General features: G+C 37.2%; 14 protein-coding genes and 3 long non-coding RNA genes across 21 annotated transcripts; 8 read left to right on the top strand and 9 right to left on the bottom strand.

Annotated features, from left to right (window-relative positions):
• The first annotated feature begins 1,167 nt into the window (after positions 1–1,167).
• On the top strand, positions 1,168–4,561 carry LOC135073730 (GILT-like protein 2). Its single transcript, XM_063968282.1, has 5 exons — positions 1,168–1,248; positions 1,395–1,468; positions 3,634–3,786; positions 3,926–4,099; positions 4,340–4,561. Exons 1-5 carry the CDS (start codon positions 1,188–1,190, stop codon positions 4,559–4,561), a joined length of 684 nt encoding a protein of 227 aa, XP_063824352.1. The 5' UTR covers positions 1,168–1,187.
• Positions 4,562–4,941: 380 nt separating this feature from the next.
• On the top strand, positions 4,942–6,896 carry LOC135071187 (GILT-like protein 2). The gene is made up of 5 exons (XM_063964959.1): positions 4,942–5,103; positions 5,181–5,260; positions 5,536–5,688; positions 6,085–6,255; positions 6,581–6,896. The coding sequence occupies exons 1-5, from the start codon at positions 5,040–5,042 to the stop codon at positions 6,800–6,802; spliced, it is 690 nt and encodes a 229-aa protein (XP_063821029.1). The 5' UTR covers positions 4,942–5,039; the 3' UTR covers positions 6,803–6,896.
• Positions 6,897–7,040: 144 nt separating this feature from the next.
• On the top strand, positions 7,041–8,719 carry LOC135071204 (gamma-interferon-inducible lysosomal thiol reductase-like). The gene is made up of 4 exons (XM_063964983.1): positions 7,041–7,355; positions 7,634–7,812; positions 8,111–8,293; positions 8,431–8,719. The coding sequence occupies exons 1-4, from the start codon at positions 7,265–7,267 to the stop codon at positions 8,659–8,661; spliced, it is 684 nt and encodes a 227-aa protein (XP_063821053.1). The 5' UTR covers positions 7,041–7,264; the 3' UTR covers positions 8,662–8,719.
• A 77-nt stretch (positions 8,720–8,796) lies between these two features.
• On the top strand, positions 8,797–11,095 carry LOC135071177 (gamma-interferon-inducible lysosomal thiol reductase-like). The gene is made up of 5 exons (XM_063964948.1): positions 8,797–9,215; positions 9,293–9,342; positions 9,569–9,733; positions 10,199–10,393; positions 10,822–11,095. The coding sequence occupies exons 1-5, from the start codon at positions 9,131–9,133 to the stop codon at positions 11,062–11,064; spliced, it is 738 nt and encodes a 245-aa protein (XP_063821018.1). The 5' UTR covers positions 8,797–9,130; the 3' UTR covers positions 11,065–11,095.
• A 43,490-nt stretch (positions 11,096–54,585) lies between these two features.
• LOC135072850 (uncharacterized) lies at positions 54,586–55,842 on the bottom strand. Its single transcript, XM_063967203.1, has 2 exons — positions 55,168–55,842; positions 54,586–54,594 (listed from the first exon to the last, which is right to left on the bottom strand). The coding sequence occupies exons 1-2, from the start codon at positions 55,840–55,842 to the stop codon at positions 54,586–54,588; spliced, it is 684 nt and encodes a 227-aa protein (XP_063823273.1).
• Positions 55,843–73,362: 17,520 nt separating this feature from the next.
• LOC135071159 (ras-related protein Rap-2c) lies at positions 73,363–74,981 on the bottom strand. Its single transcript, XM_063964932.1, has one exon. The coding sequence runs from the start codon at positions 74,632–74,634 to the stop codon at positions 74,089–74,091; it is 546 nt and encodes a 181-aa protein (XP_063821002.1). The 5' UTR covers positions 74,635–74,981; the 3' UTR covers positions 73,363–74,088.
• Positions 74,982–75,518: 537 nt separating this feature from the next.
• Positions 75,519–84,818, top strand: LOC135071147 (phospholipid scramblase 2-like). The gene is given in 8 exon segments (XM_063964921.1): positions 75,519–75,561; positions 75,857–75,950; positions 78,188–78,521; positions 79,577–79,842; positions 81,058–81,282; positions 81,673–81,834; positions 82,231–82,262; positions 82,264–84,818. Coding segments are annotated over 6 exon segments (1,029 nt in total). The 5' UTR covers positions 75,519–75,561; positions 75,857–75,950; positions 78,188–78,199; the 3' UTR covers positions 82,286–84,818.
• Positions 84,819–85,199: 381 nt separating this feature from the next.
• On the bottom strand, positions 85,200–86,769 carry LOC135075620 (uncharacterized). Its single transcript, XM_063970033.1, has 3 exons — positions 86,565–86,769; positions 85,619–86,480; positions 85,200–85,476 (listed from the first exon to the last, which is right to left on the bottom strand). Exons 1-3 carry the CDS (start codon positions 86,672–86,674, stop codon positions 85,243–85,245), a joined length of 1,206 nt encoding a protein of 401 aa, XP_063826103.1. The 5' UTR covers positions 86,675–86,769; the 3' UTR covers positions 85,200–85,242.
• Positions 86,770–88,580: 1,811 nt separating this feature from the next.
• LOC135071137 (regulator of microtubule dynamics protein 1-like) lies at positions 88,581–90,704 on the bottom strand. The gene is made up of 4 exons (XM_063964909.1): positions 90,402–90,704; positions 89,665–89,856; positions 89,336–89,587; positions 88,581–89,261 (listed from the first exon to the last, which is right to left on the bottom strand). The coding sequence occupies exons 1-4, from the start codon at positions 90,504–90,506 to the stop codon at positions 88,911–88,913; spliced, it is 900 nt and encodes a 299-aa protein (XP_063820979.1). The 5' UTR covers positions 90,507–90,704; the 3' UTR covers positions 88,581–88,910.
• A 16,828-nt stretch (positions 90,705–107,532) lies between these two features.
• Positions 107,533–126,859, top strand: LOC135071113 (septin-7). The gene is made up of 9 exons (XM_063964886.1): positions 107,533–108,077; positions 118,132–118,455; positions 119,285–119,444; positions 119,678–119,888; positions 120,282–120,537; positions 120,828–121,023; positions 123,135–123,303; positions 126,038–126,116; positions 126,614–126,859. The coding sequence occupies exons 1-9, from the start codon at positions 107,661–107,663 to the stop codon at positions 126,836–126,838; spliced, it is 2,037 nt and encodes a 678-aa protein (XP_063820956.1). The 5' UTR covers positions 107,533–107,660; the 3' UTR covers positions 126,839–126,859.
• Positions 126,860–127,343: 484 nt separating this feature from the next.
• LOC135071123 (uncharacterized) lies at positions 127,344–130,839 on the top strand. The gene is made up of 2 exons (XR_010257212.1): positions 127,344–127,465; positions 127,879–130,839. It is a non-coding gene; the product is annotated as an uncharacterized LOC135071123 (long non-coding RNA).
• A 5,207-nt stretch (positions 130,840–136,046) lies between these two features.
• Positions 136,047–221,255, bottom strand: LOC135071970 (alpha-catulin). The gene is made up of 16 exons (XM_063966205.1): positions 221,250–221,255; positions 220,660–220,840; positions 149,047–149,189; positions 147,465–147,674; positions 145,350–145,487; positions 142,703–142,786; positions 140,798–140,827; positions 139,764–140,021; positions 139,428–139,602; positions 139,148–139,230; positions 138,781–139,059; positions 138,319–138,488; positions 138,096–138,249; positions 137,820–138,026; positions 136,738–136,837; positions 136,047–136,090 (listed from the first exon to the last, which is right to left on the bottom strand). The coding sequence occupies exons 1-15, from the start codon at positions 221,253–221,255 to the stop codon at positions 136,739–136,741; spliced, it is 2,217 nt and encodes a 738-aa protein (XP_063822275.1). The 3' UTR covers positions 136,047–136,090; position 136,738.
• Positions 221,256–225,935: 4,680 nt separating this feature from the next.
• On the bottom strand, positions 225,936–262,313 carry LOC135088607 (myosin-IIIb-like). 5 transcript variants are annotated; one of them, XM_063983517.1, is made up of 22 exons: positions 262,158–262,313; positions 242,190–242,381; positions 240,521–240,676; positions 240,165–240,446; positions 239,778–240,080; positions 239,194–239,490; positions 238,100–238,288; positions 236,884–237,086; positions 234,628–234,808; positions 234,175–234,325; positions 233,807–234,017; positions 233,415–233,710; positions 232,795–233,087; positions 232,280–232,554; positions 232,023–232,188; positions 231,717–231,930; positions 231,332–231,472; positions 230,662–230,813; positions 229,992–230,170; positions 228,647–228,733; positions 227,713–227,814; positions 225,936–227,345 (listed from the first exon to the last, which is right to left on the bottom strand). In XM_063983517.1, exons 2-22 carry the CDS (start codon positions 242,352–242,354, stop codon positions 226,988–226,990), a joined length of 4,401 nt encoding a protein of 1,466 aa, XP_063839587.1. In that variant the 5' UTR covers positions 242,355–242,381; positions 262,158–262,313; the 3' UTR covers positions 225,936–226,987. The 5 variants fall into 5 exon arrangements, with proteins under 5 accessions (XP_063839587.1, XP_063839603.1, XP_063839596.1 ...); XM_063983533.1 differs by having other exon boundaries at positions 239,209–239,490; XM_063983526.1 differs by lacking the exon at positions 262,158–262,313 and adding an exon at positions 250,268–250,375.
• Positions 262,314–271,512: 9,199 nt separating this feature from the next.
• LOC135075608 (keratin-associated protein 5-3-like) lies at positions 271,513–273,015 on the bottom strand. Its single transcript, XM_063970026.1, has 3 exons — positions 272,274–273,015; positions 271,941–272,042; positions 271,513–271,736 (listed from the first exon to the last, which is right to left on the bottom strand). Exons 1-3 carry the CDS (start codon positions 272,826–272,828, stop codon positions 271,596–271,598), a joined length of 798 nt encoding a protein of 265 aa, XP_063826096.1. The 5' UTR covers positions 272,829–273,015; the 3' UTR covers positions 271,513–271,595.
• Positions 273,016–278,182: 5,167 nt separating this feature from the next.
• Positions 278,183–280,762, bottom strand: LOC135071086 (uncharacterized). The gene is made up of 5 exons (XM_063964841.1): positions 280,650–280,762; positions 279,853–280,555; positions 279,726–279,780; positions 278,905–279,316; positions 278,183–278,370 (listed from the first exon to the last, which is right to left on the bottom strand). Coding segments are annotated over exons 2-5 (555 nt in total). The 5' UTR covers positions 279,855–280,555; positions 280,650–280,762; the 3' UTR covers positions 278,183–278,284.
• A 1,513-nt stretch (positions 280,763–282,275) lies between these two features.
• LOC135075601 (uncharacterized) lies at positions 282,276–282,777 on the top strand. The gene is made up of 2 exons (XR_010258066.1): positions 282,276–282,449; positions 282,552–282,777. It is a non-coding gene; the product is annotated as an uncharacterized LOC135075601 (long non-coding RNA).
• A 3,146-nt stretch (positions 282,778–285,923) lies between these two features.
• On the bottom strand, positions 285,924–286,445 carry LOC135075594 (uncharacterized). The gene is made up of 2 exons (XR_010258064.1): positions 286,284–286,445; positions 285,924–286,147 (listed from the first exon to the last, which is right to left on the bottom strand). It is a non-coding gene; the product is annotated as an uncharacterized LOC135075594 (long non-coding RNA).
• Between the last annotated feature and the right edge of the window lie 1,913 nt (positions 286,446–288,358).

Raw genomic sequence — 288,358 nt, 5'->3', positions numbered from 1 at the left:
GATTTATCAAGTTTTACAAAAATAAATCTTCCAAAGTACGGCAGATATCCATTGAGCGATTTTTGCATAATATAGTATAAGTCGCGGCCAATATCGCCATGCTAGTATGGACACTTAATGACTTTTTGTAGTTAATGACTTCTTGCAATCAGCCGACGGTGTATTCTGTGACTATAGTATAAATTACACTTAACACGTTTTGTATAAAAACACATTAAAATATGTAACTAAATTCTACGTGATTCAAATATCTGTCATTTGTTTCAACAAATAGTTTGTGTAAATGTCACAGTTCTTTAAACTCTGATTTTTAATTCGACGGAATTTTGACATTTCAGAAGTGTTGTCAACACTGAAACATTCCCACTAAGAATGGAGAGCATTTTCATGAATTAAAAAATAATCCTTTCTTGAATTTAAGGTCTCACTTGAAAAACTAAGGCTTAAAAATGTACCGATCATTTCAAAATGGTTAATTGAATTTTTATTATCATACTTTTGAAGTTACAAAAAAAATTGGGAAATTATTTTTCTATTACTGGTCTCCCTGGCCAATAATCCATGGGTTACAAACCTTTTTTATGAAAATCCTTTTGTTAATAAAATCTTAGCTTCATAAAATAATCAACTTAACAAGATGCCAATTTTATAATCCAAGTTGATTATGATGACGATAATGATGATTGATGATCAATACATATTTTCGTTTAAGATAATATGTTGTTTTACTACGATAAAAACACGTTTTTTTCTATTTAATCTCTAAAATGTACATAATAATTAGTGTTCATTGAATTCACAAAACAAAAAATAGTTCATTCTTGTAAATTGTACTTGATGAAATTTCATTTCATATTATTTATTAATAATTCAAAGCAAAAAAGGCTTATTACATCTGAATTGTCAAAAAATGACAGCTGTCAGAATTCCGTCGAATTAAAAATCGGACTATAGGTATGCAAAGCTTCATTATCATTGAATTTAGAACATACCAATAAATACTTATGCTTTAATAATTACGAGTTAGGAATACCAACTACTTACGAATTTTATGTTTTGTCCTCATGACTCCACGTTCTTTACAAAGTAACATACCTGATTAGTATATAAAGTGTAATTCAGTAGTTCTACTGTCAGTATCAAAGTAAAACGTTACTTGAACAATATTTAAGACGTTACACAAAATAATGTTTTTTAATTTTATTACATTTGCCACTATTCTGGCTTTTATAAATTGTCGAGAAATCGGTACGTAATTAAAACTTCTTAATTTATTTATTTATTATATATTTTAAAACTTCTTAAACCTTCATTTACAAACAATGAGTCATCTCGTAAGTTACCAACACTACATATCTAAAATTGACTAGTCTAAGTTTCCCTCTGTTTTATAGATACTCTTTCAAAATGGGGCAGTCTTAACAAACTTATTAAAATTAGCGGAGTTGACGTGCTGATGTCCAACGAGGTAGATATTATAAATTAATATAATTATTATTGTATCCTGGCCTTTATAATGAAAACTAGGCCAGTAGAATTAGATTTTAAATCGGAAATAATTCCTACAAAAGATTTTATTGCTTTAATGGCTTCATTGGTTGCCTATTAAGACTCTCCTAGGTTTTCGGCTTCGACGGAGTTGTGCTTAAGTGGTGGGGGCCCCCGAAAGGGGCGCTTTTTAGGTTTTCCGGTTATACTGCGTAAATAAGACCAAATTAATATGTTTTGGACAAAACTCGTGCAAATGTTTGGCAAAGTAGAAAATATCCCACCAAAAACATTCTGTAAAAAATTAGCCAAGTCTCGATGGAGCTGCCTGTTTATCTCTAAAAAGTAATGAAATCTAGACAAAGTCGTGCCAAGTCTATGGTTCCTTACTGCGATTTCTTTATTATTATATTTAATGTTGTGTGACTTGGCCGTTGAAGGGTACCAAACCAGATGCTCCATGACACCATTGTACCAATTTGTCGCCAAAATCGCTACCCATTGACGATGGAAAATAAATTGCACTTGGAAAACGTTGATTCAATAACCAGTCAATTGTAGGCTTAATAAAGCTGCGTATTTCAATAATACTTATGTATGATTATCTTAATAAAGATTGTTCAACGGCCAAGTCACACAACATTAAATATAATAATAAAGAAATCGCAGTAAGGAACCATAGACTTGGCACGACTTTGTCTAGATTTCATTACTTTTTAGAGATAAACAGGCAGCTCCATCGAGACTTGGCTAATTTTTTACAGAATGTTTTTGGTGGGATTTCACTTCTTTTTGTAGAAAGTGGCATAATTATTTAACGTCGGCGTCTTTTCTTTTAATATCATCGACATTTTTTTTACGATATTAAACACAAATAAACTCAACGACCTTTAAAATAGACAACGAATCAGAAATTGTTTTAATAACAAGTGCCACGCCATCTAGCGATGAGCGGTACAGGCGAACACCACGGTGCCGGTGTGGCGCTAGTAGTATTGATTATGAATGTGGTGTTACTCCAGATCTTCGATTTTCCTAGTTTTTATAGTTTTCCCTTTATGTAGTCATTAAACCCTAACTCTGTACCAAATTTCAGCTCTCTGAGTTAATGGGAAGTACTAGTTCTATTTTGATGATCATCAGTGAGTGAGTGAGTGAGTGTCGTAAATGCGAAACTTTGCTTTCGCTTAACTTCGGAACTAAATGACCTACAAACTTGAAATTTTGGATTTTAAGTATGTGATTATAGCTTACTAGATGACAAAAATTTCTACGTTCTGGTCTTATCCAGAGGTTCTCAAATAGAGGCCTGAAAATGCGGCGAAATGGTTCCAGTAAAGATGGTACGGCAGTGTTTGCTTCGCGCTCGACTTGGCGGGGGCACTGCCGTGCCCCCAGATGTGTATAATTAATGACCCTCTCCACGTCCAATAGCTGACGACGGGTGACGACCCGTAGGCCGTAGCCGTCGCCTTAACCAGCGTAGGTATCCATGTCAAGGCTCACGAGTTGGATTCGCTTATCCTTGTTCGTCCCAGCCGTTCCTTAACTGCGGTTGCTGCACCTCTTCCTGACAAAGTACGACCGATGCAGGGGTTGCTCTTATCAAACACATTTTCGATGCTTGGCAGGAGAAAAAAGATGCTATTGGTGTATTTTGTGACTTATCGAAGGCGTTTGACTGTGTTGATCATCAAACTCTGTTATTTAAGCTAGAACATTATGGCGTATCAGGCAAGGCCTTAAGCCTATTACACTCTTACCTCTCAGACAGATTACAAAAAGTAAATATTCACGGAACTAACTCTTCGGGCGCCCCCCTAAAAATGGGAGTGCCCCAAGGCTCAATACTGGGACCATTGCTCTTTCTGATTTATATGAATGAATTTGGTCTTATTTAATGCAGGATTAAATGCCCTTCAACCATCAGGAAGACCACTTTTCGATAATAAGTATTTTACGCTGTATAACCTGAAAACCGAAAAAGCGCCCCTTTCGGGGGCCACCACCACCTAAGCACAACTCCGTCGAAGTCGAAAACCTAGGAGAGTCTTTATGGGCAACTAATGAAGCCATTAAAGCACTAAAATATAGAGTTTTTATACATTATTTTGTATGTAGCTTGCTTTATTTGTTTGAATCTAGCTCACAGTGCAAGTTGATACACCAATTATACAATTGTACTACGAAGCTCACTGTCCCGGATGTATAGAGTTCGACACGACACAGTTGAAAGAAGTTGTTGAAGTGTTGCACCAGTATGTGGACGTCCACACTTATCCTTACGGAAATGCTAGGGTAAGTTTTCAAACAAAATAATAATATTATACTTACGTATAGTAGAGCAGGCTTTAACCCGAAATAAAACAAAAATACTAATCTTCCCTCATATAATATTTGTACAGATTGACAATAGGTTTGAATTATGTATTTTCAGACAGTTATACATGAAGATGGCACTGTAGAAGTGACCTGCCAGCACGGACCAGCTGAGTGCTACGGGAATATGCTTCACGCATGCGCGTTAGACATCATAGCTAACGGCACTGAAGCTTTGCTTTTCAACGCTTGCATGATGGACCAAGACAGCAATGACAATAGTGCAGATAAGGTAAACTTTGAACAAGCAATCTTTGGTACTATTTTCAGCATCATTAATGACAGTTAAAACACATAATCAGGCTGCACTACCGCCTTCAGAATTCTCTGACCAAGAGATTTCGCTGTACCTGACAAAACAATTATTATCAGCGCAAACTTTTTCACCAGAAATAAACGGATTTTACTTGAGCAGAGTCCATGGATATTTAATAATTATTATTATTTATTCATGTTTACAATTTTATTTCAGTGTGGCGAAAAGATGAACATCAATGCAAGCCCAATAAAGGACTGTGCGAAGAGCCAGAAAGGCACCGATCTCCTTGTTCACTATGGTGAAGAGAGTGAGAAGGCAGGTTTCCAATACGTCCCCTACGTCCTTCTGAATGGGGAAGAGTGGAGAGGGGAAAGCTTATTGAATGATGTGTGTGCAACATTCAAAAATCCGCCTGAACCTTGTACACAATTCTGAAGTTAACGATTAAATAATATGTTTAGAAATATTTTTAAACTGTCATTTTTTTCAATAATGTCCTTGGGATTTGTACATGTGTAATAAATAAATTCATTTTACCAATATAAATGTGAATGATTAAGGTTAATTAAATATTAATTTCACTTGAATCGGAGTATAATCACAATTATACGTAGCTAAGTAAATAGGTAGTCTATACTTATCACGCAGTTAGACCAGCAGACAACATGACATTGATATTTCTCCAATGCAAAATTATTTTGTAGTAATTTCCTTATCTAAATTACGCACACAACTTCATATAAAATACATAATATAAAATAATATGACCATTTCTGAAATTAATCTAACATGTCGAATCACGTTAATTTACTATGAAGTAGGTACCATGTGAATATATTCCAGTGTTATTGCCAGTGTATTATCACACACATACGAGAAAGCACGTTCATTTAGTGGAGATAACAATATTATAATGTTCCTACGCCAGTTTATATTGTTTGCTACTGTTTTAGTTATTACGAATTCTCAGGATATTGGTACGTATTAAATTTTAAATTTAATGACATTCAGTGAACTTAATTCGAACCTGAAAAGATTGCTTTTCCTATTACAGAAATTCTCTCCAATGCATTAGATAGTGTGAATACGCCGATAAAAGTCATCGAGGCTGATTTCATTTTTATTAAAGAAAAGGTAAACAAATGGTACCTATAACTGGTATAACTAACTATCGCCTGAACATTTGCGCGTATCAAAAATATTATTTTAGTTTTAATTTAGTTCTTTGAGTAATGATATGTTATTTGGTTTATTTCTTATCTAAAACTCTAATTAAGCACTTATCAGCGGAACTGTGGGTTAAAGTTACTTTTGTTTCCGACGCATCTATCAAATCCCTACCCGACTAATACATACATATTAAAATCACTGTTATTATGAGTTCTCATCAGCCGTGTATTTGAATTCAGATTACAGTGCAAGTAAACGTACCAACATTGAAATTGTACTACGAAAGCTTATGTCCCGGCTGCATTGAGTTCGATTCGACACAGTTCAAAAATGTAGTTGAATTGTTGCATCAGTATGTGGACATTCACACATATCCTTATGGGAATGCTAGGGTAAGTTGAATAACTCAGATTTTACATAAATGTAATAATGAGGGTTTTCGCGAATGAAAGATCCGCTAGATGGCGGGACGTGGATGTGGGGTCTGACTGCTGCGTGATTGGTGGAATTTGACATATCTGTCAATGTCATGTCAAAAATAACTAATCATGCAGCATTTGGACCTCGCGTCTACGTATTGCCATCTGGCGGATTTTTCATTCGCGAAAACCCTCATTGTGCTAAGTTGTTGTTTGACGACAGCCTGCGTCTTGTCGGTGTCTCTACCTACACCAACAAGACACAAGCCTACGACACGATTCCGTGTAGAAATCGTTTGAAAATAAAGTTGCGGGCTAGACTAAACTTTCGCTGTTGTAGACTTTAAAAGATTTTTTTTCTGTTTTCAGACAGTGAAACATGGCAACAATACTGTAGTAATTTGCCAGCATGGGCCAGAAGAGTGCTATGGGAACAAGCTACACGCATGCGCGCTAGACATCATAGCTAACGGCACCGAGGCGCTGCTCTTTAACGTCTGCATGATGGCCCAGCGCAGTAATGATACTAGCGCAGACAATGTAAGGCAATTCATTATTTATATTATTGAAAGTATGGATAAATAGATGAGTTAAGTCATTGATTTTTTAAATTGATAGATAAGAAGGTACCTATAATGGTCTTCAATCGGCTAAACATATTTTCTTGGTCATAAAACACCCTCAAATTGCTACTCAAACTAATTGAAGTTTAATTATATATTTTCAATGCACTAGCTGCAGTTTTAACATAACTTTGTAAATAAAATGACAGCCAATCTTTGATACCTAATAATACATATATTATTCGTTACAAAATAAGTAGTTAGTAGTTACTTCCTCATAACGATCGAAATCTTGTTTACAGTGTGGAGAACGCATGAACATCAAAGTGGACTCAATCAAGGAATGTGCTAAGAGCCAAAAAGGCACCGATCTTCTGGTGCATTACGGGGAAGAGAGCAAGAAAGTCGGTTTCGGATACGTCCCTTATGTCCTTCTCAATGGCGTCGAGTGGCAAGGAAATAACCTCTTGAGTGACTTGTGTGCGACTTTCAAAAACCCGCCAGAACCTTGCAGATCAAAGTAGAATTTAAGATAGAGCTGTTTATATGAAATAACGTCAAGCGAACAAATTATATCATTTGTATAATGAATATTATGACCAATCTATAAGTTAAAAATCGTTTGATTAATACATAATTATACTTGTGACCTCAAAAATGAGCTTTATGATGAACACTATCCACATTTTTATTTTATAACATATTTCTGCAGTGGTGTTGGTATGAAAGTATCTAGAGAAGTTTGTCTTGTAACAACCAACAACAGAGCTGTTATTTACATATTTATAGAGATGATAAAATTCTTGTGAGATAAATGGTAAATTAATTACGGATAATGCTTTGTTAAAGCTATTAGCGCTCTTTTATCATTATCAGTGGTCAGAATGCAAAAGGGACACTGACAATTTACAAATAGCAGACAGACAGTCTCCGACCGCATAGCCGTTAGTATTTTTGCTGTAGCGTTTGTTACTTGCATATAAATTATGAAAGGTTTGACAGTAAATATTATTGTTGTGTTGTGCAGTGCCGCCTCAGAAAGAACTTTAGCAATGAATATTAACTCGCAGTCCATTCGTAAGTATTAAAGAAACTTCATAACCATGAGTCTACGAGTATTACATTTAGGGTGGATTCGACCAAACAAGAAAAATATATAATCTCACCACAAATCGTCAGTTATTCGACATTTTGACATAATATTTCCCATACTGAAACTGTCAATGTGCCAGTTATACCAGGAGTTATTCTCGGATAAAAGTTTGGTCGAATCGGGCCTTAATTTTCTAGCTATATTCCAAGATCAATACAAAATACTTAATGCATTAATGATGTGTATGTCAATATTCTAACAGGAAATCAAGAAATAGTAGAATTAGTACTTCTACCTGAATATGATAAAGTGCAAGTCGTACTACTATATGAGACATTATGTCCGGCTTGCAGGCAATTTGATACGAGTGACTTTAAGTTACTGATCCAGGAACTGGACCTATATGTAGATATTCACACTTACCCATATGGAAATGCACACGTAAGTAATTTTCGAGTACTTTTGGGTACAAGGTGGACAGATGACCTCACAGAGGTTGCAGATAGGTGCTGAATGCAGGACACTGCCAAACTGCAATCTGAAAACCATTGGAGGAAGCCTATGTTCAGCAGTGGATATCCTGTGTGGCTGAAATGATGATCATGTTGAAGATCGCAAATACGAATTTCATCTTACTTTAGAATCGGAAAAGCGAGCTTTCATGGAAAATCTTTACACAAAAATATATTTTTGCTGCTTACAATCAAGGATATTTGAAACGTCCTTTTCTTGTCCACAGGAAAAAGTAATAAATAACGAAACCGTGACAGTTTGCCAACATGGTCCAACGGAATGCTATGGGAACATGCTCCATGGGTGTGCGCTGAACCTCCTAAGCAATACCACTAAGGCGCAACTCTTCAACAGCTGCACAATGGAATCGCAGTACGCAGACGCGTCTTTTGATGATGCTGCTTACCAAGTAAGTAGTAACTTCTTATTAGTATTTAAAATACAGTAATTACATCAAATACTTCGCAGCACTAGGCGTTGCCGGTCTAATAAGGGAGGCTGTAGGACGTAGGAATTTAGAGCTAATATTTTTTTTATTTTTTTTAGTGTGGAAGTAAAATGTACATCGCAGCAGATAAAATAATGGAGTGCGCTAAGAGCGATCAGGCCAAACTGATTCTATCAGCATACGGGAAGAAATCCAGAAAGTACACATATGATTATGTACCCTTCGTTGTTATTAATGGGAAGGAATGGACAAACCACGATCAGGATTTGATAAAAGTTGTATGCGCAGAATTCAAAAATCCTCCTCCTATTTGTCAACAATATCTATAGATAATTACTTATATATTATTATAGTAATTACTTATTAAAATAAATCTTCTACTTTAAATCTCTTATCTTTATCTCTAAAACAACCTAAGTACATAGAGTCTACAATCGATTGCCACTTTCTTATAAAATATTGGACTCTGCGTCTATTATACATAAGTACATAGTATATTTTACACCAGACACAACTTCAATCACGAGTGCCATTTACTGATAAATAAGGACGTTGTAAATAGCTGTCTTTATAAATTGACACCGTTAATCTAACTAAATAGATAATTCTTAACACTAATTTGCCAATTCCCTTATTTGTTTTGAGGCCATATTTAAAATATCCGTTAAACTATCCAAATTATCATTTCCTTAAGAGCTTTATCTAGCTAACGGTCAATAGGCTAGAGACTTCCATCGTTAAATTAGTGATAGTCGAGTCTTCAGCTTGGATAAAAGTGTTAAAAGTGATAATAGCGCAATGAATCTTTTAAATATTATACCGATTATTTTATTTAGCGTTATGTGTGAAACTTTGGAAGTAAACAACAAGTCACAGCACTACGGTAAACATTAATATAAAAATAATGAGCTAATAAAACATAACCTAGTTACTAAACGTTTACTTACATGTTATTTCTAGGTAATAACAGCAGAGACAAGTTGGAATTCAATGAAAACAATACAAATAAGGTCGGTATTCACATATTTTTTTACATGCATTTCTGTAAAAGTGATTTCAAGTTTAGTTATTCTACTTCGAATATTTGTAGAATCCTGTAGTTTTAAAACTTGCTGTTAAGAAAATATAGTACAAAAGATCACATAAAGATTTAACTGCACAATTTCTTAGAACATAACGTCAAATAACACCTGAATTTCTACGAGTATAAGTGTTCATAAATATTATTTTATACAGGTTTCGGCAACAGAGGATTATCCGAAAAATAAAGTACAAATAAAAGTGTACTACGAATCCCTTTGTCCAGGCAGTATCGACTTTTTCAAGAATCAACTCCGCCCCGCAGTAGAGGCGCTGGCACCATTCTTGGACATACATTTGGTGCCTTACGGAAATGCCAAGGTATGTAATGTTAAATTTTTTTTCTGATTTTATTGTATAGTAAGAGCAAAGCTGCAATATTCTGGAAGACGAAGATTGACTGATGAATATGGGTCGTAATCATAAACAACTTAAAAATGTTTATGGGATCCAGGAGAACTCAATATAAAAGACACATAATTATAATAATGGTTTCTACATTATTAATCGCACCCACCAACTGAATGATATAAATATAATTAAAAGTTAACAATCGCTACACACTTACATTTTATAGCTGTAAACGCACAGAAAACATAGCAGTAGTAGTAGTAACTATTAATGAAAAGACCACATATTAATGTTTTTTTTATTAACTATTATTTAAAAATCATATTTTAGCGATATTAGTGCCTACTGAAAATAGCATGTAGGTTAGGTTAGGTTGCATCAAAAATCATCAATTTTTCTTTTTTCATTTCATATTTTATTTTCATTGTTTTCCAGACGCGTGAAGTGTCTGGACATTTTTATTTTAAGTGCCAGCACGGGCCAGAGGAGTGCTTCGTCAACAGACTTCACGCGTGTGCTGTGGATGTCCTGAGGAATGAGTCTCAGGCCGTGATTTTCAACGCCTGCCTCATGCAATACAGCAAGTTTAGGAGGCTCCCAAAGTTTGATTACCGCATAGTGGTTAGCTGGGTAAGTTTGACAGGATGAAGAATACAAGTTTTATCATATTCCATTAATGTAAACCATCTCATTAATTGAAAATGACAGATTTTATTTATTTTAAAATCTTTTCATTTTCAACTGCAAAAGAAAGTCCTAGGCTAACCAATATAAATAATCCTACTAATATTAGTAAATGCGAAAGTTTGGATGTCTGGATGTCTTTACTCTTTCACGCAAAAACTACTGAACGGATTTTGATGAAACTTTACAGTAGGTATTATTGTTTATAACCCAGAATAACATATAGGCTATAATTAGCTAGTAATACATAATAATCAATAAAAATTTCCTGTGACAGACACTTTTAAGTTTTCATTTGTCCAACATTTTGAAGTTCGCGCATACCATTTTAGGACGAGCTTTTACTATTCAAAATTATGTTTCATTGATTTCAGTGCAATTACACACTACAGTTACGAACCCAGGGGATTTGGGAATGCGTTAACGGAGACCGAAGTTCTGCTCTGCTCAAGGCTTACGGAGTAGAAACACGAGCCCTCAGGATTTCGTACGTCCCGTACGTCGTATTAGGGAGTTCAACAGATGGCCCAGACGATGCTGGTGGTGATCTTATGTCCACGATATGTCATAAGTTAAACCCAGCACCTCCGCCTTGTGAAAAATGGATAGGAGCTTAATTTTAGTAAAACATATTAACATTAAAATAAACAGTTTTATTACTTCAATAGATATTTTACCCAAACCACAAAAGGCTAGTTCTTATCAAAATGATAATATCCCATTTATAAAGTGATTTTATTGTTTATGTGAAAAATGTAACAACATCATTATTTTAAAATAGTAGGTAATTGCCTTATATCATTTCTATTATTTAACTGTTGGAAAATGAAAACACAAAAGCAGAGGAACGCCTGCGTCCAAACCAAAGGCAATATCCGGGCTAGGAAGCTTTCTTTACAGGGCAGAAACTAAATCACAACACATCGTGAGGCAAGCCACGACCGATTTACAGCTTGAAAATTGCGTTTAAAAATGTGCTACAAAACATTTTACTGGATTTGCCTTAAATTTCACTAAAAAAGAGTTGAACGCGAATACATTTTGAAACATTACACACCTACAAGTGGAAACGTGTAAGTGGTGTAAGCTTACTGCTAATAAAAGTTTGCCATTTCAACATCACGTTGTCATTGTCACTTCTCAAAACGAGTAACAAAAGCGCAACGGAATCAGAAAACCATCTGATATAATTCTAAAATGCTGGAATAGTCCCAAATCTCAGAACAATAGTTTCAGCATTCACCGCTTCCATTGTCCCGGGATTTCGAAGTACGCGCCCCCGGGGCCATAACATATACGAGGGCACACGTGGACAATTCCCACACAGTCAGGGCTCACGCCAACTGTTATTATTCCCGACTCGCAACTAAATACAAAGTTGCAAACAAAGGTTTTTCTTCCCTAAATTGGGATGAAATTGGTTAAATATAACAATTTATATTGATGCATAGCAAATATCGTTTAAATGTGAGGCAGATTTTATTGGAATACAAAGTAAGAAGATTAAAATAATATTGATTTATTTGTAGATAAATATTGTCCCCAACATACAAAATAAAATAAATAGTGATTAACTGCTGCTTTACGGTACGGTATCCTTATTCCTCAACTCACCATGGAAATTACATTGTGCTCGTATTATAACACAAAAACCTATTTGAAAAACTATACATTCAGGGACAGTTATACCCAACAGTGGGAACACTGGGTAAACGACAACAAACAGCGTCAAGCCGACTTCCGACTTCGTAATTACGCGACATTAACAATGGGGAATTTAATTTGCATAAGCAATAGGCCTGACAATACATTGTGCCTATATGGCCAACGGAGAATGTTAATATGGCTACTATTACCACATAATAAGTACTAGTTTACTGAAGACTAAAGGTTAAGGAGCTTCTGTAAAATTACTTCTTTGGAGACTCAAATGGATCGTTACAAGCCACAGTGAAATACTCGTACTTAATCGATTGCTTTTAGTACGTAGTTTATTAAGGCGATTAGAGTCCTCAATGACCTTGGGCGTTTGACCTTCACGCCGCGAGCAACACCCGCGTACCCCGCACCAAAAACTCCGATTTGACACCGATCAAAAATACACGGGTATAGGTAGATACAGAATAGAAGCTCTTTCTTCATACATTACTGCCTATTATTTTAAACTTAAATTGATGAACCTTGATGTCGGTGTCATTTAACTCAGGCGTAAAGGTATTTAATAAAAATAACAAAATCCATGAACATTTTACGGGATAAAATTATATTTCGTAAATTTTCTAATGCTTTTGTCGGTTCAGTCGTTCTCGAAATTTGAACAAACCCGACTTTATTACAAGCTTTTATTTAGCTTGCAATTTATGATGTATGTAGGTAATTACATAAATGTTTGTTCGGGTGGAATCTTGCAAGCTGAATTAGTTGCAAGCTGAATTAGTTAGACCAACTTCCTGACGACAACTAGGCTAGATGACAAAATTTCAATTATTTGTCCGCCAGACAGATAATTAGAAAATATTAGTTATTATTTATTTTCTTTCATAATTAAATAATAACAGTGCTACATCGAGTTGAAATGGCGCGATACGCCACGCTTGAGTAGAATTTTTACTCAAATGTGACGTCACGACGCGACATTTCAACTCAATATAATACTGTAATTATTCGATTATGGAAAAAATTAAAAAATATGAGTCTAATATTTTCTAATTATCTGTCTGACGGACTAAATAGAATTTCGATTTCATTACCCAGTCATCATCCCTATTGGAACGCATTAGTACCTACCTAGTATGGTCTATGGCTTAAAAAAGCAAATGTTTCTGCTTTTGTCTATCACTTATGAAGAATAAACTGAAAATGTATTTGTCTTTTTATTAGAAATCCTTCATCAATTGATTGAGTTCAAATTTCGGATATACATGTAATTCGGGTGACAATGCAATATTGTGATGACATGGAGCTGGAAACTGCAGGGTCTGATGATGGAGCTGGAATGTGGCCATAGGAATAGGCTAGTTTCTTTAAAAAAGACTTTTGGTCCGTCAATTTTACATTATCAAAAAATATTGGACACGGGATATTTTTATTTTTCAATTAAACAAGTAATTACGACGATAATGATGCGATGAAATTCCGCGTGACGACACAAATCGCCACATTTTTAAGCATGCCTTGTCGTCATGTGCCTCATCTTCTGAACTTTGGTGCGCTTCATCTCTTTAAATTTTCATAAGTTTAAAAAAGTGAAAAATACATTTAGAGTTTTTTTTTGGTAAGTTCACCGACGGTCTTATTCAAACTCTTGCTACTTTCTTGCTTTATCCACGAAACATCCCTATTCTTCGAAATTATTACGATCTACAAACGGAAAATCTCTGCTACTACGCCGCAGTAAATACCCCATCATAAATAAAAAGATTTTTTAAAACAAGCTCTTTTATGCTAATAATTTTGGTTTCATGACATGCTCCTAAAATTCATCACCTTATAAGAGGATTTTAGTTTTTATCTGCGAAACTTTTTAATAGTAGGTACGTTTCATGGTTTGGTAATTTAGGGAAGTTTATTTGCACTTAACATGAAAAATATGGTATCAATGTACTGAGTACCTATGCACCTTCAGTGGCAACAACAAGGTCTACTGGGTACCTATAGTCTACTAAAGGCATGAAATAGATTAATTTCACTAAAAATTAAAACCAACTCCAAAACGAATCACCAAAAGGTAGGACACCGACACCGACTCCGAAAATGGCTAATTTTGTAATCAGTATCCAAATTTTTAATAAGCTCTATAGAACAATTCAATACCACTTTATCTTAATTTTTTTTAATGTGACAGGAGGCAAACGAGCAAACGGATCACCTGTTGGTAAATGATTACCGTCACCCATAGACACCCGCAGACCCAGGGGCGTTACAGGTGTTATTTTTAATTGTGGTATTTTCGCGAAGAAACATATTTAAAATCTAATTCTAATAAGTATGAAAAATATAAATTGTTTTCTTCACGTAAATCGATTAAGTTACAGATTCTGGCTAGCTCCTAATTTGGATACTGATTGCAAAGGCCTAGTAAATAAATAACGTAATAATTTTTCTACTTGTATTTATCTAGTGCAGTTGTTTTGGAGTCAATTATAGTTTTTTTACACTAATAGATTCTATTCAGGTAGAAAATAGCGTCTGAGCGCGTCATAATTCAATTGTATTGTCTGACTGCACGTACTCTATGAACAATTCTGACATAAAATCTATTGTCTAACAAAAGCTGGGTTGCACCATCTTACTTCAACTTTGACAAGCGTCAAAAGTCTGTCTAACTCCATACAAAAAACACCGGTTATCGCCAAAGCTACGGTCAAAGTTAGGTCACGTCAGGTGGTGCAACTTAGCCAAAGAAAAAATTCATTTTGATCGCTAATGTCAGTTTGTAGCGAGTGACACAACCTCCCCGTCTGAAGGCCAGCGGCCGACTGCCGCCCGCACCCCGCGAAGGCCCCCTCAACAGCAAAACGTTCGGAATTTATCAAAAGTAAAATTTATGAATGAAAGTAATGTTCGATTGAAAAACGCAACGTGTCATTTAAAGATAAAAGAATTCCCAATCTATTCGTGCAAAAATCTTTTAAATTAACATAGCCGTTTTGGAGGAGTAGGGAATTTAAGTAAAAAATCGATGTCCCGTATTTATTTTTTTAATCCAAAACAAAGAGACGTAGCCAAAATTCAAACGTCACAAATGTAGTCCTTGAACTGTTGTATAACATATATTTTTTTCAACTATTTCTGTCCAGCAGTAAAAGAGGAGTAGGCTTTACAAAATGCCCATTTAGCGCGGATTGAGGACACTAATCGCCTTAAATACCATGAAATATCTATCATCCACTGGAACATTAATGTTAATAATTATGTAATTTAATATTGTATTATTGTTACTTGAATTACTTAGCCGACTCCTTATTATTTCTATCTAACTCAGATTATCGATTCGATGATATTGTTAGTATGCGATTGTAGGCGTTCATAGGTAACTTTTTTGTACTTACTAGAAATCATTACTTTAGTAAGAGGTAACAGTTAAACAGTAGGAATAATCTTAATCTAATATTATAAAAAAATATTTATAAATAAGAAACATCATTCAATCATACTACTACTTAATTAATTGTCATTTTATTTGATAAACTCCTTTGAGTTCAACTCGGTGTCAAAGATAAACCGAAATAGACCATGCAATCAATGTAATAGCCACGTAAAATGAATCAGTGAAAATAATTACAAAAACAAATATAATAATAGCCCAGGTAGTAGATAGTAGTAGTAGTAGGTAGATAGATAGCCCTACAATCGCCATCAACCCACACAAGTCATTAACATTACAAAGTCTATGAATGACTCGAGCCATACATTTTTCGATATTAATGGCGGTCAGTTAGGTCCAAGTAAAAGGCTCGGTATGCAGTCGGTATAGTGCAACGATGAATCACGTAACAGGCATCTCGAATATTTGTTCTTATGACTAAGAGTCGATATTTACTCATTGGCCATAAAGTTTTATATTTAAAACCAGTTACGATAAAACTGAGGTGCTTTGTACAAGTGTCATTTATGTTTTTAAAACATGTCTTTGTCCATATCTAGAAGAATGTATTAATCAAAGGAAGTATTTACTTTCACTTGCGAATTCCGAAGTCAGTCCCACGACCCGAGGGGATAAAACTAATTAATACTCAGAACATTGCTCAAACACCGTTGTAGCTCCTCGACGTGTACCCTAAGGTCCAATTAATTCCGATCCAGACGGTATTGTAATGCAGTTACGAGTGTCAATCAAGGGCTTAGTGGTGGCCTTTGGGAGCTTTGTGCATGAAATAGTACTGAGGTAGTCCACGATGCGACTATAGCAATTCTATGAACTTCCTTACAACAATATGATAAAGAAAAGCGTCTGACTGATGAAAAACCTGCAATACCTCTACTTTCAGGAGATACCTACCTAACTATAACCAAAGATAAAAGAATGCTAAGTAGTGGTTGTCGTATCAATAATTTTGACAAAGCTGCATTCTAGAAATCAAAGGATCTTTAAAAACAACAATAATACGTTAGTAAGTAGGAAACACTGAAATAAATTAGGATATTATGTACCTACCTACTCAATAAATAATTTATTACTTAGAGTAATTTAGTGTATTTTCGGATAATGCCTGTGATGCCTTTAGCCTTTACCGACTTCAATAATCGTAGATATTTATTGGAAATCTAAAGCCAATCCTTCAAAAGAGAAACACTTTAACTTACGTTTTCTCAATCAAAATCAAGCAAACTGACAGCCCAATCGTAAATAATAATTGTTTTTCTATCAATCTACAATAGCGTTCTAAAAATAAAATTATATTACCTACCTTTTAAGTATCGATTCGTAAGTACTGGAATAACAAAATAGAGTAGAGACTCAGTAACGGTGGAGACATGTATTGTATAATGTAATGTAGGTACTATGTATTAGTATACGAGTAATAGGACTACGTGACTACGGCGCTACGACATGTGGATAGGTACCTATCTAATTTGTTCTACAACATTCTCGAAGCACCTACAGGTTTATTGATACTAAACAATACATAAAACTTATTACGAGTAGAAAACACTCAATACAAACACAAGTTTAAGGAATATAACATAAAGTCTAATATTTAGAACATGAGGATATTTATTACTCAGTAAATACAACTAAAATAAAACATTAAAAAAAAAACTTATTCAAGCAAGATGCCAAAGATCATTAGCTATCATAAAAACATGACGTGCTGTGTTGCGACGGAAAAGTCGTACATGCTCGTGAAAAACCATCGAGGTTTTCTTTAAATAGAGTTGTATGTACTTATTTAGTCGTCGCAATTTGCATCACCAATTCGTGCAGCAATATAAACGCGGACTATACAGGGTGTCACAAAAAGAACGTGCCAAACTTAAGGAGATGATAGATTAATAGATGACTAGGTATTTTTACAAAATTTTCTTACCTTAAGTTCATTATTTCCTTGCACTCTCTTTACGGGACACCCTGTATGTAGTTAGTGGGCTCTTCCTTCTACATGTAAACGGTAAAACAGTGCATAAATGCCCGCAGGCGTGGTGTTGTCTTACCCGCTACAACGTTAGGTGGTTCAAATTCCGCTAGAGCAAATGTTAGTGTGACGAGCACCCGGAGTGTTGTACTTGTAGGATATACAGGTAGCAGGTAGCATGCATAAAATGTCTATTTTACGAAAACATACTTGTTTACCCGTTACCTAGTCGCCATAATAAGCTCAGTTTGGAGCTGGTACATTAGTGGGAGAATTTATTATTATTAAACGACAGTAGAGCTTTTAACATTCTGTGCATTATTTTCCCTGCAGCAAAGTCATACTTATTCATGCATACAAGATTATATCCCGATAAATTGTTTTTTATGACCGCACCTATATCAAATTAGTAACTTTATCACAAGATAATTCTCCCAAGACCCAGCACTTGAACTCTACATAAATTGAGAAGGCACCACAGTATTATGTGCATAACTTAATATTCGCTTTCCTCCCAGGAACACAGTTTCCTATCTATTTCCCGCACTACATCAACTGAATTGAAACTATACTGAGTGTAGTAATATAGTTTGAGCCGATCCAAAGTTTTGGCAAGGCGCGCCTCATTGCAGACGCAAATTATCACATACCGTGCAAAGTTTCAGGAGATGAATATGTAAATCGAGTTAATTCAGCGATTCTTCGTTATTTTTATTTTTTTTCAGAAATAATAATGTCTCATTCCGCCTCGAAAAGAGTTAGTTACAGAGTATAGCCTAATTAATTCTTTTATTCTATCTATTTTACTCCTTTTATCAAAATATTGGCGGAATTTTTGAATTCGAATGGTTAGATTTCGAGATCACTCATTGCATTTAACTTTTAACTTAGTCCATAAACTATTAAAAATGATAACCACCGTAAACCTATGCCCATATGATTATAAAGGGTATAAATAAACACCCTTTAAACACACCTAATGCGGATCAAACATTTTCACTTATTTTAGATTAGGTATTCTGGAACCTTGGGGAAAATTGCTTTTCATAGATAGACCGCAAATATGCGATGGAAAAATATAGTAAAGAGGGTGACGGGATTAGATTGGATGCAAATATTCCATGTAATGTATCATTCGCATTCTCACTCGCCGAGGTTTAATAACGGTCCGTTATTTACATGAAACCAACTCAAATAAATTCTGAGCTAGACTCGCAAAATATTCACGAATATTAATAAAAGTAATACGCCTGAAACCCAAAGCAAACTGTATAAGCTGTGCCAGTAGTATGTACGTTAACGCACTCATGCGTGATAGAATACCATGATTCGCAGCAAAAATATTCATGTTCAGCTTGAAATAAAGATTGATATCGAATGAACAGGTGACGGTAGGAATGGAATATTCAGTGGTATTTCAATTGTAACCCTCGAGTAAGCCGTCGAATGCCTAGTTGGAATAATTTGCAAGCCGACTACGGCGAGAGCTTTGACAACCCTTGCGTATAAATCAAAACGTAACAACACCGACAACTGAACTAACTACATAATACTCGGAGCGCGATACTCAATTTGCAGTTACGTTAATACCATACCACGGCTACGGAAGGAATATGTAGGTAGGTACACAGCAAAATATCTGAAGATCTACCTAAAAGTATTTTAACACTAAGTAGGTATCGACATTAATGAATATGAGTCTTGAAACCTAGTTAAAAATACTAACCAAAAATTCTACTCGAATAGGTTACATAACTCATGATTGCAAGATTATCTTTGTATAATTTAGCGTAACCTTTGTTACATTTCCTATTGTTCAATGGCAGCCAACATCGTAATAAACCTTTAGAATGGTTCTCACAACACCCTAGCCAGGGGGAATGTCTAATGACAAAATTAAACGATTAGGTAACGGGTATATTATATTCCTAACAATAGTAGGACGTCACTGCGGTATTCGTCCACATGAAGGCTATTCACTAGTTTACGCTATAATAGTTCATTATAGAGCCAGCCTTGACTCCGCTATTGAAATTGGACACTGCCACCGCAAAAACGCGGTAACCAAACACAGTAATGAAGTATGATATTTACTCATTCAACCAACAGGTAGATTAATTTATGCTGGTTTTACATGTACCTACTCAATTGAAGATACAAAAAGCGCATCTATTTATTATACTTAGAACTTGTTATGTTTGTATTTCAATACTTTCACTACAATCACCCACAAGTAACCAAAGTTATTTGCTTAATACATACAAGTTAAGTATTCACTATAATATAGCGCATTCGAAACAATATTCAATAATTAATATACCAATTTACTTTCCGCAAAAGAAACTCACTCTACCATATTTCCGCTTTTGTCACTTAAGTAGAAAATTATTCGATCGCGTGTAAAATCATTAGCAACCGCTTTGAAAGTCATTCCGAATGACGACTTCATTTTCCCTATTCACCGGTTATTAGAAAAACTGACTGAAGGTTAGCAGAAACGAGCGTCCATTTTTCACAACATTGACGCAGATAAGCGCACGCGCAAGGCCAAGGCTCGGTCTTTGTGTTACAAATCATGGTGTTTGTATGGGGCGCGATAATTGCCGCGCTAATGTGACAACTGCATGACCACCATTCCTCGTGAAGTGCGAGCGTGACTGCTAAGTGAAGCATATAAGTCCATATCACATGTTTACATAGTTCGTGATTCGTGAACAACTACAATAGTATGTACTCTACATCTGTCGACATCGAATGTGAAATAAGAAAAACATAACGATTGTTCTCTACCTACTTCAAGTTAGAATGTATAGTACATACCACCGAGACATTCGATATCCACCTATGATTTCTTTGTTCGATAAATATTGATTGTAGATAGTCTATGTACCACCTAGGTACATCAGTATTACTAATCATTTATTTAGAAATTATAGTCTGTCTTTAATTAATATACTCGTAGATAGAGTAGTGGTCACAGTAATCTATCATTCAGTAAGCAAAGAGAAAAAGAGTAGGAATGTTTGCAATGATAAGTTTTTTGCTGCGAGCTGTGGAACACGTCTCCAAATGGAATGGAAAGCGAAACTTTTACTCTCATCTCAGCGAGGGATTGTTTGGGGTTGTTTTCAAACCGATCAGTCGATGTGTTGTCGATACGTGAAAGCCATTCGCATCTCGCTCGCACTGCTTGATTTGAATAGGTGTGACAAGGGTGACACGATCGGCAAAAATCCGCAACAAAACAGGGGTGTTGTACCCTTGTCTGGCGTGGATTTGGCAAGGTGCCCGGTGACCGTGCCAACCACGTGCCGGCAGACAATGAGTTTTGCCTAGGGTTGTCGTTCGTCAGGCCAGCGCGTGACCTGTCCACTGGACGAATTACAAGCTGGGTGAAAGATAAGGTTTTGATATACCGCGACCGGTTCTATTTGGAGCTACATCATATGCACACCTCGTGCCAGTCATAAACGTACACGATTAATGTAGACGTTAAGTAAGATATTAGATTGTATATTATTAACTGCCGCCGTATTAAACCGCCTCTGTGGTCTAGTGGTAAGACCACCTACTTCAGACGCAGAGGTCCCGGGTTCGATTCCCAGTGGGGGCAGATTTTTCTGTTCGGTTTGGTTGGTGGTAGGGCTTGTTCTAAGTCCGCCTGGCTAGCTACCACCATCTTACCTAAGTCTGTCGCCATAACAACAATGTTAACAGCATTGTTGTGTTCCGGCAGTTAGAGGTAAGATAGCCAGCTCCTCCGTGGTTGAGGATTCCGGGTGAAGCTCGCTTCCACCTTCGGCCTGATCGTCACTTACCATCAGGTGAGATACAGGTCAAGAGCTTCCTCGTTGTGGATAAAAAAAAAAAAAAAAAAAAAACTGGCAACCCTGTGTTTATTAAATAAAAAATGATAGTGACCGTCACATAGTAATTTCATTTAGCGCCATTGATGCTCGTAGATCTATCAATCAAGCTGGCCTCATTACCGAGAAAGTACTTTCACATCACATTTACTATCACAACATGTATCGTATTGCAGTAAATGGATGAAAATAAAACCACATATTCTTCTGGACTACATTTCTAAATGTAAGAAATTGCAAAAGTTACCTTCAAATGACAAAAAACCAACGTATTGCTTTTGATCCAAATCCTGCCTGTTTCTATAATTATGTGCTCATTATTTTTACACTTGTTGTTATCCTGTAATGACGATTATAATAATATAAATTCTCATTATGATGTGAATAAATCGAATCTAATAATAACTCGTGATATACGTACCTATTCCGTTGTTATGATGTTTATCCTTGCGGCGACCTTATTCGGCCTTAGGAATTTATCCTTTCATTATGGTGCAATATCGAATAATCTAATTATACTTCTCAACATACATACATAATAAAGATAAGGAACTAATTGTACAAATAAAATATTCATCAACAAATATCACAATTAAAACAAAAAAATACCGTCAAGTGCGAGTTTCACTCCAGTTCCTATTACACAATAATAATGCGTGCCCTTTTCAGGCACCTAATTACACCTGTATTTCCTGTTTACAATTCAAATCTATGCATCATGTTATTCCTGAGCTAAAAATAAATATAATTTAGCTCTACCTTAACTATAAATACATAGGTACTCGTATATACCTACTACAGCTTATCCCGCAGATCCCCTACTATTAATATTATCTAGACCCAGAAAATACTATCACATTTCTCTAGAGAACAGATTGGTTCTAGGATAAGTAGCATTATATCCTACAGTGATAATAATGTAGCATTCTTGAAATATTATTTGAAATCGGACCAGTTAGTCTCTTAGACATAGCGCAGGTCGCTGGAACTGCATTATTGTATTTTATTTTAAAAGTATCATGATAACAATTTAACACAGCACTAGTTTCCTGAATGTTTTATAATATTTATAAAACTATTCAAAATACAATCATTGTAACGTATGTTGTTAGTTGTTAAATAAAAAGGCGTTATCGTTACATCTTAAAAGTATAATTGTTGGTAGTTGAGTGCTCACAAGCATCAGTGTGAATCTAGGTCGGACGTGGAAAGGTCAGTTTTCATTAATGTCTGTTTAGCGGTTATTAATTCCTATGATTAACCGCAAGGTTTTAGGAAACGGCGCTGCACAGAAAATTAAACGTGTTAATTGTTTACAGATGCTGTTTTGACGGATAACAATTAACAGTTCCTAATGCCATGAAATTGCTTTTTTATTGCACCAATAAAGTAATATAACTAAGTACCTAATGTACCACCTACCTAATATTAGAAAGCGTCTCTTTGCGCTTGACATATTACTTGAATTGTGTGTCCTGTCTTGAGAAAAATCTAGGCACCTTTACTGATGTAAGACGGTAGATTACATTCTTGGCCGTTTCATCTAAATATCTTTTCTAAATCAAAATTCATTAGAGACTACGATTTTTCTATGGATGTTCGTCAATGGCGTCAAGTTATTTTACTCATAGATAAAGAATTTTCATTATTTGGCACTGCGAAATGCGGGTGAATGATAACAGACATCGAAAATAGTACAAGTGATAACATATTATCTACGTCATTTACACATTCACAAACAAAGTAGGTAGTTAGGTAGTTTAGTATTCAAAAACGTCTATTAAAGCCGCTTAAGTCAGACTCTACATTTATTTGAGTCGGTAAATGCGCGATTCGTTCTACCGGCAATCAAATATCGTATGTGTAAAATTTGTTATTAGATTCGGTTACGCATAATGAATAACGATGTGATGGAATGGAACGTATAGAAGGATGGGAGGACGCGCCTTGGGGGTGACGTCACGGCCTGAATCATTGGTCAAACGTTGCCTGCGCTCGCGCCTGCTAAGGGGACCCGAATACGCCACAATACAGCATGAAGAGTGTTACGATTACATAAATACTTAGATAAATAAGTCATTTATTGTTCTAATTGTGGTACATAGAGTTCAAGTCAATTTATTGAAGTAGGGGAACCTGTTGAACCTTGGACAGAGTTGTACCTAAAACAATTGTATATATTTTTTAAATTATGCGGTTTTATGAAAAGTTGTCTAGGGTATTACATACGTTATTTGTCAACATTAACGTGAAGTTAGCTAAGATTCGCCGACGCCGTGCAAGTACAAGAAAAAATGGTAATTTAATATTTTACACTGACGCAGTGAGTTTTTGGAGGTTTACTTAATGTCAATTTATGAAAAATGTTGCATGTTTGACAAAACGGTTATAGTTAGAACATAATCTTTATATATCTAGCTACTGGACGATATGAGTTTCAGATCCTAAGCTCAAATGGAAGTGGGTTTATTATGCTTATTAAGTGAAGTAGTCGCAATGTTGTACCTTGACCACCCAACTAGCGATGTACCTTGGTCACTGATTTTCATTACGTTTTAATGAGAATTTTATTGTAATAAAAAAAACATATTATACTGTTATAGATACAATGCCCCGAAGACCTCAAAATAGCAATTTAAAATCTGTTTTTGATATATATATTTTTAATTTCTAATGTTATTAAAATTTATGTTTATTTTATCTTCATATGACTTTTTAAAGATTATTTTTGTTGATAAAGCTGTTTAAATGGATATTTTGCTAGAATTTATGTTAAATGATAAGAAATAAAAAAAACTACATTGCAAGTTAAAGCCACTACAGCGCGTATTTTGTCCTACACGACATAACATATCAACATTCAACAAAATTTTCTAGAAAAAATGTTAAATATTGTCATATTTTTGTTGATTGTGTAAGGCTAAACATGGACTGGAGAGCCGGCTTAAACTTAAGTGATTTGTTGCCAAAAAATTGTGAAAAATAATTAATACAAAAAATGTGTATGAGGATCTTTTTTTAAAAATACTTTTACTTAGATATTGTTGCTAATAACTGTAATAATTGGTATTTCAAATAATAATTTAACAGAAAATTAACAAATTGAAGCGAATATTAAGCATTTATTTAAATTTAAATAGGTACAACGTACACGGTCCAAGGTACATCTGGTTTGTTGTACCTAGGACAGTTTTCCCTTTTTTTTTCTAGCAGCTAGTATGCCCAAATTTTTAAAATTATACACAATTTTATGAATGAATTATGTAGTTAATTAAATGATCTTTAAATATAACTGCACTAGACAAGTTTAACATTATTTTTCAAAAAATCAAAATTCGAAAAACTGGCCTAAGTACAACAGGTTCCCCTACACACTCGTATTGGAAGACAGCGCATTAATAAACCAATATTTTATTTATAATTGGAATTGATATCTTCGTGGTTAGTCACAATGTTACTATTCTTAATAAATTTTAATATTAATTGCCTGATATAGTATAGATATAAAAGCAAATTTGTATCCAATAAATCAACCTTTGTGTGTCACATAAATCTATTTTAATCTTATTGATGTTGCCTATTTCTGAATATAAATTACTGCAAGTAATTTATACTGTGTGCGATGGGCTGGCTGTCTGCGCTTACGCATTCAACACCGACCGACTGCATCCTCGTCTACCATAACCGTTCGCCAATGAATTATGTAGGCGACGCTAAATACAAGACAATATTTAATTACATTCCAATATGGTAGAGCTTCGTATTATGCAAAGTTCAAACCACTCATTGGGACTTTATTTAATGAAAATAAATATTTGTCCGGGCTTATGTGAACTACACCTACTTAAACACTATTTATAACCACAGCAACGTATGACTCGTGTCGGAAATAGATAATTATGGATCTTTTGTGTAAAATCAATCACATAAACAATAATAACTTGTATTAATCTTAAAGGAATAAATAATTAAGTAGTAATAATAACAGAAACAATGATATCTTACAATAATAACGATATCATGGTAATAGAAATCATAATAAGGTACTTGATACAAATAAGGCCTACCTAACTTTAAATGCTTATATTTCAATAAATATTAATGCTAATCAACAAAATCAAGGTTAATTAACTTCTTCCATCCTTTAATTTTAGCAATATTACAAAAAATAACAATTTTTAACTAAATCTATTCAAAATTCTAAAATCAAGTGGCAGTGGGCGGGGCACATAGCTCGTAGAGACGATGGCCGTTGGGGCAGGAAAGTTCTCGAGTGGCGACCACGGGCTGGAAAACGTAGCGTGGGCAGGCCTCCTACTAGGTGGACCGACGATCTGGTAAGGGTCGCGGGAAGAGCCTGGATGCGGGCAGCGCAGGACCGTTCATTGTGGAAAACCTTGGGGGAGGCCTTTGTCCAGCAGTGGACGTCATTTGGCTGAAACGAACGAACGATTCAAAATAAGCAAATTACGAAACCACTGATTTTGGCTTTATTAAATCACCTACACGGAATAAGGCCTATATGATTCAAATGCCTCTAGACCTTAAAATTGTGATTGTATTAAACAAAATGCGGTCTCATAACATTAAACACGTCGATTTGTTTGCGTTATCAAAATTTTACATACCAAGTAAACAGAAATATACTCTACATCTCTAGATAAACTTAAATTCCACTTATTAAGAATTATACATAAATTATAGATAAAATTTAATATTCATAGTAACAAAGTAATGATTCCTTACATATATTATCAAAAAAAATATCAAAAACAAACATTATTATTTTTTTGCATAGGGCTTATTAAAACACCGTGTTCGAATAAGGCCTACACATAAAACCTTTCAAATAAATCAGTTTAGGAACATCATTTAGTCTTGAATTTTTGTAAACAAAATGAGACATAATTTTTTGTTAGAACCAGGGCATAAAAAGGCTTCTGAATCATCTTTACGAACTCCTACACAATCTTTGTGATACCACCTAAAGCAGTCCTTTATGGTCGCATATCTGCTACTTTCTCTTCGAGACAGGCATGATAATACCAGCTTTTATTCTCCTTTCCTTTAGATTTATACATACGGCTTTTTTTTTCTTTTTTTTTTATTGGTTTTGTATTTTTTTTGTTTTTTTACAGGTTTTGTTATGTTTTTTGACACTGTTTTCTTTTTCTTTTCTGTGTTGTTGGTAACATTCTTATTAAATAAATATTTTGTTACTCTTTGACTCATTTAGTTCAATGAATTTGTCCGTAATCAGGTGTTGACATACGTATCTAATATGGCCTACCATGCTGAAATAAGGCCTAGGCCTTACTAGATATCTCGCTCTCGTTGTCTTTAAAAATTTACAAATAATGCATCTATAGCCAGTAGTACAACTTAAGGTAATTATTAGCTAGTAAGAAATATTTAGAAACGATTACTAAGAAAAGCTTAATCTAAAATAGCGTCATTTTATCAAAAACTTCAGATGAAATCGCCGAATTTTTATAAGAGAGCACGAAATCATCCACCACCTTAGAAGAACGCATGCCAATTGGTGCTGGGATCGTCGATCGGGACGCTCTTGCTCTCTACTGGGTTAAAGGGCATATGAGTACGTGTCCTTGAAGTATTATCCCGGGAGGATTTATTTATCTGTGTTTTCTGATGTATAGGCCTTATTAGAACGTAGGCCTTATTTGTATCAAGTACCTTAAATTCAAAATCATAGAGCGCTTACAGCGTAGCATAGGTTAGTAAATATTCTATTCCATATAAAAATAAAAACAAGTATAATTATACTTTTAATATCTAAAAACAGAGTAGCGACAACCTTTAAACCTCAATGCAATCTGAATTTCTGCTAAGATTTTGTTTAGCTTCGCGCAATTTGCACCAACTTGAGTAGCAGCGCGTGACCAAATGCAGCAAACAAAGGCATTCAATAAGCGTTTATTAAGACAATATTAGACAATAATGCCTATTTCGGACAACGAAGCAGCAACATGTGGCTAGCAAACGGCGAACAATCACAAAAGGTGGCCGTGTTTGCAAACCGCGCACGTACGAACGGCGCGCGGCTGCCATCCGGCTCCGCTCCTGTCTTCAATCAAATGTAACAGTGTAACTGGCATTTAAAAAACACATTCTTATTTCGTGTCACGGATCGTACAACGCATTTGTATGACGGACAGAATTCATAAAACTTCTTTTTCAAACGCAAACGGCCCGATAGAGCGGGAACATAGGGCAAATAATACAAATAGCTCAGTGATAAGATAGGTTCGTCGGCACATGCAGGCCAACGTGATGCTCATAAATTATGTATATCCTCGAAACTCGAAGTAATACCTCGAGTTACTTTTTTAGAAATTCATTCTCTTAAGCGTAAAAACGTAGGCATCACTGTTTTACACCTGTTAGAAATACCAAGTATTAAAGCAGAAATTAATTGAACCATTAGAAAAAGTCCGAAAACTAATACAATATCCACCTATCCGATTGTACGATCAATTTAAAATAATAGTAAAAATAACCCAGCTTTTAGGATAAGATAACATTTACTTCCAATCGATATCATCTGAAAGACGATTAGAATAATCTAGAATATACCTACGTAAGTGTTTAAGTCAGTGTAAGGAAAAGGATAACATTGTTAATTCTTGGCAAGTGTCGCGGTGACTAAGAAGGTGATATGTTGTCATCATGTCCAGACCACGACCACCGCTTCGGATTGTAACTGACGCACAATAAGAACAAATTGGATTAAAGTTCAACAAACTTAATGGAACTGTAGAATAATTATACGACATAAATTAAAATACAACATCTCCATCCTGTTCATTAATGCTATATCAGTGCCACATGCCAGGGACGCATTAATTAAAACCCTGATAAGAAGTTCAGTGCGTGCAATGTGATTGTTGTAAGGGTTCGGACAAACCAACGCGATCACACCGCGATCAGCCGGCGTGCAGCGATGGCGACCAGACCTAAATGCATTGATCGCCATCGCTGCACGCCGGTTGATCGCGTTGGTTTGGCCGAACCTTAAATCATTCGTTCGCTGTTATTGCGGCTCCTAATGAATAAATCAACTTTCGCTGTGTGTAAGCAACCGTGTCATCATTACTTAAAACTCAAACAACTAAGATATCTGAAAAATTCTTTAACAGATCATAAAAAACACACCGTTATTGATCCACCGATCGATTTAAGTAAGCAGTTATCTTCTCATTTTTAAATTTACTTAAATAGCATTATTATTTGTTAGTAACAACACTCGCCCATAAATTGAGTCTGAATCGTAATTAATTAAGACTTTACTATCTGTACTAATTATTGGAATAATAAGATGACAATGTAGTGTAACATAATAAAAACACTTAAATATCTGATTAAAAATAAAAATCACTTTTAATACTGGCGTAATTATATTACATACCTACTTACTTACGAAATGATTATGGAAGAGAAAATGTATCGGCATCGCTACTGCAAAGATAAATATAATTTCTGGAAAATTGCGACTTATGACGCTGAGGTGATAAACAAAATACGGATATACACGACCGCGACACGGAAAATGCGCTACCAAACCACTCATTCGCAAGAATGCCGCAGCTACGTGTGTACCATAGTATAATAAATATAATACCTAAGTACTTGTCGTTGTAATAAGTAGGTAAAGGTACCTGCATAGATTTTCACACAGATAAAAATCAACAAAGGATAGGTTACATTACGGATCATAAGGACAAGCAAGTTATAAAGATGGTAATATCACACCCTTTCACAAATAAAAGATAATTATCACGGCTCTCTTTTGTTATTGTTCTAATTTTAAGTTAAAATTAACAAAAGCCGTTCGCGATTTAATGTAATGGAAAAGATACTGTTACATACTAAGTATAATATTTCTAATTATAATTACGTTAGAGGCAGCTATCAATCATGCCTAAATCATTAAGGCCGCGCTCGGTACAACACGTGTCGGGCAGAGCGAGCGGAGCACCTACACACAGCTGATAAGAGCCGGCAGTAAATCATAGCTTCATAGCCGACGTCCTATGACCCTCGTTAGTATTAGATACTGGGGCAGCTGGCCCAAATTGATGACTAAGTGATCCCGCCCGCCACTTCAGTTTTTATATCGGTCATAACGAATAATGCGGGGATAGAAAGAAACTCATGCGTTAGTTAGGCCCTCTTCATATCGTTTCGTCATTCGTTTGAGCGTTATGAAAAACAACTCAACAAAAATAATGGTCGCCTTCTAGTCGCGACTCTGTAATGGAGTAAAAATGCAAAATGCACTACACTGATTGTCTGCTTGAGTAGACGCCGAAGGCCTTTCACGATGATTCAACAAGAATAACGGAGGATTTGTGTTCTGATACTTCTGACCACATTTAGGCTGTAGCTTTCTGAAAAACATTAAGAAATGAGGAGCTTTGTATTATTGATCACCAATTTTACATCGACAAGCAATCAGTAATTGTGCCTATTAACTTATAAACTATTCATAGTGTTTACTGTTATGGCTTGTGGTAGAGTAGATAGTTTTCACTCAAAGGTTATAGTAATCATTTTTATGCATTGATTTGTGCCTAGTAAATAAATCAAATAAAGTACAAGCCTGAAAACTAGTTATTTATTGTTGAGCTTGTGTAGTACCTAATGAAATTAAGAGCAAAAGGCGCTTATGCTAAGTACAATAACAAATAGATTTAGAGGTTACATGCTAAAATATTCTCAAACCTAACAATGCATTCGAGCACATACTGCCGCAAATGTGTGCAATTAAACGTTTATCGCAAACAATTACAGCGACGATGTTATCGTCTGCAGCAATTTCTCGCGAACAAAGCACCAGAGCCGTCCACATTCGTCACGACTTTACAACGGTGTCAGTCGGCGCGTTGACCACCGCTTCCTGCGATAGCGGGCCGCGCCGCGCCGCGCCGCACCGCCGATAAACGCGGGCTTCCGCCCATCATCACTCCCAGCCTCCCCACGAACAAAGAGCACACATTTCTCAGTACTCACAAAGAGATTGGGTCGCCAATTAGAATTATTATCATTAAGATTGACAGCTTCATTGTGCTTTCATAATCAGATGTACTCGAGCACCTTTGAGGTACTCTCGATTGCGGTCAGACTCATTATCCGAGGACATGTATTTTTGAACCTTTTAGGATGACCCAGTGAAGATTTTCTGATTTAGAACCTAATTATTAAAGTCCCTTACATTCAGAACACAAAATATTATTATGTTTACATGTCTAATTTAACGAGAGAAACTAGGCCAAAAATGTGTTCCATATTAACAGAAGGAAATGCAGGAGTGTGTTTTGGAACCATTTTCCAGAAATTATTAACAAATACCCTGAACGTTTCGCCCCGAGGCTCGCGCAGCGCGCTGAAGCGATTTGCAGACACATATGCACTCACGTTCCCTCGGTCCATTTCGCGAAACTACAGTTGAAAACTACGACCTCACGAATACAAATCGGCTATGATGCTACTGGAGATGTAACTAAACTTTGAAATGATCGTGAAATAACTGAACCAAAGGGTTATTGCCCTGCCCAAACGGTTCATTTGCTTTAACATGTAAACAAGGGCGTGTTATTGATTTTATGCTGTAAAAAAGAAAGCTTTGACTGTCAGATAATGCCACCTGTTATTATTAAGTCCACATCATGTACGTCATTCGTTGAATATAGATTCAAAGAAACCATAATGATTTAGTCTAGCCTTGACGTTACGACGTCAGAGCTAGCATTTCGATGTGGTACGAACAAATTCGTTGTTTCCACCATAAAATAATTAAAATGGTCATCTAACAAACGATCCTAAGCAAGTAGGCCAGTGTAATGTCGACCGGCGATAATTCGGTGTCAACAGATATTAGGGTCAATTGCCTTGCGCTTGTTGGGTTAGTCTTTGATAACACTATTTAAACAGACGTACTACTGTCGATGTCTAAATAAACACAATATAATTATCATTACATAACTTATCGCTGGCACCATTTAAAAGTATATAAACAAAATTGTAGTTGTGTATCCTAAACAAACATTGTCGCGACTGGTAACTAATTTTATGCTGTTTAAGGTTCTTCTTATCTTAATATTATACGAACTGCACTATCTGCGAATATTCCAATGGTATCAGTTTGCAGATGTATTACATAGATACAAAATGAATTAGAAGAAACAATAAATTAACTAGATAAGTTTGTAATGCTTCAGTTTGGCACGGTTCCAACGAATTTTATGGTTTTTTGTTACTCATCACCGCATGCGGGAGGAAGCTGGAAGCGATTGCATCAGCGCTTGATCAGTCCAAAATTAAGATTGACAACCAAAACTTACGTAATCAATCTCAGTTGTATGATATAAACTTGCTTGTAAATACACAATCATCATAGAAATTACCCGAAATCAACGTTTCATTGTTTTCTAGAAAAAATGAATCTCGGCCTTTTTTGATAAACAAACGATGATAACGGACTCAAGGTGCTGCGTAATTTAGTTCGATATCACGAGTGTAACGGATGTATTATAATCATCAGACCATAAACCTTAGCCACAAACTTGCGTTAGGGTTCCATGTAAAGGGTCTTTTGGGAGTTTTAGAGATATACGAGATGTAATAATAGAGTAGGTAAAAGGCAAAGCAGATCAGAATTAAAAATAAAACAAATAAATATTTTTAAAGACTAGGTACTAGGTAATTAATATAATATTATTACAATGAAGACTTAAAACCGACTTGCCTGTAATGTTGATGTCGTAACCTTTTGAAAAAGAGACTTACAACAGACACTGCATTGGTTACCGTTTCTTTCCAGACTCATCGACCTAAAAAATAAGTCTTATAGTAGGTTAACAGAACAGCCATGAGCAAAGTTAATAATAAACATGTTTTATCTCAGTCATGAATAGGAATGACCAGTTACTTCATGGTAACAAGATGTCAAGAAGTTATTTTAATCAGGGATCTGCCCGACATTCTCACTTTAAACGAGCTCTTGTAGATTAAATAGAAAACTACTTAGAGAATCCAACTCGGACTTGGCCCATTTTTTGTATTCAGCTTCCTGCTCATAGCACGGACCGATTGATATTAGATATGTACTTACGTGAACCGGTTCCCGCCTTACCTGCATCCAAGGGTGTCGATAGGCTGCTCTTGCTTCATTGTTTTTGTCGTCCATCAATCTAGACTTGCAACATGAATGCAAATAGATGGATGATTGATCCGAATAAATCAATCGGCTCTCAATAATGTAACAGGTCAATGAAGTAACGAAATGCTTGATAAGTAAAACAATTGCCTGTGATACTTTCCAATCACTTATAATGATCAGTAAAAGCGAATGATTCATTGCGAGAAAGCAGTGCTTATATGAGGCAGATTTTTACCAGTAGGTTCTTAACGAGTGTGATTAAGCGCATAAAAGCAAAGAATAAGTAGCTTAATTACTTAAATAATATGGCATGTACAATGTACCGGTATGGTTGTCGCTAAATACATCCACAACAACACACAAACACATATACGAGTAACTCTATGACTCTACTTTTATTTTAAAGCACTTTGAGTTGGTACGACGTTTATAAGGTAACAGACGTCATCACCTTAGTGTTTGCGCTGAACTAATGCATTTGCGTTTATTAGCAGATTTGCCGTGAGTCATCCATCACGCGTACGTTTTCTGGTAGTTGAAATGGAAAGTCGGCGTCAGCGCAATTCATCATAGGTGTCGCGCAGGCGCCGCGGTGTCATGGTCACGCGCGTTGCATCACGCCAGCCGAGCCTGTTCCACTGCCCCCTGCTCCGAACTGGGTTACGATCATGTGTTGATAAATCAGATCAGCTTCATGACTGGTATATTGACTAATGTCAAGATATGACAGGTGATCGAAAATACGATTCTTCGAAGACAGCTTTTCAAGCTTTTAAACAAGTATCAAGCAATAATCTGGGGCAATGTCTACCTGCTGCAATCAAATGATCCAAGCGAAATGCCGGAGGACTCATACAAATTCACTTCAATCATGAATCAATACACAAATGCAATATCTACATCAATGTTTTTGTATATGAGATTTATACATATTTAGAACCGGAGAAACTTTCCCAAGTAAATTAAGGGGAGCTCATACGCAAACACGCGCCAAATAAGGCTCCGCTGAGTTAAGACGGACGATGCACGTTATTTCTGCGCGATTAACATTCGAGGTCAAATGGAATAATATTGGAATAGCTGTCTTTATTATATTAAGCATGTAATTATGATTTTCCAATACATAACGCCTTATCGGCAGTAATCGACATCCGTATCAGAAAGCAAGTAAATTGCTTATCTAGAATTCTAGTTGCTGTGATTAACTTATATAGGCAGAAAAGTGCTGCTGAAGTATTTCAATTAATCTTTATGGTCTAGGTGTGATGATAGTCCAAACTATGATTACGACATAAAAAAAGAATCTTGCTTACTGAAAAAGTGATTTGTTGTTATAGCATCAAGATGATAGGAATTACTGTAATTGATTTGAGCAGAACAGTTACCAGTAGTGTCAGTACACAAGAGAATAGAACACAATGTTTATCTAGATGACTAGATGTGCCGTTGTCTGTACCTCATATCACAGGAAAATATGCACAAAGGAATGACATGAAAGACAAGGCAAGTATTTAACTCCTGCCAATCAGTAAATAATTATGAATGTCCATGTTGTTTCACGTCAGACTTGACGTCATTATGGTCCTGCCGTAAAAGGAGAACATGTTCACATTTTAATAATTACTTTGCAATAAGACACAGATCACTTTTGTTTTTAATGTGGCCACTTAAATGTGTGTTCATTACGGCATAAAATTTTTAATTTCTGATTTATTTAATTTAACTCACGAAAACATAATTTTTTAAACGTTTACCGTGCAGGAATAGTTACGTACACGTCAATGTTTCGCATGAGTGAGTCTTAGTTAAGACCATTATCGAATTAAAGTCTAATGAAGTTGTGTTGCGGCAGACTAAAGTACATTTCCATGGTCTCGGTAACGTTCTAATAACCGCCAAGATCATAAATATGGCAGGTAAATAGTTCTAGAATATATTTTAGAAAACTTTACGTTACAGCTATTTCTGTGTTGAAAACTCGACACTCGACATTCGATAAAAGCCAGTTCCCGTAGAAAATGCTTAACTGGCTTTCTGTCTGTGTAAATAAGCGTTGAAAGGTTTGCTTTAGTTCGTTGCACTATCGCAATCAGTTAACATCAAATGCAGCTCCAAACACACTGTGACACCTCCCAGACGGATCAAGCCTGTTACCAGTTAATGCTGTTCGGAACCAAACAGATTTTCCAATAATTGATTCCGAAACTAACATGTTCACAGCAGCACTACGTTTAATAACGTTTTCATCAAATAGAACTAGTCTCGATTTCATTTGTCAAATGAAAATGCATTTGGGTATTAACTTGTCCGCGTTGAAAATAAAATGATAATAGGTATGAATTCTAATTTAAGTTTATTTCGAAGACACACTCAAAACGTACCTATTGATCGTATTTATTACCTACTAACAATGAAAAATTCTTGCTGAAATGAGCTTGAATTTCAATCTGGAATTTTTTAAAATTGACATAATTTCCTCAATTTAGAACGTGCACAATGAAATCGATATCCTAACGACAGCAAAACCAAGTACTGACATTACATGAGACACAAAAAACATAATGATGTAGAATCACGTCGCCTTGCGAGCCTTGAACATAAACACATACTTAGGGGTGATGCAGCGGTCGGATCCACGACCCATTATTTAAATCCCTTTGGACGTGAGTTCCATTATCCCAGCCCGCCCGGCCCAAGTGGACACGGGAGAGCTGGCAAATATAACGTCGATCAACAAAGAAATAGCCCCTCTCCAGCTCAAAATAGCCACTCCTGCCTTTTACGCTACACATAAAACTTGTAGGAACACTTCTTTATGGGCGCATGCATTGAAAAGTAAACCACGGAACTCGCATTACGCAAAGCATTACTTCCATTTTTCGCACACAACACATGGAAAACTGGCAGTTCATAACACTGAAAAATCAATAAATCCATCATTGCAATTATTGAAATTGACGAGATGACTGTTTTCCAGAATCCGAAGCAAACTTCGATTTCAGATTACTTAAATCAAATTTAACTTATTGAAAATGTCGGTAACGGGTTCATTCAAAACTCGGGAATCAATTTTGGCCGCTTTGTCGTTCACTTTGTAGGGTTTTTGTTAGTAGAGCAATAATAATTAATCAATTCACGGAAGGGTGCGGGCGCTGCCAGCAGACCGCCTATTTACAACTTCCTTTCGGGAATCGAGACGCATCAGACACAAAGGGCTCAAATTATACACGCAATCTGTGACAAAACACCGACACTAGTGACAAGTAAAAAGTCTTAATTAAGCTTTAACATCAATGTCTCGGGCCAATAAAGCTTAAAGGTATCTTGGAACGATTTCAAATATTACGAAGAAGATGTCAATAATAAACATGTAAGAGACTCCAGAGCCGTTGGATGTTGTAGTTCGTTAATAACTTTTGTGGGAAAGAAAATAACACGACAAGCTACAATATAAGGGCCAATAAAATTTAAGATGGTTAAAGCTTTACCATGGAACAAAGACTAAACGTAAACATGTCATAACAAAGAATCAAGGAAATAAATGAAAAGTTGGACAACTTTATTGGTGTCACGCCAAATACTGAGTACTAATGAATGAATGACACATTCCGAAAGCTGCGAGAAGTGACCAACATGACGTTTGTAGGTACACCACGTTTTAATGACTAAACCGTGACTTAACGTCTTGTTTATTGTTAAAAAAATATACTTGAAAGATCGAAAGATGATTTATTAACCATAACTCGGAAATGTCGTGATGTTTCCTCGTTTGTAGCACAAAATAAACAAAACAAAGAGAACTCGTAAATTACCGTGAAATTATTCAGAAAGTGATATTGATTGAAGTCCAAAAATAGAGCAGAAAATGAGAAAATATAGGCAGAACCACCTGCGGGTGTTAAATATGCCCCTCCCGCTGCATCAATCAACGGCCCGCGCAGTGCGTGACCCGCCCGTGATCAAGCATCCGTAGAAAGGATAATGTCGCAACACTTAACGTTGATTAAAAACTCTATCTTAGCGCTGATTACGGTATTTTTCTTGGAATCTTTTTATCTCATCCCTAAAATATTTTGTTAGCCAACAGAAATTAAATAAATGTAAGGCCATTACTAAATTGATGGAGGCATTTGTTATCGATGGAGTTTTTACTGCATATCTGATCATTATGAACTCTACCTAACAAAAGCTTGTAATGGGCATCACTAATGTGTGCTTGATGATTTTGTATCAATAATGATAGATAACAGACATTTTACTGTACAAACAAGTGACTCATCTGAAACTAAAAATATTCATAATATTCTATGATCACCCTCGGTGCCACAAAGTGCGGAAAACTTGTCCGAAGAGCATCTTATAGGCACTCGTGTCGCAAACGCCATCAGGGATCACACCTGAATATTTAACGGTTCGCCTTGGCAACGGGCACCTACCCACAGGTCGGTTGGCGTAATATTAATACATCGTTAACCTTTGCCCCGCGAAGGCACTACCATCGATCGACATTAGGGAGAACTACTTTCACCTCGTAAGTGGTTACTGCGAAAAGTATCTTTCTGGGGCTAGCTAACCAAATCAGTAAACTTATCTAAACTAAAACTTGTGTGGATTCCCATTTGGAAAGAACGCCAAGGCCAGATTAAAATAGATCGTGTAGCTAGCTAGATACCAAGATGTTTGATGATACCCATCTTTTGGGATATCATTTAACGATAAATCAAAGCAATAGTTGCCCTTTTTCATTTTTATTTTTAAACACTATCGCAAAATCTCTTACGCATGCATGCAGCTGAGCTAATCATGGTCACAGCTAAATCCGTGAACCACTCTATTCAATAGGCCAGCGCTGTCTGTGCTGCATATTCAGCTCCCATTCTAAGTGTACGTGTTTTGTTTACCTCGCGGGGTCGTGACGACAAGTCATATTATAGTTCGTAGAGGTGGGTAGAGGTAGGCATACCTCTGAACATGACGAATACAACCATTAGTGACGCAAATTGATGTGAGAACATCATCCGGTTTTGAAAACGAAATTTAGAAAATGGTCGATGATATACCTAAGTCTGAAATAATTTATTACTGTAGTTACTCGTATATCATTCTATTTTTCAGGCAATCAATCAGAAAAGTATCCAATTTATTATATTTCATAATGATTTACAATAAAATAGAAATCAACTAATAATATTCTTCTTATGATGGAACAAACTAAAACCTATTACGTAAAAATTAAGCTTGTCTAAAAATATCTGAGGTGTCATGTGTATGCTAATGAGTTGACGTCTCAAAAAGAAAATAACAAAGCGCATATGAAGAAGTCCTGGGTTCGGAGGGCATACGTGGGCTCGGGCTCGAGCGACAGTAATTATCGTGTGTCGTCGACTCCCGCCAGATCGTTCACCCCGAGGGTCGGGAGGAGCATCGACTATTGCAATGACTCTGACTTAACTGATCTGGCTTAACTGATCCTTTAGTAGGTTTCCATGTCATCATTCCACTTGTGTACTTGCATATCGTGGCGAGAATCCGAGGTGAAAAATTCGCGTTAATTTTTTTGGGCTATCAGCTCATCGGAGATGAAAGAGCGGCACGATTTCCGAGTAAACTCTACGTTTTGTGTAGGAATAAAGGTATTTTATTTGATGGCATTATAACTCTTATAAATATTGACGTAGGTATTTCTTACTAGAAATTAATAAAGTCATGTATTTTCCTGAAGTTACCAAGTATCTACATGCAAATAACACCAGTTCATTTAAGCTTACATTTAGCATAATTGCAAAAGTTGCAACACCTATAAGTACCTACAATTAATTGCATTGATAACATTGATTTCTTACAAATATAAAATTATGCAAAACTGCTTCGTCATTGGTTTCTCGTTAAATTTTCAGAGATTTTGAAATCAATTTAAGTAAAAAATCCATTGTAAAAGCTTTGAAAAGTAAGCCAGCTGGTGAATTAAGCGGTCGTGTCATTTAGCATTGTAAGAATAACTGTTTATGCTCACTTAACGGTTATTTAACGTTCCCTAATTTGACAGTTTCAATATGTGCTCACATGCAATGAAACTTGAGAGTTTCGGGTTTCAGAAATCCACTGCAATGCAATTGGCACAATAATATAGTTAAGTGTCAATGTGATATTGTAATTTATCCTACAATGTCCTACATGGCGTATTAACCACGATCAAGTTTCAAGCTTTAAGTTTTCCGTACGAAGTTTCATGTAAGGGGGCGTCCATAAATTACGTGAGGCTTTTAGGGGGGGGAGGGGGTCAACAAAAACCTCACCAAATCTCACGTGGGGGAGAGGGGGGGTCTCGGGAAATATCACGTATTATTTTCCATAAGAAATAGAGAAATAGAGTTTGCCAGAACACTGGGTTAAATCTTAAGTAAAAAAATTGACCAAGTGCGTGTCGTGCCACGCGCAGTGTAGGGTTCCGTAGTTGTCCGTCGTTATCACAATATATTTCAGAAGTAAGCAATTACTTCATCTAAAGTCACTTTTAATATTTTCTTCTAAGGAATTTTTATTAGGTATGAAATTTTATAATACATGAGTAAAACGACTATTACTCTTGAACTAACTGATCTATCTTAACCGCTATAGTTTTCCTTGAAAGTTCATAAAAAGCACTATAATTTTGAATTTTTCCAGATTTATCAAGCCAACAGTTTAGTTTTTAGCGGGGGGGACGCCCTACTCGGACAAAAATTTGCACTTTAAACTTTAATATTTTGCAAACGGATCCCTAAATCGAAAAATGGTCTTAGAAAACCCTAAGCCATTTGAAAAGACCTATCCAACGATACCCCACACGATGGGGTAAAAGACGAAAAAAAAATCATCCCCACTTTACATGTAGAGGAGCTACCGTAAAAATTTTTTTTTTTTTTCAAAATTTTATTTTACCGTTTTGTCGGCGTGATTAATATACATACCTCTACAAAAATACAGCTGCCTAGTGCCAATAGTTTCCAAGCAAAACCTCGGACAGACAGACAGCCAGACATATCGAAACTATATTAAGGGTTCCTTGTCAGGAGTAAAAAATGATATTTGTATGATGATAATGTCATTTTATTCTATACAGTCTAAACAAATAAAACTAAAAATGCTTCCGTCTGCATGTGTGAATACTAAAATGCAGAATAAATGACGAAATTAAGAAAATTATAAAACAAGTTCTTTTTTTATCAAAATCGATTTTTCTAGATTATTAGTGATTTTGTAGAAAGGAACAATTAGACTACTTCTGTAAAAAAAACAATGTGACCCTAGTACTAACACTACACGTGTTTTTCTGGATCTATTCGTAATCAGTGGGCTTAGTGCGACTTTACACAATCGTCATCCGCTAGCGACTGCGTAAAAAATGACATACATTAAATTTATTATGATAATTGTACAGCGTCCCTAGCAGATACTTTCAAGAACTAAAATCTTTAACTTTATAGATCTTTTTGATGCACTCGTTAGCGACAACGTTAATACACACAAAAAAATGTTTCTCAGTTATATTACTCCAAAACTATTAAATTTCGGATTTTTTTTAATATCACGTGAGATTTGGGGGTGGGGGAGGGGGTCAGGAAAAATCTCACCAAATCTCACCAAGGGGGGCGGGGGGGTTGAAAAATAGCCAAAATTGTCTCACGTAATTTATGGACGCCCCCTAAAATGAAAATTATTGGCTTATTTATATTTATTAAATTAATATATCAAAATATGTAGGTGCTGTGGATTGTCCCGAATTGCAGATTTTGAAATGTAAAGTCGGTTAGAGTTCTATAGATTCGAATAATAATTGAAATACCTAAGTGTTTTTAATTTGTGTAGCTTTTGCAAAACTGACACTTGATTTCTAGTTAAGAAATATGATTGATAGATTTTATAAAATAGTGACTCGCCATTAAAATTACGATGAAGTTCCACAAAAACTCACCCACGCGGCTTCGACCGGTTGATTAACTCTAGCAAAAAGTCGCAAAGGATTTAAAATTAATAACTGTACAATTTCTTACATCAAAATTACAATAAAACGTACCTATTTGAATAAAAAATATATACCTACTTAGTCTAATACATACATAACTAGGTGCCATGCAAAATACTTTAGACCTAGGTTTGTATTAATACGAGTAATATGTATAACTAGCTCTTGCCCGCGGCTTCACCCGCGTGAAATTTCGTTTGTCACAGATTGTCATAAATTGTACCACTTCGTACGCGTGGATCCCGTTTTATCCCCTTCATCTATCTTAGGCGGTTAAGATTTTTCATACAAAAGGATTTTCCCGCTAATTCCCGTTCCCGTGGGAATTTCGAAAATTCCTTTCTTAGTGCACCTCTACGGTACCTAAGCTACGTCCCTTCCAAATTTTAAGTGCCTACGTTTAGCCGTTTAGGCTGTGCGTTGATATGTCAGTCAGTCAGTTTCTCCTTTTATATATTTAGATATTTTATTCTGGATTATAAACAGTAATACTGAAAAGTTTCATCAAAATCCGTTCAGTACTTTTTGCGTGAAAGAAAGAGTAACAAACATTCAGACATCCATACAAAATAAAGATAATTTATACTTGATATCTAACTACCTATATGCCTGCCAGACAGACAACAAAGAGATCCTCTAAAGGTTCTGTTTTACTTTTTTAAGTTACGGAATCCCCTAAAAGCGGCAAATAAGCGAGCTTTTAAGTTAGAATATGGCAATTGAGTGCCTCTTGCGCTAGGTCAAAAATGTTTTGGCTCATTTTATAAAAGCTCAGTCTGCGTAGTTGTGGTTTTGGGTAACTAAATTTAGTGCTTTCATTAAACTTGAAACTTCTTAATCAGATAATCTCCTCCAAATTGCATTCCAAGTGAATGAATCCTGGTAAAATTCCTTTGACGCTGTATTCGCTACACAAGGGTAACGCAACCCAAAGTGGAGCCACAACATTGTTGCTGCTGCAACTAGTGTTGCACTTCGATGTCACTATTGCTCAAATGTACCAAGATAGGTATTACGTGATGATTATGCACAATATTTAAATTATAATAGGTAATTATTTAGGTAGGCAGTGTCGCAATGAGTCGGGCGAGGCCCGGCTAATCGTGCAACTGGCTGTTCACGGCCGCCCGCCGCCCACTCCGTCTCCAGTTAAAACCATATACAGTATTCACAGCCACTCTCAGCTATAATATTCATATTTTTGTACACAACCAAATGAAGAAATATGCTAATTGAGAAGCAATTACAATTGATATTGATCTATGTACTTATAAATTCTACATTAAACGGTTTAATAACTTTCCGCGTTACATCGACGACCTTACGTTATAGCTACTACTGCACGGTATATGCCGTAAATGTAACGTACGTCACGATCGAGTAAATTGGAAGTAATCGTTGGTTGAAGCAATGAATGCATTACTTAAAGCTGACCATGTCACTCATGTTTCGTAGAACATGCAACTCTTTACTAATTTAACTGACGGAGAAAAAAAGAAACTTCAGGTTGAAAATTGTTAACAATTTTCAACCTGAAGTTTCTTTTTCTTATTATATTTATGTTGATTTTATATTGTGGTAACATTGAAATGGTTTTAAAACCATTTCAATGTTACCACAATATAAAATCGAAGGACCAAGCAAGATCGAAATACCTCTGCTTCAACTGAGTTTTTAGCGCATTGAAAAACGTGCAGAACGTTAAAGTTGCTATGAAGGTATGTATACGAGTAGAAGTAGCATAGTGAATGAATAATGACACTTAATACTTGGAAGTGCACCCGCTGGACAAGATAGTTTTTCTTTAGCAACCACTAACACTAAAGCCAACGCATTGTTCTAGCCCTCAACTAGTTTATCAACATTCCGTGTTGAATGTCTGCCAACCTGTCCTGTACTTATGTGGGGAAACAGTGGTCATGTCGCCAACCTAGGAATCGATATTGTTAGGAAATAGGAGCTATCTTCATTAGGCACGTGATTGTGTTAGAACAATGCGTCATTATGTCCCCCTCCTTGTACGAATTCCCGCGATCTCGATGCGTCTACGAGTAATTACACCGCGGGGCTTGTAGTGAAAGCTTCCTTGTCGACACTGACTAAATGTTCACCTGTCTATATAAGTACCATACAGGTATACTCACGGATTATCTATTCTATACCATAGTTTTGTAGAGGCAAACAAAACTATGAACTAAAATATTAATTGATGTGGTTTTAATTGTTAGTTTTCCGTAATTTTACAAACTCTACCTCATTTGTTTGAGATACATACATTCATACAATCAACATTTAAATCATTAACGAAGTAAATTGTTTTGAATTTCGGTTTCTGCAATTATTTATTCATTTATTCACCGTGACATTTATTTTAAGGAAGTCACCGAAGTAAGTTAATGGAAAAGTTAAACAGACCTTTGTGAAGAAATCTTGTTCTTTATCAACTTTCCATATTTTTCTTGCCGAAGAAAAATGCAGGAGATTTAAACCAAGTTTCTGGTTTGAAAATAAAATGCTATGAGCAACGAAGGAGCTCTACAAAGTACAAAAGTAACCTGTATAAAAAGCTAACCTTAGCTTCTGGGTGCAAAGGGAACATTTGACCGCCTTAATGAGTTTTCCCAGAAAGCTTTCTCTCGTCCAGGTCAGTGGAGCCAGACCATTTCATTGAAATTTCAGACCCTATTCAGAGAAAAAGCTCTGAAAATATTAGTATTTCTCGCAACTTTATTCCTGGTACCTGGGTTGTTTATTTAATTAAACAAATGTTTAATTTGTTCCGCGATATACAATAGTCTTCATAAAAGTAGCCTACTTACATCCCATTTCATAAACATTAAATATGAATAATGACACTTAATACAGTAAGTAACAGTAGTAACAGTTTTAGTAACTTTTTTTTACCTTTCCCTCTGTGGCAATGCAATGGTAGAATTAAACAAATCGTAGACGTAATTACCTGTCACATGTCCCGACGGCACAAGTGGCAGTCACTCAACAGCCAACAAAGCATTGCGCGTCGTCTGACGATCCTTTCTAAGGGGCTTATCCATTTATTAGAGTGCGCGTATCGCCGTATCATCGTCTACCTGATATTTTAAAGACTTCTTTGTTTGACAGGTCGATGACCTCGTTATCTACGGCCTAATAGTCTACTTGTCGTCGGAACACATTTTTTAACTTAAGTATCTACGAGTATATCTTCATTACTTACTTTGAAAATGATTTGTTACTTACCGTTTAGTCGTGTTGTGTTATTTCGATATAGTACCTACTTAATAATAATTTACGAGCTTTCTACTCGGAAAATAGCTTAAAATATGTAAGGCTAAATAACGATCGACGATTTGAACTTGCATGTAAAAGTGAGGGTAATAAATTATAACGTACGTGACGATAATGCGCGGTAGCATGCATGCTATGCCATGCTCGCGTTGGGAACAGTGATGGGCCAACTTAATTCGGTTCTTGAAACGTAATCGATCGGAGCTAGTTTATGAATAAAACTGTGTTTAAGGCTCTTTTCAGCATCAACTTTTTCAGAATAATTTTATGGAAACTTGTTATTACATACCTACTAACTATGAAAATAAATTTAATTTTTTATTAATAGTCTATACTGTATTTATTTATGAGTTTCCCGCCCTGTGTTTATTTATCTGATAGCACGCCTAGCGTAGACAAAGATTTATCGTAGAAACCTTTTATTTCCCGTGTTCAGTAAGAATTTGAGTGATGAATTCGTCCCAACTTAAGATGAATTCGATCAACTTAACTCGATTCCAAAAGTTAAGTACGTGTCAGCATCTAACTCCATCACTATCAGGGTTACAATGTTTATTTGGGCGGGCGGACAGGCGGGGGCGGGCGGGCGCGGCCGGCTCGCCGTTGTCTAATAAACAGAGCTTCATAAATGAGTTAATTAATCATAGTTAAACATCGCCTAACTCCCGCGATACCAGTTGCCCGATATTCATACCTTGGGCGTGATGAAGCACTTGTGATTAGCGGCGGTCTGACAAAATAAGATTAATATTGCTAAGTCCGCGAAACATTATGATTGAGCCAATCAAAAGCCTAGTCCAACCTAAGTACCTACTTACAAAAAACTTGGTTTCAACTTCCAAGAATAAAATAATCTAGACCCAATTCGGCGAATGGCCTTGTAGAGTCATCCCGCTTATACGTGGGCAGAATTGTTTTACTTGACTAGAGATTGTTTCTTATGCCTCTTCGGAATATTAAAATTATCATGTTTAAGTATTTTAACCATGAATTATTTTAGAATGTCATTATAATTTTAATGATCACAAAAAACAGTGAGTTCCTTGAACGGTTCTATTTTTCATGACAATGTCAACAGATTTGTAACCATACCAAAATTAGTCGGTCGCGGGTAGTTTATACAAGGGACGGAAGGGGGGAGGGAGGTGACGGGCCGCAAATAGCCGAGTGACCCGGCCATTGACTCGGTTTATCCTAATCCGGCCCACTACTCCAGTTCAGCAAGACGCTGGACGGCTGAAGCCAAACAATTTGCTTATTTCGTCAATTTATTAGGTTAAATTATTCCGAAATTAGACAATCAAATACTAAAAGACTTTCCGGAGCAACTGCATAAAAATGATATTTTCATATAAAAAATTTAAACGGTACCTACTCCGTTCTACATTGCGTTATGTTTAAGCATTTACACTTGCATTTCTAGTATTTACTATTCTACGGACGATTAAATCTCATATTAATGGCAGACTGAAACATTTGTTTAAAATAATTGCTAAACCAAACATATCCGAACTTTCACACGACCTAATACTGCACGTGATGCGGAGCCACATCTGCCGCATAACCTAACATGCCTGTGGCAACCGAAATTTAGGACACAATTTAGCGAACTTAATTAAACTAATTCCATCCGTGGTTTCGGTAGAGCTCTTCAGTTGGAGTGGGTATTTATAAAAATGCATTTTTAAATAAGTCGTCTGAAGTAAATAGGTAAAATTAATAATATTTTTTTTAAAGAAATTTTCATACTCTACATTAAAAACCACAGATGTGAGCTTACAGTTATGATGAAAACGCCTATCTAACTGAATCAAAATGTTTCAGTATTTTATGTTTTTCAGTAATGTTATACAAGTAGTCAGTCGTAATATCAAATGAGTAAAATATATTGAATTTTAATCTTTTCTGAAATTCAGTTGAGATTGCTGTTTTCTTTCAATTTTCGTAACATAATATGTATTGTTAAATGTACCTTCAATAAAATCTCTATTGTCGTAATAACGTTTACGACAAATAAAGTTACGTATAAGATTATGTAATACGAAACCAAGGGGTTCATTTTTAGGGTTGAAATGAGGACGACGTTCAATAGATGTCGAAACGATCACAGATGTGAAATTGTGGCTGAGGCCACGGCTGCCAAATGAAAATAAATATCTACTCATGGACTACGCAAACAAAATCGTACCCAACCTACTTTTATATTTAGAAACTAAAACACTCGAGTTTTTCCTCGTATGTTTCGAGTAATATACAACCACCATAAATCCTGATGGAGCGCGAGCTCGGGCCTTGGAGCACTCACAAATGCATATTCTTTCATTTCGTGTTCATTATAATATGTAGAGGCTGTGGCGTAATGAAGCATGCCTTGTTCATGCAATCCCTTTCAGTGTAGCATGCGGCGAGTGCCATAATGTTGGATTATGCTAATGTGCAGGGCGCCGGTGACCGCCTCAATGATTGCGCTCCTGCCCGTGCGCGTCGCGGTATCGTTAAAAAGGATAATGCATATTTATGTTGGCCCGAAATTCTCTATACATTTTTCATGAAGTCAAATGCTATTGTCATTACGATTTGTAATGCAACGTTTGCTAAGTCACTTTATAAATGTACTGTGCTTGAAAATGTTTCAATAAACCTTGATTTTTACACTTAATAGCCTTAACCTGACTTGCGTAGGTATATTGAACTCAATTACCTGCTGGTTTATTAATTTGGTGATTTTTTCTTCCGGTGCTAATTACAATAATTAAACAAGTTTTTAATAACTTCGCAAATTACATTGCTAATAAGCGTTTTCTAATAGTTGTCTATTAATAAACGATGATAATGATGAGAATGTTCAACACGCTTCAATAAATTATAGCTGTTGTCGCCTACATAATACTGCTACCCACCAAACTAGCTTGTAATGCACAAGACGTCAGCAATAAGGCGTAAGTCGACGGCTTGAGTGACGACAGGTCGGAGCGTTTGGGACAATGAGCTACAGCCGCTACAAGCAACACTTTCAGCAGCCATTCGTTACCATTCCGACACTTGCAGCGCTTGTCCAGCATATAGGGCGGACAGCGCTGGCAATGAATACGCAGCAACGCTGCTTATTAGGCAACTCGACAGTTTTCGCATGTTACGAAGTATCATTTGCAGATCCCCGTTCATTATCTGCCGCTGCCGAGTTTAGCCGCTGTCAGACGCACACTTTCAACTCGGGGTTCACACGCTTTGTTCGAATACAATGACTCTCTACGTTCTTTTTGTTTTCATTCAGACGACCTTTGTTGATAATAAACAATATCGCGACTTTAATGAAAGAAATCATGTAGCGTGAGATTTTTTATTATTTATTTTGCAACAGACGCATTCGTTTCGTTTGTTCTGTGCGTAATGCAACTTCAAATTTTGATGAGTTTCGTAATAGTTTAATTGGCGTATAGTGGTAATGTCGTGAAATATTCTCGATTGTGCCTGACATCCATTTGCTAGCAGGAGCGAACATTTCGCGGGCTCAATCCCACGTCCTCGGCCGTCGAATTGGTTTACGTCAGTGTGCCCATTACTTCCAAAATCCCAACGAGAGCGAGTAAAGTCGCTTGAAAAGCTTGTCAATCAATTTACATTACGCTAACTGGTGTTAGCTATAACCAAAGCGAACAGGTTGAGCCTACGAGTATTCATTTATTTCTGAAAACAGTATCAATCAATTTCAAAATTCTTTCAAATTACAATTATTCTATGATTTGTGGTCACTTAGTACTAGCATGGTACTATTACTTATTCTGTGGTACTAGTTAGTAAGTTATAAAGTCAAGTTCTGAAGTTTTTTCTTCAGAGCTTAAAAACCAGGTTAGTGCGTTTCTTAAATGTCCAAAACAGCATTAAGGAAAACCCACCAACTTTATTTTTGGTGTTGAGTATCCATGTTCCTCCTATTTACAGCGGTATACACACAGCAGTAATATGTTGCTTCATTGTTGCGCTCCATTATGTAAGTCGATTGTGTGGGGACAGTGCGCGTGACATTTACGGCCGGGGAGCGAATCGCGCGCAGCCTCCGCGGCTCACACTTCGCCCCAAATTGACTTCTGGCCTCCGTTGAAGTGGGACATCCATTACGAATCACCTTATATTGTGTTTATCAATACACGTATGATCTCAGAGACACAATCTTAAATTGAAGCTTTTTTGGTTACTTACAGATGCTGGTCAGATTTAATGAAGTGCGATACTGTAGCTGTAGGCACAAGTTGCATCCAGATTTCTTATTGTTCACGTAAGGTAACTGTTTTCAATAAAGGAGTTACTTCGAGGCTCATACGGAACGTGTTATGAAAACGACAACCGGTTGCGAAAATATATCAATTGAAAGCACTCGCAATTGCAGAGCGCATGTTTAATATTATAATGCGCCTCTGACTCTTACAACATCGGGCGAGGAACCTGTTACAAGACGGATTATCTGTCTGCGACACCAGACCCGCCAGACGCCACCTCCTCCGTATCGGTCTTTCGGTTGAGCTAGGAGACCTAAGATTACGTCAATCTCCACTCGCGTCATGGATTGCAATATTGACACTTAAAAGGCCCACTTATGTTTCCAGTTATCTGAGAAAGTATCGACTCGGTAGTTACTTTCGTGATTTTACGGCCATCGCTTCCTTTATAACGGGAACAAGTAGCACTGGTTTTTTCTGTCTATTGGATAATTTGCATAACAAACTTGTTGGTGATTAAAGTTGCATAATCATTAAAAAATAAATGTGTTACGAATGTTATGATGTTGCATGCTAATTAATTTGAATATACTCATACTATTTCACAACAAGCCATTCATGTTTTTTCTCAGAGGTATTGGGACTTTTTAATAACTCGAATAAAGTTGCGGGGTATTAACGTTTGCAGGTCACCTTTAAAACAAGGTAAACTTTAATGAGAAATATAGGTACGGGGCGTGTGGTTTTCCTTTTGAGTAGACTCGTATACACCAGTAATATGCGCATGCGCACAAACGTGTAAAAATCGAGTTACCGTTAGACATGTGTCATCGCGTCCTCGTTACGGCTAGCACCGCGGGCCCACGAAACCTGTTCTTACGTACCTACCCTTTTCAATTTTACCGAATTTGCAATACTTAACTTTAGCGATTATTGCAACATTAACCCAGGTCGTCGATTAACACAAATAATATTCGAGTTTTTATTTTAATTTGTCATTGTATAAACCAGTAGGTGTTTGTCATGATGGCAATAGTTACAATAACGCATTTTCGAAGTTGCATCCATTTGAACATGTTCTCATAGTTTAGATTATTTTTATGGCGTTTTTTATGAAGTAAATATAGGTCCTTAATGTGTGAATGAAACGTGCCTTACTGCTCGTGAATATGACTTTGTTGCGGATGCCGACTGAAGATTCTGTCGTGAGAGTTAGCTTAATACGCGATTTCCTAAACACTCGCTTTCGTGCTACTTTGTACTTAGTTCAACTGAGAGCAAAACATCATTACACACGTAAATACACATGCCGAGGGAATTGAGAGAGCTATTACCGCAAGTACCAGGATTAGGTACAAGTTAAGTAGCGACATCCGTTAAGCCAATTACCCTCCTAAGGGTATAATTTACAGACTTTTGTCGTTAAATGTAAAATTATTCTGACCCGAATCATCTGCAGTTTCAGGTTTATTAAATTATAGTCGTAGATGGTGGTGTAGGCAGATGCATGGCCTCAACCGATGGCACCGACTACAGAGGCACCGAGCAGATGTATGGGAAACGGTGCCAAGTAACTATTGTTAGCTAATACTAAATAAACTGTGACGTTGGGAAATAATGGGCTTACTCAAAACTAGCTGTTTGGTATTTCCTATTCATCGAAAATTCTAGTGAAAGTGTTACAAGATTAACCTTACCATATAACATAAAATATAACTCAAGGACTAGCTAGGACGTCAGTCTAGGCTAGACGTTTAACTAGACTCTAGGATATTAAATAGAACAAACAGGACAAGAACTGAAAATATTAATAGAAATACATAGTAGTATAACAATAATTACACATATTTTCATGCTTACGATAAGCTATATTAGGTATAGTCTACCAACAATATTACCGACAATTTGTTAAAACAGGATCATTATTTTTTCGAACACGATTTTACTAGAATGGTTCAGAGACCAAGCTTTATACAACACTACTTCATATTTCGTATTCGGTGTTAAATCGTACAACGCTTAGTCATGAATTTATTCATATTCCTCGTAGTTTTGTTATGTAAAGTAGATAAACCGATATCGGCTGCCGATTGGTGCTTCAAGGGCATCAAGACAACGGCTTTAACAAACTTATTGAGTACGTACCCACTGGCCATGTTATCACTAACGATTGAAACTTGATACAACTTTGAACAGAAAATGGTGGAAAATAAAGCCGATTGAGGTGCGGTTATGTTAAAATCATGACCTAATGCAAACCAAAAATGCAGCAGATTCCGAATACATTACGCATTTACCGGACGTCTGGGGTTATTCCAATGTGACATCTGTGAAATCCTCATTTTGTTTTACTAAATTAAGTTTCAAGAATATAAAACAGTTTTCGAATGATGCAGGGAAAGGGGTTAACTTTCTATTTGATACATTTTGGAGTGTCACAATATTCACATACTCAGCCTCTTTTAATATTTGGATATCACATTGATACATGATCGTATGAAGCGATCTAATCATTTAAAATGCGGAAATTTCGTTCTCTCTTCCTGCACACCTGCAATCTGGGATTTGCGTGTTTTATCGTACACCTCCTAACATCATTTAACATTGAACAAGATTGAGGTCAAACGAAGACTCTAAAAACATTCAAAACAAAAACAATGACATAAAACTGGGTAAAAAAGATAACAGAAGCAATGAAATGAATCACCGGAAAATTAAAAACAACTGAAACAAAGACCTATGGCAAATGAAAACAGTCAGCTTTTACAGCGGATATTACCTACTAAGCCATATTCTTTTATGTTACTGAACTTCCACAGGTCTGTCAGTTTGTTATTATGGTGGCCCATTATTTGAGTCAGCTAGTATTTTCCTTTTTGTCTGGTCCAACGTTAATTACAACCTGAACACTTTGATCTTGCCTCCTGCTGTTTGTTTGTTTCGAAAATTTTCACAAACAATTTTATAAATATTACCTAACGTTTTAATGAAGAATAGTACAATGTTTCATTTTTCCCTTCAGCTAGCTATTCGACGAGGAAAACAGCGTAGCTAATTGAAAATACTGCAATCAGTACCTATTTATAATAAATAACGAGTGTCCCGCTAAGTGATTGTTGGTTTCTTTCTAGGTCAGAACAATATTCAAGCTTCCGTGATAATGACACGAAGAAGTCCAAAGAACTTTACTACGTAGTGACGCTAATACTTACCTGGAAAAATGTCATTCGTTATTCACTTAATGCAAGCGACCGGTAAATGAGTCAACCAGTAATGACTCTCAAGGTAAGCAGACAATGTGCAGCCAACACTAGAAACCACTAAGCTATCGGCTATCTTGCAAGTAAACAACGATTTAACAGTGGCTTTTAAAGCGACGAGTAATCGTCTACAAATTCGTCAGAATGATGGCCGAATCGTTTAAAATACTGCACACGTAACGATGTTTTCAAGCTAAACTGAGTCATGTTTTGTGGTAGTTATCTAATCTGACCGTTTCCTCTTTCTTTTCAATTTCACTATCAATCTTTTACTATTTTTCATATTATAGCAATATGAATCACTGTAAGTATCTATTAACAGAATATTTAATAAGCTTACGAGGAAATTCTATAACAATGTGTCCCGAGCGAGTGTCTCATGTTATGCCTATCGTGCGTGTGTGTTATTATGAGCGTATTGTGATGTGATGGACGTGAGTATGTGCGCTTATCGCGCGGCAGGAAGTGGCTTGGTTTATTATTCGTGTCGTGGTCGACGCGGCTGCGTGCGCCGGCGCAGCCGTCCTCGCCGTAGGATAACCTACGCGCCTGTCCAGATATCCACGCGGTAACGGGACACGTAGATAATGATCTCTAATTAACAGAGAAACTCATAGTTGACAACGTTTAAATAGTATAAACCCTCTGCCACACTCAGAGGGTTCAGGACAACGAGTTATGACAACTCAGTCCGCTTTGTTTAGAGTTTATTGAATAGCATTTGCGATACTAATTAGGTACTTAACTAAGTTTTTCCTTAAGTTACAATTTCATTGTGTGGGCTTTCTGGAAAGCATTATACTTTATTTAATGCGACTGGTATCTAAGTGAGGTATAGCCCTAATGATGCACTAACGAGCTGGTCTCATCATTCAGCCGACGACAACTCAAGCTGATAAGAGAGTCAACTTGCAACTGCACATAGTTATTCATAATAGTTTGATATAATATACGAGTATTACTAACTACACCAACCCGGAGGGAATCTTGTATGTACACATTTTTATCTCGGACATCTACGAAGAAGGACACGACTTTTCGCAGCGTTTAATGTAGGGATTTATCAATTCATATTGAAATTGCATTTACCTTATAAATGCGGCAGGAACCAGTCCCGTTGTGTCGACTTCGTTTTACTGTATATTAGACATATTACCATAGAGATTGGCCAAGCAAATGCTATGAGGAGGGAGTATCCGTTGGATGAGTAAAAACTATGAAGTAGTAGGTGGTAACTCTTAAATATTTAAATGAGGTAAGTAGTAAAAGTAGTTAGTTAAATATCCTGTGGGTAATAAACTGAAAATCTGGGGTAGGATAAGTATTACATATAAACAAACAAACCGGGGTAAGAACAAAAAGCATGCTGTTCCTATGATGAGTGAAAAGAGTATATAATTTATTTAAACACAAAGCTGAAGTTTTATTTACATTTGCTTATGAAAAATACGCCTCTATTATGCAACAAAATTAAAACGTGTTTCTCATAGCTACTTATTCACCCACAATCTTACAGCCGACATAGTTAATGGGGGATATTGAAATGGGAGAGACAACTGGAATAACCTGAGCTATTGTTTTATTGGGAGCGGGTATGCAATGGACGAACGAGGCGCACTGCCTGCGTACCGGACTTCTTACAGGGCCGCATTTAGGAGACTATTAAAAAGTTGTATTGTTACGTAATAGCTTTACAGTCGCAGAGAAAAATAACTGTTAAAATGTAACGGAAGGAGTCTTTTCAAACTTTAACAGGTATACTTAGTTTTAGGTTGTTTGTTCTTTTATGGCAAATAATGAAGTATATGGAAACTTGCAGGTTGTTTTCTAAAAATAACTCTTTTCTCTTTTTTGTAGCTCGTTTTTTTCATGCTCTTTTATGAACCTAACTAGCTAAGGGCCCTGTAGTCGCGCGTGGGAGAAGTGACCCACTCCGCCCTGATTACGTATCTGTCTTCTGCAAAGAACTGGTTTGACTGGAGGGTGCAGTGCGGGTCAACAACTCACCTTACTGATCCAAACACGTAGGCTGATCCGCGAAAATGCAACGCCTACGCGTATCACCTTCTGATTAGCATCGAGAAAGGCGTCCAATACAGGTAGCGCGGCTGGTTGCACTTTATTGCAGATATTGCTGGCATTTATTTGCTCCACAGTAATTTAATATCCCGGGTGAGTAAAAACAGTGCCTACCTGAGGTGCAGATGGCGAGACGGATCGTGGATGCCTTGATAAAGGACAGCGGAAAATGGAGGTGAAAGCAAAAATGGTCTTGTGTAGAGGCGAAAATTCGACAGCGCATTAGCAACGACCACTGAACAGCCTAATGCTTTTTTAAAATAAGAAAGTGCACATACTGTGTTGTCACAGCAAAAGCCACATTTAACTCTAAAACGAGTTTTAAAAGAAACAATGTAACAAACAAAACCCTACCTATAATGAAAACATTCAAAAGATATTACCTACCATTGCTCTTTTTCCAACATACGTAGGAATGAGAATGAGCCTTACTTGACTCGTTTGAAATTTCAATGTTTCTCGGAATCGCTAAATAATGGCCAATGTTCAATAGGTTGTGGAGTGTATAAAAACATCTTTGTAAACGAGATGAGCGCCATTTGCATTTGCACTTAGCAGGGATGCGAGGAGCAAAAAGCATAAAAATAAATAAGTGAGGCAGTTAGTACGCCTGCCGGCGGTGCGCGAGCGCACTCTCTGACATCTTTGCCGGGTACTAGAAAACTATAGAACTGGACACGAAAATCACTTCAATTCAAATCTTCATAAAAAAATAATTAATCAGCTAGCAAAATGCATAATTCAAGTGTACTCAATACCTAGTTAGGATTGGGACTATTCTGAAATCAATGCAATGAAACTCTACATTTTACAACTTCACAACAATCGTCGATAAAAAGCTAAAATTCATTCGTTCAAGATGATTTCTCTAAATTGGAGGGCTAATGAACAATTTCCGTTACAACGACGGCTAATCGATTTCTCCAATGAATACTGGCTTACTACACAGATAAACGCACTAAAACTTATAAACAGTCTTTAACACTGTAGCAGCTCCACAAAAAAGTAAAGAGAGTTACAAGAACTAGTTAAAGAGTTGAGATATCTGAGAGGGCCGGATGAGCCAATAAGCAATATGAGTCACACAAACAACGGGCTCCCGGCCTATACCCCTACAGTGCAAGTGTCTGCTCGGTGCAGCGTCTCTCTCGCACTTACGCGTCTTAAATTACGACAGCTGCGGACACGAGGATCAACATTATACGATAGCGATACGATGTGTTTAGGGCAGGCGTATCGTATCTTGTCTTACTACGTGGCAAATGTTATGACGCGATACGCTGCGCCTGCACTGCACGTTGCAGCTAATCCGATGTTAACTCTACCATCTCGAGGTGTGGGCCCGATTCTGAGATTATTACTTAATCTCAATGACAAGGAGAGGTTATAAAATTATCACTTCACGGGATTTATTGCAACAATATCTATTTTAACGGTAAATAATATTTACCCTCCCGACGTTTCGGCTCGGTTGCACGAGTCATGGTCGCGGGCAGACTGAAGAGATGCGGCGTCGTCTGCTCCGGCGCGATGAGTTTTCTTCACCCACCCGCATTTGCACAATATTTTCGTCAGTGGTACAGTCAGTCCGACAAACTACACTAACAGTGTCCGGGTTTCTCTGAGACGGCCTAGAACGCGATTTGTACTTCGTTATCACCGGATTCCACGCTGATGATAGGTTAAATCCATCTTCTCGATTGAAATTCTTATGCTTTTTAATTTCAATGGCTTCACGTATCAACCTAACATGGTAATGCCTATCAGTTGAGAGGATTTTCGGGTCATGAAGTTCCATCCAGTGATTAACGTCCGAAGTTAACAAATGTTCAGCTATCGCAGATTTGCACGTCTGTTGGTTCTTTACAGCCGCTATGTGTTCTTTGACTCTTTCAGCTATAGACCGCTTAGTTTGTCCTATATAAGAACTACCACAGCTGCAATCGATCTTATAGACACCCGGCGTCTGAAGAGGTATAATATCTTTTGGCGAGCGAATTTCCTTCGTTACTTTTGACAACGGACTATATACAGTCTTAATGGAGTATTTGTTGAGTACTGTTCCAATTTTATCCGTTACCCCTTTCACGTACGGAAGGAAAGCTTGTTCCCTGCTCACCATTGGTTGCTTATCCCTCTTGAGCCTCCTCTCCATTTGTCTTGTGGTAGCACTGTAGCCATTCCTTCTTAGTACCTCCTTCACATGTTTTAGTTCCCCTTCCACATGTTCAGGGTCGCATAGGTTATATGCCCTATTAACCAATGAGGAAATAACTGCTTGAAGATGACGGGGATGGTGATGAGAAGAGGCGTGCAGATATCTGTCCGTGTGAGTCGGTTTCCGGTAAACAGAGTGGGCCAAAGCCCCATCCGGTCTCACTGTCACAAGAACATCAAGGAAAGCCATGGATCTGTTCCTCTCCATTTCATACGTGAACTTAACCTTTGGATGAACAGAATTTAAGTGCTGTAGATATTGTTCCACTTCTGTTTGGTTTCCGTTTATGATCTCTTTTGATCAGTTTTGCATCTCTTCAGTCTGCCCGCGACCATGACTCGTGCAACCGAGCCGAAACGTCGGGAGGGTAAATATTATTTACCGTTAAAATAGATATTGTTGCAATAAATCCCGTGAAGTGATAATTTTATAGTAAAAAATGCAACATAATAGTTTAAAATATTATAAGGAGAGGTTATTTGGTTTTCAGGTATGAATCATAATCATAATCATTTATACACTGTATAAGAGGGTAATTGAAGATAACGAGACAATCCATAAACGTATTTTTGAAAAAGTATTACTAATATACACAGAATTAAGAATTTATTTCGACAATAGGTAACTTGCCTACTTAACCCATTTCATTAATTATACACTTTTAGAATACGAGTATATTTCAGAATCGGACCCACTGATTCAATAAGTAAATAGTGGAATTAGCTTGTCGCATCAATCACTGAAAATGATTACACTATCTGAAATTGAAATGGGTAGGTAAAAAAATATGTGCAATTATTACGATAACACGCACTCATGATGATAATCCACAATATTGCTTTCTGATTCTGTAACAACCCCAACCATACTTCAATCAACGAATGAAAATTATCTGTGTACTGTTCATTATCGATGTTCGTTATTCACAAAACCCACAACGAAAATATTAATTTAAATTTTCAGGCGCTGCAGCGACAAAAGGTTATTTAATATTGGAGTTAATTGGCTGAAAACCAATTACTATTTTCCCGCTTTCACATTCACTTGTAATACGAATAATATTTTTTTTAATATTTTCTGTTCGTCTGCAAGTTAAAAACATTTTAAAATCGAAACAAGTACGTAAGTATATTCTACTTATACAATTTTTTAATTTTTTTTTACTTAACTAATTAAGGTACCGTTATGAAATTTCTGTAATATTACAAACATCTTCGAAATTATGCTAACAATCTCGAGTAGGTACTGAAAGTGTGAGTGTTCATTATACCGTTTGATAAATAGTTCAAAGCGATTGTATTAATTATGTATAAAACAAAATAAATTATTATAAATGTAGAGTCACACTGCGTGAATGCATCTACGTGTCGTTAAAGCGGCAATACGTTGAAATTATTTTGAACCTGGCAAGATGTTTGCACGATCAAACAATATGACGTTTCTTTTATTGTTAATGAAATGGAACCGACTCCTCGTAGAGATGTTGCGCAAATCGTTCTTGAAATCGCTTTCTACGTCGCGTCACGCGCGGTGATAAGCCGACCTTATCTTACGTAAATCGCTGGCTGTAATGTATAAAACTACCTTGCCGCCACCTACGTACCACGTCACCACTGACATTTTATTGCAGTATTGCCTATTACGCAGTTTACTGACTCTACACTTTGTTTACAATCACAACGACGAAAAGTTTATTGGCACTTCAATGAAATATAAAGTAGAAAATATAAAATTTTATATGCAATAATTTCATATGAAACACCCTTTTTGTATAGTAAATAACGTTCTATTGTGGGTGTATGTATATTCCACATGCCAAGGAATGGCGTAAGGTTGGTTGTTTAAACATAATTAAGGTAGAGTATCGTTATTCATCATCACTTCTTCGAATGTGTCATCATTCGTTAATTTTCCTTGGTGTAGAGTAACAGCAGGATGTTTGCTTGATTAAAGCAAATACTTATGTGCCAAATAAACTCAATAACAGCTTCAGAAAACATCTAGAAAAATTCTCGAGACACTTTAAAAAATGCATCATGCATTTTCGTGCGTCAATTCAAAACACCTTTTGCAAATGGTTGTATCGACTATAAACTAGAATGAATATATCGTAGGTTCATTAATATTTAATAAAACGGACTTTGAATCATCTATTTGAGTGAGTAACGTTATTAGAACAAAATTTATCACGCACTGCACGAACAAATACCTACCTATACCATTGCACTACGCAATATGTATTTAATTGGTGTAAGCCTACAGTCACAAACCACACCTGACTATACTTTTTTGTTGCAATATAGCATCTATTCCATTATAACTAAGACATAGGTACGGCAGTGTTTAACTTGATGCACTGTCATCAGCTGTACATTTAGACAGACGCACCAATATTATTATTACTATGTAAATAGTTACCAAAAGCACAAACAATAATTAGTTACTTCTATTTTCTAGGTTAATGACCTACATACAAGAAGAATCAACCTTAACATTCCCAATATAACAAAGATTTATAACCATAAGACCTAGCTGTTGACCATGAAAAAATCGACTTATGGCGCGTTAAAAATAAATGGGTGACCGTGGCGTGGACGTAGAGCCGTAGCCGTAGCGTCACCGCTATCAAATTGACTGCAATTAGAACATTTGGTTCGTCTTCCGCCTTGTTAACTGGCAAAGCGGTGACCTTACACATGCAATACAATTGTGTGTTCACTATTTGCAATATTCATATGATTGCACCTAAAGTAAATTCATTACAGTCATAATGTGTCTCAAGCACCGCATAGCTGCATTAACGTATTCATGAGGACGCGTTCTCTGTAAAGAATTGGACGCCTTATCTAGACTTAGAGGACGATAATCGTGGATAAACAATGTCTAGCAGATTAGACGTGTACTTGTATTCGACATTCTCATGATTGCACATAAAGTAAACTCATTATGGTCAATTTCAAGTTTAGAATCTGCTTTAACGTAGAGGACAAGATTCTATTTAAGAATCCTTATAGGCTGATTGTCGTTGATCGTCGTAATACTATTAGGTGCGTTGAAATGAGCAGAAAACTTGAAGACTTGTGTCAAACATGTTTCCATGACTTGGACGAATAGATTCCATAATCGTGAGGTTCTGTCTGACACAGTATCCAAATGTCCTCGTTTAACATTATGATATGGTTCGGATGAATAATAACCTTAACTATTGCCCTATATTAACTTTTAACTTTAATTGAAACTGGTACTTCATAATAAAGAGAATCTGTTAAAGAATTTTCAGTGCTTTACCGGACAGAACTCATTGTACAAATAGGTGATGTCTGTCGAGGCATAAATAAAGTTAATAAGGCATGACTGATGATCATAACGATGATGAAGCAAATAACATAACATCAGTTCAAAAATCAATGACGGATTTGTGTCATACGCGCACATTTATTATGCTAGATTTGACGATATAAGTTACAGATCGTCAATTAATTCTAGGAAAAAAACCACCATGACCACTTTGTACACTGACGCATATGGAAACGAGCAGAGGAATCTCAATGAATGAGCAAACTTACATAGAGGTAACTCCATTAGAATGTAAAGTGATCACCGTAACAAGTGTTAATCTTCCGTAATCACATAAAAACATTGACGAGTATGTACGACGTGATTCATCAATCAAGCAAGGTTATATCAGAGTGGTTTGTTCGGAGGGTCTGCGCGGGGCAGGGGTGGAGGGAGATGTCAGGGCTGACGTCACCGCACCAGCGCGTGCTGCCCAGGCGCAGGCAATATTGCTCCCACGTTCACTTTCTATTAGGCTTATCTTTTTAGTACATTGACGTTAATAGTCTCAAATATTATTCACTGTAAATCCCCATTAACCTTGAATAGTTAAGTGAACTTAGTGATTCACTAATCGTTCCAGAAGGATGATCGAAAATGATCCATCAACTATCAAAAAATATTGTACAGCTAATTATTTACGTTAAGATATAACTATAGAATATAAATTTCAGAAAATTATAAGGTTTTAAAACGTGTAGGAAAATCAGCTGGGTAATACCATTATTCTAAGATACCTACTTGGCAAAGCAGTGGGTTATCTAGACTCTACATTTTACAGTTTTTCACCTTGACAGAAAAGTTTCTTCTATGTTACGTTACGTTACTAAATCTGATTTAAATTATATGATTCTTCAAGTAAATAAATAATACCTACACTAAAATCCTAATAATTTATTTCAATAACGTATTCAGTAAAATCGTCCTTCTGTACCTCTAGTAGGAAAAACTTTCGAGTTCGTTTCGTTGCGTATTCAAAGTGTCATCGAAAAATTTTGTATGAAAAATTAAACAGCGCCCCCTAGGGCGGCTATAATATAGGGGGCGCTGTTTAATTTTTCATACAAAATTTTTCGATGACACTTTGAATACGCAACGAAACGAACTCGAAAGTTTTTCCTACTAGAGGTACTGAAGGCAAATCCAGTTTGCGTTGGTTGATCGAGTTTGTAATGACCAAAAACCGATTTCACAGTCGCTGGACTGTGTAATAATGGTGTAATCAATCCATAATATTTTTCACCACTGAACGCCCGCTTTCGGCCCCACAATTTTATTTACGTTTTCATGTAATTTTTTCATTTAACATTTTTAAACTTTGACAAACATTTGCCTCTATAACTATTGTCTGAAGTAAGTCGACACGCTCGTAAATTCTAGATAACGTGTTCTTCATTCAATATATTCAAATAAAAGATTCCTATTCAATAGTTCCAGTTCAATGATATAAATCAGTGATCAACCTTGCGTAAGAGATGGCGAGTAAAAGTCGAACTACTTACAGAACCTACAACAGAACTAGGTACTCATCAGAAGTGAAACCATATCAAATTGTTTATCACGAACGATTCGCTCTGTACGTGTCTAGTTATTATAAAGTTTTTGCTCGCGTGCGATACTATTTGTAACATGCGAATACATTTATAGACTACTGTCTATGCAAACGTAAAAGTGAAATCATATTTAAATATTTAGATGTAAATCTATTTGTGTAATCGTGAAACTTTAACTTAGTTCTACGAAACATTAGAAACTTGATTTAACCAAGCTGGTTAAATAAAGTTTGTACCTACCTACACGTAGCAAAAGCTTATTGCAACGTGGAACGTAGCTTTTGTAAACAAGTAAAAAGGTAAGCTACTATTTAACAATGTGAGGAATAAAAATAAATCTTATAGAACCAACGAATCATACCATCTAGAACTTTCGAATTGATACCTTTTCCTCACTCAGGTTGCTATCCCCAAACTGATTAAAAAAGCACCAAGTCTAAATTAAAGCAAAAAGTTTCTAAAAAGATCTCATCGATATTCCGCGGGCATAATTTATACATAACTAGCTTTCCGCCCGCGGCTTCGCCCGCGTGGAATTTTGTCTGTCACAGAAAAACTTTATCGCGCGCGTCCCTGTTTCAAAAACCGGGATAAAAACTATCCTATGTTCTTTCCCGGGACTCAAACTATCTCTATGCCAAATTTCATCAAAATCGGTTGCGAGGTTTAAGCGGGAAAGCGTAACAGACAGACAGACAGACAGACAGACAGACAGACAGACAGACAGACAGAGTTACTTTCGCATTTATAATATTAGTTGGGATTGGGATAATAATTCTGTTTTGCTCCTGAAATAATGAAGGGATGTGGCGAGATATTGCCGAGCTCATTCATAAAACATGCAGCGAGACGCACGTGGCTCAAGGGAGGGTGGTATTGTCAGAGTTCCTTTGGGGAAGTTACTTTGTTTGGTAACACGACGGCTCCCATTACGCTGTCGGGAATTATATTACAATACTTCCACTTAATTGGTTCAGGTGCACAAAAAAGAAACTCTCCCCGTCTGTCGTCGATGCGTTACTTGGGGTCTTGCCAATTTTTCGCGTGTTCCACCGCAAAGTTCAATGTCGAAGTAAGCGTCTTTGTTTTTACTGTTTGTTGTGAACTTGCGGTTGGATGTTATTGTTCCTCCAGACAAATTCAGTTATTTTAGTAACGTGCACTTATATGTATTATAGAAATTACTACTCTATCTACTGAACGAGCTGTCTAGTTTTGCCTGAATACGTTTATCTAATTTTCTATATTCTGGTTGGGTTTTTAAGCGCATAGACATTTTCCCAAACCAATTTTTGGCTTATTTTGGGGCCAGCTGAGTTCAAAGCCGAGAAAGAATCAACTTTTTTAATAGTATTTAAGTATTACTCTTGCTCTTGATAACAATCTTACCTACGAGCAACATCTAGGCGAGATGCGATCTATGGTAGAGCGAGCTTGCGTTGAGGAAAACAAAGGAAGGCAGAGAATTCCACTCCTTAGCTACGCAATATTAAACTGAAAAAATCTTATTTTTGAGTTTTTTTTTTCAATAACTGGTAATTATGATCTTTTATCATAACCGGCATTTTCGGTGAGCGAAAAGCTTGTAAGGAAATAATGTGCTTTGGTTATTTTTCTTCTATTCAATTAGCTGGTTACAGTGGTCATCTCACTATCAAGTACCTACCTATCTGATTACTTACTCTACTTGTTCCACTTCGGTGTTAATACAACACGCTTCGGCACGAAAACGATTCTGATGAACGATACGACTTTTCTTTAGATTATGCGACTTTGAAGGCATTTTCTAATAGTAACAAAGGTCATTGGGAAGTGGCACAACAGTTTTTACTGTTCTTTATCTTTCGTCGAATCAAGCGAAAGGTATCATCATAGCGCCGCGTTTCTCTTTGAAATCGCATGTTCTCACACGCTGCTAGCAAAAAATCGCCAGCATGGATGCTGCGAGTATCTAATTGTATTGAAATATGCGGTGACGCCTCAAACGATCACGGGCTCGAGCGTGCGTGAGGCGGTGCTCACGATCAGGGTATGGCACCCGGCCAACGTTTCCGATCCTGACCAGCCCTCTGCGATCAATGGAAATAGCCGATGTCAACAATCTGGCACAATTCGTAACTCAGCATACCAATAATATATTATCACAACGTTTTTTATCCTTGGCCGAAACATTTTCATCACCAGTTTTCACCAGTGTCGATTTTAACCGTAAACCAAAATGTTCTCTGCATAAATAATTAAGTACTTATCGACAAACTAAAAAGTTACGTTTCTATTCTTTGTCTGTCTCTATCAGGTAACCGCTGTTTTTCTTTAACTTTTAACTGAAACTTGGTTACTACGAAGCTTTTTGAGAAATAACTGGAAAATAATTTAATGATGAGTATTTATGGGTACCTAAACAGTACCTACCAACTATGTACGTATAGGCAGACACTGTAATAACGAACAGTGATTCATTAGACTTCATTAGAGAACAAACAGTTCTGGCGTTTGCAGAATCATCACGCCACTGATATGGGAGAGCTAATGAACGTGGAGAAAATAGAACTTTGTTATCGACAGGTTGTCTTTGGAAGACACTGCATACGAGTGTAGGTACCTAGGTAGGTACCCCTAATTCGTAACTCTATCCAATCCATCCATCCTTGGTATTCTAGAAGATAAATGTTTAGCTTTGTTTGACTAACAAACAGCAAAGCCAATTTTATTTATACAAAAAGACATTAGAGTGACTTCATTCTGAAGTTACGGGCTGTTATAAAATCGGGTGCGGCCAAAGCGCGTCGACCTTCCACGACGGAAGTAGACTGTCGTTGAATGTGACGGTATCCATAAACGTAAACTCGTAATTTATGTATGGCAATACTTACATTTACATACGCGCATCAAGGGTCGGGGTTACTTAGATACTGGGGACATGCGTGGCTACACACATTTCGACTCAAAGTAAACCATTAGGTGAATGCTGAATGTGCACCTACTTCCTCATGGAAATTCCTTTTGTACATTTACCTCCATAAAATACGTGTATATGTTACAGGAAATGTATGAAATCCGTCATTGTATACAATTCCTAGGAATTGTGTATAAGTCCTAAAATCACCCGGAAATGTGTGATGTAAATTATATTAGACACATTTCCTAGGAAAATTACACATTTCCTAAACAGCAATCGGAAAAGTAATTAAGATATTTTTTTTTACACAAAATTATTTTTATTACGCCACTTTTTGTTCTCCGAAACTTAAATAGCAATGCCGCGCCGCGGCAGCTGTGTATGTGTAAGGTCGCAAGTCTAACCTAACCTAACCGAGACTTTGTTATCCAGCTACAGGAGTACTAAAACCTTCATGCCAATAATAGTTTAATAAAAGAGATGTTAAAATTAGGGATTTCCAATACTTCAGCGTAATATGCGTGATGCCGAAAGAAAGGTGTGCCAATAAATTTTAGGCAAATATTTTTTCGGCCAATGTATAATAGTGCGAAAACAACTGTCAGGCTAAACAATAATAATTGTGAGTTAAAAGTACCTATCGGCCAATGTGGTTTTTGGCTAAATGAAATTTTAGGCGTACCGAGGGGCACCGGATCACGCGACCGCGCTAGTGCCGCTTAGTTTTATACATTTCCTAATACAACATTGGAATTCTATAAAATTCCTAGGAAAAGTATACATTTCCTAGGATATGTGCGTATTAAAAAATCTCTGAAGCAATATTTTATACATTTCCTAAATAGCTTCGGAATTGTATTCATTTCCTAGGAATAGTATACAATTCCTAGAATTCATACATTTCCTGTAACATATAGAAAAACAACCAAATCGCTATTGTTAATGTGTCTTCGAATTACCACACTAGGTTGAGTTATATTCTCATAAGTTTTAGTAGAGTAGGGACGATGTAGAGTTTGTTGAAGTGGTGGAAATAAGAAAATAATTACTCTCATCATGTAGATAGACCACTCTGCTGCTATGTAAGTAGGTACATACAATGCCCTGACACAAACATAACATCGACTACGGATTTTTTAATTTATAACGCCTCTTTCAGAATACAGCACTTTCAAAGATGTCGAAAAACTGTTACGAGTCACAACTGGAATGTAGGAAAAAAGACATATACCTTGATTTTTTAGAATCCAGCAGAGATGTAAACAAACACTTTCATACACAATTACACCATAATCACTTATGTGTTCATAATATCATACACATTATTTAACAAGCCCATGAAACCAACTTTATTTTCACGTTTATACAAGTTTGAAATCAATCTTTGAAACAAATTATTTTAGCAAAATACGTGGACGATGAAAATTTGTGAGACTTGTCAAATTGACTTGACGTTTAAAATCATGTGTTATCTCCATATTGTCTATGATTTGTCTCTGACACATCAGTGCCGTAACCTGTGAGTCATAGACAATAATCTGTAAATTTAATCGATATTATTTTAAGTATTCACTTATTCCGATTACTGATTAATTTTAAATAAAAAATATACGATACTTTGTTTAGTTTTCCAGCGATAACTTCGACAATATTGGAGATACGTAAATTTATTTTTCTACTTTTAGTGTTTACTTTTTCGGAGTCAGTTTAATTTTTAGTCGGTTTTATTTAAACGAAATTATTTTACTTTTTTATGCAATTATGCTTACGTATTGTTCCATTGTTTATTTTTAAGAAAATAAAAAACTTCTTTCAATGAGGGTTTTCGCGATTGAAAAATCCGCCAGATGGCAATACGTAGACGCGAGGTCCAAATGCTGCATGATTGGTTATTATTGACATGAAATTGACAGATATGTCAAAATCCACCAATCACGCAGCAAGCAACAGACAGCATGCAACAGAAGTTTAATAACTTTACGGATATCATTGATTGTTTTACTGTCCAGTGTGTTTTTTGATTACATCTGTGCATACAGTTTGTTTCCTGTTCTCGAAAATTTTATAATCAGTTCACATTCAATGTTAAGACTTTGTTGCATATTTTTAGTATTTTGACGATCACCCGGTGATGATACGCAAGTACTACAACATTTCACTTCGCGATTAACGAGAGGTTTTGTCGCATCACTAGTTCACAGACTAAAAATATTTTTATGTCAGTTGGCCATATTTGATGACATTTCTGCTGATTTCTAAAAAATTAGACTGTAATGAACGCTACGGCCTGCTACTAAATCCCGAGACAATGACTGGCATGTTGTAACGTAAAGGCAACTCTGAACATTCTCCCCGAACTGGCTGAACGGAAGTTATCTTAAATTGAAACCTGTTCAACACGTGGCCAACCCGAGGGCCACAAACAATGCATGTCTCTCATTTTGTTATTGTGTCGACCGCTCGGAAACGGAGCACGTGTTCCTTATCCCTCCCGCCGACTAAAATTTCGTCAAAACCAACTCATCCCTTATGTACCTAATTATAAAATCCATTATTGAACTTGCTAATGATACTGCATCAAATAACTATGTGCAGAAATTGCGAACCTAATGGCTGCATCAGAGAGGCCTGTTTTCTGAAGCAGTTACCGAGAAAAACTGTACGTTCATTGTGGGGGAAGACGCTACCAGGAACTACCAAAAGAGCAAAAACGCTTACTGAAACGACGTTCATTGTCCAAGCTGGATAATGTTTCTACTATGCGGGTTCTCTTGCAGAATCTGTAACTGATTAATTACTTTTTCATCATATGTAACATGTCATGACATTGAGACGTGGAGTAGTAACACGTGATGACGTGATAATTATGTAATAGCAAAATTAGCAAATCATTTTTTAGTTTAAATTAAAGCACACGCGTACCTACTTACTTAGTCATCTACAAACTTAGTTATGCGACGCTAACATTTATTTTGAAACCATACAGTTACATGTATTTCGAATCCATACAGTTAACTCTTACCTTTAATATGTAAAGCAATAACACTGGATGCATTCTGGCTAAGTAGGTATATTTAAAATGACGAGTTCTGGAGTGGAGGCCGCGTCAGCTCAGCGTAGGAGGCCCTTCGGCAAGATGTATCTGGAACTTTAACGCAAATGGCTGGTATAGAACAGGAAGAGAATAGCCGGAGATCGGGCTAATAGCATGCATTAGAAAAAGCTTCTAGCTTCGTTCCTCATGTCCATGACTGTAAAAAAAGAAGTCCAAAAATTTAAAAATCTAACCTATTTATTACATAGGATGTAGCTAAAAATAGGAACAGATACCGTATTTGAGCGTGACTTTGTAAAACTTCTACACGATTTAGGTGCAAGAATGCAAGTCAAGGTGAGCTTGCGCAAGTTACAAGAACGCACGGTTATGCAGATCTGATGTTACCTACTAATATTATGGTAGCTACCCTATGCTAATTATTAGATAACTTGTGTGTTACTCACTGTGTAAAATAATTTGAAGAATTATCTGCATCATTTTCAAATCCGCGATTGAACTGTGATCAGATATGGGCAAATGGAATTACTGCTAGAATTAGGTACTGGATGAGAAGATTAACACGGAATCTAACTAAACGGTACAACGGGAAGCTTCTCAGCCGTGGGCAGTGGTTTTGTAACTAATTATGATTGACCTAAGGGCTGCATTTTAATAAAGGCACCGTTTAAAACTTAAGGCATGTAGCAAAAATACCCACCAAACGTGAAGTCCGCTGTGCTTCAGCAACCTGCAATCTGCATCACGAATTACGGTAGATGACGTAGCAGCTGCTAAACATGTAGTTATTGCATGTAAGTAGGTTCATGCATTCGTAACTACTATTACTTCGACCTACGCACACTTGACAGGAGGAGGTCAACGAAATCGCTGAAATTACGGTGACATCACTTGGTTTAGGTAGGTTTTTTAAATTAATTTGAGAGAATTTATGACTTATGCGAGTAAGTTGTAATTCTGAAAATAATTTAGCAGTAATCAAGTGGAATTTATATTACTGAGATCAATTCCTCTATATTATTGAACATCCCATAAACAGATGGAAGTAGTTATTTAATGTTAATTTAGAATCATTCGATTTAATAATGCCGCTGCACCCGCATTGATTGTTTCCATGAGAACGCTCGAGCCATGGGAACGGAGCAGCAGAGTACCCAGCCATTCAAGTCGACGTTACCAACTCTGTATAAACAATTGCACTAGTACAATTGTTACTTGCTTCGAGCAGCCCTCTTTTTAATTGTAACGATTCTGTGTTGTGAACCACCGCCACTTTTAGCATGAGACTTACATCGGAAAATAATTGTGGCGAATTGTTTCCTTTTCAAATGGCTACTTCAAAAGTAAATGATTGTTTTGGTAACATTTTTACAATTATATTGCCCAGCATTAAATAGAACGGACGTGCAGCGTATGTTGGGGTATTTATAGCCGCCCCACACGCAGTAGTAGCGCAGGAGGTGCGCGGGCGACGCTCGCCTCTCGGCGCTTCTATTCCAAGCGAGACCTTGCATACCCAACGGCTTCACCAGAATCAGTATACATTTCAGTAAGGAGGTTAAAGATCTCTTACCTTAATAATTCTGTTTAATATTGACAAGTTTTTAATCAAAACGTGTAATTCATGTCGTACAGCACCGTTGTGCAGTATTTCTGCTGCAGATCGTAAAATACTGACAAATAAACTGGGTCATTGAGCGACCTACCCTTGACATCCAAAAATTGGCAAGTGTTGCTATGAAACTAGCTAGACTAATCGATAGCATAGGGCATCTGTAAAAACGTAGTGCTTGATAGCGAGACGAAGCTGATTATTGAAATTCAATATCTTCTAGAAATATTATTTATTAAACACGCCGATGATTACTTTGAGGCGCTAAAAGTGTTAAGATTTCTTTATCAAAATAAAGTAAAATTTGAAATTCGTGACAAGTAGGTACTATAACACAGGTCAAGTCAAGCACAACAATGGTCAAATCGCCTACACAGACAGCTCTACCGCTAGCAAAACGCTACATTTGAAGATTTGTGGCAACCGCCCTTTAAAATATTGGTGTGGTCATTGAATTGAAAGGACGAAAGAACGTCGGCATAGAAATGTGAGGGTACAATGCGACGTGATTCCATCTGAATGAAGAAACAAGTAGTGTGCTCAAATGCGCTCTATTGTTATGTTTACTAGTTGTCTTTTCGACTGACGCAGACGACGACGGCCAAAACAAACCCGTAGGTAAGAAGGTACCTATATCAAATTTTATACCTGCCGCTATTGTTGTGCCTGAGACGTTTTTACCACTCCCTATCAATTCCCCTTCTTTCTTCTTACGCAAAACTGAATAAGGTAAAGGATACAGTGTAAGTGACTTTAAGATCAAAATCTCATGATTTTGTACTAGTCGTGTGTATAATAGATATAGTGTAAGTTTATCCAGTGAAATTTGGGTAAGTTTTATAATCAGTTGTATGCCGTACTCAGAGGGTTGAACTAACCCTTTGTTTGTTAGACTCCTAATCAATACTCGGGGGTTAGCATTTCGCATGCCTCTGTTGAAAACATGTATGTACCTATAAAATGGCATAGGTAAGTGTGTGCTAGTTTGAAATATGCAATACATATTAATAATTCTATAATGCCACTTAAGGTGACAATTTTGAGGAGTGATTTCTCGTTTCAAACCTGATAAGAAGGTGGAATACCTAGGTAGGTAGGTACTAACGAATGAATCAACACAAGAAAATTTAAACACAATACCTACATGGGTGTTTCTCTGCTATTTGGAAAATCGTCCATACAAGGCTGTCCTGAAGTAATTTTATTAAATGTTGAGAAATTTTGTTAACGAAATTCAGGGCAATAGTAATTTAAATACATATCTCAAAAAAGCCCACACATTTTCTTCTTAGTTTTTGAGTTATTGGCGATTTTTCGCAAAATTGCGACAGGGGACTGTTGCAACCACCCAGGGGAATGTATTATGGACAAAAACAATTAGTATTTTTCTTTGAGTAAACAAACTCTTTATTTTTCTTTGCCATTATAAAAATATGTAAGTTTTTGAAACAAAAAATATTATTATTTAAACAAATATTACTGATTTATAATGACTTTTCTTAAGCTTAATAACAGTAGCATTAAACTTAACGAACAATTAAGTTTTAAGACTTAAATTGTATGACACTAAAGTCAGTCTTTATAATAATCAAAAATGTAGTATCCTGCCTTTTAAAACAGAACCAAAAAAATACAAAAAGTAATAAACAAAAAACATTTTTACTGCAAATTTTTGTTTTTTGACTCCGTTTCTGGTGAATGTAATATTGAAACGCTATTCTTGTTATTTCGTGTTGGGTCAGATGATCTTAAAGGCGCCTGTTGTTCTTCTGCGAAATCTTCTGAATCAGATGTAGGTATTTTCCCTTCCGAAATTATTTGTTCATTATCATCATCATCCATTCAGCCATAGGACGTCCACTGCTGAACATAGGCCTCCCTCAAAGACTTCCATGTTGATCGATTCGTAGCGGCCTGCGTCCAGCGCCTTCCTACTACCTTTATAATGTCGTCGGTCCACCTTGTGTACCGTAAAACGCAGCGTGGGACGTTCACGCGGCCTCCACTACAGAACCTTGCTGCCGATGGGCCATCAGTTCTGCGTACTATGTGCCTTCATATTGCCACTTCAGCTTGCTAATCCGTCGGGCTATGTCACCGACTTTAGTTCGTTTACGGATCTCCTCATTTCTGATTCGATCTCGTAAAGAAACACAAATTATTTGTTATGTCTTCATGACTTTCTTTTTTGCACGAAACTTAGCACAGTGCTCCCTCCAAACCTTTTTTACAGCCTTATGCTCACGACAACTCATATCTTTAACTGATTTTATTTAAAGTTTTTCTTTTTTCTTCTTTTTTTCAATTTTTCTTTTAGGGTAATGTTTCAAGTCGATGATATCATAATTGCAGCAGCTATACGTTTTTGTTCTAGAAATTCTTCTCATGTTTCACGTAGCTTCTTTTTCGGTGAAATTTTGAGATAATACCTACTAAAAAGACGTTATTTTAGTGGTCAAAACCTAGGAAAACAGTAGTATGAACAGTCCCCTGTGGTATGAACAGTACCCTGTGCTATGAAATGACAGGGGAATGTTCGCCAGGGGAATGTTATTTTTACGTGAATACTTCATAAAACAATATCATTTAAAAACATTGAAATAAACGCAACTTATGTGGCTACATACTAGAAGATTAATTAATTTAAACAAATTGTCGTTACTAAAACTCTTAAAATAGTAAAAAAAAGGCTCACCAGGGGAATGTTTTCACTGACGGCCGAGACGCGTGGTTCACCAGATGACGCAGTAGTAGCATTAAACAAAATAGCGGCTGTCCACTAGCTACACAACTGAACAACCTTAACACCTATTGCGTTCCGTTTCGCGATCTAAGTGCTTTGCGCCAAAACTAAATATGACTTTAAACCGGTTTTAAAATTTTAACAGGGGAATGTTTTAATAATTTGAAGACAGCATTCTCAGAAGGATATTTTGATTAAAATTATATTGTAAACATTGTTTGTGATGAATTAAGATGCTAACTGTTATTGTTAATGTATTTGGATATTTTTTATTCAAATATCAACAGCAATATAATAAACATTTGTAACAATATGTGTAATTCTGGAAAAGGGACGTACCAGGGGACTGTGATTTGAGACGTTTGAGGTTATTTATTCGAATATTCCATGATTAAATTACTAAATATGCTATGTCATGCTAAGAATACCTAATTCTATGTCGGTATTGATACAAAAACCTGAGAAATTTTAAGGTTTACTACATAAATTTAGCTTGGGACAGCGATTTTCCATTTAGTGGAGAAATGCCCACATAACCAGGGTATCAACAATTACCTTGCCCTGATGTTCACGAGGTAACAGAAAAAAAACTTATTATTTCACGCAGGTGCATAATACTTATTCTTCTGGCGTTGCATTCGGAGCTATTATAATAATCTCTCGAACTATCCTCAGACACGAACTGGGAGCAAGGAGCGAGTCATTAAATGGTAATAAAACTAGAGTCAACGGCACTAAGTACGCATTTTCTCGAGGCATCAATTAGGTGCATACGCGTTGTATGATGACGAACTACCTACACGCCGCAGCTGCACCGACCACTTTTTACTCACTACCTAGGTAATAACAAGGTGAACGGGAATCTATTTTATTTTGAATTATTGTGCAGCTTTTTTGCTTTTATATTCAATCGAAGATACGCATCTTAGACCAATGCTACAGACTAAACGTTAAATATGGATTTTCTATACAATCGTGTAAACATAGCATTGCAACAATACCCGATCGTCAATGTCCGGACTTGGCTACATTTGGGCCAGTAACGGCACCTAAACAGTAGTAGCACACTAAACTACCGAGCAATCGAACCATGGCCTTAAACTCGACTACGTGCCAGTTAACCACAGACTGCACAACCCCAACGAACAAAATATGTGCCATTGTATGAAAGCCAATGAAGTAATTTGGTTGTTCGCGTTAGCACTTTCTTAGCTACTGTAAATCTCACGAGAGCAATACAATTTACCGCCATAAACAGCTATGTTTGTGGCCAAAATAACGTTAGGGCAGAGATTGCGAGCAGGCAAATTCATTATTATAGCAGGTCGGAGGTCGCACATTGAACCGTGGCCTGCCTGTGGCCTACATGTTACAATGGTATTATTGTTGTAATAAATAATGAAACTTTTCCTCATTATTAAATGAATTTTGCGAACCTAATAACAGTCGAGCGGCTTAATTATTGTCATTACATTACCCTCTATAACTGATTTTATTTTATGATCCCATTGCGTAAAATATTACGTCAATTACGTTGCTAGAAGCTCGGATATTTAAAAATACTAAGACTTCTTCCATCGAAACTACTTAAAATAAAAAACTTGACGTGCGTGGGTCAGAGAAATCGAGTTCTGCATGAGAAGATTATCGCAATAAAGTACTAGATGGGTGTTGTAGAAACCGAGGATGGTTGCGCTGCACGTCATGGTCCACCAGCCGCTACCGCTGCTAGCACGCGCAGTCGTTACCCGCGCCCGCTCCAAGGAGACAATCCCGTTACAGAGCAAACATTTATTTTAGCTACGTTATGAAAACATTTGTCGTAAGATATTTCAAAAGATAAAGACAACTTGTGTTGCTTTTATGCTCCGTTTTTTAAACGATTCAACCATTATTATTCTATAATTCAACTACCTTATGATATTAGAACTGGCTGATTGACAAACTTTCTAACTGAACTGAAACTTAATTAAAATGTATGTTATAATTCAGTACCTATTTATATGTAGGCCTAGGTAATCCCAATTTAACTAATATTGTCATAGAGGATAATGTGATTTGCTTAAAATATACCAGTTGACAAACCAAATACCTTTGAATAGAATTACTGAATACTCCTTACAATGATAAAATCTTAACATTAACTACTTTAGTGCAAAACCTTGCATTTATAAAAAATCAATCGCAAACCAGCTTGTGAAGCAAATTTTCAAATGAAGGACAAAATAATAACTGCTTAAAATACAACAAAGGAAACTAGAATGTCATAAAGCCATGTAAATGGTCTATTGTATTTCTTTCATTATCTAATGATGATATTATTATATTTACATTTAATTACTTAGTGATTCAAAACTTTTTATGACTAAGTAAAATCATTGTAAAATGCAGAATAACAATAAAATTCATTAGGTATTTACTGCCTATTTGCAAATGCTGAAATATAATAACTCAAACTATGGTACACAAAATACAAAGTTAATAATAAACAGATTTTGGTTACCTTGGTGTCCAGGAATAAAACTTCACTTTGTAATCTCCCACTTAAAACTTTTATTATAGATACTTTGTTATATGTATTATCACAAATCCTGGTAGACTTTTAAAACACAATCACGCAACTGATAAAACTTAATGTATTTCCTTGATTACTGATTTTTCTCATATAAACATAATTTACACAACAAAACACAATCTGCGACATGACTTAGGTGTAACTCTTACTCATCGCACTTCACTCTACACAAATAGTTTATTGCATATTTGGATGGCTTTTAATTCTCTAAACCGTCCATGTCCCTCCACATCGATAATCTCATGAAATTATATACAAAGTTGACTAATATTAATTTACAATACATGTTTTTTTTTTGTTTGTTTATCTGACACATCTTTAGCATGCTTCCCAGTTGACAATGTACAAAACCAAGCTAACAATGATTTTCTGTTCTTTACGCATGCTCCCATTCGGGATGTTTGTTCAATTCACATGATAATGGTTACTGCGGGAGTATCTACCAGTACTAAAGTATGAAAATATAAGATAAAGCACCTCGATTGGACAATGGTATGTATCAAAGATATTAACAACGTGATATGACGCGCATCGCGACCGCCGAGGGTCCAGCGGTCGGGGCCGGCGCGCCGCCGCTCGCCAGGGAGCCGGGGCCGACGGGCCGTCGGGCCGAGACGGGCACGCTCCCGCCTCACCCTTGCAGTCTTACGAGAAATAAATGCCACATTACACTCTAAATATTAAAGCACTGTACAACAACAATAAGTTTTCTTTTCCTTTTCAGGACTAACGTTCATTTCGCGAACTATTTCGGCGAACATTTCGTTGACGTTGGTGCGGCTCTTGGCGGACGCCTCGACGAAGGGGCAGCCCCACATCTGCGCGAGCGCCGCGCCCTCGGTCTGCGACACCTCGCGCTGGTGCTCCAGGTCCGCTTTGTTCCCCACCAGCAGGATGGGCACGCGCTCCGAGCCTTTCACGCGCGTTATCAATTCCTTCATTGGCTTGATGTCTTGAAACGTTTGGTGATTAGTTAGTGAATAAACTACGACGAATCCTTGGCCATTTTTTATGTATAGGTCTCTCATCGAGGCGAACTGCTCTGTGCCAGCAGTATCCAGTATTTCTAGAACACATGGCGAATTGTCTACCTCAATTTCTTTCCTATAGAAGTCCTCTATTGTGGGATCATATTTTTCCATGAAACATCCGGACACAAACTGCACAGTCAACGCACTCTTCCCGACCCCACCCGAGCCCAGCACGACCACTTTGAATTCGCGCATTATTGTGTTCTGTTTTCACACTTGCTAGTCTTCCACGCAACGTTTTAGAAACGTATTCTCACTGTATGCTATAAAAATGTCATTGCTATGTTGGTTTATGACTCACTCGGATGTGATCACTGCGGCACGTTCACATAAAGAAATCTAATTGATAAACAGCGACGCCATTTTAGTTCAATGAATGGCAAAACAACTCCGATAGCATCGCGGTGCTAGTCACTTCAAAGTACAAACGCGGAAGTGAACATCTATTCAACTGAGGAGACTGACTGACTTGCTCCCTGCCGAAAGTAGTCGACATCAGCAGCAGGTTGGTCAATGCACTTTATTGCAATGGCCTGATTGGTGAATGGAGAATATTACCAGCCGGATTTCTGTGTTGCCATAATTATCATCAAATTACCAAATATTCAATCGAATAATAGTTTTTATTTATTTCACAAGATACCCTATCCAATAAAGCTAAAATTTGAATTTAATTTAAAATCTGTTGTGCAGCAAAAAATATAACATATTTAATAATAAAAACTGAATAATTTAACATCTACTTCAAGAATAATTAAGAATTAAGTAAAAAATGTGCCACACTATACCAAAACAAAATTCGCTGGTAGCCTAACACAAATTTCATTTATATTTTATTTTAAAGTCATTTAATTTTGCAACCTCCATAACTTATTATTTTACAAGATTTAGTGTAAAATGTACGTAATGTGGCAGCATTATACCGGAAGTACGTAATTTTTCTTAATGTGTCAGCATTGATACACGAAGTTAGCTCTATGGATTCTTCCTTTAGTAATGCCACGGCTATATACTGTAAAAAACCGGTAAAATGTGAAGTGACAGCGGCATTGATAATTTGACAAGCAAAAGTTCAAATAACAATTTTGACAGCAGCGAGCGGCGGCGGCGGCAGCTAGCAGAGTGAGTTATGTTTAATTTAGATTTTATTTGATTTCCAATCAAAGCCAATTACTTTTATGCCGCTAAGTAAGTCTGTTTTATTATAAGACTTGCTTAAACACACGTTTTGTATTGGCTATTTTCACCCAAATGTATTTTAAGCGTACCAAATCTATTTTTACCGCCTCGAAACCGAAATTTGTTTGTGAATATTTCTTCCTACTCTACACTAAGAGTATGGACAGAGATGCCAAGAATTTTGCTCATCTCACTAATATGTATTGGATATATTCAGTCTAGTTTTTTTGTATCGTAGCCGCCGAACTAACCAAAGCCTCTTGCTTGACTGGGCGCGGAAGTACCACACTCTATGGGGCGGGGTTAGCAGCAGACTATTCGGACGAATTATTGTAAGAGGTGATTTAGTTTTATATAAAATGATTTCTTTTAAAGAATACCTATCTAAAATTATATTATTTCGTATGCCTATTCTAAGTTTACTTTTTGTTTAAATTCCATTTGGTGTATACTTTAGAGAATGGTAATTCTAGGTTTATTAATATTGCTTTCTAAATTCAATAAAGAATAGAATCCCATTTATTAATTTAATGAAATCAAAAATAGTAGCTTAGGTACTTATAATAACTAATGCATTGGCCCTAATTAATGGAACTAGTCATTTAATGATGTGATAGTGAACATTGTAACTTGTTTATGCAGAGATTAAATAAACATTCTAATCTCATTCTTATTTCAATAAGTGTAAAATTTATTTTGTTAACTATTTTCCTCATAGAAAAGGTCTGGTAAATATTTGTGATTGTGTTTGCCAAGCAATTTAACCCTTAAATGCATAGTGTAGCCATATGGCTACGAAGTACTTTTTTAATCATAAAAAGTAACACATTTTATAAGCGTTTCTGAACTTACGCTAATATCGTAGAAAACATCATAATAAAAATAAAAAAACCGCAAATGAAGGTAGATTTGAAAAAAAATTTACCGATATTTGATGTAGCGATTGCGAAAGAGAAAAAATTGGTAGTGTTAAAATTTCTGGTATTTGAATTTCGGATTCAGTGAGAATTAATTGCTAAAACGATTGGAAAAAAATACATACGTGTTAGAAATAATGTAAGAATTCATTATTATAACTTATTTTTTTGGTAATCTATCCCGAATGTGCCTTCGACTTGGTTTTTGTGTATATAGCCAAATGTCTACACCATGCGTTTATGCCATAAAATTGTTCTATGGTTTGCTTATTTGGCTTTTCTTTTCAGCATGTTTGGCTCGCTATCTGAAAAGGAAATTGAGGCAGTTCTTGCTGTTTTAAATGATGGTGCAGTCTCAGAAGATGACGAAAATTTAGATGATGATAACTTGGATTATTACCCAAACGTACGGGATTTATTGCATGATCTGGATGAGGAATCCATAGATCATAATCTACCCTTGGAACATAACGAAGACCCTGGAACATAACGAAGATGTGATCTAATATATGTTCCTCTTCATAGACTATGGGAGGGTTATGTTCCAGGGTCTTCGTTATGTTTCAAGGGTAGATTATGATCCATGGACTCCTCATCCTGATCATGCAATAAATCCCGTACGTTTGGGTAATAATCGATGTTATCATCATCTAAATTTTCATCATGTTCTGAGACTGCACCATCATTTAAAGCAGCAAGAGCTGCCTCAATTTCCTTTTCAGATAGCGAGCCAAACATGCTGAAAAGAATAGCCAAATAAGCAAACCATAGAACAATTTTATGGCATAAACGCATGGTGTAGACATTTGGCTACATACTGTTAATTTTCAAAAATATCCTTTTTTTTTCGTACTAAGATTTTTTTTATTATTTTTCCCCTTATCTGTGACTAAAAATCTAATTGAAATATTTTTTTCATAACTAAATAAAAAATCATGCATTTAAGGGTTAATATGAATAGAACCTAACTTCTTACATACATGCTTAATTCATTATTTGATATAGACAACTGAAAATCAGTTGGAGTTGGTCACATTACTAAATCACACACATTACAAATAAGAAGTGCTAAATCTTTTTAAAATAGTATCCCGTATGTCTGTAAGTTTAATAATAATATATTTTTTTATTTTACTGAGTTAGAAAATCTAAATTACCTATTTATTCTGTTTCTGTAGGTATATAATAATAACTTAAATCAGATTATCTTACTTAATAACTAAAATCTGGTAACAATAATAATAATAAAGAAACAAAAACCAGACACCTTTTTTTCTTGGATGTTCCTGTTTCCATTCATCATTAATCTGTATTAACCATCTTTTATCCTTTTGTAACTAAATCCATAATGTATGAAATTCATTACTATAATACTAAACATAACTGTTTGTAAAAACTACGAAGTAGTGCCCATAAAATTTTGTACTAAATTACCCATTCCAACTCCAATAATTGAATGCAATCAAGCTCTATTTAATTTTTAAAGTTCTGGTAATTGGTTTTAATTACAAGGACACATTAAACCGTACATCCATCTATTAGATTCATAGTGTAATTAATTACAGCCATGATTAATTGGATTGTTATTTGCCATAAAATGTGTGAGTGTAGTTATAATTTGTTTTAATTTATTTTTATCTTATTTATTTCAGGAAAACAATAATATGTCGCACAAACAGACCCCATACTCACCAAATTTTCCGGCCAGTCAAGGGTATGCTCCACCTCCTGACAGTAAGGCGCAGGAGAGTTATCCGATGAACCCCCAGACTGGCTATCCCCACCCTCAAACAGGACCAATGAACCCCCCGGGACCTCCATTACCACCTGGAGCCCAACCACTGCCAGGAATGCAGCCTGGGTTCCAACATGGTTTCCAGCCTGGTTATCAGCCTGGATTTCAACCTGGCTTTTCTCCAGGCTATCAGCCACAACCAGGATATCCTCAGCCAGTTATTCAACAACCTGGACCCCAAGGCCCACCAGGTATGTAGTTTTACTCTGGAAATATTATTATGTGACTCTACATGTAAAAATCTGCATTTTAAATCAACTAAATGAGATTTGTAATTTTTGTAAGTCTTTGTTCACTAGTTCTTTTTATGGTTAATGAGTTAGATATAACACTCAGTGGTAATAAAATGGTTTTAACATTATTTAAACCTCACGAATAAATGAATTTGATAGTTCTGTATGCTCGTCTTATACATATTATTATCTTGAAGCATAACAAGTTAATAAACAACTTATTACACAGATAACAGTGTTTACTGTGAGCTTAGTTACTTGTGATAGGTAATCGTTGCAGTGTTCTAGGTAGCATGCAATCAGTTAATTGAGTCAATTTATTGTTCTGTGTGGTAGGGCTGGTTTATTAATAATAAAGTGTATCAGAATTTCTACATTTCACGCCTATCATGTCCACGTTCTTTGAAGAAAACAGCTCCTCGAATAATTTTGAAATATTATTCGAAGAAATTCTGTACTTAGAACGAAAGAAGTCATGTCTTACTAAGTGGGCAAAGTTTAAAAGATATTTTGCAAAGAAATGTAATGTTATGTCAGATAATAAAGTCTATGTGGAAACTTTAAGTGTTATTAGCGTAAAGCGGACATTGAATAGATTTTGTAAAAACATTTTTCATTCTCGATATGATGGTTACCAGAAGTTTCTTACTGATGAGGAAAAAAGGTTATTTTTGTCTGTAAATCATGAAAGTCTGGTGGTGGGACTCACAAATTAATATTATCTGTACTTTACTGTGTTTATATTTATTTTATAATCATATTCATAACTTTATTATAATCTAATAGTTAGTAATTAATTTTATATTTTGTTTAAATATTTCTTCTTTGAATGGAAATGTAAGTATATTTTTCATATGATATTTTTTACGTACAGATGTTGCATTATAATATTTAAAAAATCATTATGTATTATATTATATTAAGAAGAATTTAGGTTAATTTATGGCCCTTCGCTCACTCTTGTCAAAATGTGTATTATAAATTTAAATCAACTATATCTTTTATTACTTCAGGTGGCTGGATGACTATTCCACAAGGAGTCAACAACTGTCCCCCAGGTTTGGAATACCTGTCATTGATTAACCAGCTGTTAGTGCACCAGAAAGTGGAACTTTTGGAAGCCTTCGTGGGTTTTGAAACTAACAATAAATATACAATCAAGAACAGCGTCGGCCAGAAGGTCTACTATGCTGTAGAAGATAACGACTGCTGCACTAGAAACTGTTGTGGCCCGATGCGTCCATTCGATATGAAGATTATGGATAACTTCCAAAATGAGGTAAGATCTAATTTTTATACTGAATATTCTCGAAGCGGGCACGGCTTTTAGCTCTGAAATTAAATACTAGATTCTATTATGTATATTCAGACGCGCGTCGACCTCGATCGCGTACCTACTTATTATCGTACAGTCAAGGTCAAACGAAAATCAAACAACTGTACAGAGCGGGACTAATTCACTAAAGACTCCGTCCGCTACTAATATACGAGCAGATAGCGACCACATTTTTTTCAATTAACAAAACTCAAAAGGAGATTGCGTTCAATTCAATCTTCGCGATATTCACTTCTGAGTTAGTATCTTAATTCAATAAACAGGTAGCTTCTGTTTCACTAAATAAAACTATAAAAATGCGTTTAATATGACATACAAACACAGATTAGTATAATCTATAGCTGTTGCCACGTTAGTGTTACGTTATTCTCGATCAACACATTGAATCGTCATCAAATCATTATTATGTGTCTGACACAATGGCAAACACAATGGTTCCAAAATATCAAAATCCGGTTCTTATGACCCGCAGAACCGGTTCTCTGACCTGCCTAATCAAGATTAAAAAAATTGTCAGTCGTTATTTTCAAGTTACAATTCAAGCCGTGAGTACATAATGTTTCTCATTATTAAACGTCGCGTTAAAACCCGTGTCTAAAACTATTTTAGTTGAAATGTAACGCGAAAGTTTAAAATCTTATATTATACCTACTTACAATTTATTATCTAAGTTTAAAAAAAATTACTCAGTAGATTGTTGCTAAAACGTTTTTTTAATCATTATTACTTCATCAGTTCGAAACGTACTAAATATTAAAAACCTAGCTACAATACAAACTGATTTATTCAACCATACAATCTCAGTGGTTAAGTAGCCTTTAAGCGTAAAGTCGTGGGTTCATGTACCATTTAAGAAAATAAGTATTTTAATCATATTTTGAGAAACCTGTTGGAAGTATACTAATAAAAGAGGGAATTATTTGAATTTAAACACGGTTTATTGACGTCCACACGGACGGAGAGAGCATAGAGAATACAGAGTTGCATAGACAAAAGTATGTACCTACTTTTTAATTGAGGCAAAGGGCGGTGTTTACATAAATCCTACAAAACCTATTAAACAATCGGCTTCCGTATTACTCATCCATCATGTCCCATCTAAGACTAAAGAAAATATGCTATTTAAAATCAGATTTACGAAACTTCTTCTCATAACAGGTGATTCATCTCCACCGGCCCCTGGCGTGCGATTCCTGTTTGTGCCCATGCTGGCTGCAAAGCATGGAAGTGTCCGCGCCGCCTGGCACCGTCATCGGCTCGATAGAACAGCAGTGGTCACTGTGCAAACCGTGCTACGACATCAAGAACGCAGTCGGTGACGTCGTACTCAAAATCAAAGGGCCGTTCTGCACTTACTCTATTTGCGGAGATATCGAATTCAATGTAAGTTCACGAACACAAAATTGTGTAACTACTATAATAAAACTCATTACGCCCTTAGGTATTTTTATCTACAACAAGAAAGCTTGGCCTGCATCTCACCTGATGGAAAGTGATGATCAGGCCGAAGGCGAAAGCGAGCTTCGCCCGGAATCCGTAACCACGGAGGAACTTTAGGAGGTTTAAATTCCAATAAAAATGTTGCATGTGTTTTTGCACGTGAATATACATGGAGAAGAAGTTAATGTCGTTAAGTAAATAAGTTGGAGAGGAGAGTACATAAATACTATCAAGGATGTTGAACCGAAGAGATAGTAGAATTCTCGACCTAATTGACACGATGAACATTATGCTTATCCAAATATTAAGGTGCTCAATAAAATCTAATTTCAGGTATACTCAAAAGACGGCGAAACGAAAGTTGGTAAAATTACCAAACAGTGGTCAGGATTGGCGCGGGAGGCATTTACCGATTCCGATTATTTCGGAATTAATTTTCCGATGGATTTGGACGTGAAGATAAAAGCAGTTTTGTTGGGAGCGTGCTTTCTAATTGTAAGTAACTTGAAGCTTTCTTTTTTCAAGTTAACATAGAGTAAAATCTATATTTTTATAAAATTAAAAGTCTTCGATATTCTTACAAAATAAATAAAAAATTAAAACAAAAAGGATCTCGCACTTTGGTTGGGCCTTTGAAATAAATTTATTTTTATTTGTTTCAAACTCTGTGAATGGAGAATTTAGAGTCAATTTTGTTTCTTTTTGTAAAGAGAGAAGAAAAAGTAGCATAATGATTTGTTGCTAACGTTTAGATGTTCGACTTGGCACTGTTGCTCGATCCACTTTAATTATTGCTCATTTATTATTTAGTTATGAATCACGTTGATCAAAAATATTCCTTGGTTGGTTTATCATTTATCAAATGTTATCTAATGCTTTTATACATTTCAGGATTTCATGTTCTTCGAAAAAGGAAATAAAGAATGATGGACCGGGCATGTTGTAAGTCCTTCAAAAATACGTGCTATTTTACTGTTTTCTTATGGATTTATATTTTTTAATGATTTACTATTGTTGTGTTTATCAGATTAATTTAAGTGGTTGTCATAAGCACAAGTTTTGTTAAAAGTTTGATTCAATAATGTTTATTATATTAAGTACATGATTGAAGTTGTCCACGTATATACCACATTTGTGATATTTCACTATATTGTTGATTTATTATGAAGAAAAACTTATATTATTATTTACTGGCGTAAATGAATGAAAAACAGAGTTTAATACTTTATTTTAAACTATATTTACAGGTCGTTTTTGCATTTATTATAAGTTTTTGTTTTCATTAATTTAATTTTTCTAAATATTTTGATATAATGATATTTTACTCTAGTGTATTTTCTCATTCACGACCTAAGTGATCTTATGAAGCCAATCTCATATTATATAATATTTTTGAAATTTAAGTAAAGTAAGTATATCTAATATTCTTATAAATACATACATTTAAAAATGTTTCACGAATTTGCTATTTCTCTTAAAACCTACAATACAATAATATTAACATGGTAATAAGGGAGTTGTGAACATTAACACTATTGTTAAGAAAAATAATGCATTTTGCTTATTAATTGCCTACAGTAGCATTTATAATTTATAGTACATAATAATATGTTGTACTTATATGATAAATACACCAAGTGTGCATTTTTACCAGCGTATTTTATTAAATATTTATACTCGTAATATAAGGCTTGATTGTTATAAAACTTTATATAGTCTTATTAATGGTCTATTATTATATATTAATGGTCTAGTACCCTAGTCTACGAAGTGTGATATATATTTTCACGATTTAATTGTTTGATCGAGTTACGTTTCACTGGGCTGATTTTTCAATCATCAATTAACTTTTAACTGGCGAATAAATTTGTCATTTTGACATATTTCCCATACTGAAAATGTCAATATGCCAAACTTATTCTTCAGATAAAAGTTATCCAACGATTGAAAAATCAGCTCTTAGGCATAAGAAAACGGATTTTAAATATTAATAAGAATAAAACTTAAATGGCGTCAAAACATTGTAAAGTACTTATGTTACAATACCACTTTTGACTGCAAAAATCAGTCAAAACTGGTTTTGCTTTTGACCAAGGGCGTTAGTCAAAACCACTTTTAGCTGCAAAAAATCAGTTTAAATTCATAGTGTTATGATTAGTGAAAATTACATGGAAATCATTAAAAAAGTGTTATAAAACCATTTTAAGTACCTACATATATTCTTTACATAATTTGTGCATACAACGTGATTACCTTAGGTGTCAGAGTAATGTTGCTTTTTAATTCATTCATTCATTAATTAATTCTTATCATATTTTTAAGAAATCTAGGTATTTGTCAAGCAAAATATAAGTAAAATCATTACTTTGTATGAAGTTTGGACTGATTGGTAAAATTTTAAATCAGGTGAAAGCACTATTGACTGATTGTTTGCAGTCAAAAGTGGTTTTGACTAACTCTCTTGGTCAATATCACTTTTGACTGATTTTTATTACTAATTTCACACTCAAAATTATTCATGTCTGTCTACACAAAACTGCCATGTTTGACTGTTTGAGTCGGGAAGTAACGATGGTGGAATGAGTACACTCTGCTAAGAGGAGTTGTGGGGCGGGTTGTGCCAATATTAAAGAACAGAGCAGCGAAGATTTTAAGCCTTAAAGATTTTTAGTTAATACTAGCGGCCACCCGCGACTTCGTACGCGTGGATCCCGTTTTACCCCCTTTATCTATCTTACGCGGCTTAGATTGACGCAACTTGGTTTCGCTGAATAAAGATTGCCTCCAATGTCTGAGGAAAACTGTTTTCTAAAAAAAATGTTTGACTGTTTTTATGATTTTCGAATGATGTGACGATTCAGTTTAAGATAAAGACAATAATAATTGTCAAAATTTCAATGTTCTTTGCTTTTTAGATAGTGAGTTTAGTCGATAAAAAAGACGTATTTTGTAATGCATCTGTTTTTAATGTTTTATATGATATCAATGTGTAAACAAAGAAGTTTCGTCTCTACTCTCATTTTAAAATATATGAAATCACAATAGATTATTCGCTAATGGTGGATGTCATACGAATAATACGAATCAGGCTACGATCTCCTATTAATGTTAACGTTATAATATTTGACGACTTAAGATTCAAATGAGAGCGAAATCACTTCTGTCCGATTCACTATTATATTATTCAATTCTCATTTTTTCTGTACACATTACTTATAACCCGATCGAGCTAACTGCGGGAATACTACTTCCACACACCCGAGGGTCGATGTGGTAACGTCATGGTGCGCATTTAACTCGACCGGGTTGTACCTAGATGATCAAGAAATATTATGTAAACAATGTGATTTTACTAGTTTTAGGTAACAAATACCTACAGGTAATGTAGGTTTACCTATAATACTACACAACTAAGTGCTCTTAGGCTTGCATTTTGTAATCAATTTGCTAAGATTTTTCAAAATACATTATTAATTTTACTTAAAATTGTTTTATTTCAATAAATCACACTTAATTTATACTAAAACCAATACTCATTAGAAACAATGTGAACCAAAAACTTATCTTCGAAAAAATAGCCGTTTTTTTAAAATGGTTTTTACTCTGGTTTTCACTTCACACTTATAGTACAGACAAGCTTATGTATATTGTGGCATTATCTAGATGTTATAGTACTGTGATGTGCTAATTGGCTAATAAGCAGCAAAAAATTGAATTGTATAGTCTGCTGATGTGCTGTTGCTGAACATACATTCATAGGGTATATTTATATTGTATTACCAAATCGATGTAATTTGCACACTTAATGCAAAATAGAATAGGCGATACTACAGAAAGTAGCATAATAATAAAACCAGGTATTCAATGTAACCATTTATTTTAATTCAAGTCAAGTAGGTACAATTAGGAACAATTGCCTTTTGGTTTGTTAAAAGCAGACTTCTGAGTGCAAACTGAGACATCAGCTTGGCGTAGCGACAAATCGGCAAAGCTGTCCTCTTGACGAGATACCAAAACCCTTTTAATTAAATTAGTTTCCCGATGATCATGCTTCATTATAAGCGGTTTTGGTAATGATGACGTAATTTTTTTCATCCAGTGGCTCTGAGGTAATTTCTCTTCATCTGGAACATGTATCTGTAAAAAACAGCATTTCCATTGAATGTAATTCAGTTTGGCATTTTATTGTACCTACAACATTTAAAACTATTCAATTTTTACAAACTTCTTTTTTTGGAAAATTAACAAATAATTACATCTAGTTAAAAAACATACTTACCACTTGAGTTTTCTTAGCACTTCTATAAGCAACAGATGGTAATTGAAGATTTTCTTTATTGCTTAATTTGGCTTGTGTGGAGTTGGTCTTCACAAGTTTGGGTATAGATGAAGAACCAGGCAAGGGTTTTGAGGGACGGACGTCTTTCACCAATGGAGCAACTGGACATTTTTTTATGTATGAAGCCACCGGGCTAGCAATATGTTGATAAGCATGATTTTTACCCGGAGTTTTCTTTAGTAAATTATCTGATGGTTTTTTATGTGAAATGGGGTTTCTAGGTGTTCTAAACATAGGTGTCTTTTGTTTCACTCCTGTGTGGGGTGTGTTTTTATCAGTCTTTTCACAAATATTCCTGCATGTTTTTGAAGGAGTGCAATGAACAACCACTTCAGGGTTGCAATTTTTCTCAGGTTTTATAAGTTCTACTGATGGTGTACTCCCAATGCTATTTACATTTTGTGGCACTTTGATTTGATGAGAATTTTCTGATGGTGAGATTTCTGAAGGTTTTGCAGTCTCAGAATCTTTTTTCAATATGTTAGGTGAACCCGTTTTTAGTATATAATCAATTATATCCAATGTATTATTTAAGGCTTCCTCTTTTTTATTATTCTTTGTAGGAGATGACACACACATATCAGCTACCATCTTTTCAACTTTAAGGAAGCTGTCGTCTGTTTGTTTTATGTCCCAACCAGAGTACACTTCAGATCCATCTGGAGATAAATTGATATTTGATGTTGCTTTCTTCTCGATGGGAGTAGGACTAATATCTCTTCGAATGAGATTTGGGGCTGAATGTGTTTCTATTATTTTTATACCGTCATCGTAACCGTCTCTTGATGCTGCACCTTTACTCCTAAGGAAATGAAATCTTGATTTGAGTATGATAGACAACCGAAGAACGAAATGGAAAACATTATACAGGTATACTAAAACTGACCTAGGAAGATGATTATTCCAAATAATATGTTTCTTAATTTCTTTGAGAGTAATTTTTCCGAAGAAAACTTCTTCATCACTAAACTGATCCTCGGCATGTGAGGTGGACATAATTCACAAAATTAAGTTATCAATCAAACAAAGCAAAAACCGTTATTATCACGGTTAAAACAGCCGCTCACCGATCCGATTTAACAAAAAAAATAATGATGTGTACTGATGACAGACAGACTGACAGATGTATGCTGTATTGCTATAAGAAAAAATAACTACCCATAGACAAGGTGTGAGCGATCAGTGAGATCACGTCATACGAATAAGAGAGATATTGCAAATAATCAATACGATCGCGATACGATGATATTGCAACGATTTGGCTAGAAATCTCTGTTCCGAGGCTGTAACAAACTCAAAACGTACGTGACTCAATGTTAATCCGAATGAGGTTAGCAGAGGTTAGGTCATGTCTGCACAGTGCACTCCGGTGCATCTGGCCAGACTTCATATTTTAAATAGTTCACTATGCGAGTGTGGGTTGGACGAAGGTGATCTGAACCATATTTTCTTTTCATGTCCTCTTATCAACCGTGATTCCTTTATAAACAATCTCATTTCCTATGAGATTGTTTATAAAGGAAAGGAACAAAAAAAAACTTGATATTGGCAAATGCGCAAGCCACGCGAGCCAAAAAAAAAAGTACGTGACAGTGAGCGAGCGACATTTTAATTTAATGTTGTGTAGAGCTAACTTACTTTTCCTATGTATTACTTTTCTCTATGAACTTACTTTTGTTGATTAAAAGCATGCAGGAGGTCATCAAACGAATGTTAAGGCAATGTTGAAATGACAAATTGCTTGCTGTGTCCCATACTGCCGAGAAATACCTAAATGTACAAAAAAAAAATGCAATTTTAAGCATGGACCTATAAAAAAAGGCGGACGGAACTCGCGCTACAACAAAACTGTGACGCAAAATTTTGGCGTTTGTCTATTGTGTGAGTGAATTTAGGGATGCCATGTTAGCCAAAACATTTTACCCATTTATTTTAAGAAAAACATAGATCGGCAGATGTTACTTGGAAATGTAGACAGAATTATTCCGTGCCATTTTAAAAAGATGAAAGGTGAATGCGTTGAGGTAGGCGCGAAATTTTCAATGTTCAAATTTTCTTACATTGTTTGCAAGTCAATGTGTCAGGGTATGTACATAATGTTGATCAAAAATGATTCACGCAGTTACAAATTACGAATCTTGTGTACATTATAATCATAATTTTATGCATCATCAATATATTATTAATATCTCTGATAGATTTTTTTTAACATACAACCTGACACTGACTTGCAATCAATGTAAGAAAATTTGAATTTTGCAGTTCCACATTTTTGGGAAGGATTAAATTTGCCTATGAAAATATATCCCATTAAAACACAATTATTATGATAAATTATTTTATTTCCATAGTATGCGTAATAAATAACTAAAAAGTCCTAAAATTATTATTAATTTCCCATATTTCGGGTAATTTTCCCACGTAAATAACTGAGAACACTGGTCTTTGACGTATTATTTTTTCGAGTGAATGACGTTTGATTTCAATTAATTTCAATATTTTAATGTCGGGAAATAAGTGATTGGATTATTATTTTGCCTGTGAAATGTGATTCCTTAATTTTTGTTTGTTCGAACAGAACGGTTTTTACACAATTTCATCACACAAGACATGTCGTATTCGTGTTGTTTTTTCGCTGCTTAAATGTGTCAACTGTGTGAAGTTTGCACTCGAAGTGGTGTATCAGGGTGTGAATGTGTGCGTGCCGGCCTGTACGTACAGGCAAGCTGGTGTATCCTAATGTCACAGTATTTTGTTGATGAGAATCCGTCCGACTTTTTTTATAGGTCCATGATTTTAAGAGTATCATAAACCTTTGGTACCTATCCAACATGTATAGCATTTCCTTTATAAGTACTGTGTTACTTAGTGGAAGAAACTGTTCATAAATAAAAGTAATATATAAAGTGAAAAATATTTTATTTCCTACATTACTTTTACTTAGCTAGGTCATGTAAGATAAAATTCATCGTACACCGTTTCAAGGTGTAAAGCTGTTATTTCCAGTTGCCCCGCACCAGTATCACAGGTGTCGCCCCCATTGGGGGCAACTGGGAACTTATTATTACAAAAGATGAGCTAGCCTCACTTGTAAAAACGGTTCTTCCATTCCGTTTTCATAATTTGTTAATATAATAATTATTGATTAATTAATATACATTTATATCCTTGGGGGATACAATGGGATTTAAAAATGTCGCGTAGAACTTCCGAACAATAATAATTATTATCGTCATTTAATCTTATTCAGTAACTCTGTTGCTTCTTTATTTGCATAGTGGTCGTCATTAGATTTAGCAGGATAACTTGCTGCTAATTTGAGGTAGTATTTGGCCTGGTCTTCTTTTTGCAATTTTAAATAGCAGTTACCCAGCCTAAGTAAATTAAGGCTGTAAAAACGTGGCTGTGCTGCTTCTGCCCTTAAGAAATACTCAAGAGCGTCTTCATAAGTTGATTGGGGTGGTGAAGCGAAAAGAGCCTCGGCTATTTTTCTCTGATGCCAAGGAAGACTACTAACTTGATAACACCACTCCCCAAGCATATGCAGTGTTGTTGCATCGTTTGGATTCAGTGTCACTGCAAGCTACAAATTAAATATAAGGATTTAAACGATTACGTATTTATTTTGATTTGTCAAGGCAAATAATTTATACTTACGTCCATATGCTTCTTTATATTTTCTAGTTGTTTGATTCTTTCTTTGATTCCATCATATGAGCATTTTGCATCTAATAATAATGCATACCATTTTTGAACAGCAAAATTATCTTGATGTCTTGAGAGCTCATCACATATGATATTGTATGCTTGGAAAACTAAGTCCTTCTTGTATTTTTTGTCGTATTTAGGTTCCTTAGACATGTTATACAAAACACGACATATGCGCCAGTTTATTTCTACATTTTGTTCCTGGCGGAAATTAAACATTAGGTAGGTACATTAAATGAGTTAGATTAATGTAACATGCATGTGTTTAACCATTTTACCTTGGTACTTGACAGAAGATTGTAGCATTCCTCATAGTGTCCATTTTCAAACAGGTTATCAGCATGTTCCAGGACCGATGTAACTGTTTCAGCATTAGTTTTTAGCGATTCTTTGTTCAATTTTTTTGTCGGCCACATAAAAGCTAACCCTGCTAGCCCCGACAGCATAAACATTTCTGGGTTAATTTTGCGCTTAAAAAGGGTTTCAATAATTAGTTTTCTACTAGTTTAAAGTCTTAGAAAGTACAATATGTATTGGAATAGATGGATGGGCCAATAATGCCTTGGCAAATGGCAAACGCATACTTAATTCTTAGGTAAATTTAGATTAAGGCCATCTTCATCTTAGCATTATGAGTAGAATTCACGTAAAATAATAAACGGGCGCTTTAGTGACTCGCATTGCAGTTTATGAACAATTAACATTGGGTGCAAACAAAATCAACATTTACACTGTTATTACAGCTGAATTTCCTTGTCTAACGTCACTACTCCATAAAGACCAAGTATATCTGGCGCTAAAATTACAGGGTTGTTCCCAGTTGTCCCACCATGGTCGCCCCCACTTTTACAAATTCCCAGTTGCCCTCAATGGGTGCGAACCATAATAGGACTAACTTACTAAAAAACTCATCATATTTTTAGTTTCTAGTTTCCTGTTTGTTCTTTAATTATTATTAAACTTATTAGGTGTGTCTTCTTTTGAATTAATTTTCAGTGTACCGTAAATAACTTACCTGAGAGTATGTTTTGGAATGTTTGATGATATTATTAACAATTCTATAGCACACCCCAAGATGTATCATTTTTCTCATATGAAACTTTACGACCAGTGGAGTCATGTTTAATATTAATACTTTATTGTAAACCTTTAGGTGTGGATATTCAAAGTTAGTCGCATAATTATTTTATTAATAATAAGCATATTTTTATGCATCAGTGGCCCAGTTCTAATAACATTTACGTCAAAACAAAACCAAAACTGCCAAGCGTCAAAATGTCAATGTCTGAATAACACTTTCTGAACTTTCTCACTCACTCACGTTTCTCATCACATTTTGCGAGGAAGGGACGAAGCCCAAATACAACACGATTGCGATACGATACACGTAGATCCAAAGATAATGTAAAGGTAAAACCACATCTATAAATCTTTTTGTCATTTAATAAAGGCAACTGGCAACATTATTCAAAAATCAATTTCGACCCCGGCAGGGCGGGCGAGTCTGTTGACAGTTGGTGAAGTGTATGAATTTGTGTTTCGAGACATGTTTTTAGTTTGAATAATAATAAATCAGCATTACCACTATGCAGAGATCAGGTAATAATTGTGCAATATTTGTTATGACTGTTTTATAGAAAACATTATCTCTATTGCCCGTGTTCGCGCCAACATTAAATGTTAGGACCTGTTCAATGCTTGGTGTGTCGTGTTTTAAATTTTAACTCATTCGTAATTATTAGGTTTGTAATTGTAATTATTAAATAAACATAAATCAGTTCATCATCGAGATATATCGCCGTAAAAGTCTTCGATACAATACCCCAAGGTTGTGTACTTTTTCACACATTTTTATTGCTAAGCATTCCAGTAGTTTTTTGTCACTAATGATGTAACATATAAATTTAGGCCTTGAAACCCCTTGGTATCTTATCATAATGCTACTGTTTATGATTTTGTTTTGTTGCAAATGCAAGGGTAAAGGCCAAATTGGCTTAGCCTCCACATAACCAGCTTATCAACAGTTTTAAATTTTAATCAAATAAAAAGATGTTAAGCTTTTAATTCTTTATTTATGAAATATCATAACAAACATTGATGCCATTTATTATTCCTTACATATAAACATAGATCTTACAATCAATAAGTATTAAGTGAATTTAAGTTTGCTTTAGGATGTTCTTTTGAAAAATTTTAATTAAGCAAAATATGTATGGGTGTTTCTCTGCTATTTGGAAAATCGTCCATACAAGACTGTCCTGAAGTAATTTTATTAATTGTTGAGAAATTTTGCTAATGAAATTCAGGGCAATAGTAATTTAAATACATATCTAAAAAAGCCCACACATTTTCCCCTTAGTTTTTGAGTTATTGGCGATTTTTCGCAAAACTGCGACAGGGGACTGTTGTAACCACCCAGGGGAATGTTTTATGGACAAAAACAATTAGTATTTTTCTTTAAGTAAACAAACTCTTTATTTTTCTTTGCCATTATAAAAATATGTAAGTTTTTGAAACAAAAAATATTATTATTAAAACAAATATTACTAATTTATAATGACTTTTCTTAAGCCTAATAACAGTAGCATTAAATTTAACGAACAATTAAGTTTTAAGACTTAAATTGTATGACACTAAAGTCAATCTTTATAATAATCAAAAATGTAGTATCCTGCCTTTTAAAACAGAACCAAAAAAATACAAAAAGTAATAAACAAAAAACATTATTACTGCTAATTTTTGTTTTTTGACCCCGTTTCTGGTGAATGTAATATTGAAACGCTATTCTTGTTATTTCGTGTTGGGTCAGATGATCTTAAAGGCGCCTGATGTTCTTCTGCGAAATCTTCTGAATCAAATGTAGGTATTTTCTCTTCCGAAATTATTTGTTCATTATCATCATAATCATTTCAGCCATAGGACGTCCACTGCTGAACATAGGCCTCCCTCAAAGACTTCCATGTTGATCGATTCGTAGCGGCCTGCGTCCAGCGCCTTCCTACTACCTTTATAATGTCGTCGGTCCACCTTGTGTACCGTAAAACGCAGCGTGGGACGTCCACGCGGCCTCCACTACAGAACCTTGCTGCCGATGGGCCATCAGTTCTGCGTACTATGTGCCTTCCTATTGCCACTTCAGCTTGCTAATCCGTCGGGCTATGTCACCGACTTTAGTTCGTTTACGGATCTCCTCATTTCTGATTCGATCTCGTAAAGAAACACAAATTATTTGTTATGTCTTCATGACTTTCTTTTTTGCACGAAACTTAGCACAGTGCTCCCTCCAAACCTTTTTTACAGCCTTATGCTCACGACAACTCATATCTTTAACTGATTTTAATTAAAGTTTTACTTTTTTCTTCTTTTTTTCAATTTTTCTTGTAGGGTAATGTTTCAAGTCGATGATATCATAATTGCACAGCTATACGTTTTTGTTCTAGAAATTCTTCTCATGTTTCGCGTAGCTTCTTTTTCAGTGAAATTTTGAGATAATACCTACTAAAAAGACGTTATTTTAGTGGTCAAAACCTAGGAAAACAGTAGTATGAACAGTCCCCTGTGGTATGAACAGTACCCTGTGCTATGAAATGACAGGGGAATGTTCGCCAGGGGAATGTTATTTTTACGTGAATACTTCATAAAACAATATCATTTAAAAACATTAAAATAAACGCAACTTATGTGGCTACATACTAGAAGATTAATTAATTTAAACAAATTGTCGTTATTAAAACTCTTAAAATAGTAAAAAAAAGGCTCACCAGGGGAATGTTTTCACTGACTTCCGAGACGCGTGGTTCACCAGATGACGCAGTAGTAGCATTAAACAAAATAGCGGCTGGCCACTAGCTACACAACTGAACAACCTTAACACCTATTGCGTTCCGTTTCGCGATCTAAGTGCTTTGCGCCAAAACTAAATATGACTTTAAATCGGTTTTAAAATTTTAACAGGGGAATGTTTTAATAATTTGAGGACAGCATTCTCAGAAGGATATTTTGATTAAAATTATATTGTAAACATTGTTTGTGATGTAATAAGATGCTAACTGTTATTGTTAATGTATTTGGATATTTTTTTTTCAAATATCAACAGCAATATAATAAACATTTGTAACAATATGTGTAATTCTGGAAAAGGGACGTACCAGGGGACTGTGATTTGAAACGTTTGAGGTTATTTATTCGAATATTCTATGATTAAATTACTAAATATGCTATGTCATGCTAAGAATACCTAATTCTATGTCGGTATTGATACAAAAACCTGAGAAATTTTAAGGTTTACTACATAAATTTAGCTTGGGACAGCGATTTTCCATTTAGTGGAGAAATGCCCGTATATGTTACGGTAAATGTGATAAATTGAAATTTATGAATAATAACCGGTTGTTATTAATAATTCCGACAGTCGAGGTAAAAGTTTAAAATTAATCACATTTATCAGCGATTATTTAATAATGTAACCTTAGTATTAACAAATATAAAAGAGAACACCGGCTTGTGTACAGTGCTTGTGTACAGCCACACAAATGTTTAACATAAACATGATTTTTTTGTGTATTATTTAGATTGTTAAAATATATTTTTTTAATAATTCGTAATTACTGCCATTATTTTCTTGAGTTTGAGTGATACAGTTTAAAATTATATTTACCTGAGTTGGACATTCTACCTATAGTTTGTTTGTGGCATAATACTTAGATTCTGGAGAGTGATAATAATATTTAATTTTAAATGGTCATTTGTTCGAGAGCTCTCTAAAATAGATTATTTTTTTACTAGCTATTTTTGTTACTAAGAAAGAAATGAGATAACATTAACAGGTTTGATTAATTACAAATTTCCACTTCATTGCTATTACAAGAACATGTAAATCATATAAACCCTGGTCTTCCTAATATAAATAAATAAATATCCATAACCTGGTGCAAGAATATTACTTCAATCTGCAGCTTACCCAACCAATCTCCGTCTTATAAGAGATTTTAGTGTGTGAGCTCATTAGAATGGTCTAATGAATAAATTACAGACAGTTAATGTATCATTATCTATCATTGGGATGGATGCAGGCTGCTACCAACCAGTCAATATGGAAATCATTGGGGGAGACCTATGTTCAGTAGTGGACATCCTATGGCTGAAATGATGATGATGATGATGATGGATAATATCAAATTAAAGCATTATTAATAAGTGTGATAATAAACAAACAATATTTTAAAAATACAAAACTAATCAAGGGGTTCAACAAAAGAGAGAGAAGTTATAAAAACTGGTCCGCTGATGCACCACATTATATTCTTTATTTTTGTTAGTATTATATTTTATCTTGATATTTTTCACAAACGATACTAATGTGTAACGGTTAATATTTGCAGTTAATTAATTTTTTAATAAAATTTGTTACCTACATTATGTTTAAGGCGATTAGAGTCCTCAATCCGCGTCAAATGGGCATTTTGTAAAGCCTACTCCTCTTTTACTGCTGGACAGAAATAGTTGAAAAAAATATATGTTATACAACAGTTCAAGGACTACATTTGTGACGTTTGAATTTTCGCTACGTCTCTTTGTTTTGGATTAAAAAAATAAATACGGGACATCGATTTTTTACTTAAATTCCCTACTCCTCCAAAAGGGCTATGTTAATTTAAAAGATTTTTGCACGAATAGATTAGGAATTCTTTAATCTTTAAATGACACGTTGCGTTTTTCAATCGAACATCACTTTCATTCATAAATTTTACTTTTGATAAATTCCGAACGTTTTGCTGTTGAGGGGGCCTTCGCGGGGTGCGGGCGGCAGTCGGCCGCTGGCCTTCAGACGGGGAGGTTGTGTCACTCGCTGCAAACTGACATTAGCGATCAAAATGAATTTTTTCTTTGGCTGAGTTGCACCACCTGACATGACCTAACTTTGACCGTAGCTTTGGCGATAACCGGTGTTTTTTTGTATGGAGTTTGACAGATTTTTGACTTTTGTCAAATTTAAAATAAGATGGTGCAACCTAGTCTTTGTTTCACAATAGTTTTTATGTCAGAGTTGTTCATAGAGCACGTTCAGTCAGACGATACGATTGAATTAAGGCATGTTCGGACGCTATTATCTACCTAAATAGAATCTATTAGTGTAAAAAAATCGACTCCAAAAAAAAAACGGGACTAGATAAGTAAAAGTTGAAAATATATTCCGTTATTTATTTATTAGGCCTTTGCAATCAGTATCCAAATTAGGAGCGAGTCAGAATCAGTACCTAACTTAATCGATTTACGTGAAGAAAACAATTTATATTTTTCATACTTAGGCTCGGCGCAAATGGGTCATTTAGAATTAGATTTTCAATAATATGTTTCTTCGCGAAAATACCACAGTTAAAAAAAATAAGATAAAGTGGTATTGATAAATTTTATTGTTCTATAGAGCTTATTAAAAAATGTGGATACTGATTACAAATGCCCGTATATCATGATTGATATTTTCGGAGTCGGTGACAGCCTACCTTTTCAACCGACTTCAAAAAAAGGAGGAGGTTCTCAATTCGACCCGTATGTTTTTTTTTTTCTATGTTTGTTACGCGATAACTCCGTCAATTATGAACCGATTTGAACAAATCTTTTTTCGGCGTATAGGTAATACCTCAAGGGTGGTCCCATTTAAATTTAATAATAATAAAAACAACCCCCAAGGGTGGAAAATTGGGGATGAACTTTTTTATACGCAATATCTCCGCCGATTATAAACCAATTTGAACGATAATTTTTTTGTTGAATAGGTATTATCAAAAGGGTGGTTTCATGCGAATTTGAATAAAATATTTCACCGCCAAGGGTGGAAAATTGGGGATGAACTTTTTTATACGCAATATCTCCGCCGATTATGAACCAATTTGAACGATTATTTTTTTGTTGAATAGGTATTATCAATTTTTTTTAATTTTTAGGTTTTTTTGTGTTCACGCATTTGAAGTCGGTTATATTTTAAAAAGAAGTTAATGCTGGGTTTATGGTGATTCGTTTTGCAGTTGGTTTTAATTTTTGGTGAAAATTAATTTATTTCATGCCTTTAGTAGACTATAGGTACTCAATCATAGACCTTGTTGTTGCCACTGAAGGTGCATAGGTACACAGTACATTGATACCATATTTTTCATGTTAAGTGCAAATAAACTTCCCTAAATTACCTAACCATGAAACGTACCTATAGGCTATAATAATTAAAAAGTTTCGTCGATAAAAACTGAAATCCTCTTATAAGATGATGAGTTTTGGGAGCATGTCATGAAACTAAAATTATTAGCATACAAAAACTTGTTTTAAAAAAAAGGTTTTTTCTTTTAATTTATTTTTTTATTTATGATGCGGAATTTGTTGCGGCGTAGTAGCAAAGATTTTTCGTTATGTAGCTCGTAATAATTTCGAAGAATAGGGATGTTTCCTGGGTAAAGCAAGAGTTTGAATTAGTCGTCGGTCAACTTACCAAAAAAATACTTTAAATGTATTTTTCACTTTTTTAAAGTTATGAAAATTTAAAGAGATAAAGCGCGCCAAAGTTCAGAAGAGGCCCATGACGTTAAGGCGTGCTTAAAATTGTTGCGATTTGTGACGTCACGCGGAATTTCATCGCATCATAACTTCGTAATTACTTGTTTGTTGACAAATAAAAATATCCCGTGTCCAATATTTTTTGATAGTGTAATTGACGGACTAAAAGTGTTTTTTTAAGAAACTAGCCTACTCCTACGGCCACATTCCAGCTCCATCATCAGACCCTGTTTGTCTTTGAGAATTGAAGTAGGTAGGTACTCGTGATTTTTAAAGTAGCTTACTTACATAATATTACTTACTTATATAAATAAATAAATACAAATCAAACGAGCCTAAACTCGATGGAATCGTTTAATCCCGGAGTTGCTATGGGGCCACTGGCATTCCAGCTCTATCATCAGATCGACTCCATGTCATCACAATATTGCATTGTCATCCGAATTACATGTATATCTAAAATTTTAACTCAATCAGCTGTTGAAGGATTTCTAATAAAAAGACGAGATTAAACACATTTTCAGTTTATTCTTCATATAAGTGACACAAAGAGAATGACAATAGACAAAAGAAGAAACATTTGCTTTTTTAAACCATAGACAATACTACTATGTGTTCCAATACCTACAGTTGTCGTCAGGAAGTTGGTCTAACAAATTCAGCTTGCAAGATTCCACCCGAAGTTACCTACATATTACATGTTCAAATTTCGAGAACGGCTGAACCGACAAAAACATTATAGAAAATTTACGAAAATATTTAATAAAATAAAAAAAAATATCCCGTACTAAATGTTCATGGATTGTGTTATATTTATTAAATACCTTTACGCCTGAGTTAAATGACACCGACATCAAGGTTCATCAATTCAAGTTTAAAATAATAGGCAGTAATGTCATGAAAAAAGAGCTTCTATTCTGTATCTACCTATGCCCGTGTAATTTTGATCGATGTCAAATCGGAGTTTTCGTGCGGGGTGCGCGGGTGTTTCGCGCGGCGTGAAGGTCAAACGCCCAAGGTCATTGAGGACTCTAATCGCCTTAAGATTAGCTTCTGACCACAGTTTCGCTCCCGTGGATTTCTATAAATAGTAGTTTGTACAATTTTCAAGGAGTAGTGAACAACCATCCATTCTCAAAGCTTTCCTAGAGTCCTGTCACCTGGTCAGTTGGTACCTTTTATATTCTTATTAATCTACAAAACTCTTTATTTACTATACATAACATTGTTACTCCGTATGAGGCTCATTGTCTCGTGCTCACGGAGCGTGTGACCCCATCCCGGTACGGAACCTGACCGCCATGACGTCGCGACTCTCTATGTAATCGACACCGTCTTGCCGTAGCTCTGTGAGCGTATCGGTGGTTGAAAAGTCTAGCTAACATCAGAGATTTTACTATTCGCAAGCACACTATTCACATAAATGACGAAGAAGAAGACAATGTACTGCAACAAGTCTAGTTTCTAAAGACCATCCATCACCGGGGAACCGGAAACAGGTTAGCGTACTATCTCTACAATATCGAAATTCCAACCTGTGTTTCGCTAACTCTACTAAGGACTGGAATTCACTGCTGTCTCTCCCGATCACCACAATCCGGGCATCTTCAAGGCTAGAGTGAATAGGCGTGAATGGTGCGTGATTACCATCCTAGACTGCATCTCACTTCTCACTTAACATCAGGTGTGAATGCAGAAAAATATGTACCGGCATTTTGCTGCATAAAAAAGTTCTGAAATGACGCTTAAGTATGAACCCTCGAAAGAGTTGATTCAGGTCGGCGAATGTTTTAAATTTTACCAATAAAAGGTAGATTAAGTTAATTAAGTCATTCGTTAACACTAACTACTTGGCGCGTGAACGTGATACTCTGTGAAAGACCGTAATTCACGCGTGCGAAGCCGCAGCAGAAGCTATGTAGTTGTCAATATCAATAAATAAATGAGATTGCTGCGACAGCGTTTAATTGATCATTTTACCCGGTTTTATCACATTTTATGGCTACCGATAACTGCAGCGGACCAAAGTCCTCATTAAACTAATTGATCATCATTCTAGATTGAATTGATTGAACTGCGGTGTATTGTGTTCATGAATCTGACCTTCTTTTATTGCATTGCAATAACAAAATGATAAACCTACGCGCTTTTTAAAATATCATAATAACAAAATAACAATGAGTAAATTACGATTTTTTGCGCGGGCAGATGTGCCAACTGCCGATAATGCCAGTGGTCGCAAGTTTGAATCCTGTAAGAGAAAACTTCTTAGTTAGCTATTATGCATATTTGGGACTCGTATACGTGCCCTGGAAAGGTCCTATGTACTGAATAAAATATTTGAATTTGAATTATCATTACCAAATTGTCCCAATACAGACTTGTAAGAAATTGAGCTTTTTTTGTTTTGGCCTTGAGAAATTACCTTCAACTCAAGTTTTTGAAGTTTATCTCTTAGGATTTTGCTTATTAGATGCATAAACTTATTCAACTTTGTGATTATGTCTAACGACATCAAAATTAGCTTTCACTCCAAGTCACGTGATCAGAAAGTGAGTAACATCATCACTTGTATCATCGCGGTTGTCTTCTTGATGATACATAATGTACACTTGTACAGTACTGAAATAAGTGCATGCAAGATGTTTGACCTCAAAGGGCGCGTGGCCAGTGACCACCTCGACGCAACGGAATCTGTCGACTTGCGAATTCTCTGTATGTATTGAAATAGCTTGTGGTGCAATTGCGCTGTGTTCGCCCGCAAATGCAGCTCAGTTCCCGCGTACGCTCACACCGGCTGCTCTTCGTCACCGCAACGCACACTTATCTCGCAGACGTAAACATCATTCTAGTCGTGCGTCTGAGCTGTACCTTTCTTTCTATTCAAAATTCGGATATCCAACTGTCAATATTTGTCGGTAACCGGTCGATGTTCTTTCGTCGTTTGTTTGCTAACAAACACATCGAAATTTTCTATAAAAACTTGCCGCGAGGTGGAATGAAGTCAACTGTAACAGATTTACTTAAACAATTATGAAATCGCCACCTATTGGAAAATAGCAACGGAAACTAAGTAAGGAAAAGGATCTACAATGGAAACGGTGGAAACTCCTTGCCACTCATCCTGTAAGATTTATAATTTGATTTTATTTTCTTATTTAATTTGGCTTGATGGAAATTTTGAAACCTAAGATTTCCATGTTTACAAATTCTACTAAGACCTTCGTGACATACTATTCATTCTTCAAAATAACCCTACTTGTGAAAGTTATTTATGTTATTGATGTTTGATTGGTCACGTCATCATTTGTTTAATTTCTTTCATCAATGTGTACGGCGTGTTCGACATTGAAAACAATCGGGATTTAAAAACAATGCCAGCAGCATACAGGTCTAGTGATTCACTGAATCGTTCCATAATTTACAGCAGTATGTCTTACTATACCATACGTACGTGCGTGCCATTTAGTAAATTCAATTTATTATTTTATTGTTTGATAAAGTATCAATCGGTTTTCATCAATAACGTTAATGGAAGTAGAATACATGAGTACAGACAGTCTTGAGGACGTAGGTACATGTTGTCTCCCTTGTCTAGGTACGTTGTGATTTAAGTTAATAAATTAACTACAAGTGCTGCGCCCTACTTTCGAACTCACTAAAACTATTAGTGCTAAACTGACAACATAACTAAGTCGGAATAATTTGCTTACACTTTGTAGTGTGCTGTTGTGGAAGTAGAGTTTTTGTATATTTTATTAAATGTGCATTTTTGAAAAATATGTTTATTGTTTCATGTCCTGATTCATTGGTGAACTTCAAAATGTAGCGGTGAGTACAAGTTTTTATTCTATCTAAAACCATCAGTGATAAATGCCGCAGTTTTTTAAAATCAAATAAAAGGTGTGATTGTGAGATCTCGTTCACGTTATTGTCCACAAGTCTCTCATTAGGGATAGGCTCTTGTTATGCGTTGTTATAATTTCCAATGAGCGATATCGGTGTGAGTTATTAGGTCGCCAGGACCGTTTGTCCACTGAGCACGTATTTGTTGCGTGCGTTGTTTGAATTACGAGTAGGAATTCGCGACCGCTATTCGGCCCTGGGCTGGGTGGCGGGCACCCAGCAAGCACCGTGACACCGATATCGGCGATCCCTGAGGCCGGGCCCGACCAGCGCGACACTTGCACATCGCCGCCGATTGCAGTGACGAACGCGTTCGTTATCCATTGCTTCTCGCAACTTGCTATCGTCGTTTCAGTAAGCGAATTTGCAATCGTTGTGCGGTCGTTGCAAAGTGAACATAGCATTGTTTAAATTTATTATTCGATCTTTAGGAGCATTCCACAGGAGTTTGTCGCGCGCGTTCCCTCAGTTGCACTATATTTGTGTGCGTATTCCTTTCCATTCCAATGAACCGATGTGACTATTTTTGCTTCACTGGCCAGTAACTAAATGGTAAAGCACGTGGAATGCATCGTTGATTACGTATTTAATTAAAAGCAAATCTATTGATTTGCAAGGGTTTTGTAAATCTTTGAAATCCAATGAGTCACACCAGTGTTTGTTCATTAGATACCATAAAGCTTTATCAACTGTAGTATTTAGCGAAACAGGCGCGGTTGATTCAGCCGGGCGAGCTCTACACTCCTCCGGATGTGATTTGTCGACGGAAAAATGTGCTATCGCGTTTGCTAGTGTATTGCTGTAACCGTAGCAGTATGTTTCCTTCTTGACTGCGGCTGTAATTTCATAAAACAATTAATAAATAAAAATAACAGTTAAAATCTGTGAAAGTGAACTGTGTGCTGCAACGTCATTTCAGTGATAAGCAATGACTTCTGTGTCAGATTCTCCGTTAAATAGATCGAGGAATAGGCCGGTTTTGGCTCGCTATAAACCTAATAATGGGAGCAAGGAACAGGTAAGAAACATTGTAGAGATAGTATAATTGTCTATCACTAATCGCCGTTTTTGAAGACGTATCTGTAGATATAAACTTCTAAAATTGTTAATTAAACTTCATGTATTTCCATAACTGTAGGCGGTATAGTCATCATAACAACAAAATTATTTTAGACACGTACCTATAGGAAATATTTTCCTTACATTTACACATATTAGGAAAATATTGTCGGGATATAAGGTATACATATACCTGCGTTAATGATAGTAAAGTGTAAAATGATCTCGGATTTGACAGCTTCAATATTTTTCATGAGCGCGGTGAAAACACTCACTTAACCGGCCTTATTTATTGACGATCACGTTAAAAAATAATATGCGAATTAATATATTATTTCAAATGGAAGTCCAAAAATTTGAAAATTGTCTTTGTCTGGTTGATTTGTAATAATATACCTAATTAACGTCCAATTGCTCACATAAATAGTTTTACACGAGTACATCTCTAGTAGTTTTCCTCATCGAACCATACAGGCAAACTAATGTAGTGGTTTAATGACTAATACGTACGTACCTAATGGCATACCATGAAGCCTGGCATTGACATGTTCTTTACGTGTAATGGAGAACTATACTTGTATAATTCTTTGGCACTCGAGTTTTGTGGGCGAGCGTTCGAATCATTCATCAACCTTGCGTAGGATTTCCTTTGAAACTTCATAATTCTGCGGCGTCTATAGAAAAGATAGTAATCGTTCAATTGTGGGACGTTCATTAGGCAGTGTTGTAATGCCTTTATTTTACGGCTTGTTTGTTTTTGTAATAGGCCAGCATTTGGTTTTGCACTATAAATTAAATGAATTCTTGGTAGTCTTGATTTACCTTCTCTTCTCCCACATAAGGTGAAATCTATTTTCGATCCAGTTTAATTTCGACGAACTGTGGACTTGTTAATGTAGAGCGCTTTGTGTATTGGGGTTGTTTTAGAAACATTGCCTGTTGGTGCTATCGCACGTGCCTGTTTGGCTAAACGGCACGTTCGGCAAGTACTGCCTTGTATTCATAGCTAGTGATAAATCACGAATATAGTTAGTTTATCCAAGAATAATTATTGGTTGGTTACATAGGCATCTTAATGCAACTATTGTAAATACTATGTCTGTTCTTCATGACAGGTTGGTAATTAATAACGCTTAGCTTGGTTTAAACATTGATATGTTAATTACATGTACCTACAGGAATGTACTATGTTTTCCTTATATGTAGTAGAGACGCGGCCATTTTAACAAATACAAAGCTATGGTCAACCACACTGGTTCTGCAGTAACCTAAATAGCTTTATCGTCGTTAATGTGCACACATATTAACAAGCCAGCTCTTATCTACACTTTTAGGTATGTAAGCAGATAACTAAGTACTTAAGGGCCTGCCATCATTTATCATTCATTACGAAGAGCATATTTTTTAAATTATATTCGGCATCTCCATTGCTCGTTGTGCAATTTTATAGCCACGATAGCCGAACGGTGAAGGGGTCGCAGTGGCCGACTCGAGATCCGAGAAACGCGGGTTCGAATCCCACCGCCGCTCGACTATTTTGGTGACCACTCGTAACACAAGCTTATTTAGCTTACCACGAGGGGCTAACGGGACTATTAGTAATTTGTGCAATACAAATTGCTAATAATCTTTTTGAAAACAAAAAAAAAAAGAATATAAGAGACAGAAAACACTTCTAGTCTACTCAAAATAAGATTACAAGAGAAACGAGTGGATCAGAGAAAATACAGGGTTCATCGACGTGGTGGAAGAGATTGAGAGCCGTAAATGGAGATGGGCTGGCCACGGGTCAATTTGTTCGGATGAACCACCATCGCTGGGCTAGAAAGACTAGAGTATCCCGCAATGTCATCCGCGCCAAAGGAAGACCGCCTAAAAGATGGACAGATGACATCCGGCGACAGGCTGGAATAAACTGGATGCAAGTGGTCGGGGACAGAAGTCAGTGGAAGGTTGAAGAGGAGGCTTATGTTCGAAGACGAAACCAAAAGCTGATAAAATTATATTCCGAAGCCTGATTTATTCGGAGTAAACGGATGTATTCGGAGTTTTGGATACTGACGAGTTCTAGACCCAATCAAAAATTTCATTCTGCAAAAAATAACTTGAATTACTGATAATTCTGAAAACTTCAAGACTGAAAGAATTCCGAGGCTCGGGATTGGAAACTCTATGTAAATTCTGGAGCACAAGTTCTTTAATGAAGCGTGCCAACGGCCTGCATGCCGGCGCAATCATCATATGTTTCGATTTAGCAATGTTTACTGACGTTTAATAGACAATCCTTTGCATTTAACTGCATGGTAGATTGGTTGGCACTATTAAGTTACTTTATACATGTCTACAATACAAGCATTGGGGAATAACTTTAGCATACACCAAAAAACCAAACTTTAGAAAAGTATTAGATATATTCTGCCAAATTGAACTGTATTTTATTATGAACCATATTTTTAACGCTCCGGTTTCCAATGTGGAAAATACAACATTTAGAAAATATTAAACGGACTTCAATTATACCGAAATTAATCTTTGTTACCAACGGAGAGACTAGTTATTTTCGTATATTTCATATTAATTTGAATTTAATTAACCAGTTCTACGAAAATTTGAAAGAAAGCCGGTCTTTGAACAGAATAATTCACTGAAAATAACTCTGGTGGGTAATTACTCGGAAAATGTTTCTAAACATGTTTTTGATTACACTACTTTTGTTTATGTTTAGAGCGGATAGCTAGGCCCATGTAAGATGTAGGCTACATCTTTATAATATCTTTCATCGTGTTTACGGTTCAACAGACTTCTTACACATCCCGCCAGGAGATCGCGGCCATTCGTGGCATGTGCCGTGTGTGCTTGCTTGCTTACACTAATTCGCTTTCGTTGGAGCGTTGGAAATTATACGCTTAGCTATCTCTATCAATGTTTAAGATGCGAATCGATAAACTTTCCCTCGCATTATTCATTAGAAATATTGTGGTCAGATTCTTGATTGTTAAGTTTACTTAAGTCACATCTACTTATTTTAATTTGACATTCTTGACTGAGTTTTCTGAGTAAACCTCTAAGGATTTTGTAATTTCTCTTTATTTATATTCTTATTCTAAAGATAGAGAATGTATTATATTTAAATAACTAGGATATTATACTGATACTCTTTACTTTCTATTTATGTAGTAACTGGTTATATCTCATTTGTATTCAGTTTGCATTTATCAAGTGCTACTTATCTAATTCACTGACATTGATTATTGTTTTGTTATCGTTCTCACACTTATCAGTTTATCATTCACGTATCATTATATTGTCAATAAACATATTAATATTAAAATAATCGATGGTTAAAATATGAGTATGTCTTGTACCTACTAATTTTAAATACGTCTGAATGATTAAGTCCATGTCATTACGAAAATGAAATTAAAATTCCAGGATAAGTTAGATAAAAACGATACAAAAGATAGGTACCTAGTTATAGTTGATATTAGAATCCATAAAAATAACTTTAATACTGAAATTCAGCTATGAACAAGTTTACGAAGGAATGGTAACGCCATCTAGTAACGGTGCAGTTCAACACATGAGTGTATTAGAACAGTTAGCATGTGGATTGTAATGCACAGTTCGTTATGCACAGTGAACATGCCTGTGAAGTTGATTGTTTCAACGTTAGATGTCGCCCTGTTGGTTTTAATGCGATAAATCCTATTTTTTTATATAAAGAGACTTTCCAATCTTATCTCAAATTATGCTTGTAATAATGTGGTCTTAAGTTCATTTCATTAACTTTAGCCTATGGGTTTTCATCACTGGCCATAATTTACCACCTCTGTTACCTATACTTTCCCAACCGGTGACGGGGACTTCAATAAAGCGTATATTATCATCATTCCACCTTGTTGGACGTCGTACTTTCCACTTCACTTAATTCAGGTCTACTATAAAGAAAGACAATCGGCTCTACGAAAAATGAAACCACCAGAGATTTCAGTTTTCTGTCGGATATGCCTCATTTGTGGTCTTATCCCAGTGAGAATTTCCGAGCCTTTGCCTTTCTTGTGGAGTATACTCACACGGTAAATGAACGTCTCATGTGTGTGTGATCGTAATTAACGCCTTCCAATTTATTTTTCTCGGTAAAAACAGAAGTCGTGGAATTTGTAAGCACTTTTCAGCTCTGCCCAAAGCAGATTTTATTTTTATTTATAGGAAAAAAAGATCTGAAACTCATATACGAGTACTCAACATATCTCAAACTTCCTTTATCATATCCACCACATCTATAAAGATGTGGTCACAAATAATTGTGGGGACCTCTTTTTAGGTTATCAAGGTCTTCAGTCAATCAGTAAATAACTAATAAATCAATAAGAAATAATGTGAAGAATAACTACACGTACATTATTTGGTTTCCGATAAATTCTAAATAGTTGATTGCAAACATAAATAATGTTAAATACAAATGTTTTAACTTCAAATCAAGTCAACTTCTTCTACAGGGACATGGGTTGAATTCTATAAGAGCAGCTTGCGCAACATATTGATACTGATGCGGTAAATTGCCCGTAAATTGATATAGTATACGTACGGATGGGATGGACATTGGCATTGAACTCGCGCCTCTTGCAACGCGTGATGCACCTTCCTCCGGAGGGTTCTACACGGTAGGCCGAGGGTGCGGACGCGCCTGCGCGCTGCGGCGGTCGATGGCTGGACATCACCGCCACATGCGAGGAGCACGTGCTTTCCTCTATTGAAAAACAATTCACGCTTCGCCAGCTCCAACAGAAACATGTCGACGGTTCCGTCGGCTGGTCAGTTTCGTGATAATGGCATTCGCGACTGTTCGTACGCACCCAAGTGTTGACTATACCTTAAAAGCACTTCCGGTAAATAGTCCACTAGCCGCCTTGACTACGTCTTCGGTTGGGTTCGGTCGATGAACTAAGCTGTCACTTCCTTTAGCTATTGAGTGCATTGATGAACTGATGACATACTCAGGGGCTTATAAATCTTTGAATCGAAAGTTACGCCACGAAAGTATGTTAGTGCACTCTTGCTTAAAATATGAGGAAGTTTGGCGCAATTCCGAATTTTTAGAAATAGTTTTTAATATTTTTTTTGTATGATGAAAGAAAGTTAATGATGATGATTGTCGGAAATTAAATCAATAGCAATATGCACTGTTATAAAAAAATATGTTATAAGTCTTAACTTTACTAGTATGATCAATTATTTAGGTCAATAAATCGTAGCACTAACAGTCATCTACATAATCTAGCTTGCTTTACTTTCTACTATTACTATTTATCTAACTTTGATGATAATAAAATAAATAACTGCAGGTCTGCCTGCAGTAGCTACCGACATTATTAATTTTAGGTAAACATATAGCATTGACGGTATTATACGTAACCTAGCGAAAATGCTTTGCTTAGTGTTTTCCTTCTCCAACATGTATGTTGACCTTGACAGAGAAATTCGTATCAATGCAATTTCAACCCTCTAGTCGGGTAGTCGTGTAGCAATAATCCAGAGATCCAGTGGGGTCGTGGCGATGCGAGCGGCGCCGCCGAGCGCGGGGTGTCGCGAGTCTCCGCCCGCGCGCCTCCTCACAGCACCGCACGAGCTGTCAAACCGCCTCCGACGGGCACCCGGCTTGAACGCTCCTACCTCAATCGCTTCAACTCGCGATCGTATAGTAGTGCGCACTCGGTGACTCAGTGTGTGATATTGTTCGCATGACGGAAAACAATCTAAGGAGATGAACGGCAGTACGACGACGGTGAATGGGGGCGCCGTCAATGGTACCACTGGAGCCCTCAATGGAATCGGTGCTGCTCCACGTACTGCAACACTCGGAACTCCTAGCAGCTACGCGTACACCTCCAGCGGGTCACTGCTAGGTCGTGGTGGCTCCGCCAGACCTGTGCCTCCGCCAACTCTTCCTAAGTACAGTGGATCCTTCAGTGCGGGAAGCACAACAACAGGTCTCAGGGAGCGTGACCGTGAAGGCACAGGCGGATCACATCGCTTGGCCAGTCTAGAGAGATTGGCAGTTCGCCAAAGGATAATCGAACAAAGTGCAAACAATCAGGTGTCGACCGGTTCGACTTTGAACACCGCTGGGACAAATGGAGGGCCCACCTCTGCCACCGTCACCCTTACCGATACGGCTACGGTGAGTCCCCTTGCGGCACATCTCTCTCACCCTCAAAATTTCCCCCTAATCGTAGTTAGCGCACCCCGAAACAGGGTAAAGGTATTATACCAATCGTTATTTTAGAGCGGCCTACCCTCTGTTACTCGCATGTAAAAAGTACAAGTGCAATGTTTCAAGACTTTCTATTTTCTATGAATACACAATGACATGATCCATCAAATAAGTATCAATTTTGATGATTTAGTAAAATATGATTATGTTATCACATTTGTATGTATATGATGGTATGTATATGATTGTGATGAGCTTGTACACTGCTCTGTATGGTTTTGTTTACATTCATGCACATTGATGCCATAACCGTGTCAGGTGTTGTATTACATCACAGCTAAGTACTTAAGGTTCTCGTCGAGAGCCAGTTATTCTAGCTGAGCTATAGTGCCACATTATAAGGATTGAGCATATTTCCAGTTTATAAAAAGTTTGTTATCTTTTTTATTCGACAATTAGTTAAGTTTATAAAAAACAATTTATGAGGATTTAAACTACATATCAGTTGTTTAAATACATGTCTGTTTCATTTGGTAGCGTGATACCTATTTTATTATTAAGCCAAGTTTTTTTAGTTGTTTGCTATGGATTTATACTTCAGATTGTATCTGTTCTTGCTTTATAGTGTCTTATGGGATTATCTATTCTAGTTTCTCTTAATCAGGATGGATCACGATCACGATTTATTCACAAGACGTTGTCGTGACCAGCATCTGTATATATTTCGTTTGTTTTTGCCGTTTTGTCTTATTCTCTCCTTTGTAAGGATATGGCTGGCATTCTACCATATTCCCACGCAGTTCCTCATGTGATAGGACTGGTTCGGGGTAAGGGAGGGGTTGGGCGGGTGAGTGACCCCATGACTGCAGGGTTAAAAATAACCTTATGCATCGGCGGGCATTCTGCTCGCATGTGTCGAATTCACTAAACAGACATTAACTGTTTCACGGTCGCACCATGACCTGGAAGTTCTCAGAACGAGATTAAGTTCAGCCTTCTTGGAATCCGTTATTTGGTTTATTGTGTCAAAATCAATTGATTAGCTTTGCTACCTTTTAAGATTTCATTGTTTTCTGAACAGTCCTTTACTCTTTTGAATTCTTGGTCTTTATATGGCTATTTCGTAACGCCGGATGCCTTACAATATGTCATTCATAATCATAATTATGAAACGCTTCTATTCAATACATTCAAAAAGGCCATTGTATAGCATTGAAAGATCAACGAATCATCTATCATTGGTGAAGACTCCTTTATTTATCACTATGTTTACAGACATTTGTTTACTAGGAATTTACTTATCAGTTCCGTTATCAGCTTGGGCGTGTCGAGAGTTGCGTAGAAAGCGACATTAAATTAGATGTTGCTCGATGTGGTTTTAAAATTTTAAATTATGAGTAATAGGTGTTTTACATGACGTGATATTACAATTTGTATCATCCCAATCCCAACTAATATTATAAATGCGAAAGTAACTCTGTCTGTCTGTCTGTCTGTCTGTCTGTCTGTCTGTCTGTCTGTCTGTTACGCTTTCCCGCTTAAACCTCGCAACCGATTTTGATGAAATTTGGCATAGAGATAGTTTGAGTCCCGGGAAAGAACATAGGATAGTTTTTATCCCGGTTTTTGAAACAGGGACGCGCGCGATAAAGTTTTTCTGTGACAGACAAAATTCCACGCGGGCGAAGCCGCGGGCGGAAAGCTAGTAATAAATAATATGAATCTAATAAGTGCAAAAGTGCAGAAAAAATTCTTAACAAAACATTCGATTCAAAGTTTTTCACTAACCGACAAAAGCGATTGGGGCACGTTCTCGTCTTGCATTGTTCCGCGCGATGCATAAAAAGCTAACCGCATGACGTCGTCGGGTTATTCTCAACTTTTGTGCCTGTTGATAAGGCTTAAATTGTTGTTATTGGTTTCAACTTTACGTTCTTTAAAACGATTGGCCCTTGCTTTTGTGTCTGGTGGGCATAAGTGTGACGGGCTGGATCCTTTTGCTATACGTAGTTATAGCCATAATTAACTCGAGCCGTACCTGAGTTTACGCGTCGTGATTTACACTATGCGAATTTTGTGCGGTATTTGTATGGATTTATATTTTTGACATCTGTTCAAAATATGTCTTTTGTTCAAAGTGGGCATAATGTGATTTGATATCACACACCACAGTGTATGGTGTGATTAGATATCGTCCACGAAAAAACACGTAAAAGCTACTGCACATTATGACTTCATAGAGAAAGTCTGAAAAAACCCTATCAATTTATTAACGATAACTTGATTGTTAAGAATGATAGTTCGTAATTTTCCATTTTAAAGGGCATTGTTGTACTTGTATGTTACTTATTATTATACATACACGCACCAAATAATATAATCTCATATTAACATTTTAAGGATATTTCATTTTTATGTAAAATGCTGATAGTAAAAGATTGATACCGTTAAGAAATTCAAACCGTGTTTGTATTTGTAAAATTTTCGCCCCGTGTGTCTATTTGAACGGAGCGCTTGTTGCCCCGCCAGCCGGCGCAGCCGGTATCGCCAGTAACTTAACCTCAAACTGACACAGATGTGAATGGTGCTTCATATTACAACAGCTTACTTGTTTTAAAACAAATTTTAAATCATTTTAAAAGGTGTAGCTGAAATAATATTAATCGAATATAAAATGTGTGTTACTTTCACGTCTTAGAATCAGTGGCTTGTTGTGGTTTTTGTGTTGAATCGATAGTGCATCACCAAAAGTAAAAGGCCGTTAAGACGCGGCGCTTTAAGAATGTGAACTGATGTAGTGAGAAGTGTAGATTAAATATACATATTATGTCCTCAGACTGTGGGATTGTGTGAGGATTTTGCAAAGTGTTCGAGTTCAGGCTACGTGCCGTCTGTTTTTTATTTTGCCGTTTACTTGGATGTGTACAGAATGGCAAATCGAGCTTTAGCTAACGGCGTTGCACATCAGACGAAAATAACAAGATGTGCTAGCAGCGTCGGTGACAGTGGAACTGATAAAACTAAAGTTGGATGGACTAGTCCTCGTGACATCTGGAGGAACTTATCGTTGCGCAGAAAAGCCGAGGTGATTATAACTCGATATAAATAGACATTATAAAATAGATATGAGGTTAGTGAACGAGTTCAGTTATTTAGCGATTGACGACAGCCTGTTTATTGATTTAGCTTCGTAGCTATCAATGCGACTACATAACTCTACATGGCGCCTACAGATAGCGTGCTGTCACTATAGTGCTGCCATCCATAACAAACCACTACTGCAATTGTAATACTCGAACGTTCGAATCGGTGTGTGCTTTCATTTACATAAATTTGATTTTCTCAGTTTCCTATTTCGATGACATTTTGCTCATAATGACTTTAATTTTACAGAGGAATTTTTCTACAAAGAAGTAAGATCCTTTGTTGCACCATTTCGTGGTTAATACTAATATCACACGTAGCTCCTCCATTGCATTACGTTGCATACAAAACCTAAGTTTGCGTAACTACAACCGACGTGGGAATGCCGACATACGTTGTACTTGTTGTGCTGATAATAAATAAATACACATTGCAATAATTATCTACATCCAGTTAGTGTGTTCTGTTCATTAACCACATTTGATTTAAAAAATCAATCCGTCTTTTACTGCCGACAACGCAAGCATCGACCAAAAGACCAATACTTAGAGCTGTCCCCCAGTAAACTACAACTCATTTGACCCAGCTTTGCCTAGTCTAGTGTATTGAACAGCATAATTTAACGAGTTTTTACTCATTACCTCCTTTGATCATAATATGTCGTGAGTAGGTGTTTTCGCTCGTAAATTCTCTTTTATTTACTTATTCCCGTTGTTTCGCAAGTAAATGGTAAATCTTGCTGATCTATTGACAAATCTACGTTAATACCTATTAACTTTTTAGATGGACGATTTCAAAATTTGCAGACTACCATTAGCTATCCCAGTAAATTGGACAAAATGTAGCAAGTTGTGTAAACGCGAAACTCCGGAGCACGTGTGAAGCCCTAATAAAGCTATGGGTTTAAAAATAACTTCTCCCTTACCAAAATAATTTACAGCATGTTGACTAGTTGAATGCCTTATTTAACTTTTATGTTTTCACAAACTCGTTTCGGCTACTATTTATGTTACTTGGGTATCTGTGAAGTGAGTTTGATGTTAATCTTATGCTTTCTAAATGATCCGTACACATTTTTGTGCACTACTTGCAACTTCGCGTTAATTTAAGCGACAATGAAATTAACCTCAATTAAAAATTCATGGTCGTACGCAAGTAATAAGACCTTAATTGCCATGTTATTCATTACGCACATTAAATGACACATAAGGTGTTACTCCTTTGTTTATTTTTCAAAGACAATGCCTCACGTTGAGGGAAAGCCTTGGGAGTCAACAATTAATTCTTAAAAAAAGAACTCTACAATCGATAGGTTACTTTCATCAATCTAAAAGGTCACAATTCAAATTGAATCCATAATCGCATCGTTGAAATTACTTGTGACATGTGTAGTTACGCCGGTTTCCACTTTATACTCCAATACGAGTACACGGCCATAAAAAGTGGTATTGATTTCTTACGCCCCGTGTAATTTTCCTTCTGAGAGTGAGACACGGATGTTCTACTTATTGTCCACGCACAATACGTATGTATATCGAGCTCATTCTCATACTTTTCTTTTGCAGTTATTATCCTACTTTCGACAAATTTAAAGTCATAAGACCGCAACTCGTTTAATTTTATTAATTATATATTTGGGTGTTAATTCCATGATTCTAGAACCCATTTGCCATATTAACTTTTTGTGTTCATAATTATTAATATTTTTATACTTATTACCAAGTTCCGCATTAATTATAAAGTATATAAAATACGTTATTGATATAATATTTAAAACTACTTTCTACTATTAACTTGCACTAATACTTACTTTGAGTGGGGAGAGAATAGTTTCAATGAACTCTGGAAATAAAACCATTTGGCTCTACTCCGGTTTTGCCTACGCTTGGGATCTACGCCCACTTCTCCTGTACTCATCAGAAGATTAATAAAGGCGTAATTCCTGTGGAGCGTAGGTTTACTCTGTTCGGTTCAAGTGCACGTCCCACTTTCATAGTAGTTCTTTATTACATCATCGTCTCTCTCTTATTTCTCATAGGCTTTCATAAAAATGGTTGAAATAATGGATTTCGTTGCTTGCTGATGTCTCCCCTTAAAACCTTTGCCTTTTCAAGGCAAGAGTTATAGTAGACACCCACTAGACAACGGTCCCCATGTACCATTCGTAGACTGCATCTTCACTTAACATCAGGTGAAATAGCTGTGAAATATCTGCCTATAATCTTGTAGATAAAAATAGCTTTCATTCGTTTCATCTGTAGACAATATACCAGACAAGATAATGGAATATAAAGCCGTGAGTAATATACATAGAGCGACGTTTCTATGAAAAACAATCAAAAGGTGTTGATTGCGTTAGCGCTGAACAATGTCTGGGAATCGCGATGAAAACATGGTCGTATTCGCGGGTCGTATAGAGAAAGTAAAGTTAAATGAACCGGCGCGACGACCCAAATTATCGCTCTACCATCTTTGGATTTGCAACAAGAACGGTGCGAATAAATTCTTGTATTTCATAACATTTATCAGACTGAACCGTAACAAAAAAGTAGGATTAAAGAATATGGAACGCACGTATTCTGTTAGAGAATAGTTTTAAAGAAATATTTGTATTTCTCTGTTTCTCTATTCTTGAAAGTTACTGCACAAAATAATCTACGAACTAGCGTAGATTCTTCAAATCGATTTGGTTTAAGTGCTTTATGCAAATGAAGTGTATGTGTTATAGTCAAACCTCGAAGCTCAGGCGCTCCTAGGTTTGACTAGTCAATCCTCAGGTCTGACTAGAAGTCTTAGTCAAAGCCCAAACATTTCGGCCTTTGACTAAAGAATGTTAGTCAAACCTAGGAGAGACTAATTTGGTCAGTCAAACGTCGAAACTGAATTTAATGAAATCGGGGTTTGACTAGTCAAACCTCAATTAAGACTTTAGACTAAAAACTACACTTCATTTTGATATTGAACTTATTACATAGACTTTACCGACTGGTTCTCTCTTTAGGTGAAGGTACGAGTATGAACAACTAAACTTGTTTACTGCGGTAGTTTATCAGTGTTTCTGAACCGATCTTGAAATTATTATTTTTAGGGTTCTGTACCTTAAAGGATTAAGGGTAAAAACGGAACCCTATGACTATGACTTCGCTGTTTGTCTGTCACTAGGCTGTATCTCATGCCTTTCCCAAAATATTTAGTTCTATAGTCACTTTAAAAATCATCCCCATTCGCCATATAACAATAAAAGAGTCGTACGGAACCCTTCGTACGTGAATCCGATTTGAACTTGGTCGGTTTTCTATAATTGCTGCCGGCCTCTGTAACGCTGCGTCTACTTTTGACTGAGTCTGTCAGTCGCTTCTAGGATTGACTAGGCAAAGCCCGAAACAGATTAATTTCATTTCGACGTTTGACTGAACAGTTAGGCACTTCTAGGTTTGACTTAGTCAAAGGTCGAAATAGAAATTTATTTCGGGGTTGGCCCGAAGGCCTTGGTCAAACCTAGGATAGACCAGTCATTCCGCGAAGAGACTGCATATCGACCTTTGACTATGACATATCAATTACTCTAAGAAGACTCATTATGATAAGTTGATTCAGTGCGACAACGACGCAGTGAGTCAGGCAGGCCGTGTAGTCACCGCGGTAGCTTGGCGACACTACGCGTCACGAGCGATGGCGCCCGACGGCAAAGGATTGCAATTATACTGGGAGTGCCTGAGGCGGTATTTTTTATCAGCTAAGAGGGAACCGCGACGATGCGGAGCTGCCGACATTTCAGCTTTTTATTCCACTGGAATCAAGCTACGACCGCTTTTGTTTCACTAATTACTAGCGGAGAATTAAAATCTGAGCTAAGATAAAAACCCGAGGCTAATTTTAATGTCAAGGTTTTACATAAATATCATTCTGAAATTATCTTACCCGTTGATTAGCATCATTACGCATAACAGGTCAGTCGATTGACTGCATTTTTTTACCTACTGATGGAAATTTCTAATGTAACTCTTAAAATATGGCTGCCTGAGTGAATGGGTCATTATAAAATTCATCAGTGGTGAAATTAATCCAACCAAAAACGTTGTCCTTGTAAAATGTAACTGTCAACATCAAAATTAATAATGATACCAATTTACGTGGCTTAATTAGTCAGCGTATGTTTTGCGATATTATGACTCTACATTGTGCAAACTCTAACAATAGACGGTAATGTAGAATTTTACTCGGTTAAGTAGTCGTCGTCCGTGAAGGTTGCCTTGATTTATACAGTTTCCTCTTGCTAGTGTATAGCCGTAATACTGTTTATAGTTGTTTACCCAGTGTATCGATATTTAATTATGTACGAAAAATGTATCAATGACCTTTAGTGCTGTAGCTGTGTGTTGAAAATATCACGGTTTTTAAGGTTATGGTCTGCAAATACTGCAGGTGACTCAAACTTTCAAACTGCTGACATGTTTTTCAACGATTTTAAAAAGAGATTCAGCTTAAAAAGGAAAGTTAAGGCGAAACATATCAATACCGACGATGAACAAAATGTAAGTAAAATACATTTAAAAATTTGCTCCTTACGTTTTGATTCTATCGTTCTCGCGCTATCAATACCAAAATCCAACACTAATTGGACTCGATTCTGAATGGAGGCATTCTCATTACATGCGATTGTTTATTCGTGCTTTCACTCAAAACAAACAAATTCCTTGTCGATGTTGAATCGGTGTGATTATTTACGTTACAATGTCCGTGCTCTGGTAAACACTCGCCGGATGGCGTTGTCCGCGCCTTTACCACGATCAGTTAGCAATTGAGGTTTGTCTTGTGTGTTCAGCAGCAAAATATAGAGAAGTAGACTGACATCTATTTAACGTTTGGTTTGTGGCTTTAGTCAGCTTGCTAATAAAAATCTAAAAATTTTATATAATTTACGACGTCTGCTGGCCGTATAAGTCGTAACGCGTTGATGTTCTTTTAACATGATTGTGTTTCGGCGTGACTCAAAAAGATTCTTGAAATATTTCATTGATAACACGGTTGTGGTAGGACGTGATTCATAAATGCCAATGAAGTACGATGTTCTCCACGTGCTACCATATGAGATGTCCAAATGCAGTTTGTGTGTGATGCGACGCATGTCGATGTTGCAACTGCTGCGTGAATGCAGTTGCCAGCTGACAGAGACATCTCTCAAGTCGCCCACTTGGTTAGCAGTCCAAAAAGATATGGTTCGTTTCATTTGAACAGATATTCAACGCATGCTATTCTGTAGAAAATATCTTTACTATTTCATCTTAAGTATCAGTTGATTAAAAGTATAATAACAAGGTTCCTTATTTGATTTATTATTATAAAAGAAGCCTATCCGCAGTGACGCGGGCATCTTTCCATTGTTGGAACATCCCTGGGAGATATTATTAGTATCGTCGACGCAAGCGCATAGGGTCGTTACACTTCGCAAAACTGTACAAGTAAGCGTACCATATGTAGACATCGCATGCCTGGTACGAAGAATTAAGAAATGAGGTATAAATATGTATGTCACCCATCGAACGCGTGCATTGTACCGATACTGCCGTGTCTTATGAATCGTTTTATTTCAATTGTCTCTTAGACCAGATGACATTTGAATGGCCGGGAGAAATCCCGACAGGAAATATTTATCAAAGTAATCGTCAGCTCAGCTTTATCAGCCACTAGAGCAAGAACTCACTTGAAATGTTGTTCAGTGTTTATTGGCAGTCTAGAGTTAAACTACTCGTGTTTATTTTGATATTTGTGGTTTTTATAAAGAAGCTTCATGTCATGCATGAGGTGTATCAGTTATTATTATTTAACTCTGTTTCTGCAAGGTGTAGGCAGCAGTATTCTAAAAACTGTGGTCAGTCTTGTGTAAAGATCATTATGTTAGTTCCATTCATACATTGTTTTTTCTACTGGCGTACTTATTTGGTTTAAGTAGGTGAGGTGCGATATTGTTTCTCTATCGGTGCAAGCAACCATTTCACAAGTGTCGGTTCAGTAACGATGGTAGTTCTGCGTGACTCAACGCTTTCATACTACAACTTCTCACCTACATAATTAGAAAAGTGATTGCCTTGAGTACTTAAGTTTACTGATTTTGTAAAAGGTGTTGATAAAAATATTTGAGAGCCGCGCATATTGCTGTTTAAAGTTAATACCTAGCTTTTCTTGTAATTATTATAGTATAAGTAGAAAATCATCCGGTTTTTTTTAAGTTTAGAAACGAAAAAGTCGCATGTTAAAGACTGGTAGCAGGTTTGACGTACTCAGTATATTACGTATGTTGAACTTGATACAAATCCGATTGGTTAGATAATAAGACGTGTTCTCAGACATCGATGATATAATATAGCTAGTTAAGCTACTCACACAGACAGTTTATACACAGCCACATAGATGTAGGTCCACTTTGCCTTGGTACCGATGACTCATAATAGAAGCCGGCTAGACCGAGCCTGAGCACAACACCGTACACCGTACAGTATGTATTACCAATCTATGTCGATCGGCAAGTCGAGAGCGAGCGGGTATAAGACACTTGTGGTGGGGGATATCATTAGCGTCTGCCTGTGTTCTGCGATTGACGATGACCCATCTGCCGTTTGATTACACGTTTGGAGAAAGAAATACCGTTATGGATTTTCTACCCAATTGCAACTTTGAGCGATTACTTACTACATTAGAAAGGAATGTTGAATTAAATGCCACCAGTGTCACTACAGACATCCGATATTTTGTTTATTGGTTTATAGTTTATCTTAATTACATAGTAATCAATTGTTATGATACTGATGTATAGCTAAACTATTTTCACTTTGAAAAATACTCTCAAATCTAATGAATTTTTTTGTTTTATTTCTAGTTACAAAGTAAACGCGAGCTGTTCTTCAAGTCGGATTCGGTGAGCGGCGGCGTGAGCGCAACCGGGCCGCCTATGGGCGCGCCGCCCGCGCCGCCGGTCGCGCCGTCCGCCCTCAAAGACGCGCTGGCCAAGCGATCCGCCACCCTGCCCGACCACGAGATCAGCCACCACGAGACCAACGGCACAGCGAAGCTCAGCAACAGCGTGTCCGTAGACGCGCCCAAACCACCGACTTCAGCGCCGCCACCCACGCCAGCGCCGCCTGTTCCCACGTCAGCACCACCGGCGACCGCTCCGCTCAGGAGTACAGAGAATATCATTAAGGTACACTTCATATTCATTCATATCTATACTTTGCAACTTATAACAGCCAAAGGGTGAAATTCTACACCCCACCAAGTCTGTGTCCCAAACGTGTGTGTGTTGTTGGCAAGTTCGCTTAATTGATAGCATTTGAACTTTTGCACAAATTGGTCTAGATTCTAGAAACCAGTTATTCAATTAAAGACTCATCAGGTCCTACAACATAGTAATTGCTTCTTCCTTTAGGTGTAGTATTGATTGAGGCCAAGATAAACTCGACAATTATTTATTAGTAAATAAAAGTATCTATGATATTTGCGATTCCGCTCACGTCTCGTCTACTCAGTTCCCCTGAGGAAGTAACAATGATGATTCATAAAATACGTTCTGCGGTTAATGCGTCGGCAGTTACTTGGCTTCGGTACAACCAATTTGCTACCTACGATGTCTACAATAGAAATAATAGTCAATAATTCTTAGAGTTCTTCTTTCGTTCACCAATTACTGATAGTTAATTGGTTTATTAATTCTCTAACTTCTCGTAGCGCTTTACTTTATACGTTATACCTGTGGTTATACTTTGATAAAATAATTGATATGTGCATAATATGAGCCAAATTCACAATTTTTAAATGAAATCACTGTAAAAAGGAATTAGATTGTTCCCTATCACTACCGCTACCAGAATGTTTAAAAATAAAGATAATTTTATCTCATAACACCGCTGGACTCTGGACAATGACTGTTTGTATTAACTTAACTAGCTTCAACAATGCGGACATTTTTGGGCTTATCATTGAAGCGTCAAATATGCCTAGCATAGAACTTGAATGCACTTTTCTTCTTCTAGAAAACGGATCATCCACCAGTCGCGCCAAAACCAGATTTACCTAAGTTAGAAAAGCCAAAAACCAAAGAATTAGATGGATATGTTGGATTCGCAAATTTACCGAACCAGGTATACAGGAAGGCAGTAAAGAAAGGATTCGAATTCACATTAATGGTAGTGGGTAAGTCTTTATACATATTTTTATGGTTCGTAACAATAATTTTATTGCCGCGCATCTTTTGATCTTCTGCTGCTGCGGTTTATAACTTGGTTTGCGTAAACCACTGTAATTTTGCGTGATAGAGCCGAGATATATTGGCGTAACAAGGTCTAATCTAAATCCAAGCCTCAGTTTAACATCAAGCGTCCCTTACTGTTACTTTAAACTTAAGACTACGTTTTCTTAATTTAAAGGTGAAACCGGCCTGGGCAAATCCACGTTAATAAACTCGCTGTTCCTAACGGAGGTGTACGACAAAGACAAGCACCCGGGCCCGTCGTTGCGCGTCAAGAAGACGGTCGGCGTGGAGACCAGCGTGGTGCTGCTCAAAGAGAACGGCGTCAACCTCACGCTCACCATAGTCGATACGCCGGGCTTCGGCGACGCAGTTGACAACAGCAATTGGTGAGACACTTGATACTTCTATCTTCTCATAGCGTTTCAAAGCGCTTTCTAATTAGAATGTCGGCTTGGTTTTTGTGCTTTACTCGACCAATTAAATTGAGGTAATGGTTAAGCAGTTTGTGGGAATTAACGGAACAATTTGCGTAACTTTATAAGTCAAGCCCATTTAACCGATTTTTGAACCGAAAAGAACGGATTTTCACACTACGTCAATAAATATTATCTTGAATATGAATGATTCAAAACAATGCCATACATTCGGCATGATCTCATTCGTTGTTGGAATATAAAAATGGGTGAGCACAACCGCATTCTGTGTGTTTAAGATTACGTTAATTGCTCTACAAGTGGAGCATTCGATAAACATACTTAACTGTCTCGTTATCGTTTAAGCTGGCAGCCGATCATCGACTTCGTGGAATCGAAGTATGAGGAGTTTCTGAACGCGGAATCGCGTGTGACGCGCAAGGCCGCGCCGCCCGATACCCGCGTGCATTGCTGTCTGTACTTCATTGCGCCAAGCGGCCATGGTCTCAAGCCTTTGGACGTGGAATTCATGCAGCGACTCGGCGACAAAGTCAATATCATACCCGTCATCGCTAAAGCTGATACAATGACGCCAGAGGAGTGCAAGGATTTCAAAGAACAGGTTGGTTCGCATCGAATCTTTTGAGCGATTCTGAGAACGCATTCTAAAAGGCAACATGATGGTTTTTGTAGTTACATTATTGACAGTCTGCCTTCCATTCTGACAGCGCAGCTTTGTCTGTCATCACATCTAGTGGTAGATAACCTACTGATAGGTCTCTTAATGCTATAGCAACATAAATACAACCCCTAACGGAGTAATTTTCTCACAATCTCACAAAAATCATTTACAAACTTGAATACTTAACGAGCGACGAAACGTTATACATGAATGTTACTGTTTACTTTTAGATAATGAAAGAGATAGCCCAACACAAGATCAAGATCTACGACTTCCCCGAGAGCACGGGTGAGGAGGGCGAAGGCGCGGACGCCACTAAGGCGCTGCGTGGGCGCGTGCCCTTCGCCGTCGTGGGCGCCAACACCGTCATCGAGCAGGACGGCCGCCGCATCCGCGGCCGCAAGTACCCCTGGGGCATCGCCGAGGGTGAGTGGTCATTGGAAAATAGCCCCTACTACAGCTACATAAGATGCTCGGGCGCGCGCCCTTCGCTGTCGTGGGCGCCAACACCGTCATCGAGCAGGACGGCCGCCGCATCCGCGGCCGCAAGTACCCCTGGGGCATCGCCGAGGGTGAGTGGTCATTGGAAAATAGCCCCTACTACAGCTACATAAGATGCTCGGGCGCGCGCCCTTCGCTGTCGTGGGCGCCAACACCGTCATCGAGCAGGACGGCCGCCGCATCCGCGGCCGCAAGTACCCCTGGGGCATCGCCGAGGGTGAGTGGTCATTGGAAAATAGCCCCTACTACAGCTACATAAGATGCTCGGGCGCGCGCCCTTCGCTGTCGTGGGCGCCAACACCGTCATCGAGCAGGACGGCCGCCGCATCCGCGGACGCAAGTACCCCTGGGGCATCGCCGAGGGTGAGTGGCCATTGGAAAATAGCCCCTACTACAGCTACATAAGATGCTCGGACACGTGCCCTTCGCCGTCGTGGGCGTCAACACCGTCATCGAGCAGGACGGCCGCCGCATCCGCGGCCGCAAGTACCCCTGGGGCATCGCCGAGGGTGAGTGGTCATTGGAAAATAGCACCTACTACAGCTACATAAGATGCTCGGGCGCGTGCCCTTCGCCGTCGTGGGCGCCAACACCGTCATCGAGCAGGACGGCCGCCGCATCCGCGGACGCAAGTACCCCTGGGGCATCGCCGAGGGTGAGTGTCATTGGAAAATAGCCCCTACTACAGCTGAATAAGATGCTAGGGCGCGTGCCCTTCGCGGTCGTGGGCGCCAACACCGTCATCGAGCAGGACGGCCGCCGCATCCGCCTATTTCAACTATTTATTTAGGATGTTGCAGTATTTATCTTGATTCGCGGCTGTCTTCGCATTATGTCCCGTCAGAACTGTTCCTAATCAGTCCGCAACTACCTATTACACGTAGATGCCGGGATACGCGAACGATTTAATATTTTGCCGCCGGTGTATTGTACGTTGAGTAGCCAAAGCGGTGGTAGTAACAACTAACAAGTGACATCGTAGCTGGACAAAAAAAGATTGGGAACCATTGTTTTATGAAAGTCAAACAATCTTATTAAAGACACGGTCATTGAACAGTACCGACAAGGCTAACTCTAAAGAGCAGTGTTCGTTCTGCGTTAATGCAAGTACAGTCGCGGAATGAAAAGGTTCGTCACCTTAGTGTCGGTTTTCGCTTGCACCAAAGAGTCAAACCTGCCAACATAACAGTGCAAGAAACAGTGCTGCTAACATTTAAATAAATATGACGTTTGCTGACGAATAAGGTTTTGCTTGTTTATTTTTCTATCCCATCAGTGCAATGCAATGATGACATTGACCAATTGACAATAGTTTTTTTATTTAATAGACATAATAATGGCAGGTTGAACCAACAAGAAGGTTTTAGTTTATCAATCATAATAATCTTCTTGACAAGATAAATCGTCAAACAACTTTGATCTGAATAATTTTGAACTTTACTGACGAACAGTTAAAGATTATTTTCTCTAATTTGAGATTATTCTGTAACATAGTTTCAAAAGGTAATATGTGCTCGCGATTCGTTGAAGGAATCAATTTGAAAACTGACGAACCTTTTCATTCCGTGACTGTACATGTGTCCAGTTCAAGGCTATAAAAATAAGTGGTAATCGATGTATTTTTAGTGACAAATAGCTAATTTGGATAAATTATGGAAGCAAATTAAGCTTTAAATTAACAGATAACAGAATAATTATAAAATGTGTGCATTACCGTATAAAGAGCGTTGAATAGCCGATTTCGCCAATAATAAGAAATTAATTGTTCCGAGTTAGTAACACACCAATTACCTAGCTTAAACTAGCACGAGCTAAGCTTGTTTAAATGTGATTACATTAGTAGAAAATAGTATAGTCAGTTAATTCATAGTAGGTGGGAACGGTTTCCTGTTATCAGCATTGGAGTCATAACTATTTTCAGTGGTTGTAAGGAAAACGATGTTGTTATTTAGGGTTTCAGTAAACGACCTTATTGATAAACATTTCACGCCACCACAGGGTGGGCAAGATGATGATAGTATTTTTTTCATTTTCAGTTGAGAATCTAGAGCACTGTGACTTCTTGGCTCTCCGCAACATGGTGATAAGAACACACCTGCAAGACCTCAAAGACGTGACCAGCTCCGTGCACTATGAGAACTACCGCTGCCGCAAACTGGCCGGCCTCTCCCACGATGGAAAACCCCACAGGATCAATTCCAACAAGTACGTTTCCTTACCACACTGTTACATAGTGTATTATTCACTCCAAAGACTCCTCAATTATTGTGCGAAATGCATACGTTTGATTAGTCTTTGAGAAACACGTAATCATACGAACATTATTAATATTATTGTTTTCCTATTTATTTAACAACATTTACGTTATGTTATAAAGTTGACATTTTATTTATTCTGATTTAATTGACTAATATAAAACTCTTCACTAATATTATAATTTTCAATATTTTTTAATTTGAAGAGGCATGGTTAGTTGTAACAACCTAAATAGACGGGGTTGTTAAACTTAATTATTTATTTACTAATATCTTAACATTTTATTACTGCTGTCACCGCATTTAAGGTGACCAGACTTCTAACATAACTGTAACTAATAAGGAAATAATAAAATAATGTTTCTGACTAAATTAGGATATGGAACTGATTTTTCTTGAATTTTCATTGCTGCATGTCTGGTCACCTTTTACTGTGTCGATATTTTCTCTTTTGACTGTCGCAGTTGTGTGCTACAGATTATTATTTTGTTATTTTACATTCATTGTGTTCGTAAATTTTTTAATAGCTGCATATAACATTCGTTTATAACTTGAATGTTCTGTGCTTGGGCATGCAGAAATGAAATATTATTGTTAACGTTATAATCATCTAACTTATCATGGGATATTTTAAAAATATGTACCTATTTGTACAATAAAACATTAGACTTATATTCTCATATTAGTGATGTTTCGGTGAATCTTTAAAATATCCCAGATGAATATCATAAATCATAATAACTTGCAGTCATACGCTTTTACAGTGGCATTAATAACTGTTTATTGTCCATCACTCGTGAACAAGCGTTGCAAGACGATTACGACAATTTGCGTGTGTCACACATCATTGCACCGTGTGATTTCAATCACTTATGCATTTGCAACCTAAATGCTGTCGCAAGAACTAAATTACCATACTGGATTATTAATGTTATGATTCAGGCCATCGTTACACTTATTATTTTTTATGGACGGAAAATTTCATGAAACGCTATGCAACTTAATTTTAGATTTGTTGTACAAGCTGTTTTTTAATCGTGAACATTTTTTTTTTACTTTTTATGTCTACTTAGTATGCTTGAAAGTTGTAGACTGCGTTCATCTACGAAATTTTACTATTGCATCAACGCGATGGTTTAAATTTTAATATTCCCTAATAAAAGGCAGATAATTGTATTTTAATAGATTGCATGTAGTGCAAGATCTCTCACTCGATCTTGATTAACCGCAGAACTCATGAAGTGGTGTGTGGTGGTTAAAACCTTAAATACATTATTGTATTTTCTTTACAATTACATGCCGCTGTCGTTTATTATTTAGCTTTCTGAATCTGAGGCCTTTTATTACTCAGTGAAACTATTAATAATATGAACAATTCACTTTCTCATAAAGACCGTCCACTATTACATGTTTTAATTTGGAACGGATCGTTTTTCATTGTGCTATTAAGTGTCAAGATCGAGCAGTTATTTTAGTAAAATGATTGATGTAGACGTTTAATAACTGTAAAAAAATATTTATGGCCCTCGTTAAGTTTTCCCGTAACGTTAGTAATGCCACTGTGGGGTGTGATCACGCGAGCACGGCCACGCGTTGTCGCTAACTTGGTTGTGTTGGTGTTCAGTTTGTGCCCGCAAGGACTGATGAACAGTTTCATGACCGTCTGGTAAGTCTCGACGCGTATGACATTATCTTCTTCTTATGTATTTACTTCGTACTCTCATCACTTGATGCACCTGCAGGGTACTTGCCAGTCTATGTTGTATTGTAGTTGTAAATCAAATATTATAATAAATATTTTGAAACCGTCAAACGCCGGCGGGTTACAAAACGACACGAAAATCGTTGCTTGTGACCGGTAATAGTAGTGACTGAAGAAAGACTTAACCATTCTTTGTGGCTTATTTATACTTTCTAATTGCTGGATACAATGAACCCTCTATAATATGTATCGTGCCTAAAAAGCAAATACTGAGAGTAAAACAGTATGAAACTGTGACTTTGCATTCTAGTGCTTACAAAATAATTACCGACCCTGAAAATTGGACTGGCAGGTATCCTATTCTCATATTCATCCACAAAATATATCTATTTGTTGTGAGTAGAGTGGGATGTGGCTTTGTGTGTTCTTTGCATGCTCTGTTCCTAACAACTATGTGTAATGTGGTCACAGCAAAATTAAATTAATACATAATAAATACCCTACACTCAAACCTATTGACCCTATTGTATCTCTGAAATTAATGATTATGATACACACACTACAACTTCCCTTAGGACCTTTTGTAATAAATCAAGTTTAAGAACCAAAACTATTCTATATTATTCTTTACATTTTAATTTTATTAGCATGACCAACTATGTTCTGTGCATACAGCGCATGATATTTTTAAAATAAGTTTTTTTAAATAAAATAGTAACGTAGCTTTGCATTTTTTATTTAAGCTATAAAATGTCTTAAAATATGTGCTAATGTAGTTTTTTTGCGTTGTATAAATGTCACTGTACCTAATAATTGAAATTCAAAATATTGTTACTCGTTCTACACTGACTTAATTATATTAAATGTCATTATTATTAGGCACACGATTATTATAAATCAATTAGATACATTTCAAATGAAACAGCTTTAATAATATTGAAATACATAAAATGCGGTATTATTATGATTAACTTGTTCACAGGAATCCTTTAGCTCAGATGGAAGAAGAAAAGAGAGAGCATGATCTTAAAATGAAGAAGATGGAAAGTGAAATGGAACAGGTGCGTATTTTGTCATGTGATGCGATTGTCTTGACTCTTGAGTCATGTTTTATGCTTATATTGAAGTTTTATAGTAGTTAAATTCTGTTATGTGTTTGAATATCAGGCTATTTCCCATTTCAAGTACAATTAAACACTTTCCGGTTACATCATCATTGTTTCACGTTTTTTCAAGCATTACAAAATATGGATGTTACACCAACAACGTCCTTATTGCATTTTTCCCGTGGCCGCATAAATTTGCATATTTCGAATATGTTCAAACTTCTTATACATTTTTATAGCATTTCCTGACAAAACACTGCCAACTATGCCGGAAACTGCTTAACTACTATGTTTTATTGTCTTCGCACCCCTGGTAGCACATCTGTTCCTTTTCTGCTGCAATCCACTATATATCTCCGTTCATCACAGCCTATTTGCAGATAGAAGATGCTAACATAATTATAATTATTTGTGTGTGAAAAGTTGTTTTACTGACTGTTTTCACCATACAGGTGTTCGAGATGAAGGTTCGCGAGAAACGCGCCAAGTTGAAGGAGTCGGAAGCGGAGCTGAGTCGGCGACACGAGGCCACGCGGCGCGCGCTCGAGGCACAAGCGAGGGAGCTGGAGGAACGTCAGCGCGCTTTGCAAGCTGAGCGTAGCGCCTGGGAGCGCGAGACTGGCCTCTCACTTGACGACCTGCGGCGCCGCTCGCTCGAGGCCAACAGCAAGGAGTGAGTATACCCGCACTTTACGCTATAGACTCGTCGTGAGGCACAAGCGAGGGAGCTGGAGGAACGTCAGCGCGCTTTGCAAGCTGAGCGTAGCGCCTGGGAGCGCGAGACTGGCCTCTCACTTGACGACCTGCGGCGCCGTTCGCTCGAGGCCAACAGCAAGGAGTGAGTACACCCGCACCTTACACTATAGACGCGTCGTGAGGCACAAGCGAGGGAGCTAGAGGAGCGCCTGGGAGCGCGAGACTGGACTCTCACTTGAAGACCTGCGGCGCCGCTCGCTCGAGGCCAACAGCAAGGAGTGAGTACACCCGCATCCTACACTATGGACGCGTCGTGAGGCACAAGCTAGGGAGCTGGAGGAACGTCAGCGCGCTTTGCAAGATGAGCGTAGCGGCTGGGAGCGCGAGACTGGCCTCTCGCTCGACGACTTGCGGCGCCGCTCGCTCGAGGCCAACAGCAAGGAGTGAGTATACCCGCACTTTACGCTATAGACTCGTCGTGAGGCACAAGCGAGGGAGCTGGAGGAACGTCAGCGCGCTTTGCAAGCTGAGCGTAGCGCCTGGGAGCGCGAGACTGGCCTCTCACTTGACGACCTGCGGCGCCGCTCGCTCGAGGCCAACAGCAAGGAGTGAGTATACCCGCACTTTACGCTATAGACTCGTCGTGAGGCACAAGCGAGGGAGCTGGAGGAACGTCAGCGCGCTTTGCAAGCTGAGCGTAGCGCCTGGGAGCGCGAGACTGGCCTCTCACTTGACGACCTGCGGCGCCGCTCGCTCGAGGCCTAACTCGCAAGCAGCCACCCAATGTCGAAAGACGCCTATAAGAGAGGGTTCACCATAATAGTAGATGACGAAATAGGAGCTAACGACACTCGAATCGGCGGTCCGACACTGACACTGTTGAGCTATTGACACTTGGTATTATATGGTGTCAATTGACCCAATTAAGATTTTTGATGTCTCTAAATTAGATTTATTATTGTAAATATTTAATTATGAGAATGCATTCCAAAATACTTAAATTACGAATGTATAATTTCAGGACGGTCGACGGCAAGGACAAGAAGGACAAGAAAAAGAAAGGTTTGTTCTAAACGCGATGCGTCGCGCCGGCCCGCACCCACCGTAACGCGTGACTAACCGCGGCCGCACCGCGACTCGCTCCGGTGCGGCCAAAACGCAAGTACTCACTATATGTAAGTACCTATGTTACTTTAACCTAAATTTCGAATTGCAATTTCTCAATAAACCATGTCATGTTGCTGTATACTATATACAGAATCTTAATCACCACTATGCAGATTGCAGAAAACCTTCCGTACATATCGTATTCGAAATTTGTTGAGAAACATAGGTTTTGTGGCGTACGTTACTGTATTTGCCGTACTAGCCTTTGCTAATGAGATTGTCTTGAGATAGGAATTTTTATTAATTTATATGCCTAACTCTGGGATATTAGTGCCATTGTCAATGTCGTGACCTCGTGTCGCTACTGTCGTATACACTAATTGTTTGTCGTGTATGTATTGTTTATCAACGTGTTGCTTTAAATCTCGTGTACAGCAATTTACTGTGTGCTCACACCAGACAATTGTCTCACAAATTAACTGTACCTACTAGGAGTACTAGGACTGCCTAACAGGTTATGAAAACTTATAACTGTGTAATATAATCTCACATACAAGCATAATATTTTCTTGATTCGTGCAACTTTTTATGTGTGATCGTAGAAATAATAATACTTATGTTAATGGACTCATAAATTAAGGCGGCGACATACAACGAAAACTTAAGATTTTATGTCAACAAATTAATCAAGAAGAACGTGTGTACTAACGTAATGTAATCAAGCCACTCCCATGCCGCCTAAGTTGATGGGTCCACGTACCCTGTTGGACAGCTATGTTTACTTACAAAATCGTTTGTTATTATAGATGTTCTGTATTTGGAGTAAGGGCATTGACACGATCTATGTTGTAAATATCAGTATCTGTATCGTAACAGTTGCGCGTAACTCGTAATGACACTCCTTTCTTATTAACTTCTCTCTCTGTCTTTCTACTAATGTTTGTATTGAAAGCAATTCAGATTATGAACTATTTATGAAATTTTCAGATTGGTCTTTTAAGAGTGTTGCAACGGGAATAGCAATATAATTTGGACAGAAGTCCGACCACAACGCACCACTAGTTTAACGAATTATAGTTCTATGGTTAACTAGCATAATGGAACAACGATTAATAAAAGACTATAAAACGTAATAACTATCTGACATAATGGCGACAGCATTCAAACGAATTAGGCGACGTTACTTTTTATGTATTTATTTATAAGGTTTTTTTTCCATGACAAAGCATTTATTATGGATAAGTGAGGCCTAATTTTATACTTCTTGTGTTTCCAAAGGCATTTTATAAAAACATGTTTTATACGGTTATTTATAATTTTTATGGAATTATTTCAGATACTAGCTGATAAAAGTAATTTGCTATAGCACAAACGTTTTTACACATGTGAGATGATTACTAGACGTTTACGTCCACGAAGATGCCAAATAGCTTGTAATGATGGTCTGCTGTTATCAACTTTAAAATGTCTTAAAAATTCGCGAATTTTGTCATTAATACTAATATGACCTAACATTTTATCGAACTAATGACAGTGACGTGATTTATCCAGCTCAAATTCATTGTAAAATAAATAATAGATACTTACTAAAGTCTTTACTAATAAATATAGCATTATAAATTTTGCAAAACAGTGTTTTCTGTATACAGCTATAAATTTTTCTCATTGTTATATTTATAAGTAGAGATGTTACAAAAATAACGTAGCTATTTGTGATTAAATTAGGTCAACACCATTCTAAATTTTAAAGTGAAATTAGATAAGAGATATTTTTTACTTCTGTATCATTACAAATTAAACGATTTTGGCTTAAATTGGTGCATTCGAATAACTTGTCGAGTTATAGAATCGCATGGCGTCTCTTGAATACAGTCGAGTCATGGGGGTTTCGTCTTACGGAGATATTGCTTATAAAATTAGTGCGCGAATTGATACCAGATTTTTTAAAATAAAATCTAAAAGTATTTTCGCTTGATATTTTGAATCTAATATGGCTTTGCATGACTCGACATGTATGTATTGGATATCGTGCTTAGTGATATTGAATATGCTCATAGTTCAGTTGTGACATAGACTCTAGCTATAGCTAGGTGTTAGCATTTCTTTATATTATAAGAGGATGAGCCAAGGAAGGGTCGCCTATACACTTCATTGTCGCGGACACTTGATTACTCACCGTTTGATATGAACTCATAAAATTTTTATTCGTGGAGCTTTTTTGGTATTTACTGAATTGTCTCTGGATTTATGTTTTCACTTTACTAAAAATGTAAAGGAAACAGGATGAATTAATCCAATTATTATTATGTACTCGTACATTCATTATGATCACACTATTCGTAACTTATTTTACCTCGGAATGGTACTCGCATTGACGCGTCTGTTGAAAATAAGACGTTTGAAACGACGTTATGGAATCACATTATTATTATATTATTATTACGTAGATATTAAATGATTGTTATTTCTTTCAATGCACACACACTATCTTCCTTAAAACTTCAAATTACGCCCTTATTATGTAAATATTTTCGTTTAGTCATTATGATTATATGGAACAGATTTATATTCAAGTTAAACTGCTAATAAGTATGTAATTTATGAGACATGCATAATCTTTGTTTAATCAGCATGCCATGGTTAAATTTGTATTATTTCCTACACTACAGTATTGACTTCCGCATTAAAGTTAGGAGATTAGGTGTTAAGATTATGCTTAATTTTGTATTTTGTGTAGGGTCGCGGCCCACTTTACCATACAGATCATTTGCTTAGTCATTACAATGGATATGTGATGTATGATGGGTGAGCAATGAAGTTCAGACGATGTAATATATTGTACCTTTGAATATAAATAAATACGTAATATATAGGATTCGTTTGTTTCATTTAAATCGGTCATCTCAAATAAAAGATAGTTTTCGTATGAATTCTCTTTATTTGGTGATGTATTAGATCACATACACAGTGTTATACATTCGTCTGCCACATCAAAATACAATCCATAAATTCACGAACAACCTCAAAATATTCTGTTATGTAAACAACATAGCTACATCTAGGTATTATATTAATAATAATAATCTTTGGCAGCACTATGGAAAATATACTTCTACTTAATTATTTCAATGAAAATGCAACTTCAAATATATTATTATAACAATCACAACAGTTTTTCGACAATACAATCTTTATCTTTAATATACACATAAATTAATATTAGATTGATTTAAAACATTCGACGATACGTGATTTAAACTAAGATTTTCTGAATCAATAGTCTATCAAAAGTAATTTTATTTACAATACCTAATCTTTTAGCGGGGTTTAACTCCTTCAGGGTTACGATCATTTACACATTACACGAGACAATAAAAATATAACTATTATAAGTAAGGTACTTTGCACCTCTGATAACAGCGTATCTGCATTAGGCTAATATAGTAATTCATTTTCTTGGTTCATTTAATTTCCATCTTCGATTCATCCAGACTTACCACGCGTGGGTAAATAGGGAAAGGACTATCCGTAGGTACAGTCAGGTGCAAATTTATTTGTATTTAATTTAGCTTATGTATGCGAATAGATTTATAAAAGTGCACATTTTAATTGTTGACTGTACCTGCGAGTATTTAAAGAAAAATAATGGATTTTTTTCAGGCTTTTTTATTTTTATGAAACTAAACATTAAAGGGCAAAAGGGTTCAATAAATTAAGTAAGTAAATTTTTATACATATTGCTTTTGCTAGCAGTGTTTCGATATGCCCAACTATAGGTACTTTTAAGCACTGAAATTCTTAATTTGTCCACACTTTATTAGTCTATCGACTGATTTAATAAATCGAGATGAGGATCGTTAATTTTAGAGAATAATGAAAAACAATGGGAGCCATCGTGCTTTCCTTCGATCCATATCGCGAGCTATGCCATTTCTACTAATAATATAACTAGCTATTAAGTATATTAATGGTACTATTATTGGTGTTCTTGTTCGTGATCCTCTAAATTACTACTATTAAAACTGAAATTATAAGGACGTTGTACTAAACTTCAATAAGTATCTTGTAATATCACAAATCATTGTATTTCTATCACTATACACTAACCCATAATTATGGTACTTTTATTGCGATGGAAGTCAAATTGTGTTTGGAACAACCTACAAGAGAGTATACTTTTTCGCTTAATTATTGCTTTTTTCCATTAATGTAATCCTTAGTACATGACATTACAACTGGGGTATTTATAGTGTTTGATAGTTTTAGTGTACACTCTTGCAGGCTGCGTACGCGCATATTAGCCTGTGGCTCTACTCCGCAATACGATTGTTATTAGTTCGATCTGTCGCTCTCACTCAAGTCATAATTCTAGACGCGAAAGAAAGAGACGGGTGACGAAACGCACAGACGTCTTGCGGAACAGAACCTCTGACCCGGAGCCTGGATATAGGCATCCGGTCTATAACCAACAATATTATCACTATATGTGGAGGCACACCGGCTGCTATTGCAGATAAAATGATCTAATTTCAACGTTAACATTTATAGTACAGAGCATTCGTTACATTTCCCTAGTATCTTGTATGTAGGTACCACATTTGTAATTACCATGTCGTTGCGTAGCGTGTTTAATGTGAATATAATACTATAAGCAAATTATGAAACATTAAACACGACGTTCTTAATAAATAGTTATTAGATTTATTATTACGACGAACTTACCCTATTTCATAAAGTTACTTGGAATTGTTTTGGCACAATTCAAGGTGAGGTTATCTGTGCTAAGAGGTAAATACTAGCAGTTTCAAATTTTCAGATCAATATTTAAGGTACAATTTATTAAAAGAGAAGCAAAATTGATGTTAGAGACGAGTGTAAGTTTAGAGAAGCTTTATAAATTAGTGCTTTTTGTGAGCAGATTAGCTGAAGAACAAAGACCTTTAAGAAATTTTGTGCTCTTATGCAATTCCTAGCTTTGACATTAGAGGAATAGAATTTGATAGAGCAAATAGGTAACGAGCAAAAATATTAAAGTTCATGACAAAGTTGCAGAGATAGTTAATACAGACAGTTAACACCACAGCTACGCGATAGATAATAAAATCGTATATCCCACTGCAGTGTGCGAGATTTTTTTCTTATTAAACTTAATTGGTATGTTACAGTCAAAGCAATTTATGCTAGTCTTGGGATCTAATGTTACGTGGCCACATAGTTCGATTCACAACACTTCAATATAAAGCTTTATCAAGCTCTTTACATTAGTCAAATATTGTTAGTGGTAACTAGCCTAATTCCTCGTCATATTAGAAATTGAATCTGGCTTATCTAAGAGTAATCTAAATACATTACGATAAAATTAATTAAGAAGGCAATAGTAAATAAGTTTTATAGTAGTTAAGTAGTAGTAAGTTATAACAATGGTTATAAAACAAAAGCTAACATCGTCATTCTTGAAGAGTAGGTAAATGCTAATAGTACCTTCAGTGAAACAAGCAGTGTTATATAGATCAGTAGAGCAAGAGCGAGCTCAGACCAGTGCCGGCGCGGACTGTCGAGCAGCGGCGGCGGCGCGGGCGCCTCACTGCTGCTTTACAGTTTCGTAATTGACAACTAATCATAAGAGAAAGAAGTACGGTTACACACAGCTCGAGAAAAAGACCAGTCAAACAACAAATACGAGTGGTGAGTAGCAGTTTACACTAATTAATTTAACATTAGGTACAATCTTACTACAAACACGCAATATCAAGCTGTTTTGTGTCAAGCCGGTAGCATTTACACAATGACCGCCTAGATTCATAAACAACAACCGATATATCTGTAAGAGGCACCTTTGTCTGTCGCTTAACTATACTTAAACACTAAATAACGACTTCGTCGTCTCTGTCAGCAGCAGTAACAATTACCTAATAGACCTATTTTATTTGATATGTTTCTTATTGCCATAATGGATATTAACATATTGCAGATATGGTCGATGATGCGACAAGCCGCGTGATATGATCAGCGAGCGGGCAGCCAGCGTGCGTACACGCAGGGACCGTAACTAGGTAAGTTGGCTGCATTAACATTTCTTTGTCTATGCCAATTTCTTGTGGATGCCAATTGGGTTTTTCAGGAACACAATAAATAATATGTGAATTTTGCATTGAGGTCCCTATTCTGAAATGACATTCAAATATGACTCTACCCTCATTCAATAGATTCAAGCCTGTGATTAGTCGAACCAAATTTAAATTCAGCCAATCACAGGGTTGAAACTATTTTGAGATAGAATCAAGATTTGAATGTCTACAGGATATGGATCTTAGTGGTCCTAGATACGGTCCATAATGAAGAGAGGCATGCAACAAGTATAGCGCCGCAAGGGCCTGGCTCGTCGCCGTTTGTCTATATAACACTGAGCGTTTCTCGGGCGACGGGGTGCTGCAAGGCAGCCACCAGAGTCAAGTTCCCTCATCTTAACATTAAACATCTTTTTCGAAGATGAAGTACGACATCCATTACGATAACCACGTACACACATGCAACACACATCTATTGTTTCGATTCACAATCATGCAAGTTTAGCCGCTGGCCATTCCGAATATCAAAAATCGTTCCGTCTAATTATATTTACACGAGATTGTCGAAAGAGAAACGACTAATGCGATAACATCGAATGCAGAGTAACATTGTGTGGTCATGAGGAGAATGTGGAAGAAGTAGCATGTTTTGTAAATTAACTGACGTCATAATGCATAAACCAAGTGAAGGAAGCGTGTCGTGCAGAACTCAAAACAATGTGCAACAGGACCACGGAATGTGCAGTTAGGTGCGTATAGTATAGTAGAAGCTTAAGTATATAGGTATATAGCAGGGTAGTAGAGTAGGCAGGTACAGGTAGGTACAGATATTCTTTACACAGATACAGGTTCACTTACACATAAATAGGTTAAGAAAGGGAAAAATAAAAAATAGGCTTCTTTGTGTTGTTGTTTACGTATTATATGTAACAATGTGTAACATTATGAAAGTGTAACAAGTATTTATTGTACGATTTCAATCTTCTGTTAATAATTATTGATCACAAATTTGTTATATTCGAGGCAAAATTTGTAATTGCAAATACTGCTTGCGTACGAGTATGCCTTTCTACCCTAGAATTACAGAAAGTCGAATAAGACAAGTATGAGTCCGTGACGTTAACATTAGAATTCTAAATAGTAACAAGTTATTATATTAATAAACAACAGTAGATTTATTAAAGACCCACAGCCAAATGCGTCGCGTATGCTTGCGATCTAATATTAAATAGGTAGTAAGAGATCTAACTAACTCTGCAGACTCGCCCGATGCAGGCGCGTTGTGTGTCGCAAGTGCTGTTTCGAAACTTAGTTGTAATATCGTACTGTCCATCTTATTTACTAAAGCTGAACCCATCCAACATCCACAAACCCTTTGTGCGATGTTATACCGGTTGCCAGCATTTGTGGTCGGTTTAAAGATTCACATGTATCGACGCCTACATTCTTAAAATTACGTAATTTCGGCTCGTAGTCGACGATCCATGTGATTCTCGGACAAACATCACTCTGGATACACAGAACTCTGTTAGAAGGTCGTTCGTTGTCTTTATGATATCCTAAGGCCTAAGGCTCATTAAATAAATATTCATCTTGCACCAATTATGCAATCTCAAAAATAAGTTACATAACCGTGTATAAAACGATCTTATAAAAATATCTGTCGACTCAAACAGCTATAGATCTATAACAACAACAATAGTAGTTTACGAGGCAAATCTTGTACTTGTTATTCTACTGCGAATTATATTCAAAGGCAGTAAACCTTGCCGACAGAGCAGTGTACTGAGCACGAGGTTTGTCCTCCCGACTTCAGGCGACGTGTCGTTTTAAGAGACGTTTAAGTCTTTAAAACAAGAGGAAGCTGACCCTGGTCCGGCGCGCGTCGCCCTTGCCGCGCCGGCCCATGCCGTACTGTCACATGGCCGTGTCGGAGGAGCTCCCGCCCGGCTTCGCGTCGCCGCCCACGCCGCCGCCGCCGTCCTCGTCGCGCGCCGCGCCGCGCCCGCCGCCCGCGCCCGCCCCGCCCGCCGATAGCCCGGTGAAGTCCAGTTTGTACTGCATCACACGACATCCATATTAGAAATCAGAAATTATTACAAAACATTCTACGAACACCTTTCATCCGAAACTCGGATTCGATAAACGCATGTTTTCAAAATAAAATGGAATAAGTTGTACAAAAATAACACCGATATTTGAAAGCCTGCTGTTGCCGAATCCGAGGTCAGTCTTCGGAGTCTACGCAACGCCTAAATTAACCCAATGATATGACGGGTAACACCATGCACGCGAAACGTTTCTGAATTAAACAAAGCAGCTGCTATAGTCGGCTGACCCACCATGGCCATTGTTTGGTTAGTTAGTCAAGTTAGTATAATTTAGTTCCAACACACATATTTTGATTAAACGCAAATTCTAGCTTTACTCCACAAAAAGAATGTACAAACTCAAAGCTTATAATTATTAACTTTATAAGCTTTAAGACCAATGATTAAATACCACACAGATACTAAACTAGATAAAATTCATTGCAACATCACATCAACAACATTCAAAAAGTAGCTATGGGATACACCACCAAACAATTCTACGCTAAACTTCAATATAAACCACGGGATTAGAAGAGTTCAGTGCCAGTTTGTATGTTATGCTACAAACTGAGTTTGTTAGAGAAAATCACAGTCTTAACAATTTGTACCTACTTCAACCATTCAATACACTATTTTCACTCTTAAATGTGGATGCTTTTCGTAAATTTGGCTTCCAATGCATAGGTACTCTCTCGGGCATACACAGGGAATACTGTAATAGGAAGTAAAACATAAAAGAACAAAATATTAAACAAAAAATAATTAATTTTGACAAATTAAGTATCCATAAAACTGAAAAAAATAATTCAATAGTAATATTTTAAATTTTAAAAAATAATTCAATAGTAATTGCAATGTTTTAATTTAAATAGCAAATAAGAAAATTACACCCTAGCTTGATGATAACTTTAATTTTGTGTCTTCAAAATAACATGTCAATTTAGCGATAACGTAGATCTAAGTTGATGAGCTCTTAGTCGTGAGCATGATAACACAGAACATGCTTGACACTACATACACAGGTACACACAGAAGTACGAGAGGACATGAATGTTGGGAATGTTTATAATAGTGCAAGTCGGAGACAGACCGAGTCGTCCCTTGTATTCGCTGAGGATTTGTTTATCGCTTTGTCCAGCGGTATAAGACCCTGGAGTAGGAACCGCCCGTTGCGTGGCGAGAAGGAAAACAGAAATAAAAAACAAATAAAATATACAGTAAACAGGATTCTTCTGTACTTCAATAATTGCTCTATACTATTTCAAACTAGTATCTAAAGAACTAAGAAGATTTATTCTTGATTCGGTTCATTAATTTATCTTTCATTTAATATCAAAGTTTTCCATTTTTATAAATACTTTTACTGCTGTTTCAGTAAAAATAAATAAACCAAGAATAAATCTCGAAACTGTGATCACACTGTTTCACCCGTTTCCCGAAAGTCTAACAGTCACGAATGAAATAGAGAATCTTTAAAGTACTTAACAGGTGCAACACTCTGGTGCCTTTTAACCACTCCCACACTGGCCTCCCACGGCAAAGGTACCTATGGAACATTACGTTCCAATGCACTAACATCTTTATGTTTCCTATAGAAAAATCACTAATCTTTCAAAATGTGCGACGTGTTGCTCAAAAAGGTCGTAATAATTGAAAAAATATATCATAAGAAAAAATAAGTAAAGAGTGGTCACCTTATTCGCGCAGTCGAAACACGTGGTTACGACTTTGCTTATGACATTCATGAGGTGTTTAGTCTCCTGAATGACATTGTCTACTTTGCTGAAGGTGGCTGCGCGCCCCACCGTCGGCTCTTTGACTGTGAACTGTAGTTGCTGAACGTATGTGGGCACTTTGTCTAGGTGCTCTAACAGTTCCTTTTTCGTCGTACCTGCTGGTACCTGGAAAAATCATAAATATGTCACCACGATGAGACTCTACATTAAAAAATATTTTTCCCGCCGTCTTACCTGATAAGAAAATTGACGAACTATTTTGTACAATCGGTTTGCTTCTTCTGCAAAATATTCCGCTTGCGTGAAGAGGTCCTGTGTTGTATTTAGACGGCCTTCGCCTTTTGTAAACTGGTACATAGCGAAAGCCATGGAAGACATATTTTTTGCCCTGAAAAAACAGAAACATTTTTATATCATTCTTATGATTTACCTGGATGACATATTAAGTTAATATTACCTCTTCACAATGTCGTTGTTTTCATCAGCAGCAGCACCCTGCCACTTTTCAGTCTCGGCGTCCATCTCACTGGACATCATCTTCATCTCCAGACCTGACTTGGCAATCTTTGCTTGCTCGTCAGAGTCTAATCGCACCGCCTTCAACGGTTTACTCGTCGTACCATGTTTCTGTAACGTGAAATTAACAAAATTAAGTCTACTTAGCGTCATTCCTCTTCCTATTCTTCTAAGATAGAGAGTTTGAAATGAGCTTGTTTGACCAGAAAATCCTCACCTAAGTTTTGCCTGGTTATGGATAATATAGTTATTTAATTTTTAGCTTTAAGAGTCGTATCTCAATGGGTTCAATTCCCGCCTTAGGCAATTAGATTTTTTCAAGTTATTTATAATTTTCAAATATGGGTGTTATGTTAACTAGATAAATGATATTCAGAAAAGAATTGTTGCTACGGAAACTTACTCCAGGCCTGGGTAAACTACTGTACTGCTGCTTGTCGGGCCGGTCATCTGTGAGGTCGAGGAGTTCCCGTGCCAGGCGCGCGGCGTCTGCCAGTAGCCAGGCCCACATGTCCACGAACACGTCGAGGTTCTCTCTCGCCGCGGCGCTGCCCGGGTGCGCTGCTAACGTCCGTGCCGCCGTCACCACTTGCGGCCCGTATATCCTCAAGTTTATCTCCGCGAACTTTGCGCTCACTTGAAGCGTTTCAGACATTGCTATGTGTCTAAGTAATTTGCATACCTGAGGGATAAACTCCAATTTTAATTATCCTACTTGTCTGACTCCAATAAACCTTAATCCACGAAATGTTCGAGCCAGACTCGCCTACCTCTATTATGTGATCTAATTGTTCGTGGAGCCGGCTGGCTATGTTGTGCAGTCTCTCTGATTCTCTCTCTCCACAGGAACTAGCTAGAAACAGACACCAGATAAATGGGAATAGAAAGTCTACAGTAAGGTATTGTTAGTAATCTTATTAAAGTGTTAGAAGAGGTGGTTTATATGGAGCGAAGCATCCTTGCGTCGTGGTGTGATTTGTATCTGACCAGGGCGCAAGGAGTTCGCTCCGTATAAAAGCACCGCTGTACCTATTTTCCGTCGTAGGTTACCTATGTGCGCGAGGTCGGAGGCGAGCCGCCGCGCCTCGTCGGCGAGCGGCGCCAGGTCGCGCGCCTGGTCGCGGGCCGCGCTCACCAGCGCGCGCTCCAGCTCGGACGCCGCGCTGTTGGCGCCGGCGCAAGCGCTCTCCAACGCTGCGCCGGCGCCGGTCGTGCCTTGCTCCTCCTATTTATCCCACACACTTATTATTTAGGTACCTACTATTCGATGTTTTTGAGAATTGATACAGATCAATTGCAGAAAATATCTGCATGCATAGTCTGAAAAACAGGTAATTAACAGCGAAGAAAGGAAACGGTTGTTCTCACTTTGATATCATTTCTCACCATAGACACAGCGACTGCGACTAGCCTCTCCAACTCGTACGCTATCCTCTCGGCGAGCGCCAGAATTCTCTGTCTATGATCGTGAGAGGTGTAGGCGGAGTCGGTGAAGTCGTGCGTCCGCTCGACCAGGGCCCGCAGGGTGCCGGCTAGGGCCCGCCTCCTGCCCGCATCGGCCCCGCCGCGGGCCCGCGCCGCTCGCACTTGTGCCGTTAGGCCTCGTAGAGCGCCCAAAGCCGTGCCAGCTTCCCACTGTGCAGCCTGTGGATACATCCAACCAGAATGTCACAGATACGAAAACACTTATTTGCGCCCTTCACACAACATCAACTCCACAATTTCTATTAAATCTGGACTACGCGGATAGAAGGACAAAGACAAAATTTATTAATCTGAATAAAACAATTTATCAACCTACATGATTTTTACTAGCCGATAAAAAGCATAATTTTCTAGATCCAGAATTCAATTACTTTTCAATTTGTTACTTTTTTACTCACCAGTGCTTTGTGTGTATAAAAGCATAGCCTGTGCGTTCATAGAAAAAATAAAACTAATGGATACTTATTAATTAATTCAATATTACATACTTATTAAGTATTTTAATTTTTGCGTCAAGCTGAGCTAGTTAGGCCAGAGACCTAAGCAATTTTAGAGCGTGTTATCAGCAAGTTGTGTGAGAGGGAATCGTACCTAAGGTTGAGATACCACTTTGATCTATTTACTTTAAAAACTAATTCTAAGATTAGGTAAAATACATGTAATAAGTGCGGTTAAAAACGTAGATTAAACTTATGCTTCCTTATACCGTATCTGATAAACCTACCCTTTGGAGAAGTGGAAACAATTAAATCTTGAGCAAATAACTACGTCTCGTTGTAGTTCTAATAAAAACCCACGGGCTATGACATTGTATAAGGAAGCAAGTCTATAATAAAGATTAAGCAGAAATACTCTAAAATGTATTTACAATATTAGCATACTTTCATAGAAAAAATGTGGAAGGCACTCATCTACCTACACTGATTACTTTGTACCTGTTCATGACTATCCGAGAAAGGTTGCAACTACAAGAAAAGAAAAGTGTTTATGTTCCACGCATTTGAGACAGGAAGAGACAGACTCGCTAAAGTCAAGGATAAAAGAAGGAATGTACACAAGAGAGAGAGGGCAGATCTAATAGACTCAATAAACATATACTTACGTTTCATCTCCACTGAATCTATCAGAATATTAAATAGGGTGGGTAGGTACTTAAAGTTTCATGTTCAATAATCTGATCCTGTTACAAATATGCTTTTGTAATTTTGGATCGCATTAAATATTAAAGATCTCATAAGAGCTTATTGATCTTTGCAATTGCTTGTTCGCGTACCGTTACATTTCATGTAACTTGGGAGTAGGCTAAAGGTTATTATGTTATTAAATGATAACCTTTGTCGGGGAACATGTTATAGCTAAGGGACGGGTGTATATTGAAGTTGCCCATCGCGATAGCGCTATGATCCCAATCGTGCTTAGCCTCGAGCTGCCAGGATGCCCGTAAACTATCGATAATCATTTTTCTTGTCACTAAACAGAAATGAGATCGCCCTTTTGGGGTAGGGATGTTTACTTTTGGAAATTAATTTTGTTGTCCATTTTGTTCACTCCTAGTCTATTATAGTTTTCAATTTATTACTCGTACGTCCAAGCATTTTCCTTTATTATACATAATCTTAGTTTTCTTATATTTACCTAATCTTTTCCAAGACCTAAGTATTTGATCATGTCAGGTCACAAAAACTGCAATCGTCTAGAGTTTGATCGCGATAGTTTTCACAGTACACTCTAACCCATCGAGACGTACTTCAAAACACAAAGGATTGCGAAAATCATCGACATCAAAGAGTCTTGCGCGGCTCTAGCGCGTAGGTACGTGTACTTCCGGTGGCGTATCTCGGAAACCACTCCAGCGTCTCATGTCATCCCCCTCCCCCACTGCCTCACCTATGCACATGTTGCTACGTAAAATTCCCATCTCTTGGATGATAATTATGGAGCCGTGTGCCGGGAATGATATCTTACGAAGACCTTAACATAATATGTTTAAAGATAATATATTATGTATGTGTGAGTAAGATAATTTATGTAATATGTTTTCCGTAGCATGTAACGAACTCTTCAGCATAATAGCAGCGTTTGTTTACATAACACGGTTCAGTGCTCACGCGTTGTTAACTTGCTACGAGAACCTTGCTACGAACTACGATGTAGCAGGATTTTTTCGTAGCGTAGAAAAAATGTGTTTGTCGTTTAAAATTTTATTGGAAAACTTTATAATAATTACGTATGTGCTTTTTGAACGATATTTATTTATTAGTAGTCAGTGTTCAAAAAGATCCTTACCTACCATTTGTTTATTTCTGACGCCGCCTACGAGGTTGCAAACATGTAATTTTATGAAAACCATCACGCTTAGGTCTCTACTACGTACCAATATTTTCTTTTGGAATAGCGATTTACATTTTCTTCCAAAAACTCCATCATGATTTTTGCAAATTGCTCACACGGAGTTGCACCATTCCTTTCAGACGCCCGCCGCGCCGAGCATTACCGCGGATCAGTATTCCTCGCAGAAAATATTTAACTTGGTATTACAGAGTGGTACTCGTTATGAGACGAGCGTACGTGATAGTGTAGCGCGCTGTTTAGTGCTCACGTGTCTGAAGGAAGATTCAAACATACAGACTCTTCGTGCCGAGGCAGATGTCTCGAATTCATGCTAGAACTTGAATTTCCACTGGTATTTTGAGGTATTTTTTCAGTTGTACGGTGGCAGAGAAATTTTCTGTCGTTCAAGAACTTTCAGTTTATAAGCCGTTGATTGTAAGTCTATTTGAATTTAAATATTATTTTAAAAGCAACGAATACAACAATGAATTAACACTTAATCGTCCTACCGTGCTCATGGGCGGTGCAGGGTTCCCGCTCAACTTGTTTTGCAGCCGGTGGCTTGTATTCTGTACCCGGAGCGGAGTTTGTCCCTAAAATCAAAAATATCCCTAAAACCCTTAAAATTTCATTCGAAATAAAAAAAGCTTCATGCATAATCAAATTGAGAAAGGAATAAAAATAATTTGGGTAATCAAAGCGCACGTGTTTTATTTTGTATTCGAAATACAATGGTCATTTCACATTATTTTATTGGCATAATATTGTAGACCTAATTTAATTTCAACGGAGGGAATTTCCCATTAGGTATTTCAAACGATGGCTTGTCATGTCCCCGATATGTTAGTGTGCGGAGCATTTACCGCAGTCTCTCATAGTTTCCCCGTTAGTAGATTAGTTCTGATAGGTGTTGCGAACTTTACGTGAAAGGCACGTTACAGCAATTTACATACTAAAATTGTTACGGCAAACGCACCGCCATTATGTTACGAAGTTACTATCAACTTGTGTGTTACTTGTACGTTGTTTTTGATTGTTTAAGGCAGAAATAATGAGTTTCAACTCTATTTAAAAGACAATTATACTTTTAATTACTCATGTAGAGCTATAAGGTCTTACCTAAAAAATCAATTTTCATTAGCAATCATGGAATTCCAATAGATTATAAGTTAACAATTAAGCTTTAATTAATCGAATTATTATCGACATTGGTTCACTACGCTAGTCTAGTTGTGCAAGTAATGTGGTGCAGTTGGCCCATAAATTGTAGTGATCTCATTGTATTGTTGTCCCCATTGTTTATGTTCAATTTGCATTTGATCTATACCTGTAATAGGGTTTAGACAGAACATTGTGGTACTATACGGAGGTACAATATACCTACGATGAAATGTAGTTTAATATTGGTATCTATTCGGTAAAAGTAGCTGTAAGTATCGTGTTATCGTTTTGGTATATTTATCGATGTCATTAAACTTGTTCCTTTATCATATTTTATGAATGCAAACAAGATAAACATTATAACTATTTACGACTGCCGACTATATTTATGACGTTATATGATAAATATTGTTCAAGAATACTCTGTCATTATTTCATTGTCGCCAGTAAATCTAGATAACTCTATAAACTACATAGTGAATACAGCCAGCGACAGTCCACAGCTGCTGTCCACGATATGCCTTGAATTTCTGAAGCGCAATCGTGCGTTTCCACGTCGCAGTAGACCGTAGCATATTTCAAGAAGGATTGCGGCATGCGCTCGGCCGCCGATTGTGGTTGGTTTAGTGCTCAGTCAGCGATTCTGGGCTGTAAGCCGGCACTAACGCTCCTAGCAACTGAACGTTAAGCTTTGTGTTCGACGGAATGCATTGTATTTGCACAACACTCGCGATTGCACGGATGTTTATTGTTTGTGTTTGCTTTACTTAGTGTGCTACACATCCGTGATTGCATTATGGATTGCGTAATTCATTAGTTGAGATAATTGAAAATTTGATTAAAATGTTACAATCCCAACTAATATTATAAATGCGAAAGTAACTCTGTCTGTCTGTCTGTTACGCTTTCCCGCTTAAACCTCGCAACCGATTTTGATGAAATTTGGCATAGAGATAGTTTGAGTCCCGGGAAAGAACATAGGATAGTTTTTATCCCGGTTTTTGAAACAGGGACGCGCGCGATAAAGTTTTTCTGTGACAGACAAAATTCCACGCGGGCGAAGCCGCGGGCGGAAAGTTACAATTAAATATTCTTACAGGAATGCTGTCGTGCGATCTGCGGAATGTAGTATTCATAAATTTTAATACCTACAATTTGTGTGTAAATTACTACGAATACTTTGTAGTTAACAATAGTAGCCATATTCTTAAAACGGAAGATTGTTACTGTAGCGTTTGGAAAAATAAGCAGAAAACCTATAATTAATGACTAAAACTAAATATTGAAGGGGTTTACGTACTTGCATAGGAAAAATTTGCAGGTTAGTTAGCTCTACAGGACCGACAGCATGCTAAAGTTATCAATATTAAACTATTAAGACCTGTTACAGGTTCGCTTGAGAGAGAGTTGGAAGCCAGTGGGATAGTTCGAGCAGTCCTTTATAAGATAAACACGTTAAACATAACAAAAACTTTGTTATTAGGATAATACAGGGTGTATAAGAAAACGGGGCGATCCTTTAAATTACCTACATCATTAGATGCTGATATTTAAAACTTTTACTATGGAAGTTAAACTGAAATATTTTTTAATATTGCTAGTTGAAATATTTTTTAAAGTTGCTGCTGAGTATCAGCTTTCTAGCTATGTAATTTTAATGTCCAGCAGAGTTTACTTATACACCTTGTATTCATATTTCCATTAAGGGTCTTAGTAGACACGACTTTACCATCGGCGAACTATGAAGAAAATCGCCACAACGCGGTGCGTTATCACAACATCGCTAATCGCCAGTTTATGTTGCATGTTTACTAAGAGCCATAACATAAGGGTACTCCCTCACTGGGAGCGCTCGCGTGTAATGTTACAACAAGATCTGATTTGTCGCAAGGCTCAAAATCAAATCAAGCATTGTTACATAACGCCCGAATGACCGTAAAACAATGACAATAAGGGTGAGAATTGCAGCCAACATGGTTTACTAATGTGTCAAACCTCGTGAGTAGGCTCGTCGTGACCCGGCAGTCCGTCGCGCACCACGTAGTGGATGAGGTCCATGGCGCGCCGCATCTGACAGAACACCGTGTCGCGGTTCTCCCGCGCCGATGCGCTGCCCGGGTGGCGCAGGCACGCCTGTGGTTGGATAGAAAAATCAGATGATAGACGAAAATAGAGTTGACAATAATTATCATACTTAATACCCTATTTATAGATATTCATACGATTCAACCAAAGTGTGTTGACTGAGGGCCTTCCCAAGGAATTTCACAATATTTCACACTTTGTATCCAGGTGCAGTGAGAGGCTCACTTTAATTTTGGTAAAATAACGGTTGATGAATTTTACTGAACATTTTGAAAGCACGAATAAGAAAAGGTAGATTTATTTGGAACGACGCAAAAGGAAGAGAGCGACACAGCAGTCCCGGAAAAGCTGACATATTGTGCAGTGTGCAGTGTGCAAGTCTTTGCATTCCAGACTGACTGCACATTGCCCGCCCGCTCACATTGGCCAAAAATATTTTCTTTAATTTTTGTTAAATCAAAAAACTATGTTCAAGAAGGTACTGTCTACCAGAATGCCTAATAAACTTAATTAAAATATGGAAGTTATAATTTTGTGTATGAATGCTAGGTACCTAGGTAAGCTACGATAAGGCGCGAAGGCAAAATTTTAGGGTCATATACTTTAGGTACCTAAACAAGCAAGACATTTAAACGAAATGTAGCTTCGCTTCTCCCAAAAGTGCCTTTGGGAAGTTTATGCGGCCACACAAGCACTTAAAACGTTCCATTTCTGGGATCTCGCCGAATTAAAAGTGTCATTATGTGGGCTCAGTGTAAATCTTAGCGCTTAGTTATAACGAAGCGTGTCATTTGTGCGGTTTAAGTCAGAAGCCGGCTTGAGCGCGCCGGTTTGGGGTCTGTTTGTGTGGCTACGTTGTTTACGCTTGTGAAAGACAGAGGCTATAAAATAATATGAAGGATGGTCCAGTCCATAAAGCCTGCGTTGTCGCAAACAACGGAGCGGAGCCGAATTGTCGTAGCCCCTACATAATTGATCGGCGGCGGCGCCGGCCGACAGCCCTAATATACGCAGCACCCGCGCCCTCGCCGGACACTGGGATTGGAAATTTATTGCGATCCATTGGTGTTAATAACAATCCCTCGAGTAGGTCAAGGTGTTAAATTTAATACCAGCCTTGATAGGGATTTATGTGTGTTCTTACGTTATTAGGTTTTGGGCTCTCATTTACATTAGCAAAGCTCTTTAGGCTTTATTTTGTTTCGGTAATATTGTACGTTATAATGTAAATCGTGATAATTTGCGCCCTCTTATATTAATTTATTATACTTACCGTAATACGTAGATCGTACACGACTTGAAGGTAAGTTTAGCCTCATCAAGCCGCAAACATCTTTCACAATATTCACAAACTATGCCATTCTAATCTTGGATGAAGCAATAAACACGTAGCACACAGAGCATATTAAACGTGGACTGATCTAGCAGGTGTACGTTCGCATCGCGTGACGCATCCTCTAGTATTATCGGTAGTTTCAGCCATTTTCAAATTAAGCTCTAAATTATAGACTCTATAATTTTTGCGATGTGTATACAGGGTGTAACATGCTACTTGGACAAAACATGAATTAAGTGAACAGTGCACTATTCAGACATCATTACGAGTAAAGATTATAATCGGTAATTTATAACGTTTTATGTTTCCTTCTCTTTTTCGCTCTTCGAAGTACTCGTAAGACCATCAATTTCCGTTGTACTGAAGTGAAAGCCATTTAGGATGTAGTATTTTCCGCCGCCGAACTTTATGAAGCTTGTAGCGAACTTGCTAGCTCCACCATGCCGCCACCGAACTCCATGAAGCTTGTAGCCAACTGCAGTGTCAGGAATAATGTCTTACCTTGGATGAGGTAAGAAGCATGAGCGTGGACCGCTCCAGTACGTTCCTGGCAGCGGCCACTTGCGCTCTCCGCCGCTCGTCGCGCAAGTCGGCGCGACGCTCGGCGGTCAGCCTCGCTAGCTCCACCATTCCGCCGCCGAACTCCATGAAGCTTATAGTCAACTGCAGTGTCAGGAATAATTTCTTACCTTAGATGAGGTAAGAAGCATGAGCGTGGACCGCTCCAGTACGTTTCTGGCAGCGGCCACCTGCGCTCTCCGCCGCTCGTCGCGCAGGTCCGCGCGACGCTCGGCGGTCAGCCTCGCTAGCTCCACCATGCCGCCGCCGAACTCCGTAAACGCTCGCACGAACTCCGCGAAGTTTGACACCGACTCCAGTCTGTCCAGTGAGCGTGCCACCTAAACAGAAAAGCGGGTTATTGACACCGGAGATCAGGAGTTGGGAACAGCTTATTCAAACACATACTCGGCTAACTCTTGACTGACTAAAAAGCAATTCACTGGAATGATGTGGTGTGTCAGCTAGTATCGACATTCATATTCAGTTATTGATTGAGTCGTAATTCCACACTCACAGTCATAGCTCTTAGGTTTACACCTAAATTACTAGTGTCTACCTACTATCGGTAAGTATTCGTTTAATCTTTATCGATCCTAAGCGACTCTTTAATACCTATACAAATGTGCAGCTGCAAGCATAAGTAACTTCATATGCATAATAACGTTTTCAAGGATATTCAATTAAAGTAGAAAAGAGTGTTTCAGGAAAGAAACTCTTAGAAAGTCGATACATTTGCATTAACACTTTACGACTACCTAAAGGAGAGGGTAAAATCAATACATTTGGGAAGGGAACTCCAAAATACATAGTTGTTAACAGCATCCGTAATTAATAGTTGATTTGAGTCAACTATTCGGTCCCGTCGGGTCGGGCGCCACCTGCATGTGACCCGGCCCACTTCGCCCAACTTGCGAGGCGCTAAGTGCCTAGTTACTTGATGAGGCGGTCGGAACTTCGGATTCTGTATTATGTACAAACTCCATCAGGTATCCGGGTCAAATGGAAGTTAGTCAGAAATTTTAAATGTGAGAAAGGTGGCGTTTTGTTCAAGGGAGCAAATCTTATAAAAGAGCAGTGTAGCATTTATAAAACTTTAAGTTATTCTGTACTGATGTTGGATGACTGACTCCTAAGTACGAGTATGTTCAAACCCTGATCAGTCATTACTGATGCGCGAAGCGTCGGGTGCATTTAGCTAGGCTATTTAGTATTTACATAACATATGGGACAACCCCGTCGTTAGTTAATTGAACAAACTCAATTAGTATTTTTTGGTAATTTGTGAATAAAGCCTTAGCTTAAAATAATGCGCAAAATACATTCAGCGTGTCGTGTCATTAAAATGATATTTAGCCTCTAGAAATATTTAAATGTAGGACTAATGAGAAATGAATACACTATTTCTGCCCACCTTGTTGTATTAACATAAGTAGGACTAATGAAAAATTCATGACTCACTAGTTCCACTGCCCTGTACTCAAAAGTAGGACCGTTGAGACTTCTCTCGGTGGTTAGAGCAGAAGTGACTGGTGGTTAGTGGCTCAACGTGTCATTAGCCAGCAGTAGCTGCCGCATGACAATGATATTGGCGAGCAGTAGCAAGCGCATGACCGACTCCATGCCGGCCCCGTCCACGCCCGCGCTCACACGCTCGAGATTTCTGGGTGGTTGCAGTAGAGCAGGCGACTCATGGTTTATTGATGGGCTCACCTTGTCCTTGGCCAGCAGCAGCTGCCGCACGACAACCATGTCGGCGAGCAGCAGCACGCGCGTGACGGCCGCCAGCAGCGCGCGCGCCGCCGACACCATGCCGGCTCCGTCTGCGCCTGCGCACACCCGCTCAATCGCTCGTCCTACAACAAATAAACAAAATAATGCTTAACTTTTTCTCAAAACAGTTTAGTTTATAAGCGAAACGTCGTGGTTTATATTTCCACCTGAGGGAGATATGCTGGGAAAATTTGACACGTTACAGCTTAAGAGCGGTGAAGAATTTCTTATATTTTCCAATTATAAGTCGTATTGGTGAAACAGCTCCATAAGATCGTATACTATCTGCTACGGTGCCGCCTTTTGATAGCCCAGTAATCAGCATACATGTAATTTCATTAAATTATAATGAGGAAAATTATCAAATTAATAACACAATAATTACAATTCCTCGGTCTCAACATTATGTGAAAAAATAATTTAATTTACAATACAATTCTGGTACCTACCTCTACGCCAAGAATGATACGAAAACCATCATTATAAAATATAATTTTACGAATATTGCTACGATGCTACGTCGTAGCATGTTGTTGCTACGAGTATATTTCACAAAAAAAACGTACCTAAATGGTGTGTAAATAGGGATATTTTGCGTCTTCTTCGTTACCTATTGCTTTTGTTTTGATGGCGAGAATAAAATAAGTTACAGCTGACAAACTTTGAAAATGTGATTTCCGCAAACCCTGATCTCTGTTTAGAAAAGCATCATCGACAAAATTAATGAAGTTGGGGACTTTATTCGATGCTTATGGGAGCGTGTAAAAACTTCAATGGAAAAGCGAGTTTGGGTTTAACTTTGTAATTTGGCAGATCAGTATACAGTGAGATCAAAGAACGTGTTGAATTATGATTGATTTCAGAAATTTGAGTATAAAGAGATTCAGGATTACAAGTTTCAATACAACACGCAAAGTTGGGAGCTTTTTGGCTTAGTTTATAAAAATATTTATTAGATAAATACATACTCATATTTAAAATTAGTGCAAGAAATTGATAGTGAAGATCTTTTTATTTATATCATCACCTTTTCATTTTGTAATCATTATTTCTTGAAAGGTTTACATAAAATATTAACAATTGTGACAAAGAGGTGTTCATAACAAAGTTAAAGTTCTAACTAAGCAATTGAAAAGCTGTCTGAAATTCATACTTTCGTGTCGTCCGTAATTTATTGCAGCGACTTGGCAACAAAGACGGCACTCATTAAATTATGTATTCCCAAGGCTGGGCCTTACCCTCGGAAATTAATAGGAGCTGATTGACACCCTTGCGACAACTATAGGGGCAGACAGAATAACTATTAACCATCGTGCTTCCATTGATTGATATGACTGTTTAATTGAGTCACTCGTATGCACGGTTAAATTACTTTAGAGTACCTACTTCACAAAGTTTTTTCATTTTATTGATCTATCAATTTTGTTTTAGCACAACGAACAACAAACTGTGTCTTTGTTGCACTGTTCTGTTTCATTTGCCTACACTCTTACACATTCACGAACGCTTAATTTCTATCATTATTAACATGCCACAGCCACAGCCATGCATGTTAAACAAAACTGGCGTAACGTGACTGTTCATTTTCCCAAGAGTTTACGTTAAAGCTGTTTCTTAGAAAACCTAATACAATCTGAAAAATAAGTGAGTAGGTAGTGATTTATTAAAACTATTCTGCTCACGATAATATAGAGGAAGAAATAAATCTCGAGATAAGATTCAATGAGGTGTACGCGTTGGTAAAGGATGTTGTATCACGGCGCGCCCCGGGGAGCGTCCCGTCTTCTCGTGGTCAGTGAGCTGGACTCAGCCCACGGCCGCACTCCGTAGTTTGGGGCCCTTGGGGACATAACTTCGTATCGCCATTAATCCAAAGTTACGTAAGTATCTGGGAAAAGACGCTTATGGGCCAAGTTCAGAAAGAAATGATTGGAACCATAAGTAGCAATTGATACATAAGGTGAAGATAAATTGCAGTTTTGAAAGATGACACGAAATGGTAGAAAACCAACCTTATTAAATAAATAAATAACCTACTCATATATAGTAGTACCTAACCACTGATTGAAAAGATTAAAGAAGTATTAACCGCCTTTTCTTTTCGATCACTGATCTTATTGATGTATTGTTAAGTAAGTAAGACAAATGAATCAAATAATGTCCATTGCTATACATATAATTAGGGTTGCCGATCCCGATTAAAGATTTATTTTTATAAAGCATAATTTCATAAATCGTTCAACAATTATGAAAGAGCTTGAACAGCTTGTTCTAAAATAGGCCTTTAATAAATTCTCAAACTTTCTCTTCAGAGATGGCATCGAGTGGAGGGGATAGAAGTTAGCATGACGGGGCGCGAGATACAATTAAGATTTCCGGCGATCATTGTTTTCGTTATAACGAGTTCTGAAGCCGGTCCATTCTTTTGCTGTTATCTACGAGTGCTCCTTAGCTTCAATGGAGGTGTCACGTGCAGACCTTTCCACGGAGAGGAGAAAATCTTCTGTAAGATTCCTTATAAATACTGTAGCGTGAAAACCGACAGCTTTTATCTAAACGAGCTTTTCTGAAATGTTAATTTTGTATAAATAAACACAGTATCACGGCCTCACGCGAGATACAAAATGGTACGCTCGGTATATGAAAGGCGTAATCATTCACGTTTTACCCTGTAAATGCAGTTATTTTTCACGCGCGTGTTTTCGTTAGGAAACCGCACGCATGTTTTCCCAACTCAAAGCATTTACACAGTGGGGAATAATTTAAAGCTGGCAGTAGGTATGTAGACTATAGGCGAGACTGATAGGGATGGCAATTTATTTAAAAAAATACCTATAGACAGGTAAAAATTTCCAACAATAAACAACAATATTATACATGAAAACCTCCAATACATAATTTGGCATAATATCTTGTTATTGGAAGGATTAAAATGTTTCAAGAATACTCTTGTAATTATTTTAAAGATCATTAAGACTTGGTATAGTTGTTGATTTGTACGTAATTAGCTGAAAATGGCATCGTGTCAGTGATAATGTAAACGGGGGTTCTGTATAAGCATATTATAACAGTTTGCTTACCCTTACTTACCACTTACCGCCGACCTACGGTGACAGCGTGGCGTTGGCACATAAATTTTATGCATTATAAAATGCCGTTATTTATGCGGTTGCCGTTGTCGGTTAATGGAAAAACGCTCATACATCATTATAACGGGTAACATAACCATAAATATATTCTTTGCAAGTAACATTACACATTATTAGAGGAAAATCCACCAGTTGGCAGCCCTGACCACAGTTAGTTGGCAGAGTTGGTGTTGTGATTTTTCGCGTGTCGCCGCTGCCTGCTGCGGCACGCAACGGCCCAAATGAGTTGCAGCCCTAATTGCGTGTCAACAGGACGCTTAGTGCTAAATCGACCGATGCCCGGCGGGCCGCTCACCTGTGTTGTATACTTTAATTAGGCCGTGGTTGGGAATCAAAGTTCATTAAAGCGGGGAATTTTATGAACCAGTGCATAGTTTTGCATTTAAAAGAGTCGCCGCAGTTAAAATTGTAGAGAGATTATGACAAGTTGGTTTGTTTCTAAGGTGGCACCAGCCAGGAGAAATATTTACCAAAGATTGAGATTGAGATTCAGAAATAAACAAATATTTGAAAATGATAATTAAATAGGTAATAACTAGCTTTCAAGATTTAACCAAGTCTTAATGCAGCAACGCTATCAAAAAATTAAGTGACAAACTATGTCGGAAATCTAAAAAGCTACTAACGTTTGAAATACCTCAACTTCCCAAGGTATTTAATTAGCGTAGCAAGTAGAAACTAATTGCGCTGTCATGAAAATCTATTCAGGTTGATAAACGGGCATGCATAGTGAGCGGTGGCGGGAGGTGGCCGCTATTAATACAGGTCCTGTAGGAACCGCTAATTGTGACGGGCTCGTCTCCGCCACCCGTTACAGAATATTAACGACAACTGAGAATCATTAATTAACGGAACTGCCTTTCAATTAATATCAGGGTTGAGATAATTTTGTTTACTTTCAAACTTTCAATTAAGATTGTGTAATCTTTTACATGACTTACTGTCGTTAATAGTTTATTAACCGTAGAATGAGTCTACGGTAAAACATGGTAGTATTCTTAAACTGAATTAGTGTGTAATTAAACTAATTTATGAAGGTACAAATTACCTATTTACTTCAGAAAGAAATGAAGCTTCGATTTTGGTGCTTTATAAAAATGCGATTAATTTCAAATACATAGTAGGGCGTAATCTGAAAATGTCAAATGTCCCCATATGGTAACGCGAAAAAGAATAAGGAAATATCTCAAGGAACCTAATTTAGTTTATTCAGTTGGTTCGTATTTTTACGTTTCTCCTTTCAGAAGATAAAAGATCTTTGTAAGTCTTCGCTGTTACTCAAACAGCCGTCTTCATTGTAACAAGGCTAAGTTTCACGAAAGTCGTGTTTGCGCTTGGATGTCTCCCAACCAATTACATTATTTAGAAGTTAGGCGGCATACTACGTTACAGTTTTAAGTGGTCCCAGGTGGAGTCAAAAGGTGTTGCCAGTAAACGGGGCTATTAGTGGAATTAATAGAAATTCTCTCTCGGTGCGGCGAGTTTATCCAAAGCCTGACGCATTACGACTACGTGACACGAAATTCAATGGACTCATTCGCGTTTCAGATTTATAGGCTTTGTTTTGCGCAGAACTTTGCATACACGCGAAACGCTCTAGATAGATAAATATTCAGTGTATGTAGCTAGGATAATATTACGAAAATCTATGTTTATATTCCCCGTTGAGATTTGAAATATCGTATCTAATATTCCTCCACGCTTATGTATTTCAGAAGACTGTTTCATTTTGGAAGGAGTCGTACTTATTTCAAGTTATACTTTAAATATTGATTTTTTTCTGTAGGTTTGGTATTGTATGCTTTCGTTAAGCGTTAATAAAAATTGAGTAGGATGAGTAGACTTTACTGTTTCTACTTATAGCTTTTAACTGAGTACCTAAACTGTATTGACATGGACGTTAAACTATAATGGGCTCGTGTACAATTACGTTCAGTTTAAGCGGCAACGTGTTTAGAGAGCGAGTCCAAGAAGCCATAAACATAAATTTGGTCGTAAACCGTTAATCTCTTCAGCGACTTAATGTATCGTCGTTAGCTCTACCTACTCACCGGAGTTCGCACTAATAAAATATGCTTCCCTGTACCTCGGCTCCTTTACGATCCCGGGTAAGTGAGCCACAAGTACAATCGATTGAATCTGCGAACTTGCTCCAAGTTATAGCACGTTACACCCGTATTTTGGGAAGTGTTGTCGTTGTTTTCGGTGCCAAAATATACAAACACATTTTATTGTTGCGTTTTTTTGTGACAGCGTTGTATTTTAAATGCTTAGTGTATTCGCCAGCGTGTTGGTTTACTTTGCAAAAAGGGGAAAAAAGTAAGTGACCGCAGGCTATCGCGTAATTGTGGCGTGGTCGCGTGATATTTATGTCGGCGTTTGTGGTGGGCCATACTACACTCGAACGTACGAGTATGTACTATGTAGTTTTATAATAAGCTTTATTTATTCACGTATCACACTTATGGAGTTTATTATTGTACTTTCAGATTGTTTGACAAATAGACAAGACCAAATCATCAGCTCCGCACATTTCCCTTCAGGAAAGTACTGCGCTCTAGTTCGACCAGAGTGCACCACAGTCTTTGTATCACAATCGCAAAAGCAATCGCGTAATAACCGTGCTAAAATAGGGCTGGGAAATGGCATTTGTCGATGCACGCTATAGCGGGCCGCAGCGCAGCTGGCGCTTCCGAATTGAATGCACACCGCAAACCCCAAATAAAATCTGTCCCGAATTAGTAAATTGCTGTCGTTTATCTCGGCTTGCATTGAAATTGTGCCTGATTTTGATAATTCGAAGCTGAAATAGTGTTATTTGTGATTATTGTCGAATATTTATTCAGAAATGGATTGCTGTTTTTGAAGGCCGACCTGGTCGGGAATCTACTAACAATTTCAGCGGTTACAGGTTCAATACATTAATGTACTTCTACTCTTCTTGATTCTACTGTTGCATTACAACTTGTAACTTACAAGTAATATTTTGAAAATTACTTACTGAAACCAATTTCGCGGTATAATTCCCTTCAGGAAAATCAGCAACAAGTCCTTGCAGTTTAACACGCCATTAGATTTTACATAGCGATTACAAAGTTTCGATACACCCTTCTTGGTGATTGTTCAGGTAAGCGGTGTGTACGTATAAGCGAGCCGGTATTACCGGCACTTAACGCGACGTATACGTGACGCTTTCGACAGCTTGACAAACGCGTATAAATATGTATACGCATTATGCTGCCAAACGTATTTTTCACACGTACACAACATTATTCTACCCTTATCTATCTATTCCCATATGAACAACCCCATTTTATGCGCACAAAATAACGATTCTAGCTTGATAAACTCCTCTATCTCCGAAATATTCGCGAATAAAAATATGCAAAAGGCAGCGTAAAGATAAATGTGCACCTAGAGAAGGAAAAATTTATGCAAAACGTTTTAAAATGCGAAAGAAAGTTACCTTTACAATTTTAACGCCAAATGCAGTGAGCCGGGTAAAATAAGGCAGCTCCCGTGTTGCAAGTTTATAGATATTAGCTGCTGCTGAAGTTGTTATGAGGTCTAATATAAAATATTCAGCGCGGAGGAAATGCAAACAGTGTTTAGTTATATCACACTGACGTTAGAATTTCTATTTCAGAGCTGTTAGATCGTTTTCATCCTCGGTTTCGTCACATCCCTGCACGTTGAGCTGAGTTTGTTATTAGGGTTTAATTCAGTTTAGATGTTGGGGAGAACGGGAATTCCTATCCCAAACTGTTGCAATATCCGTGAGAATTTGTGTGAAATTACCACGTGAGTATTCGTGTGTCATTTTGTCACGTTGCGAAGAAGATTGTAGAGGTACATTCACATCTAAATATATAAAAATCAAAGGTGACTAACTGACTGACTGACTGACTGACTGACATAGTGATCTATCAAAGCACAGCCCAAACCACTGGACGGATCGGGTTGAAATTTGACATGCAGGTAGATGTTATAACGTAGGCATCCGCTAAGAAAGGATTTTACGAAACTCCACCCCTAAGGGATTAAAACGGGATCGTACGTATCGAAGTCGCGGGCGGCCTCTAGTTGATACATAAGTATGATGGTTCGGAGAGGCGCGGACAACGGCATGTCTTCGTTATAACTTTTGGCTTATTTGGGTAAGATCTTTATGATATTTGTTAATTAACAAGCATTATTAAATAATATGTTAGTTGTTTGGTAAATTGCAGTTATCCATAGTACATATAGGGAACTGATTTCAAGATGTCCAAGGATAATCATAATCATAACATTATTATACAGATATCGCATGTCTCAAGAATATATGGGCATACTCGTATCTACCTTATTATGCCTCACGAAGATTTGTCCAATGTCAAGGGAATATATCGGCGCCGGTAACGCCGGTAAGTGATTTTACTACACCTTCCGATAGCGGGCGAATATCCTTAACAACGTTTTCTATCGCGAATGTGAGATGAGCCGCCTTTATGCGGACTCGCGGCAACTTTACTCGGTATCGTAAGGAAAACCGATTTCTCTCTCGGTGCTGAGACGCAAATTATGTTATCTAGTCTAAATGGAATAACTGCAAATGTGCAACATTCATTCGAATATTTTCTAAAATTTAGGTATACATTGTAATTTTTGAAAATCCCTACAATATTTTGAAATATATAAGTCTGCAGGCGAGAAGGATGTTGATTTATATGCTGCGTGGTTCCAATGTCTATAAATCGTACAAATATGGGTCGTGGGTTGGCAAGCAGAAGAATAAAATCGTTCTGATATTAAGTATATTTATGTAGCCCGCCGAGGAGCTGCCATGTTTTGTCAAAGTAAGTTCGAGAAGTTCTCGAGGAAGGAAAGTTTGCTTATTTATTTTCAGTTTTTAAACATTGCTCAGTGAGTTCATTGTTTGGGCGTTAATTAGAGGCCGATATCTTCCAATGTTCTTTGATGCTTTTGTTTAATCGTCGAATTCGCTTCGAAACGCGAAAGGTCACGGAAAAGAAGGTTGGTTACGACATCGTTTTCGATAAATTGAATATTTTACTGCGCTGGTGTTTGGGGTAGAGGTGGAGGTTGAATTTATGCGGCTGCGGCGCTCGGTAAGGAAATAACGCGCTCGAATGGTTTATGACCGCTGTTGAATTAGTGCCGAGTTCGAGACCGGGAAATATGGGTATCATGCTCGGTCACATTACTCGGACCACACGCGAATTAATTGCCATACCGTAAATACGTTGTGAAAATCTGTACCGTGAATCTGTATAAACAACAATTGAAAATCTGCTGGAAAATGTGATCAAAATCGAAGTGAGAACTCTTATTTTAAACAAATGAATAATTTATGTCACTGCACAGAGTGAATTGTGAATCACCGCTTGCCTTACAGATCCTCATTGTTTATGAAACAAGAAAGAGTATTTCAAGCGATTCCCAACAAAGGAACTTATGAAGAAGTGGAGTGAAAGTATAAGCAGTTCTAAAGTTATTTGAATAAATATGTGATTTTATTTGCTATTACTTACACCATTTTCTCGTCCACCTTTTATCAAAAGGTTCTGTGACTTATGAAGTATATTATTTCATATTAATATTAACTAAGTTTTAATTAATACAGCTGAAAAGCTTGGTAAATTAACTTTGGCATGTTCCATCACTAAATCCTTAGCTTTTAGTTTAGGCTGTGAGATATCATCATCAACCCAAATGGATTGAAAGTTTAATGACCCGTAGAGAACCTGATAGCGAATATTGAGAGCCATTCAAATTGTTCAATATCTAGTATTTGCTGAAACTTCTAATTCAAATACATTGAAATTAATGATTGTGTTGTGCTTTTACCTAAAATGTATGGTCATTTAAACCTTATCAATTATGTAATTAGGTATAGTTTTTGAGCAATAGAGTGTAGAAGTACGTTTTACAAATTTAAATAAATATCTTTCCTGTGATTCGATTAAAGGTAGATTTTTATAGCTATCTTACGATTTAAGGACAGTTGATTTTAGGGTGACATACCTATAATAATGACAAGCATGCCATGCCTTTCAACTGCGAAAATAACTATGTAGTTATTTGTTTTTCATTTTACTGAATAACCGCAGTTAGAGTCAACATGCATTGTTATTGTCAAAAGTTTTCAAAGCATGTGTTTAAAGGAGTTGCATTTTGCAAGTTCCGTGAAATTCAAATGTCCCGATGCTAGCTAGCAGTAGGTACATTACTATGTTCCTTTCTAAATTAGGTAATTGCTTTATGCACTGTCGCACAAACAAGTTTTGGACTGCTCCTCGTGAGAATCGCGTTCCAGAAACCTGCAACTTGGTAAGGACTGCTTTTCCAAGTTCGTTTCAGAGTTTATCCGACATATCCATAAAGTTTCACATTTAGAATACCTAAATGTTAACTTCAGGTAACTTTTATGTCATAAAGATCCGAAAATACTGTTGGCAACAATAACCTATAGATATGGGCTTACAGTGTAATACAGCTGACGGCTTTGCGCATGAGATTAACTTGCGGGCAGCCCGCGGTGTGCCCGACTATAGCTTTCAATTTCCCGTCCGTGTCGCATATTTGGGCTGCCTAAGGTCTGGCACACACCAACCTTTGCGGCAATGCAACGTAGAGCAGAATACCTATACACAGTGGTTTAGCTTTCTATAGTCGGAAAATGACCGATGGTATGTTGTTGCGACATAGGCTATTTTATACGAGATTTTGCCGCATGCGATGCGGCTTGGGATGTTCCTCAGTGTATAATCGGCCTTCAATGCAAATCACGACCTTTGAAGCATAAATCAGCTCAGTGGAATACAAAATGTGCTGTCGTTACTGGAATCAAGCATGATTTAGGTTTGGAATTTGCATTAGACTGGGTTCTGTTGGGGTAATATTTGAAATCCGTTTATGATCCTCATTTAAAAATTTAAACGGGTACCATTTTAGGTGTTTACTGCTTACATTTATAGCGCAATGTTTCTTGATCAAAACTCGCAATATACATGAACCTCTACCTGGAATTTTTTATATTATTACACTTTGATGTTAGGACTCTTCCAAGCCATTTATTTTAAAGACAATACTTAGCGTGTCGATCGCTGAACATGAGCTGTACGTCATGCACTATTGTGGTGAACCCACTCACTCATAACATTAATTTATTGTTACAATAAAACCGACTCTAGTAGTAAAAATAATTCCTAACGAGCACAGCTTCAGCAACAAAACTAACGTTTTACGACTTGGATCCAGAGACGAGAGTGAATAATATTAGTATTCTGTAATTGTAGCAAATGTTCGCTAGATATACCCTAATGGAACAGCTGGCGTAACACTGCACTCATAAAAGAGACGTGACAATATTATACGATGAGTGATGACGGACTAAGTATGAGTAGATGTTTTATGTTTATTTATTGTACGAAAGGAAGAGGATTTGTGATATTAAAGGCATATACGTTACTCTTTATTTTAAGGCGAGATAAAGAAACATGCTCAAAATATGTACGTTCGTAATCTTGGTGTATTTTCCAATACAGTAACAGCCGCCACACATTTAATATCCACCAAGTGTATTCCGGATGAGCCCCAAAGATGCTCAGGATTTATTTCATTTGTATTCGAGTCGTGGAAGCGGGACATCTTCTATTTACGAAGGGATCCGAACTTCCAAAGAGAATTTAACGCGACCTTCGGGAATGTGGCAAATCACGTGCGAGCCATTTAATTCTGATATGTTTATAAAGCTCTTATCGCGTTTTGTTCAAAACAAATAGACCTATCTTGCCTAAAAATATTCAAACACATCGTTTTACGTTTCAAATGCAAGGAATCCAAAAGCTCTAAACATTATTTGTAAAAATTAGACGAAAATATTATGTGAGCACTTACCTTAATTAACCTAATACGTCCCGTTTATGCTTAATTTATAAGAATTGCTATTTTTGAAAGACTAGTCAAAATATAAAACCCCATTTCACGTGCAAATGGAAGAATAATATTATATTACGTTCCGTACTTTCATAATAAATTGAAAAATGACTTTCTACTTACGCGCAGTACAATTACAATGTCTGTGCAAGGAAATACCAAGGAAAATTAATGAAAAGAGCAAAGTGTAATTAATTGAATTAGTTCCAGTTAACTTTGAGGAACGTTCGTAGGTAGGTAATAGAGAAAAGGTGTGATGCTTTAGCAAGTAACTTTTAATATTTAAGACTGGGTGTGAAATAATTTTTTTTTCTTCAGGAAAATAAGTAGGTCTCCTAATTTCTACGACGAGCAGCTTTTAGAGAGACTAAAGAATAAAGAGAACATTAAAAAAATTGTCTAGTGCTAAAGTAGCACAACACTTTAGTTACTGCATAAAAATTATTCGCGAATTGGGATCTAAAGATTGGTTATTTCTGAAGCTAGTGCAGCAGATCACTTGTGTATATTTCAGGAGAATATCAAATACAAAAAAGGAATATAGGTATTTCACAAAATATAACGTTGGAAACCACCGTGTACATTGATCAATCAAACTCAAAAGAGGAAAGGATTTCAGGCACGGTCGCAAAGGCAAATTTCGCGGACGGATGGTCCCGTGAATGTTGCGTCAACTACACCGCTTTCAGTTACAAAAAAAATTAGCAGTCATATTTTATTCTGTTCTATTTTTGACTTTGTGAGCTCTTAAATTAATTTTAAAGAAACGGTAAATTGGCTTTTATATGGTCGAAATTTAAATAAGCGTTTTATAGAAATAAATGAAGCCTTTTGTTGTTTTGAGTATAAAAGACTACAGTTGACCCATGTATAATAGGTATTATGATGTTTAATTTTGTTAAATAAAAAACAAGGCTTCTCTCATTCCATTTGCATTTTAAATTTACAAATGCGTCACGAACTTCCGTGTTGAGCCCTAAAAGAAAGATGTTTTTGAAATTCTTTTCGTCTTGTTTTATTAATTTGCGTCCCTTAAGAATTGAGATAAAAAATAAAAGTGACTCGGAGAAAATGAAAACATTTTCTACACATAGGTATATTTTCCAAGTCTTTTTGTTAAAAGTAAAAGATGAGAGTATTTTTTATCAGCTTTAAGATTAATCTCTGATACTTGCCTACCTAATATAGTATTTTATCTGCATTTTTGTATTTTGTAGGCGTTTATAGATTAAATACTTACAATGTACCTTTTCCTACTGCAAGTCGTTGCTGATTCAAGAAGAGCATCTTATATTTGGTTCACCTGGACGAGCAGTAAAAGGCAAAAATAATTTGCTACTCAGCTGGATTTTCGCTTCCGGCTACCCAGAAAATAATTTCAGTCGATCCCCTATTATTCCCGAAGATATCCCGTGTACTAGATTGTAAGAGGCCACTGAATAAACCCAAGAGATTTTTTCAGGAACTCAATTGAAAACTCTTTGGTCTCAGATGTCTACCGTTCTCCGTCTAGTTTTAAATTGAAAGAAAGTTTTTTAGTTCACAGCAGTCGCTTGGGAGGTTTGCTGAGCTAATGAGACCTTACGGTGTGAATATAAATCACATCACATACTTTATTAAAGAAAGAGAGAAGAATGTATGTAGGTATGGTTCATACCAAATAAAATGTCAAAGAATCTAAAGCTGCACATGAATTTTGAAGTCTACCGTGCAATACAGTATATCCAGTGCCCCAGTCTGCATGCATCTATTATCTTGAGAATTCGGTCCTAACGAGAGAAATTTATTCGGGCGAGGAAATGTAAGTGAGTTTTACAGCTTGAAGCACATTCAAATACTTTATAGCGCAAAACGAGTGTTCACGGTTTAACATTTTCTTTTTTTTATACAGAAACCAATCTGAGAATTGTATCTTTTGTTAATTATTTTTAACGTCATTTAAAAGATAATAAAGGTACCTACATAGATAGTTACATAATAGGTAAATGTAATAATTTTCACCCTGATTTTTCACAATTCAGAAACCCCGTTGACTTTAAACGATTTTCGTAAAAAAGACGAATATAAGCAAAACGAAACAACGCCATTATCGGCAAAACTTCACGTCCCACGTGAACTTTGCTGCGGCCGCTATAAAAGCCTACCAAAAGTTCCGAATTGCCCCAGTCGGATCCTTTAATCTTCGCCGTTTACCCTTTAATCAGAACCCTAACGGTCTTGTATAAATGTAAGTTTAATTAACATAAAATAAAGTGTAATTGTGTATTACAACGGCGTAGCAATTACCGCCAGAACCCATATTTTCATCCGAGATAATTAAATACTTCGATACACGAATTTACACGTCAGTTACCGTTAAATTCATTTGTAAAACGGATAATGAACACGCACAGAAGCAATGTTAATTACCTACTTCTCTGAGGTGAATTTTTGTGTTCGGTTTCTGGTTGTGATTTGGAAATGTGTTTTCACTTAAATGTAGTTGTATCTAACTAATCTAGTTTTTTCTTATAAATAAACTTGTGATTTTTACATTGTGATTTCACATTAGGTAGGTTTATTGACATCCCCAACATCTACGACGCGACAACGACAAAACCAAGAAATGAAGAGACGAATTTGTGTTAAATATCAGATTCACGTTGCACCTGGCGCTTCTAGGTTCACTTAGTTTTATCGTATAGTAAAGAAGCTCTTGCTCTAAATAGAACCATTGACGGGAGCGGGCGGGAAGCGATGGCGGGAGAGGCAGGGCGGGCTAAAAATAGACGGCCGCCATACTGGGACAAGGCCGTGGCCCGTGCCCCGGCCCGCAGCCCGGCCCTGCCCGGGCAACCCCATAGGAGCAGCCAGCACAGCCCCCCCAAGGGCATGGTGGATCACATCACGTTCGCGTACTTCGTTTAAGATACTGCGACAGTGCGGTGCTGCGGTCGTTTTTTAGACATCAGTAATATCTCTTCATTAAATCGCGATGGGTATGATCAATGATAACAAGTAGATAAAATATAATACTCATAATGGTTTTTGTAACATAAAAGTACTTAACTGCGTACTTTGAACTCACAAATCGCGATTCCTCAAAACTTTGTTATAACAACGAACCTCCCTACTTCTGAAATGTTTTTAAATCTTCTATAAAGTATCTTATTCCAATCTCGGTATCTTCTGGTTTAAGCTAGATAGAAATCCGGGTGTTACTGGCATCGTTTGCACAAAGTAACCGGCTTATATCTTTGGACTGTGCCCAGGTAAGGCTCAGAGCATCCTTGTGATTAATCTGCGAGTATTTGCTACTCCGAGTGTCGGCTTAGGCGCACTTAGCGCAAATCCGGGCCCTCCAGTCCGGATCAGTGCGCCGGATATCAAGGTGAATAACTGCAACCGGGTTAAGCGATCGTCGATACTTCCGACAATTTTAGTAATTTCAGGCAATTAATAGCTTTAAAGTTTATTTTACTAATTATCGTGATACTTGTTGACTCAAGTCATTACAAGGGTTTTAAAACATAGATAAAGTATATTGACGGTTTATGAAATTAGTGAATGTTTATTAACGAGAATTCAGAAGAATAATAAAACAACAACTTAAATATAATCGATTAAAGGTTTTCCTCTTTAACTACAGTTCTTGAGTGTATATGATCGTTATGGAAAACGATCAGTAAATAAAAACTTTGATGCTAAACAATGAGCTCGCATTTTTACTGTAGTTGGTAGAGTTCATTTATTTTGCTTTCGTATTTATTTCTCAGCATTAGGTGAAGCTATTAACTGGAAAACCAACAATCGTGGGATAGGAAAGGTTGGTAATTTTTCTGGGCGGATCGCTTTCCAGGTTAACTTATTGCGGCTATAAAGATACCTTCTGCAGTCAGCTTTTCGGATTTGTTATGGGGTTTTTGTTACTGGATACAATGGATGTGAAAGTATATGGATGTATCTTATGTCATTATTACACACTGTAAAACCCTGGTTTTCCTAAATAAATAAATAAAATAATAAATAAATAAATATTTTGTCGAAGTTTTTATTTACCGGACTGCAGAGAAAAAGGGTCGGTTAGAAAAACTTTAATATCTTCAAAAGTATAACGCCTATTAACGCCAGTTGTAAAGGTACAAATTGAGAAATGTTAGTGTGATGAGCACGCGGGATTTATAGAGTGCATAATTTTTTATCCAAATGTATAGGACCTACTTAATATTATTAATCCGTTATCTATTTTAGTATAATGCAAGCTCTGCTTGAAAACCCTGTAGCAAAAATGTATTGTACTACATTATTTGAGCCTAGCACGAATAGAATCACGACTCCAATTTCCTAAATGCGATCCACCATGGCCTTCAGAAATATCATCGACACTACCATTTTCTCTAATAGATTCTGATAGTGCCGTTCCCCCATAGTCACGGTGATTTATAAGGCCGTCTGACGCAGTCCAGTGGCGGCTGGCATATTCGGATTGGATTGATGCTACGGCCTATCAGGCCCATCAAAGCCACTCCCGGCCGCGGGCAATATACGGCAGTAACCGGCATATTGAATTCGACATTTCTGTTTTGGGTGAAGATTGCAAGTTTTTGTCTATTTAGGTGTCTAAATTATTTATTGTGTTATAAAAATACTTACAGATAAGTTCACTTAAATCTTAGGATTAGGATAAGGACAAATAGGATGGTGTACTTAGTAATTCCTTTTTGGTAGATGGATAATTTCTTGCAAAAATCTATTTACAAGATGATCCGTATATTAAGCACTACGTAATTTGTTAAATCCTTTAGAAGAGAAACAAGTATTCGTTGACAGATTACTCATTTCCCTGATGGGTTTCAAACTTTAACATGACTTAAGTACAAGTTTAAAATCAATTAAGGATTTAAATTATGAAAGCTGATGTGCTTAATAATATATTTCATTTAAATTAAAAATAACAACCATGAGGCAACAGTTTTCACAGTTAATGTTAAATTGCTACTGGCATGTTGCAAAAACAAAATTATACATGCAGTTTAAACTTTTACATATCCGGCTATCCGTTAAATGGAACAGGAACTTTAGTGCCATTTCGCGTGTCCATTCAATTGAATGAATTTGCGAACATAAAGTAAAATTAGTTCGTACTTCGTAGTTTGACGCCAAACATTTGGGCCTAATGAGATCCTTTCGTGTTTTAGGGAGAAAAGTTTCGCGCATTTCTATTCTGGGTTGTCTATACTGTGTAGAGTTTCGGCAGGGAGAGATCATTATGTAAGGGTAGGTATTCGTATATCGCTGATATTTTTGAGATTTCATTTCAGCCTCCATGTTCATGTAAAAAGTGATTTTTGTATAATTTTTTTAAAAGGTTTTCTTGAACATATTGAATTTGTTCATAAGTGGAAACAATATTATGCTAAAAACGCTGTGTAATTTTGTTCTTGTTTGTGTTAATAGTCAATTATGAGCGACCTTAAAGTCAACATGTTACGCTTGTTATGTCGTTGTGTAAAGGTATTTAAAATAACGAAAACGCCGGTAAATAAGTTACAAACCTATGAATATTAATGAAATCAAGCTAAGGTTATTTCCTGGGTTTATTGTGCCCTAAAATGCGGCTACGAAATTATGGAGGATTAATTGCGGATAACCCTAAAGGGTAGTTATTTTTAATTTATTTAACTAAATTTTCTTAATTAGAGTTAATGTAGAGGTACTTTTTCTTATAAGTTTCATAAGCAAGTTTATTGTTTAACTATTATTTAAATGTTCCGTGCCGTGTGATTAATTACTGCCGTAATGCACCTAATTTGTTAAAGTTATACAGCAAAGACTTTTCAAGTTTTAGAATGTTATAAACTCTCGTTGTGTATTAATTATAAAATTAAATATTTATTTGACGCTTCATTTCATTTTTAGGGTTCCGTAGCCAAATGGCAAAAAACGGAACCCTTATAGATTCGTCATGTCTGTCTGTCTGTCCGTCTGTCCGTCCGTATGTCACAGCCATTTTTTTCCGAAACTATAAGAGCTATACTATTGTTGAAACTTGGTAGGTAGATGTATTCTGTGAACCGCATTAAGATTTTGATGCAAAAATAAAAAAAATAAAAAAAATATTGGGGGCTCCCCATACTTAAAACTGAAATTCAAACATTTTTTTTTCATCAAACACATACGTGTGACGCTTCCAAAGTGGAAAGAAGTTGGTCCCCCCCCTCTAACTTCTAAAATAAGAAAATGAAAAATGTAAAAAAACATGTGATGTACATTATCTACTATAAAAACTACCAACGAAAATTGTTTTGAACGAGATTTAGTAAGTAGTTTTTTTTAATACCTCGTAAATCGTAAACCGCTTATTACCGCGTAATCTTTCATACAAATAACTTAAATTAAAAAAAAAAAGATTTTTTCATAAATCAATGGTAGATACGGAAGTACGGAACTCTTTGTGCGTGAGTCCGACACGCACTTGGCCGGTTTTTCATGCTAGGTTGTTTGCGCGCCAACTCCAACTCTCTGACGTTATTAATCTGTGGTCGGTAACGAACGTGCTGCGAAAAACACAACGCGCCCGAGCTGCCTGATAAGTAATCTGTGGCTGCCTGAGCCGAGCTTCGGTGGCGGGAAAGTGAAGCGTCATGTTTTGCAGTTAGGTATTGTTTTATTTTTAGTTTTTAAAATGTGAAATACATAATATTCCCCAAACGTGTATGAGTGTAGTATAGGTAAAATAGGGTAAAATACGACGCAACAAGATTTTGCTTTGCGTTTAAAACATTTCTTTATCTTAAAACTTAGTCATTCAAGCTTAAATGGCTGTCGCACGGTATCTTTCTTCTTCGTTGGGTCTTAAAGAACATTTTAAAACTTCAAAGTGAAAAAAAAACTCTTTATCGCTTCTATGTAAAATGTCTAGAATAGTTTTAAAGCGAAACGATAAAATCGCGTGATCAATCATTCAGTGCTAGCCCGACTGCAAGACGTAGAAGTTAAGATTTTCATCGCAAACTCTTTTGTATTTTGAGCGATGACCTGTGGTGATAAATAGAACCTTCTCCTTTTTTTTGAAGTTGGATAAAACTAATCAATTATATCGCTGAAGTCTAGCTTTTAAATATAATGTAATCCTTAGTAAGGTAGGTAGCTTATTTATTGTGTCTTCTACTTAAAACGGTCACCTTTGCTACGGTCTGCTACGAATAGGTACTACAAAACTCTACCAATGCTGCTTTATTTATTTTGATGATTTCGATATTTGATGATAGGTACGATTTATATCGTTTTTGTTACTTACCCCCTTACTAATAAAAAGTTACACACTCGTTGAACAGTAGTTAGTGACATTTCCATACTACCACTTTGAACAAGTGTTCAACGAGTGAATAACTTTTATTAATAAGGGGGTAAGAATTTAGAATTTACAAGACTGTTGATATAGATTGAAGATAGGTCATTTATATTTGTCGTTGCAACGAAAATGATTCATTAAAGGATAAAAAATAACCAATTACGCATTAAGCGTTTGATGAATGTAAGTCGTTTAACGATAGGTGGCTCAATTGGAGTGAGACGACGTTTAATGTCGTCTTCATTTTGCCACCCCAAGATAAATGCGACGTTCACCCTTTTTAATTATACAGCTTTTGTAGTTAGCTTGAGTTTTTAATTTGTCTCCAACGGTTCTTACAGAAGGAATGTGAATCTTTAATTTAAGTTCTAAATTAGCCGTTGTAATTGACTGATTTAAAAATAGAATCTTTTAACAGAGTGTCATCGTTTAATGCGAAAAGTATTAGAAAAAGTTATATGGCGGAAAACTCCTAACATGGTACGGTACGTTCCATTTAGATAAATTGCTCACACGAAACTTTGTAAGTACAGGGTAGAGAAAGGACTGATCGAAATTTCTTTTCTGCATTCACTGCAGATGTGAATGCTCTTTTGCTGAAAGGACTGCGAAAGCACCTGTACATACACTTTGTTTCACGTGCGCTTTTCATGTAACACGACATTGTCTACTTGTGAACTAACGGTTTTATGCTCTCTGATGTCATCAAAATCATCGGCGAATATATCAGAACTGTCTCTATTTTGGTTTTAATAGAAGCATATAAGATGCAAAATATGTATGTAAGTAATTGTAAGTAATTATATTATGTAAGTAAACATTTGTTTGCAATGGTTTATTTTTTTGTATAAATTGTAATTATACCTCTACTTACTAAGCCAAAGGAAAAGGTAGGTTTACCCGTCTTAGCATTAAGTAGGAAAATATGACGGTATTCTTTATAGGGCGAAGTCTTCAAAGGAGTATCTTTTCAAGAATTCACGGGCAAGATGGCACCATTCAAAAGAAAAATATAGGGCGGGCGGCGCGAGGTCTCCGAATACTAATACGGACAGTATTCAGCCGCGTCGGTCCACAAAAGTATGCTAATATTTTGTTGTGCTTTATCGTGCTGATGTTATATGTGAGATGGCAAATGCTTGTGGCTGACTCACCTTTGTTTGTGTAATTTAACGCCCAAATTGAATATTGAGGTTTTAATTTTTTTTAAAGCGAATACTTATACAAACTGGCTGCTATTTTATTATCGTAGTAGTGCTACGAAGTGCGTCTACGAAGTTTAAAAGTAGGCAAATAAAATACTACAATTACGTTAATAACTAGTGCCAAAACAAAAGACATTCTTGATAATTTACAATGTAACATGGTGCATGCATTCAGATTGTTTTAGAGTACCTATCCTACCTACAAGCATCTTTGTAGTTACCGTATTAGCCCTGACATTCAAGGACTTGCTTTGCCTTTAAATGCCATGTTCGGTGCCTGAACGACAAAATAAATAAGGGCGCATCTACACTTGCGCGTATTAGTGTAATTATCCGGTTAGGTCTGGCGCATTGTGACGCGCTCCGGGATGCTAAGTCCGGGTCGTTAGCTCTGCTCGCTAACGAGCAGCCGGTAATGAGGCCTTGCGGCGGTGTTGCAACTTGTATGAGCTTTAAGTGCATAAATAAATCAGACAAGTGGGCTGACAACCTAATAACAAGACTTTTGTTAGGCTATATTCTTATCATAATTACCCGTAAGTAAATCTAATATATAGTTATAAGCCAACTTGAAGATATTACATAGTAAATAACCCCCTTACTAATAAAAAGTTACACAGTTGTTGAACACTGTTTTAAAATGACATTTCCATACTAAACGTCACTTTAAAACACTGTTCAACGAGTATGTAAGTTTTATTAGTAAGGGGGTAAGTATTTATCCATTACACTGAACATAACAAAAAAATATTTTTCATTAATCCTTAACTACCAACTACAGAGGATAAAGGAAATTAATAATGCTAATAACAATTTTTACGCGCAAAAGAACAGATAAAAGCCTTCCAAAAAACTGACGCCTAAAGGCTTAAAAAATAACCGACTACAAAGAATTCATTCTTTTAGAAGTCGGTGTCAGTTCGACTCAGTTTAACTCAGAAGAACCTCTTTTTTATTAAAGTAAGTTGTATTTAAAAGGACACTGACTAAACAGCTTTACTAAGAGCCAAAGCACACGATGCGTTGCGGTGCCGCACCGCAAAGATTACGCAGTGATACCGCTCCGGCGTCGCACCGCCGCGGCGCCGCTGCAACGCACCGTGTGCTTCGGCTCTAATTCACGTGTGAATAAGCAGCAGGTATCAAGAATGTCACAGTCTACTTAATATCACATCTGCTAATGTCGCATGCTGGCAAGTCATGCATAATCGAGTTGATAACGCCGATAAGCTGCGGCGTCTTTAGCACGCGTCCGGTAGAAAGAGATATTAAGTGTCCTTGTCTGCTGGAGGAAATAGGGATATTTGTTACTGGGGTTTAGTAAATTAGCTGAGATTATTTGTTTGTTTTGTAGAGCCGATTACACGTCTGATACCTTTAAATAGTAAATTAGACCCTCAGGTCAAACACTAATGTTGGAAGTTTTTGTTCAGAAAATAATAATAATGATAAACGGCAATATTATCAGCCGATTAAAAATAGACCCTTAAACGTTTTATCGTTATTATCAATATTTAACCACACAGGTATTGTTACTTCGTATTCAAATAAATTAATAAAATAACAAAAGTCTACCACAAAAAGAGCAAAATATTGCAAGAAGCTACATGTGTCATGTAGCAAAACCTAGATAAAACAATGGCAAGCGACAGTCAGCCAACTTGTTTACACGACCGTTCAAAATGCATGTTCGTGTTTCCACGCCATAGTCCAACTTTATTGTCCCATGTGTAACGTGGATGTATCGGGCCGGTAATATAAAAGGGATGAGTGGGAATTAAAGTAATACAAGAACTTTGTCCAAAGATATTGTGAGTTCGAGATGTTTGGAAGACGCAAGAGAGGTTTTTGATAGTCAATTACTTATTAAACTTATTCGTATAAGTACTCTAAAAACTTACTCGCATATTTATACATATGTACGAGTACTTGTAAACGTACCTAGTTCTACAAAAAGTAAGTTCTAAGTGAATTGCCACCATTACTACAGATTACTTTTATACTCACACACCTCAATAGGTATTTTAGTTATAAGTGTATCGTATAGCTTTTATAACTTAACTTCATACTTACTCGTACATGGGCACTATAACATACCCTCAGAAATGAGGATTGATGAGCAGAAAGGTGATTGATTACAATATAGAACTTTTTAATTACCGTCTCTATCTACCTCTCTATCTATATTGAAAAAAATCGTTCAGGGTATCTAGAATATTTCACGTAAAAACACCAATATATTTTTTACAAAAGAAAAAAAAGATCAAGTTAGCAGCTACAGCACTTCCGAAAATTTTAGCAGAACTCAATAATAAATTACTCGAGAATATAATTTTTGAACTTGTTTCCTCTTTTACTTTTTATTTCTTCCGAGTTGAAATTACTTTCGAAGCAAACCGAGTAAGAGACACAACGGAATTCAAAATCGCCTTTGTCTCAACGTGAATTTATTTTAAAGATGTTTTTAGAAAATTGTCATTAATTTTCCTTAACATCTCTTGTCCTTCAAAATTGATGGAATTATTAGAACTTCAACTTTCTTAATCTAAATCTAATTTTGGAAAAGAAAACTGAACTCGTGTGGTACCTGTACATAAGTATATCGTATTTAGCTGTATCAAATATTGAAGATACTTGTATAAAACAACAAAATAAAAAGTATTTGCTAATGCAATACCGGCATTCAAAACAAAGGCACCAATCTCCGGCAGAGCCGATTAGTGCATCAACTTCTTTGATTACTTATTTGAGTAAGCGCCCAAACCGTCCAGTTTACGAAAGTAATAAACCCAAGAGTTTCGCAGAGGGACTCTAATAAGCTCTCCCATTTCTTTTAAATTTCATTCTGATCCCTCCCTTAAAATGGAAAGCAAACCCATTTGAAAATTTCATTTCCTTGGATTTTACTTTTAGAAAAGAACATTTTACCTTTGGCGCTTCTTCACATACATTTATGCATGTAAGTCGTGTACCTACTTAATTACTTCCATCCACCTTTACATTACCATCAATTTACATTACGAGGTCGAAAGTGCTTATTTTTTTGTACTCGAGTAAGTAGGTCTATCCGCAGATTTGTTAAATTAGTCGTTGGGCGAAAATAATTATTAATGTTAGAGTACAAGTAATGCTTGTGTCTACAAAACTTTAGGAAAGCAGCTTTTTATGGGTACCTATACTAAAATAGTAATATCGTACCCTTGCGCATAAATAAGATTTGCTTACATATCTAAATCTCATACGTACATCTACATGTTCCCAAGGAATTAAAACTAAGCTTTGTTGTTTTCAAGAACTAGGAGAATCGATTCTATTGCTTCCAGTTTCGCATACGACTTTGGGCTTTGTGCGCATTAGAATAAGAGCACAGGAAATAACCGCGGGTATTACAGCCTGCGTACGGCGGTGGCATTTTGCCAACAAGTCATCTTACCTACATTTCGTAGGGGTGAATCTTAAAAGACAAAATTTCCTCTTCTTTAGCTATTTGTTCAAGCGTATCGCGGTCACGGACGTTCAGAAATACACACCTGCCTAAAACGAGTTCTCGGGAATGTTGTGTAAATATCCTAGCTCATCCGAAATTTCAAGGCTTTAGAAATAAAAGGCAGCGGTTTTGTACTGTTTATTTAGGTAAATAAATTTTATGTAATGTTACAATTTACATCAAAAAATATTATGCCATTTACATGATTCAAATCTGCACTTATTAACAACAATATGCGTTTAACTATAATGATAAAAACTGTTTCATCATAATCATTACAACCATTGGCAGTCAGGCCGCTGTTGGACTGGTCCAAAGAACGCCACAAAGCACGATGTCTGGCTTTTTATAGAGCCATTTGACGAAATATCATCTCGTCTTTAGTTCCTTTTTCCTTGATTGAAAGAAAATCCGCTCTGATGTAACAAGACCATCATGCCGACGTACTGACGCCAACAAGACGCAATGACGTCACTTGGCGTCTCGCGGGCTCGTTTCTGAACACGAGTCACTAGCGCTACCATCTCTGAATTGATAAGAACATTTTGATTTTACAGTTTCACGACTCAACCATAAATATCACCGGTTTCAGGAGCACCAGCCGGTGTCCCAAGAGCATAATGTAAGGAAAACTTATTCTGTCGAACTTCCCCCAGCATTTAGCTTTGGCTGCGGCTGCCCCGCTTCGTAAATTCTTTCGACTCTACAATCGATATTTAGGTTTCTTGGTATTACGACTGCTTTGAATTCTTGATATTAAATATCCAAAATTCAGGTTGAATGTGGATTGTTTCTGAATTACTGTAGTTTTTGATCGTGGTGTACTATTTTAATGACAAGTTTATAGATACCTCAATTTATTTTGAGCATTATACCTTATGTAATATTTGTACGAGAAAATAAGTAATTCGCCAAATAACAATCGTATCTGCCAATCTTGAACAAAGGACATAATGTATTGAATGTCGTCTTGTTCTGACATCTAATCTGTAGTCGCCTCAGATTCACGAGGTCATGAAAACACACTGCCGCGAATGTAGGTAGGCAATTCTTTATTTTGACATTGTCGTCGACTAATAAGTTGTCATTATTTTAAATTATACCATAATTTGTCTACTTTTATCATACATAATCCAGAAACATGTAGGACATGCAAGAACTAGATATAACGAATAAGTAGGTTTACCGGAACGCAAGTGACAAATGATGTTGGGTCATGTCGTATGACACGCTTGTTAGCGACACGGATACCTTGCAAGAAACACAGTGAATCAGCAGTTCTTGTGGGCTTATAATAATAAGGTACACTATATGAAACATTCAGCAAATACAGTTCGAATATTAATCCCTACCCCAAATTCTTGGCAGCAAGAAATACTGAGCTTGGACACTTTCATAAGTTATGAATAGGTGTTTCTGGCAACGTACTGTGTAATAACGTGTTTGGTTTTAAGATTAATTAACTTTACTTTAGACATTTCTCATTAGTCATTTTGCAAGAAAGGCATTATACCCAAGTATGAAAAATCTCATATTGCAAGGGGTTTAAACTACGAAAATGAACAGCAAAATTAACTCGGTATCGAACGTAAAGTAATACTACAAACATTGAGACTTCAAGTTCAAGTATCAATTAAGTAAGGAACTAGTTACTAGTTAGTTATGTTTGCATGTGATTGTATATCATGATGTCCTCGAACTAGTTACGGGCCACTCAGACGTCGACTCAAGATGCTCGACGATTAATTGCGCTATTGATACGAAGCAATTAAGTGCAGATACTTTGCCTCTAAGGTACCTCTCCGAATGTTCTCGGAATATATTGATCAATACTCACGAAAACAGCTCTAAAATATCGGCATTAATAGCTATCTTAGAACTTGGTGTTGACATTTCAGCGGTGATTGTTGGAAGTTACGGAAAATAGTGTAATTGCATAGTAAGAGTTTCCAAATTGTACCTAAGTTTGCTTTAAAACGTAGATTCAAATATTAAATCGACCAACATACCGTGGTCAAGTTTTCCCATTATGTTACTCCAATTCCTCAAGGAGTACAATGAAACTTAAATGTAGTCGTAAGGAAACGTAGCCTCCAAGTGGAAAATTATTTGTGTCTATGCCAAGTCCACATCTGGAAGTAGTAATTGAAGTTGTATCTGGAATAGATTGGGCCCGCCGCGTCTGGCTGTCCCGCGGGAAATTATTGACGTTTCACTCTCAACGAATTGCACTGTTGTTGCAAATCCATGCCTAACTTATCCCGCTGTTGCGTGCTAGTTCGGCACCGCTGCCTGGATTTGGGATGCGATATATTTTTTGATGAAATAAATTGCTTATTTGCAACAAATTAGCCAAAGTTTCGCGATCGTCGATCAATTTGATGGATGTCGGCGGGGATAAGTGGATAGGATTTGCCGTGAATTAGCAAATCTGAAGTGAATGATGGTTGATTGGTCTGGATCAAGCACGATAAATTAATTTCAGCTTCACTAAACTCTTTACTTAATCGAAATCCGATTCCTATTAAACTGCAAGCTGAACGGAACGAAGGTAAGTTTAAACGAAAACTTTCACTTTCATAGTTTTATGAGCTTTTCTCAGTATTTGCAGAGTTGTTCTTGGAAATCCGTCTGTGAAACGAGACCTGTCTAGAAATATTGCGGAAATGCCGAGCTCCGGGCGACGATTTTAAAATGTGATAAATAAGGATAACTACGAGTACTATGATAACTAACTGGTAAACCTAAAATACTAAAGAACTGATTTTTTTTTATTTGTTGACTTTACTAACATCAAGTCTTTTTTCTTCACATTTATGATAAGTTAATATCTAAATTAAAACCTACCCCTCCTCCTCCCGACCGGAGCAATAACGTTGAAATGCTCGCAGTCTGGTAGTTTAATCAAGAACTTAACTAATTTAATTAAACAATCACAATTTTTACTGTTGACTCAATGGCTCCCAGTAAATTAGTGAGCTAAGAACGTCTCAGTCTAATGAGTAATCTCGCAAAAGGTTGCAAATGACTAGCGAAACTTCGCCGTGCCCGCACCTTTGTGGCACCGCGTGTGTTACATAACACTGGGAAGAACAACTCTTGGGGCAGCGTGTGCCTCCGCATCAATGAGCTGCGGTCGATACGACTGAGGGTTCCTCAGTTTAGAAAGAAAAATAATACATATATATTATTCTGTGATATAATTCTGTCTTAACTTATCAGCTTAAAATAAACTTGTCTTAGGCAGTGACGTCTTCATTCAAGTTTGGTCATTGCTCCACTTATTTCAAAAAAAAAAATGTTTTGAGACAACATCATACGCGTTCAAAAATCTAGATTTTGCACGATCGAGTACATGAAGATGGTTCGATCGATATGTCAAGTGACGGCTGGGGGTGATCGTTGTTCGATCATTGGAGACTATATAGGTAAAGCTGTAAAAGCTTTACATTTTTTAAATTGACCTGATATTTATTAAGCGCAGGTTTATAACGTATGAAGACTACCAATAATCCCATGACAAATGCCCAAATTCATAACATCTGCCCACAATGTATCTACTAATTTTATAAATACTAAACGAGCACGGATTTGGATGAAATTAATGTTTTTCAACTTCACTAAAAAAAGTCAGTGGCGTCCGCTGGTTAGGTACACAATTATGGCTGTGTGGTTTTACTGGCACTTGAATTTGAATTTAGGCACGCAAGAACATTTAATTTGGTCCCGAATCCTAATAGAGCAAAAACCATGGCCGCTTCGAATTTAGATAACAACGCCGCTTAGGTAGTACAATATTAAGATTAATTCAAATATTAATAAAAAGTCACACCCGTGAACTCGGGATTAAAATGACCTTTCCGTACTAAATGACAATTTAAACCAGAGTTCCATTAGGATGTAACTTTTATTAATAAGGGGGATTATGTATATCTTGGTTTTATCTTAGGTAAAGGAATGCAAGTTAGGTATATTCGGAGGGTAAGTAATCCGGCGAGTGCCGCCGCATGAATGAGGCGCGGTCGATACTCAAGTGAGGCTTAGCGATGATCGCTGAGAAAACACGAATTGACTATAAAATAATATTATGTTAAAAATATGTAAAATATTTTCGAGCTGACCCCTATCACGCACCTTATTATTTTACACAGCTCTACATTATTTTAAAGTTTTTGGTAGATTGCTTATTTTACCACTTTTTAAGTAGCTTTCCGCATTTATAATAATGAAAGAAAATAAAAAACGTGGATATAGGAGATATGACATTTTAGTAGGTAAGTATTAAAGTAGTAAATCTTAAACTTTGTTTGGTCTTTTTAGACGGAACTTATTTGATAAAGTTACATTGTTACTGAGCGATTTGTGGCGGTTAGCTCAGGATGAAAAAGATTTATTTAGATATTTGAAGAGATATCAAGTCTTGATCAGGGGAGGTCGCAGGTAATTCATTGATCGTTTGTTCACCTATTCAAAGTAGAGTCAAGTCACGTCGTCTGCTCGGAGCAGGTCGCCGTCATCGCAATGAAGTAAGTGGGGTTACCTAGGTACTCGCTCAACGTATTGTTTTTAGTCAGATAAGTATAAATGTAGGTATATAAAAATATCTACTAATTTAACTAAAAACATATTTAACTTTTTATCACTACATACTATAAAACAAAGTCGTTTTCCGCTGTCTGTCTGTATGTATGTAGGTATGCTTAGATCTTTAGAACTACGCAACGGATTTTGATGCGTTTTTTTTTTAAATAGATGGAGTGACTCAAGATGAAGGTTTATAGGTATGAAAATGCATATTACAGAAGTGAAAAGCCGGGAAATTCCATTACAACCGTGCGAAGCCGGGGCGCCGCTAATTACAAATATTCAGTTAATTTTTTAATAACTTCTCTTCAATAGTCATGTTAAAATGAAACAGTATATTTACTAATTAGTATCAATGATCCCTTCAATTACCGCTTAATTTAATTAATTAATTAAGTATTGTGAAACAAAATAATGTTTATTAAACACTGAAAAGCTTCCATTGTAACGAGTGTTCAGCTAATAAGTCCTGCCACATAATTGGATGTCGCAATTATTGTAGTGTTTATCAATATGGCATGAGTTCAAATATTAGCGTATTCCAATGTTGCGGTGTTGCAAGTAAATTTGCGGTAGACCGTCAGTTCAATATAATTATTGTGTTGAAAATCAGTTCAATTAATTACCTTAGTCTGTCTCTGTACAGGTCATGTTTCATAATAAGGCATATAATAACGTAGGTAACTATAAAAAGGGCAAGGGCACTATAAAAACTGACAGATGTTTATGAATGATGATGTTGATTTACGGTGGAACAGATGTCGTTTTTGTTAGTCACCCCTGAAAAAGTTACATAACAAGGAAAAAACGCAACATATTCCGCCACAAAAGTTTTAAAATGCTAATCTCACAAAATGTCACAGTCGTTTATTTACATAAAACGTAGTGCCCTGTACAAAAAGTGACTAACAGCTCTCTATCAATAGTGGTCTAACGAACGCAAAAAATTCGGCACTATTCCCGCGGTCCGCGACTCGCGACGTACGAGGGGCGGCTGAAAAGTTTTGAGCCTAGGGTATTAAAAATGCCGATAGAAAAGTATAAAAAATAAATTTTTCTATTTAATCTCTCTCTACTACAACGGACTTCTTACATTTGTGTAAAAGAGCTTTTAACCCACTGAAAAAAAATTCGCAATCTTTGCCTTCGAAATGAGCCTTTAACGCCGCCTTCATTTCTTTGTCACTCTAAAATCTTCGTTCCTGGAGTTCTTTTTTCCAATTTGAGAATTAGACAAAATAGCTAGGGATTCGGACTAAACTGTGTGGTGGGTGATTAATTTCTTGAAATCCAGTTTTACCCGGGGCAAGCCATGCAAAATGCGCGGTGTGCGCGGGCGAATTGTCTTGCAATAACAGATTTCCTTTCGCCAGTTTGCCTCTTAATATTTCAACAACCACTTGACGCATTTTTATTAACAGTACAGCATAATAATCCCCGTTTATTGTAGTTTTTTTAAGTAGGTAGTCAATGAATAAAATTCCTCCACAATCCCAAAAATAGTGGCTATGAGCTTGGGTGTCGATCGCTCCACTTTAAATTTCCGTGGCGGCGTTTTCCCTTTTGAATCCATTGCATTGACTCTTATTTTGACTCTAGATCGTACTGTCGGATCTATTATTTATCAATAGTGACAATGTGAGAAAAAAAATTGTTAGGATTATGGCCAAAGATGTCCTAAAACTCCTGCGAAGTTGTGACTCGACACTGGTTGTCGAACGGCGTGAGCATTTTTGGCACCCATCGCACGCACCCCTATTTCATGTGCAAATAAGTATGAAAAATATCGCCGATATGTTCCTTGCTAATGCCTATGTCTTCAGCTATATGTCACAGCTTAATTCGCTGATCTCTAAAGCAAGATTCTTTAAATTTTCATTATTTTATTCGTTAATGGCGAAATCTGGCCGCCCTGACTTGCGGTCATCTTTTAGCGACTCCCTGCCATGCTTGAATTATCGGATCCAATCTTTCATGGTGGCAAATAAAGGCCCAGACTCTCCATAAACTGTAGACATCTCTTCAAATGTTACCGTCAGCGTTTTGTTCCTCTTTTTGAGGTATTTTATTACAACTGCGTACTTCAATTTCGTACATTGCGCGGATGACTGAGACATGATGATGTTTACGGATTAATTACTAAAAGCGTGATGACGCTAACGAAATGAAACTTTGTACATATACTAAGGAGGTTATTGGCAAATTAATTAAATTTAGCGCGAGTCAATAATAACACTTGAAGATACTTAGGCTCAAAACTTTTCAGCCGCCCCTCGTATAGAACTGTTTCCGCAGTCATCAATGTGCCATAACTGGATGCGACGGAAGAAACGACGCTCCAATTGCCGTCAATTAAACGCGTCAACTTCCTGCATATATAATGCAGCAAATATTTCCTGCATTTCGACTTGTATTTGTATTTTCTGTTTTCGCTCGATGGTTGTGCTTTCGTTTTATTTGGCGTGGGCTTTTGTAGGCCTACAAAAGAACAAGGAAACAATTTTTTGGCAACAATTTAAGCAATCAAGTGAGGTTTAATTTTGAAGTGAGTAGGAATTTGTGGCAGGTAACATTTTTCACAATTGTCTGTTGTCTTCAGGTCAAATCTGATAAGCCGTTCCAAACTATCCGGTAGTTTATCATAATAAATCGCTGGTGGCCGTGCATGTATGGCGATAACGAAAAACGGAACTCCGCGGAAAATTATTTTAACTGCCATTTCACACGTAATAGCTTCAAAGGGGTGTTATTAGGGAATGTGCAATTTTCATGGTATGATACTGTTTGAAGTCACGGATACCGTTCATATTTTTATGCCAGTCCAATTTATACAGGTCTGGCTAGTGAAGCCCACAATACAATATTACGGAACTCTTTTGAATTCTAAATTAAATTATTAAAATGACTCAAGTGGGGAGAACAGGCGGTGGTTCGAAAGGACATTGTCAGAAACCGCCTTAGATTCCTGGGCACATCAGTAAAGTATCAAAATTAATCTCTTACTTTTTGAATACTTAAATATTAATTAGATTGTAACGGACACTTGAGGATTAGAAAATGAAATAATAAAAGTCTTTTATATGTATTCCATAATACTATGACGACATCCGGACATTTTAGGGCGTGGCCTGCTCCATATCCTATGAAGTTCCATAATTTGTGTCGATAAAATCTATGTAAAATCGGCACAAGGCAATGCCGTACTTCATTGTTAGGAATCCATGTAATAGTGATGTTGACTGCGGTCATCATAGACAATAAGATATCGATCTTGTAAATAAATTAAATCGTCCAAATTGCTACAGTATGACTAGATTTTAATTAACCCAGATACTCCTGAAACTTTTTATCCTTGTCAATTTTTATAAATTTTTAGTATGTTTCTAAATAGAGGTCAAGTATCCACAGAAAAATTTTAGAAAAATTCTTGGTCAACTGGAAAAGCGGGAAAATGGGTGGTGTTTTAACACCTGGTCGGAGAATGGACTACTACTACGTGAAAAAATTATACTATGATTTTGTTAGGTTTAAGAGTTAAAAACGAGTTGTAAGTTATACACATTTATTTTAAAAATACCAAAATCTTATTCAGAGGAGGTAGGAGGATGGTGAAGACATAAATCATAACCCAGGATACTTTAGTACGTGGCGCATTTTTTACACCAAATTGATTTTTTCTTGCAAATTTTACATGTCAGTTGCATGTAGTACTCGTAAGTACAGTAGTACGAGTATGTACTCGTCTACGGGTCTACCGGGTCTACGGAGCTTACATCCCTATGTATGTACATAGGGATGTAAGCTCCGTAGACCCTGGTTGTGGCGCCATTCTTCATAAATATTGTTTGGCACAAACTTTAACAGAAGGTACTTGCACTATATTGCTTTGTTGTAATAATTGTGATTGCGGTAGGTACTTTCATGGCAGAAGAACTAGCTGCATTGGAGGCATCATTAGATTCATTTCGTCTTACTTTAAAAAAATCAGAAAGCGGGATGTTATCCTCTTTGTCTGAAGAAGACTTGTCGCACTGTACTTCTGCCTCGGCTCTAAGTTGAGAACCTGGTAATTCACGAAAAATAGCAATAGAAAACTTACACGCTATAAGTAACTATAGTTAGATAAACGGAAGCAGGCTAACCTGGAAGATTTTGTAAGGTAACGTGGTCTTCTTCACCAGAATCTTCATCTGTTGCTTCTGCATTAGCATTTTCTGGTGGTAAAATTGCTATGTAATTCGGTATCTGATCATTGTCGTCAATGTTTTCTAATGTTTCCACTATTTCGTGAAGTCTCAGCGGTCTTTTATATCGTGGCCTAAACTTTTAATGAATATACAAGTTAGACGTCGATTATGCGACCAGGTGTTAAAACACCGATCGTAATTTTGTCATAAAAAGTCTCAAAAATGTAAAGCTTTTCTAAAACATAAGTTTATAGTTTTGTAGCTAACAGTAGTACCTAAAATAATAACTAAACTCAACATCAAATAAACCGCACCTTCCGCGACGCGAACTTTAAAGATTATCTTCTGACACAGTCATGGTGCCCCAACAATATTGGTGTTATTTGAAAGCCCAATAAATATCCTTAAAGAAAAACACATTTAATTTCTTAATAAATGATTAACATATACCATAAATGTGACTTGAAGAAATACCTCACTTTGGGACAACCTATGGGATCAATTAGACCAATTTTTATGGTTATAAAACCAAATAATGATCTCACGTGTCCTCTTTAACAGATGGATAGCGATTAATCTCAACTTAACAGTTTTATAGCCATTAAAGTTGGCTCTAGCGTAACTACCTATTTTTGGAAGAAGTGACTCTGGATCCTTCTAAAGACACATTTTTGGGGTAAAAACCTTTCCTTTAATGAAATGAAGGTTAGAACTATGCTTTCAAATGGTGCCAATATTGGTGGGAAGTGAAGAAGCATACGTTTGAAAATGCTTGTCGCGGGAGGTGCGATTTATTTGATGTCGAGTGTAGTATAATCTGAGGTATTACTAGCAAGTTTATGAAATATCTTAGCTTTTATATGACGTTTTTGCACAAAACTAAATAACAGAATTCAAAATAGTAAAATACTAACAAAATAAAGCAAATATGCGATATCGAACATACTCAATTACAGCTTGATTCGTAATGAAGAGAAAATACAAGGAACAGTAAATAAATTCTCGATATTTTTATAATTTATCTGAGGATATTCCGAACTACTTTTTAGCGGTGTTATAACACCTGGTAGGAGTAAGTGGGTTAAAAGTTAAAAATATATTGCACGATACTACAAGAAGCTATCTAATGTGTCCAACTGGTCGAAGGTCATGAATAAAATAAAAAGAATTGTGATCATAACACTGATATAGACAATGACAACAATATGGGATCATCTTTAATATATCTGTAACAGTTTCAAAATCCGATGAAAAATCCAATGCCGCTTAAAGTGAGAGAAATGTCTAAAGTTCTAATAGAATTGAAAGTTTTATTCGCTCAAAATGCTTATAACAATAATTGGTAATACATTTCAAATATTAAGTACCTTTATAATGTATCGATAGAACCAAAATGATGTCCTCTCAGCTTGGAAAGGGAAACCCAGGATTGGGGGAGCGCTCCAGGCAATTTTCAGAACATTTCATAGGTGGTAGTAAATAATATTTATTTTATTATTAAAATTGAATATTTTGATATTGATAAAATTGAATATATCTTTCGATTCAAATACCGAATATTTTTCAATCGATAATAATAATCGAGAATTGTTAATAATATTCAATTAAAAGTTGTTCAATCCCTAGTCATGCATAGACTAAGACGGTAACCATGGAGATAGTTAGTTTGGTAAGTCACGTGTTAAATGTCAAGAGTGGAAAGTAAACATAGGATTCATGTTATTTATTTACGTGCAAAATGTAAGTAAGTAAATCATAAAAGTGGAACGCCGAGCTATTTCCAAAACCCGTCTAATATTATTGTAGGAGATTGGGATAGGAATGGGATGGGATACCTTCGATTGAGCAGACTCCACAGGACGGTCCAAGCTTGGTTCTTCTTTCACTTTCACAAACACTTGAATTTTATTGAGATGAGTTTAGCGCGCGATTTGGGTTTATTTGAATTGGTTTATTTTGGATACTTATTTAGTAATTAACGCCCAGATAGGTAGGCGAGCGGCGCGTTGCGATGCGAGAGCGAGACTGAAGGTGGGAGGGAGAGGATAGGAAAAAGGACTGTCAGAATGAGTGATAGAATAGTGTGACATGAGTTCGAAATGTATGAGGTTTTAATGCTGGCGCGTACAACTCCCCCGGCCTAGAGGTCTTCCTCTAGATTGAGTAGCGTTTGTAAAAAAAAAGTTAAAAACGTAAAAAAACATGCGTTAGAGAGAACTAAACGAGTTAAATTAGCGTTAAAGTTGTGTTAAATTAAAGTTAAGGTTAAAATAAAGTTAAGAACATTATTTGAGTTACTGTAAAGGAAGAGGACAAACTCTAACTACAGGCCGAACATAAGTACCGGTTGCAGTGCGAATCTTTAAGGTGCGAATGATTTTGTCCTTTCCGGGATATACTTCCACAACCACACCCAATGGCCAACAAAGAGGATGCGCATTGTCATCTTTTATAACAACAACAGAGCCCACATCTATCGGTTTGGTCACCGTATTCCACTTTTCACGGCGTTGTAGAGAAGTTAAATACTCCTGACTCCAGCGACGCCAAAAGCTTTGCACTAATTTATTGACTAACTGATAACGCGTTAACCGATTGTCAGAAATATCAGAGACATTCTCTACTGGTAAGAATTTCAGTGGAGTTATATTGAGAAAGTGATTGGGAGTGAGAGCGGATATATCAGATGGGTCAGAGCTAAGAACACACAATGGTCTACTATTCAATAAGCCTTCTATTTGTACAAGTACAGTGTTGAACTCTTCGTATGTTAACACTTGAAGACCAATAACTTTATAAAGATGCGTTTTTACATAACGAACATTTATCTCCGTGATGCCGTTAAAGTGCGGACCATATGGTGGACTATGAAGAAACTTAATGCGTTGTTCAGCCAAATGTGAACTTAAATAATTTTTGTGAGAGTCAGATTCTAAAAGAGCGTAAATTTCGTCAAGCTTGCGTTTAGCGCCAATGAAGTTAGTACCTCCGTCGCTATATATCATGGAAACGGGGCCTCTTCTACAAATGAATCGACGAAAAGCGGCGAGAAATAGATCAGAGCTTAAGTCTGAAACTAACTCTATGTGTAGAGCCTTAGTTGTAAGACAGCAAAATAAACAAATATAAGCCTTCTGGCTTTTAACACCTCTGCGGCGAATGTGAGTAATAAAGAAGGGACCTGCATAATCGACCGATGTATAAACAAAGGCTTTAGCTTCTGAAACGCGAAATGATGGCAAGTCGCCCATAAGAGGGTTTGTAGATTTAGGGTTTAAACGAAAACAGATATTGCATTGATGCACTCTTTGACGTACTAAGTTACGTGCGGAAAGTATCCAAAATTTCTGTCTAAGCAGACTGAGTAGAAGTGAAGGACCAGTATGTAAATTACATACATGAAAGTAATCAACTAAAAGTTGAGTGAAGCGATGTTTAGGCGATAGAATGATTGGATGCTTTTGTCCATAGTTGAGTTGAGAGTGAGTGAGTCGACCTCCGACACGAAGTATATTATCAGAGTCAATGAAAGGGTTAAGTTTGAGAAGCGATTTGTTAAAGGGTTTATTATTTTTAATTGCGTGCATATCTTGAGTAAAAAATAGTGCCTGTATATGGCGTACTAAATAGAGTTCAGCGAGTTCTAAATCAGAGGATGTAACCACTCCGTTTGAACGTAGTATTTTAGCGAAGCGTAACACGTACACAGTAGCGCGTAATAATTTTGGGTACGTGGAAATGCGATCAATTAATCGATCGAAAAAGTGAGAGTTCGATTGAGAGTTTGTCTCTGAAACAAGAGCGATAGTTTTCTCTTCCAGTCGAACACTGTTAGATGAAACTTGAAATGGCTCGATAGGCCATTGCGAGATTGGCTGAGCTGTCCATTGAGGAGAGTGAAACCAATTTAATTGATTTAATAATGCTTTAGGAGTTACAGGTCGCGATATTACATCTGCAGGATTTTCATTTCCATTAACATGATACCAAATTTTGGCGTTGAGTTTCGAATTAATTTCAGTAATTCTATTCGCAACAAATGTGTGAAATTTGTACGCGGGAGAATGTATCCACGTGAGAGTGACAGTCGAGTCTGAAAATGCGTAAATTGAGTTAACAGGATAACGATTCTCTATACTATCGCAAACCGATAATAAAAGATTTGTCAAGAGCAGCGCTGCGCACAGTTCAAGCCGCGCAAGAGATATTTTCTTTAAAGGCGCGACGCGCGATTTGGATGCGATAAGAAAGACTTCACCGGGTGAATCTGCATCAGAGCTCACGCGCACATAAACTACAGCTCCGTAGCATACTTCGCTGGCGTCCGCGAAGCCCATGATAGTGACGTGACAACCCGCGGTGATTCCTATATGACGAGATATTTTTAATTGCGATAAATAGTTAATCTCACTATCAAACCGATTCCATTTATTTTTTATTGAGTCTGGAACTGGCTGATCCCATTCAAGTTCGCGCTGCCAGCATTCTTGAATTAAAAGTTTAAGAAACGCTGTCACAGGGCCTAGCAAACCCAAAGGGTCGAATAATCTAGCGGTTTCGGAGAGAATCGTGCGTTTTGTGCATTGGTCAGAGTTAGTAGAGTTAATTTTGTAAAGAAAAACGTCATCATTAGGTTGCCACTGCATGCCTATGATTTTTGTCGTAATTTCTGAGTCAGTGTCAAAATCGACGAGCTGAGGATTTTTATGCGAATCGGGAATCTTATTTAAAAGCTCAGGGTTGTTCGAGATCCACTTAACCATTTTAAACCCCCCGGCCATGAACATCTTAACCATTTGATGGTAAGATTGTTCAGCTTTTTCTAACCCGTCCATCGATGAGACATAATCGTCCATATACATACAGGATTGAGCTTCAGACGCGGCGATAGGATAATTCGCGCGCTCGTCCTCAGCGAGTTGGCGAACGACACGCATAGCGAGGTAAGGCGAGCTAGAAACGCCAAAAGAAACCCTATTGTATTGATAAGTATCAATCGGTGATTCAGGATCAAATCGAAATAATATGCGTTGAAACGGGTGGTGATTTTGATCAAGCTTTACACAGAAATACATCTTTTCAATATCAGCAGATAAAGCGACTGAGAAAATGCGTAAGTTAATTAAAAGATCAAAAATATTACTTTGTAAGTTTGGGCCAGTGTAAAGAACATCATTTAACGACTTTCCAGAGGTTGTTTTACAACTTGCATCTAAAACGACTCGAGTTTTTGAAGTGAGTTTATCTGGTCGGTATACTGCATGATGAGGTATATAATAATTTGGAGTATTTTCCTCTGAATTCGATGCGTTTTCGATTTTTGACAGAAAACCGCGATCGATACAGTCTTGAATATTTTCATTATAGTTAGTGCGTAAGCCCGGAGTTGAGTCTAACCTTTTCTCTAAGTTATAAAAGCGACGCCTAGCAGTAAAGTAAGAATCGCCGAGTTCTGATGGGTCGAGTTTAAATGGCAATGAAACGGTATACGTCCCAGAGTCGTCGCGAGAATGAGTTGATTGGAAAATGTTTTCACATATTTCGTCGTCAGGGCTGATGTGTCTCTTAGTAGGTACACTTTCAAGCTCCCAAAAGCGTTGCGTGAGTGATTCTAATGAGTGCGAGTCTACATTGCAAAAGAATGCTTTGTTATCATTGCGTGAATGAGCTGAGTAGCACTGAGCGCGTCCCATAGCGAGATATCCGAGCGTGGTTTCGATGGCGATGACAGAGGATTGCGGTGAAGTTATTTTATTACTACCTAAAAGAAGCGGGAATATCTCATTGCCTAACAAACAATCGATTTCAGCAGGGATATCGAAGCTGTCATCAGCCATAGGAAGACCTTGTAAATGCGATAACTGGGTTATGTCAACCTTTACATTAGGTAAATAATCGGTTATTGTATCAATGACGCGTGCGTTAATTGTGTATTTACACCTGGGATCAAAGCGTGAGGCAATTGTGAAAGATACATATCCTAGCGACACACTTTCAGACTGACCTATGCCCTTAATAGTGGTAGGTAGCGGATTGACTTTTAAGTTCAGTCGCGCACAACATTTATTTGTGATAAAGTTGCTCATCGAACCTGTGTCTAGAAACACGCGTAATTTTTGACACGTCTTATTATTGTCATAAGTATACACTGACGCGGTGGGTAATAAGACCGTGGTACTAGATTCATCAGCGATCGACGGCGTGACTGCAGAGAGAGATACATTGTTGGTTGGCATCGATTGCAACGGCGGCGTGACCGGACCGGGCGCGGACATGGACGCGTCGGTCGGCGAAAGCGTCGCGCTGCAAGTCAGCTGTTGTGACGTCATAGGTCTATTCACGTTAAAGTTATCTATATGAATAAGAGTGTGATGTTTACGTTGGCAAACTGAGCAACGATTTTGAGATTTGCAATATTTAACATTATGAAAGCCCAAACAATTGAGGCAAAAGTTACATTTTTTCACTAAAGAGTAGCGAGTTGGCGCATTTTTCGAGCGAAAATAACTGCATTTGAACAGGGCATGTTCAGGTTCCGTCTTACAAAGTTGACAATTCTTGCGTACAGCGGATGGAGTGTATGAGCCTTGCGAATTCGGTTGAGATTGGAAGTAATGTTGATTGGTTTTTACTCCAGAAGCTGTATTAGAAACAAACGACTGTGTCAGTTTCGAGTTTTTAGACTGCGATGCGAAATTCGTTTTATTATTAACGTACGGCTTATTCTGCGTAAAACATAAGCGTAAAGCATGGATTTTATTCTGTTCTTTTATAAAAGTCTTGAGATCATTAAACGTAGGCATTTTTACGTGCTTAATGGATTGTTCAAATAAATTTAGAGTGTCTTTGTCTAATTTACTGAGAGCAATATGAGTCAAAATGAAATCGGAAAGGTCATCAATCTGTAAACGTCGTAAGGCAGCTTCAGCTGAGCAATACTGTTCCAAAAATTCATCTAAAGATTGCGATTTGAAGTTTATTAATTGTTCCAAATACATAGAGGCTTGTACTCTTATGTCTTGGTATTTTTCTAATAGGTTGTTCCAAATTATGTAATAGTTCTCACCAGTCGGTGGAATACCCGAGCAAATTGTAAGTGCTTTTCCGGAAAGTTTTCCTATAAGGTATTGAGCCTTTTCACCTGGAGACAAACCAGTGTTCTCATGAATAAGCGTTTTAAAATTTTGGTAGAAAACGGGCCACTTGGAAGGGGCTCCGTCGAAAGAGACTAGTTCTAAAGGCGGTAATTTTTTTACGAAATCCTGTTTGCGACGCTCTGTGTTGGCCTTTAGTTGTGCGGTGGAGCTTTGCACCGAAAGGATGTTACAGTACAAATCGTCAAACGAGTTGAGTGCGGCAAATGTAGGTTTGAGTTCCTCATCATTTTTCATATAACACAAATTAAGTTCGTCAATAGTATCAAGAAAATCCGATCTTGTTTTTTCAATCGAATGCATGCGAGACATGAAAATTTGTTCAATCTGAGGGTCGGAGACCTTTAGGCTGAGGTCGTATAATTCCTGAACCCTCTGAAAAAGCGCTTCTTTTTTAGCTTCAAGCAAATTAATTTTGCGTTTTACTCCCTCCATTGTATTGGTAGGTGAGCAAACACACGCACGAGAGCTAGCGTTAAAAAATGAGTTGAGTTGTGCGTAGGAAAATAAAATGCGTAGCGTATGTAAGCGAATTTGAAATTGAATTGAAATAAAATTTAAAAAGATTGAATTTTAAAAATATACGTGTTTACAAACAACGAGTTGACGTTTGAGCGAATAGTAATTTCTAGAATGTGTCAAATGTCAAACGAATCGAACTTTCCAGAAAGAATGTGTCAAACGAGCGAATTTTCTAGAATTTTCTAGAGAGTTGTCAAAATGACGGATGCGTGAAAATGTGTAGTTGTGATTTTCTGTAAGTGTAAAGGATAGGAAATGAACCATCCGGCTCGGTAGGACCAGAAAGGAGTTGTAGGAGATTGGGATAGGAATGGGATGGGATACCTTCGATTGAGCAGACTCCACAGGACGGTCCAAGCTTGGTTCTTCTTTCACTTTCACAAACACTTGACTTTTTATTGAGATGAGTTTAGCGCGCGATTTGGGTTTATTTGAATTGGTTTATTTTGGATACTTATTTAGTATTAACGCCCAGATAGGTAGGCGAAGCGGCGCGTTGCGATGCGAGAGCGAGACTGAAGGTGGGAGGGAGAGGATAGGAAAAAGGACTGTCAGAATGAGTGATAGAATAGTGTGACATGAGTTCGAAATGTATGAGGTTTTAATGCTGGCGCGTACAATTATAATACAATTTGGCTGCGACAACTACAATACAGAACATCTCCCAAATCGAAGTGCATAAAATAATATAATACAATACTAGTAAGTAAGAGGTTATGATAACAATATTGCTATCAATAAGTTTATAGAATTGGTCCGCCAGGAATAATTGTTCTTACATAAAGATTTGTGTCATTTACAACCTAGAAAGTATTTTTTCGGCACTGTTGATCTAACGGCGAACAATGTATGGAGAACGAACATTGTCCTTTAAAATGTGAATTTGAATTTAAATTGTAACGACCCAACGGTTCAAGAGCCGCTGGTAGCCGGATGCATATAATCGGCCGGCAGCCGTATAATTGATCCTGGAGGATCAATACGATTCACCAGTGCGAAGTTAATAGGCGAACGAACGTTTTCAGAGCGTGAAAAAAGGGAAAATTCGAGAAAAAATCTGGAGCCACGTTAGATAACATACTTTATTCCTTTTAGCTTTTTTACGATTTTACTGTAGTGGTGGTACTCTTTTGTGGTCCGTTTGCTTTGTAAAGGGACACTGATTAATGCGACCCGTGAGCCGCCTCCTGCGACAATAGATACCGACCGCTATTTTCATAACGAGGAATATTCATTAGTCTAAAGCTGTAAAAGCAATGTATGGGATGAGAAACGATATAAAAATGTATTTTTTTATGACTATAGACAAGAAAAATATTATTCATACTCGTAATCTATATAAATAAAAATTAATTGCTGTTCGTTAGTCTGATTAAAACTCGAGAACGGCTGGGCCGATTGAGCTGATTTTGGTTTTAAAATGTTTGTCGTAGTCCAGGGTAGGTCTAAACGGTGAGCAAATCACACGCGATATTGTTTTTCTGTGACAGACAAAATTCCACGCGGGCGAAGCCGCGGGCGGAAAGCTAGTAGAAAATAATATTTTAGAAAGCTCTCAAGAAAATTCTAAATTGAAACGATAAACACAAAAATATTCGTCTGGGACATATTATTGGTGCAAATGTGAAATTAAATCACCAGGACGTGCCTGATGTCATCATAATATCTTGGACTGACAACTTTATAGTCGCCTTGCTCACTAAAGGTTAATAATGTTCAGTGTACATTAGTTATGAGCTGTGTACGTGTACAATCCAAGTCTTTCGTAGTCAGGGAATTAATCTGAATAAATAATTAAAGAAAACCGCACGTCTTCGCTACTGCATCAAGTTCTTTGAACTTTCAGAGCAATATTTCGCTGTGTAATATTGTTTGAATAATGAAAAGTTTCATCAAGTTTTGCATTAGATTCGATATGAAATTTTAATAAACCAAGTTCGAGTTCATTGTACCGAACTTTCTTTCTATTTATTAGAATAGGTACCTACCTAGTATTCGTTATTGCACAGTAATATCAAGTTCGTCCGATACACAAAGTTTACCAAACTAATTATTATAAACGCGAAAGTTTGTAAGGATGGATGTTTGTTTGTTCAAGCAATAACTATTTCGATCACCTTTGCCTTAATGTAGCATAGCTAGATACTAGGTATACTAAGATAGAAAATGGATTTGGAATGGAAGGTGATATCTGGACTTTATTATTTACAAGGTGCATTAATCCTATATACTAGTTTATTAGCTATGCTTATTACATACATCAACTCCATTATAACGCAATACATAACGTGCATTCTTCTGTTTAGGTAGTAACCTATATAAACCTTTGCTACCGATTGATTTCAAATTATTTTTAATAGTACAGTAAAAGCATTGGCCGTACGTGGCCAGTACGTGGCTCATTACGTCAATTGCTGAACGGGCTGTGGCGTAGAAAAGGCCCGAGACTACTGGTGACGTGTGCACTTTTGCTGAACCGGGGTATAATTGGGGCAGGGTTCTATATTGGCTCACATAAAATTCTAAATCCTATTCTTTGTCTTACTACCGATTTGTGTTCATAATAATCTCTCTTCATAATTTTATTTTTCATACTTTTTTTATTCATACATTTTTATTACTACCAACGGAGCTCATAACAGTTAGTAATCATAATTTTTTTATCAATACTGTTACTGCCAAGAACCATTTAAAATACATAATTTATATTTTCAGATCTTTTTTCTTCATAACATTCATTGATCATATTGTTTTAATTAATAATGTTGTTACTAAGAACATACTTCAACTCATAATGTTGTTGTTCAGAATAATTTACTTTTTATCAGACATATTACTCGTATCTTTAAAAAAATCATATTAATTTAATAAAGTAAATAAGCATGCAGAGCATGCAGCATGAAAGCAAGCATGCAGCATGCATTGGTATCTCCTCGTCTCCGGCGCTGCGGGATGTGCAGCCCTTCCGCCCTTGCGTAACGAGGCTCAAGCACCCACGCTTGCTTCCGCAGCTTCGGCTTTTTGGATCGCCATCGGCGCCTTCGGCGCCTCGGCGACCAGCCTCAGCCGCTCCAGCTCACCCGGGCGCCTGAGCCTCGTTACAGCGGGCGAGGGCTGCCCTCCCTCCGCGCCTCCGGCTTTTAAATTACACTCTAGGGGTAAAGCAGACAAGACTACTACGTGGAGTCGGTTTTGCAGCGATTCGTTTCTGGCACGTTCGTTTTGTGGCACAAAATATTGCCTGTTTTGGACCATTTCAAATTAATTTAATGTTAAAAATACGATTTAATACGAATATAGACATCGTGATTTTCAATAATATGGATAAATACACTTATGAGTAATAAATTTATGAAAACAAATATTAGGATACATCACATTTATGAATATTATAGTTATTTATTCGAATGATTATGAGTTTCGATCATTAGTATAGAAAAATATATGAAAACAAATATTAGTAAAAACTAAGTGTATGATTAGTGATATTATGAATATCAATGATAATGTTTTTAAATATGTAGGTTTTAAATTTTTTATGAAGAATGATCATTATGGTATCTAATTGTATGAGAAATATTTTCGGACCTCCAATGTGATAGGAATTGAAAAGTTATGTAAGAAAATGCGCTACCTTGGGGCAGTCGCACAGTATGTTATGAGACTGTATAATCGGACATTCTCATTTATTTGATGAACCGTATAGAGCTCAGTTATACAAACATGACAGTAAAACTCCCGTTTGAAAATTCCAAGTAGTTTTCGCGGTATAAAAATTCAAAGTTAGCTATTTTTTTACTTCAAAATTATGCAAAAATATTCTCACTCGTTAACTAATAACATTTAATTCAGAATTGTTATAATACTTCATAGAGCTCTTAAAACTACACGTAATAAGCGTATTAAGTGCTTCGTAAACGCATTCAGTTAATTAGGAAAAATGATTTTAGTGATTTTTGTTTTTATTTTTTTTCTCAATTATACCTTAATATATGCAAACATTTTTAATTGCAACATATAGTCTGATATTTAATCTAATTGTATAAAAAAAAATCAGCTTTAAATTCCGTGATATATTTGAGGAAAATCAAATTGAAAATATGCGCCATATAGAATTGTAAATTTCCCATCACTTTTTAATAGCAATATTTCTTTTGGATGTTTAAATATCATCAGCTCGATTGTACCAAATTATTGTATCGACATTCGATTTACATAGGTTTCAAATCGATGAGAAAATTATTAAAGGTAGGATAAATTCGACTTCCCAGATTTGTTTACATACTTTTTTAGTTAGTTACTTACATACAACTTAAGTTAATATTAAGAGTGTTCAAAAAGAAAAAAAACTCGACTTGAGAACCTCCTCCTTTTTTTGAAGTCGGTTAAAAACAATGTGAATGTGACTTTTTAGAACCTTCAACACTATGCACATAACAGGCGGGATTTGAAACTTTTTAGGCATGAATTATTCCTTCCAAAATTGTCGACCCTAGACGCGTAAAAATTTTATTAAGACGTTTTATGTTTTTTCTCAAATATGTTACGGAGTTTAAAGCTGGTTTTATTAATACAATTAGATTAAATATCAGACTATATCTTGCAATTAAAAATGTTTGCATATATTAAGGTATAATTGAGAAAAAAAATAAAAACAAAAATCATTAAAATCATTTTTCCTAATTAACTGACTGCGTTTACGAAGCACTTAATACGCTTATTACGTGTAGTTTTAAGAGCTCTATTAAGTATTATAACAATTCAGAATTAAATGTTATTAGTTAACGAGTGAGAATATTTTTGCATAATTTTGAAGTAAAAAAATAGGTAACTTTGAATTTTTATACCGCGAAAACTGCGTGGAATTTTCAAACGGGAGTTTTGCTATCATGTTTGTATAACTGAGCTCTATACGTTTCATCATATCTATGAGAATGTCCGATTATACAGTCCCATAACACACTGTGAGTCGTCTCGTAATCCCGTAATAGTAACCTTTATGCTACTTTAGGCGTTTACTTTATTTTTCAGTCGTGCTGTGAATTAAATTAGCCCCCGAACTAATGTGTTACGTGTTTATTTGGATACTTATAAAGTACTATTTCAGAGCATGTTATTTATCACACATAAATGTGATTTATTTTACATGTACGCAATCATAAATAACGGAAAAAATAGGAATTTGTGGATAAAAAGCAATTTTTTTAAAAACGAACGGTCTAAAAATGTCACCTGAAAATAACTGCAGAGTTTGCGAACTGGATTTACTTTTAGTCTGCGTTCTAATTAATGTTACCTGGAACAAGGACAGTTTCAACATTATTAAAAAGTTATGTGATAGTCTATTAAATGTGGAGACTGCACTCTATGATTCAGTCTCAGAGTTAAGGTTAATGTGTGGGTGTAACGTGGGCTGACAGTCTTGTGTCAGGTACTAAAGTTTCCCAACAACCCATTTCAGCTTTGAAGAATGACAACGACCACGATTCTAACGTTCAGTGATTTATTCCCCTCTTGTTTGTCTTCAATCACGAAACACGTTCTTATCAAATACAAACAAACACTACCACGGAGAGCGTTGATATAATATCAGAACCAAAGCAGCGAGTCATTTTGTCGTCACGTAAAAAGTTGATGCGGCAACGTGGTCATGACCCTAAGATTCAGCGCAGCCAAACTGAAATGAACTGCGCCATATGGTGAGAGGGTGATTCCTTAAAATAAATCAGCCAATAAGTTACGTCGTCGGCACTTCGGACTCTCGTTTCCTGAAAATTTTCAGGCGATGCTACAAATTGCGAACGCCTCCGATGAATTTCCGTTGGCCGGCTCGACATTTCCGGGAAATGACGGAGCGCTCACACGCCGACTAATAGACCTTTCGTGACCAGCCAGTATCTGAAACGAAATGATAGCAAACGGCATAACGATCCATTAGTCAATATTTCCCCACTTTAGTCTCCACAATGGTTTATTCGTGTCTACAACTACTCCGGATAATAGATTGCAGCACTTTCTATAACTTGTTTGAAAACATTTATGGCGGTGCTAATATCATGTTTTCTTCGGAACTTCCGCGAACGGCCGCCGTAAACATGTCAACACGGCTCTTTTTATTCGCTCGGAAAATGCACGTATCATTTTTTCGTGCGATAGCTATCTGACAGGTTGATTATAAAAACGTCTCGGGGAATTTGTTTGACAAGCCAATGTTAACGCTGTAACGAATAGCGGGGTGTTTTTATTGCTTCATAAGGTTTGTTTTGGTGAGGCAAGTTGTTTATCTAACTCGATTTGCTTACGAAATCATGTTAACGAACATGGAACATGGTATTGGTTTCGTGTGTACCTACATATGAGTGGGTACACGAAACCAATCCTTGCTCATTGAATCGAATCCTGAATTGTTAACAATATAGACTAGATACAAGCACTAAATTATTTGGAGAACCTGAGAAATAAAATAATGACACTATAGAATTTATCTAAAAGTAGTTATAGTAGTTCGTTCGTTTCAGCCGAAAGACTGCTGGACAAAGGCCTCCCCCAAGGATTTCCACAAAGATCGGTCCTGCGCCGCTCGCATCCAGGCACCTCCCGCGACCTTCATCAGATCGCCACTCAAGAACTTTCCTGCCCCAGCGGCCATCAGCTCTACGAGCTATGTGATCCCCCCATGGATAGTAGTTGTAGATATAAATTCTTTCTAATAATTATAATAACAGTTTCTTTTATATGTCTTCCCGTGTACTTGTTGCATTTATTTTTGTGTGTTTGCTGACGTGCGCAGGCGCGGGCGTGTTTGCGCTCATTCAATTTGCAGAAGCCCCTGAGGCGGTAATCCCGGGCTTAGAGTTGTTGCGTCCCGCTTTTCGAAACTCTTTTATACATCACGCGTGCGATTGTCTTCTTATAAAAAGTATCTTAACTTGCAGAATAAGTTATGACGTTACTAACATCAACTTCTTGGTATTCCATATGTAGTTGATCTACATAGTCTTTAGATACTATGTATTACCTATGTTCATAAAGAAAACGGCAATTATGTTACTTTAATGCATCTTCAGGGCTAACATGGCGACGCACAGTATGTTATGAGACTGTATAATCGGACATTCTCATTTATTTGATGAACCGTATAGAGCTCAGTTATACAAACATGACAGTAAAACTCCCGTTTGAAAATTCCAAGTAGTTTTCGCGGTATAAAAATTCAAAGTTAGCTATTTTTTTACTTCAAAATTATGCAAAAATATTCTCACTCGTTAACTAATAACATTTAATTCAGAATTGTTATAATACTTCATAGATTACTTAAAACTACACGTAATAAGCGTATTAAGTGCTTCGTAAACGCATTCAGTTAATTAGGAAAAATGATTTTAGTGATTTTTGTTTTTATTTTTTTTCTCAATTATACCTTAATATATGCAAACATTTTTAATTGCAAGATATAGTCTGATATTTCATCTAATTGTATAAAAAAAATCAGCTTTAAATTCCGTGATATATTTGAGGAAAATCAAATTGAAAATATGCGCCATATAGAATTGTAAAGGACAATGTTCGTTCTCCATACATTGTTCGCCGTTAGATCAACAGTGCCGAAATAATACTTTCTAGGTTCTAAATGACACAAATCTTTATGTAAGAACAATTATTCCTGGCGGACCAATTCTATAAACTTATTGATAGCAATATTGTTATCATAACCTCTTACTTACTAGTATTGTATTATATTATTTTATGCACATCGATTTGGGAGATGTTCTGTATTGTAGTTGTCGCAGCCAAATTGTATTATAATATTGGACGGGTTTTGGAAATAGCTCGGCGTTCCACTTTTATGATTTACTTACTTACATTTTGCACGTAAATAAATAACATGAATCCTATGTTTACTTTCCACTCATGACATTTAACACGTGACTTACCAAACTAACTATCTCCATGGTTACCGTCTAGTCTATGCATGACTAGGGATTGAACAACTTTTAATTGAATATTATTAACAATTCTCGATAATTATTATCGATTGAAAAATATTCGGTTGGATCGAAAGATATATTCAATTTTATCAATATCAAAATATTCAATTTTAATAATAAAATAAATATTATTTACTACCACCTATGAAATGTTCTAAAAATTGCCTGGAGCGCTCCCCCAATCCTGGGTTTTCCCTTTCCAAGCTGAGAGGATATCATTATGGTTCTATCGATACATTATAAAGGTACTTAATATTTGAAATGTATTACCAATTATTGTTATAAGCATTTTGAGCGAATAAAACTTTCAATTCTATTAGAACTTTAGACATTTCTCTCACTTTAAGCGGCATTGGATTTTTCATCGAATTTTGAAACTGTAACAGATATATTAAAGATGATCCCATATTGTTGTCATTGTCTATATCAGTGTTATGATCACAATTCTTTTTATTTTATTCATGACCTTCGACCAGTTGGACACATTAGATAGCTTCTTGTAGTATCGTGCAATATATTTTTAACTTTTAATTAAAATCTAGTCATACTGTAGCAATTTGGACGATTTATTTTATTTACAAGATCGGTATCTTATTGTCTATGATGACCGCAGTCAACATCACTATTACATGGATTCCTAACAATGAAGTACGGCATTGCCTTGTGCCGATTTTACATAGATTTTATCGACACAAATTATGGAACTTCATAGGATATGGAGCAGGCCACGCCCTAAAATGTCCGGATGTCGTCATAGTATTATGGAATACATATAAAATACTTTTATTATTTCATTTTTTAATCCTCAAGTGTCCGTTACAATCTAATTAATATTTAAGTATTCAAAAAGTAAGAGATTAATTTTGATACTTTACTGCTGTGCCCAGGAATCTAAGGCGGTTTCTGACAATGTCCTTTCCCATCACTTTTTAATAGCAATATTTCTTTTGGATGTTTAAATATCATCAGCTCGATTGTACCAAATTATTGTATTGACATTCGATTTACATAGGTTTCAAATCGATAAGAAAATTATTAAAGGTAGGATAAATTCGACTTCCTAGATTTGTTGACATACTTTTTTAGTTACATACAACTTAAGTTAATATAAGAGTGTTAAAAAAGAAAAAAGACTCGACTTGAGAACCTCCTCCTTTTTTTGAAGTCGGTTAAAAACAATGTGAATGTGACTTTTTAGAACCTTCAACACTATGCACATAACAGGCGGGATTTGAAACTTTTTAGACATGAATTATTCCTTCCAAAATTGTCGACCCTAGACTCGTAAAAAATTTATTAAGACGTTTTATGTTTTTTCTCAAATATGTTACGGAGTTTAAAGCTGATTTTATTAATACAATTAGATTAAATATCAGACTATATCTTGCAATTAAAAATGTTTGCATATATTAAGGTATAATTGAGAAAAAAAATTAAAACAAAAATCACTAAAATCATTTTTCCTAATTAACTGAATGCGTTTACAAAGCACTTAATACGCTTATTACGTGTAGTTTTAAGAGCTCTATGAAGTATTATAACAATTCTGAATTAAATATTATTAGTTAACGAGGAAGAATATTTTTGCATAATTTTGAAGTAAAAAAATAGGTAACTTTGAATTTTTATACCGCGAAAACTACGTGGAATTTTCAAACGGGAGTTTTACTATCATGTTTGTATAACTGAGCTCTATACGTTTCATCAAATCAATGAGAATGTCCGTTTATACAGTCCCATAACACACTGTGCGACGGTAAGAAAAGTTAACAACCTCTTATATAAAAAGTAATCAGTCTGTTAACAATAAAGTTTATACATGTAACACATAATAATCCCTATCATAAAGAAGTGCGACTCTGTGCGACATGTTTTCTTTTGAATACATAACCACGTATCCACGCGAGAATTAGACGTCGCCGCTAATCGCATTATTTCCACGGCCTATTTTTACACGGATATGTGGACGCATCGCGAGGAAGTCGTGTCATTTTTCAAACTGTGACATAAGGGACGTGACACAACTATAGCGGGAATATTTTACCCTATTCTTTCCCGCAAGCTGGCGCGCGTCGTCGGAATCGTTTTCCAGTCAACCAAAACCTCACATTCTTATGGGACAGCTTTCAGAGGTCAAGTGACATTCTTGATAAATTATTTTTTTTGTGACAATGTTTTTTGTTTTTATGAGGAGACGGTGTTTTGTTGTGAAATCAACGTATACCCTTAAATCTGTTCTTGATTTTTTACTTAACTTAGGGATAGCGAAGCGAGCACAAATTAATCTACGCATCACATAACCCAGCTAAAGACAAATAGTAAGTTAATGTCAATTTTCTGTGCTTGTTTCTATGGAGAAAAATATTTTCCGAGCCAAATTGATAAAATCATATTTGCTCTACTTGTACCTGCGGTTGAATTGTGATAAACAAAATTAAAATATAAATAAATAACAAATCAGTAGCAAATGTTACATTATCATAATGAAAATACATCGTCAGTGTGTCGTGCGCCTTTTAGGCGGCGGAACGATTTATGGATGTTTCGTGAATTATTGTATCCCGCTGTCACAAGGCGGTAAAAGTATTAATGTTTCCTGGGGGCCGTGTAAATTGTTTTGTAATACACGATACATTTGCATTCAGATTGAGTGAAATACGTTAACAAATCAACGGCTTCAGTCACAGATATGGATTAGAGTAGATACAGCAAGTTGCTCGTCAAAGCGTGCCATTCCGATATGTCCAAATGGACATACATGGTCGAGTGATGTACACGTTGTTAATTGTTAGCCGATTACAACAATCGGTAACGATGATTTTACGAGGACAGTAGTACGAACACGGTAAAATTAATAAATTATTAACGGATTGAGAATTGTAATTAACAGCACAAGTAACAAATAATTAATTAGAATAAAGTAGCAGTAGAAGAAGTATAAAGTAGGATTGTTTTTAATACATATCCTGCAATGTACTATTATTAAGAGTAATGTATGTAGAGATGGGTAGTGGGTAAAAACCCATTTCACCCGATTGGGTTAAAACTGGGTGATTTGGGTAAAAACCCGGTTTTTACCCATTATCACCCATTCTGGTGGGTGAAAACAAAAATAGCGTTTTTTTAAAGTGAGAAATGGTATTTGTTGCTAAGGGGGCATTCTAGTGTTACGTAATGCAATCTGGGGGGAGAGGAGGTCTTGAAAAACGTTACAATGCGTTACAGTGGCGGAAGGGCGGTTGGATTTCAAGTTTTTAAGCAGAAGTACTTTGTAGTTGGTGTTGTTATTTGTAACTTTATACCGTAATGTCATCAAAGAGAGAGTTCGGCATCTTTGGCATCCCCCCCCCTCCCCCCCTCCATGTCCTTGCCATGATCACAAATTATTGTGTTCCTACTAAATTTCTTCTAAATCGGTTCAACGATTCTTGAAATAACACCATTTTATAAAATAATTGGTCACATCATCATAACGTGATCAATTTTACGATTTGGCCACGATATTAATGCATATTAGTATTAAATTTAACTTATTACTTATTAATCAATAAACTTAAATGAGAAAAATTCAATAAAAATAAAGAAAAGATACCAATTGAAATAATTACAAAATTATTTGTTTTCACCCGGTGTAAACACCCACGGGTGGAATGAAACGGGTTTTTATTGGGTTTTTACCCTCATGTGGGTTTTTACCCGGGTGGAAACCCATCTCTAAATGTATGTGGTGCACTCATACCGATCCCAAGGAACCGTACTTACTCATAACATTATGACACACACAGATCCGTGTATTCATACACCAGACAAGTTTTTGTATTGAATCGCTGGTAGGGTGAAAAAAATAATGAGATTTGACGATTTGTAAGAATTAATTTATTTAAAGAGGAAAATAAAGATGTTTTTGGTTTTTTATCGGGCCCCCGGGAAATCCCTAGTGCCAGACTTTTTCAAATAGACAGAGTAGAGGCATCTGCCTAAGGGAGTTCTATAATTTTGCCATCACCTTTTTTATAAATGACGACGGAAGAACAATTTTATTCAAACCTTTTGATTTGTTTTGATTATTTTATAGGGCTCGTCTAAAGCACAATACTATTCATTGCACTTATTATAATTATGAAGAAAAATCTTTTGTGTTTCATTTTCACTTCGAACGTTTTTTACCACAGAATTTTGTCGTTTAGAAATATCTTCAAAACTAGGTACCTGACTTAGCTTTATGAAACAAAACGTATTGGCAAAACTACGCATTTTTACATTTATTAAAAATAAAAAGCTTGAGTAAATAGTCTTTATTTTATAAAACTAGGTCAGGTACTTACTAGGATATTTCAAAGTATGGAATTAAGTATGAATTACTAGTAGTACTATTTAACATAATGGAATAACAATCATTACTTTCATAAACATTAGGCACAACAACAAAAATATTATTTGCAAATTAATAATGTAGAATAAAGTCTACCGCTACAAAATTATTTTAATCCACAGTCAGACTAGCTATAAATATAACTAAATATCAGTTTTATCGGAATTAATTAATTTTCGAATCGATTCATACGATATCTTTCGATGACTTTGCGAATGCAGTACGATGATACGATTACTTTTACGTTGCGGCAATCACTAAAATTCGCTAAAATGACACTAATGACGTTTAAAAAGTGGCACGCTCGGCTTCATACAATTTTTGACACATGCTACATCTATCCATATCTGTGGCTTCAGTATAATGTAATATAGCCTGACCAGGAACATAAAAACCCTCGCCATGTTGCGGAAAACTAATGGTACTAATTTCTTTTAATGGCAACAGTAACTGAAAACTTCATTGACATGTCACCTTGCATGTCAGTCTATTGTTGTCAAAGTGTAAACAAACTTTATTTTAAATGTTTGCAATTGATTTTGTGAATTAAATTGCTAAAATATTTTTATAGTCGTGAAAGAAAAGTGGTTCACGATGTGTTAATGTATTTGTCGAAGAGAAATAATAAGGGTTCGGACAATATTTTCATTGAATAATGTTTCCGACAAAGGTTGTCAAATTGACTGACATGTTTATCGTATAGTACAGTCCACTATGAAAATTAGCTGTAGTCTGTTTCAACTACCTATTTTAAAGTTTTTTGTCACTTTCTAAGTTTTGAATTTTATGGAATTGGGAAAGAAGTACCGAGTTTGAAGCGTTCATGAGCAGACATTGCAATTGAATATTCAAGTTCTGAATTTGATTATTGATGAATAATAAAATAAATCCTACTAGCTCGATTGATGGTTTCATTTAATTTATTTAAACAAGGTTACCTTTAATAATATTTTTCGTTAATTTATGAAAATATCAAATTAGCCCGTAATCCTGAATCCTGATTAGAGATGAAACGGATATCCGGTAACTATCCGGTAGGCCGGATATCCGGCCTAAATTTACTATCCGGCCGGATACCGGATAGTAACTCACTATCCGGCCGGATACCGGATATTAAAAATCTACGACAATTTTCTATTAATAAAATGAAATACATTAATCTTTGAGGTAAATATCAATAAAATGGCTTATAATAATGACGGTTTTTGTTTAAAGTCCAAAAAGTTACAAAAGCCATATTAAGGTCTTTCAAAAAACTAATTTCTCTTTCTGGGCTATTCACTCTAATGATGAATACATAAATAGTAAATATCTGTTAGTGTCGAAATATTGCCAAATAAAAAAGGCGATCTTTTTTTCACTGATGGTTTGATGACATGATGCATGCAGTTCAGTCAGATTACGCAACAAGTAAACTAATTTAATTTTCGCTATTCAATCACGCACGATAGCAACCGAAATCGCCCGTTGATCTGCCCCCTAGACAAGTGGCAAAATCTGACATTCTATTCGGACGGATTAGATTTTCGAAAAGTGTGACTAGTCTAGTCTACTAATACCCACTGATCCCCTTCGAAGCACTTGTGCGGCGCTAAACTCGTCACGACATGCAACGAGACAATGGGCCAACTATCCGGCCGCCGGATATCCGGCTATCCGGCCTAGCAGCTGGCCGGATATCCGGTATCCGGTATCCGGCCAAACAACTATCCGTTTCATCTCTAATCCTGATACATAAATTTAGCCTATAAATTTAACACAATCATGTACGACTGTACTCAGTGTTGCACTATCAAATGCAATTGAAGCGCCTCTATGCCAGGGTTTTTATGTTCCTGGTCAGGCTATAATAGGGTTATGTGTGCCAGCTTTAACTTGACTTTATGGTCTTTGTCAATACAAAGTATTCAACTAATTTGTTCTGCACCCACCAATCTATTGCAACGTATAAAGACTAAAGAGTATTGGCTGGGACAGTTTAATTAAACAGAGGGCAACTTTGTACAGAAACTTATGCCAAGACCAAAACAAGTTCGGTCTGCTAGCTCTACAGAATACATTCTAAGTTGTACAACTTCCTGCAGAACATACACTTGTCTTGTAAACTTGTGGTCATTTGTAGTTTGCTCTTACGACTGACGGCATTAACTTCGCATTTCTAGAGACGTAAGATAAAAGATTTGAGAGAAAAAGTACCTTATTAACTGCAGATTTTTTAAGCTTAATTCCGTAGAGGCTATATAGATATCTAACTCTTTCATATATTTTTAGGAGTCATGCTGCTTGTTTTGAAACGTGTTTGAATTATAAACTTTGTTGCAAATTAAAAGATGGCTTTGACTAAAACGTCTTTACAGTTTAGAAAATAGTTTCGTTTATGTTAGTAGGTGGTTCTAACTAAACCGCTATAGCGTACATTGTGGCGGCTACTTCGCTCGGAGACCATTAAACTTAGAAACTTAGTAGTTTGAATTTGACATAGTTCACTGGTGTGGTGGCCCAATTTCAGGCATAACATAGAAAATGGTAAGTCTACACTTTAGAAGTTTTTAAGTGGTAACTTTTACGTACCATAAAAATATGAATAAGATAATTATATGAAAAAGTATCTTCATCTTAAAATTAAAGCGGTAAAATACATTTGGAAAAATAAAAGAAAAACTTAATTTTCAGAAGAAATATAAGTCGGCTTTATAGCACTGAAAAATAAACAAAATATTTTTCTACCTGAAATAAAAAAGGTTATTTGAAGTTAAATCCACGCATCTTTTCCCTCATCTTCTTATGGGTTGCTTGAAGTTACCTACTTAAAGTTGTGGGTTTGGATAACAAATTCCCTTGTTTACACTTTCTGGAATTTTTACTTTTCCTTTTGAACATTATACGTTCCACGTTATGAAGCTATTAAGTTAGGAGAGTGTCGTTTAACGTTGATAACTACTCTATTAGGAAACTTGGTGACAATATTAATGTTTGGATAGTTTACTCAAACTCAAAACTTGATGTAAATGCGTGTCCCTCTAATTAAATGGGCTTAGGTAAGACATAAATAAACAGAGATGCCAAAATTGGCCCAGTAGTTCATAAGCCGTGCCATGTTAGGGGGCAGAGGAAGTCGTTGGCATCCACACAAAGGTTGTCAGTTGGCAATGAAACGCAAATAAGTAGACACTCAAGCAAACTAGAGCCAAATGCGGTAATAAAATTTCCGAAGAACATTTTGTAGTAGCCAATCGTGCGTGCGGGGCGCGCGCCTTGGAACTGTTTTTGTCACGACACGACATGGAATTGTTATATTGATATTATTCTGAAAGGTCTTAATTTTGTAGGAAAAAGAAAATGTGCTTGAAGTTTGAGGAAAATGACCTGATTCATATAATAATTTTATTTTCCCAAATCATAATGGTGTCATAGAGTTTAAAAACATTATTCGTAGTCGTTATTATCGCTGACTGGGCATAAAAATATATGCAAACAAGACAAAGCTAGAAGTTACCAATCACATTGACGGAGCCTAACATTGTTTTACTTATGAAATACTGTATTGTTCTTAAACAAAACATTCTAAAGCGTGTTGTGTTGTTGTTATCGATTCGTTATCATCAGGCTGCCAAGTGCGAACAAGGCGATCCGCTTGTCGCGAATAAATAACGCTGGCGCGACAACTTAAAATTAAATTTTAAATTAAACGCCTGTGGGAATTGACAGCTCAAGGGGGAAAGTGACAATTTTACTTTGATAAATTTTGATGACATTGTTCTTTGCGGAAAACCATTGGGTGGCCCGATCGCAAATTCAGAATTCCATTAGGAAATTGGTTTTTTACGCTTGCTCTGAGTGGGTGTTTTACATCGTGGTGTTAAGATAACGAATAACTTCAGCACCTGTGTCACGGGTTATAAAACTTCATCATCGCAGCAATTGCTTTTGCTGATATAAATTAGGAAAATGCAATATTTTTTTATGTTTGCCGTCTGATTTTACGAGTACCGAGGTATTGTGTTTTTGTTTTGTATGTTTTGGCCTGAAAAGGAAATAGGGATCCATTTTCTACAAAGGATAGTTGAGTAGGCATAAAGAGCTTATTTGGGAGAGGATCCTCGGGGCCATAATCCGCAAGGCGCTGGTCGAGAGCACATTATCGCGGCATTATGCTGATGCGTGCGGACGCGCCGCCGGATCGCGCCGGAACGTTACGCCGGATTTATGCCAATAATAGGCGCACGCCTTTCTAGCCATTATTGTGAAGGAGCAATAAACGTGTAGTGGATATTTCAATGAGGGTGCCATGAGAACCTAGCTTATTGTACATAATATTTTAAGGGCCAAATCTGGTAAAAAGTAAAATAATTTTATTTTACGGAACCATGAAATATCGAAGCATTGAATCAACGGGCATCTCTATCACATCTGAACTAACCTCTTAGGGCAAAAAATAGTGCTCTATGAAATACAATAGTTCTATAAAGTAGGACTATTGTATTAGAAGAATATCTCTAGTTAATTCTCGCGAACAGTTCATACGCAACTCTTATAAATGGTCGTTTTATGGAACCCATCTACCGACTGGTGCCACCCGAAAAATACCCTCGTAAAAAATTACGGACAAAACGAGATTTGGAATTTATTATGCTATTTTATGGAACTTAATATATTTTACGCACAGGGATTTCGGAATGATTGTCGGCTGTAGGTATCCACATTCATTTTCATGGAAACGGCTGAGGGCTTTTGTGAAAATCCTTTTTAACCTTTAATATTATGCATTTTGGAATTTATAGCTCCATAACCACAAACGGGTTGGAATATTGGTTGGTTTTTTTTAATAAAATGGGACGTAGCGTTTACATAACTTCAATTAACCATATATTTACCTTTTTAGTCGTAGTATGACCACTAAATGTGGTTAAATTCTGACACATTTAGTGGTTAGAGTAGATGCAGTTACTCGCATAGTTCCAACTCAAAGCCAAGGAGGATCAGAACCTCACGATAATTCAGTTGTAGTACGATTTGCTTTGATACTGCATGAAATGGCATTAGTCATCGAATCGTTCTTAATCGCCTTATTTCTAATAGGCTGAAGATTCAGCGGGAAATTTAGGGAAACTACAGTTAATAATTTACACTGCTCTAAACACGAGTTGGAGCATCCACAATCGAATTCTAATTCTGGGGTACGGTTATTGTGCAACTGATGATTCCATGGCACATTCTGGCACTTGCAGAATGCTATCAGTATCACGACACTCCATCTTTTTATGCTGATCATACGTGTTCAACAACAGTTGAAACGCTCGCTAACGAAATCGCTCGTTTTATCGTGTATTGGTTCATGTAATGCAAATTGCATTGCAAACGTCGATGCCAATCGCACGGCTGCATACGATGCAAACGCTCTACATATTTTTATTGACTTTTGAAATTGCATTAAATGAACAAGCCCCGCGCTGCTGCTAGCGTGGAATTTTAATTTTACCGTAAAATAGAAGGCTCTTTTCAAGGGTACTACGGGCATTGCGACTGTAATTTAGTAATTAAAAGTTTAACACTTTAATTAGACTGCCAGATCCAGTTTAACCATGTAGTACACATTAAGCACATGTATTAAAATTAATAATTTCTCATTAATTTTAAGAACAGTAAGGTCATGTGCATCTTTAGGTATATGGGACATGTCATTTTCTTCTAGAGATTGGTGGAACAAAATTTTGGACGAATAAAAAGCCTTGTAGAAAGAGGCTTCAGGCCTTAGCCTCGAGTTTAGCGGGCAGCGGGGCGGGAGCGGCGGCGGCGCGGGAGCGGGGCGGGCAACGCAGACCCGTTCTCGAAACAAGCGGGTAGCTCGCGCGGCGCTTTAGCGGCGAAGTGTTGTGTTCGGGGTTGTGTTGTCGAGATATTTGTTTTTATTCGCAAACGAAATGTCTGAACAACGGCGACAATTTTATTTCGATTCAAATTTATTCCTAACGCTCGATTTATTGTGGGCAAAAGAAGGAGTGCGCTGCCCGCTCGTTGCCCGCTCCCGCGCCGCTGCCCGCTCGTTGCCCGCTCCCGCGCCGCTGTTTTCGAGAACCGGTCTATTTGATTTTACGTATAAGATCCTGCCGCTCCCGCGCCGCTACCGCCGCCGCCCCGCTGCCCGCTAAATTCGAGGCTGAGGCCTCAAAAATGAGTGTGTCAAGAATTTTTCGTCGTAGCAGAACATTCGTAGTTTAAAATCTAAAAGCTCACGTCTTGAATAGTCTTGTTGAGTGGTCTCCATTTTGCTCTCGGTATTTACGAGTATTGTGCGGAGGCAAATAAAACACTTGTTTATGCCGAAGGGCTATTTCTTTAGACTGCCAGTGGACTCGTTCGAATTAACTGCGACATTAACTCACTTAACGACGTACAGTCAGAAACAAAAGCAATGTTGGTAATTTTCAAAGATATAAAGTTTTCAAATTAATAAAATAAAATATAAATAACTTTGAAGCATGGGTTGATATTACAGCTTCACGTAAACAGTAAAAACTTTACTCCTTCTGTCGCAAGCATCATTGTAATATGTCTCCATAATATAAGACTAAAAAGCCACGCGTGATTTTTAGAAGCGTGCAAACTTGTTTGTCTCCAGGCAATGAACGTTGTCTCTATCGCAACTCACGCGTCGTTGGCTCCGCCGCACTTTTATTCAATGAGCGACTCGCCCGCCACTTGGGATGAGCGCTGAAGCCAGTTTATACTGCTGTAAACTTTAGGGCGACTTGGCCCGTTACTTCTATTTGGTTGCCCACCGGGATCGTAAATAAAACCACCGGTGAAATGCAATGTGCAAATATTAGGGTTAAGTTGACGGCAATCCGAATTTATATGTTACTAAATACTGCTTGAAACTAAACAGTTAGGTAAGTCAACAATTGTGATTTAAAGTAATGAAATGGTTGTTTGTGTTACCAAAATGAAACTTTGCATGATCTCAGTTTCAATTGCTTGCGAAAGAAAGACTCGCTTTGATTTGCCTCTTTGAGTGATCTCGTAGGGTTCCGCTTTGAAAGACCTTCTAAAGAGAACTCAGTGGGTAGAGTGTGAACAAGTGAGTGAATTAAAGGCAGCATTTCCCTAGGGAACTCCACTTTGAGTACGGCTTAAGACGATTTTACTCACACGTCCAAGTGTAGTTGAGTTGAATGAAATGAAATTCGTGGGGTTATTTCCTCCCCCACACGGCAGCAGTAATTACGCCATGAGAGCTTGCTCATTTACCGGATAATGTTTTGTGCTTTACAAATAAATATTTTCTATGCCTTTAGACCAACCCTTTTTATGTTTGGAGTTTGCCCCGGGGGCTTATTTTCGTTAACAAGATTATTATGTTAAAGAGGAGTATTTCATCTCATCTCATCATACCGGATGTTAATGTTTGGGTCAGATTAATGCGAAAAGTTTATTTCATGCTATACTATAGTGGCTTCAAGTCTGTTAGCGAACTTTCTACAAAAGACACTGCATAACTGAATTATTACTACCTAGATACTAGAATATATTGAATTATTCAAACTGGTTAGTTTGGTCTATAAATCAATCCTTCATAACAAGAGAATAAACTTTGAAGTTAATTTATAGATTTGTAATCCTTTAGAGCCGACAGATATCGAGTAAACTGAATTGTTTTATTTACAAGAGTCGAAGTGCGCTATAAACTATTTCAATTTACTTGGCAATCGCTATATCAAGACCAGTGAATGAAACTTGTCTGTCGATGTCAGAGATATAAATATCGGGTGGGAGATATCTTCCGAGATAAAACTTTTCTAGGGCAAGTTAGATGCGACCGAAGACTTAGAGTTTATGCGGTTATCCAATAAAGCTTTACCAACTTTTAGTTTTTACAAATTCTCGAACAAGCTAGGCCTGTATCCGTCTGACTCGAATAATAGCGAAGGGTTGGTTTATATGACGTGAAAGACCTTACGAAATTGTTAATATTATCATTTCAAGTTGATATTTTACAACCACAGCCTTGGGGTTGAATTTAAAGGTTTTACTGCCAATAAATGTTTGATAGCGGCAAATCCCATGAATATATGGCTTCCGAAATAGCTTGTTAAGTCTTTTGTGGTCGAGAAATACATGTAGATCAATTAATGTACTAATTTAGTTCTCACGCTTTTTTAAAAGCTGAGAGCAAAATGTTAAGAAATAATAAGTAGGATTGTAGGTATTTTTTGATAAAAAAGAGTACCTACATACCTAATTCACGAAGCGAAGCACATGCAATTTCTATGGAAAGTGGTCCATGAATCAATAGGATAGATACCAGATCAACAATATCAGATGTATGTACAGCTCTCCTCTCCTCCGTTCCGCTCCGCTCCTCTATTTATGGTTATGTCGAGAGAAGAGATGGAATCTGCAATGAACCTATTTTTGTTGGGGCACGAGAATCGCATTCGGCTGAATTAGAAATACAGATGATATGTTTAAGAAGGCCAGGTGTCGTAGTCGGTCAGGTGTTAGTAGTTTTTTTTAGTTTCGAAATAATTCTTCAGTAAACTTAATAAAATACAGGAGGATAGGAGTAAAAGCTACATTTCAATGATAGGTTCAGCAACATTTTAAGACTAAAGTTGGACGCTGCGATTTACTTTTTTGAGGATAAGGGCTCTGGGTCAAGAAGCAGGTACGACACTACATCAATCTTCCAATAAGCATTTATGTTTGCAATAAACTTTATGCATTCTGCTCGCGTAGTAAAATAGAAATTGGAATTTACTAGGAGGTCGGCAGATAAATCCCACGTGACGCAGACTTTACGGCGGCCCTAGTTTCGGAGGTAAGAATACGTGTACAGTCACGTCCAATACATATTTTCTATGCCTATCAAATACCTACAATAGTAAAATTGCTGCCCTTCGTATAGCATAGTGAACCTATTATACTCTATGTTATATAAAGTTTTTGGTGTAACGCCCCACGGTTTTGACTGTCTTATTGCTTTTATTGCTTTTTAGGACTGCTCAAATCTCAAAATTACATATAGTATAGAATATTAAGTTACACTTGCTTACATTGCTTATTTGTGATAAATAAGCCATTACTTTTTCATTAAAAATATTACAAAAGGTATTCCACTCCTTAAAATTTTCACACAAAAGCCATCATAATCTAACAACTTATTTTACACTCGGTGAAAGTTTGTTTTCATGCGAAGTTTTTGCATTATTTATCTACTAAGTGTGGATGAAACTCTTTTCCGAGAGAAATTAACTTATCTTACTCTTCATATCGTGAAAATATTTTATTAAGAAAACTTTATGCTAACAGCTCGTAAATTGTGTTGTACAAAACAAGTTCAGTGAGGGTAAATTGAAGAACCTGCACGTTTTCGCCTTTCCTGCAGAGTAAATTGGATTTAAATTCGTTTCAAAGCGATGCACTCGAAAACCGATCAGAAAAATACTCTACAGGATTTCGTATTCCTAAATAAATAACTCTTAAATCCATGCAAAGTGCTATTTCACAAGCGTTCGCAAATAAAAAAGTTGCTTTTGTTTTGTAACAATCTGTGGATGTCCCCAATTAATCCAGGTCCCCGCGTTGTTTTGTACAAATTCTCTTTCTTTCGAGGCCTTATGGCCGTTATCTATCTCTGTCGAAAGCCTTGCCTTATTGTAGTGTTTCAAATTGTTTTAGGGAATTTTCCTTCCAATAATTGGATATCCAATGCCTGCAATTAAATACAATATTTAAACCAAAAATAGAGACAAATTGATCCCGTTCGTCAATTATGTTTGTTTGTATTTTTACTAATGAAGTAATCCAACCAGTTTTCTTTGCGGATTAACCCTGCCATCGATAAGGGTTCCTTAACAAACTTGCTTAATTTCCCGAACAAGAAAGATAAATGAAGAAGCAAATCTCGATAGATAACTAAGCGTTTTATATTAATTTGGTTGCGGGTTCGGGGAGACAGGCGAGCGCGTGCAAATTTGCGGCTTGCCCGCGCCTGGGTTATTTGGCCGTGGGAACTTCCTACACTTAGTTAAAGTTTTAACGAACGAATTTCGGGATACAGATTAGAAATTACGCTGCTATTTAGTATCACAATTTCTCTATTGCGTCGGCGGTGGTTGTGGTAAATAATCATAAAAATCGATAATGCGCGTTGGTATCACGTAAATATTGCCATAGTGCACGTCAACGTAAAACTCGTAACTACGTGTGAAAGTTCTGCTACTTTAAATAATTGAAGCCAAATAAAGAAATAAATCTCAACTGGCTTTGAAACGCCCATTAATTTGATCCTAGGCTTGGCTCGGTCAAAGTCTGGCCGAGATTTTCAGCTTGATAACTTTACACTTTATTTTAAGGTCATTCCATTTTGTATGGCCGTGAACTAAACGTCAGAATAGTTCTATATTTACCGGGTGTTTAGGAATTCCATCATGTTTATGGAAATTAAATGAAGGAGCCTCCACTGGATTACGTGTTGTTTTATATTAATTTGGTTGCGGTCTCCGCGGCGACAGCAGAGGGCGTGCGAATCTGCGGTCGCTCCGGGAAATTTGGGTCTGGAGTGGAAACTTTCTTTGCACTTCTTTAAAAGGTCACCGCAGTTTAGGGTTCTGCGTGAGGAAGAGCAAGGTTTTTATGCTGCGGTATAAATTTTTTAAGAAGGTTTAAGAAGAAACATGATAGGTAAGTACTTTATTTTTATTTTGGGGTCTTTCTTTCAAATTGTATTTTATCGTAGTCAATCAATACTGAGCTGTAGGTATAAATAATTGTGGCTGTCCCCAGCGGTCCGGTTCACCGAGTTACTCGCAAAAGAAGAACGGTCACGCCCCATACAAAAAAAACCCAGACCCGACAGAAACGAGACATACCTCAGTTTTTTGTCATGTCCTAATTAGTTAAATTATATATTTTTTATATTCGAAATCTATGTATAACACCAAAATATTACCCTTTGTTTTTGTTCAGGCGTTATACAAAAACTAATACAAAATGCCTATTTATCACCAAAATTGGTAAATGTATGTACCTAAATGTCTATTGCAGCTGCTATGGAATGTATCTAGATGACCTGGAGATACAGCCGGATTATACAGGGTGGTTATACATATGGAACGATAAGTGCTCTCACTCGATTATTTCTAAACTATACAAGATATCGAAAAACTAGTTACTGATTCTGAAAGTGCTTCACGAGCTCTTTCAAATGGTACCAATAATAGGTTACAGATTATGGAAGCTGGTAACATTGAATTTTTGGATTTTGTAACTTCTCGTTTCCACCCTGTATAATCCGGCTGTATCTCCAGGTCACCTAGATACATTCCATAGCAGCTGTAATAGACATTTAGGTACACACATTTACCAATTTTGGTGATAAATAGGCATTTTGTATTAGTTTTTGTATAACGCCTGAACAAAAACAAAGGGTAATATTTTAGTGTTATACATAGATTTCGAATATAAAAAATATATAATTTAACTAATTAAGACATGACAAAAAAACTGAGGTATGTCTCGTTTCTGTCGGGCCAGGGTCACAGATGACCGTTCTTCTTTGGGCTCCATGTTCAAAAGACGTCCAATTAACAGCCCTTCATCAATCGTTATCGTTTAGACAACGTGACGCAATGAAGGGAAGCGCGTCGCCAATGTAAATCTATTAGCCTTAAAAAGAACTTTATATCAAACCCATCAGCTTATTACAATAAGATTTATATATTATTCATTACGATCGAAGGCTTAATTTATTATTATTATCACACAATAGCTTGGTACTAACATTTGAAAATGTCGTAGCATTTTCAACTCTTTGTTGGTTGCTAATTTTCCTTTTTATTGATACACATTTACACAATGTTAAAAACTATATCCCGTGGATGTTTCCTTACATCCTGATGGGACACGAGCGGGGAGTGTTCCCGAATTGTGTGAACAGTTAAAATGTTTGCTGGCTCGCGTGTAGGGCAAGTTATTATAGTGTGTTATTATAGGCCTGCCCATAAAGACGGCCAACAAGTGTTAGCCGAGGGGATATTTACCCCAGTGCGGTTAGTGCTTTATTGTTCTTGTGTAAGTCACGTAGGTAAACCGTTCTAATTATACCCTTAATTATAATGTGTGCGCTTATGAAGCCAGACAGCGCACTAGAAAAGAAAAATGAATTTATTCCATAATTCTATCATTAGCATACAATGTAACAGTCATACAATGAAACATTTAGATTTGATACGACATAATATCAGAAAAAGCGCGTTATTAGAATAGGTATGACCAATTACAAAATCCACACATGTAGAGTCGCTAACTACAACTAGCTAAATAATAACATACTCAACAAGAATGTTTGACTAACAAAGTTAACAATTTGTCTGAGTGCTGTCTACTTTATGCGCATCGAAATGGATTACATTTTGTTTCGTAAACAAATAGATTTGCTGAAGAATAGTGCCGGCCATTACGGCGGAGTGGAGGCTCGAAGGCCACCGTCGACACCTGGTATTTATTAGATTTGTTTCGATCTGGGATAATCTTGTTACGCTGACCGGTGCCGCTTCGTCGCCTTTAGTTTTTTGGCGTTAGATCCGCACTGCAAGGCTTTATTTACGTAGTAAAATATGTTGGTTTTTCGACCTGTCGAGACCTTTCGTTACTCATCATAACGAGTATTTACTATACGAAGATTGAGGTTATAGGTTATAGAGACGATTTTCATGACTATATAGGGGAAAATAAGAATCGACTCTCACTTCAGAATATTACATTAAAAGGGGCTTAGTTTTGTTTAATTCTTGATAAAGAATTATTATTTTATTTATACGAGTGGTCTAAATAAATTACGAGCTAACTTAAAATGCATTGCCTACCTATTTTGTCTTTGGTATAAAAATATAAAATTATGGATTTAGTAGTTGTGCTAATTTTTGGCTCTATGACAAATTCAGGTGACCTGTTTCTGCCTGTGAATTTATCCAACTAATTAGATTAGTCAGATTACAAATAGCCTTTCTCACCTTGCCTTAAAGCCCTGGGCTGTATTCGCAGGGTCCTAAATCAGATCCACTCACGAAATAGGCTTTTAGTGTCGTATAACTAATTTATTAGTCGTAAAAATGACCCCATAAAAAGCGGAATAAAAGAAAAGTGATTTATACCGGAGTCGCAATGATTGTAATCGCGACTCCTGTGCGTGGTTTACAAGAGTTACTATTTTAAGCATGTTTATAACTTTTTGGGATATTTTTTTAAATTTTTTATTTCGTGCGGGCTGTAACCTTGATGTGACTTTGTGACCCACCTAAGGAAAAGGTTGAACTCTAAAATGTTTACAATCCAAAACTAGACGTGCCTGTATGAGCTATAGTGACCAAATAAAGGATTGACTAAAAATCTTTTGAAAAATTTAGAAACTTAGTGACATATTCCGGAGAGACAATGTAGTTCGTTTCATTTTAGATAGCAACCAGAGAGTTGGCTGCATTCCAACTTCTAACACGAGTCTTTATTCAAATAAATAAACATTTTTACTATCTATTTCTTTGAGAATCTTATTGTGATATTAAAACATAATCATCCTTAGTTAATGTTTCAAAACGAACCTATTCACTTTTTATTTCGTGTATTTCCCTGAAAAGCAATATCGTAGGTAATTGGTTCAATCGACGTTTACTGTAACTAACATTACATCATTTGTATAGGCAGGCGACATTATTTTGATAATAGTCGTGATTTACAAAATGGCTCTTGTCCTAAAGGAGGGAAGAACGGGCATGGGGGGCGAGGGTCCCATTGTGTGGATCTTTTGTTTGTTGGTATGCTGGATCCGTTAATAGCTCGAAGCATTAAAATTCGGGTCAGGTTGTTGACACAAATTTATGAGGGTTTGGAAAAGGGCAACCTTGATTTTACGTTAAAGGTTTTAATAAAGATATCATGATACAAATTAATTTTATGATAGGTAAGTGATACCTATTCGACGAAGGTCAGAGTAATTGAAAATCTAAATATTTTTTGTTGAAGCTCGTGTTGGGAACCGATTGGTGGACCAACCTCTTTTTTATATTGTCTATGTTTTTTATACTTTTTTTTATTACTTTTGATACCTTTTGTTTAGTTCTGAAGTTTATGATTTTGATAGCCGTTGTGGGCAATATTTGCAGAAATATATCTTCATTTTAACCGAAGGTTTGTCTTATTTCCGCACGCCCGAGCGGCTGTCCGCAACAGCTCGTTTTCAATTTATTAAATCTGTCTTATCCGTGTTACCGGTTATTACACCGAAAAATCATTCCATCCCAGTCCATGAACAATATCGATATTTTAATCTAACGCCCCAGATTCTGAAGTGTCGTAGTATTTTTGACAAAATGGTTTTCCAGATCAGATTTAGCTCGTCATTAATATTGTTAATTATATCCAGCTGAGCCAGCGCGCATTTATCAAACGGGAGTTAGTTCTTGGTCGCACTATCAGTGCTGCAATTTATACTGCGCGGCACCGGCGAGTGCGCGATAACTTTGGTGCAGGTATATTTGAGATAGCGCCCGTTAAGTGCTTTGCAAATAAATACCTGTTAATCCAACCTGCTTTAACTACCTTATGTAACCCGGTTTAGTGTTTTAGCCTCGTTTCGAAATAACGGTACAGTTTTATAAACCTGAAATATTCTACCTTGATTATAAATACAAACCCATGAACAATCTTACATAATACCTTCTTTAAAAGCTAGGCAATTAAGCTTCCTCAACACGAAACAATTTACAGGAAGACATTTCTAGTATGATTATTATACTTACTAAACTTAATTTGTAGTACTCTACTAAGTACCCACTGAAATGACTTTGTTTGAATTAATTTGTTTGTTCATCAATTGGCATCGCAATAACTAGAGCAAATTGAACTCCAGTTCCCCTAGCAATCGACGCACAATACGAGTAGGGAGCTATAATATTCCTGTAAGCCTACTCACAGCTTCATCTAGCGCCGTATAAATAAAGGCTTTCGTTCACTATGCCGCGTACTGCGCATATTGTCGGCGGGAGATACTCCACGTAGAGAGGTGGCACAAGCAATACATTCTCCGCGAACACAGAGCATGCAAGGATAATTACGTCGTGCCAGGCCTTCATAATGTGCGCCCGACCCGCTTCAAACGTCGCAATAAGACTTAGTTTAAATTAAGGGCGAATCGGCAAAGATCAACAGTTCAGTTTATCTGGCGATTAGTTCGGTCCAAGTTTGAAACCCTTTGAAATGTTACACCTTGATAAGGATTTTGGTGATAAATGAAGTTTATTAGACGGACGATGACAAACCATTTACAATTTAAATTGAAGATTGAGTCGCTTTTCAAATTAATCCGCTCATGCGAAAATTATTAACTGTATAACAACGCAATCTCTATCTGAAGATCGTAACTTTATTTTAAGATCTATGAATGGACCCGTGTAATGTTCATTGATGTCAAGCGCTACGGCTCAGCACAAAAGCAATGTGAGCCAGAATGGGCTCTTACTTATTTCTGTCTAAACAGAATTAACGTGATGCTTATTTATTTGACAAGAAGACAGCGTTCTCTTCTGATCTCGAAAAATTAAAACAAACTGCTGAAAATGAAGTATGAATTGGTAGAGCGCCAGATGACGACAAATTGAAAAATGTCCCAAAACATTTTATGTGGAAAATAATTAATATTATAGCAAAACTTTTGTTAAACTTTTTTTTCTTCACGCCGTACAACTTCCCCATGTACACTACATACGCATGTTCAATTCATAATACATAACGTAACTTATGTATTCTGAGATTTGCAATTGAAATCAAATAAGGCCGGGGTGAAATCAGTCAAACATTTACCTTTAGTGAGGGTATCCCCAAGGGTCTTTGCTTCGTTATCGTATAAAGGTCATACATAGGTTATAGGTAGAACAGTCTCTAACAAATATCCATATGAATATATACTAGGTATGTATGTCAATATCATGAGTGCTGATAACGAAAATAACGACATATCTTTGTTTACTGGTACCAGTCTATTTTAATCACAAAAATCAACACCTATTTTGTCGTACAGCGTTTTCCGGATCTGTTTTCTTTGACACGTGAAACTTTTTAGATATTCTTTGACATTCAATAATGGGGACAATTTTTGAACGCCCCCAGATTCGTTCAGGCGCTCGTCTGTCCTTTTGAAAGGGGATAACACGGAACGATTAAAAAGTCGCAACAGTTCAATTTTTCAGACCCTTCGGACAGCGGCGAAACGATAAATCGTGACGATCGATCGTTACGTGTAACGGTGCCCTAGCACAATGGAGATATCGGAGAGATTTATAGGTCACGCGCGCCTTGATTAAAAACCTCCTAAATGGTACGGGGGTAGATGTAATTTCACTGATTTCCATTTGGGAATATGTGACAAAAAATTTCAATATTCCAAACACATTTTATGAAATTACTGTAACTGATGAGGTTGGGCGACTAATCTCTTTTACATTATTTGAAAAACTGGTTTTATGTAACCAGTTCGTGTCTCGTGTTTTATAACTACATTTTTATGGCAGCAGTAACAAGGAACGATGAATACTTCAGGCGACATCCTTCTGAAATAATAATTACGTAGTTAAAAGTTTTAAATTGGCTCTGCTTTTTAAATTTCGTTGTTCCTATCACGACCACACTTCAACATTTGGGCGTTCCGCCAAGTTTCCATACAAAATGTTCCATGAAAACTTCGTTATCTACATATTATTATCATGACGTTGGGAACATTTCTCAGTTCAGGTAAAGTGACATTCTTTGTCAACTTTGTAGTAGTTATATTATATGTATAACCTAAGTATATCACACTTTAAACTTTATTATACTGTTTTAAAGTATGTTAGTGTGTGAGTCAGTTTAATTAAATGCCTGCGTACGGAACTATTTCGACAAAATGGCGCAATGAAAACTATCCCAAAAGTTGTGCTATTTGTATGCAAATTTATGTCGTTTCCAGCTCCAAGTCCATAAAAGGCTTGGGGATGAACCATATAATTTGTATTTTTAAATTAGAAGCTAACTTAAAATAACAATAATCACCGCAAGTCACTATTTGTCCTTATAGTTACGAATGGTACCATTAATAAATCAGAAATAATAAATTGTTTCAAGGGGTATATTATAAACATTTCAGTATTCAGACTGTTTTTCCTACTTCTTGCACTGCTACAAACTAATGTTTTTTAAGTTAATCTTGCCAAATTGCTATGATGTATGATAATTGGTACAATTCAGTAACAACCAATTAAACAGTGAAATGCTGCAGCGTTGGTGGTTGTTAAAAACTAATTACACCACAGAGTAATTAGTGAAAAGCAACAAAACATGGCGTCCTTTTTCTGTACTTAAAAAGTCTTTTAGAAGACATTGTTTGCCCACAACCAACATTGTACCGTATTTTAGTGCCATTTGCACTAAAATACGGTACAATGTTAGTTATTTGTTAATTTATTATGATTTATTATCAGTTTTAGGTGTTCAAGTAATAAACATCGTCGAATATAGTAATGCAATAAGTAAGTATTAACCAAAATTACTTCGAAAACAAAAGCCTTTGGCTGGCGTGGGTGACGGCAGCGCTGCAAATATTAAATACCTGAGCAGCATACGCTGAGATTATATTATGTTACGCGTAAAACACAGTTATTGTTCACTGTTTGCTGACGACATGAAAATATACCGCGAAATTAAATCCTGGGAGGACTCCGCATTTTTGCAGGAAGATATAGAGTCCGTCCGAGCAGCAGTAGGAGACGACTTATGTGACTGCACCAGAAAGTCTGCCAATAGAGAGAGATGGAGGGAGATCGTGCGGAGAGTTGTATCCGCCTCTACAACCGATGTGAACAACGCCTCAACGTGACCACGACCGCTCTGCCAAGAGCGTAACGACTAAGAAGAAGAAGATAGAGTCCGTTTATCAGTGGTGCCAGGACAATAAAATGATCTTAAACGTGGCAAAATGTCACCATATAACTTTCACTAAAAAAAGAATCCCTCTTCAGACCTCTTACTCAATAAATGGTTCTCAGGTTGGCAGGGTTGATGAGATAAGAGATTTGGGTGTCATCCTGGATAAAAAGTTATCATTCATATCGCACTATAATAACATCGTCAACCGGGCTTCCCGTATGCTTGGCTTCCTCAAACGTGCCACAAAAGATTTTCGTCGAATTGACGCCAAAATAGCTCTCTATAATTCCCTTGTTAGGTCTATTCTCGAATTCAGCAGCATAGTATGGAATCCTTTTTTCAACACACACATCAACAGAATAGAAAGAATAAACCGCTCTTTCACGCGACATCTAGCTTTTGTCAGTCGCGGTCAGATTACCGTGCGCAACAGCTATGAAGAACGTCTTGATTTCTTCAAAATGCAGAAACTATGCGACCGTCGCAAGACGCTAGACTTATTTTTCTTATACAAACTTCTCAACGGCATGGTAGTTTCCCAAGACTCACTTGAAAAAATTCGTTTTCGTGTTCCAAGGCAAAGTTCTCGCTATCTCTGTAGAGACCTCTTTCACATCCCTTTGTGCAAAACTAAGTTAGGCCAAAACTCGCCACTTAACCGGTTGTGTGCAACGTATAATAAAGCGGTGGCTGGCAACCCAGACACAGACACCGGTCTTGACGTTTTCGGTGACAGCCTCCCTAAATTTAAGTCAAAACTCAAGCCTGTATTCGGAACGACTTAGGCACCGAACAAAATGAACAATTACTAAATCCTTTATATTGTTCGGTGCTTAAACTCTAGACTCTATTCAATTGATTTTTGTTTTTACTAGTGTATAATTACCCTAACATTGCAAAAAGAAATGCTGTGTATACCTGTAATTGAGGTCATATACGTATCATGTGTTAAACCATGTTAAAATTTATGAACTGTATTATGTATGTGACTTTGTTGGTGTACCTAATAAATAAATAAATAAATAAATAAATGTTGATTTTCTGATCCGGTCATTTTGGAAGGTAATATTTTTGCCTCTCCTCATAATATCCAACCCTGGTCGTTCTAGAGAGTCTGATATACATATAGGAATATTAATTCGGTTTACTTACGGCTCTACAAAACGAAGGAGAAAAGTTGAAAATTACATCGTTTGTACAGTGCCGAAATATCGGAGACTCGAAATTAAGGTCGATGGTAGCAATCCCGTCAATAATAAATTATTTCGTTTGTGGCTAGCTTTTTAAAGTATAAATACACAGAAGAATATCGTTAAATCTACTACATGAGAATTTTTTCAAGAATTCCACCACCTACAGGAAAAGATGGCTAAACAACGTAACTATCCGCCCACAATTCTTGTCTTGTCACACACCTGGCCTCGACCATTCTATCGAGCAAGAGTAGGTATAACGACTGAACGACGAGAAGAAGACCGAATCAGAGATCTTAAAGCATGGTCATATTCTTTTGTGACCTCTCTTAAAGCCATCTGAATCTTGAAGCATAGGCTTACCTGCAGCTTTATAGACTCAACGGGACTAAACAGTGAACTCTAAACACAAGGGCTGCCACAATAGATCAAACCTGGTCGAGCTGGCGCAAATGAAGGCCCAAAAACCAATAATAATAATAATACCTGCAGCGCGCGCCTCCTTGCAAGCCAGCACCATGCTGTGCCTGACGTCGGGATTGTCGTCGGCGATGGTCTCCCCGACGGCCACGAAGCGCTCGACGGCGCAGGCGACGGCGGCCCCCACGCGCTGCACGGCCGCCCCGCCCGCCGCCGCCTCGCCGCGTGTCGCCACCAGGCTGCTGATCTGGTAGGTGATAGAAGATTATTAGAACTCATCATCATCAGGTCATCATGTAGTCTATTAAAATTTCTTAGCGAATAGAGTCGCTTCGCAAACAAAATTTTAGGTAGTTCGATTTTTTCAAGTTTTTTATTTAAAATCATGTAGTGTCCACTCCAGGAGCACGCTTTTTCTAATTTATCGGATTCAAATGGGGTTAGATCTTATTATCGTCATGATGGTCATCACTATATGATGACTGTAGGAGTAAGCTTTCTCTAATTTCCAGGAAGCAAATGGGGAGGTTCTATTCTACTCTTACTCGTATATTGCTAGAACCACACGGCTCCTATTAAAAAAGTTATTGATACTACAGGCTTATTATGAGCTATAAAGGAATACTCCGAATCGTCGTCTATGGCTGTCTACCTACAGCCATAGACGATTCGGAGATTCGAGTGCATCTATGTACTACGTAATTATTTAATCCTGTAGATAAGTAGGATACAAGCTATACTAAAACTAGTCAAGAATTATGTTTTTCAAATATTTAGTTTGAAAATGATAAAGATTCGTAATATACTTAAAAATATTCAAGAACATTTTCAGCTCATTTTCAAAGTTTTTGCCGTTGATTCATTCGTACCTAACGTTAAAACGAATGAAATTCTTATTACCTACTTACTCGTTTTATAAGCTTGCATTTGCGCACACAAAAGTATTTTATTTTTTATCTGAGCCGAGGGTTTTGACCAAACAAATTCAAGAGATACCTACAACTCACTTAGATTTATTTTTGTCCTCCATTTTCGTTTTCGGGACTCAAAGCGCGTGCTCAATTGGATTGGGACGCCAACACAAAACAAAATTACAATAGGTAGGTACGTTTCCTCCTTACTTTTGACGGTGATATCTGACATTTCTTTAGATCGCAATACTCCACTTAACACCAAGATAAAAGAGATATTGGTTTTTCATATCAAATGGCTAAAACAGCGATAAAAAATAGGTAAATAATGCATTTGAAAATTACGCTTGCACTCGACTTTGTACCTCTGAATAACTTAAAGTAGATTTGTTAGAGCTCTTATGCAAATATTGTTACTCTGATTCTCTATGCATCGTACTTCAGAATTTTCTTAATTCTAAAAATTAATTTTCAGTGTCTAGATTTACACGCAGGGTTGTTTTTGATTGTTAATTTTGCTTGAACCGTAATTTTTAATAGCACCATAACTACTCAATTCTGGAGCGAAAATGAGTTCAGTAAATTACTACTCTAGAGGTATTCGTTTTAGGTAATTCAATATTTATCAAGTAAATACGCTGTAGTAAAGCGCTTCGGGGTCAACTGAATCTGATTTTGTAAGAAGAATCGCTACAGATTGCGTCACATAGGAGCACAGCGCATTAGCTTCGTAGGCTTTTAAATCTAGCTAATGTAGAGCTTGTTCAGCTATTTCTAAAGGTAAGAACATCTGAATACACTTGGGGCGCTGACGAGGATATTTTATTCAGCTGCTAAAAGGCCGCTAATTTATTTGTTAAATAATGTAAGTCCTCCGCCCTGTCAACCCTTAATTTTTGATAAGGGAAAAATAACCTGCCACACGAAACCGTGTTTAAATAAAGCCGAGCCTTTCATAATAATTAATTTTAGACAATACAGGCTTTAAAGTGTAGATTACACAGAAAGATTTGTTACTGAAATATTCGTTAATTAAAACTTTGAAGAAAATGATTCCGAACAAAATTGGAATCTCACTTTTCTTTTCTGATAGGTAGGTACTGTATTCAGAATACAACAATATATCTAAGCAAAATCTCTCTGACCCAAACACGTTTCATTCTGTTTAGTTATTCACGTGCAATAAGCATTTTACGTGTACCTACATTAGCGCTGAGGGTCGCAATTTATAACGTGAACGTCTTGTGGGGTGTCGAATACGGATCTTTTCAACCGACTTCAAAAAAGGAGGAGGTTCTCAATTCGACCCGTATGTTTTTTTTTTTCTATGTTTGTTACGCGATAACTCCGCCAATTATGAACCGATTTGAACAAATCTTTTTTCGGCGTATAGGTAATACCTTAAGGGTGGTCCCATTTAAATTTAATAATAGAAATAACAACCCCCAAGGGTGGAAAATTGGGGATGAACTTTTTTATACGCAATATCTCCGCCGATTATAAATCAATTTGAACGATTATTTTTTTGTTGAATAGGTATTATCAAAAGGGTGGTTTCATGCGAATTTGAAGAAAATATTTCACCCCCAAGGGTGGAAAATTGGGGATGAACTTTTTTATACGCAATATTTTTAATTTTTAGTTTTTTTTTGTGTTCACGCATTTGAAGTCGGTTTTATTTTTTTTAAAAGTTATATACGAGTATATTCGGGATGTTTTCATAAAGATTCATTCTATATCTACGAGTAAATGATTCTGTAGGTTTATTAAACATTAACCTGCTACTTTAACCGGTACTAAATGAGTTTCATATGTTCAATAGAAATATATTTCTATTATGGTTAAAATAATTATGATCATCATCATTATCAATGAATGCTTCAAAATTACCTATTGTGTTCCACGTTTTGACTAAGTCAAGCTAGTCCATTCATGACCACGCACCTTTTGTAAGTCTTTCGTCTAGCTTCTCATAATGTCACGTCTCATTTTAGGTGACCCGAATGACCGATAAAGAAATAAATGATCCTAAACCTTATTTATGGCCCATCTACGTAAGTAGATTACTTTGAAATTATTGCTACTTAGATGACATCGTCAACGAGATGTTTAAATATCACCGCAAAAAAACAGCTAAGGTAGGTAGGAATATCTTTATATTTAAGAAGGGCTCGTAAACAGAATTAAGACGGTAAGTATCTCACGAAAAGCGACTATGCCCATAAACTTTTGCAACTTAAGGAGGGTTTGCTGTTGACCTTTCAGAAGTCCTTTTCTGAGTAGCAGTATTAGGTAAAAAATTACATAATCGTTATCTTAAATATTTTTAATTCTGAGTGTATTAGACATTAGTCTTGCCTGATGGATTGTCAGAACTTCTTTCTATGATCTGGGTCGGAACTGAACACGTAAGCGGCGGACGCTTGCATTATAAATCATACACCTATGATAGTGGGCTGATTAATGATGGGTGGTCTTGGTCAGCAGTTCCGAAAAATGAAAATATTGTGATTTTCGCATAACTTTTTACGTAAATTCAGATAAATGTATTTGGATAAAACTGTACAATTTTATGTATTCCATGGTAGTCCATGGAATAGCGTGGGTATCTTGTCATGTGAAGCCTTCGCATTTCTTTTCATACGCTTACTAAGACTCTTGTGACACACAGTGCACGTGTTAGAAAAATTAAGAAGTTTAAGAAAACTAACTAAATCTTGCAGATTTTATTGCGTGTGTAAAGTTTACCAACCTAACTAATTTATTTGGCATCATGAATGTAAACAAATCAATCTTTCTTCTTCTAATTACTACTAAACATGCAAAATTTTCAATTTCAATTGGGAGCATAATGGGTTAGCGGTCCGAATTGGAATAATTAACAGTTGAAATTAATCATTTTGAGGAGTCGCTCACGACGTCGGCCGGAAACCGGGCGAGACCGCGCGGCGCGAGCTCTGATCAAGGTCGTCCTTGCACGCAAGCTTCTTCGCCAGCCGGGCGACTTGTTGCGCCGGGCTATCACCAAACCCATCGCCGGAACCGGTGAGGATGTGATCTCCGGAGGTTCGGCAAGATGTAAACAGTGGCCGCGTCGGCACGTACCTGCGGCTCCCGGCGCGCGTATTCGTCGTCATCGGAAAGCGCGTCCATGTCGTCGTGGGCGGCTGCACGCGGGCGGTGGGCGCGCGCTCGGCGGCGGCGCGCAGTCCGCGGGCGCGCGCGTGCTCCGTGGCTGCTCTCGCTGCGGCACCGCGCCGCTCCGCCCGCGTCCGCCGCGGCACTGACGGCTCGGCCCGGCGCGCATCGATCGCGCCCGGCCCGCCCGCCTCGCCGCGCCGCCCGTCACCACTCCACGTGGCCGCCCGCCCTCGTGCTCGCATCGCAAACCGACAACTAACTTTTTATGAAAGCGATTACTACGTTCCGATATCGTAAACAAACGTAAAACTAACCTATGTACCACAAACCAGTAAAATTTTGCGGTTTGACTCGATGCAACCTATGTTTTCCGAGTAGAGCTTTCGCATAAGTCGTTTAAACCGCCCGCCGCAACTTTGTTTTACTGCGACTGCGCGACCGGAGGCGCAACAGATAGTCGCAATGAGCGCGAAATTCTAATCGTAAACGTCAGAGCTGGACGTGACGATCCTCACCGGCGACGCATTAGTTATTACAGCAGCTCCCGAAATAGAGTGTTGGTTTTAGATTATCCGCGTAAAGCCGATGTTATAGTGGCGCGACGTCAGAGGCCAGTGTCGACGCAATCAGGTGGTGTTACGATGAGACGTCACAGGCGCCGGGGCCGCGTGGTGGGGTGCAGGTCGCCCGGGGTCTTCGACGGTGATGCATGCACGGGTAGCATACCTGCTTGATGAGAGGGAGCAGGGTTCTCTCGATGGAGTGTGTTTTGATTCGCGCGAAGTCGACGTCGGGCAGGCCGGCGGCCGCCATGGCTGGCGCAGACGCGACTGCGCGTGTGCGCGCGCAGCCGGCGGCGGGCGGCCATTGGGCGGCGCGCGCCCGTCACGTGGCGCCCCCGCCCGCCCCGCGCGCCGCCCGCCCGCCGTAAACATCAGATTGCGTGTTTAGGTTATCGTGTACTCCTGTGGGCTTTTAAAACTACAGGTTGGCGTGTTTTACTTTGTTTTCATTGCTAGCGCCAATTGTATACTCATATTTTTTACTTTAGCTTTCTCCATTCCGAGAATCAAGATTGTTTCATGTGAAACTGGATTTTTACCGGATTGTTTTATTTCAAAAAGTTTATTTCACTCAAATATTAGCATCTACGAGAGTAGACATTTGCTATTATATTACTAGGTTTATAACGATCATAATGGTCGATGACTTTCTAGGTTAAGGTTTATTAAGTAACCTATAATCATCTAAAAGAAATCACAGGAATAGGATAAGGGTTGAAATAAAATGTTCTATGAATGCACAATTTATTTATTAGTTTAAACTCTCAAACAGATAACTAGTAAACTTATTATTAATCATTGGCACATTATCACAAAAGTTGTCAATGATCCAATTCCATTACATTTAATGGCATTATCAAATTCCATGAAACCTACTCTGCCTACTTCAGCCTGAGATCTATTTTCTTCAGATATTTTATCTACACATTGTACCTACCTATACAAATTTTAAAAGTTTAACAAAAACTATACAAAACCTATAATACTGATACATAATGTATGTCGAGGAGTTAGAACAGTGAACAGAAATAAAATATATTTAGTAGGTATGTGGCCACAAAATAAGTAACTTACAAAGTAAACTATTTACTAAAGCTTTGGTAATTGTATTACGAAGAATTACGTATGACAGAACATATTGCTAAATATTACATTATTGGTGGTCTATTTCAAATATCATTATGTTACATAAATTACAAAATAATATTATTCAACCTTTATACTTATCAATACGAGTAATATATTATTTTTCTAAAACTTGATTGACTATGTTAATATAGTATTTAGGGATAGAGTTAAACTACATAAACTAGACGATGTAATTATTCAAACGCAGTTGACTGGTCATAGTTCACGAGTCGTGACTGCTCATTGAATTGCAAATCCACGAGTGAATAAATAGGATGATAGACGTACGCATCCGCATACGTAATTAATTAGCAGATGAGCGGACGTGGATATGATAAATTAATATTCGTATGCCATTTATCTGAATGCGTATTCCAATAAATTATGCGTGGACGGAAACAATAGAACCACGGTTGCAAAAACAATGTATATTGTTGCTGAAATTCTAGAGCTTTTTGAACTTTTAAAGCTCCTCGTATTATTTATTGGATTTATTTAAAAGTAAACAGTTATTCACATTTAGGTGTCAAGAAATTGATTCAACAATAAATAATTGTTTTATAGGTACTTACTATAAAATACCAAACATTCTATGACCAACCATCTCTACCATTTTTATTGATTGGTCGGTTGATAAAACAATTCAAGTGGCTAATTATAATACACTCCCATACTGATTTGTGGGCGGCGTTTGTTATACAGAGGCTGTTTGGAGCTAGTGCTGTCTTGCGAGCTATCGGACATCCACGGGCTTTGTCCGGGGGAGTTCCGCACTTTCCTCTTGCGGAGGCTCTCAGTCGGGCCGAGAGTGGGCCTCAGAAGCTGCTTGAAGCGGAACGGCCCCTCCGTGTAGTCGTCGTCCGAACTGAAGATAGGGGTGGCGAGGATCTCGGGCGAGTTGCGCAGGATCTTACGGAAATCTGATTCGGGATCGTGCGCCTGGTTGTAGACCGGTCGCGGCGGCGCCTCAGACTTTTGGGCGTTCTTTACGAGCTCGTTTATCTTGTTGCTGTAAAGTACAAGATGTTAATATCGTATGTACCATTGAATTCATGGGTGATTTCTTCATTTAATTGTTAGACTTCTACACAAGTAAATAATTTAGCATCTAAAGTATCAGACGCAATTGTAAATATTATCTTAATGATCTTTAGCATTTTGTTAAAAGTCAGTTTCGTCATCTACATAACTTCCTAAGAACAGTACAGAGCTACGACATGCAAAAACTAATGAGACATTTTTACAGATGTGAACCACAACTACGTTAGCAGCCATCCTACTCCATACCCGTTGCTCCTACACCCGGCGAGGCATGCGTCAGAGAAAGAGGTTAGTATCACGGCCAGAATCGCGCGAACTCGTGCTGGGGGGAGTACCTGACTAGCCCGCCGCACTGGCGGCTGCACGGCAGGTTCTGCCAGTTCTGGTTGGGCTGCAGGTGCCGGTCCTCGCAGTGCTCATTGCTGTGGGCTTGGTATCTGGAAAGGTAATTTTGATGTTTAAATACTTTGACTAAAAACCGCATTTAAATCCGTCCATCTGTTTATGAGCTACACACGTAATGGTAACCACACACACAGTGGAACTTATAAAACCTCGTTTCGGAGGAAAAGGGAGTGTTATAAGTCTACACTTATTTCCACAAACTAGCACAAAACTAACGCCCGTATTCACAAACGATGCTTGCTTATGTGAAGCAGCAAATCGAATACACAGCGTTGAATAGAGCTCTGTGATTGGTTCATGTGACACCCTGTGCGTCCACGCGCACTATGAGACCACATTTACTATGAGGTCTCATAGTGGTTTGTGAATACGGACGTAAGCGAAGTATTATTATAACTTACAATGTCATTAACAGATTATACCATTAAATAGTTAAACCTCAGGTACAGTGATATTAGTGTCCCTTTCGGGATTTAAAACCGCAACGCTGACCGCAGGATTAGAAGGACAGAATTATAGCGGAATATAATGTTTTAGAGTAATATCCTGTGATGAGGGAGTTCTCTCACTTAAATCCGTTATGTTAAGTACTTTAAGCTTTTAGCATATATTATTTTAATATCCATGGTGATAAAACTATTGGCCACATTGGCTTAGTGCGTAATATAGGTACATATGTATGTATACAGTTCTTCCAAACATTTTGATATCTAATTCCCGAGCTTAGTACAATGCAAACGTGACATACTTCTTTATTGAAGACTCTAGCATCAAAAAGTCGTACTACAATCCAGATAGCACTACTTCATTAATTAGGGTAGGTAACAAGCTACAAAACAATTTTCGACTTATAACAAAACAGACCTTGTGGGTTTGATCTCAAAGTCTTTCTTACTCAGCAATGGCTGATCCCAAGGTCTCGCTGGGCTCTCCAGAAATTCTGGCGAGGGACTGGTGGCAGATCCGTAACGAAAGCATAACAAAGTGAAGAAAAAAAAAACGATTGCATTAATATAAAATCTATTCATAACAAGAGATACGAAACAACCGAAAAAAAATTGTGGGCCGTTTGCCCTAATGAACCTACATAACTTCCTAAAATTTACTTAACGAATAATTCGCTTGTAAATGTTAGGAATTTTCTGATAAGTGGGTAAATTAACCCGTGGAATATCATGTTAGCCTTTGTGATTGGTTGGTGAATTCTTGATTAAGCAATTACGGCAGCCGGCATGAGATTTGATAGCTGATTAACTATTCAATTTGCCTTTTAGTAACTGAAGGCAGGGATGGGCATGGTTGGACAGCTATACATTTTTGAAGTGGTGTGACTTTTTGTTTGCTCGTATTCGTATACGAGTATCATATTGTCTTGTAACTTTATAGTCTCAAGGAACTGTCTTATGTAATGCTTAACACAACCACTTTTTGATACAGGGGGATTCATTTTAGGTTGAGAATCTAAAACCTAGCGATAAAACTGCCTGAATTGTCTGAATTATGCCGTTTCGATCTGTTAGGGGGCGTCCATTAATTACGTGAGACAATTTTTGCAATTTTTCAACCCCCCATCCCCCTTGGTGAGATTTGGTGAGATTTTTCCGGACCCCCTCCCCCTCCCCACAATCTCACGTGAGATTTCTTAAAATACATATTTGCTATGTAAATGGATTATTATCTATGCTTCGATTAAGATTTAATATTAAAAATACAGTTTTCTAATATCTTTATTGTTTAACTTTAAACGGTTTAGAATAAAAAAATGAATAATTTATCATTATCATCTTAAGATAGGTATATATTTATTTTTTTAATTTAAAAAGCCCAGTTTTCTAGAAATTTGACCCTTTTTCTTGCTGAAAAAAATTACGTGATATTTGTCGCGACCCCCCCTCTCCCCTACGTGAGATTTAGTGAGGTTTTTCTTGACCCCCGCACCCCCCCTAAACGTCGCCCGTAATTAATGGACGCCCCCTTATTTCGAATGTGTCTATTTTGTGGTATTACAATAAAGTATTTCTATCTATATCTATCTAAAGATTCACTCAATGTATAGTCTGGATAATAGAAATCCGATACAGAAAATAATAATATGAATTTACCTAATTGGGTTGACCTATTGCTTGTCAATAGAACGTAAGCCACAAATGGACCCTTAATCGTATCAGGCAATCGTTGCCACAATACCTGACAATCATCAGGTCATTACCTGGATAGTCTGCTTGCGTCCTGCTCCAGCTGCGAAGGCTGGCCGCGCACGATGGCGGGCACGAGCGTGAACCCGGGCGGCGGCCGGTACTCGTCCGGCGGCCGCTGCACGTCGTGCAGACGGATACCCGGCTTGTTCCGCCTCAGGTTCTTGTGGACCTCTTGGTTCTTGTCGTGGACCTGGAACAATTTTAAAGCATTCATTAGCGTCATTTACGTTTAGTCGTTGGTGTATTCGCATTTGTAATAAATTACCTACAAGTTTTGCTGGGTTTAGGGATGGCTAATTGGTGTTTGAAATTGGTAACTTTTAACGAAATTACGAGCATACGTTATAAGGTACTTATACATAGTGTACCAGGTTGAAGAAGCTACTGGTACAAGCCCTTTCCATATTCTCTATGAAACAAGAGCTCCCCGACCACCTGTCACGGTGCTCGATACAACGAGAATTCGTTGTCATATTTACCCGAAGGAGAGTTATGTTTTTGGATGAAGGAATTGGGCTGGAGACTGTATCGTGTATATTGTATCAGTCTAAGGTTGAGTTATACCACCTAATTTTAACCATAACTATTAACTAACCGGTATTTTTATATGAGTTTGACAGATATTTGACGTTTGTTAAGTTAATGTAAGATGGTGCAACCCAGCTTAAGAAAGTAACGTACCCGGTCAGCGAAGGTCTGCAGCTGTGCGGCGCGCTCCTGCACCGAGTACTGCTGCATGAGCTGCTGCGGCGTGGGCGGCGGCGCGTGCTGCGGCGGCGGCGGAGGCGCCCGCCCTTTTGCCCACTTGCGCCGGGCCGTGTAGCCGCGGAAATCTGGTGGTTAAAGTAATCATTAATACCAATGTATTGTTTAAAATTTAGGTACGTTCTCTGAAATGGGAAAAATACTATTTTCTAACTTTATTTTGGCTACAAAGTCACAAAATACAACAGATAGTGAATAACGAGGCATCGTCACAAAAAGCTCCCACAGTTTTTTACTTTTTAATTAAATTTACCGATATGCAGTATTAAAATTAACCTACCCTGAACTCACTGGAGGAGAATGCCGACTGGCATTAAGTCTACCTTATTTGCAGTGTAATTTTTAAATAAATACTGGCAATTTTTCGTGTTCAGTTTCGAGAAACTCAATTTTAAGTGGATTCGTTACAAATCTTGTGAATTAGACGCACCAACTTTATCATGAGGCAAACCTAAAAAACTCTGCAACTTTATTTACCTTTCGCTAAAGCTTCGACATCGGCAAAAAAGTTTCTTACACCGACTTGTATCACTTAACTTAAACTAAGTACAAGTACTTATATTTTGTTACAAGGGATTGCACTTACGGCTCTGTATGACGACGGCAGCGCGCGCGGTGTCGATGTTCTCCTTGTTGCCGGACATGATCTCGTTGCTGTCGCTGTCGTCTGACGTCATGCGCCGCAGCGCCTTCGCTTTCATCATGGCCTTGTTTTTGTTTGGTACACCTGTGTGACAGTTTTTTGCATTTACATATTGTTATGCATGGATTTTTATATAAGACAGTGTTCGGAGATTCAAAATGCAGATAACTGGTATCTATTGACTTTTTAGTTGTATGTCACTTCTGCACAAAATACCCGTAAGCTACCTCTACAGTGTCGGTGAAAATATCTGATTCCCCTGTTCCCATTAGAACTCTTGTTGCTGAAGATTCCTGGTGAACTCATATCGCTGTAACATAAGACGTACCAGGCTTTTGATGTCTCCTCTGGCTCTCCTGCTCCCGCTGGAACTCCCTGGCCAGCTGCCGCTGCCGCTCCTGCAGGCGCTTCCTGGTGAGCCAGCCGCGCACGTGCCGCTGCAGCGTCAGCACCGAGATGGCCATCTGCGCCTTCAGCCGCTGGAAGTAGCGGCGCGCGAGCCAGCCGCGGGCGCTTGCTTGCACTAGCACCACTTTTCTTATCTAAAAATGTATTATTAGACCAGTTAGGTAGGATTTATGGACCTGCTCGGATGTTTATTATAAAGAGTAGAATTCAAAATGTTTAGTTTTACCTGTTCCTCATAAATTCTAGCCAGTACTTCAACGTGGTAATACTTGAGGAAGACCTTCGATTTACCAAGAGCCCATCCATCCATTTTAAGTCTCATGAGTAGGATACGACACGTATCACGATTTGGTTTCACTTCTTCGTCATAGCTATACGCTAAGAATCCATACCTGCAAGGAAATGTTTTAAAAGTCAAAGATAATATAAAGAAGCTTCGTAGAATATGAGGTAGATACTAAATTAGTTGCTAAAAACACCCACCTTTTCAAAAACTCTTCAAATGGAAGACGATGGGAGAATCCATTTTGCCTTATTCTAATTGTTTCCAGCACCCCAGTATACCTAAGTTGCTTTAATATCTTTGCGGAGTCGAAATGTTTCGGCGATCGGGAGTCGTTTGGTTTCAAGCAGCGGACAAATTGAGGGGTTCCACTGACCATCTTTTGGAGCAGTTCCATCAACGAATATCGGAAGTAAGTGGCCACGGTTTGCTGGGCACGGGATTGCGAAGCAAGACCTCGACTGTTAAATCGATCCTGGAAACAGTATTTTACAAAAACTAATTTTAATAGACAATTAATATAGCTAAGGTATGTAATTATAACAAAAAATGAAATACTTAATTACGCACTAGGTATGTAATTATAAATTAAATTTCACTTTCTATTGATTTAATCTTTAGTAAGTGCCTAAATTATATTGTGAATTGAGTAGGTAGTTATTAGTAGGATGAAATAAGTAGGTATGAGTGGAAATAATGTATATTATGCATTTACCCGAGAATCTCCGTAGACAGGACTTTCTAAAGTTCTAGAATCAATATCTCCTTGAAGAGGTGAATATAAATTCCCAGTCTTAGTAATAGGGCACTGAAACAGGAATCTGATTATGTCATACTGGCTCTGCCTCATCAACTGGACCACTTCTGGTGGTAAGAAGTTCCTGTTCTTCTCCAAGAAACCGTCAGCCTGGTAAACCACGCGGCCCGCAAAGTGATGCACAGCAAAACATATTGCATCAGACTTCGGCCGGACGTAATATTTACTCTTTACATTGTTGTGAAACTTTTCTGCAAAAAAATATTGCATGCATTTTATTGTAATGTTTCAATTCGTAGAATGCAATTCGGTATATTATTCAAGTAAATGTTGCAATAACGTTAACAAAATTATCAAGATTAAAATGTGCAAATTAAAACTGTACCACGCAGAGACACCTTGTTTAAGTATATGATTTACATTTATAACGAGTCTAGGTGTGCTAGTGGTTAACGAACTGAAAAATTCAAGAATTCCTATTCCATGTTCTTGTAGTTAGGTTCTTATACTAGGTTAACGTTTGCTTTATAGTTTTAAGTAATTAACATAAATATAATTTCCATTTTGTTTTATCTTACCGATGAGAGTTCTGTCTGATGCCCGCGGGAATCTGCTTTCTTCGTCCAGCAGAGCTAGCAGTCCCATAGGTCTAGACAGGAGCATGTCCAGCACAGGCCTGTTGTCTGAGAACTCCACCAGGTCCACGGGAACCCCTTCGGCCATGTACTCTTGCTGCTCCCAAGTGAAGATGTGCTGGTTGAAGTAGTACTGTATTTGCTCGTTTGCAACGTTAATACAGAGCTGCTCGAATGAATTTTTAGTGAAATTTTCGAATCCAAAGATGTCAAGTATCCCTATGGATAGTTGTTCATTGCTGAAAAAACCACAAGTTCAAGTATGAAATCACATGAAGATTTTTCTAACAATTTTCTCGTAATGTCTCTATTTTCTAGGTTGCTCAGTTTTTTACCTGTGTGGTCTGTTCTGGCAGAGTAAAGCGTTGATTCTCTCTACGATCCTGTCAAAGGCTCTCGCGTAGAGTCCCCTAGCGGTCGCGTCCCTTGCCACGGCAGCTTCGGTGGGCGAACTGTGCCTGGCTATGGTCTCTCCCCTGGCCACCACGCTGCTGCTCGTGAGGCATTCCCGGAGGTCTGCAGTCTCCACGCCGAGGAGACATGATGCTAACAACGAATAAAAATTGGTCAAAATCTACGTGTTAATAGAAATTAATTATAACATTTATTTTTACAATAATATTATACTGGCTTGTTATAAATTAAAGATCTTTCACTCGTAACATAATATCTTTTATTGATTAAAAATATAACTGTATTTTACCTCTGTGAAGTGGCGCTGTGTCGATAATAGTAGCTCTGTTGTCTGCGTTGTCTTCGCCAGCCATTTCCCCGAATTCGATATCGCCGAGATGCAAAATAGCTGCCAGCATTTTGTATATTATTTGTACCTCTTCTTCTTGGAATCCAACGACCTGATATAAAAATCGCCGAACCTGTTTATTTTTGTCTGCTAAATAATGATTTTTACAGGTTAATTTCACCAGTACAGTTAGTCGATGTAGTATTCGATTTCGATTTCATATTGTTTTCGCTTCATTACTTCACGAGGCGAACGTAATCAAAAAGTAAACACCGGTAGATGTTGGCGGTTGTACCAATCATAAATATCTATTACGAAATGATGCATTGTATGAAGCTACAGATCTTACAAAAAGTTAGTTTCATGGATGAATTAAAATAAGATTCTAAGGGGATATTCTACGTTTTTTCCTACCTTGAAAGCCTGATTGAGCTGCCTCCACCGATGCACGTTGTGCTCGCGGTGGACCACAGACAACGGCTGCAGGTACCGGTGCCGGGACTTGAGCTGCTCATCCAGGTAGAACTTCCTCCAGCGACCCTCGCTCTCCAGCCCGTCGTATAGGTAGTAGAACACGTGGAAGTTGCTTTCACCCCTGTAAGTTTAATTCGTCCCTATAGGTAGGGTAGACCGGGTACAATAGTACCACGGGTCAATAGTACCATCGGCGATATTTCTTCATACAAGCGACGTTAGGTTGTGTGCATAGCGTCAGAATATGCGCTTTTTGTGTTTCCATCCGCTCACCAGTCGGCGGCGCTTGCGCTGAGTAACGAAGATGTACAGGAAGGATTTTTGTTTTTTGCCCAGCCGCAGTAAGTTTTTACGTCAAATATATGAGCCCATAAGTTGCCTAATATGATATTTGTTACAAGGTATTGTTGTCAATAGTTTATCCAGGCTCTAAACTTTGTATCGACAGCGAATAATTGGCATTCACTGTGAAAATGACTGAATTTTAGGTGAAGTTCTCTTGACTACCTACTTGGAACAATTGTACCAGTCTCCATGGGGTCAATTGTAGCGGTACAATCAACCCCGTGGTACAATTAACCCCCGGAACCTTATTTTATATCTTACTACATAATATTTTAAATTGGTTATAATAAAATAAGTTATTATAAAACATTCACGTGCTTATTATTTTTACAATTTTAGGCATACCTACCAGGCATTAAACCCTTCTGAATATGTACATTTTAGCTTAATTCAGTAAGTAACTAAGTATTTGAACGTTTTGTTTTAGATGCCTCGGCGTAGAGTCAAAAGTACGGATCGCGGATCAACGGATCTATTCCTTCATGAACAGGCTTATGAAAAAATCTTGAAAGGTCGAAGCAGAAGTAGATATAAATAATCAGGGTCAATTGTACCAGGGGTCAATTGTACCCTCATACAAAAATAGATTTTTCAGTTTTGATATTTCTATCATTGTTATTATGCTTATTGTTGTTTCAGAAGCAATATCCGAGCCAAATAGATGGCATATTATGTAGAAACAGTTAGTTTTTTCGTTTTTATGGAAGAAAAGTTATTGTTTTGTTTTTAAACTTAAGTGTTGATTTTTCATACTTGTTCCTAAATATTTTCGATCTCAATTAATAAATACTGATGATTGTAGGAGATTAAGAGTACAGAATACCAATAAAGGTGATGATTAGATAAACATAACTACTTTTATTGCCTCATATATTATTGGTACAATTGACCCGTTGTAGGGGTCAATTGTAACATGAGACATCGTTCAGTTCAAATTGGTTTTTCATTAAGTATTCGAAAGAATAGTTCAACTCTGCATGCTTAAATTTGTAGCTTAAGAGTCTAGTTTTTACAGCATCCTAACAGAATAAGTTATATTTCATTAGATTTCTCAATATTGAACAATTTCCAAAAAATGGTACTATTGTCCCCGGTCTACCCTACCTACGTTAAATAATGATACTTATGACTGGTGTAAAGTTTCACTTCGTTCTAAGGTACTAACCTAAACTTTTTAAAAGCGGGATGTTTATTTCTACAAATCTTGGATTTATTGCAGTAAACTTGTTTTAGAATCGGAAAAGTACTCGAAGCTTTCGTTGTAAAGATTGTATTTATTTAAAGTAGAAATCAGCTTTTTTCCGAGAACGAATAAGTAAATAATTTATATTAATTATTAAAACAGATTTATAAATACAGTTACATGATTGTATTTAATATAACAAACTGCTTTCTTACAAGAAAGTCCTTAATTACTGAATCGACGTTTCAGTTCCCACATTTAATGCATACTTTACCATTAGAATTTCGATGTTTTGGTTGCATTAACAGTATCTGGACACCCTTTTATTTACGTCACATCCATCTGCCGGAATCTGGGTTTATTATTTTCTTAATTCTATAGATAGCAAGGCAAAGGCGAGTGCGAACCACAAAGTACTCAGTTCGATTGTGGCTCAACAGATGGTGTAATTTGGGAGAGAGCGTTAAAGCTCTACATCAGCTTTATTAAATCCTTTTAGTGCTCTACCAAACATTAATTTCGCCTACCAGAAGTAACGAATACATTATCTAACTACATTTTATATTACTAGTTAATTATAAGTACTGAATACTGGCAGGATATACTAAGCTAGCAGATCATAAAATATAGGTATTATGTAACAGCTCGTATTGAGGAGTTAAACTCACAAAGCCTGATGCACCACTCTCGACTGTTCCAGAAGGTACACGGATATCCTCGCCCCGGAGATCCTGCCGACCCTCATCATGGACATGTCCAGGTACTTCCCGAAGCGGGAACTGTTCGCGTTGATCCCTGTTCGGGCGTTGCCGAAAGCCTCCATGATCGGATTCACTTGGAGAATCTTTTCTTCTACATTGCCACTTTGTGTCTGTAAACAAGATTTTGTTTTATTTGGGTATCTGCAAGAATAAATGTTTAACCCGAAGGTTAACTGGCAGAGAATTCCTTATGGCTTTAAGTTCGTCTTATGTTCCAATAATACCTGTATGGCGTTAAAGAATAAATAAATATCAAAGTAGTAAATAACGAATACTGAACAGTGTTTTTCGTACCCAGATAGCTCTTGCATTACGTCCAGCCGGATGGAAAAATTCCAAATCGTAATTTAACCTGACCAGGAATTGAAATATGACACACAATGCTTAATCAAATGTGACAACAATAAGGTGAAATAGAAGTTAAAAGAATATCATATCACAAAATAATATTAGACAAGTACCTACTAGTCCTGAAACTGGTATTTATTTCGACCACGGTCATTATTACGAACGACCATTAGTAGTTCAATGTCAATGTCCATTTTCGCGACGATCCCGAGATAACTTTGTTGGCAAAAACACGTCGTTAGTGAATATGACATCATCATTATTGCGATGCACGAGTACCTACTATGCTACAGGATAATGGATGTTACGTTTATTTGTTACACAAACGTCTCTACAATTAAAAACACAATGCATCTGAGCAATAATTCAGCTAATTACATTTCTTTTGTTGAGCTAAAGAAAGAATCAATGAAAATAAATTGTATGTCAGTTGTTTTAACAATAAAATTAATCCATCAATAAGCGCTGCTACAATGATCTTAACGAATAAAAGTAACAATTTGCTTAGTTACCTATAAAAGATTCATCCATTTATTTTGATGTGAATGCAATTTATACAATGAAATAATTGGGTGGAGTATCCTTAAAACATATTTTGCTTTGTAAATACTGCTCACGTTTCGCCGCGGTTCTGCTTGAGCGCACTATTTTACTTGTATTTAAGTTGGTACTTATAAAATCTTCAGGGAGCTCTAATTAATTGAACGATGTTAATAATTTTAACATACTAATGTTGATTTGATTTATTTACAGGTAAAGTGTGATCTATGTGTACCTTCGATAAGAATACAAGTTGCTTCAGCAAAAGGTTGGCCGACTCGGTTTTGCCAGCACCGCTCTCGCCCGAGATGACTATGGCCTGATGCTGCTTCTGATGCATGAGCGCCTGGTGAGCGGCGTCGGCCACCGCGTAAATATGGGGTGGGTTGTCCGACCGGCACCGACCCTGGTATATTTGTTGACTCTGTAAAAAAAATACGAAGTAAGTCACAATAATCTGAAGGTCATTTTTCTGAAGAAATGACATATTGTTTACTACCCGTAGGTACTAAATAGGATTATTTTTGTATGTTCAGTGATGTATGATTGTAAAATTATTAATATTGTCGGAAAAGTAAAACTGTAATTTCAAAATTAATAAAATCCCAACTAATATTATAAATGCGAAAGTAACTCTGTCTGTCTGTCTGTCTGTCTGTCTGTCTGTCTGTCTGTCTGTCTGTCTGTTACGCTTTCCCGCTTAAACCTCGCAACCGATTTTGATGAAATTTGGCATAGAGATAGTTTGAGTCCCGGGAAAGAACATAGGATAGTTTTTATCCCGGTTTTTGAAACAGGGACGCGCGCGATAAAGTTTTTCTGTGACAGACAAAATTCCACGCGGGCGAAGCCGCGGGCGGAAAGCTAGTAACCAATAAATCTTTAATAAAGGTTATTTCTGTAAGGAAAGTGGCACAATTCTTGAAAATTCCTGTATCACCGAACCGTAGCATGTTGCTGTCTTTGAGTAGCTAACTCCTGACAAATTACTTTCTATTATTGTAAAGTGCGACTCTCACTCTGATTTATGATGTGTGTTAAGTAGTAATTGTTTTTCAAAAACTACGTTCGAGACTGAAATATTTAACATTTTATGAAAGTACCTACCTTTAACTTTATACTTAAGACGATTTTGGTTCGCAAAATACTTTTGACTGACACTAATACATAATTATTGCTTAGAGAGTATTGTTAACGTAGTAAGCATGCATAATATTATGTAGGTGCTAAACTACTAAAGGTCAACTCAAAACGACTACAGGTTTATTCCAAAGTCAATAGTTAGTAAAGGTCGGCAACTTTCTCTCAACGCCGATCTAAAAGACTTACCGAAGTATTATTTACCTTCGTCGTGTAGATTCCGATATCAGTGAAAGGGTTGACCGCGACCAAAATGTCTCCAATATACGTGTATATTTGATTCTGATTGTATCTCTTTTGGAGTTGCTCCACAATAGCGTCTTCTGTTAAAACTTCTAGAGTAGCTAAGTCATCGGTATACATTTTCTCTGGTTTCGCTTTTCGGTGAGATTTGAGTTTCCCTCTTTTAGTAGTGGCATCTGGTGCTCGACAGCTGCGGCCCTCGGCTCTTTGCCGTTTTATTTCAGCTTGGAGCTCTTTGCGGATCTGAAATCATTTCGAGAGATAAATAAGTGCCTGTCTCTTCTATCTTTCATAGGTACTCGAGTTATCTTTTTGAGAATTCATACTAAGTAAGTGAATCATTTAGATAGTTACATCGTGATAGAGTGCTATTATCAAAAATAAGTTTCGTCAAGCGATTAAAGGCCATTATTGTTATCTTTATGACCGTTACTTGCACTGTGATAAGCATTATCGCATACCTTGAATGAACTATTCAACGAGATGAAATATAATTTCTGAAAAATTATATAATTTTTGAAAAAAATTACCTTATCTTCGAAAGCACTAACTGCTAATAGCAATGGATGTTCAAGGAGTTCTCTTGCAAAGGGTCTTTGATTCATGTCCTTGATGAGACAGTCAGCAATGAAATCTACGAGCTGTGGCGAGAACAAATCTGGATGGGATAAAGATGGTGGAGGATTTCTCGGAATTTGAAAGAGGGCTCTCATTGGATGTAATCCCGATAGTGGAGGTTCTCCTTCTGCCAACTCAATGGCTGTAATACCAACTGACCACACATCGCATCTGCAGTCATACGACTGATCCAATTGCTGTTCGCATGCGATGACCTAAAATTAAAAGAGTAGGTAAATATAATTTCACTTTGTATCCTGTCAATGTTGTGATTTCCTTATTAAGTAGATAAAACATACTTCTGGAGCCATCCAATAGGGGGTGCCTACTGACGTATTTCTTCTCGCAGCTGTGGCTGCCAGATGCGAGGACACTCCGAAGTCGACCAGTTTCACTTCGCCATCTTCGGTGAGAAGTATGTTGTGACCTTTGACGTCACGGTGCATGCACCGGTGAGCATGGAGATGCGTGAGGGCACGTACGGTCCCACGTAGGACGTAGGCCAGCTGAGGCTCCGTAAGACTGCTGCCACGAGCCCTCAATCCAGCACATAGGTCAGTCACTGAACCACCAGTACACAGCTGAAAGATTTGCAGCGTTAAGAAACCATTAAAATAAGTTTAGCATTAATATTACGGAGATTGTATGAACTTACTTCCATAACGAACCATATTTGGTCGTCATCAGCTGATAGGCCACGTTTGAGGAACAGACCAAAGAACTCAGGAATATTGGGATGACTGGACAGATCACGGAAAACTAAAAATTCCTCTTCAATCTCCTCAATATTTTCCGTTATGTTCTCCAATATCTGAAATAGGAAATGAGTATTTTGAAATATCATTCAATATTAGATAACCTAGTGGTATTATGTTACATACATTGCCACCTAATGTAAAGCGAGAGGCTAACCGAACAAACCGTGTATTGTTTTTGCGGCCTTGGCACGAATACAGCGTTTTGAGATAACATCTACGCAATCAATTAAAAGTCGTACTAACAATACACGCCATAAAAATACTTTGACCTATTATTTACCTGCAGATCTAATTTAAATTCAACAACACTTTTTTGGTGATATTAATTAGTTTTATTTATTATCGTGCATTAATTATATCGCAAATTTTCTTGCCGGCAACTAAAGTTTTATCTACATTCATCCATATTTATGTTAATATCTATCATCGTTTGTGATAACTGCTACATGGAGCACTTTATATAAAAAAGATACAAGTAAGAATTTTCTGAAAATAGCTTTGAAATTGCATAATATCTGCATAACATAATTTTATATGAATTATATGTGCTACAATATAAAAACTGTAATTGAAGCGTTGATAATCAACTGGATCTTCTTGCGTGAATATGCGTTGTTACAGTTGATTGCGGTACGGTGCATAAAACAGTTTGATTAATTGCCTTTATTCACGGAGATCTTCCCCTTTAAGGATAACACATGAATCATGCATTATATGTAGAGATATAATTAGATGCAGCGCAAATAGCTAACATTGCTTTTGTTTTTCTAATCTCTTTAATAAATCGCCTTAACGTCAGCACAGAACTAAATCACTTTAATCTTCCAACTGTTGAATAATAATGCCCACCTCATAATTTTATTGTTCCTATAATTAATTCAGTATGCTTATTAAATTGCACCTTTTTATGTGCTTAGACAGAGTCACGACTTCTACTCTTCTCATCTTTATGAAATAGACATCGCCAAATAGTCACAGCCGGACCAATCCAAAATGTCGTGTAGTCTATTTGACTGTCGCTCATTTCCAATATCTCGCTTTAGGCTGGGTTGCACCATCTTACTTTAACTTTGACAAACGTCAAAAATCTCTCAAACTCCATACAAAAGACACCGGTTATCGTTATAGTTACAGTCAAAGTTAGGTAGTGCAACTCAGCCTTAGGAGAATGACGTAAGCAAGATTGACTGCAACAATAACAACGACACATCTCCCGATCATTTCATCTTGTACGACCTCCTAGGTGCCCTCGCCGATAACCTTTTATAGGTTTTTCTACAATCGACAAAGGAGTAAATGAGCTTCTGACACAACAAACGAAACTAATCGTAGAAAAACTAGACGATGACGCGTCTCCCACTATCTTTTTTCCCGTGCGTCGTTTGTATTCTCACCAATAACCTTCTGTAGATTGAAGTGGTTGCTAGGATGACAGAAACTATCCAGTTCCACCAGCTAGTTCACAACAAACCATCTCGTTAACAATTAGGTGAGGGTCGTCGGCCCTGTCCAACTCCACATATTCAGCAATAGATAGTAATGAAAACAAATAGCAACAAGACGCACCTTGACTGCGACCCGTCTGCCAGTCTTCTTGTCGCGCGCGCAGTACACCTCTCCATAGGTGCCCTCGCCGATGAGCTCCTGCAGGTTGAACCGGTCGCGGGGGTCGGCGGCCCTGTCCAGCTCCACGTGCTGCGACAGCCCGCGGTAAGCCATGTCGCTGCGCATGGCTCACGCTTCGCATTGATCTCGCATCTACAACAATAACAAAATGTATGTCATTTACAAGCTCTACATAGAGGTATAGGAAACTTTGTTTTACTTCTCATAACCTTTCTCTATGTAGCTACTTATAGCACTTATAGGCTCAAACATTTATGAAAATAAAGGTGCCTTCGTTTAGTTACTTACATAATAACATAATTTTTATACGTTGTGGTGTATCGTACACCAAAAATCGATATATTCAAACAAAACGTGGTTGTGATTTCCAGTTCAAGTAACAACACAGATGTGAAGGATTACAAAAAATTGCGGAACGTTCAAAACTCTGTGTTACGAAAAAAACTAAAAATATAACGGAACCGTAATGAATTAAATAATTATTACTAGAATACACTTTCAGAACAGTAAAATTTTACAATAACAAAACACAATCGACTGTTAGGAAGTTGAACTAACGAAACAGTAATTTTCTGAGTGGCCAGTACGCACGGAAGAGGACGCATACTCACTCGCCCATATTTTATAATTTTATTGAATTGACGCAAGTGAATATTATCTATGGAGTGTGCATATTTGTATGCGCCGTAACATCTTCCTGGTCAACGATGTCGGAAAAGGAAAGGTACTTACTGTATTTATTAATAATAATGTTCCATCGCGCGCGCATTGCGATTGGAAAATCGACGATGTGCTTAACGGATGGATGAAGTGTGAAATATTTTCGTAATGATAAGTAGCATCGTCGCTAATGCTTGAAAATGTATCATTACTCTGTACGTACTTGTAATCATAACAAGGGTATTTATTTATATAACTTAAATTAAATAAAGTAAGGATGTCCCTTCCTTGAGATTAATTTGAAACAATAGAAAAGCAGCGTGAGAATAAGCATATTCTTATCGTACATTGTTATTATACAAAGTAAATAATATAAATTACTTAGATAAAAGCAACTATGAAAATACTTAAATGTGGATTTTTAATTCGTTTATGTTCTGGGAAAGAATGAATCAATTATTTATACTATAATAAAGTTAATATCTGGAATAAAGTATAGTATGTTACGTGCAAGATAACTTTTCTAGTCTGTAAATTATCCAGCGAAGCCATAAATGAAACTATTTTTCTCAACAACAATTAATGTTAATGACTTATTAAACGTTTTAATTCACGCATCTCGCTACGTCAGAGATAACATCTTTATTTAACCATTCGAATAAATTATGTGACGAGTAAAATGGCAGGTACAATATTAAAGTAAGTAACTTTCGAATAAGTTATATTAGTGTTTCAGAAAATTTAATTGAGAGCAAATACCTACTCGTAAGTTGCCATAAGTGTCAGTTGAGATATGTACTGGTAAGTGTGGGTTACCATAGTGTAACATTCAGTTAGAACTCGTGATGCAATATCCACCCACAGCTTACATTGCCCTCTTCACAAAGACGATGTCAAATTGGTGTCAGAGCAGCAGTAATAGAGCCATTTGCCAATATTTGAACTACGGCTTTGCGCCGCCGGAGCAGTCGGAATGACTCGCTAGAAAATGTCAATAGGAAATAATCACGATTCATAGCATTTGCGTTATGGAGTAGGTCAAATTATGGCATTTTTATTGTGGCATTATGATAAATGATTGATGGTTACACAAAATTATGTATTTTTCAATATGTTATTTGCAGAGTTGTTTTTCTCAGATTTTATACTACTTTCTTACTACCTACGGGTACCTAAGTTTGAGAAATCTGAATCGTGTAAGAAATACTATAACCACAGATAATATCTATAACATTGCAACTTTTCTATTTCTATTGTACAGAAAATCGACGAGATAATCCTATAATTTAGCAACCCGTGGTAACAAAATATATCGCTATTCATCACACGCATCTTAACAGCTAGGGTTATTATAACAAGCTTTGAACATCTCTGGAGCGTTGTAAGTTTTTGCCTAATTAATCAACAATGCTGCAATCGGCTCTAAAAACGTCGAGGTCGAAGCCACTGAGGCATTGAACTTAATCCATCATTACCGACGTCATGCGCAATTAGCGCACACAATACAACGTCATGTTTCAATATTTTCCAGAAAAAACACGTCTCAGTCTCCGTGATCGACGGACGGAAAGACGACACGACACTTTCACTGTTTACTTTGTCACGCCACCAGCACAGATCACCTCTAATAACTGTCTCAACGGCTCACAAACATTGAAACATTAACATCGCTATAATTAAAGAATGACAAAATTATACACCGTTTACATATTCAGAGTAAATTTAGTTAAACACCATTTACATGTTCTCCTCGGAATCCACTTCACGGTTGATAGAGTAAGCCGCTACTTTGGTTCGTAATTTATAACCACTTAATTTACAGGTGTATTGGACGAGATTACCATTTAAATTAATACCCAATCCATTACTACATAAAAAGTATCGATTCTCAAATTGCAATGAATCATCAGATTAATTTTTGCATCGTGCAAATATTAGATATTGACGATTCTAACAGTAAACGGGGACCGGATTTGGTAGAATTAATCTTGTTTATCGGAGCGTCCATGAGTCATTCAATATTTCCTCGTCATCGAATTCGCGGACATGTGAAATGTTAGAAGCCAAGTATTATGTGTGACTAAATAAATAGGAAATTAGCAACATTGTAACCCAGCCAGTCTCATTACGTGTGCACTGCTGCACGTACATTAAGCTATTGTCTTTCTCCGTTCCTGCGAGTTAACAATAACAATTTACTCTCAATCTTGGTCAAATCTAGTCCATGACTTTTAATTATAGTAGCGATGAAAGATAAATAAAGGAATTTCAAGTAGCTTTAAAAGATCTTCGTAGCTCAAAGTGTTTCAAGCGGGGTTTCTTTCACATGGTTGTCATGCAAATGTTTTCCCAGGATTGTAAGTAGGTGCATTGTGTTCTTTAATGTTTCCGGTTGTATTTTTATTTTATGCACACATAATTAAATTTGATATAGCATGTGTTGAATCTCTTTTCAAGGTCATGCTGTGACTGGTAATTAGAATAAGACAATGTAGATGAGGAACACGACTGCAAAGTGTTAATTTAATGACGCATAAAGCAAGTAATAGGCGCTATTCTCTCGCGGTGAGCCAACCTTCAGCGCTGAGCACCAATAGGCAATTTAAAGAATCACCGGTAATAACTTAGATAGCGAGACCATTGGTGAACCATCATTTCTTTTATGGTGTCAGTAATCAATTTTACACTTATAATACGAGAGAAATGGCGAAAGCGTTAAGAAGCCGCCAATATTTGTTGTGATTCGAGACGTTCGGATTCCGGCCGATATTTTTTGTGAGTTTGAAGAGTAAAAGTTCACCTTGCGTGCGCTTTCGATTTTTATTCGCGTAGCTATTATTAGATATGGCTGGGTTTTAGGCAAATATGCTTATGGTGTGTAAGACAATGGACTTACAAGCTTGATTCAATATGTTGGTAAACGGAAACCTTACGTGGCGATGCAATCCTTTCATAGCATTAGTGGAGGCGCTAATGCAGCCCAGGGTCGCGGGGGCAGACGGCCGCTCGCTGTATTCTCTACTTAGGAATTCAAGCCCGCAAAGTGCTGACTTGAGCGAAATATTGCATGCGCGAGTGGAGAACAACACAAAAGGCAAGGTGAAAATAGACAACGGTGTATAATTATAACTTTTACATATGTAAGCCATTTATATCACATGCAAGTCATACGTTTTGCATTTCTGAGAACGATTAGCTGTTATTCTGTTTATAAATTACTTTACTTACCTATGGGTAGTATTTAAATGATCGCGGCGATTAAACTCGTAAATTCAAATTAAGGATGTCAAAATTATTGACTGATTAATTAGTTATTTTTGGTGATTAATTTAATTATGTGAAATTGAATCTTGCTGTAGGATAAACAATTTAATGCTTTCGGATTTTTTCAATTGCTTAGTGCAGTGGTTCTTAACCGGTGGTCCGCGGACCACTGGTGGTCCCTGGAGACATTCCAAGTGGTCCGCGATGTGCACTTGCACACCTTGGTCAAACCACTTTTAACTGATTTTTGCAGTCAAACTGGTTTTGACCGATTATGTCCCTGACAAGACAGAAATTTGGTAAAATGGTCCCTCATGACTTAAAGGTTAAGAACCACTGGCTTAGTGATTTTGTCAAACACCTACTTACTTATGTTTAAAAATCTTTATTTTTTAGGAAGTACGTAACTGAAAATGTATTTATTTTAACAACCCACGTGTTTAAAATAACTTCTGTATGTGTATTTCCTAATCGATTTTTATATTACAGTTGCGTGAAATAGAAAATTCTTGCAAATTATAGGTGGGTGTGCCACATACGTACCCAATTAACTGCACGGCTTGGCAGTCTCGAGCATTTTTATTATTGGCTCGGTAATTAAATAAGAACTCTTTTAAAATATTTTCAATCCTCAAATAATGCTACCGGGTCTGAGATGTAGTCTTAATATTGCAAAAGAGACTTTATGTCATTTACAGTTACTGTTGGTATTTGTAGGGTGAGATTCTTACCATGCCGTAACACAGTTACGCCTAGCACAGAAGGTAAAAAGCTTTCCGTAAGTATGCCGCAAATTGACAAAAATTCAAGTGACTAAGTTCTTAATTTAGTGTCTTCTTACTGCATTTTCTTACATCAATGAGTAGAGTAACATTATAAATCCATCCAGGGCAGGCGAAGACGCTTAACTCACTGTAAAATTGAACTTAGTACATAGTTCTCTATTCATTAATAGCTCTGCATGAATATTCTATTTATAGATCAAAACATAGTTTAGATTCGCTTTCGAAAGCGATTAATCATTGTTTGTCTTTGGATAGAGTCGTAAAATGACAAAAGACTCACTAGCCGTGCCGACTGGAGCGCGATGAAGACTTCAAAATAAACGTGAAGTGCGGATTATTGTTGCCACCAGTAGAAAGCAACACTTTCTAGTCGCAATCAAGGGTAAATAATGCCTTTCAATTAGCAGATTAATCAATTTGTCAAATTGATCGCGATCGACGCGCTTTTTGTTACGATATCGCTAAAGGAATACAAATGACTTTTGCTACTATAAACAACTCTATGCTTGAGAAGACACGCATTTTTAATGTGGGTCAAACTTCGCCCAATATTGTTATTAACTTCTTCACTAAGAAAATGTCGTTCACTTGTAAGTGACTCGCAGAAGTCGCAGACGACTCGGACGTGCTCGGACTCTACATTTCATACATAAGTAAGATCCTACAGTGTTTAGTATGACGTGCCGTCATTTGTACCTACCTCATCACTTGAAAAGTTTGTAGTTAAACAGGTAAAATGTTATAATTGATGGTGTTATTAGGTTATAAATCCATCACATAGGTTTATTGATTAAATAGTAGTTATAATACAGAGGTGCATCAAAGGCGATGATTAGTTTACACGCAAGAGATGAGTACGTATGATTTATAAGGAAATTCATCGCTCAGACTGGTTGTCTGGTGGCATCGACATTCAGCCGATTTATCTTATCGTGTATAGATTGCCTTGTTATGCTTATTAGCCGGCATACCCGTTGTGAATCGATCATTACTAACGGTGAGTCCGGCACGCCCGCGCACCTGTATACTAAGAAACATGCCCGCTATGTATTTATAAAATTGATACAAATCTATGTTACCATTCTTGAAATAATCAACAACAATGATTTGTGAAACACAACACAATTAGTGACTCTACAACAACTTAATTGATTTATAACCACCAGCCGCTTTATAAAATGAGTCACGCAAATATTTCATTACCACCGAAATGAGGACGTAAGTCTCAATTACGTGCTCAAGTTGCCTCAGACCCCAAAAACGATGAAAAAACAAGGTATCGAATGTCCACTTTCCTTCCGCCAAAACCGTACAGTTTACTCACTTACCTACTCCGATAAAGGCAAACCTACTTTTAGTATTTGTTGGTCAGTATTGTAATGATTGAATGAGGTCATCTACCTACTTTAAATGTTTTAAGAACTGTATCGTGTAATATCGATTACTTTTAGGCAATGCAGGAATACAAGTTTTCACCACTTCACTCAATTGGCCCTTTCCACTGCAATTCTGTCTGTAAGTAATTGAATAAATTGTTACGAGTAATGGCTTATGTAAATGGATTACGGAGCCAACTTATTATTAATGAATGCTATTATAATATTAATATAATCAGCTGAAAGCATTTTGCCATTAATAACGATATTAAGGCAAGTCAATTATGAATATTGATTGATCGTAAAGCAACTCCGCATTTTTCATTCAGTAAGCCTACACTTTAGATTTTATTATTTGATTGCACCAAAGAATACGAAAATTTAAAATCGTTAATTTATTCATTATCGCGTCAATCATTGTCCGTCTCCGTCAATTAATATGAATACGGGCCTTGGACATATTCATTATAAATTATACAACATTATGATGTGAATAAGAATAACATTACCTGTCTGATCAGTAATATGCAAAAATCTGTCTTTACGTCATAGATACACTTATTGCGTGTTTCAGAAACCTACTAAATAAAACAAAATCTATTCAATACAAAGCCTACTTATTCACATGCGGACATGTTCCATTATTGTAAATTGACCGGCAGATCGATGATTTACCAGGTTATTGGGCAACAGAGGTTCGATCAAGCGCAGATCCCATTGCAGCAGTGCATGATTATGCATCCTACCTATTCAAATGAGTACGTCTATTGTTGCTATAGAGAACTTAGCTGTATGGACGCCAGAGAGAGTCAGTTTGTGTAGGCGATTGTTTTAGTTACTTTTATGTAAACTTGTTTGTTTTACTGGCAGCTATTAGATCTAGAGCTAGATCCCCGTGGACTGTTTTATTTTATTTTCCTTTATTCAGAAAACCACAGCTCTTTATAATATTAATACAAACAGGTACTTTTACAAAAGATACAGAAATAAGTAAAGAACTCGTGACGAGAATTTTTTCAATTATTGATCTGATATTTTACCTAATTCGACAAATATTAGAAAGACATTAGATGATCTACTTTCCGATCTTAAATTCACACTTATAATGGAGTTACCGATCGGGGGTATTCGAAAAGTGCACAATAAGTTAACAAAACGAGCAGTCTATTAGGCCAGTTGGTCTGCGAGACCATATATTCAAATGAGTATGCCCATTGTTACACTTTTTTGAGTTTCACACATTGATAGAGTGGATCCTACACGCCTTTATTGCCACTCCAACCGTTTTTGTCTGGAGTCTATTAAGGTAGGACTGCTAATGTTGATAGTTTATACCGGCAGTCACGACTTTCTACTTTATGATATGTTTATTACGTGTATATAACACGTAATTATGAAGCACAGAGGTGATTACGCTTAATTTGAGTTAGTATCTCCGATAAATTACAGTTCTGTTCTCAACACCTCATGATAGAGGCCTATACATAATAATTATTTATTTAAAACAAACACATAAATGTGATAAATTCAGCGTACTTTTAGTGTCGTAATATTACATAAGTATAACTTTCAATCGTTTCGAACTTTAATTTCAATATTACAGATCTTACAGATCTCATAAACGACTCTACATCAGCTTATTTTGAATTTAATACGCATACAATAAGTACACCTTCAAATTGTATTTATTTTGAAGCGAAGGCTGTTGTCTTGCTAAAATGTTACACCACGACCAATTGATTAGTGCGTATAAATCAAGAAATGTGCCTTGTTAAGCAAGCAACCTTGCAAATACGGCCGAAATGTCAAAGGTCAGTAATAAAATTTGAAAAATACTTAGGTAAATGCGCATAAATGTTTACGAAAAACTTTATGCTTTATTTAGTTTGAAGAGTAGGTACTATTGAACTAAAAAATTTTTTTGCATACTCACAGGACAGTAGGTCTTTATTTGGTTGCTTTCACTAGTTCTAAAAATTTTTCTTCGTGTAGCTCTGTGTATCACCACGATCCATTTACTAAATTCACCAAAAAACTTTTTTGTGAAAACACTTTTTATGTCCCGTTTAAACCACGTCGTGTGACCGGCAGGTATAAATTGTCAAAGGATTACTGCGTAGTCAAAACCTCACTCGACATTTTTACAGAACTGAAATGGTTTCCCCAATTACATGCACATCACGCGAAGCCTTTGGGCAGGGTTGGCACAATGGTATTATGGTTCTTAACTGTAGATAAGGGCAGATAACACTTACTTGTTTTTTACATTTTTTGTAGATGTCTCCGTCCTCGTATTAACTTAAAATACGTACAAAATACGATTAGAAAAACTATTAATAAATATCACATAAGTTGAAATAAGTGAGTCGACAACATAATAATCTTACTGATATCTTACTAATATTATAAATGCGAAAGTTTGTGTGGATGTTTGTTACTCTTTCACGCAAAAACTACTGAACGGATTTTGATGAAACGTTACAGTAGTATTGTTTACAACCTACAGTAATAAAATATAGGCTAATAATTATGACGATCTGTAACAAAATAAATTTCACGCGGGTGAAGCCGCGGGCAAAAGCTATGTTATTATAAAAGGCCTTAGGTAGTTAATGCCGAAATAGTGTTAAATATTTTAAGAGATTAAATATATCGTGTATAGTTTTCCTAGACCTTATACTCATTTGTATGGGATTTTCAATCTGTATAATTCTTAATTCTAGGAAATTACGCGTGTATGGTTAGAAATTATTAGTAACGAAATAGTAACTACTTCGGGTCGTTGTGTGTATTTATTCTAAACTTATTGACCTACACGCGTTGCGTTAATTCAAATACTTAAACTAACATTTCTGCCAACCCTAAGTTCAGCCTTCAATGTCACGAGCGAGGCTAATCCCCGTCCCTCACCTTCAGGACTGGCAGCACGTGGCACGTGTTCCTATTAATAATTAATTTATTACTTGCAACAAGACGATTTGTGAAAATAAACCAGGCTATTTCATTTGAGACGAATTCACACTGAAACCTGTCAATTAACATTTCTAGCAATTTATAATATCTACCTAATTAAAACAATCATAAATATAATTGCAATCAAATATTAATTATATAATAAATATTACTGGATCACTCTTTAGTATTCAGAAATATTTTGCTTTAATAAAAGAATGCATGTAGCTAAAGTTCAGCTGTCGTGAAATCAATTTTTGTGCAGTTTTCCCTGAAAAAAAAATTGGGAGAAAACAGTTGTGTTATCTGGGGGCACGGTAGTGCCCCCGCCAAGTCGAGCGCGAAGCAAACACTGCCGTACCATCCTTTACTGGAACCATTTCGCCGCATTTTCAGGCCTCTATTTGAGAACCTCTGGATAGGACCAGAACGCAGAAACTTTCGTCATCTAATAAGCTATAATCACATACTTAAAATCCAAAATTTCAAGTCTGTAGGTCATTTAGTTCCGAAGTTAAGCGAAAGCAAAGTTTCGCATTTATGACACTCACTCACTCACTCACTGATGATCATCAAAATAGAACTAGTACTTCCCATAAACTCAGAGAGCTGAAATTTGGTACAGAGTTAGGGTTTAATGACTACATAAAGGGAAAACTATAAAAACTAGGAAAATCGAAGATCTGGAGTAACACCACATTCATATCAATACTACTAGCGCCACACCGGCACCGTGGTATTCGCCTGTACCGCTCACCGCTAGATGGCGCTAGCACTTTGAGCGTCGATTTTCTGCACCGCGGTGTTCAGTTTTTTTTTTCTTTCTAGACCCCCCCGTCGATTAACGCCCGTATTCACAAACATTACTATGAGGTCTCACAGTTCGCGTGGATGCACAGGATGACACACGAACCAATCACAGAGCTCTATTCAACGCTGTGGTTTCGATTTGCTGCTTCACTTAAGCAAGTATCGTTTGTGAATACGGGTGTAAGTTGAATGTTGTGTAATTATTTGCATTTCGTTGATTTCGTTTATTACATCGTGAGGTTCGCTAAGTTATTAAAATAATTTCTGATTCGTTGCCCATTTCACAGGTCGTTGAGTTTATTTGTGTTTAATATCGATTAATATTAAAAGAAAAGACGACGACGTTAAATAATTATGCCACTTTCTACAAAAAGAAGTAAAATCCCACCAAAAACATTCTGTAAAAAACTAGCCAAGTCTCGATGGAGTGCTGCTTGTTTATCTCTAAAAAAAACCGGCCAAGTGCGAGTCGGGCTCGCACACCGAGGGTTCCGCCGTACAAACGTAGCGGTTTACAATTTATGACGTATTAAATCAAATTACTTACTTGATTCCGTTGCGAGTAGTGGCGAATTTCAAAATATGCGGTATGATTATTCTTTATTTATTTATTTTTCCTATATTTGCATTATAGGTAGGTACCTACCTCAGCGTTTTGAATTTTTGCGTTGATTTAGAATTTCTCACAGTTTAGAGGCAATTAGATTTAAGAAGTGTTTGATATGAATTTCAACTTTAATATCTCTACGCGTTCATGTGAAAAAGGGTAGGTAGTAAGTTTATAATTTTATTAAAAAAATATTTTATGTCATGTAAGCAAAAATAATATTTTAAATTTTATATAACTTCAAATTTAACATTTTCGCAATTTTTCCTTTATCTGTACTATATAACGTTGCTTCGTGCCGAATTTCAAGATTCTGAGTTCACAGGAAGTACCTTGTAGGTTTTGATTCCCTAGCGTGTGACGGAAATTCGTCTAAGGTGTCGGTATAAACTGCTGTATCTTTTGATCGCGTTAACTTAGAAGTTTGATTTTTTTACTTCTTAAAGGGACAATAGATCTAGGTATTTGGTATAAATTTCAATTTGATACCTTTATTCGTTCGTGAGAAATAAGGTAGTAAGTTTCATTTTATTAAAATATTTTTATTATATTATATAACTAAAAAAATGTAATTTTCGCAATTTTTCCTATATTTGCATTATATGACAATGCTTTACGCCAAATTTCAAGATTCTGAGTTTACGGGAAGTATCCTGTAGGTTTTGATTCCTTTGCGAGTGTCGAAAATTTGTTGAAAATATCGACATAATCGGCTGTATCTTTTGATTGGCTTGGCTTAGAAGTTTGATATTTTCACAGCTTAAAGGGACAATAGACCTGAGTATTTCATGTGAATTTCAGCTTGATACGTTCACGCGTTCTTGAGATAAAGGGTCTTGACAGACGGACGGACGGACAACAAAGTGATCCTATAAGGGTTCCGTTTTTTCCTTATGAGGTACGGAACCCTAAAAGTAATGAAATCTAGACAAAGTCGTGCCAAGTCTATGGTTCCTTACTGCAATTTCTTTATTATTATAGTTAATGTTGGGTGACTTGGCCGTTGAACAATCTTTATAGGATAACTAGCGGCCGCCCACGACTTCGTACGCGTGGATCCCGTTTTACCCCCTTTTCCCGAATTTTCTTTGCTATAAACCTCACGGAGCCCGAGACCTTTCCAACGAATGCAAAACCGTGGAAATCGGTTCGTGCGTTCTGGAGTTATAGTGTCAGGGAGGAAAACCCGACTTATTTTTATATAGTAGATAATACATAAGTATTAATGAAATACGCAGCTTTATCAAGCCTACTTGACTGGTTATTAAATCAACGTTTTCCAAGTGGCAATTTTCCGTCGTCAATAGGCCGCTACCTGGCGACAGATTGGTGCAATAGTGTCATGGGGCACCTGGTTTTGTACCCTTCAACGGCCAAGCCACACAACATTAACTATAATAATAAAGAAATTGCAGTAAGGAACCATAGACTTGGCACGACTTTGTCTAGATTTCATTACTTTTTAGAGATAAACAAGCAGCACTCCATCGAGACTTGGCTAGTTTTTTACAGAATGTTTTTGGTGGGATTACTATTACAAATAGAATGTGTTGTACAAATAACTTCTTTAGAAACTGTTTAATTAAATGAGTCATCATGAACAAAATAAAATAGGATGTCTGCTCAATGACACTCAAGAGCAATGCTATTTTTGGTAGTCCTTGTCTAAGACTATAAAGGACATTATTTGCTGTTTCTAGAAAATGCGTGCATCAGTTTATAAACTAGTCCTGAAAAAGTGAACAGCATTTCATAACATTGAAGTTATTGATATCTTACAAGGTTGTTTGTTAGGTATTTATTATTTTTTCCTTTTTTATCATTTCTATTTTGTACTAAATTTAATTAAAAAATAAAACATTACGAGTAAATGCCAAACTCGAAATTAATGTAGGTACTTGCCGAATACAGCATCTTGCAAAATGTTAATACAGTTAACACATTTCCGCCAATATTCTACCAAATGTGTGGTTCATTAATTAAAAAAGTAATTAAGACCTCATTAGTTTATACAACATAATTCATATGCTAATACTCATATTATAAAAGATAAAGAAATATAAAAGAAAAAGTTCCGGCGTCGAGCTGCAAGAGACCGATCGATTATAATCCACTTAAAAGGAAAACGTTGTTTCGGAAAGATAGTCGCGGCATGCAAAGACTAAATAAGGCCGTAATTTGTAAGAACAACGGTAAATACATAATGCAACTCAATGCACTTATTTGTATTTCAAAGTGAAAGACCAGGTAAAGACCGACCAGTCTCGATAATAGCCTGGTTTCTTTTGAATATTTTAAATAGGAACTCTACATACCGAAATGCTGTTTACCGAAATACTGCTGTTTATCATGACAGGATAAAGATTGGCAGGATGACAAAGTTGATGATGAAATACTTAATAAGTATTACTTTATCCTTATACAGTCTTACTTTTTATTTGTAAAGGAAATACTTATCCTTGTGCATCGACTCGTACTCGGTAACTAAATTATGTGATGTAGCGCATTCTTCGGTAAATAAAATAGGTAGACAAACTGAATCTTAATTCGAAAATTCAGTTATAAATAGAGACAAGCCAAATCAATATTTAATTAAAAATCAAATGTACGACAATGCTTCATCTGTTGTCGTGTTTAACACAGATTTGTCTTACTTCTCGCTGTGTTGATTTCCACAGTTCCACTACTAACTCAGTGACAGTGAATCAAAAAACTGGACTTCGATCTGTGTCGTAGAGAAACGAACGTCAGCGATCCGACTGTTTGGTTATTGTTCCGCAGTATTCAGTGCATGCCGCGCCACTCATCCGGCGACGTTGCAAAACCCGAACACCCAGATCACAGATGGGTTCATTTATTCCGATTGCATGTGTATATGTTAATGTCCACTGGATGTTAGATGCTTAGAGAAGTCCTATAAAACAATAGCTAATATCCCCAGGTAGGTTTTGCACATTTGTGTTTACTCATAAATAATAATTTATCCATTTAATGTATTCTAGTGTTAATTTGTTTGTAGTAAAATTTCAAATTGCTGGGACTCTACCTACACACTTTCAATTAAAGTCTCTTTTATAAAAACTTATTCATAGTATATTTATACTCTAAAATGTAGAGCTCTTATTTATTTTGTAAAAATAATTCATTAAAGTAATTTGGTAAAAATAACTATGATAACTCCTGTTAAGAATTGCCGTAAATCAGAAAGTATACTTTATTATATAAGTTTATATCTTTTACTAATAATACCCACACGTAAGTAAGTGATTATGCTTCATAATATTATTATAGTATTAAACGATGTATTAGGTATCAAGTGGTTAGGAAGGAAATTCATCGAAAATGTGTTAGATTATGATTTCCCCGTAGGTAGGCATTAACGTAACCGCACTCTGATTGCTTCTGGGTTTTGATATAACTCCCGCATACAAACAACATGTTTCGCATAATATAATGACATAAAACAGTTGTCATTTGCAATGTTTTGCATATTTAAAACAATCTACATGTGACTGCAATTACGAATAATTTCGCACGGTAGGTACAAGGTCATCAAACTAATTTAACATTACCCAAAAACAAATTATACTCTAAACATATGTTCAGTTGTACTATTACATAAATATTACGCAAACAGAATATTAACACTAAAAACGTAAAAATAAGGTTTGGCACGATCTTTACCAAAGCCGAAAAATGTGTCAAATCATAAATCACAACTTTGTGGCTCAGATTCTTCCAAAAAGAGAGCGTACAAAATCCATCGCTTTAAAAGGGCATTCTATTCTTACAAGTTGAACAGCTATCTATGACAATAACGCAGTTTAAAGCCCACTTTGGAAAAGTCACATTAGCTTCGTTACGTGTTTAAGTATAAAAACTGCATATACTTACATTCGTAAGACCAAAGAGCAATAAAATCTGTTATCTTGAACTACATAATTGCAGGTAGGTAGTAGGTACTACCCATAAATAGAACTTTGACGTGCTCATCTGCCATAAAACTACCTGTCGATTATTAAGGGCTCAGCACGCGACGCAACGGTGTCACAGTGTCAGTCCATTGAGCACATTTAGCTTGTATTGTGGGCCAGTTGCCGCTGATTGCCCGCGTCAGCACAATGGCCTGACAATGGCTTCGGCTCCATGAATTATAAACCATGACGCGTCGATACTACATACGGTCACGGAAACTGTGGAGCATTTATGGATGAAATAACTGTCATCTAAGGAACACATAAAGCACACCTAGTTAAAGAGCAGTGCAACTCAAAATTCTTCTTTTTACACATCAACTTGTTTACGCACATTATTACTAGTACTAATACAGAACGTTAAAAGTAACTTTCAATAAAAACGTATAGGTTTATGTTGTCTTAAGCCAATCCAGCTTGTGTATGAGTCACAGCTGCAACGTCAATTGGTCTCATCAATTGATTCTGATGAATCAATTGGTTCGTAATCGGCTTTTTGCAATGAACTGAATCGTCTACGCTACGATATATTATGTTGCTTTTTAATCCAAATAAAAACGCGTAAAAGTGAAACAACCTAGCTGTCTTTATGCTTCTTAAAACCAAGATCACGATGATCTTAAATCACGAACCTAATTATTTTGTTAAGCGATATGCTCGTAAAATGATTTATGTCATCATTACTGGCATGTGTTGGTGCTGTTCACAAAAAGCTGACAGTACCTAATTACCAAATACCTCTCATTATGTGGCAATGTCATACAAAACATGCCTATTTCATAGCAAAGTAATGAGGCAATGGTGGTATATTACTGGTGTCACACATACTGAACCCTACACACAAAATTCACGCATAGTTAATATGTTGGTGTTAAGATGCGCAAACATCGCGACATCTGAACCTATGAATGCGAAATACTCCAAAAAGAGGTGCGAGTTACATAATCGCAACATTTTCTTGACGAAGCTGTTATATACTAACTTCTTATGCAAATTCTATAACTGTATAAGTACTTATTCAAATTAAAACCCATTATTTTTTACTACTTATTCTGACCAAATTATACTATGGAAACTTTGTCATTTTTTTATGTACCCCCTGAGAATCAAACGGATCAAGAAAGTCAAACTCTCCCATCACTAGATCACGGAGGTATGGTTTAACTCCTAACAATTACTACCACTCTATTATTGATCAAAGCTAAATGTAAGCTCAGCTTATGCCAATTCATTGAAAGGGTACTGCAAATAAAAACCTTAATGACGCAGTGATTAGTCAAAAACATCTTCTATGCGTTCCCAATGACTTGATTGAAGTGTTCAGAGGAAAGCAAGACCATTACATATTCACGTTTCTATGACAGTCACGTGGGAACTAACATTAACCTTAATTTTGTTGCACTGGGCTTATCAGCCTCTAACTTTATGACTCGTCTCATGAAGCATAGTTGGATAGAACGTCTGACTCCCAAGCTGCCGTTGCGTTAATATGTTACAACGAAAATTACACCACATGGCTGTGAGTGAGCTGAAACTAAGTGTACCTACACAATGCTCAATTTCACGCTGTTTTGAGAATGCTAATATTTCATTGCAAAAAATGCAATCCAACGAACGCGGATAGACATTACGAGCTAGATAGAGTCGGTGCATTTCAACATTGCGAACAAAATGCGATTGATATCGAGGAGGGCGGGAGTGAAACTGATGGGCCAAATGCCAATGCAGATAAAGGCAGTTGACTCGTGTGAATGCTCACTTTAATACCGAAATCTAATAAGGTAGATTGACATAATAATATATCATTTGCAGTAGTTTCATTTTGATTGAAAGATGCTGAATGAAAAAACAGAAATGAATCTGATTTTACCTTAACGGGGTCGATATCGTGCGATGCGCAAGCGCATCTCGACGCTCTGATTGACAACTGCCGTGTCGTATCGCCGTGGAACGAAACGCTTCGACCGCGTCCAATGCCCGATGAATAACCGCCCGATTATGCAGAAGTATTAAACGGAACGTTGAATGCAAGCGCACACCACTAAATATTTCTATGGAACATTAAAACAAAGTGAACTAGAGGTAAAAACTTGAAAACTTTTTATATTTGACCGATAATACTTAAACAATCATTCATGATTATCTACACGCTATTCCAAAATTTATAGATAGCGTTAGCTAAAACGCGATATAAATAAACAAGCATACGTTTTCCCAACTTGTACATTCAAAAGATATCAATCTACCAGTGCAGTTGTTACGATTTATTTTTAGATGCCATAATAAAAACCTGTCGTGCTCACAGTTAAAGCCTGAGTTTACCAGTGTTTTCTTTTTAAGCTGAAAGTGCATTCTTTTAAAATAAATGCACAAATAATAAAATGCTGGAAGTCTTAAAGTCATCATGTCACGGAACGAGCAGTAAAATGGTCATTCGGCAATTAGATCCGGAAGAGTCGCAGGCGCAGCTGCGGCCACGGAGCGTCTCTAATGTTTCTTGCTTGTCTCGTCAAGTCTGCCATTTATTTTACGTAAATCGCTTTTTGATACGGTTACGACATAAAGTAAGACGTCGTACCTAAGTAAACATTGAACGTAGATAAATCGACTTTTGCCATAATGCGTTTGTAATCGTCGTTTTAATTACGCAATGCGATTGATACTTAAATAAATTATTTCTTGCAGTAGTAATAATTATTATCATGAAATATGAAAGCAGGTGTTTGTTTGTACCACTTTCACGGGTCATTCATACATCACCAGACTAGACCTTTGAGGTCTCAAACTTTTCACACGTTTTTGAATTATTTTGAAACAAGGATTTAAACAAGTCAGAGTGTTAAGAAGACTAATGGATAAGGCGTGTATTTCACACATGCAACGCATACAGAATAAATTACACACTCAATGTTTTTTGTTTGTGAGAGCGTGTCTCATATGCAGTTAATGTGTCAGGTTATCGGCCGATTCCGTGTGTGCTATAGGAAATCTTGTGAAAACAGACACAATACGCAGCAAATAATGTTCAAAGCTTCCCACGTATGGTAAGGTGCGATCGGCGAGGATAAAAAACAAAATAAGCATTCAGTTGTATCGGCGCAAGCGTTCGAGCTTAGTGATCCAAAAGCAGCCGAGCAAACTCTACGAGTATGTACAGGATGTTGTATAATTCGATGAACTAATTTAAATAGATATTTTATTGTACAAATTGAAATGTCGATTTGCTCAATTGGACGTATGGCTGTAGCTGCAGATATACCTATCAGATACCTAGATTTGCAGTCACGTGAAGTTGTGATTCATCAAAGTCTGTGTTTTAAAAACCGCACCTTCAAGTTCTTGAAACTGCATTTGCCTTGATTGACGTGCACGACTGCTGAATTGCTTATTTATAAAAATATGGAACATGGCCCTGAATATACGTGACGCCTAGCTGTTGCTATTTACTCTGAGATAAGAACATCCATGGCAAAAGCTATGGTATTAGAAAGATAATGCGTTATCCGAATATGTAAATAATGAATCTTTCCGCAACTACTAACTAACTAGATAAAAATATTATCTATTCTGTGATAAAACTATTAGACCGTGTGTAATCGGTTTTAGGCATTTAATAATAAAATAATTATAATATATGAATAAGGTAAATAAATTACTCGTACTTTTATCGCTTTAGGTACGTTATTATGACACATTTATGAATATGAATACTTACAATCAGGAAATCGGAAATGTGTCAGTAAATGGAAAGATTTTTTTTTTCAATAACTTTTCTTGGAAAACGGTCAATTTAACATGAGGACTATTGTTAAGTCTAATAGGCGGGGAAACATCGCTCATTGCCGGATAATTTATACCATTCGTCTGAATCTTTCACGCGCATGTCCGTTTGCATAAACCAAACGATTAAGGCCTCATGCGACTGCGCCGTTTATGACCGTTTCAAACCCGTTTTCTACACCATCTCACTTGATATTAATATATTAACTGTGTATAAAAATAAAACACTTCAACCATTTAAAATTTATAATTCTTATCAAATATTTGAATTGCGGATTGAATGTTTATGCAAAAAATAGTTGCGTAAAGTCAGGAAAGACATTTACGCACGCAACAGTTAATACCAAATCGAACGTGTGCCATTATCGATTGTGAAGGGAGTGACTTATGTGGGTTAATATCTGATAAAAAAATTATGGGGACTGATAAGATATCTAGATTTACAAGCAGACCGATTCAGCTTGGTGTTGCATCTGTGTAGACATGTCTAACACAGTTGTTTAGGGAAGCCTATGTTCATTATACGTCCAATAGCTGAAATGAGGGTTATACCTAATATACCTAGCTTGAAACGATCAATACCACATGAAGCAATAAAGATATTATGATTATTATGATCAATACTCCTTCTTTTATTCTTTTATTATGTAGGTACTGTGAGCGATGTTATTGTGTCTCTTACACTTGTCAAAACTGAGAATTCAACAATATACAGCCTGTATAAGAACAGACGGCGCGCACGCACACCGGTGCATCGGCTAACGGCAACAACACCGCCACAACACACGACCGCAGCACCGCAGTATGCATCGCGATGATTCGCATCGGGTACCTCGTACAATGTCGCTAATTACTTCATATGTCAAGGTTACACAAATTATTAAGATCTTCAGATTAACAATCAAGGCTTTTTATTAAAATACGCGTAACAAGTTTTAGTGAAAAGTTTTGGTTACATATTGTTATTGGCTACATGCAAAAGTAGTTTGGGAACTGATTGGAGTTTTAATAGCCATACATAATATTATGCACAATTAATAGCTAATTATCTTCTAATTACATGGTTCATTAACTGCCTTAACATGATTATTTGTTCGAAAAGAATGGGAACGATTAGATAAAACTTTATAAGTTCGAAAGTTTCATAACTACTGAAAAAAAGTTTTCTCGGATCATTATGTGCATTCTGACTTTCTTTTATTATTACCTATTCTAAGTGTTAAATTAAAATCTATAATTAATTACGAAGGCATCAAAATTCGTGTTTATTTGAGACTTGTTGCCATTAATGAAATGGACAATATTCATGCAATTTATTTAAAAACCTAATCAATACCTAACTCGCAAAACAAAGCAATTCTGTTTACGATATTTATTATAAAAATAGCTACTTATCGAAAACTTGATTTATAATGGATTACGAGTAAGACGTCAGGATCATATAAAAATGTAATACCTAATTTATCTTTATTTGATAATCCAAATCTTTATACCTTAATCCAGGAAATATTTAATTATTTTATCGAATATCTAAAAGCTACTCAACATTTAACGTAATTTAAAATTATTCATTCGAAACAGCATCTTTCTACCTTGCATGCTAATTACTTTTACCTACTTATTCAGTCTAACCGGTTCACCAGTTATTGCTAATATCCATACGCTATTAGTAACTTATGCTAGAAACATGGTTGGCTTACCAGCTAAGTCTGGATGTTTAACTGTACAGTTTCCAACAGGTTACGATAGTCCAAAGTCACATTCACGTGTTTTCATTGACACAAGACAACCGGCATTTTCCGAAGGCGAGCGCGGACGGGCGTGTGACACCGCGGCGCGGCAGAGTACATGTGAAATCAGCTGTGGCCGAGCGGCCGGCCCGCGCCGCAACGGGACCTGCCCCTCCTACCACCAGGCCCGCCGCACTCAGATAACACTATCACACCTTGTTTATTTACCAACCAAATTGCGCACGTGGGAAAACATTTACACTGCTCTTGCAACTTTTCGAGTGCGTGACCACATTGCGAAATTTCAATACGAAAAGAAAGGTACGTTAGCATCGATAAGATGTCTATTAAACCGGTGCAAAGGAATCATGCATCACGCAATCCGCTCGTAGATAATACTTTTCTCTGTTACCTCTCATAAAATGTAATTTGCTTCATTTCTATAACAAAACGATTGCGATTTTACCTCGGTCAAGGAACTTACCAAGGTACTCCATTGTTTGTTGAAAAAATATTTAAAAAGTTGTAATCTTTATTAGGGTACTGACCCTGGAGGTAGCTGGGCCTAAGACGCATCATATAATGTCATCTGGTGTCCGAGTGACGTGCTAATTTTGAGACACACTGTATATCAAATTAATGAACGAATTTAGCGGCAACAAAATAAATGTCTTTATATAATCGAACTCAATTACATCAAGCTTTATCAACACTATTTACATAAAGTTATACAATTTTGTAGGTTAGCCTTCTACAGAGCTGAACATGTTAGCAATACGCGACGGTTTTCGTGACCCACTAATTAGCACAAAAATGCTATTGAAATCAATTTGTGGGGCCTCAGTATTAAGTATGGACTTGAATCCACCTATTGCCCCATAAAAATATAAAGGCACAGGTCTAAGTAACAATTACAAATTCTGGAGAGAACAGATTTCAGGAAAAGCTCTTCAAACTTCCACATCACCTATCTAAAAATCATTTCCTGAAATGTACCTTAAAAGGTTGAAAAACATGTAATTATTTCTCATAGCTGAACTGAACCTCTAGACTAGGAAATTGGTACCTATTGAGTTTCATCCCATTATCTTCTGAAGCTTTCGGAACTACGAGTACCTATACGTAATCAGTCGTTTAAACAATATGTAATTTATAGTTACGGATGTAAGTCGTAACTATCAGTTGTTTCTAATTGATTCGCCGTTTAATTAAATAATTGATAGAGTCAGCAAGATAGGGTTCTTCTCATTCTCTACGAGTTAGATCATTCTAATGTACTTTTTTTTACTATCTATTATTTTCCAATCAATCTTAGGCAGATGTTAATAACTTTATATTTTATTGATTAGAAAATATAATGTAACTAACTACCCAGAAAACATTCCCACTATCGGAGTTCTTATTATCATGAATATTAATGATGATTTTATCGAATATTGAATACATTTAGTCACTTTCCAATGATGTTTATAACTAGAAATTGATTAGATTTTGTAATTGCAGATACCATTACATGGCTATTTATAGTGATTGGTTTACCATTAGATATATAAACATCGTGAGTAAAGTAAAGGCTAATGATAATAAACATTATAAGTTCTTACGTCACATTTATTAAGTGCGTCACATTTAAGTGCTTGTTCTATGATCTTGTGTTAACGTAAGTTGGTGTGACATAATTATTTAAAAAAATCGACTAACTAACGAAAATAGTTCGAGTAATATAATAATTACATTATAAAATATTATAATTAGATTAAGTCTCTACTTATCTTTTAACTATACAATTCAGTAAATGCAATGAAGATTGGCAAATAATACCTGCGACAGTATTTTAAAATTCAAGTCAAACCTAACTAACGTTCTTAAATCTGCATGTTCCGTGTCTATTTAATAAATTAATATGAGCTTGTTTTCTTAAGTGTTCATATCACTATCAGCTGTATTTACCTCGTGATCCACCATCTGTGCCAGATTCTCGCAGTTTCGGCGGTTGCCATGAAATCGTGGTGACCCCAATGACAGTTTGCATGCTCCAATAACCTCACTTGTCTTCTAGTACAGGCATCAGCTGAGTAATAGAGTACATATTATTAGGGTAATTTAATGCAAACTCAATTAAACTTAGTTGAATCTTTATAAAAGCGCGTTACTAACGTTACTTCCATACGTTGTAGTCATATTCTTGTTGATGTCATTCTCAGTGCCATCTGAAATGGCGTGTGGTGCACACAGGCTGCAGTTAATAAAGCAGTGCCTACTTACCTGGCAAACAGTTCTAAAAGTTTAACCTATCTATTTATGTAGAAATAAAGCTACTATCACCTGCTTCTTATACGTTGTGTTGCATACTTTTCCATTTTATTGTCATTACAATTAATTAATTCACTTGCAGATCAAATTATGATGGTGTGCTTGTAAGTAAGTGTGCTTTCTGGTACAAGCTCGCTCTACCTCATTGATTGAAATCAAATGAAAAATAAGGTGTACATGTTAATGAGTCATTCAGTTCACTATTCAAACAACACAGCTACGGAACCTCAACGTGTTATACAATTCGACCGTCGCCCGATGCTATCAGAGCCACCTTGATCTTTAGAGACCGTCGCCGCTTGACCTCCTCCTTTCAGCCGTAGGCTGTACAAAGGCGACCTTGGGCCCGCGATCAAATACCCACTGAATGTTAAACTACAAAAAAATAACAAACAGGCGGTATTAATTGTCCGCTATGTAAATCCTACTTCCTTTTTATTGATAAAGGCCAACCAACGAGTTTATCGAATCGAAGAATTTTATAGATGACTCATTTAATAACCTTCGGTTTAATATTGTCTCCGTTACATATTTCTTCCCTTTTAGCCCAGCAATTTTTGTAGAAAATGAAACGACACCTACAAATATTAAAATTACTTATTAACTACAATTATTTACTCACATATTCGGTGAAACACGTATCATGTGTTGAAGAAACCTTTTAGAAAATATTTTCCCACATACCTATTTCCCATTAGAGCCTTAAGCAACCGAAAGACAAGCAAGGCATTTTGTAGTATAATGATGCATGTTATTTGAATGAGTAGGTAACGTACTACTACTTGTATAAGACTGATTGCTTATGGCCTTTATGAAGTAATGCACTAGCAATGAGAACTCAAATAATACCCGAAATAGACCGAAACGAAGAATAAATATAAGTAACACAGATTTTTCATAAACACAAGCACGATTTACGTACACGAATTGTGCATTTGGGAGTTTGATTAGAAACCGATCGTATCGATTCCTAAGTATATAGAGGCTACAAGCCGTTGCTTCACCTACATCTAAGCGCATTTTCTTACAAGGGAAAACAATGCCATGGGCCATAATTTTGTAGAAATCGCGTCGAACTAGAAACTTGTAGTTTGTCATGAAACTCAGATCAGTGGCTTGCAAATAACATTAATACAGCTCATCGAGATCTTTATAGATCTTTATCTTAATGGCCTGTGTTCGGTTGATTCTGTTGAAGATTTTTTTAAATATGATTACTGTATCGTTAAGTTTCAATAATGCTGAAAATGCTTTTAAATGTTGTTTTGCATAAATCATGTCTTCGATAGTATCTGTATAGTAATGAAAAATTCATGCATAATTAAAAAATCAATTAAGACGGATAATAATAACCAAAGCTGAAAGCATACCGTAAATACTGGCGATAAAATCACTGAGTGTACTATTTACTTCAGTATTTTAAAGAGCTGCTTTTTACTATCATAATACATTTTATAACTTCAATCAAAGTCATAACATCACTGGTATTGCACGCTTGATTTTTTACAAAAGCAAGAGTTGAATAAGTTTTATTGTTGGCCGCATATTTCTAGTTTTATCTGTGTTTTTTCGCAAACTGCTCATCGCGTGCATCTTCAGTTGTTTGTGTGGTTTTTATATCTAGAGCCGTATGGGCCATATTTAGTTGTCTGTGCTGTGGTTGTACAATTAAATTCCTCCGTTACTTTCGGCAACATTCTTCCACTTTTCCGCTCAAAACAATTGCTTTCCATCGCGCAGTTCAATGCACACTAACAAGCAAGCGTGGTGTCATTACTGAGCATTAGCCCGGCCGTTGGGGCTATTTACCACCACGAAACAAATCGGCGTCATTTGTCATACATGTCTGTCCTAATCGACAAAGTGCCAGCGAATTTCACTATGATTATATCATTGTGCCAGTGTAGAGCGGCTGAAATGGGAGAAAATACTTTCCTCTGTGATAACTGCACGAAAAACTATTCATCTACTTTGCTTACAAAGTATTATGAATACTCTTATTCCTCTTATTTGAAAAAGGAAATTGGAGTTGTTAGGTGTCCTGTAGATAATTTTAAAGAATTTTAACAAAGACACTTGTTACACATTATCAAGTTTCTAAAAATTTTGAATTACGTGCTAATACATACTAAAATAACCGCAAGTTTCATATTTGATTGATGACCTTCAATATCTTATAACAAACATAAACTACAATTACAAGTGCGGATAATTTAATTATGATTGCGATGTGAAATAATCGACAAATCTATCAAATCGCGATTTTGTAGAGAAAGTCAAAATTGACTTTCTTTTGTTCAATCTCCTTTCAAAAGGTTATTATTTTATTTATAGAATCAAGCTGTTAGCTTCGTCGTGAAATATCATGACTGGCTTTCACTGTAGGAGAATATTTTTTATTGATACTAGATAGAAAGAAATGCATTTTATTTATGAGGTACAGGAAACGTAACAGACTGATGATCCTTTATTAACACAATTCCTTGAACAGCCTTGAACGTGTGTATCGTAAGGTTATGTACCTTAATAATAATACTATTATTTCTACGACCACAAACAATTGCAGGCAATGACAAGGGTACCTACTTAAAGAGTATCAGTGATTATCTATTAAATTATGATGTTTGTTTAGCCAATTAGCAAGTAGTTATGTTGAGGCTGTGGGAATTGGAAACGCCGCGACAAGTGTGACGGTGCTCCTGAAGACATCGACCATTGTGTGCAGAGTGTGTCGTAGAGTCTAAGATTTCGCAACTTCCGATTGATTGATAGGTAGACCTAGTTTTCTTTACTTTCAAGAATGTAGACCCATGGGAGATCTAGGCTAGTCAGGATTTAGCTAGACCGATTTATAATTATTTTGCGATATGATCGCCCAATAGTTAAGTAACTCAAAAAAAATTCTGAGTAAAAAATGTTTGTGGCCAACATTAATTGGCACCAGTTACCGATTAAGTATCACAAGCCACTGTGTTATGTTAATAGCATGATTTAGGTTAATAATGTTTTTACTTCATAATCTTTAATTGCATGTAATATGATATTTCATTATTTATTATTATGCACTCGCATTAACACATTCTGCGGTTTTCGATTTCCATTACGTGAACAGAATATTAGAAACAAAACACACAATTTTGTATTTAGTATTAGAGATCAAACCGGCTGCTCTATCAAATGCCATGCATTACCAATTTACACACACACACAGGATTTTTTAGTCTACCCAGAACATTACGTAATATGTTTGTATTATGTTTGTAATAAAAGAGGAAATATTATATAGCGGTGATTTAATACATTAAGTTCCTAACTCAGCTTTGTTTGCATAATTAGAATAATATGGTCTTCATGACAGCGCCATTAAAAGTTTGAGGGCCGCTGGCCGCCACTTAGTTTGGTTTAATTACCACGTAACAGATTAGACCATAATGGTGGGAATGGCTCAAAACCGTCTAAGCGATGAATTAATGTTTTCATGTCTGGCGTGTTCTCTTCGAGTGACCACATAAACACTTAACCAAAAGCACATTCGAATTGGCCAAGATTTTATTCGGAATTCAGTAATTAAACTCAAGGTAAAGATTGATTCTAAAAGAACATTTTGCTGTTATGTTATAATACGAATTTACTTTAAATAACGTTTACAATTAATTGGCATTAATTGGGTTTGCTTACATGAACGCTGAAGCAACAATTCACTGACTTTTATGCATAAATAGGTAGTATTATCTTAGGTAATAAGAATGCACTTATCTTTGCGTTTGGCAAATATTATCCTGCCTACAGTAAGCGTACAAATATTGGACTATGTAGATTGTAGAGTCCCAAACATGACTTTCAGCTCGTAGGGACTAACATAGTGCTTTTCATAATATTTTGATACCTTATAAACTCATACTAGGATGAAAAGAATCTATGCCAGTTTTTTCTTCTTACATGGCTAATTTACCTACGTCTGACCAAACTTGCCCGTGCACAACCGTGTGCTTTCATTGTAATTACGCGCAATTATGTTTTTATTAACATCCTGGACAGAATTACATGATATTTAGATAGTTATTAATAAATTAATAATCATACATTAGATTTTTTTTATCAAAACAGATTTTGTTACACACCTAACTTTATTATTATCCATACTTACATCATTTAACCGCCTCTGTGGTCTAGTGGTAAGACCACCTGCTTCAGACGCAGAGGTCCCGGGTTCGATTCTAAGTGGGGGCAGATTTTTCTGTTCGGTTTGGTTGGTGGTAGGGCTTGTTCTAAGTCCGCCTGGCTAGCTACCACCATCTTACCTAAGTCTGTCGCCATAACAGCAATGTTAACAGCATTGTTGTGTTCCGGCAGTTAGAGGTAAGATAGCCAGTTCCTCCGTGGTTGAGGATTCCGGGTGAAGCTCGCTTCCACCTTCGGCCTGATCGTCACTTACCATCAGGTGAGATACAGGTCAAGAGCTTCCTCGTTGTGGATAAAAAAAAAAAAAAAAAAAAACTTAGATGGTTGGCAGTCCACAACAGTACGTTTCTCTAGAAACTTCCTGCCCCGTACAACCAAACTGTGGAATGGACTGTCGTCTGCGGTGTTTCCGGACGGATACGACCTGCAAGCTTTCAAGAGGAGAGCGTATCTTCACCTTAAAGGCCGGCAACGCACCTGTAACGCCCCTGGGTCTGCGGGAGTCTATGGGCGACAGTAATCACTTATTAATAAAATAAAAAAAAACTAATATCCACAGAGGGAGAAGTGCAATTATCTACCTAAGAAAATTCCTTTATTAACGTTGTTTTTCCCATTCAAATGTTTAGTACCTGTAAAGAGGTTTTATCCCATAAGTCGTGTGGCTTTATTAAATTTTAATTGATTCATTGTTGGGATATCGGTTGAAAGTAGAACGTTCTCAGGTTACGAAAGCTTGTTTCACCATAATAGTGTTACTTCATGCATTTATCCAATAAGTTAAAATGGTAATACTCGGTATATACTTATGGAAATCTTACAGCATAAACTGCCGGTTTTTTTTATTATCTCTGTTTTCTGTAAGAGATTATTGCGACATTATCTCGCTAAACATAACATACTCTGCCATAAAATAGAATATAACCTAATTGGATAATAAGGTACAATCTATTCCGACTTGTGGTTGTAAGTGAGGTGACGGTGTTATACTGGTTACATGCGTATACAAATTATTTAAAGCTAGACTGGCGATTTTTTAAACGTTTTTTTTTTAATTTGTTACTGCCCAATAAACTTTTTCTACTCTATTCTATAGCTAGACTTAACTTCTAATTGTATTACCTGTGATGGCAGATTAGGAAATACTAATTAATTATTAGACTAAAACTACAACATAAATATCATTAGTGTTTCGGTAGGTGTGCTAATAATTTTACTAAAAATAATTAGCATCATTAATTATATTAAATATCATAGAGTGAAGTACTCGTAATTAAAAAATAATACAGCTACACATTAAGAAATTCATGATAACTAACAACAGAAACTGGTAACACCATTGTATAATCTGTCATCGTAGATTCTGTACTTTATGTACAGATATTTTCCTATAAAAAGTGCATGAAAGGTAGAGTCATAAAACTGTAGATATGCAGTTAATGCAGTACAACCGGACGAACAGCCACAAGCAGGATGCGTTTATGCAAATGTATCGAGTACTTATGCATGCATCTCTATAAATATTTTACATGAATACTTGTATACCTAGCAGGTTACCGAATGAATAACGGCATAATTATAACCTCTTGATATGATTTTTGCATAAATTAGTAACATACAAAACGTGTAGCATTACATTATGAAATCTGTGAAATATTAAATTATTTCCGTAATCGCTATAATTACAGACTTCGATTTAGTTATAAAACATTCGCATGGTTGTGGAACGCTTAATTAAAAGTTTAAAATTAATTAGTTTGAAATCGCACATTTTCTGAACCTTCTAATAAGTGAATTAAAAATAATAAGGCGAGCTAACTGGCAGAAAATCATCTGATATTATATGTTCAGCTTCTCTCATATCGGTGCTCGGCTGCGAACGTAATACGTAACGTCACGTAACATGTCAGTATTACAGAGATAGATAAATAACTTTTATTTTTCCGTCTTAAAGTCGAGTAATAAGTTGAAAGATATTTCGATCGGAGTAAGTGAAAATGTAATACTTTTTAAACAACGTGAGCAGCGCACCTGAACTGCAACGCTCCATCTGCGCGAGCGCATAGTGATGTATCGATTTCGTGCCACAACGATTCTGGGGTAATGCCTGAGCGATAACTCTATCCAATTTTAAAAAATAATAGGTATTTAAATGCGAAGAAATTGAGTTTTCTAATGTTTTTTTTTAAAGCACAATAATATTTTTATGGTACTTAATTAGGTTAATCAATAAAACGGAACATCCATTTCACGCACGTGTTTCTTTGTTTGATCGTTTATCAATTTTCAGAAATATGTACATTTTTCCCTATGATTGAATTTTCTTTAGACTTTTAGGACTTTTAAGCCCATGAGTTCGTTTTGTTATAAATTACACGAGCCTACACCGAAGGAATCTCTAATTACGCGACTTCACTAGTGACACTCATCAGCTTTCATTACTTTCCGGACTTAAATCATGCTCAAGTCAGTTATTTGTTATTGAATTTTACGGTTAGCGGCCGCTGCCGAGTTATGGGAGCGATTTAAATCCATTTGCAAGTAATTAGCGAGATGTGGTGCATTCTACACACAACAGACCCAATCAAAGAATGATAATGTAGGTTTCATTGGCAACGGCGAGCACGTTATTATTGCAATTTGCTACCAAGTAAGCTACCTACCTATTTTTAAACGAATTTCAGTGTGAATCGAACGTTAAAAGTGCGTCTAAGAGAAAGCAGTTAAGTATGTTTAAACTGCGTTTGTATGTATGTATGTGTTATTATGTTCATATTGTGTATTTTAAGACAAAAGAAATGCGAGGGTAGATTTAAATGAAAAGCGAAAATTTATAAAAAGTTACTATTTTTTTCGAAAGTTTCAGTTTTCCTTACGTTAAATGCGCTTATAATTTTGTCAGGTTCTCTTATTTTAAGGTTTTCTCCCAGTTTTGGGGCTCGGCTTGCGGTAGCATCGCATGATGAGGTGCATGTCGTAGTACGACATGTGGTGGAATGAGAAGTATTCGGGATTTTTGTACATGCAGCACTTGCCAGCGCCGAGGCCGAGAACCTGTAAAGGTAAAATCAGGAATCTTGTATGCTGTCGCGGAAGTCTATGGCTACGGCCGTATACTCGCGACACCACTCGGGCGATGACAGAACGCGCGAACTAATGAAGTTACTGATATGAAGTCGATTGATTGCCCTTACATGATGAATATTATTGCAATTTTTTTACTTACAAAACTGATAAATAAATAACACAGATACTAACTTCGCAATCAGTATTTCTGAAAACCCCAGTCGGTATGTGTGGTAATGGTTCAAAACACATGCCTACGTCGTTTTTTGGTAGACAATGGCCATACTTGCGTTGCTGAAAATAATTATTTCATTTCACACTAAAGACAAGAAAATAAAAGGTTTTCTTAGTGTATTACAAAACAGACAAGGTAAAAAATTTAATACTTTACCTACCTATTAATTAATCAAGAAGCGTGAATATAAAAAAAAATACTATTGCTGCATGAAAGGCTGATTTATTAGATATTTTTTTTATCTAATTAGACAGTACTAGAATATTGGTATTATAATAGCCGTTACTCACATCGTATACTGTAGGACTCGATGGATTGTTATCAGATTTATCAGATTTGTCAGATTTGTCAGGCGGAGGGCAAGGGCTGCAACTCCAGTCACAAGGTCCACAAGGTCCGCAAGGCCCACATGGCCCACATGGTCCACATGGTTCACATGGTCCGCATGGTCCGCACGGTCCGCATGGTCCGCATGGTCCGCATGGTCCACAAGGCCCACAAGGTTCACAAGGCTTACAAGGCTCACAAGGCCCACAAGGCCCGCAAGGCTTACAAGGCTCACAAGGCATACAAGGCCCGCAAGGCTTACAAGGCTCACAAGGCTTACAAGGCTCACAAGGCCTACAAGGGTCACCACCTTCGCCCCCCGATTTACCAGTGCTTGAACCAGAACTTTGAGAACTTGACTTATCGGAGCTTCCAGAACCACAAGTTTTTGAAGAATAACACACTTTTAATTGCTTATAAGGAACGCCTTTTGAAAAGCGCGTTAAAATGCTACCTTCACAATATGCTAGGCCCGATTTGCACACAGGCGTTATGATAAATCTGCACATACGCGACATTGCTTTGAAGTTTTAGCTGGCGTTTGATTTCCTTTTATAGGTTTTGTAAAGTTAGTGAGTTTTGTGGTATGGTTTCGGTTTTGTTTACATAATGTAGAGATTAATTATCTTAACTTACATTTCTATGGGTTTAATTTGGATTAGATTTGGGCTATTTTGTTTTGTTTGACTGTTTGTCACTTTTCAGTTGTCAGATCCTATTGACCACTATTGACAGTGGTATAAAATGACCTCGGGGCGCCACCGTCAATACCAGATCGCTGGTTCCGATTTTTGCCATGTTGGAAACTATCAGTTGAACGATGGTAGCGCCCCCCTGTCAATGAGTTTGGTGAGACAGTTCAGTTTATATGTCATCTATAGCACCCTGTTGTCAATGTCACGGTTCATTATCGGACATCTTTAGTTTTTGAGGAGGGCGCTACTATCAACTAGGGATGTTATGGATATGTAGTTTCGGTTATGGATACGGTTACGGATATCGGAATAATATTATACCGGTTTCGGTTTTTTATTTTTTTTATTTTATTTATTTAGAAACTCAACAGCTGTTTTACAATATTCATGTTAGTTTGATGAGCATTAAATCTAAGCCAATTAAAGAGTTTCCTAGCTGTTTAAATTAGTTCGTACATTATTACATTTTATCAGGTAATGAGTACCAATAAGCGCTGCATCCTCAACCATGCCTAAAAATAATAATCATGATTGAACATGCAGCGCTCAGGTTATACAATCTTAGTGTAATTAAATTTAAATATAAGTAAATTTGGGTAAATTATTACAACCCTTAAGACATCAAAACAATTAAATATTAATTAGGCAGACCTTAAATGTCCCTATTTATATATATTTATATCCCACAATAACGTGATCACTGAGTTAGGTAGGTATAAGATGCACCGTGTGGTCAGAACACATAGATAGGTATATTAGGTTTTCTAGGAACCCGGCGCATTAACTTGTAGAATAATATGTCTCATTTCCTTCTTCAGTGTACTCTTACTCACATTAAAGAAATCAATGTGTTTATACTTAGAGTTGTATGTTTTATGCAAACGAGTCATAACACTGTTCTGGGCATAGTTGGTACGATGCTTGGGTATGGCCAACAGCGGGGTGTGTCTAGTCCGAAATTTAGGTGTACAGAAGCTGATCATCGATAGAAGATTGGGTGAGTCTAGATTGCCTTGCAGAATGTCGTACAGTAGGCACATGTCAATAATGTCGCGTCGAGATTCAAGAGGTAATAGATTGAAATGGCCACAGTCTTTTACATAGCCCTCGCGACGCCGTGATTGCTTAAAGTTTAGGTGGTTAACGAACAATTTCTGAACTTTTTCAAGACTAGTTTTATATTTAGCGTATTGAGGAGACCAGATGGGACTAGCGTATTCCAAGATGCTACGACAGTATGCGTAATATACAGATTTCAAACTTTGAGGGTTTTTAAACGCCTTACAAATTCGCATTGTGAAGCCCAGATTACGGAAAGCTTTATTAACTATGTAATCTATGTGCTGTTTGAACAACATTTTTGAGTCAAGATAAATGCCCAAGTCTCTAACAATGGAAGTTCTCTCTATTATCATGTCATTAAAGCTGTATGGGTATGTCAAAGTTTCCTTTTTACGGCTGAAGCTAATGCATTGGCACTTGCTGATGTTGACTGTGATTTTATTATCATTATAGTATTCCTGTAGTCTATTCAAATCGCTTTGCATCTGTATGCAGTCATTAATTGACGATACCCTCGTAAAAACCTTTTTATCGTCAGCGTAAAGCAGGTGATTGGAATTTTGAAAACACTTATTAATGTCGTACACATACGCACAGTAAAATAAAGGGCCAAGATGCGAACCCTGCGGTACACCGGATGGAACCTGAACAAAGTCAGACTTAAAACCACCCACCACAACTGCTTGAGACCTGTTCGTTAGGTAAGATTTAACCCACCTGAGCAAATCCCCACGGATTCCTAATTCGAATAGTTTGCTGAGTAGGATGACGTGATCCACCCGATCGAAAGCTTTTTCAAAATCGGTGTAGATCACGTCAACCTGACCGGCGCTCTCCATACCGCTCAGCACATAGCTGCAGAATTCAGCCAGATTTGAGGTGGTAGATTTACGCCTCAAGAAACCATGCTGATGGTGTGATATACCACTTGTAACTGTAGAGTAAATACTGTTGTATACAATTCTTTCAAGGAGTTTACTTAGTGTATTTAAAATTGAGATGGGCCTATAATTAATAATTTCTAATTTTGAAGATTTTTTGTGGATCGGAACAATGTGGGCTTTTTTCCAGATAGTTGGAAAAACCCCGCTGCATAATGATAATTGAAACAGTAAATATACGGGATAGCACAGAACATCAGCGCAACGACGAAGAAACACCGGCGGAACACCATCACAGCCAGCCCCCTTGCTCACGTCAAGAGTTTGAAGCATGATTTTAAGTTTGTCTGGTGAGACGCTCGTAGTAGCTATCACATCTGTGACGGTGTCCCGCTCAACGCTATCTATTAGATCTACATCATTCGACGAGCCATTAGAAAACATTTTTTGGAAAAAGTCGTTAAAGCCATTGCAAATGTCGGAACCATCCACGAGTGTATCTCCTAAGTAAGTGAACTGCTTCGGATACTGAGAGCCGCCTCTTCTGGATTTAACAAACGACCAAAAAGCTTTCGGGTTGATCCTAATATTGTTTTCAGTGGCTTTTAAGTAACTATTATAGCATTCTCGTTGTACTGTGCGTTCACGGCTGCGTAGCATAACAAATGTGTCGTAATCACGTGGGTTCCCATAGCGTTTCCATTTTTTATGAATTTTACCCTTTTCGCGTATGATTTTAATTAAAGCTATATTATACCAGGGAGGATATTTGCTTTTGAGACCATTTACTTTTATCGAAGGGATGTAATTGTCAAAACATTCGTATATTATTTTGTAAAACTTTTCCAAGGCCTCATCAATCGTTGCATTACTAAACAAATTATCCCAGTCTACCTTATTTAGGTAGTTGATTATGGCTGGATAGTCACAAGTGTGGAAATTGCGGCGCGATGTCGATTGTTCTTGAAAAGGTGTGATAAACAAATCTGTGATGCAAACGTGCAGCGGTGGGTGGTGTCTCGGTCGGTTACGGATATTTTTTTATTTCGCATATCCGAAAGTTTCGGTTACGGTTACGGATATCTGTGCTTTAGAATGCAATTTGTAATAGTTGTCCAACACGGTTCATTCATGCCCGCACACTTTACATAGAATAAAAATAAAAAAATAAAAATTGATGCTAGATGGCATTATAAGCTAAGCGTCCACTTGTCGGTATCGTACGCAACGGACGCATCGTACGAAACACATCGTATCGGATGTGCAATGCGTACGATGCGGACAGGTGGACGCACTTATATGAGTTTCCATATAAATAATACTACGATCCGTTGCGTACGATACGTTCGATGCGTACGATACCGACATGTGGACGCTTAGTTTTAAAGGTAAATCAGGCTGTTATGCCTTTACATATAATGCTATACAAAAAACAATTTAAACTGTCTACATCCGAAATTATCCAAAACTTTTGAATCAGTTACGGTTACGGTTTCGGATATTTTTTTTATTTCGGATATCCGAAAGTTTCGGTTACGGTTACGGATATCCATAACATCCCTGATATCAAAACTGAAATAATGTATGTATAGCCCGACCAGCCCCCCTAGACAAACCGCACTTTTTGATCGAATCGAACATCGAATCCGTCAAAACTTCATACAAAAAAGGGGCTTTTCGACGACTTTTCGACTGGTTTGCGATTAAAATTTGCACTTTGTCTAGACCCACTGGAACATAAAAACCCTCGCCATGTTGCGGAAAACTAATGGTACTAATTTCTTTTAATGGCAACAGTAACTGAAAACTTCATTGACATGTCACCTTGCATGTCAGTCTATTGCTGTCAAAGTGTAAACAAACTTTATTTTAAATGTGCGCAATTGATTTTGTGAATTAAATTGCTAAAATCTTTTTATAGTCGTAAAAGAAAAGTGGTTCGCAATGTGTTAAAGTATTTGTCGAAGAGAAATACTAAGGGTTCCGGTTCGGACAATATTTTTTTTATTTTTTTTTTATGCTAGACAAGGCAGGTATTTGACTATACTATAGTTCCAAAATACTGAACTGTCCTATCGATGACATTGACAGCGGGGCGCCACCGTCAATACCAAATCGCTGGTTCCGATTTTTGCCATGTTGGAAACCATAAAGTTGAACGATGGTAGCGCCCCCCTGTCATTGAGTTTGGCGGGACAGTTCAGCGTGGGTCATCTATATTTAATATTTTCATTGAATAATGTTTCCGACAAAGGTTGTCAAATTGACTGATATGTTTATCGTATAGTTCCAAAATACTGAACTGTCCTATGCCTGACATTGACAGTGGGGCGCCACCGTCAATACCGGATCGCTAGTTCCGATTTTTGCCATGTTGGAAACCATTTAGTTGAACGATGGTAGCGCCCCCCTGTCATTGAGTTTGGTGGGACAGTTCAGCGTGGGTCACCTATATACATCGTATAGTACAGTCCACTATGAAAATTAGCTGTGGTTGGTTTCAACTACCTATTTTAAAGATTTTTGTCACAGTTCTTCTAAGTGTTGAATTTTATGGAATTGGGAAAGAAGTACCGAGTTTGAAGCGTTCATGAGCAGACATTGCAGTTGAATAGTCAAGTTCTGAATTTGATTATTGATGAATAATAAAATAAATCCTACTAGCTCGATTGATGGTTTCATTTAATTAATTTAAACCAGGTTACCTATAATAACATTTTTTCGTTAATTTATGAAAATAACAAATTAGCCCGTAATCCTGAATCCTGATACATAAAGTTAGCCTATTAATTTAACACAGGTACGACTGTACTCAGTGTTGCACTATCAAATGCAATTGACGCGCCTCTATGCCAGGGTTTTTATGTTCCTGGTCAGGCTATATAGATAGTTCCAAAATACTGAACTGCCCTATCCATGACATTGACAGGGGGCGCCACCGTCAATACCGGATCGCTGGTTACGATTTTTGCCATGTTGGAAACTATGTGGAAACTAAAAGTTGAGCGATGGTGGCACCCCTCTGTCAACGAGTTTGGTGGGACATGTGTAGGTCATCTATCACTTTGACGTCTCAGAAACGTTTGACAGCACTTTACCCACCTTGGAACAACACTAGTACCTACTTTTGTAGTACTCGGCTTGTGGTTTGTGGATGACCTACCTATGTTTATAAAGTATGTATCCTACACTTCCTACTACAAAGTATGAATGGTCCTAAAAAGAAAAACTAAATTTAAAAAAAATATCTTTTATTCTTCACGATTAGTAAGGTATATAATAGTATTTTGCACTTTTTCTTAAGCCTTCGAACTTCGGTGTGCGCCGTTGTACTCGTTAGCAGAGCTTCATCACCAACACCGGCAGGCCCGCCGCTGGACCGCCACTACTCGACGCACCACCGCCGCCCGACGAGGAGCAACCTGTGCAACATTCAGGCGTTAGCAATTTCATCCGCTCACGAGGCTGGCCTCCACCCTGGCCGCCTCCACCTCTACTTGAAGCTTGCCTAGATGCACTAGCACCACCACCTGTAAGTGGGTTGCGGCCCGGCTGTATTCCAGGTGGGGTCTCGAAACAATCTGCCTTACAAGGAGCATCCCATACACATGGCGGCGGCGGCTGCCAATGTACACAACCCGGTCTCGTACAGGGCTCTTCTTTACTAACTGGCTTCGTTGCTTTCCGAGGACGACCACCCGGCCCTATTACCACGTCACTTGGTGCAAGTTCCTTGTTATCAAAGCGCTTCATTATCGTATCTAAAGTTTTCTCGTCAAATACATAAATTGACGACGACTGTGCTTCTGCTGCAGCTGCACTGCTCCCACATGGGCATTTTGAGACTTGAGGGCTTACAGCAACGGCTTTGGCTGCACCAGGTATGCTACTACAAATACAGGCTTGGCCACCACTGGAACTTTGCTTAGGAGGTGGAAACGAACTTTGACACTTACAGCACTTGCCAGACTTGTCCATGGAAGCATCTGGGACGATACCCTTGAGTTCGCACACAATGAACCTCTTGCCTCCCCCGGAACCAGAATCTGCTGCACCTCCCGATGCATTGCCCCCTTGGGCGCGAAGATGCGCTGCAAAGGGCTCGGGATCTGCGAGTCCTCGAGCGCGAGCCAACTGGCTGGGCGCACACAGTGGATCCGGCAGGACTAGGCAAGCCGGCTCGCCGCCACATCCAGTGCGACGGCAGTCATGCTGGAGCCCATTGCGCTTGATGCAATGGCAGCTGTAGTACATAATCCCTCCGCGCAGTTCACGGCTCTTTGTTCGTTTAAGCTGGTTTTCTTTTTCATCCTTTTTTTCCGCGCCACCCTCCTCCGCTCTGGCCGCTCCATCAGAAGCTTTTCCTTTCTGGGAACAAAGATATCACTTTAGAAATGCTGAATTGAAATAGCCGGCCACCATTGTGAAATTTAGAATAACGTTACCAAGAGCTAAGGGCTAGGAGGCAAGGCGTCGTTCACGCTACCACTGCGATACAAGATCGAAGTCGCTGAAGCGTGTAACGTAGGTCTTGCCGGGCGGTGGCCGGCGGACGCACGGCGGACAGGGTGGCGGGCACGGCTTCGAACAGCTAGGGCCCGTCCGGCACAAGTACCGAATCGAGCCTTGCTGGAAGTAGTGGCAGTCCTGCAGTCCATTACGCTTGAACGCAGAGCGTGGCAAACACTGAAGCTGAGCATACATTCGAACCATTAGAATACACTTTAAAATATATAGCCCCAGATGTGGTGTAGAAAGTTTGTGCTTATCAACTTACCGGAGGACCGCAGTCTTCATATTTGTAGCATATCATGGGACCGCAAGGAGTACACCTGAATGGAAAAAAACAACATTATTAACTTGTGAATTCAAATAGACGTTAAGGAAACCAGAGTAAAACTTACATGGTGGAAAATCAAGAAATCGCAGTCCTACCGAAGATGACAAAATTATACGGAGGAGGGGGTTTTTCTAAAAATTTATTGATATTTTAGCTTATACAATCATGAAAAGATTAGAAAGATTTGTGTAGAAAAAATCACTTGAAAAATTTAGAATTTTGAGAAATTTGCAATTTTTTTACAATAAAATTAAATACATCTGAAATAGTCGAAGTCAAAACTTCTTCTGTCAAAATGTTTGTTCTTTTGATGTGTCTGTATTTTTTGTCTTCTGAATTTAAAATCTTCTTATGTGACAGTATTTTGAGGTACTCTTGAAGAGTACGTATACGAATAAAGCTTGATATTCATGGTAATTCTTCAAACATTTTGGGTTGGGCCATCTTGAACTCTGGGGATAATCTTAATTCACTTGAGACTTATTTACGAGGTTGCATTTTGCAAATGGACGACAATGCTTCAGCATGAGGGTTTTTGCAATGCGTTTGGCATGCAACTTTAGATGGTTCACATAAAGGTGCCGGTATTAGTTCACATTCTGGTGAGTTTTGACAGCCACTCCTCTTGCAGTCATATTGTAAACCGTTTCGTCGCAAACAGAAACAGTCTGTGTAAAGAATTCCACCCCTGAGTTCTCGACTTTTGCTAGTCTTAACGGCAACGCAGGGTATGCACCGCCTGCATTTCACCATCGTGCTGAATCTGTCTACAAATATAACAAGATAGTTACGTATTTAATTTTTGACTAATTCATCAGATAAAAAATCAAAACATTCAAATCTTTCTCCTCATTTTCTTACCTTGTAGATCGGAATAAAAATTACTTTAAATTTTGATTTATTTTGATATTTTTAGTTAACTTAAAATTTTGTCTTACATTTATGAACGTTATCCTAAAATAATAGAATTCCGAACTAGGGATAAACACAATGGTCATGATTTTTACTTTTCAGCTAAAAATTAAACATGTCTAACGTATAAAAAGGATTATTGCGAATCTATACTTCTACAGGGTGTTAGGTAAATGGGTATATGAGCCGACACTAGCCCATGTTAACATGGGCATATAAATGGTATGGTGAAGTCAGAAATTTGATATCATCATTTTAAGTTTTTTAAATTTCATACAAAATAAATTTTATAAAATCTGATTTATATGAAAAATAAAATAATTAAAATGAAGATATTAATTTTCTGACTTCATCATACCATTTATATGACCATGTTAACATGGGCTAGTGTCGGCTCATATACCCATTTACCTAACACCCTGTATACTAATATTATAAATGCGAAAGTGACTCTGTCTGTCTGTCTTGCTTTCACGCCTAAACCACTGAACCGATTTTGATGAAATTTGGCATTATTGAGTCCCGGGAAAGGACATAGGATAGTTTTTATCCCGGTTTTTGAAACAGGGACTCGCGCGATAAGTTTTTCTGTGACAGACAAAATTCCACGCGGGCGAAGCCGAGGGCGGAGAGCTAGCTACTTTATAATTAACAGGAAACAAAGGTATACATAAGAATAATATACAAGTGTACATTACACTTGTATATTATTTCTATCTATACCTTTGTCTTATTATGTTATTTTTTTTTACATGTAAATTTCATTTAGATACATGAATAAATGTTATCACGAACCTTATTCTAATTTTTCAGTACGACTTAGGCAAGTCACGTATAGCCACGTATAGGCAATCAAATATAGCCACGATAGCCGAACGGTGAAGGGGTCGGAGTGGCCGACTCGAGATCCGAGGAACGCGGGTTCGAATCCCACCGCCGCTCGACTATTGTGGTGAGCCCACTCGTAACACAAGTTTATTTAGCTTAACACGAGGGGCTAATGAGACTATAAGTAATTTGGGCAATACAAATTGCTAATATCATCTTTAAAAAAAAGTTACCTACAAAAAACTTCATTTTTATTATGGATTCGAGCCGTTCACACATTTTAAGTAAAACATTCAGTTTAATAATAATGACAATGAGTGATGGATGATTGATTAATGATGATGATATTATTCCTCCTTTCCCTTGAGTTTCAGTAAAGATGTGGCTCTTAAGAGAACTTGAAAAGCGATGTAGCACTGTTTTGTTTCATTTGCCTTCACTCATGCACGTTCACGAAGACTTATGGTTAATGCTAATTATCCACCATTATTACACTACACATTACTAGTTGCGTAAACACAAATTTTAGGAAATTAAAACAAAACTGCTTTAAATGACGCTTCATAAAAACTTATCGTGAATAGCTTTTATGTCTGAAATTTTAAAAAGGAGGTTGTATAGACCAACTTCCAGTAAAAACTTTACTTGGCAGTTGACAAAATGGCTAAAAAATATATTTCGAATATTGTGCACCAACTTCCACGTTCGAACCCGTACAGAGATGATTTGTAGAAGTACTTTACTTAGGAAGGTCAGTACAATCAAATCCTTTGCGTGATACACATAATTTAAAAAGATCCAAAAAAAACCTCAAATCGTACAAAAATCTAAACAAGCCACAATTTCCACAAACAAACTAAGTCTTCTATAGACCTATTTTCTTTAGGCTTGACAAGTACTCCTTAACCCCAGAACCAAAATGTAAGTTCCCTCTAATTCCCTCTAGTTTCTTTTCGGTGACTCACGAATCGTCTATTCTAGAATTGTCTAGAAGACCGCTGACTTTCATTTTTTGTTCCCCAGGTGCTGCGGAGGTTGTGGACCCTGCTGCGGTGGGTGCTGCGGCGGTTGCTGCTGTCCATGCATCACCATCTACACGTGCTGCACCAAGATTTGCTAGTGTCGCACGCTTGCCGTCGCGGGCGGGCCATGGACGCCCGTAGCGGTTTCTTCGGGGAACACCCGAAACTTACTTCGTCTACGAAGTACCGTGCCGTTTTTGTGGAAAAATAAAACTACTATAAGCGTATCCCAGATTTTCCTTTAAATCCCGAGGGCGTGACACATGTAGCGAGGGCGTGACACTCAATGTAGCGAGGGCGTGACACTCAATGTAGCGAGGGCGTGACACTCAATGTAGCGAGGGCGTGACACTCAATGTAGCGAGGGCGTGACACACTCACTGTAGCGAGGGCGTGACACACTCACTGTAGCGAGGGCGTGACACACTCACTGTAGCGAGGGCGTGACACACTCACTGTAGCGAGGGCGTGACACACTCACTGTAGCGAGGGCGTGACACACTCACTGTAGCGAGGGCGTGACACACACACTGTAGCGAGGGCGTGACACACTCACTGTAGCGAGGGCGTGACACACTCACTGTAGCGACTCACTGTAGCGAGGGCGTGACACACTCACTGTAGCGAGGGCGTGACACACTCACTGTAGCGAGGGCGTGACACACTCACTGTAGCGAGGGCGTGACACACTCACTGTAGCGAGGGCGTGACACACTCACTGTAGCGAGGGCGTGACACACTCACTGTAGCGAGGGCGTGACACACTCACTGTAGCGAGGGCGTGACACACTCACTGTAGCGAGGGCGTGACACACTCACTGTAGCGAGGGCGTGACACACTCACTGTAGCGAGGGCGTGACACACTCACTGTAGCGAGGGCGTGACACACTCACTGTAGCGAGGGCGTGACACTCACTGTAGCGAGGGCGTGACACACTCACTGTAGCGAGGGCGTGACACACTCACTGTAGCGAGGGCGTGACACACTCACTGTAGCGAGGGCGTGACACACTCACTGTAGCGAGGGCGTGACACTCACTGTAGCGAGGGCGTGACACACTCACTGTAGCGAGGGCGTGACACACTCACTGTAGCGAGGGCGTGACACACTCACTGTAGCGAGGGCGTGACACACTCACTGTAGCGAGGGCGTGACACACACACTGTAGCGAGGGCGTGACACACTCACTGTAGCGAGGGCGTGACACACTCACTGTAGCGACTCACTGTAGCGAGGGCGTGACACACTCACTGTAGCGAGGGCGTGACACACTCACTGTAGCGAGGGCGTGACACACTCACTGTAGCGAGGGCGTGACACACTCACTGTAGCGAGGGCGTGACACACTCACTGTAGCGAGGGCGTGACACACTCACTGTAGCGAGGGCGTGACACACTCACTGTAGCGAGGGCGTGACACACTCACTGTAGCGAGGGCGTGACACACTCACTGTAGCGAGGGCGTGACACACTCACTGTAGCGAGGGCGTGACACACTCACTGTAGCGAGGGCGTGACACACTCACTGTAGCGAGGGCGTGACACTCACTGTAGCGAGGGCGTGACACACTCACTGTAGCGAGGGCGTGACACACTCACTGTAGCGAGGGCGTGACACACTCACTGTAGCGAGGGCGTGACACACTCACTGTAGCGAGGGCGTGACACTCACTGTAGCGAGGGCGTGACACACTCACTGTAGCGAGGGCGTGACACACTCACTGTAGCGAGGGCGTGACACACTCACTGTAGCGAGGGCGTGACACACTCACTGTAGCGAGGGCGTGACACACACACTGTAGCGAGGGCGTGACACACTCACTGTAGCGAGGGCGTGACACACTCACTGTAGCGACTCACTGTAGCGAGGGCGTGACACACTCACTGTAGCGAGGGCGTGACACACTCACTGTAGCGAGGGCGTGACACACTCACTGTAGCGAGGGCGTGACACACTCACTGTAGCGAGGGCGTGACACACTCACTGTAGCGAGGGCGTGACACACTCACTGTAGCGAGGGCGTGACACACTCACTGTAGCGAGGGCGTGACACACTCACTGTAGCGAGGGCGTGACACACTCACTGTAGCGAGGGCGTGACACACTCACTGTAGCGAGGGCGTGACACACTCACTGTAGCGAGGGCGTGACACACTCACTGTAGCGAGGGCGTGACACACTCACTGTAGCGAGGGCGTGACACTCACTGTAGCGAGGGCGTGACACACTCACTGTAGCGAGGGCGTGACACACTCACTGTAGCGAGGGCGTGACACACTCACTGTAGCGAGGGCGTGACACACTCACTGTAGCGAGGGCGTGACACACTCACTGTAGCGAGGGCGTGACACACTCACTGTAGCGAGGGCGTGACACACTCACTGTAGCGAGGGCGTGACACACTCACTGTAGCGAGGGCGTGACACACTCACTGTAGCGAGGGCGTGACACACTCACTGTAGCGAGGGCGTGACACACTCACTGTAGCGAGGGCGTGACACACTCACTGTAGCGAGGGCGTGACACACTCACTGTAGCGACTCACTGTAGCGAGGGCGTGACACACTCACTGTAGCGAGGGCGTTACACACTCACTGTAGCGACTCACTGTAGCGAGGGCGTGAACTCAACTCTGCGGCACTCCTACACCTCAACTCTGCGGCACTCCTACACCTCAACTCTGCGGCACTCCTACACCTCAACTCTGCGGCACTCCTACACCTCAACTCTGCGGCACTCCTACACCTCAACTCTGCGGCACTCCTACACCTCAACTCTGCGGCACTCCTACACCTCAACTCTGCGGCACTCCTACACCTCAACTCTGCGGCACTCCTACACCTCAACTCTGCGGCACTCCTACACCTCAACTCTGCGGCACTCCTACACCTCAACTCTGCGGCACTCCTACACCTCAACTCTGCGGCACTCCTACACCTCAACTCTGCGGCACTCCTACACCTCAACTCTGCGGCACTCCTACACCTCAACTCTGCGGCACTCCTACACCTCAACTCTGCGGCACTCCTACACCTCAACTCTGCGGCACTCCTACACCTCAACTCTGCGGCACTCCTACACCTCAACTCTGCGGCACTCCTACACCTCAACTCTGCGGCACTCCTACACCTCAACTCTGCGGCACTCCTACACCTCAACTCTGCGGCACTCCTACACCTCAACTCTGCGGCACTCCTACACCTCAACTCTGCGGCACTCCTACACCTCAACTCTGCGGCACTCCTACACCTCAACTCTGGCTACTCTTATACCTATAGCGCACCTATTTCTATTTCCTGGCCCGATTTGAATTAACCTTAATTTGAGAACTGGGCGAGGAATAGGGAATTTTTAATAAAAAGATGTTAAATCTACTCAATCCACTTTATTAACGGCACTATAACTGCATTCACAAAAGCACGGGCCCTGGCTTCAGGCTTCTTGGTCCGGGTCGACGTCGTCGAGTTGACGCTGGCGCCACGTGGGCGCGAGCCGGCCGCGGGGGGCGCGGCGTCGAATGCCGGGAGACATGCTCAGCAGATCTTGGTGCAGCATGTGTAGATGGTGATCTTGGGGCATCCGCAACCGCAACACCTGGAAAAGAAAGCATCAAGATTAGTTCACCATAGTACTCCAGAATGACATCCAACAAGTCAAAGTCCATTCCTTTCACTGACAAACCCACAACCTTTTCTAAAAGAAAAATGTAAACAATAGGGATAAAACTTACATCTTAGTAGAGTTTTAAAAGCTGCAAAAGCAAACTTAGCTATATAGATATAAGTATATTTTCTTAAAATTATATTTTTATGCGGTCTTTAGGAAATATTTTAAAGTTTTTTTCTTGATTTTATGTTTTCTTCACGAAAGAATTTATAAAACTGAAGTTCGTTCTGAGTTCATGACGAACGATGACTTGACACATATCTAGAACTAAAATTGAATTTCAAAATCAGCCAGTAACAAGACAGAAAAATATCCAAGTAGGTTTAACATTAACATCATGATCATGACAAGGTAAGGGTAATCACAAACCGATCAGAAAGGCAGAAAGATTACAAAAGCGAAGATTAATGTACAAAAAACTATTTTTTGATACCTGAAAGCCTGTGAAATCAAATGAAAAACCGTCGAAATTGATGCATCGACCAAATAAAAATATATTGTTCTACTAGCTTTCCGCCCGCGGCTTCGCCCGCGTGGAATTTTGTCTGTCACAGAAAAACTTTATCGCGCGCGTCCCTGTTTCAAAAACCGGGATAAAAACTATCCTATGTTCTTTCCCGGGACTCAAACTATCTCTATGCCAAATTTTATCAAAATCGGTTGCGAGGTTTAAGCGGGAAAGCGTAACAGACAGACAGACAGACAGAGTTACTTTCGAATTTATAATATTATATAGTTGGGATTAATGGGATATTTATGATTGCTTCGATTGAATACAGGTCATTTGCTTGAAAAGTCTATTACTTTGTTGTTGGATTGGATACAGATATTTAAACGATTGAATATGTTGAAAGTTGAATTACTGTATCGTACCGAATATAAGTACTAAGAAGATTAAGCATAATTTAATTTTTTTATATTTCTATATTAAATTGAACCCCTCAGGGTTCTTAGAGCAAACTATCTAAATGTATGTGTAAAAAAGGCTACAGATAGACCATGGTCTCAACCAAACTATCGGCCTCTTCGGCTAATAGAAAGTCTGTAGTCAGCCTAAGAAAAATAATAACTTCATGGTAAAAATCATAGACTGGCAGATTTTAATGAAGAATAAAATAATAAACACCTGTCATTATTGACAAATATATCAAAATTTTCGTGCAATTTTATAAACATAAAATTTTCTAACTTTATAAAAATGTGCAGCCCTGTACTAAATTTACCGAGTTACAAAGAACCACCAGAATGCTTTCCATGTTATCGAGTTCAGGTAAAGATCTTAATTCTTCTTTGTCATCATCATCCACAGTTATCCACAGCAGCCCACAGCTCATGGCGGACTGCCACAACCATGCTTGACACTTGGTTTACACTGCAAGTCACTTTTCCTTCCCGCCGACTTCGCAACCTCCCGTTACATGTAATTTCATCTGTCCTCCACCTAATTCACACTTAGGTCTTTCAGGTCTCTCATTAGGACATAATAGTGGCACCACCGATCGTACCACGGGTGGGTGGTGGCACTGTAGATCTAGCCAGCTCGGTAGTCGCTAGACAACGCTAGGCTCGGTGGCTGTCTCCTTCTCTATTGTGTCTTAGTCTGAATAAAGGCTAGCGTGCATGTCGGTATCGTACGCATCGGACGTATCGCACGCAACGGATCGTAGTAGGTACCTATTATTTATATGGAAACTCATATAAGTGCGTCCACCTGTCCGCATCGTACGCATCGCACATCCGATACGATGTGTTTTGTACGATGCGTCCGTTGCGTACGATACCGACAAGTGGACGCTTCGCTTAAATTGTCATTTCCTTTCAGGGTCCCCCATGCCTACCCTGCGGTATGGACCCAGTCACGGTGCGCCGGCCCCTGATCGTCCACGACAGCACCTTCGACTACCGCCCCACCAGCTGGCCGGGCATGCTGCTCAACAATCAGGACAAGAAAGTGCGGTACCAGCTCATTAACTATGAAAGACCAGTATGTTTAAATAGTATATTATTTCCTCTTAGGCCCAGAACAGACGTTGAAACGCAACTGCAACGAAACTGCAACTCTGTGATAATTCTAATGAATGAAACTGAAACTGAATGTTTCAAACTGGTCGCGTCATGTGTGGTCTCTCAACGGACGCT

This window comes from Ostrinia nubilalis, chromosome 1, assembly GCF_963855985.1.
Source record: "Ostrinia nubilalis chromosome 1, ilOstNubi1.1, whole genome shotgun sequence".
In the NCBI taxonomy this organism is placed as follows: Eukaryota; Metazoa; Arthropoda; class Insecta; order Lepidoptera; family Crambidae; genus Ostrinia; species Ostrinia nubilalis.
This window is presented reverse-complemented; position numbering and strand designations above follow the sequence as displayed.

Bases quoted from the DNA above. Each gene is read 5' to 3' on its own strand.
- LOC135073730 (XM_063968282.1), top strand. From the start codon at position 1,188: ATGTTTTTTAATTTTATTACATTTGCCACTATTCTGGCTTTTATAAAT. The intron at 1,469-3,633 runs GTAGATATTATA...GTTTGAATCTAG, and splicing joins ACGTGCTGATGTCCAACGAG to CTCACAGTGCAAGTTGATAC. The intron at 4,100-4,339 runs GTAAACTTTGAA...ATTTTATTTCAG, and splicing joins ATGACAATAGTGCAGATAAG to TGTGGCGAAAAGATGAACAT.
- LOC135071187 (XM_063964959.1), top strand. From the start codon at position 5,040: ATGTTCCTACGCCAGTTTATATTGTTTGCTACTGTTTTAGTTATTACG. The intron at 5,261-5,535 runs GTAAACAAATGG...ATTTGAATTCAG, and splicing joins TCATTTTTATTAAAGAAAAG to ATTACAGTGCAAGTAAACGT. The intron at 5,689-6,084 runs GTAAGTTGAATA...TTCTGTTTTCAG, and splicing joins ATCCTTATGGGAATGCTAGG to ACAGTGAAACATGGCAACAA.
- LOC135071204 (XM_063964983.1), top strand. From the start codon at position 7,265: ATGAAAGGTTTGACAGTAAATATTATTGTTGTGTTGTGCAGTGCCGCC. The intron at 7,356-7,633 runs GTAAGTATTAAA...ATATTCTAACAG, and splicing joins TATTAACTCGCAGTCCATTC to GAAATCAAGAAATAGTAGAA. The intron at 8,294-8,430 runs GTAAGTAGTAAC...TATTTTTTTTAG, and splicing joins TTGATGATGCTGCTTACCAA to TGTGGAAGTAAAATGTACAT.
- LOC135071177 (XM_063964948.1), top strand. From the start codon at position 9,131: ATGAATCTTTTAAATATTATACCGATTATTTTATTTAGCGTTATGTGT. The intron at 9,216-9,292 runs GTAAACATTAAT...TGTTATTTCTAG, and splicing joins CAACAAGTCACAGCACTACG to GTAATAACAGCAGAGACAAG. The intron at 10,394-10,821 runs GTAAGTTTGACA...CATTGATTTCAG, and splicing joins ACCGCATAGTGGTTAGCTGG to TGCAATTACACACTACAGTT.
- LOC135072850 (XM_063967203.1), bottom strand. From the start codon at position 55,842: ATGGAGAGGAACAGATCCATGGCTTTCCTTGATGTTCTTGTGACAGTG.
- LOC135071159 (XM_063964932.1), bottom strand. From the start codon at position 74,634: ATGCGCGAATTCAAAGTGGTCGTGCTGGGCTCGGGTGGGGTCGGGAAG.
- LOC135075620 (XM_063970033.1), bottom strand. From the start codon at position 86,674: ATGTCCACCTCACATGCCGAGGATCAGTTTAGTGATGAAGAAGTTTTC. The intron at 86,481-86,564 runs GTCAGTTTTAGT...TCATTTCCTTAG, and splicing joins TGGAATAATCATCTTCCTAG to GAGTAAAGGTGCAGCATCAA. The intron at 85,477-85,618 runs GTAAGTATGTTT...TGTTTTTTACAG, and splicing joins GTGCTAAGAAAACTCAAGTG to ATACATGTTCCAGATGAAGA.
- LOC135071137 (XM_063964909.1), bottom strand. From the start codon at position 90,506: ATGACTCCACTGGTCGTAAAGTTTCATATGAGAAAAATGATACATCTT. The intron at 89,857-90,401 runs GTAAGTTATTTA...ACCCTTTTTAAG, and splicing joins ATTCCAAAACATACTCTCAG to CGCAAAATTAACCCAGAAAT. The intron at 89,588-89,664 runs GTAAAATGGTTA...AATTTCCGCCAG, and splicing joins ATCTTCTGTCAAGTACCAAG to GAACAAAATGTAGAAATAAA.
- LOC135071113 (XM_063964886.1), top strand. From the start codon at position 107,661: ATGAACGGCAGTACGACGACGGTGAATGGGGGCGCCGTCAATGGTACC. The intron at 118,456-119,284 runs GTACACTTCATA...TTCTTCTTCTAG, and splicing joins GTACAGAGAATATCATTAAG to AAAACGGATCATCCACCAGT. The intron at 119,889-120,281 runs GTGAGACACTTG...TTATCGTTTAAG, and splicing joins GCAGTTGACAACAGCAATTG to CTGGCAGCCGATCATCGACT.
- LOC135071970 (XM_063966205.1), bottom strand. The intron at 147,675-149,046 runs GTGAGCCCATCA...TTTTCTGTTTAG, and splicing joins TGCTGCTGGCCAAGGACAAG to GTGGCACGCTCACTGGACAG. The intron at 138,489-138,780 runs GTAAGTTTCCGT...TTCACGTTACAG, and splicing joins GTAGTTTACCCAGGCCTGGA to AAACATGGTACGACGAGTAA.
- LOC135088607 (XM_063983517.1), bottom strand. From the start codon at position 242,354: ATGCGCAGCGACATGGCTTACCGCGGGCTGTCGCAGCACGTGGAGCTG. The intron at 234,326-234,627 runs GTAGGAAAAAAC...TTTTTATATCAG, and splicing joins AGCTCAATCAGGCTTTCAAG to GTCGTTGGATTCCAAGAAGA. The intron at 227,815-228,646 runs GTCTGTTTTGTT...TTACCTTTCCAG, and splicing joins TTTGAGATCAAACCCACAAG to ATACCAAGCCCACAGCAATG.
- LOC135075608 (XM_063970026.1), bottom strand. From the start codon at position 272,828: ATGTCGCGTATGTGCAGATTTATCATAACGCCTGTGTGCAAATCGGGC. The intron at 272,043-272,273 runs GTGAGTAACGGC...AATTATTTTCAG, and splicing joins CGAGTCCTACAGTATACGAT to CAACGCAAGTATGGCCATTG. The intron at 271,737-271,940 runs GTTAGTATCTGT...TTACCTTTACAG, and splicing joins TCAGAAATACTGATTGCGAA to GTTCTCGGCCTCGGCGCTGG.
- LOC135071086 (XM_063964841.1), bottom strand. The intron at 279,317-279,725 runs GTAAGTTGATAA...CTTTGTTCCCAG, and splicing joins ATGAAGACTGCGGTCCTCCG to AAAGGAAAAGCTTCTGATGG. The intron at 278,371-278,904 runs GTAAGTGTCAAA...AATGTTGCACAG, and splicing joins GGACAAGTCTGGCAAGTGCT to GTTGCTCCTCGTCGGGCGGC.